The sequence below is a fragment of the Artemia sp. Qi Xiang Cuo genome, chromosome 14, assembly GCF_049724085.1.
Source record: "Artemia sp. Qi Xiang Cuo chromosome 14, ASM4972408v1, whole genome shotgun sequence".
NCBI lineage: Eukaryota > Metazoa > Arthropoda > Branchiopoda > Anostraca > Artemiidae > Artemia > Artemia sp. Qi Xiang Cuo.
The window spans coordinates 4,054,083-4,279,386 of record NC_142807.1 but is presented as its reverse complement, the minus strand read 5'-3'; the positions used below and the strand labels follow the sequence as shown (position 1 = coordinate 4,279,386).

Genomic DNA, 225,304 nt, shown 5'->3' with positions numbered 1-225,304 from the left:
AGCCAATATACCGGTTAAACTACACGCATATTCATGTGTAATTCAATGTGGATTTCATATTCCCTATGGCCTTACTACTCTTATTACCGATATTCGGCAAATAAGATAAGGCACTGCGCCAGCTTTATGCAGGACGACTTTGACGGAATTTATTGACATTATATCGCCAGCTTTGACGGGACTTTATCCACAGCTGAAAATGAGAAGAGACGGGAAACAATCATCTCATTGTATAGTTATTTATCATATATTTAATGACAATTACATATATTATCATATATTTATTCATTTTATTATATATTTAATGACAAGTTTAAGATTGTTTTCTTGCAATTAAAGGTATATTCTACAATTAAAATTAATGAATGTTTGTTTTTGCTATACGAAGTAGAAGGAAAAAAAATAAAGAAAAAGCTAAACGAAAATGAAAAAAGTAAAATGATAAAAACTGTTGTCCTCAAAATTATTTAGTCCTTGGCTTCACTTTCATTACACTCAAATAAATAGATTCCTTGCATTTTCCAAACTATTTCCTATATAAGAAATTCTATATTTGAGAAAATGGCCTGAAAATTGATTTCATTGTAATTTGAGAGAGTGCCTAAAAAAATATTTAAGTCTGCCAAATTATAGCAGAAAGTAATTAATATAAATCTATCATAAAACTGCCCGGTTTTATTTGGCGTGGTTTTCTTAGATATACTAAATACATTTAACATCGGAAAACTTAGCCAAATGTTATGAGGTCCATAAACCCTTAAGAAAACCAACAAGGACAGATATAGGAATAAGAATAGCTTGTTTGTTTATTTATTTATTTTTTTTTAGATGATTGGGCTGTCTTTCGTTGTAAAATAGTTCAGTGTCAGATTTGCAATTTTTGCAACAGATGTCTACTAGAATCTGTGCGTGGTATATACTGTGGCATAACAAGATGAGCCTTTGTAGATAAATAAAAAAAAACAAGTTTTTTAAACTGAAAGTAAGGAGCGACATTAAAACTTAAAACGAACATAAATTATTCCGTATATGAAAGGGGCTGTCCCCTCCTCAACGCCTCGCTGTTTACGCTAAAGTTTTTTATTGTTTTAAAAAATAAAGCTGGGAGACAGAGTCAAACTTTAGCGTAAAGAGCAAGGCGTTGAGGAGGGGACAGTCCCTTTCATATATGGAATAATTTCTGTTCGTTTTAAGTTTTAATGTCGCTCCTTACTTTCAGTTTAAAAAACTTGGTTTTTTTATTTAATTTATGATCGTTTTTTAGTTAATGCAGCTTTTATTTGCATAAAAATTTTACTTTTCTTTTGCTAAATGGATGTCTTTACAAATTAACTTACGTAACTAACTTCTATATTCGTATATTTTTCTTCTGGCAAAAAATACAGAGTTGTAGATTTTTGCAGATATGAGCTTGAAACCTATGTAATAGGGTTTTCTGATACGCTGAATCAGACGGTGTGATTTTCATTAAAATTCTTTCACTTGTAGGGGATGTTTCCCCCCTCTTTAAAAAATCAAGTAAATTTTCTCAGGCTCGTAGCCTTTGATGAGTAATACTAAACTTAATAAAATTCATATATTTAGGATCAGCATTATAAACACATTCTTTTGATACATTTATTGACATCAAAATTCCGTTTTTAAAAGTTTCGATTACTATTGAGCCGTATCGCTTGTTTTTTTATTGTTTTTTTTATTACGTATATGTTATTACGTATATGAAGGGGTTCTCCCCTTAGTCAATACCACGCTCTTTACGTTAAAAGTTAAAAACAAAATTTGATTCACAAACCACTGAGTCACAAAGGCCGTTTAATTAGAATAGATAGCTCTTTTGAAAGCACTAAAAAAAAACTGTAGCGTAAAGAGCGAGGTATTGACTTGGGGGAGAACCCCCTCACATACGTTATAATTTCTGTTCGTTTTAAGTTCTAATATTCCTTCTTACATTTCAGTTGAAAAAACTTGTTTTTTTTTATTTAATTTCTGATCGTTTTTTACATAATGCTTGGAAATCCGGCGCCCCCTTCAGAGAACTGTCCCTTACCCCAACTAAACATCCTCCACGGATCTATTCTCCAGAGTAACCCCCTCCTCTAGCCCCCCCCTCCAGAAAAAATCCTTCCTGAAAATGGTTGTATACTTCCCAATAACCAATAAATAATGCTGGCAAGTCCAGCGCCCCCTTCATGGCAATTTCCCTTCCCCCATGAAAACTTCCTTCATGAACAGATCCTCCAACATAACCCCTGACCCACCCTTCCCTCCCACTTCCAGAAAAAAACCTCCTGAAAACTTCTGTATACTTCCGAATAACCAATACTATATGTTAACATTGGGTAAAGTTCTTAATTTTTAGCCCTCCCTCTGGGTACTTCGGAGGATTAAGTCATCCTAAAAGACATATTTATCATATTTTCGAACATGCTGAACAAAATGGCTATCTAAAAATTTTGATCGGGTGACTTTGGGAAAAAAAAAGCGTGGGAGGGGGCCTAGTTGCCCTACATTTTTTTTGGTCACTTAAAAAGGGCAGTAGAACTTTTAATTTCCGTTCCAATGAGCCCTCGCACGATATTCTAGGACCACTGGGTCGATACGATCACCCCTAGGGAAAAAAAAACAAACAAACAAACAAACAAACAAATAAACACGCATCCCTAATCTTTCTTCTGGCAAAAAATGTAAAATTCCACATTTTTGTAGATAGGAGCTTAAAACCTCTACAGTAAGGTTCTCTGATACGTTGAATATGATGGTGTGATTTTCATTAAGGTTCTATAACTTTTAGGGGGTCTTTCCCCCTTTGTTTAAATTCAGCCAAATTTTCTTAGGCGCGTAACTTTTGATGGGTAGCACTAAACTTGATGAAAGTTATATATTTGAAATCAGCATTGAAATTTTATTCTTTTGATATATCTATTGGCATCAAAAACCCGTTTTCTAGAGTTTCGGTTACCATTGAGCCAGGTAGCCTACTTACCACGAACTGTTTGATTCTATACTCCTGTGAAACCAGAAGTCATTTCAAATATTATGTTTGTGGTGATGTAATGGCTATCAAAATCTTTTCAATGGTTTGACGAGGCTTAACCCTTTTCTGAAATTAATTTAATCCCCCTCCTCGAAATTCTGCGGATGGTTAGGGGGATAGGGCTACTAACCGAAAGCAAGATTTTTGGAGATAAATGCGGTAGAATTAGAAAATATAGGGTAAAATTATGAAATTCACATTTAAAATAGAAAAATTGCTATGCTTCTTGCAGGGACCAGACGCCTCTGCTATCAGTTCACTCCTTTGCTATCAGTTCCTCTGCTATCAGACGCCTCTACTGACAGTTCCTCTGTTATCAGACGCCTCTGCTATCAGTTCCTCTGCTATCACAAGTCTCTACTGTCAGTTCTTCTGCTATCAGACGCCTCTGATATCAGTTTACGCCTCTGAAAACAGTTCTTCTGCTATCAGACGCCTCGCTATCAGTTTTTCTCCTATCATACGTCTCTACTATCAGTTCACGCCTCTGCTATCAGTTCTTCTGCTATCATACGCCTCTGCTATCAGTTCACGCCTCTGCTATCAGTTCTTCTGCTATCATACGCCTCTGCTATCAGTTCTTCTGCTATAACTGGTATCAGACGCCTCTGCTATCAGTTCTTTCTGTTATCAGACGCCTCTTCTATAAGTATCAGTGTACCGACTTTGTTTTTGCAATTTAGAAGCCATTTAAGCTCCATAAATATGTCCATAAAAATATTAAGTTAAAAAAACTAATTTTTCCTCTACATTTTGCCAAAAAATCTGCACTTTTAAGCTCATCACGTGGACTCTTCTCATAGTGATCCGTGGTTATGCCGAACTACATTTTTGCACATTTAATCACTAATACAAAGAAAGACAAGGAATTTGATATTTTTAGAACTTTGGATCTTAGGGAAATGATGAGTAGGATCTTTCTTTTTCTAGGAGACCAAAAAGATCTTTTAGTATCATTAAGTGCTGTGGTGTCTCGGCAACTGTAAGCAAATTACTCTAGGATACATTCTATATTTTTAAAAGTGGCAACATTTGACACTTAATTTAAATAGTGAGCTATTCTTGTCCACCTCATCTACATTTTAAAATTTTCTTGTTTTAATTCTAAGAAATCGATTGTTTGATGCCTTAATAAAATTGTACTCAGGTAGACTTAGGGATGTTTTTTTTTACCTGGGAAAGGGTTAACTAAGAGTTAACCCTTTAACCAAATAATATGTCTCAAATCGATTGAGTCTAAACAGAAGGAGGAATTCTCCAAGAAAAGGATTAAAAAATATGGCCCAACCGAAGTAGATTCAAATAGAAAGGTGGGATGAATCCCCTTCCTCATGTTCTATTTTACTTGGAATGTCTCCTAAGATACCAACACGCAAAGATGCCAAAAAATGTTGGTTATATCATCCGTTGACCAGGGAAAGGGTTAATTAAACGTTAAATAATGTGTCCCAGATAAATAAATCCGAACAGAGGGGGTTATCCCTTCTATCGTTTTATTTTACTTGGAATACCTCCTTAAAATACGCTAAGTACCTTAAATATTGGTTATATCAATTAAGGCCTATAAGCAAATAGCCTCTGTTGACCGAGAAAAGGATTATAACTGAGAGTTATATTATGTGTCCCTAATTGATTAGATCCAAACTGAGGAATGGAAGGAGGGATTCTATCTTCTCAGATTTTATTCCTTACAACACTCAAAGATGCCGCAAATATTTCTTATGTCATCTTGTCTTTTTTTTTTAGAAAATTTGCTAGGAAACGTTTCCACGAATGTTTCCCCACTATTTCTTGGATAGGGTTGTGGGTCAACTCTTTTTGGGGAGCTCCACACCCCTTGGTATTGTGAATTATGTGCTCTAATTGACCCTTTGGAAAGTAGCACTGGGTAACTCAGATCTTGGATGATAGATTTGCTCTAAAGTGTCATCTGGCATTTTGTGTCGTGTATACGATATTAGAATAAATTTGAGTGGCCCAGCATCTTTTCACTCTCCCTGCTATTATTTGCAATGTATTCAAATGATGTATGCATGGCCTTTAGGGTTGACGGCGCCCAGGAAAAAGTAACCCCCCCCCAAAAAAAAAGAAATTTGTGTGATCTAGCAAATAACTAACACACTTATTTTTTTCTAATTTTGGCCGCGGCACCCCACGCGGCCACGGTGCTCGGAGAAACTTGTCCCATTTGCTTTTCTTTTTGAAAGGCCCCGGATGTGTGCGAATGATTAAATTCGTTCACCCGTAGTAAGAGCACATTCATAAAATGCATAATAACAGGATAATGAGAAGTAGGCTATTCCTATTCAAACTTTGGTAAAACAAAACTTAAAGTAGCCCCCCCCCCTGCAATTTCCAGGCGATACACTCTTATTTCTAACTAGTCATCGAAAGAGCGTTAACAGGCAACGAATTTAAAGTCCAAATTCCGTCATTTTGCGACTAAATAATGTTAGTTACTGACCCCTAAAACTAATTTACCTCCCAAAAAGCTTTATCAGCAGAATATTGAGCCAAATTTTATCTCTTTTTTTCAGATGCCAGGAATTCAGTTTCGAGATTACTTCGAATTGTGCATATCAGTCTCATAGTTAAGCTCATACTGAGTACTGGCGCGTTTTTTTTCTGCTGGCTATCTTTTTCGGATGAGCGAATTTACCTGTCGGCGACACCTTGTGGGAACAGCTTCAAACCTCAGGCTTAAGAGAGTATTAACTAACAGTTCAGTTTGCAAAGTCCCGTTATAAGAGATAGTTTTTAATTTGAGAAATTGGATTTTTGTTGAAGACAGAAAGATTGTTAAGGTAATTATAGTGCTTTTTATTTAATTTATATGGGTACTCCTATGTTAAACGTACTCTTTTATATACTGCAATGGAAACCAGTCACGAAAAACCTGTTTTTGACGGGTTAATTCAAGACACCGCTATAGGGTAATGCAATGAATAGCTTGTTTTTCATTGCGTATACGATATTTAAACTGCTGTTTTGGTAAATTTTTGCCAAATCATATTATTGAGTTAGGAATAAAGTGAATACACCATTCGATGCCTTTTTTTATGCTGATTACGAATATAATAATCATTTCTATCGGAAATGAATTTCAGCCCCTCCCCCCTAACCTCTAACCCCCATATTTGCAAATATATATCCTGAATTGACATATATAGGGGGGGGGCTAAAATTCATTTCTGATAGAAATGATTGTTATATTCGTAATCAGTATAAAAAAGACATCGAATGGTATATTAACTTTATTTGAAACTCAATAATATGATTTGGTAAAAATTTACCGTTGTTTTTTGGGGTTTAGGGGGGGAAGGTACCTAGGTTAAGCTAGGGAAACCAGTCACGAAAAACCTGTTATTGACGGGTTAATTCTAGACACCGTTATAGGGTAATACAATGTATAGCGTGGTTTTCATTGCGTATACGATATTTAAACTGTTGTTTTTTGGGGTTAAGGGGGGGGGGAGTACCTAGGATAGGTTAGGTTACGCAATAATATATGCTATGCTTTACCCCCACCCCCTAATGTGCAAATATATAGCCCAAATTTGTTTCTAAACTCATATATTCATCCTATTTTATTTTATTTCATTTGCATTAACCAAACTAACACTATATAAAAGAGTCCGTTTAACATAGGAGTACCTTTTATTTCATTAGCATTAACCATACTTGACTTTTTAGAAAGGCCCATATAATGGGAAAGTACCAAAATTTATCTCCTGGAAAAAATTACAATATTTCTATCTTTTTGTATCTTCGATACAAATTATAATATTTTCTGAACTTAAATATAGGCTACCTTCTGGAAAAAACATTCATTATTCAATCTTTGAATTTGCTAGAAACTGCGTGTTTTAATGGTAGCCTAAGTCTATTGAAAAAAAGCTTTTTCTGCTGGATCAAGGACCAGTGGTATCAATTCATGAAAATCTACGGGAGGAGGGGGGAATGTATTTTAAATTTTCAGTGTGGTGTATGTTTGTCGTTATTTCAATGAAAGTACCAACAAAGGCATTTCTCAAAGGAAATACCCCCTAAAAAGGCATTTTTCAAATATAGTGGAGGCAAATATCCCCATCCATGCCCCCCCCCCTACTCACGCCTTTGGTAAATAGGCCGTACAAGTGCAAATATACTAATACTGGAGCTAAAAGAGACTATTCCTCAGAATGGTGTTAGTCCTTTTTCATCAAGACTAGAAGAGTATTTTCGAGGTTAATTCAGATATTACTTGAGAGAGGGGGGATCTAAAAGGGACTTTATAAAAGCAGGAAAGAGAATAAGTAAGGTGAAATCATGCGGTTAGTCTATAGGCAGAAAATTTAATCATGTACAAATTAGAATATTTCCAGCTACGGCACTGCACAAACCTTGAGTTAAAAAATATTTATTTTAGATGAGCGCACAATTGTTAAGAGATTTACAGGGCATTCTCTGGTTAAAAAGGGTATGCCAGTTAAAGAAAATCCAGCCATAACAGGAAGATTGAAATTGTCAAGAATTTTGAATTTGTCAAGAACTGTCAAATTGTCAAGTCTCTTGACAATTTCTCCTTTTTCGTATTATTTTAGGATCACCCAAGTGATTAATTTTTACTATGAAAAGTTTTGAAGAAGCTATAAAACCTGGTCTGATATCTTTTTTTCGAATAGATTTTAAGCAACTATGTATAGGCTACTCACGATAACAGTTTTATTCGAAATATTAGTAATTTAGTTTGTTATCACGTATTCAATATTGTCAAAGCGATAAAGAAACATTCTTGCCCTTATCACTAGTATATGGTATATCTTTTCGTTTTATTATTGCTGAACCGTGGTAAGGTAGTTCAGCTATTTGCCTTACCTAATCAACAGTAAAGGGAAAAGAAAAACTTTGCCTTTGTACAAAAGTGAGGAATTGCAACCCGCAGCTAAATAATTAAAATACATCGAACGCCTATCGTTTGATCCTCCTTAAACCGCCTCGCGTGATCAGCGCGCTCAAATGAAAAGCCTTCACATTCCGTATGACCTAATCACGGCCGTATCCGGGGGGGGGGGGATAGGGGGTTTGAATCCTCCCTGAAACGTTTGTGCGACTGGTAAAAAACGTATCAATAATGAATATAAACTAATTTTTAATGTGTTTTTTAAAGTTTTTTTTTTATGTAACCCCCCTCGAAAAGACTCTTTTGTAAATCCCCCTGAAAAAAAAAATTCTGGATACGGCCCTGGATCTAATACACATTTCAAAGTTTTTTTTTGCCAACCTTACTTTTCATTGTTTTCTTGCATTGCTTGCAAATTACAAACTGTGAAAAATCCATCCTAATTAGTGTAATAAGTTTCGCAAGCATTCTTAACTTTAGGAAGCTTATACACGGGTACTTACGTGTTATCCCGACCACACTCAAGAAGTTTGATCTGTTTAAAACCGGTTTTTCAGTGCGCACTCTCAGATAATCAGCTTAGCCTGAGTGAGACAAACTACTATGCAGGCATATTTTAATTAGTTATTTTAAGAGTCGGTTAGGTATAATTTTGTTATAAATACAATAATTTATAAATACCATAAACACCAAATACCATGATTTTGTTACTAAAGTATTAAATTTTCATTTTATTTAGGTATATTTAATTATGATTAACCTAGCTTCACTTCTTGAGTTTGGTCGGGGTAAGACGTGAGTACCATTATACACGAAATGCGGAAAGCAGATTTTTCCAGAAGCAGATGTCGGAAAGCAGATGTCGTCAGAAGAAACCCCGCCTTCTCCTCCTTGATGAGTCTCCTTATTAGTAAATAAGAAAGGAACACACCTTTCTCCTCTTCCTCACAAATAGCTATTTGGAGCCAGGAATCGGCTATAGCTATAGCCAGGGTTGCCACCGGTGACAATTTAGTGTCACTTTTGACACTTTTTTTTTAAATGGCACATCTTGGGACACCTGACACTATTAGAACACTTTTTAGCAAAAGTGGTACTTTTTTTGCTAAGTACCACTATTTTACAAAAAAAGAATTTTTTCAAACAAAAAAACAGAAGGAAAACTGTCAATGTAGATATGCATCGATATTCTTTTTTTGTCAGTTAAGATTCTTATCTTAACTCCGCGCGCGGCAATCCACTGAGCTCACTGGTGTCCCACAAGAATATCTAGTGACTGTTCCAGTGACGCAAAAATGCGCCCTAACATTTCTGTTCATATTTTTCATATTTTTTCTTTGAACTCTTGGCAATGGACAAATGAATAGTCATACATAACCATCATACTAAAAATAAAATTGATACCAAAACTTCCATTATCTTAAATCCTAGGCAATCATTGGCAAAATCACAATCTAATTTCACCTTTTTTACTTACTTAAATTTATGTTACATCATCACATAAATTGAATTTGGACGTACTTCCTCATTTTAGTTATTTCATTCCCACTAATTTTTGCTTGTAAATGTGCTTTCACGCTGATACTCTAAATGCTCGTTTTTATTATAAAGGTGCTTTCATATTGATACTCAAAATGCTAGTTGACTGTTCCTATGCCTTAGTCCCTGAAGACATCGTAAAGAAAACTTTACTGGGAGTGGCGAGAGTTGTCGTGAAACTTATTCTGTTCAAGTTGTGATAAGCAGATTAGATAATATAGCTGTCTTATTGTTTTTCCACTAGTTTTTGCCAAATAAATTATTTGAAAGAGTTAGTGTCGGAACCCCTATTAGTTGTGTTTATCCACAGTTTATAGATCTACAGTCTATATTCTGTCTACTGTGTGTTTATCATAGGGTCATCAATAGCTACGATCTATGTTCGTGGCTTTCTCTTCAGCATTTTCGGAGAAAAGATAAGTTTCAAGCACCTGAATGCACTGCAAAAATCCTGATAGTCCATTTCATGGAAAAAATGGATGAAAAACTTTCAACATAGACGAGTATTGTTGTCCCTTTTTTTCCGTTTTATCAAAAGAAAAAACTGAAGATATTTCTTCTTTTATTTTTCTGCTCATTTCTCACACTATGAACAAAAACGGCTCAGAAAAAAAAAGAGAAGAAAGTACTCTGTGGAACGAGTTCCCAATTAATACCGTAAGCACCATTTGCGTTTTAGCGGGTTTTTAGGAGGAGGGCTGGAAAGTTGACAAGAGTGGAAGTGCTGCGCAAAGCCGAAAATCAGCACCGACTAAATAAAATAAAAAAAAAAATTATAGTTGATAGATGGCATTAGATCCGATATTTCATGTTGGAGAATTTAAAGATGCGGAAAACCACGCAGGGGTGATTCCAAGCGGATTGGACAATATTTTCAATTTGAAAAGCTTGTTGATATCAAATGTTTGGAAAATGACACTTTTTATACAAAATTGACACTATTTTGCCACCCAAAGTGGCACCAAATAAACCTGCTGCGTGGCAACCCTGGCTATAGCTTCAATACTAAGATGAATAAGAAAATTAGAACAGTGTTCTACTTAAGCATTAATAACAATATTCGTCTTATTCACGTTATCGCCTAAAAATGAAGGATCGTTATAACCATTGTTCGCCTATTAAGACAGACCTATACACCAGTTAGGACGATATTTTGAGAAGAATATTCTGTGTTTCTTCTCTTTATTATTTCCTTGTCATGGTTGCAGCGGTAGCTGCAACCTAGTAAAGAGCGAACCACAGCCCATAGTAACCAAAAGTTAAAAATCGCGTTTAGAAAAAAGCTACCCAGTGAAAAAAATTCCCACCTGACCCTGATTCAGGAATGGTGACTATTATCTCGGTTCGTCTTAAAACTAAAAGTTTATTGCGAAATGATGATTTCGAAAAAAGCCTGAAACCGCTAGAAATTGGTGTCAGATCAAAATGAAAAGTGCACCATTGGAATTAGCATGGTCGAAAACCTTTTACAGGGAAATTACAGTCTCCCTCCTTGAACAACAAAGAAAATCGCTTTTTTACATCGGTAACACTGATCTGTCTCCCTTTTTTTTCTTTTTTTTTTAGCAGGGCTAGGGGGTGGCCAGAGCATCATAGAGAGATGTGTAATAGCTCATTCGAATTTGTTTAATAACCATTGTTCGCCTATTAAGACAGACCACTACACCAGTTAAGACGATACTTTGAGAAGAAATTCTGTGTTTCTTTTCTTTATTATTTTCCTTACTAGTAAATATAAGGCGATTAGAATTCTATGTATTATTGTTATTTGTTTGCTTCAGACAATATAATTTCTTCTCAAGCCCTTGAAGTGATTCAAATCTCTAAGGAAGACTTTAAATAGTTTTTGCTGGTTAGCACGATTGCTGTTTTGCCGTTTAACGGATCAAATAGTTCGTGGTAACGAACTGTAAGTAAGGAGCGACCCGGCTCAATAGTAACCGAAAACCTAAAAAACGGAATTTTGAAACCAATAGATACATAAAAAAATCGTATCTTTATGCTGACTTTAAATATATAAGTTTCAGTGTCGTAATAAATTTTGTCTTACCCGTCAAAAGTTACGATCCTGAGAAAATTTGCCTTATTTAAAAAAAAAGGGGAAACACCCCCTAAGAGTCATAGAATCTTAATGAAAATCACACCATTATAAAATCAGAATCAGATTCATTATAACAGAGAACCGTACTCTAGAGGTTTGAAGCTCCTATCTGCAAAAATGTGGAATTTTGTATATTTACCAGAAGAAAGATCACGAAGGCGTAATTATTTTAGTTTTTTGTTTTTTGTTGCGTTTTTTTCCTCAAGGGTGATCGTATTGACCCAGTTGTCCTAGAATATCGCAGGAGGGCTCATTGGAATGGAAATTGAAAGTTCTAGTGCCCTTTTTAAGTGACCAAAAAAATTGGAGGGCAACTAGGCCCCCTACCATGTTCTTTTTTTCCAAAATCACCCGATCAAAATTTTGAGATAGCCATTTTGTTCAGCAAGGTCGAAAAATCTAATAACTATGTCTTTGAGGATGACTTAATCCCCCAAAATCCGCGGGAGAAGGGCTGCAAGTTATGAACTGTGCTATTGTTTACATATAGGATTGGTCATCGGAAAGTATACAGACGTTTTTAGGGGGGATTTTTTTGCCGGGGGGAGGGGGTGGAGTGGGGTCGGATATTACATGGGAGGATCTTTCCACGGAGGAAGTTTCCATGGGGGAAGGTAATTTTCTATGAAGGGAGCGCCGGATTTCCCAGCATTGTTTAAAAAATGATCAGAAATTAAATTAAAAAAACAGATTTTTCAACTGAAAGTAAGGAGCAACATTAAAACTTAAAACAAATAGAAATTATTACCTATATGAGGGGGGGGTTCAAAGGGCTCAAAGTACTTTCGAAAGTGCTACTTATTCTAATTAAACGGCCTTTGTGATTCAGGGGTCATTCTTAAAGAGTTGGAAGAAAATTCGAACTCTAGCGTAAAGAGCGAGATATTGACTAGGGGGCGAATCCCCCCCCCCCGTATACATAAAATTTTTATTCGTTTTAAGTTTTAATGTTGCTCCTTACTTTCAGTTGAAACAAATTGTTTTTTTTATTTAATCTCTTATTAGATTGGCTTCTCTTCTCAGTTTGTCAGTTCTCTTATTTACCAGTTGGCTATTTGGCGCAGAAAAAATACTTTCGTGGTAAGCCGTTCAAGTGGCTCCAGTCCCTAAGGAGGGCTTCAAAAGATTTTTTTGAGAATAAATTCCTGATCTGTAAAACTTATTGACAGGCATGTGCACCATGGGAGGCATTTGTTTGACAATTTTAATTTGAGACGATTTTTACTGGCTTAAGGCCCGCTTTATTTAGGCATGAATCCAATGTAGCTGAGTCTGATCTATGACTAGCAATCAGAATTCTAGAAAGCAATATAGCTTATGATTTATAACTTGCGGAGAAATTTCGGTACTTATCTGTTAGCCAGTACACACTCGAGAATTTGGATCTACAGGCACAGTGCTGAAACAACTGAGACGTTTGGGAGATGGATAGGATATATATAATTGGGACTGTATATTTTCACATTAGGGGGAGGGGGTAAGTATAGCGGTGCTGCATGCAAAATGTAACCTAACCTAACCAAAAATACCAACTTAATATTTGCTTAAAATATAACTACAATTTAGTTTTCCACTGAGCCGAAGGTAATTGTCTCAATATATAAACAGCAATAAACCGGTTACTGTCTGATTTTATAGATTCAAATTCTCGAGTATGTACTGGCTAACAGATAAGTACCAAAATTTCAGCTCTAATCTTATAACGCTTAAGATTAAGTATATCAATTACCGAGTTTTTTTTAAATATTCTGCTTCCTCAATAAAGTTGCCAGACGCTTCACTGTCAGTGGCGGTAGTAGTTTTTAAGCCCTAGGTTTCCATGTTCAATCCAACTCTTATAATTTTCCCATTCTCTTTGATAGTACCAACTGCTTCTTTAACGTACCAATTACATCAAAATACAAACAATTGTTACCCCTTGACTCAAAAGTGATCTAGAGAAAAATCTCGGGGGGGGGGGGATGTAACAAGGACGCCAATAATTGACCAAGTTCACAAGTTTATTTAAAAAAAGGATAAAAAAGAGAAAAAACAAATGAGGATGCCAGACGAATCTTGAGGGGTGGTCCTCCCAAATCCACCCCTGCCTTGACTCATCTTAAGCCTTTTTACAACTGAAAAGCACGACTTTCTAAGATTTGCTTGCAGCTGCACTGTCTGCAGTAGGCCTTTCAGTTAATGCTGCCAAATGTGAGTTTTTGTGTTTTGGGAGTCCTCCACAAGCATCGCCTCTTTGCTTGAGTTCTTCAACTATACCATGTTCAGCACAGTTTATATAATTATCTAATTATATAAACTGTGATGTTCAGCAAGTATTAAATGGTTAGGTCTATTTTTTCCCACGTCATATTCGTCTACTTGCTCCGCTATTACGTCCAACGTGCTGAAAAGTATACGGATCGGTTTACGGAAAAATTTCACCCAATTGTGGTTGGTATAACCAATAAGGACTTAGCCGTCTTTGTTCTAGTTTTTGTGCCCCTGCTGTTTTTTATCTTTCTGGTTTTGCTTTCCTCCTTCATAAGAAGGATACGAAAAAAATACGTTCAGGATATTTTAAGTTTTGTAAATATCTGCTGCGTTTGGTTCGGTGGTACCAGAACCATCTCGGCGCCCTCGCGACTAAAACAAATATCTGCGGATCTATGTTTTAAAACTCAGCAAATTATTGGTGTTTTTGACCTTCTTGGGCCATTTTTTGAATTGTGTTAATTTATTTATGCTGTATTAGAATCGTATGTTTATGTTTGTTTTTTTCTTTTTGTTTACTCTACAATTCTGTGTATTTTGTAGGTTATAAACAAATATTACTAATATATATTCACAATTAAAAGGTATTATTTTCTAAGATTTGTTTTTTTTTTATTTAAAATTATAAAGTTTAAAGGGCAATACCAGATTTTCTTAAATGGCTTAAAATAGGTAGTAGGCCTGTGCACTCTTATGTCTTTGTGCATTTTTTGCTTGAGGGGTTCAAAATTGTTATGAACCATGTCCATTCATTTTCTTTTCAAAGTATCAACGCAACAAATTACTCGAAATCGATTTTTCGATACGCTGCTAAACCGAATTCGAATCACTTGACAATCCGTTTGGCATCTTTATCCGTTGCTGTTATTTGAATGAAGCTAGCCCATAGAAACGAGAACGATTAAGAAAATCCCGAAAATCCTTAAGTCATTTTAAGTCCTTTAAGAAAATTCCGAACGAGCCAATGAATTCTCCGGCGATCGCATTAATTCATCTATTAGACATGGCACATAATGGTGTTGCTGAATTCAATGAAAAGAAATATTATAGTGGCGCCAATTCGTTGAAATGCTGGGAAGGAGGGGGATAGTCTCGATGACTTTCAAATAAAGAAACCAAAAGATGTAATTTTCAAAATCCGGGGGGGGGGGTATTTCTGTTCTTTTTATGGAAATACCAAAAAAGATATATTTAAAAATCTAGGGATGGGTAATTACCCTCAGCCCCCGTCTTTATTAACACCCCTGAATACACAAAGAAAACACTGAAAAGACTATCAAAGAAAACGCTAACAAAATAACAGGACTGTGAATACTGTTGGATGTATTCGACAATAGCCTGGACCGGGTAACAAACAGGAAACAACAAAAAAAAGGTTCATATAATAAAGGCTGCTTTGTCGACATGTTCAACTCTAATATCACCGCCGGGAATTATCCCACGAGAGGTGACTTGTGCTACCAGGAGCTTTGTTCTTTAGCAAGACTTAGATAGTCCATTTCTCATTTGCCTTTTTATACATTTTTATACTTTTTTTGCCTAGGGGGTGAGTGACCCCCCCCCCCCCCAGCCAGTATCCATGCCTCTATTTGTATGCAAGCTATTGTTATATGTCAAATCAACAGTATGGTTCATTAATTTTTTCTTCAGATGTCACCAGCAGTGGTAACCAAGCCTCCTGATATTGGACAACAGTGGCTTTTGCGATTAAAGCCAATTCGAAAACATGAGGTATCAAGCCCGTATGTTTAGCTACGATTTTCCCGCATGTTAGATTATTATTTCTTGTTTTGTCTGGCCATACCTATATGTTTCTATTTTTTCTATCCCAGTCATTATTCCCTGTTTCCTGTTCCTCGTCTATGTCCTTGAAACCATTTACTTTGCTTGATCTGAATGATCTGATGATAATAATAATAATAAAAAATGCTGTTTTTTTTAACGTTTTGAAATGTTTTAGTCCTTTATGTAAGTTTGTGCCTAAAAGATGTGCAACTAGTGCCTAGTGAATTGAACTTTATGTACATATGCACGCAAGTATGTGTCTGAAACCTGCATAGACTGGCTAAAGAGCATGGTCGTATCCAGGATTTTTTTTTACTGGGGGTGGGTATAAAACATTTTTTTCGGGGGGGGGGGACTTACAAAAAAAACTTCAAAAACGTGTCAAAATTTGTTTTTATTCATTTTTACTACGTTTTTACGCGTCGGACAAACATTTCGGGGGGAGGGGGTCAAACCCCCTAACTCCCCCATGGATATGGCCTGCTAAAGAGCATGTAGAACGAACAAAACAACGTAAAATAAAAAAGGAAAACCGGAGTTTCTGCTGTTTTGAAGTACCGGGGAAAAATAGTTGGTCAATTTCACTCAAATTCCGACCCCTTATTCCCCTCCAAAAACTTTTCCTGAAGGTGTAAACTAGATCCCCGGGTCATGAGACAAAATAGATATACCTTTGAAACTATGTATATGTTACTATGAATGTCCAAAATCTGGTTAATGTGACATTCACCGATGAATGTCTGAAATTCCTTTTTCTCTGCTTGGATTCAATTAGCTTTACGAATTAGCCTTTTCAGTCTTATGCAAGCTTTGATGGTAAAAGTTAAGTTAAGTCAGGTTGGGCTAGGCTAAATTAGGCTATAAATCTCAGAAATGGGTTAAAAACCTAACCTGTCACCATCAAACCATGCATAAAACTAATTAAATTGACTGGCAACGCTGACTAATTCCAAAGGAGAAAAAATGGTATTTCGTACATTCACCGGCGAATGTCGACATTCACCAATTTCGGACATTCACAGTAACATATAAACATCGTCCCCATGCAATGAGACCCATCGACTGCATTAGGGTTTCCCAACCAATTTTGGGCCATGTCCCAAGACATTTCTGAAATTCTGATGTCCCCTCGTGATATTTAAATTTTCTTATTCCAAATTTTACGTGTGTTCACCTGAAAGGAGCATAAAAGGCCATTAACTTGGTATTTTTTGGGTCGTTCCTCTAGGAATTCCTATAAAATTCTAGGAATTCTAGATCGTTCCTCTAGGAATTCTAGGAATTTTCATACTAATGAAATATATTGTGTGAATACAGGATCTTTTATATAATGTATAACGCCATTGTAATGCTATCATGTATCATTTTTGCTCTTTAAGAGCATTTGAATGTGACGTCGTTCACATGATTTTTTTTTTCACAATTAAGGCTCTAAAGCAGGGGTGGCTAACCCAAATTATCTTGCGGGCCACTTTTGAAATGCATCAGAACTCCGCGGGCCACATGTAAAATTATATATACCCATATTAGATTTATACCTATTATAGAAATTTTTTGGAGTGACAAGCTGAAAAATAATGAATTTTGTTATCAATTATGTCTACTATTATTTTTAAATATAAATGTATATAATATCATAGGCAGCGCAATCGCGCTGCCTAAGTAAAGAACGATGTTGGCACAATGTATTATTTTTTTTTTCCCTTTAGACCAGAGTACTTCGTATCGAAGGAGTTTTCGTAGAAATTTCGAAAAGGGCTCATTCGATTGGAAATTGGAGTGACTTGTGCCCTTTTTAATAGTCCAAAGTGATTGGAAGGCAACTAACACCCCTTCCACGCCCACCATTTCCCCAAACACATCCAATCAAAATTTTGAGATAGCCATTTTGTTCAGCGCAGTTGATTTCCAAATAGAAAATATGTTTTGAGGAGGAAACTCCCCCACAGCCCTCAGGGCAAGGGTTTTAATTTATGCCCTGGGGGCATATAAGAACGATGTTGGCGCAATGTATTATTTTGGCACAATGTATGAGATAGCCATTTTGTTCACCGTAGTTGATTTTCCAGATAGAAATTATGTTTCTGAGGAGGACACTCCCCCACAACCCTCAGGGCAAGGGTTGTAAGTTATGCCCTAGGAACATATAAGATTTTTATAGAAAGCGTTGTCGTAGAAACTTCAAAAAGAGCTCATTTGACTGAAAATTCAAAGGCCAAGTGCGCTTTTTAATGGTCGAAAGGGATTGGAGGGCAACTAACCCCCCTCTCACGCCAACCATTACCCCAAACACTTCCAATCAAAATTTTTAGATAATCATTTTGTTCAACGTAGTTGAAAGTTCTGAAACTAGAACTTTGAGGATGACACCCCCCCCCCTCCCACAGCCCTCAGGGCAAGGGTTAGAAGTTATGCCCTGGGGGCATATAAGGTTTTCATAGAAAGCGTTTGGTAGAAACTCCAAAATGGACTCATTAGATTGGAAATTGAAATGGCTAGTGCCCTTTTTAATAGTTGAAAGTGATTGGAAGGCAACTAACACCCCTTCCACGCCCACCATTTCCCCAAACATATCCAATCAAAATTTGAGAAAACTATTTTGTTCAATGCAGTTGAAAGTTTTGGAAATTATATCTTTGAGCAGGAAACTCCCCCCACAGTCTTCCGGCCAAGGGTTATAAGTTATGCCCTGGAGGCACACAAGGTTTTTATTGAAAGCTTTGTCGTAGAAACGTCAAAAAGGGCTCATTCGATTGTAAATTCAAAGGGATAGTGTTCTTTTTAATAGTCGAAAGTGATTGGAGGGCAACTAACCCCCTCTCATGCCCACCTTTTCCCCAAACACATCCAATAAAAATTTTGAGATAGCCATTTTGTTCAACGTAGTTGAAAGTTTTGGAAATTAGGTCTTTAAGGATGACACTGCCCCCCTCCCCCAGCCCTCAAAGCAAGGGTTGTAAGTTATACTCTGGGGGCATATTAGGTTTTTATAGAGAGCGTTGTAGTAGAACCTTCAAAAAGGGCTTTTTCGATCGGAAATTAAAATAGCTAGTGCCCTTTTTAATAGCCGAAGTTAATTAGATGGCAAATAATCCCCCTCTCATGCCCACCATTTCCCCAAACACATACAATCAAAATTTTGAGATTGTCATTTTTTTTTTCAACGTAGTTGAAAGTTCTGAAAATTATGTCTTTGAGGATAACAAGTCCCCCCAGCCCTCAGGGCAAGGGTTGTAAGTTTTGTCCTGGGGACATATAGGGTTTTTATAGAAAGTGTGGTTATATTAACTTCGAAGGGGGCTCATTGGATTGGTAATCAGACGCTCTAGTGCCGTTTTTAAGATTAAAAGTGATCGAAAGGCAAGTATCCTCTAAACCCTACACGCGTGCTGCATTGCCCTAGAATATACCTAACATAAAAGTCGAGGTACTTATTCTTTCCAATATAGCATCAATGTCATATAACACAGCTTTTGGGGTAGAAACAAACCCCAGATTCAAGGAGCAAGAACCTTTAGTTATGTCCAGGGGGTACTTAAGATTCTAGTAGGGGGGATGACTATGGATCTCTAAAAGAGGTCCAATCATTCTTCCTGATTAAGACTGTATCAATATAAACCGAAAAGAAATTCATCAAAAAAAACTTTTTTTACAAAATAAGTTTTTCACAAAAAGTAAAGAATTCCATTAAACCAAAAATCAACAAAAATAGAATCAAATAATCTGCTAAGCATACAACTACCACAAATCAGTATTAATAAATAAATGAAACCCAAAACAAACAGAAACTAAAAAAAGTCAAACTCAAAACTAGCAGAAATTAATCTGAGCAGGGTTATAAACCCTATGCTTTCTAAAAGCCAGAATTTTCTTTGTACTTTACTGAAAAAATTCTGTTAAATGTTTTCACTTTTATAACTTTAAGAAATCAAAAATTAATTAAGATTTTAAGGAATAAATATCAGCTTTATGTATGTTAAACTGACAATGCACATTTTTTCAGTAAATTTATTTTAATTTTTTTCAATAAAGTAAAAATTATATTATGGCTTTTAGAAAGCATAAAGTAAATTTGCCTAAAACCGCTGAAACTGGAATTACTTCAATGTCCAAAATAATATTATATAGTTAGAGTTTAAAAAACAAACAAACTGAGAATGTACTGTTACTCCCCTTGTTCTGTCAGGTAAAAGAAAAAAAAGTTCCAAACTGAAAAGCTGAAAAAACTGAAATTTATAATAACAATTTAGTCGGATTTTGAGCAAAGGCGTAGACCTACTTATTGGCCAGGCTGGATCCCGGGGGTTTTTGTCCGGGGATTTTTGCCTGGGGAGGGTTTACAAAAACAAATTTACAAAGCATATCAAAAATTTGTTTATTTGCATTTTTTTTACTTTTTTACGAGTCGAACGAAAATTCCAGATGAAGGAGGGGAGGTCAAACCCGCTCCTTCTGGAAAAGCTCTCGCTTACTTGGATTGACTTTGAAAGTGCACACAAAGATGTGATTACTTTCCTGTAGCAAAAATTTCTCTTTATTCTTATCAGTTTACATCTTTGGCGTATTTGCCTAAGCCAATCATACTATTTCTTGTTTCCAGAGAGATAAATAACCCCGCCTGTTTAAAGCCTGATTGGTTTAAAACCGCCTGTGGGAAATTCTAAGCCAGTAAAGAGAGCAAAATGTTAAATCCAATCCAATTGGTTCCTTTGAGGGGAAATTTTAAGCTAGTAAAATGAACGAAAAGTTTTGAGTCATAATTTTTTCACAAGTAGTTCCTCTGTTTCTCTTTGTTATGCATAACAATTGTTTTTAGCTTTATTTGCATGGAATTGGTTTCAAGTATTAGTTTTAATCTTAAAATAAAGTTTCTCTTGAATGTCAACTTTTGACAGGAGATATATAGAGACTTAACCTTAATTAAAAAACATTTTCTGTATTCTCTTTTATACCACTTAACATATTAAAGACGTTAACTAAATATTAACTTACCGTCTTGATTTTGTAATTAATAAATAGCCAAATGCTCGAAAAACGTACCGTGTTCCCTGTCAATTTTGGAACATCACACTGACATTAACGTCAAACTGTCTTTTGTTATTCTAAAGCAACCAGATTATATTTCATCATTTCGAAATACTGATATTTTCAGTTCCTTTCATCCTAAAATCTAACATGTTCTGTCTCTTTTATTTACTACTGTTATGCCCGAGCCGGGCCGTAACCTGGATTTTTTTTTTCGAGCAGGGTTTTACAAAAAAAAACTTTTAAAACGCATGAAAAATTTGTTTCTATTCGTTTTTGTTACGTTTTTACGGGTCGGACGAAATTTTTTTTTGGGGGGGGGGGCGGGGGGAGGGGTCAAACCCCCCTGCCCCCTGGATACGGCCTTCTGCCTGCGCCAAATTATTGTCACCCTTGTCGATCAAAGCAAAATTACGCACAACTACAGCGTCAATTATGTATCCGCGCAATTTCTAAATTTGAATAACGTCGAACATTCAAGCACAAATTTTGGGATTGACCCATCAGATTTAAGGCGTAATAGTATTTATGTATTATACGAAAAACACTCGAGAAGTGAATTTTGGTTAATGTCAATGAAATAAAACAAAATATAATTAAAATAAAATACTTTAGTAGCAAAATTGTGAAAACTACAACTTAGAATTATGTGCCCAGAACGCAGAAATGTCCTTAAGAATCGTGTTGAAATAAGTTCTGCCTTTACTGCCGGCCGCCACTATATTCACTATATTCTATCACTATGCAGTGCAAACTAACTGGTTATTGTCCTGTCTGATCTTCGCGATCCAAATTCTCGAGTCTTTATCTGATCTTCACGATCCAAATTCTCGAATGTTTCTCGTATAATACATAAATGCCAGCGCAATTCCTGAAAATAAAAAAGATAGATGCTTAGAACATCCATTTGTCCTATACACAAGATCAATCGGGAAAAAATACAAAGGCCTAGCTATTTGACACGAGCTTTTCTAATCAATTTCCTGTCATTTTAATTTTCGCTTTGATGATACAAATTTGACATTAAAATAAAGAAAAAAAGCATGCCATTTATAACCATTAGCTTCTTACTATGCTTTTTTACACGACCTTATCCAATGGAGGGGCTACCCGGTTTGAACCTTCTCCCCCCGACAAAAGCATAGATCAATTTCTGTTGTGTTTTGTAGCCGCTCCCCCGAACAAAAATCCTGAATCCTTGGGCGTTTGATTCAAGCTGCCAGATTTATGGCAGCTTGAACAGCAGATTTATGGCAGCTCTGAATTCATTGAGTTCAGTATCAAATTTGCGATTTAGGTGTAAAATATCAGCAATCCTGCTTAAACCCAACCTATTAAAACATTTATTATTTTGTCTCAAAGCCAAATGAAAATTGCCTATGGGCTTTCTCGCGGCTTTTTCGAATGAATTCTGATTTTAGGATTTGTTTGTTGATACTATCTCCTGGTTTCCGTAGTGACTACTCGCCCATATCATTTGTATTTTTCTTATTTCCGCCTTGAAAAAAATATGCAAGTTTATTGACTCAGCAACGTGTTTCATGGGACTAGGCATAATCGATAGACAGTTTTAGTAACCGCGTTTACTTAGTCCGATCAGGGAGTTAATTCACGAAATGTAGGGGGGGGGGATTTTTTACTTTCGTAAAGGCAGTAATAAAGCACAGAAAAATGATTTTTCAAAATATTGTGGGAGCGTCATTTTTTTTATATATTTGAAAATGAAAACACCGAGAAAAGTGTTGAATCGCAAACTGTAAATTGCAGACTTGAAGTCCTGGCTTGTTTTTCGCAATGCTCAGAATGCAGTGAAAAAGGATTAGGCTACACTGTGTACGGGGACATTCACCACCACTTCTTCAAAGTAGCACAAATTTGACTGTTAAATCCGGAAAAAGACGCACACAATTACGGGGGGGGTATTTAAAATAATTTATAAATTACAAATTGTATGGTAACATCAAGACGATGATGGTGGTTAACAAAAGTCAATTCTATAGACCATATATAAATAAATTTTAACATAAAAAACGGCGATGTAGAATGCGCTGCTTACATTTTTCATGTCATTATGAGTAGACAAGGCCATATCCAGGGGTGATGGTTACTGGGTTTAAACCTACCCCCTCCCGAAATTTGTGTCCGGCTCGTAAAAAAATAACAAAAATAAAAAAAGAAATTTGTACGCTTTGTAAAGGTTTTTCGTTAACCGACCTCCCCCTCCTTCCCGAAAAAAAACTCCGGATACAATCTTGTGAGTAGGTACATCAAATTAAATGTGTTTAATTAAATTTGCATTTATTGGCCACGGTGTTTGGTCTGCCAAAACTCATTTTGTTTGAATTTCAAAATTTTTAATCATATTTTGACCAGGGCCGTATCTAGGATTTTCGCGCGGGGGGGGGGGGTTACTAGTGATGGATCCAGTGGGCCGGGGAGACCCCCCAAGATTTTTTTTGCGCGCTCATTCCTTGTTTTTTCTTTTTTTTATAAAATATGTGTCATTTTGGTCAGTCATTGGCACCTTTGTCACATTGGGCCCCCTAAGATTCTTTTATTAACGCCCTTGTCACATTAGGCCTCCCCAAGATTTTGCTCTGGATCCGCTCCTGGGGGCCAAACAAAAAAGCTTTAATAAAGGTATCAAAATTTATTTATATGGATTTTTGCTATTTTTTTACGTGTCAGAGCAGCATTTCGGGGGGGTCAAACCCCTATCTTCTCCCCGAGATACGGCGTTTATTCTGACTCAATTAAAATAGCCATGCTATTTTAGTTTTTTGTTTTGTTTTGAAGACCTAATTTAACCAACTAATCTAAATATAGATTCGTTAGTATTTTTACGAAATCGCAAAAAGCTCGCTCCTATTGAAGCTATCGATTTTTTTTATTTTTTTTTTTTAGCAGGTGTCCCAACTACGTAATTTTTTCGTTTGTATTAGTTTCGTTTCATTTTTAAAGTCATTTTGGTAGCCAAAATTTTGCGACAAAAAGATTTACCACCTGGAAATACCAGAACGTTCAGTAAATAGAAAATGACAGGCTTGAGTGTTTGCTATTTTTTCCCAGTCTGCCAATGCTTGCCAATCTTAACCAGTAATTTCAGTTTAATGATCGTTCATGATTCATAAATCTCTTAGCCACGACATTCATTTTCCTTGGTTAATTTTACTTCAGGACAATGTAAAAGATAGCCAGTCGTTCCGTGCAGCATTGCTAAGGCTTAGAAATAAACTGCATCAGTTTTCTGAATAAAATTAAACAAAACGGATTAATTTGTACCATCTAAACAGCAGGTTACAAATTTGCCATAACAAGAAGAAAATTCTCAATAAGCCACAGCTTGAACAGATATCCGGGTTAGAAAGAAGCAAATAAAACCAAAATGTACCGGGAATTTGATTTTACTAAAACAGCTTCCAAATATACCGCATTGTACCAAGACGTCAAAATTGTACCAAAAACGGCTCAATCGTACCGAATTGGTAGCACTGGTTCTGTGTCTTGAGAAGTGAAAAAAAAAATTGGAGGCTTTGAAGGTTCAGTGTGCAAAAATAGGCTTGAAAATTAGTGTTAAAAAGACCAACTCATTTAGAATTGAGGAACATGAGGTGATGTCAGGTAACGAGAAAGTTGGTTAAGTGGATAGCTTCACTTAAATGGGTAGTATTAATAGTAAGTATGGCGGATGAAGTGAGGATGTAAAAAGTAGAATAGCCAAGGCCCAGGGATATTTAGCAGGTCAAATAAAGCTTGAAATAATCTGAAGGGGCGCTTACTACTACGGACAAAGGATCCACTCCACTTGGCTAGGACGGCCATCCCCTTAATATTCTTAGGAAAAATGTGCAAGCTCATTTTTTTTCACAGAGTTGTCAGATAAAAGCACATCAACGGTTACATTAAACCAATATCTTTTACCTTAATATTCTTAGGAAAACTGTGCTAGCTCGTTTTTTTTTGCACAGAGTTATATAAGATAATCAGTTATATCAGAGTTAATCAGATAGAGAGTTTTGCATTGTGCCATGCGTTTTTGGAATTGCACCAAGCGTAGCAGAACAGTGCAGCACACATGGCGGTACTTATCGGTTAGCTGGAACCCACGCGAAAAGTGAAATTTGGTTAATACTAATGAAATAAAACAAAATACGATTAAAATATAATTTTAGAAACAAATTTAGGTTATACATTTGCACATTAGGGGGGGGGAGGGATGTAGAGCATAGCATACATTAAATACGTAACCTAACCAAACCAACAAACGACCTACTTTCCACCACCTATTGTACATCTTAGAACGCCACGTGTGCTGCACAGTTCCGCCACGCTTGGCAAAGTTTCAGCCACGCTTGGCACAATTCCGCCACGCCTGGCACATGCCTCGTGCTATGGTTTCTGAAAGTGGCTACCCCCTTGAATAATACTTCGAACTAAGACTAGTGGCAAGGATTAGGCCTCTTAATCCAAGATTATGAGGTAGCCACGATAATGATTGTTTTTAGTATGACTCTGAAAAGTGAGCACTTTGAAAAGTTGAGGAAGATATGCCAAATGTTTTCCAGAGAAATTATCTAATAATTAAATGAAAAAAACAACTTTTTTCAACTGAGCAACATTAAAATATTAAAGCAATATAAAAAACGAACATAAATTATTCCGTATATGGGGGGGGGCCCCCTCCTAGATACCTCGCTCTTCACGCTAAAGTTTTTTAGTGCTTTAAAAAGTACCTTATTCTAATTAAACGGGCCTTGTGTGAGACAAAAAGTCATACTTTAGTGGAAAGAGCAAGGTATTTAGGAGGGGTAGTCCCAGTGGTGGATCCAGAGGGGGGGGGGGTGAGGGGGGCGCATACCCCCCTATCTTAGTCTAAAGTAGTGTAATTTACTTAATTAACTCAAATTTGTGTTAATTAAACTTGCTCCTAACGCAAGTTTATCGGATCAGCCTATTTCTCCCCCCCCCCTAAATTTTTTTTTCGGATCAGCCCATTTTGTGCCCCCCTAAAAAAAAATCCTGGATCCGCCCCTGGGTAGTCCCCCTCATGTACGGAATAATTTCTGTTCGTTTTAAGTTTTAATGTTGCTCCTTCCTTTCAGTGGAAAAAACTGTTTTTTTTTATTTAATTTTTCATGGTTTTGCAAATAAAGCCGGGAAATCCACCCCCCCCCCTCCTCTGTGGGAAACCCTCCCAAAGCTCCTCCATGGAGAGTTCCTCCGACGCAAAATCCCCCCGGAAAATTCCATCCTCGCTGAAAGTTCCCCCGAAAAACCTCCGCCTGAAAAATTCTTCCGCCTGATCATTCCGCCTGAAAAATTCTTCTTAGCATACTTTCATTTTAAAAAGACTTCGATTTCTGATCGTTTTCAAATCATGCCGGAAATTTCCCATCCGTGGGATTTTTTCCAGGAAATCCCCCCACCATGGAAAGTCTCCTGCGGAATCCCCCCCCCCTATGAAAAAATCCTCCAGATAATTCCAACCCCACTGAAAGTTTCCCCCGGAAAATTCCCCCAGAATATCTCCACATGTAAAGTTGATTCGACAAAGAGAAAGTAAGACAAAAAAAAAATCGTATAGGAATTCTGGCACATTAGCAACTGTAAAATTTGCCCTGGAAAATTCAATCCCGGAAACTTCCCTCCCCACGGAAAATCCTCACTGTGGAAAATCCCCCCCGCCCCTGAACAATGTCTGTATACTCCCCAATCATAAATACTATACGTAAACTATGGACAAATTTCACAACTTACATCCCTTCCCCCAGGGGCTGTGGAAGGTCGTGCTATCTCCAAAGACATAGTTATTGGGCTTCTTAACTATGCTAAACAAAATGGCTAAAGGGTTAGTTGCCCTCCAATCTTTTTGATCACTTAAAAAGAGCATTAAAACTTTTAATTTTTGTTTATAATGAACCCTCTCCCGATATTCTAAGATCATTGGTTCGATATGATCACCCCAGGGAAAAAAACAAACACACATCCGTGGTCTTTGTTCTGGAAAAAATTTCACATTTTTGGAGATGGGAGCTTTAAACCTCTACAGTTACAGTTACGTAACAGACTCTCTGTTACCTAACTCTCTGTTACGTAGAGTTACGTAACAGACTCTCTGATACGTTGAACTTGATGGTGTTATTTTCATCTTTGACTTTTCTCATTGTTTGATTTTTCTCAGGCTCGTAGCAGGAAACCTAATGAATCTTACATATTCGGAATAAGCACAAAAATCCAATTCTTTTGATATATCTATTGATATCAAAATTTTGTTTTTGAGAGTTTTGGTTACCATTAAGCCGAGTCGCTCCTTACTTACAGTTCGTTACCACAAACTGTTTGATAGTTTAGGTACTCCTTTGAATCACCGTATATCAAACAAGAAGCTGTAAGACAACTGGGGTTCAATCCCACTTTCTAGGGCTATAACGAAAGAAACTTTAAAATGGTCAGGTCATGTTTTACGGATGAAGGATAAGAGCAGGGTCGTATTCAGGATTTTTTTTCAAGGGAGGGTTTTACAAAAGTTTTTTTTTTTTCAGGGGGGGGGGCTACAAAAAAACTTAAGAAATGTATCAAAAAATTGTTATAATCATTTCTGTTACATTTTTACGAGTCGGACAAACATTTGGGGGGGGGGTCAAACCCCTTAACCCCCTGGATACGGCCTTGGACGATATAACAAAAATCAGGTCTTAGGCTATCCATGTGGGGCAAAACGAGAAACAGATCCTCCCCAAGTAGGGTGGGGATATATCATAAAAAAGAATTTAAAGGTACTTGGAGATTCAGTTGAAAGAAGTACAAAGTGAAGCTTTGAATATATTAGTATTGGAGGAGCATGCTCAGCTGAGTTGGGCTAAAGCGGCTTGGCTGAGTTATTATATAGTAATGAGTTATAGTAATAGTACTATATGAGTTATATGTAGTACTATATGAGTAATAGTACTATATGAGTTATATGAGTTATAGTTATAGTAATAGAGCTTATAGTAATGAGTTATTTGTAGTAGTAGTTTTACTACGTTAGTTGGCTATTTTTCTGGGTACTTAGGTGTTATCCCGACCACACCCAAGAAGTGTGATCTATTTACAACCGGTTATTCTGTGAAAACTCTCAGATAATCAGAGCCTAAATGAAACGAACTACTATAAAGGCATAATGTAATTAAATATATGATATATAAAGTTGGTTAGGTATTTAATATAATTCGTTCTGGGCGGCCTGCTTTCCATAATTCTCTGTTGTAGTTTCCATAATTTGTTACTAAAGTATCATATTTTCATCATATTTAAGTAAATTTCATTATGATCAACCTGACTTGACTTCTTGATGGGGTCGGGATAACACGCAAGTACCTTTTCTGTGTTGCCTTTTCTTCTTATTTTCTTTAAAGAATCAATTAAATAGATCCTGTTTGAAACATGTACAGTACTGGTACATGTTGTACTTTCCATGCGGATATAACTAACTTCAGTGCAGATACAAAGATATAAATTGTTCAGTTTTCGAAAAGATCGGCTACTTAAAACACAAGATAAAATTCACAAAGTTAATAGGTGGTTGTTATAATGTACCAATCATTGGGTATAAATAACGTAAATAACCTTTTGTGCATTTACCAAAATGCTATTTTCCTTAGCCGGGAAAGTCTGATTTCAAATCCTCTTTGGGAATGAAATGTAATAAAAGAAAATCAGAGAAGTTTACTGCAGAAAATGTCGCCAAACTTAAAACAGAACCAAACCCGATCATATAGAATAACAGTGAGTGTTAAAAAAATTTTCCCTTCCCAAACATACTTGCTGGAACTTGAAGCATCAAACCCAACGAAAGTCCAATCATCACCCAAAATTTTCAGAAAATTTTCAGAAATCATTCAGAAAATTTATGTGAACTGAATTTTCAGAGGTGCTTCCGATTTACTTGAATCCCAGCCACTTCTCTAATGATAGGGTCAGTATTAGACTAAACACTATGTTTTTTTTACTTAGCAATAAGAATTAACTGCTAATGCGAAATAAGTACCAAAAAAGAATACAAAAAAATATGTGAAAACTTGATGTTAATCCTAGGAAAGTATCCAGCCACTATGGGGGGGGGGTCGATTTAACTGGAATCGTAATACAAAAACCCAATACATAGAAATTTTCTTCAATAATGAAGTAAGAATTAGTTATTAAAATGCTTAGTTCGGAAGACGATATAAACAAGACTGGTATCAGTGATTTTTTCCGATGGAGGCCAAGTCTTCATGCTCTTGTGGGAATAGTACCATTGACGAAGCCTCTGTGGACATCTCGCAGGGTTTCTGCGACGGGGACGTCTTCCTAATGGAGTTTAAGTGGCTCATCTGCACGCGGAGAATACGGTTTTGTGTCTGAGCGTATTTTTCGGTCTCGGTTGATGCCCACACTGCTGTCTTTGCTGCACATGGTGGAGGATTCTTGACTTCTCCATCCAAAGGAAGTGTTCAAGATAACTCTATCTTCTCTTCGCGATTATGATATCAATAGAAGAGCGATTCTATAGACAGCATGGCACATCAGTCGGCTGCCATCTATCATCTACCAAGATTGGTTTGCACATACCTACCTGCCTGAATCAAATAACAAAATAGTCCTCTAACATTAAAAGCTTTCACTATGTAACAGCTATTTCATTTCTTCTTGAGTTATATGATTATTGCCAATTAAGTTTTCTTCTCAAAGCCCGACAGTAACAAATCATCATTACTGCTTGAGTTTGGGCATAAAATTTGACGAAAATACTATTTTGTAAATATATACAACACACAAAAATGACATGCTCGAATTTTTTTTTAACGTAGCTAAATTGAATAAAACCCTGAATATATGAAAGAGAATTTAAATATGGTTGAGGTCAGTTAAATGCAAGTAATACGACATGGCCCGACCTGAATGACTACAACTGATACCATATAAAGAGAGCTTCATTTACTGAGTTGTTCAACCGTGTTTTTTCTTCTTTTTGCCTCTAGGAGCCCCTCAAAATTAGATTGACGACTTTCTATCAACAACCTTCCATTAATCGTCAAATGGCTTTGACAAACTCATAATACCTGTAGGCAAATAACCTTTTCACTTTTATCATACATATGTTGGTGCTTTTTCCTCTCGAGCGTCACGTATCAGCATTTGGATCTCAAATAATTGCAGGTCTTTATTATATGTTAGGAAAATTTATTTTGCTTCGGTCCTGAAATAGTTCAGTCTTTCAATCTGGGCTCTAAATAATCAAAATCACTAAAACGAAGAAGAGTCTGTAAATTTACAGCTTAATCACAATTAGAAATAATGCAATGGAAGTAGCTAACTTGTCGTAGCCTGATTGCTTCATGCTGATTAATATGAAGCATCAGTGATAGCATGATAAGTAGAATCAGTAGCAGTATTTGCGAGATTACCTCATAAACTAATTCACCATAGTCAATTTAAGTCCTCCTCTGGACGGTTCCACATATTAGACAGAGAGTCTAAAGCGTACCGAATTTCTACAGTAATATTTCTCCATGGCATATGTAATTTTAAGCTCATTTATTAAAAGTTACTAGCATAAAGAAATCATGCGAATTTGATTCCAGCTCAAGTTTAAACTTTAGCATAGAGATCAAGAGGCTGGTTGGGACGACAGGACGACCCTCAGATCTTTTCATTTAGAGAAAGCTTATGCTTTTTTTTTTAACTCTGAACGATGTTGTTTACTTTCATTCTGAGAAACTTGTGATTTTAGTTTATTAAATACTAAAAAGGATTTCTGACCTTAATGCGCAAATGTGCCAAGTTACCTAAGTATCGCCAATAAATTATCATCATCAAATATCTTTCTTATCAGGGATGACTCGATTGCCCTATCAACTTAATTTGTGTCGATTAATGTCCAAACCTATATTTTTTCTGGTCTTAGGTACTTAGGATTTTACAAATGATCTTAATTATATTTGTGTTTCTGGATATGAAATTAGTTTTTCTTTATCAGCTCTACATTTTTAAATAAGTTTCATTGGAATTTGTTGTTTTTTTTTCTATTAAAAAATTTCAAGTAGGAATATTGTAAACTTTTTACAATGAAAGGTTCTTGTATATTTGCCGAATTGTCAGTATTCTTTTTGTAAGAATTGAATCAAAATAACAATATTTATGAAACAAATGGTTATTATTTTAAAAAATAGTTTAGATTTTTTCTGACCAAAGACACAGCCGGTCCACTCCTGTGCGTTTGATAATACAAGCTAATTGATGCTTATTACAGGGTGAAGGAACGTGTGTTGAATAAATTTTTATTAAGTTATTATCAATTAGGGACAACAAAATTACTCATAACCATGAGTATTATTTCTCATAAGAGAAAAGATATTTGAATGTTTTATACCCTTTAGTTCTGCAAAATTTCGAAGGACTATTCACAGGGTTGCCACATTGACGTTATTTCTATTGGTGTTTTTTCAAGACCTAGTTTGCTTAGTCCTTTTCTAAGAACGATGCAAATGGTACTCACTTATCTAATTAGTTTTGGTGATTTATCCTTCTTTCCGTTCTTCACTTGGGACTCAAATGTGCCCTTTGGTTCTGCAAAGTTTCGTAAGCGTTATTCGCAAGGTTACTAGATTTGCATTTTTAAAGACCTAGTCTAGATTTTGACGCATCTAAGTTTACATCGTTCTAAATGTTTGATTAGTCTTTCTCTGTGGGGGGAGGGGGATCTAGGCATTATAGATTTGATGAATGAATGCTTAAATTTAAAATTTAGACCCTGGAACAAACAAAGCTTTGGTGTGAAGACAGGGAAACTAGATGTACATCTTCTTGACTAGCACTGGGACACTTCTGAAAAATTTGACGACAACCATGGCAATAGGAGTGATTCTCTGGTAGAATAGACGATTCCATGATGGTGTATACACCATCATATACACCGACGTGATGGTGTCATCATATACAAGACGTGATGGTGTATTATGTAATATATCTTGTATTGTGAAGGTTGCAAAATATTCTGCTGACACAATATCGTTTTTACTGTGAAATTCCTTAAGGCCCATTCACAATTAAATGTTGCTAATACTGAAATTTAGCTAGCGCTAATTCGAGTTTATTGAATTATAATATGGTACTTGTTGCAAAATATCATACTGACAGAATATCGTTTTTTCTGTGAAATTCCTGTAGGCCCATTCACAATTAAATGTTGCTAATACTGAAATTTAGCTAGCGCTAATTCGAGTTTATTAAATGTTAATGTGGTACTTGTTGCAAAGTATTATACTGACAGAATATCGTTTTTTCTGTGAAATTCCTTAAGGCCCATTCACAATTAAATGTTGCTAATACTGAAATTTAGCTAGCGCTAATTCGAGTTTATTAAATGTTAATGTGGTACTTGTTGCAAAGTATTATACTGACAGAATATCGTTTTTTCTGTGAAATTCCTTAAGGCCCATTCTCAATTAAATGTTGCTAATACTGAAATTTAGCTAGCGCTAATTCGAGTTTATTAAATTATAATGTGGTACTTGTTGCAAAGTATTATACTGACAGAATATCGTTTTTTCTGTGAAATTCCTTAGGGCCCATTCACAATTAAATGTTGCTAATGCTGAAATTTTGCTAGCGCTAATTCGAGTTAATTAGAATCTTTCATATAATTTTCTGATTAGCATCAGTCGATTAAGGACAATGGGAGGCAATCTATGTTGGCCTTAGGCGCCTTGATGCTACATTAAGTTGGTAGTATTCATAGTAATAGTAAGCTAGTCGCTGTGTTTTTATTTAAATGAAAATAAATTACAAGTGTGAAGACTAGTATACTTCATTTTCTTATAAATTTTGGTTTTCTATTTTAGTGTCTTTATTTTCTATTTTATTTAGTAATTAGAAATATTGAATTTTAAACAATCGAAATAATTTTTTTTATTAAGGCATATCTGGGGACGTAATTTTCACTTGCGTAATTTTCTCTTCGTGATTACATGTATTTTTATGACAAATCAAAAAACTCGTTTTTGATTTTCTTTTATTTCGGGGGGGGGGGGGGTATAAATAAAATTCATGCTCTTTTGAAGTATGAAATATGTTGCAAATTACCGTGCTCGGGCACCAGGTGGCACATGCCAAGCATGGCGGAGGTGTGCCAAGCGTGGTAGAAACTGTTTAAAGCGTGGCGGGACTATACGGAACATATGGCGTCGTGAGATTACACCATTGTCGGAAAGGGACCCCCCTCCCTCGATTTTAATAACTGCTTCACTAATGAAAAAAAACCTTTTAAAAAAGAAGGTCCTTATTAAGAATTCAGAAAACACGAGAAGAATCGCATCTAGAATCTTATTAAATCCTAATGAAAAACAGGTTTCCGCTGCCTTGTGAGGTATTGCTCACTCCGTGAAAAATGTTTAAACTCTAGTTTTTTGGGGTTGAAGGGGCAAAAAAAGATACCTAGGTTAGGTTACATATTTAATATAAGCTATGCTTTATCCCCTCCCCCCCCTAATGTGCAAATATATAGCCCAAATTTGTTCATAAACTATTATATTTTCATACTATTTTGTTTTAATTTCATTAGCGTTAACGGAACTTCACTTCTTGCGTGTTTTCTGGATCCTTAATAAGTACCAAAAAGAATATTCAGATTACTTTGGTTACTCCTCTAAATCCAATAACAAAATTATAGAATAATAAACCTTAAAAACTACCACCTTCGTCATCTAATTCAAAAACAATGAAACCCAAATCTAGTTGAATAATCTTGACATGAGGAACCGATCCTGCAACATTTATGGTTACAATGAGTCATTGATATTCCTCTGAATGCTGTACATCAGCTTCCATTTTAGGCATTACAAAGCCTTAGAAATGGCTCGTATGCTGACTGACACCTTATCTGGAAAGTTGTAACATCCGTTGAATCCCTTATGAGCTTGAGGAATTTGCGAATCCAAATAGCCTACATCGTAGATGCCTCAGATAGTCATGGAACACACATACCCTAACCAATAGGATATTATATATGTTCTAAGGTCTTCTGTGGGCTTTAAAGAAAGGCGCAATCACTTAGAAAAGAGTGGCGGGTGGTCCTCCAGTCCCATCCCTCAAAATGTACAATATGTTTACTGTTTATTTTGCATATGTACTCCTAAAGTCAGGGTAGTGGCTATGATTTTTTTTTTGGGGGGGGGGTTACAAAAAATTAAAAAACGCATTAAACTGTGTTTATATGCATTTTGTTACGTTTTTACGAGCCGGCAGAAATTTTTGGTGGTCAGAACCCCTAGCCCCCTCCCCCCGAATACGGCCTTGAGTATATTTATCACATATTCCATCTGCTTTCAGAAGGGAGATTTGATAAATTTATAATTCATCCTGCCCCCCCCCCACACACTTAGGCTTCAGGCCCACCTTAGATAAACTTCTTTGTACACTGCATAGAAGAGGATTTGAGCAATAAATTGATAACGATGCAATAATAGGGACATCTAGTATTTATTGCGTCGCCGTTTGGTTTTTTCTTTTCAAGACTGGTGGTTGGAATCTACCCCCTCCCCCTTATTCATGCACCATCAATTTGTTCTTGAAGAAGTGGGTTTTCCCAATTCTGCAACATATGTGAACAGGAAACTTCTGGAGGAGCAAGGATAATATATATATATATATATATATATATATATATATATATATATATATATATATATATATATATATATATATAGGATCATCAAGTTCGGAAAATTGTATCATATTATATTTTTTTATTATTCTGAAATAATTTCTGACTGAGCTTTCATCATACCTTATAACTACTCAAAGTAGAGTTCTTTGACTGTCGGCCCGTTGAAATTAGCTCCCGTGCTACCATATGGCGGAAAAATAGCCGTGTGTAAAACGGACTAGTTGTTGTGAACACTTATTTACAGGAAGTATTTTTAATATTTTTACTTAGCCATAATGAATCACAACCTTTAAAACAAAATAGAAAATTCGAGAAATGAAGTAGGTGGAGTGGATAGGGGGGGGGGAGCTACGGGTGGTAAAATGTTGGGGAATGGATGTTTTTTACTTATTAAGAGGTTGACGCGGTTTATTTGTGTGGGCATCACCCACTGAGAGGGTTTTCAGTGATGATTATGTTTACATTGGTGTTCTTTTTTTTCCTTTAATTGTTTTGTATGCTGTTTTTTCCTGTTTGAATTACTTATTTTATTTTCTGTTGTTTTTTTTTAATTGTTTTGTGTGTTTTTTTCTTTATTTCCGTTTGTTTTCTTGTGAACATGGCCCTGCGGCGTTTTTTTTTTAAAATATACACCAGCATAATTCTAGTGCACCGAAAATATTATCATTTGAACATGACAATAATAACGAATGCAATCAATATCACCATAACATAAGGTATATGAAGAACCTAATCAGTCCAAATAAGTGGTGTTGCAATATATGCAACATTTTTTGTTTTCATTTAAAAAAGGCTTGAAACAAAGCCCCTAGCCAGGATTTTTGTTTAAAGGGGGGGGGGGGTCAAAAAACTTTAAAAACTATTACATTTTATTTATATGCATGCTTGTTACGTTTTTACGAATAAGACAAAAAATTTTGGCGGGGGGAGAGGTTCAAACTTGCCCCCCCCCCCAGATTTAGCTTTGCAAGAAACCTCTCTAAATGGAATTACCATGGTCAGAAACCTTTTAACCTTTGGTTTTGAGCCTCCATTTTAAAAACCCGATGTTTAAACCCAAGCCACAAATATACCTTCTTTTCCTATTCTTCCAACCTTTTTCAACTGTGAAAAAAAAGTCCTGTGGTCTAGCTATTCCACTTTTTAAATATTCTTTATATCCAGCATCCTCACTAATGATGCTTCGTATAGAAGTATTTTGCATTCCTGTTTAATGCTATGTACCCCCCCTCCATAGCCTCTCAGGTTCTTTAGGACGGAATTCTAGAAAATAATTTAGAATATAACCCTGATAAACTCCTGATTTTACACCGAACCAACTATTAACCTCACCTTCTTTCTTAATAGTAGTTCTTTAGGACGGAATTCTAGAAAATAACTTAAAATGTAACCCTGATAAACTCCTGATTTTACACCGAACCAACTATTAGCCTCACCTTCTTTCTTAATAGTAGTTCTCTAACATAAGCTACTACCAGGGCCGTACCCGGGATTTTTGTTCGAGACGGTTTTTTTTTGGTGGGGGGAGGGGTTACAAAGGCTTTAAAAACGTATCAAAAATTTGTTTATATGCATTTTTTATTACGTTTTTACGAATCGGACAAACATGGGGGAGGGGTCAAAACACCCACCCCGCCCCTGAATACGGTCTTGCCTACTACTGATCTTAGAAACGGTCTTTGTACAAACGTTATTAATCCATTATGTCTGCTTCTGTACCTTTTGTCTTATTTTCGTATTGATACTTTGATCATTATAAAAAGAAAAGTTAAACCAATATTTCTTTAGGATTTCAAACAAAAAGGGATGCCGATCGCTTCAGATATATAGTCAAACTTTTACGAACTAATGTTTTAGATGACTAAATACTTTTTATCCGGCTGACTGTATTGGGCTGATTTAAATTTAACCAAAAATTAACTTAAGGGCAAATTTAAGTTTAACTTTAAGTTGGCGGTTTCAACTTAAAAACTAACTCTAGACAAACTTTTTTACTTGATCATGATAGTTCCTATAACTATTCGTTCTATGTTCTTACTGACATATTCATCATTATAGGAACGAAAAGGTAAGCCGACATGTCGTAAGGATATCAAACACAAAGGGATGCCGGCCGTTTCAAACATGCAGTCGAACTTTTACGAGAATCACTGCTTTAGATGTGCGAACACTGTTTATCCGGTTGACCGCATTGGGCCTCTTAAGGACTGCACGTTCTTTCATCAAGGTTGTTTCAAGTGTGCTCTTTGTGGATCTAAGCTTACCCTTAAATCATATTGCAACAATCAAAATGATATTGATGACAAGGAAGTGTACTGTACATCACATGTGCCGAAAATCGGACCAGGTCACCTGGATGGTAGTGCTGTTGTTATAAGATCGGCACTAAATGTGCCACGCTCATATTATGTGAATGAGCAAATACGTGCTGGAGGCAAGAGTAGTATTGATGCAGATGCTCTTGGAATTAGAAACTCTTCTGGAAGATCTGAAAATGGCAATAGTCTAAGCTCTGATCATCGCTATGGTGTTTTTGATGCCTCGGCTTTGCATATCAGACATGCCTTAAACCAAACAGAATTGCAGAAAAGGTACTTACGTACTCATGAAAGACCCCTTGCAGTCTACTTGGTAAGTTATTTTTTTGCATAAAATTATGTCGGCAAAACTTATTTCTAAGCTGAATGTTGTAAGGTCTAGTTTTTAAAATGGGTATAGGGGAAAATATAAGTTAGGAAGCAGTAGGGCCTAAACCATGGCCCCTTTCGTCAATCACGTAGACTTAAAGCAGCGTCGGGGAACTTTTTTAATCATTACCCCAAAAATTCTCTGTTATATCTCTTTTTAGCATCTTTCATCTTATATATTTCTTATATATTTCATTGCCCCTTATGATAATTTTGAAAAATTTTTACCCCATTTTGGGGTAAAAAATTATTAAACACTATTACCCATTATTAAGTTATTAATCATTATTAAATAATATAGCCCAAATTTGTTTTTGAACTATTATATTTTCATCCTATTTTGTTTTAATTTCATTAGCATTAATAAAACTTCACTTGTCGCATGTTTACTGGATACTAAAGAAGTACCGTTTACTCTTTACTAGGTTGCAGCTACTGCTGCCACCATGATAAAAGCTTGTTGGTGTAGACAGCTGAATTCATCAATTAGTCAGGTATAAACACTACCAATTTTTGGTTTTGTCTATTTCCTGTTTCAAACCTATTCTCTTTGCGGTGGGACATTTTATTTGCATTTTAAGAAACTAATTTGCAGGCTATGAGAATTTTTGTCAAATAACAAAAAAGAAATATTTTGGTAAAGTCTCGTGGGAATGCACAAACCTACCATGGATCACTGATTCACAAGTAGATACTTTACTGAAGGAAAAAGAGTGGTAATGCTACAGAATAAATTTGATGACTGTAACCAATCCAAATTATATAATTATATATATAAACCGTGTTAATATATATAAACCAAATTATATATAATTATATAAACCGTGTGCTAAAAAAGAAGTTCGTTTGAGTAATAGGAAATATGTATATTGGATAAAATATGTGTTCCCCCACTCAGGGACGTACGCAAGGGAGGAGGGCTTACATATATGTATATATATATATATATATATATATATATATATATATATATATATATATATATATATATATATATATATATATATATATATATATATATATATATATATATATATATATATATATATATATATATATATATATATATATATATATATATATATATATATATATATATATATATATATATATAAATATATATGTATATGGTACTTGCTTGTTATCCCGAATACACTCAAGAAGTTTCATCTGTTTAAAACCGGTTTCTCTGTCTACATTCGGAGATAATTAGCTCAGCCTTAGTGAAAAAAAAACTACTATGCAGGTACACTTAAATTAATTATTTAATATATAGAGTTGGTTAGGTTATGTACTTAATATAATTAGGTATTTAAAATATTATGCGTTCTACTTTCCATAATTTCCTGTGGTAATTTTCTGTGGTAGTTTCCATGATTTTGTTACTAAAGTGTTATATTTTCATCAGATTCTGGTATATTTCATTATGATTAACCAGGGCTGTATCCAGGATCTCTTCAGGGGGAGGGAGTACAAAAGGATTTTTTCGGGGGGGGGGGTACAAAAAAAACTTTAAAAAAGACATTACAAATTTATTAATACTCATTTTTGTTACGTGTTTAGGAGTCCGACAAACGTTTCAGGGGGGGGGGTCAAACCCCCTAACATATATTTAATTTGGTACTTCTGCATTATTCGGTACACATTCGAAAAATTAAGTTTGGTTAATCCTAATGAAAAATACCAAAACATGATGGAAATATAATACTGTACGTTAGAAACAGTTTTGGTCTAAATATTTGCGCATTAAGGGGGGGGAGTGAAGTATAGCGGGTTTGCAGCATTAGTCTGCATTATTCTGCATGCTATGAAGTAAGAATTGTTTTCTAACTTCAAACTGACCAAATACTTTACCCCCACCCCTCTAATGTGCAAATAAATAGCCCAAATGATATATTTCCCATCTATTCTGTCACTTGTCTTTGTCTCACGCTAAGCTGAAATAAACTAACGAAGAAACTGGTTATTGTCTTATCTGTAGATTCACATTATCGACTGTGTACCGAATAATGTACAAGTACCGTTTTGCGTAATCTGCGAAGCAACAATTTTGTTCGTCGTTAGTTTCAACTTAGCTTTTTACTTTCGTAAGAAAAAGTTTGCCTTTTTTAATTAATTTTAAAAAAGGATAGACTACACAAATGTATAAAGATTGGGCAACACTCCACACTCTCTTAGGTTCAGCACAGTTTGTGTTCAAGATTGTGTGAGCTTGTTGACAGAGAGACTAAATATTATGATATTAATTGCGAAAACAGAAATGCCGTTAAACCGAATAAGTAGCCTATATATTTCATAAAAAGTTATTATTTTCTCTAAAAGTCAAGGCTTTAATGATTTTCTAAGTCGACAATTACAAATATAAGGTTGAAATTGGAATCCGAGTGTTGTGAAGCAAATTACAATATGTAAGTGTCGTTCAGTCCGAAGCTCATTCAATACTTATGCCGAGAACCCAGTGATCAATCTGTTGTTGTTTTTTTTTAATATCCTGTTATTTTTGGATTTTGAGACAGCCTTGGGCAGAATTGCCACGCGCTTTTTTTTTTTTTTTTTTTTTTTTTTTTTTTTTTTTTTTTATCACCTACAGTACATTAGCCTATTGAACGTGAGGATGTGTGATAGTTGTGGGAAGTGGTGTTGTTGGAGGGTTGTGTGGTGAAAATAAGGCAGATAATCAAGAATTTAATTGACTTTTTACTCAATAAAAAAGGTATTTTTCATAATAAAAATGATTTAAAATTATTTATAAAGTAAGAAGCGACATTTTATTTCTAAAGCAGCTTTCAAAAACTATAAAACAACAAAAAATTCCCTGTCTACAAACATAAAAGTGCAAAACCAACAAATCTTATAACAGATAGAGTAAAACTAGATTCAAATATTAATAACTACAGTGAAATAGGGAGTTCATTTTTAAGAAATGTTGTGACTATTCGGAATGTTAACTTTTAGAAAATGTTTAGGAAATGTTTTAAACAACTTTTCGTTGTTTTACTGACTTAAAATTTCACACAAAAGAACCAATGAGGCTTTCTGTTCTTCTTATTCGCTCAAAATTTGACATAGCAATAAATAATGTAATTGGCTTACGAAAATGTGCCAGAAAATAAGCCAATGAATAGTAATTCCTCCTTTCTCTTTGTAATAGCCCTTGAATAATACAATCAGGAAAACGATGAAAATTCCCCCGAAGATTCTCCCCTAGATTTTGTAAAGTACCTTTTTATGGTATTTTCATTAAGGTATTTTCATTGAAAAAACTACATCCTTTCCAAAACTTTAGAAATAAATTTCTCCCTCTCCCTAACTTCCGTGAATTTGCACCACTGCACCTAATTACCCATTTTGACCCAATATGATGTTCCAGTGCCCCGCTAGTGCCGGAGAAAAAAAAAATTGAATTCGAGTAAAAGCACTTTTTTATGTGGCAGGGATTATAATCACACCCTTGCTGTGCTTCCCAGCCTTTCAGCTAAAAAAAAAATGGTACCAAAAACTGTCTTTCCTAGTGCCATAAGGCATTTCTCGATGGCGTTATCAAGACTAATTTACAAAAAAAAAATACAGATATGATCAAGAATTAATTAATTGAAACGAGTGATTAAACATCTCTACAGTCTTGCGGTAGCCATCTACCCCGGGCGAAAAAAATTTGCAACACATCGCCGCTGCCATGCAAAAGGCGACTTTCCTTGTTTTTCAAGTTGAGTGACTCAAAATCTTCAGTTAAGTGTTTTCGACCATAGTGGTTCCAAAGAAAATAAACTCACTATTAAGATCACCTATATAATAGCTATTATTCCTGAGTTACCTTTAAACGAGGAATTTTGTTTTTTTTTTCAAAATGTTTTTTTTTCTTTTTTTTCAAAAAGTTTTTTTTTCAAAATGTGCTTTAAAACTTTCGGTTACTATGGGTTGTGGTTTCCCCTTTACTAGATTGCAGCTCAGCTGTTCCTCTGACCACAATCTGTTGAGTTAAAAAAAATATGAATATAGCGTGCAACAAGGCTGCTTTTTGTGATATTTTTGCATGCAACAACAATCACCGTGTAAATTGTTGTTTAGATTTCTCCTAAATAACAGCAACAGTCACAGAAGAGACAATCCCATGTGAACATGACGGTAATTAAAATTGCTCACTATCACGGTTCAAGAAAATTGCCCACCAGAGGAATTATTTTCTGTGTGAACCTGGAGCAACTTTCATCATTGAACTGATTTTTTACTGCTCGTTTAAACTGCTTGCCTAAGACGATGTTAGTTGAGCTTCTATTACCGCAAGCACTGGGAATATTTAAATTTAGGAATTTGTCCAAAATTTTGCAGAAGGTTCTTTAAATGGAAGACACCTGCATACCACTCCTTGATGTAGGTCATTCACCCGAGCCATGATCATTTTCTTTCATGATTGTACTTTTACTTTCACGAAATTGTTCATCTCATGCTAATATTGAACAAACCAGTACAGAGTGAGAGAAGCCGTGTAAACAGTTTTGACGGTCGTAGAAATTCGCCCAAAGTGCTGAGCTTTCCATACGTAACGCTCCTCATGACCGCGCAATAGGGAGCCTGCTAATAGAACGTTGAGCAGATTTCATTTCTATCGTAATCTTTCAGGGAGATATTTTCTGGCACTTTGTTATTAACTGCAACCCATGCGATATACTGTATACGGAAATGCTAAAGAAAACTAGTCAAACGGGTATCCGTCAATAGAGGAAGGGATCGCAAACCGTGGTTTGTCATTGTGTTTACAATATTTAAACTATTGTTTTTGGGGTGGGGGGGGGAGGTACTTAGGTTAGGTTACGTATTTAATATAGATTGTGCTTTACCCCCCCCCCTAATGTGCAAATATATAGCTCAAATTTGTCTCTAATCTATTATATTTTCGTCCTATTTTGTTTTATTTCATTAGCATTAACCAAACTTGAGTTCTCGCGTGGGTTGGAGCTAATACCAAAGTAGCTATTTCCTCATCAAAGAGAAAAAGAAGGATTACACTTGTGTGTTAAAAAGGTGTGCTTAACTCTCATTGATTCATTTTTGCGACGTATCGTCGCAAGCCGATTACACTATTCCTTATTTCTAGAGACATAAGCAGTCCTGCCTTTTCGAAAACTGATTGTTCCAAACCCTGTTAAGCTGTGAACTTGTATCAAAGTAATCTGTTTCGCACGATGAACGTATATTACCCAAAACCTGATTTTTTTTTTTCACGAAATTCTCATTCAGTAAAAAGAATAAAAGTCTTTTTTGGGTTACATCATTTAAATAAGCTTCTGGTTTATCTGTGTTCTGACTCTCAGAAATGCATTTACTATTTCGAGATACTACTTTTAGCCGACTAAAACGATTTTTGGTGCTTGTTAAATATCCTGACCCCACCTAAGAAGTGACGTTAGATTGGTCCTAATGAAATGTACTAAAATATGATAAAATGTAATACTTTACTACTACAACTACTAACAACTTATCGCAGCACCAAGCCACCCGAGGTCAACAAAGTTGCGCATGTTCCTCTTTCATCCCAATATATTTAAAGCCTCTCTTTTTACACCCACACACGAAGTTCCCATTTCCTTTAATTCTTTCTTTATGACGTCCTCCCATCCCAGACGAGAACGACCTGCTTTCCGTTTAGCCCTAGAGGGTTGACCGGAAAGAACAATATTCGGCAATCTGTCATCCTTCATCCACATAACGTGCCCTAGCCACCTCAATCTTTCTTTCATTATAGCCCAAGAAAGCTGTATTGAACCACATTTTTCGTACAGCCTACTGTTTGACATACAGTCAGTCAGTCGTAAACACAGAGCAATCCTTAAGCAATTTTCATGGACAAAAACTACAAAATCTTCATCATCTTTTATGAGTGCCCATGCTTCAGAGCAATATTTGACCCCTGTCATTACTGTAGATTCTAAGATTTTAATCTTGGTTTGCAGACTTATCTTCCTATTCTTCCAAACATTTTTTAACTGTGAAAAAACACCCTGAGCCTTGGCTATTCTTTTTTTAACATCTTCACTGCTCCCACCATCTTTACTAATAATACTACCAAGGTAAGTGAAGCTGCCCACCTGATCAATCTTATCATTACCCAACGTCACCTTTTCATCTTCACTTATTCCTAGCCTTAGTGACTTAGTCTTCCTAAAATTAATTTTCAAACCAATTCTAGCACCCTGAACTCGCAAAACCTATAAAACTTCATTCATTTTGCTCACACTTTCATCTAGGATGCTTAAATCATCAGCATAATCCAAGTCCAGGAGACTTTTTCCTCCCCATTTGATTCCGTGGTCTCCCATTGCCCTTCCTGTGCAACCTTAAAAAAAAGTCCATCAAAATAACCCATATAAAAGGAGATAGAACACAACCCTGCTTAATTCCTAATTTAATATAAAATCTGCTGCGGACCTCATTTCCTACCTTAACCGCAGCAGTGTTATTCTCGTACATAGCACTAATCACTTTAATGTATTTGTCTGGTATACCATACAAGGATAAAACCTTTACTAAAGCTGTTCTATCAACATACTCGAACGCTTGCTCATAAACTATAAAACTGAGGACCAAATGTGTTTGAAAACTCAGGCACTTCTCATTTATTACCCTATGATTGAAAATTTGGTCGACACATTTACCTTTTCTAAAGCCGCACTGTTTTTCTCTTAAAACTTTGTCTACGGCATCTCTCAGTCTAAAAAGTATCATATTACTAAGTAATTTGCTACCTACAGAGACCAGACTAATGCCTCGATAATTGCCACACTCACTTTTATCACCTTTCTTATAAAGTGGCTTAATTAAGGTTTTCCTAAAATTGTTAGGTACGTCCCTTTTTTCAAAAATCATATTCACAATCTTCAATAACTTATTTCTAACCCCAGACCCACCGTATTTAAGAAACTCATTTACCACCCTATTAGCACCTGTAGCCTTGTTATTTTTTAGTCATTGTCGTACTGTCGCTAATTCTGCATCACAAAAACAAATCTTCCTTCACATCCAAGGTATCACCAACTTTTGCATTTTCCTCTATATTTTTCCCTCCAACTCTATCTTGGTTAAGCAAGTTCTCAAAATGTTCGGCCCATCTCGCTTTAGTTTTTTCCTTATCGCTAATTGCGACCCCATTCCTATCATTATGTTTAATACCTTACCTAATCATCTCTATATATTAAATATTTAATAAAAATATACCTGCATCTTAGGTTTTTCTCAATGGGATTACTCTAATTACAACCTGCTGCAGACAGACAAACCGGTTTTTCTCATATCATACAGATCAAAATTTTTAAGTAGGGTCGGGATGTTTAACAAGTACCCTGTTTTTTCGTACTTTGCAAAATCCATGACCATTTTCTTATTTTAACTCGTTTTTAAATGGTTTTCCTCAACTCACCGACTTTTTTGTCACTTAAGCTTGTTAAATTTGTGACCCATTTTTGACCACTTCCAATACTTCAAATTGTATCACTATATGCACTTCCGATGATAGTGCGATACATCGAATTCCCCCCTCCCCCTCTTTATATAAGTAAAGCAGCATAAACGAATGATTGGGCGTGGCTAAAAGTCAGAATGTCAAGAATGTGTGGTTTGGCGGCGAAATTTAACTGAAATGCCTCCCTTTTGTCATAAAGATGGTCATCTAGAGTGGGAGACACTACAGGGAACTCCCAAAGCGGTCAAATTGCTAAATGATAATTCCTTTGAGCTGATTTTTGGCGTTTTCCCAGCATCTATGCTAAGAGCAGTTTTAGAGACTGACCATTACCGAACTTTAAAGAGAAAATCCTGCTCTGTTTCATCGAAAAGACCGAATTTACTCTTTTTGATAATGCAAGATTCCTTAAAACTGAATATCTCTATCTGCAACGTAGAACGCGAGAAATAAAATATTTTTTTCACAGATTTTCGGGAAAGTAGCAGTCAGCTTTTACATGTTTCTCATTCATTCGAATTTTTATCCACGCTCTGCAAGACATGGCAAGATTATATGTGTAGTATTTGGATTTCATTGTGGAGTACTTGTGTTTAATATCAGGGAAAGCGAGAAAGTTTGCAAAGTACTTTTACAGTATTATACGGCCCGGAAGCAAATATTAAATACAGCTCATATGTGATAGGGGACGTATCCATTTTTGGTTTTGAGGGGAGGGGCTAGTTTTTCTGGGGGAATTTTTTCCAGAAGGTAGTTACAAAAAACAATTACAAAACGCATCAAAAATATGTTAAGGCTATATGCATGTTTATTACCTTTTTACGAGTCATACAATTTATTTTATTTTTTGGGGGGAGGGGGCTCCAACCCGGAAAACACCCCACCCCTCCTGGATACGCCCTCGTATTTGATATTTCAAAATTCCCCAAAATAAGTGCCAAAAGCCGCATGCTAAGCTGTTCTCAAAGGGGGGATCACCCAGAAAATGTAGATCAGAAAGATCAAAGTATTATCGAAGATACATTGCCCTTCTAATCCCCCTTTAAGATCTGCTTAGCAAACGGTTTTGGTAATTATCTCAGAAGTTTGGAACTATCAGATACGATCTTTAGGCGTAACAGAAACAATTTCATGACTTCACAGAAAAGTCATAGACGATTAAAAATTCGAAGACAAAATGTTAGTATTTGTACTTTCACTAGGCGAAAGTCAAGAATGTACTTCCTGCAGAACCAATTGTCAATAACACTTTCCAAAAATAACAAGCAGGGCTGCTGAGTCAGGGGCAGTCGTATTCAAATTTTGACAGGTTGCACGTGTTCGAATTTTTTTTTTTGAGAATTTGCGCACGTTTTAAGGCGATACGATATATTAAAGAATCACTCTATCCAGTTCATTAGAAACTTTAGATTTTGTGGCCAAACTATTTAGAATTGATCGGACGTTCTTGTCATAACTTGCAGAGCCTGAATAAGAGATCCGAATAAATGAAAGTAAACTAAAAGCTGACTGCTACTCTCCCGAAAATCTTAGAAAAACGTTTAGTTTCTCCCGTTCTATGCCGGAGATAGAAATATTCAGTCTTACATCATCAAAATTGTGAATTCTGTTTTTTCGATCAAATGGAACAGAATTTTTTCTTTAAAGTTTAGTAATGTTCAGCCTCTAAAAATGCTCCACCATACCTGCTGGGAAAACGTTAAAATCAGCCGAAAGGAATTATCATTTAGCAATTTGACCGTTTTGGGAGTTCCCTGCAGTGTCTCCCGCTTTGGTTGACAAGCTTTCTGACAGAAGGGAGGCTTTTCAGTTAAATGTTGCCGTCAAACCTCACATTCTTGACAGTTCTCAGCGATGGCTAGTTCCCTGAGAAAATTTGCTAATGGGCCCTTTGTCTTCGTGACGGTCAGCCGACGCTGATGTTCGTAATATCATTTTAACATACCATATCGCTTTAAGCAGATCTTTTCTTCTTCAGCAAAAAGGGGCTACATTTGAGGAAAATGATAGGACTCAAAGATATTGACATTATATTAAATTGCCAAAAAAAAACAAAAAAAAAACGATTTCTAAAACTTATCTAACTATGAATCGTGTTTGATTGAATAAAATTTGCTTGCCAAGTTGAAAGATTGGCGGTGAATCATGCTGCCGAAATATTTTGGGCGATTGATCCACAAACCATATCGCAATCCTGAATATATAAAGGGCTACGCCTGGGTGTATACTGGAATCTTTATCATGAATACAGAATTTGCCTTTTTTTCACCATTATACGCCCTGCAGTAGTTCAATTAGATAAAACTCATTTTTCAGGTTTTATGGTATTTTTATTACATCGTCAGGCAAAGAAAATGATAGTTGCGGTCAGTAATTTTCGCTTCTTGTTGCATGACGTTTAGAGTCGGTGTAATTTAATTAAATTGAATTCTTTACAATTACCGTCGGAACACTATATTTCTAAAATTACGTCGACCTTCCCAAAGTATTTGTAATATCATGTATACACAGTTTTTTGTTTGCACTGACAAACAAACCCAATTGATCAACCTTGAAGACTGTTTAATATTTTTACATTTGTGCTCATAGAATTTGCCTGTTTTTATCTTTTCTTTTATTCTTGTGAGAGAGTGTGAGAAGATCTTGAAAACCTGCAATTTACACACAGAAACTAAACTTATTAAAATAGCTACGCAGACACTTGAGCTAATCCAAAAAATTAGTTGTATATTACTACTACTACTACTACTACGACTAACTGCAGTACCAATCCGCACGAGGACATCATATTTTCATGAATTAAAGCTATAAAAAAAGCAGAACAATTAGAGGACCAAAAAAATTGCATGGGCAATTTTTTAATATTTTTTTAAGATCTGTCACTAGGGCCCACAGATATACAATTTTACTCACAATTTCGTAAATACATTCTAAGACCACACTGGCTATACATAACAAATGAAACGAGAGGAAAGAAAATAACAAAATGAAAAATAAAATTAAAAAAGGTGAAAAAACGAGGATTTTTTCAACCAGTGGCGAAACATAAAGAAGAAGAAATGAACAAATATTTCGACAAGGACCTCCGCCGAGTCGTCCTTAGTGCTAAAAAAAAAAAAGAAAAAAAAAAAGAAAAGAAAAAGACACCAACGAAAATCGAACCTTTCGAAGTTTACCTCACAACGACAGAACAAAAACTTTCTTTTCTTTCCTCTCTTAGTTTCATTTACTCACAATTCTTGAGTGGCCCGTTTCATCTAACAAATTAAGTGTGTCTCACACTCGGATTTGACGCTTGACATCCACCAATAGCGTGCCTCCACATGCCCAAATGACTCATCTGTGAATCGAAATTCCTTCTCCTTGTTGTTTCAGAGACGAAGATTAGAAAGATTTATTCCATGAAACACCTTAGAAGGTTGGTTACCACCAAGTAGCAAGGGCATATCCAGGATTTTTGTTTGGGGAGGGGTTATGTTTTAGAGTGGAATGTACATAAAACCTTAAAAAACACATCAAAAATTTGTTTATATGCTTTTTTTTGCGTTTTATGAGTCCGACAAAAAATTCAGGGTGGGGGTGTGTGTTCAAACCTGGTACCCTTCCCCCTCCGGATACGGCCTTGCCAAGTAGTCCCAAAAAGAGGGGGACAAGCGAGGATAGCTAACGGCACACTATTTTTGATTGGCTTTTTCTTTACTCTGGATATTGGTAACAAGTGTCTCAGCTAACATGTGGACTGATAAATGGTTTCCCGATGTGGGACAGCCATCCCAATCGAAGGGAGGGGGGGAGTGTGGAACAATTTAATTTTTAACGGGGCAATTTGAGAATTGCTTGAGTTTAAGTATCATTGTTTAAACTTTCTCGAGCGAATAGATCTTCCTTTTTGAAAGAAGAGAGTTTCATGTTATGGAGAGGGTGGGTGAGGAGTGTGAAATTTCGGAAATGGTTGCTTTAGACGAAGAATAATTTTGTTCAGCATAGGCTACTTTATCTTGATAATAAATTTGGAACATATCAACATGTGTAGCCTATGCTCAGAGGATTTTGATGAGAAAAATAATTTCGTTCAACATACTTTATCTTGATTACAAATTTGGAACGTATCAACATATGTATGCTCAGAGGATTTTGATACGGAAAATATCTTTGTTCAACTTGTTCTATTTTTATTTTGGACATAGTCCCTTTCAGTGGGTAAAAATTGATTTAAGGCCCGAAGCAAGCCTGAGACACGAGTAAAAGTGATTTATAGTCATCTTAAGGCTCTATTATACCGTCTTAAAGCCCTCTGGAGTTAAGCTGATAATCGTTAGTATAAAGCTGAAAGTTTACCTATGGAAGAATTTTAATGTTTCGAAATAATAACTAAATATCACCCCTGCAGGTTGTGTGACAGGTGCTTCACTTTTAATGAACCCTGTCAGCTTTAGTGTATCATCTTTCAGTTCTGGTCTGATTCTTTATTACCTTCAAGAATCCATTGACCCCAATCACATAATCACGGTTGATACCTTTACCCCGGCGAACTAGGGTAAGATCGTGGTAATTTCAACCAACAATTATTGATTGAATGTTCAAAATGTAAGCCTGCCGGATGAAAGGCAGTAAAAACGCATACTCTCTTGTGAGGATCAGAAACCTACTGATTTTGATTATCAACGGAGAAATAATTGGCTTGGGAATCTGTTGATTGGCTCAGAGTTACCGACATTGCTAATTAAATAGGTTGATGTACCATTTAATGTTATCAACTTATAATTTGTCTGGTAATTATAACAACGGTTTTGTTTTAAATTAAGATAGTTCAGACAGTTGAGCCTACTCAGATGGATGGTGCCTTACAGAAACTGGTAATACTTATCCTTACATACCAAAAGAAAAAAAAATAGAAAAATAAATAATCATCGCAAAAAGCTTTAGCTTTTAGATTTCTCTGTTTGTTTGCTGTGTTTTACATTAAATTCAAACGATACTAGTTTAGAATACCTTCCTGATTCCCGGGAATATCTAGGAAATCAGGGTCTTTTATTTTGAGAATGCCCACTTGCAGTGTTGCTGATGATTTCTGAGAAACCAATAGATTTTTTATTTATTTATTTCGAATTGAATTATCTACTAACTGTTAAAACTGCCATTTTTCTCTGGTAGGATGAAGAAACTCAAAGGCAGTTGGAGATGAAACACAGGGTTGAAGAAGATGATTTGTACAGAAAGTTTGCCAGAATGAGGGATGAAGAAGAAAAGAAGTTTAAAGAAGAGTTTAGGGTAAGTTTTAGTATTAAACATCCACACTTTGTGGATATGATAAACCACACTTTGACTCTGGGACAATTCCAAATATGTCTTTGTATCCCAAGTTTTCTGCTGTTCTTGTCAAGAAGTGGCAACTTAAGATTGATTAAATCAATTGGATAAAATTCTTGATGAGGGTTTTATTACTATCTTGTAAAGAAGTTGAGCTATGAGAATGAAGCTTTTAGGAATGAATTCATAGCCTAAATTATGCTTCAGGGAGGCACTTTCAAGATTCTATCCGTGCTCGTTCCTATTTTTGAAGTTTATAAAGTTAAACATGCAGTCAGATGTGTGTATATTATAATCTTGGAAAAGAAATGTTATTTTCCTTAATTTTTGTTGAGTGTGCTTAGTTTCCTAGTTTTTCCAACTTTTCAAGCTTTATTCCAAGTTTTTAAAAACATAACTCTAGGGATTAGAGAATGGTCTTAAGCTATACTAGACTTTTTATTTCCAAGACACATTTTCCCAAATTCATTAAAGTTAAGTAATAATTTAGCAAAGTTATGAGGGTCAAAACATTTTCTTGGGGCCCAATTTGTGACAGTTTCACATTTGCACGACAAGGTTTTTCCAAGCTCATCAAGAACTTAGTATCCTTTAAAGGGAAGGGGGGAGGCGAAGAAGAATCCTTCAAAAGCTCTTAAAAATGATTTAGGCTTTAGACCCATTCATGAAAGTTTCGTCCACCTAAATTAATTGCTTCCCAAGATAGCAAAAAAATATAATCTAGCATTTTACTAACAATTTTATCAGTGCATGATCGATCATGCATTCAAAGGCATTAGCCCACTCGCACATGCTTGGCCATTTCTGCCCAGGGAAACATGAGATAGGCTAAAATTATTTGACAGTCACTGTCTAACGATTTTTGAAAAATCTGTGTTCACTTAATTTTTGTCTAGAATTGGGACAAAACAGAAATTATGAAGAAGGTTAAACTGTTCAAAATAGTGTTTTTTCTTTGTAGTAACAGTCTTCGCTGACTTGCAGTTCAATGAATGACGCAGAGAGAACAGGGAACTTATAAGAATTGGATATACGGCGATTTAACATGTTAAGATGGGGAAGAAAATAAAAGAAAGGATGAAAAGCTAATTCAAAGGAAGAAAGGAAATAAAAATACTAGCGCCACTAACAATGTAGTGTATGGGGAATTAGAAAGTAGAAAATTTCTAAGAAAGTTGGATAATCGATATAATTAATCTAAACTATTATAGGATTAGACCTGAAATTTCTCTGTGAGTGATAATTAATCATCATTTAGGCCTAAGGTAGCTTAGAAAAATCGTTGCAGGTTAGGTAGGCTAGTTGACTTAGATTTGTAGGATTACTGTCGGTTTAATCATGCCTTATGTTCCCTCCGGAACAAGCGATTTATATCACCAGATTCATTAGTTTCAGATACAAGGCCGTATCCAAGGGGGATTAGGAGGTTTGACCCCCCCCCCCCCACAAAAAAAATGTTTGTCCGACTCGTAAAACGTAACAAAATGCATATAAACAAATGGTTAATGCGTTTTTTAAAGTTTTTTGTATCCCCCTCCCCGAACAAAATCCTGGATACAACCCTTCTCAGATCTATTCATTCATTGAACCAGAATTTTGATGTTACTTAGACTTTATTTTGGAGAAGGGTGTAAACTTGCATAGAAATTTAGAAAAAATTTTCTTTTTCAATAATTGTCAAGTATTAATCAGCGTATTTTCAATCTAAAAAAATATGTATGCCAAATCTCAAAAATTTCATTCGATAGGGATAGAGCTGAATCCCAGCTATGGAATAATAGCAAAATTTTGTTTTTCGTTGATAATGTTAAAATCGCGGGAGGGCAAAAAAATAACGTATCAAAACTGCATACATACATACCATACATACATACATAGATACACATGAACATACATAACGTACTAAAACCGCAGGAGTGCAGAAAATTAACTTACCAAAACTGCATACATACATACCATGCATACATTCATACATACATACACATGAACATACATAACATACTAAAATCGTAGTAGAGCAGAAAATAAAATACCAAAACTGCATACATACATACATAAATACACATGAACATACATAACATACTGAAACCGCAGGAGAACAGAAAATTGACATATCGAAAATTTCACAGGGAAAATTCTCTACATTTTATAGCACCTAAAAGTACAAGTATCCAGCAGTTTAGAGTCAAACGAAATCGCCAAACACTAGATGGCGTTGGAGATTTTTTTTTCGACAATAGCACCAGTTTTCACTCTAATAAGCTTCCCATACTATTTCGAATTATGAATGTTGCCAAGTCATGATATTAGTAGATTCTTATTAGAGCCTACATCGCTTGTTTTTCGGTCATTTTTATCAAAACCAGCAATCATAGGTGATAAGTTTTGCCAGTAAAGGACAATAGAATAATTGATTCTAGTATTATCACCTAGCCGTAAACAAACCCATAAATCTTGGTGCTGATGAGGTCTTGCTATTATTAAAGTAAATTTTCTCATTCTAAGCCCTGTCTTCTTTTTGAACCTTAAGAAGCACCAATGGAGATCAGAGCTGCCAGAAAAAAATCAGAAAGAAGACACGGCCTTAGGCTTTATTTGAGCGTGAGGATTTTTACGGGCAGAAATCATAACGCTACGTCAACTGACAGAAATAATGTTACGTTACGAAAAGTTGAACGTAGTAGTAACAATATGGAATAATAAACTTTTCCTCGAAAGCCTTTCACGCCGTCGTATCATCAAAAGCCGTCCTGCTGAAATAACGGTAAACGGTAACCTGCTGAAATAACGGAAATAACGGTAAAACCGTCATTAGATTTTGAATCTCCATCTCCGTTCCACAATTTTAACAAGAAAGAAAAACGAGTAAAAATAGGGTTTTTAAAGGCCAAATGAAAATACTGACAAAACACAACAAGGTGAATATTTCGATGGGACAAACGCCTCTCTTCTTCAGCGCGAAACAAAAAAAATATATTCAATTAGAGTGCTGAAGAAAAAACCAACAAAATAAAACGCGAAAAGTCAATGTGAATGTGAAATAAAACAATGAAAAAACCAAAAGATTAAAAGAGGAATAAAATTCAATAAAAGCCAAAAATTATAAGAATTGAAACAAAATACCTAACAACCATAAAAGTGAGTCATTCACCAATATCCACGATTTGCAAAAAAAAAAAAATACAAAAATTTAAACCGCCATCGACGGATACTAGCGAATAATCCCTCGATCTAACGTCGATGAGTTATTCGCTAGTATCCGTCGATGGCGGTTCAAATTGTCGGATTTTTTGCAAATCGCGAAAATTTTTTGGAATCAACAGATGGTTAATTTACGAATTTTTACGGGCGGAAAGTATTGTCAAATATAAGTAATTACTTTTGCCTATTGGTTTTCACTGCTCAACGTCGCAACACCGGCGAAATGTCTTATTGCCTAAAAAACCTCATAATTTTAAAACAGCCAAATTGATTTTTTTTTTCTGGTACTTATGTGTTATATAATACGCACTCGAGAAGTGAAGTTTGGTGAATGCTAATGAAATAAAAACGAAGTATGATGAAAATACAATATTTTAGTAACAAAATTATGAAAACTACAACAAAGAATTATCGAAGGGGGCCGCCAAGAGGGCATTATATTAAATACGTAATCTAAACTAACCTAAACAAAAAAAAACTAACTATTTAATTGAAATATAGTTATAATGTAGTTCCCCACCGAACCGTTGCTAATTGTCTGGTATAAACACCGTGAAAACCGGGTATTGTCTCATGTTCGTGATACAAGATCTCGAGTGTGTATTATATAACACATAAGTACCATTTTTTTAATCACAGATTTCAGTCGTGAATAGACCTAAGATGGATCCAGGGAACAAAAATGTTGTTAATTTGATGTCCTTGGTGCTTCAAGTTCATAGGAGCATGTGCTGATAAAATAACAAGCAAATCCAGCATAAAATGAACAAATAAATGAAAAATTTAAGTAAAGTGACAGAATACGTACAAAATCGTTCACGACAATCTATTAAAGGAACTGAAAGTAATAATTAAACATGGGATTTAACGACAATAAAAAATATGTATAGAAATATACCGGGATCCTGCGAAGCCTATTCGACAAGCCTAATTGAGCCAGGTCTATGTAAGAAGCAAAACATAGGTAGCCTTTAAACTCTTAGAAGCCTGTTCGGATAATTTAAATAAGCGATTCCAGCATAAAATGGAGCAATTAAAAGGAAAATAGAGATGCCTACGTGCTTTTTCAAACTTTGTTGATACTGATAGCATTGAATCGTTCAAGAATAAAATGGCACAATTTCCATTTAGATAAACAAATAAAGTGTGAGAATACAAAGCTATACAAGGCAGTATGTCAAATAAACTGAAAATAAAAATAGAGTTTGAACGCCAAAGCTAAAAAACTTATATAGAAATATACCACAACTATTCAGCGCTATTCATTTGACAAGTATAAACCGGCTTTCAAACCATGTTCGTAATTGTCTATGTTAAATTGTTAAGTTACATTAATTTAAGCGTACCTTTTCAAATTTAAACAAGTATTTTCACACTAGGCTAATATAAAAATTTATAGGACTATCGCAATCGTTGTCTAAAATCATCATAATTATCAAAAACAAACTAATCAAAAATTTAAAATGCGGAATGGATATTGAAATTCAAGCTCAACCCAGCGTGAAGGCTTTCTAAGAAGTTTAATAATTTATTCCACTTTTTGCTGCTATTGATTTTCCCGTAACGCAGCATAAACGGACGTAACGTAAAATTCTAATTAAACTACGTTACTGACAAAATTTGCTAAATCTTGACTCACCCCCAAAGATTGGCAAGAAATCAAAAAACTTTTGGCTCGCGTTTGGTTGTTAGGCATTTGGTTTTATTTCTTATAATTTTTGCTTTCATTGAATTTTGTTCATCTTTTAATTTCGGTTTTTTATTGGATTTTATTGTTGTTGTTTTTCACGTTGGCTCTCCGCGTTGTTTTGGTTTTCTTTGCCTTTTTGGCATTCTCCTTAAAAGTCTTTGTTCGCGCTGAAGAAGAGAGGCGGTTGTCCTACTGAAATAATCGCTTTGTTTTTCAGTATTTTCGTTTGGCCTTAAAAAAAAAAAAAAAAAAATTTGATTGTTTTCCCTTTATACTATGGCTGGCTAATGTGGTTTAAGAAATTATCAACTACAAACAAGCCTATTCTAAAGCTATAGAAAACTATTCAACTATCCTACCTTCGCATGATAATTATGCTTCCTGTTAATCGGAGATGTATTACTGCACATACCAAAAAATATAACTAAAACAAAACTATCAAAAAGAAAAAAGAAGAACTGAATATCATAAAAAAAAAAAAATTCGATGACAAACGTGTATTCATAATTTGATCCAGTCATTATTTTAGCTCATTTAATCCTGTTTTTCTGTTGCTTAGCGATTCATAACGTCAAGATGTTTTGCATGGTTGTTCTTGCTGAAAGAAATTGCTCTACTTTGAAGTGTTTTGAAAAAATTGTTTGTTTTATAAACGAGTCGTCTTTTTTTTGGTTCCAATTTTTTTGGTTTCAAGAAGATTTGGTTCCAATTGACATGGTATGGTCCAAATTGTTTATTGACCGGTAGAGCTGATTATTTGCAAGACCACCTGATAAAATTATTTGGTAAAAAAAATAAAATAGAACAACAAAATAAAAATTAACGCCATCTATTTTATCACACTATTTGTAAACGACATTTCCATTTTAGACTCTGTATTTTAAGATTTAACTTTTATTTTCAAGGCCGTATACAGGGGGCGGGTTACCCGGTCTCAACCCCCCCCCCCCGAAATGTTTGTTTGACTCGTAAAAACGTAACAAAAATGGACAACAAATTTTGTATGCGTTTTTTGATGTTTTTTGTGTAACCCCCTCCTTAAAAAAAAAAAAAATAGTAAACCCGCCCTCCCCCCCGAAAAAAAATCCTGGATGCGCTTCTGTTTATTTTAATGGCATTTTTGCTACACTTACATGCTTTGATTATTCAAAAGTATCAAAGTAAGTGAATCTTATTGAAAATATGAGAAATTACCGGAAAATTGCAAAACACTCAAAATTTCGTTTGGGTTGGGGGTAGATTACTGGGTGGGCCCAAAAGTTCACACTTGAGTGTGCCGTCTGTGCTGGAATCGAGATTACGTCATATTTAGTTGTGCAGTTAACAAACAAATATCAAGAAGCAGTAAAAGCTGTTAAGTTGTGTAAATCTAAGTGTTTACTTAAACCTGTCTAACCATACCACAAGTGGCTATAATCTTGCTTCATATTGACGAAAAATCTATTTATTTGCAAGACCAACTGATAACATGATTTGGTAAAATAAATAAAACAGATCAAGGATATGAAAATAAAATAACGCTATCTATTTTATTGCATTATTTTTAAACGACACATTCCCATTTTAGGCTCTGCATTTTAATTTGTTTTTATTTTAATGATATTTATGCTAGACTTACATACTTTGATTATTTAAAGTGGAATTGTGACAGGTATCTATGCATGATATTTATGTTATTTTTTTGGGAAGGGGGATACTTTCAAAAGTGTCAAAATAGGTGAATCTTATAGAAAATATGAAAAATTATCGGAAAACACTAAAAATTTCGGTAGAGTTGGGGGTAGATTGCTGGGGTGGGAACAAAAGGCCACACTTGAACTTGCCGTATGTGCTTGAATGTTGCTTATCGCGTTCAAGCCTTATTTAGTTGTGCAGTTAACACATAAGCACCAGTAACCAGTAGAAGCTGTTAAGTTTTTAACATAAACTGGAATAACTTATGCTTGCATCTGGGCTTTTATAAGTTTGAAATTCAACCCTGGGATATTTTTTTTTTAAGTCAACAGTTATTTTTATCAGAAGTTGAATGATTTAATAGTAAATGTATAGCCTATAGTGTTGCCATGACTCTCAGTAATAAGGCCTCCTTATGAATTTTGACTGTGTTCTAACGGGGTGTGATTACAATTCATTACATATGAGGTGCTAGAATTTAGTTGAGGACCAAGATGCTTACCATCCTCTTTTAGGAACCCCTGAAAAAGCAGAACCATCAACAGTAAATGACGATATGGACTGTCCTCTGCCAAAAAATAGTATCTGAATTTTCAAGTTCAATAGAAAATCACAAAATATAAATTTCTTTCATTTTTGGAACGTGAGATATTTGGAACATTTTTGGAACAAAGTCGCGCCTTCTTTCCTCCTCTGTAACCCATTTTCTACTGGAAATGGATACTTTGTCTGGTCAAACTAGCTTTTCTAAACTATGTTATGGCTGTGGAAAATTGCTGAAATCTGTTTTTAACTTGCTAGATCAGTCGTTCCCAATCTATTTTGGGCCATTCCCACCATGAATTTCTAAAATCCTGATGTCTCTCTCATGATATTTAAATTTTGTTTAAATTTTTTAACATGTATCCATCTGAAGGGAGCTAACTTAGTGTCTTCTTCAGGTCGTTCTTTAGGCATTTTTTTATGATAATGAAAAATATTGTCTGTCTTTTACCCTTTAAATACATTTGAACGAGACGTCATTCATATGAATATTTTTTTCTTCAAAATTAAGGCTCTAAAGTATAGTGAGCCAAAGGGTGCACACCCCACCCAAGATCCACCAAAATATTGCCATGCCCCACGTTGGGAATCACGACTCTAGATGCTAGGTCGCATTTAAGAAAATATAGCCAATAAAAAAATTCTGACTTACCGTTGTCAAGATTATGGGAAGTCTATCCTTAATTCGAAATTAAATTTTGTATAGATAATAGACTTTGACAGAAGACAGTCGATATATATTTGAGTTGAATAGATTTTGTTGGATATTTAATGTAATGGCCTGCAAGCTATCTGTAACCATTGTAAGCCTGAATTGCAACCCAAAAGTTACCTGAAAGATAGGGGAGTTAATCCTGGGATTTAAGTTTGGTCTGAAACCTTTTGGAAGGTCTGGTGTAGTTAGACATAATTACATGATTACATTTGTTATGGCCTCCTTCCTCCAAAACTTTTCTCCGTTACTCCTGTCTTCCTTTGTTTCCATAAATATATGACATGACATTACATGACAATTACATACATAATTACATACATAATTACATGACATTTGTTATGGCCTCCTTCCTCCAAAACTTTTCTCCGTTACTCCTGTCTTCCTTTGTTTCCATAAATATATGACATGACATTACATGACAATTACATACATAATTACATACATAATTACATGACATTTGTTATGGCCTCCTTCCTCCAAAACTTTTCTCCGTTACTCCTGTCTTCCTTTGTTTCCATAAATATATGACATGACATTACATGACAATTACATACATAATTACATACATAATTACATGACATTTGTTATGGCCTCCTTCCTCCAAAACTTTTCTCGGTTACTCCTGTCTTCCTTTGTTTCCATAAATATATGACATGACATTACATGACAATTACATACATAATTACATACATAATTACATGATTACATTTGTTATGGCCTCCTTCCTCCAAAACTTTTCTCGGTTACTCCTGTCTTCCTTTGTTTCCATAAATATATGACATGACATTACATGACAATTACATACATAATTACATACATAATTACATGACATTTGTTATGGCCTCCTTCCTCCAAAACTTTTCTCCGTTACTCCTGTCTTCCTTTGTTTCCATAAATATATGACACCTAAACGCGTTTCAAAGATATTTCTAAGCGGGTTACTTAAAATAAACAGGAATTAGGCCTAAAATATGTGAATATTCTTAAATATATTCAGAAGCCAATAAGTTAAAAATACCTATGCCTAAAAATACATAGCTCATAGAATTTATTGTTGTTTTTATAATAGGAAGAATGGGAAAAGGAATTGGAAAAACTTACTAGTCGTTTTGAAAGAGAAATGGTTTCTTCTCGAAGCCGGAAGAAGTCAGACGATTCGAAAGTGCTAACCCTCAAGCTTCAACAGGAGAAAGAAGATCTGGAGAAGAATCTAACGCTTAGGCGAGACAAAAAGAAAGAGTCACTGACAAGAAAGCTTTTGGAACATGAAAGGTTAGTGCTCTCTTTATCTTTTAATTGATTAGTCAGTTACACAATTACCAACTTAGTACCTACATGTTTTTTAGTCTTTAATTATTCTGTGTTTTTTAATGAAGCAAATTAATAGTTAGAAAATGCTGATTTTTTTCTTCTTAGGAGCTTTAATTCTTACCTAGACACCTAAGAATAATATGCTTTATTGCTTGCTTTCGAGATGAACAGTGATATTCGAAATCCTGTTGTGATACTATAAATTCAGTTACTATAAACAAAAAATCGCGAAGAAAGGAAACGAGTACAATTAACAGCCATTTAAAAAATTTAAAAATTATGCAAATATTTCGGTCAAGACCTCCGCTTGACCGTCCTCAGTGAAGAATAAAACTTATAAAAATATAAAAACCAAAACTTAAAATAAAAACACGAAACTAAAATTGGACGACCCTTTCCTAGTAACGGTGAAAGTGTAACTGAATAAAAAACACAAGTCTAAATGGCATTTCAGAATTTCATTTTGCGTAAAGCACTTTTAAAGGCTGATCGCTTTCCAGTTTGATTGTTATCGGAGACTCTATTCGATTGCACAATATAACTTTGTGGATGTATGTAAAATGTATGTAAAATGTATGTAAAATGTGGATGTATGTTTTAATTTTCAATAAGTCTCCTGGCCTTGAATTTTCTATTTATAGAAAGCCTACGCATAACGATAGGTATTTGCATTTTTCCTCCAACCACTCTCCCTGCATAAAAAGAGGAGTTGTTATTTCTTTGGTTGACCGAGTAATAAGAATATGCTCAGAGCCTCACAAAGACTCAGAATTGAACTATATTAAGGACATTTTATTTTGCAATGGCTACCCAATAAAATTACTTGAGACCATTATAGACAGAAGACGAAAAAAGGCAGAGGGGAGGGCATCAGGTCCACAAGCCCCAACAGATACCGTCCCATTGGAGGATGATAAGAAACTTTTCACTGTTCTACCCTACATTCCTAAATTGAGTGACAAATTGAAAAGAATCCTTGAAAAACATAAACTTAGCGTCGCCTTTAAAAATTCAAATATTACAAAGAACTTTTTTAACAACGGCAAAGATAAAACCAGCCCCATTCTGGGTAGTGGTGTTTATAGAATTCCTTGTTCTTGTGGCTGTTTTTATGTTGGTAGAACCCAACAGCAATTGGAGGAGAGGTTATCTGAGCACAAGTCCTCAATTGACAAGGCAATGAGGTTACGCCAAAGGCCTGAGGTTTTTGATTCCGCCTTGGCGCAACATGTGTACGAGAATCCACACCATTTCATTTTGTTTGAAGAGGCCTCTATCGTTGCCCCCGTTAAAGGTCTCACGCAAGTTTTCAGGGAGGCAGTTGAAATAAAAAAGCACATTCACCAAAAGGTAGCTCTCAATAGAGACACTGGAGAAAATTTTTCTAAGTCCCATTTATGACAAAATTATTAATTCTGATCGTTTTTACATACATCCACAAAGTTATATTGTGCAATCGAATAGAGTCTCCGATAACAATCAAACTGGAAAGCGATCAGCCTTTAAAAGTGCTTTACGCAAAATAAAATTCTGAAATGCCATTTAGACTTGTGTTTTTTATTCAGTTACCCTTTCACCGTTACTAGGAAAGGGTCGTCCAATTTTAGTTTCGTGTTTTTATTTTAAAGTTTGGTTTTTATATTTTTATCAGTTTTATTCTGCACTGAGGACGGTCAAGCGGAGGTCTTGACCGAAATATTTGCATAATTTTTCAATTTTTTCACTGGCTGTTAATTGTCCTCGTTTCCTTTCTTCGCGATTTTTTGTTTATCATGATTAGCCAGTGTGGTCTCAGAAATTATTTCAGTTACTATGGGTTATAGTTCGTTCTTTAATGTAAATACAAATAGGAAAAAGCCTATGGCTTTTTCTTAATTGGAATAGTAAGAGACGACCTAGCTACAACCTACGATTATGACATCATTGATCAATCTTCAACATGATCAGCATAAAAATCCGATTCTTTTGATGTATCTATTGGTATCAAAATTGCCCTTTTTTAAAGTTTCGTTTGCTATTGAGACGAGTCGCTCTTACTATACAATTTGCTGTCATGAAATGTTTGATATCTGCACTCAGGTGACAAAATTTGCTGCAAATTTTTCGCATTTGCAACAATTTTTTGCAGACGGTAAGATTTATCTCGTTCAAATTTTGTCACTTAAGGCAGAAAGAAGAATACGACAATTTGAAAAATTTCGCGAAATCTGTGCGCGAATTTGTGCAAGGTTTAATTGGAAACAAGCATTAAGAGGATTCAATACCTTAAATTCATTTTAAGAGTTTCAGAGTCGGCTGATCGTCTCAAAGAAAAAGGACTTATTAGCGAACTCTCCATGGGACTAGCCACCATAGAGAGCTATTGGGAATCTTGGTTTGACTCTAAAATTTGATTCAAAAGACCAACAAATGTTACGGCAAGGTTTTCAATCAAAGCTTGTAGAATCATGGGGAACTCCAGAAGCTGCCAAGTAACTCAAATTTTATTTCCTTTTTTTTATAGTACTTTCGTAGCAAGTAAGCTAGAATATTTTTAGACTCCCCTTTCCGGAACTTTAAAAATAAAATCCGTTTAATCGAACAAAAAGATTTCTAATGAAGTAAGTTTCACTGAAACTGAATAGCCTATCTCTTATCTCCGGCACAAAATGGGGCAAGTTAAATGGTTTCTCTACGGTTTCTGGGAAAGTAGGTTTCGGATTTTAGTTTTATGTGATTTATTCGTTTATTTTATCCAAGCTCAACAAGTTATGGTAAGACCACCCAATCAATTGCAAATAGTCCAGACTAATAAAGTTTATAACGGACTAAGTAGGGTGATCCTTTAAGGTAAAATTTGTTTTCAAAATAACATTTTACCATTCAGACTAATCTAGATAACGTTTACCATTCCTGAATCAGCTAGAAATGACAATTTTTTTCTCACTTTCCAGTTTTTTTTAAACGTGTTTTTATTTTTGGTTGCTAAGGTCCGGTGTTCTTTCCTTACTAGATTGCAGCTACTGCTGCAACTATGGTCGAATCTCCTTGAGGCTTGATGTGTTTTTGCCATGTACTGGCAATATAACTCATTGACTACATTTGAACAGAAAACGAATATTTTTGATAACAACATCCTCTCCTTAACTTAGCCCTTTTACCTTAGTAACTGACTTCTGGGGAGGATACTGGAGTCCAGAACCATAATGAATATGTAGCTTGAGGTAAGATTAATTGGGACAATGTTAAAGAATCCATAAATTGTTATTTTACTATATTGCCCTGTAATTACGTCCAAAATGGGGAGCTTGTAGAGTCCAAATTACGCAGTCCAATTAGTCCAAATCTTCGCAGTTTCTTTTAAAAACCCGTTTTTGGATGTTTGGTTACTTTTGAACCGTGGATCGCTCATCACTAGATTGCAGCTATTGCTGCGACCATAATAACCAATTTCAAGGAAGAGTTCTGGAGGCCAAAGTCATGATCAATATTCTGCTTTGGGATAGCCCCAGAAGATCAGTTGGGAGAATATTACAGTATCCAAAAAATCTCATTTTAGTATATTGCCATTAAATTACGTTCAAAAACGTTGATCCCCACAACCCTCAGAAAAGCTTAAACTTGGCATCAACGCTTTGCGCAATTACCAGCAAGTCATATTAAACACGCTCCCATGCAAAAATTAATTTGGCAATCCAATGAAACATCATGTTCCGTTGAAAGAAATATTGTAAGATTTAGTTTTTGGAATCTTGAGGTGTATTATTGTGGGGTTATCGAGTTTAAGGATAATTCGTTTTAGATAATCGAGCTCTGCTTAAACAATTGTCATTACAAGGTAGGGACTACGGCGAAGCCTGCTAGAAAAATTAATTGAGAATCTCGGTGATTAGTTTCCTGTCAATGTATCATCCTGTTCCTCAAATCCTGGAAAAGTGACCTTGTGCCTCCTTTCGGTAATATCATGTGGTGTCCTTCTGTGAACAATTGACGCTAAGCAGAGTCCTGAAAAAGAGAAATAACCCCTGAATATATTTTATCCAGTTTTAACAATTTATAAGGTTTGGTCGTTTTACCGGATTTGCTGGTAATTTTTACTTTGACTACATTTAGAAATAATAAAAACATCCCCTGGCCCCATCTTAGGTTTATTCATCCCTGAAGACAATGGTTTTCTAAGATCAATCTTTTGGTTGTTACAAAATTACGAAGTTTTTAGGGCAATATCACATTTTAGTCAGTGTTGCCACGTTGAACCGTGAAATAAATCAGCAAAACCAATTAATGTAACTTGGAAACACTTTTTGTCCGTAAATATTTAAACACTTACCCCAAAGACAACCACACCTTCACTGGAACTTTATACCTTCTTAAGGTATGTGGTTACCTTAAGCAAATACGGTTTTTATTTTTTCCAAATCTGGTCCAAGTTAATTTTATAGCAAATAAGGTAAAACAATCTCACTTTATAAATTGTCAACATAAAGTTGTATAAAGGTACAAGGTATAGGTTTTTAGCTGATCGGTACTTATCTGTTATAGCGACCCCACTCAAGAAGTGAAGTTAGGTTAATCCTAATGAAATATACCAACTATGAGGAAAATATAATACTTTAGAAACAAATTTGGGCTATATATTTGCACATTAGGGGGGTAAGGTATAGTGGGTCTGCATGCAAAATGTGTTAGGTACACTTATTATACATATTATGAAGTAAGAATTGTTGTTTAACTTTACACTGTCTAAATACTTTACCCCCATCCCCCTAATGTGCAAATATATAGCCCAAATCATATATTTCCCGTCTATTCTGTCACATGTCTTTGTCTTGTCTCACGCTAAGCTGAAAGAAACTAGCGAAATAAATGGGTTCTATAGTGTGTCAATGGATGAAGAACTAGTGGTCGCTATAACAGATAAGTACCAGCTTATCTTTTATTGATTTTTCACTAGTGCCACATATGTACCACCCACTACAAGCAAAAACTGTAAAACTGCATATTGAGGTCTTTATCATTAAAAGTTAAATTCAAGATTTTTTCCTTTTAAAGATATGTGCTATTTTGTTGTGTTGTTGTGTATATTTCCACTTATTCAATTTAAAAGTTATATTCCATTTTCGTTGTCTTTGGTACTCTAACAATAAATATCTGAAATTTAATGTATTTGATTAATAGAGACAAACAATACTAAGCTAGTCTTGTTAAAAACTTTTTAACTTCCAGTTAAAAACTGAAAAGACATTCGAATCTAAGAGAGTCCCTAGAGGATCAGACTATTTTAAATTTAAAACAATAAGTAAGTCAGTAAGTAAGTAATTTTAATTCCCAAAAATTCACATAGAATTATAGCAAAGTATAACGAAGGATAAAGAAAAGGAAAGTCAAACAACGGAACATCATCAGATGTATTTAAACGTTATGTACATCGGCAAAATTACTGACTCAGGATTGCTAGCCCCGGGATCGCTCTTCCCCTAGTGCTTTTCAAAAAATTCTCGACGACACGGTTAACACAGACTATTGGATCGGATAACCATTATTGCGCATGATAAAAGAGTTCCTCGTCTATGGTGGAAGTCTCAGAAGGAACCTCGCGAATCGAATAAATAGAACTTACCTTTGCACAATGAGTGGAAGACAAGGTATTTCCAAAAACGTGCTATATACAGTGTATGTGGAAAGGCAATGGCGTTATATAGCGACGCAAGATATATACGGCAGAACCGATGTCTGCTACATTGACCCGTACGAGTCGGACTAACCTTTTTTTGAGAGGGGAGGGGGAACTCCTACACCCCTGGATACGGCCTTGCTTGTCATTTCTTAAGGCTGAAAAAAGAAAAAAAAGAAAGAGAGTATGGCTTCAGAAAGTACAGCTGCAGCCTGAAGAAGATCTCTTTGCTACTTCATTAGTGAGTATCTTATGACAGCAAAATGAACTGAGCCAGGCTCGGAAACTGTGTCAACTCTGGTTTGAATTTGCCTTTCATAATGCCCTTCCCCTTGAGAAGTGGCTTCCTTTCAAGTAAATATGCTGGTATGCCTCTGTGCATTGAAGTGTGGTTAGTAGGGGAGTAGTAATGTCGTATCTGACAAAGTATTTTGACCCCAGTTCTCTGTTCATTAAACTTTTCTGTCCCATAGATAAATGAAAATTAATAAAATAATATTAATATTTTTTAATATTAGACCTATATTTTACTTATATAATGTATCTAAATTTTTCATTTGCATATTCGGTTTTTGGATATTAGATTTTTGGATATGTTAATATTTTCGCATTTTATTGAATTACAATTTCATTTTAGTTTCTGTAATTAATAGTTTGAATTTATTTCAATTTGTTGGTATCTATTAATATTAAATTTTTAGAATTTAACGGTGCTGAGGAAATGACTCTTGCAGCTCTGGCCAACTTTCTTTTTTTCGTATTGTCTCACCTTCATTGAAACAATTTCCAATTTCTATTTAGGGCTGCTACTGCTGCACTCGTTGAAAAACAATCAAAAGAAATGATTACCCTTATAAACGAGAAGAAAACAGAATATCTCAAGTCGGAATACAGGCCTGATGGAGAAGTTATAGATGTGCCTGATGATACCTACCCAGTCCAAGCTCCTCCTCCCTCTCCTCCTGGTATAGCTAAGACTGATATCTATGTGGATCCCTCAGTGTTTGAAGAAGTGGATCAAATTGCGATCACGGTAAGGATTAGTACGTTGTAGGAGGGGTTCAGTATTGAAGTGGTTCGTGTCTAATTATTTCAATCCGCTAACTATTCAAACCTCAACCAAGCTCGAACTAGATACTGAAGCGTTCCAATTCTTACATTGGGCAAGATATTTTAACAGCTGCTGAAGGGCGAATATTATTTCCCTGTATGGTAATTGTGGATAAGATCAGGCTGGCTTTATTTTTTTTTGTTGCACTTGCATTAGGGGTGTCTATTGGGGTACCCCCTAGATTTGTAAAGTATCTTTTTTTAGTTTTTATTGAAACCAAAAAATCCCTCCCCTATATTTGAAAGATGCGTTTTTTGGATCATTGTAAAAAAAAAATAATTGCCCTCCCGTACATTTTCATAGATTGGCATTGCTACCTTGTATTCCACCTAAAGATTATCACTTACGCCTTTTGAATCATTTTAGCCAAAACTAAAGCCAAAATACTTAATATTTATCCTTTTAGCCTAACTAATTTTGCTTTTTGTTATTTACTGGTTCCACATAGATATAACTAGACATGAAGGATTTGGTTTTAGCAACTTCTTTCAATGCTTCTTTTAGCTTCTTATTAACATTCAGTTCTGGATTTAATCCATTTTAAGAATAACCCTCTACATTACTTCACAAGAAGAAAGTAGTATGTTTTTGTAAGACCTTACCCAGCATTTTTTTTTTCGGATGGGGTTTTACTGAAAAAAATGTCAGGGGGGGGGGTATACAAAAAAAAACTTAAAAAACGCATACAAAATTTGTTTATATCCACTTTTGGTACGTTTTTACGAGTGAGGCAAACATTTTGGCGGGGGGGGGGGTTCAAACTCCCTAATTCCCCTGGATACGGCCTTGGTTTTTTGTTTGCTGAACCTAACACAAGCAGTCGGCTCAAGCTTCTATTGCATTCAGTTCAACCTCGTATGTGTAATCAATTTGTTTCGCAAAGAAGAGAAATTATTATTAAGAGGTACTTAATTGTTTCAAGTATTAGCAGCGAATATTAATATTTTTATTGATTCCTTCCTTGACTTTCGCTACATTTTAATTCTACAATACGGCTTTTTAGGAAATGTAATATAAACTAAAAATGAATATGTTTGTATAAGTTGTTCATAGTTTGAAAGTGGATGCATCATAAATAGTTTTGATTCTGCTGTATCGATTGATAACACTTTTAAAAATAATAAGATTTCTTCTTTTTTATTATTCCCAGCTCAGTACCTAAATATAATTTTTTGCAAAAACCGCAAAGAAATGAATATAAAGACGGCAAACGGGTCTATGGCCAGTAAATGAAGACGAAGAAAAACAACAAAAATCAAACGAATATTTCGTCCGTATCTAACAAGGCGTCTTCAGCGTAGAAAAAACAAAACAAAACAAAAACTAAAAAATATAACTGTAAGATATATGTAAAACTAAAATAGACTAATCAGTAACTGAATATTATATATTTTAGGTTAGTGTAATTTAGTTTTACACATATTTTTTAGTTTTATTTTTTTTTCTACGCTGAAGACGCCTTGCTAGATACGGGCCAAACATTCGTTTGATTTTTTGTTTTTCTTCGTCTTCATTTACTGGCCATAGACCCGTTTGCCGTCTTTATATTCATTTCTTTGCGGTTTTTGCCATGGCTGGCCAGTTCGGCTTTAGATCTTTATAATTTTTTGCGTGATTTTTTAATACTTTTCAGTAACTTTTTTTCTTTCTGAGTATTTTTTTTTTAATCTTGTCCAGATGTAAAGACAGAGAATGATTTAAAATTATGACTTAGATTGTCGCTTTATCTGATAAATAAAAAAAAACACAGTCAGTGATGCATTTATCACTACATATTTTATTAAGTTTTGCAGTACCAATCGACTATGTCAATTTTGCATGGCTTCAGATCTAGTCTTCCGATAGCCGTTTTATACGTAGGTCTGAGGGGAGGGGGTGCTTAGATTAATTTTCTCTGGTGGAAAATTTATATCTCATTTTTTTTTTGCAGGGGATCCTTTATTGTTGACCCTTTTATAATCATGTGTTAAAATAATAAATGCTCCCCAATATTGGGGAAATATTGTCTTGGGCCTCCTTGGAAGAATTCTTAGTTTTTGACCCCCTCCTAAAATATATATCTCTACTTCAGAACAGTGTTACATGCCTCCCCCCCAGCCCCGACATTTTCATCAGGTATTTTATGTCAGAAATTTGAAAAGGTGAGAAGCATGTTCTTCTAGCTATCAGATTTTATAACTAGTTACTTTGTATTCGTAAAGAATTATAATTATTACTTGTATGTTTTGAATTTTTCACGGGCAAATACTCTTCTGAATAGTTTTGGTATTACTACCTTATGGCAATAATAATAATCACAGTAGTCGTAGTAATTATGGTTGTTGCACATGCTATGCCTTCAACCGTAACTTCTGACAAACTCATTAATGCCTGTGGATACCCACTTTTGGATTCTCATTTTTTATGAATAAGAAGAACAAATGTTCTTGTGATACTATTAAAGCATTGATTAAACCTAAAAATACAAAAAAGGAGGCTACAACTTCCTCAACCTACTTTGGAGCACCATCCATAAAGTACATTCAGTGGTGGCCAAAAGATCTTGAGTGTTTTCGGTAAAAAGGTAATTGGCTTAGATTAGGGCAAAATTATGTAGCAAACCTCCTAAACCTGCTTTAGAACACTAACCATAAAATATAATCAATGCTTGACAAAAAATCCTGAGTGTTTTCGTTTAAAAGGTAATAGGACTAGATCAGGACAAAATTACACAGCAAGAAACAAAGGAGGTTACAACTTCCTCAACCTGCTTTAGAACACCAACCTTAAATTTTATTCAATGCTGGCCAAAATATCCTTATTGTTTCCACTAAAAACGTACTTTTGCCTAGGGCAGGGCAAAATTGTGCAGCAAAAAACAAAGGAGGTTACAACCTCTTCAACCTGCTTTGGAACACCAACCATAAAAGATATTTAATGCTGGCCAAAAGATCTTGAGTGTTTTCGTTTAAAAGGTAATAGGACTAGATCAGGACAAAATTACACAGCAAGAAACAAAGGAGGTTACAACTTCCTCAACCTGCTTTAGAACACCAAACTTAAAATTTATTCAATGCTGGCCAAAATATCCTTATTGTTTCCGCTAAAAACGTACTTTGGCCTAGGGCAGGGCAAAATTGTGCAGCAAAAACAAAGGAGGCTACAACCTCCTCGACCTGCTTTGGAACACCAGCCATAAAATACGTTTAATGCTGGCCAAAAGATCCTGAGTGTTTTCGGTAAAAAATGTAGTTGGCTTAAAGTAGGGCAAAATTGTGTAACAAAAAACAAAGAAGGCTACAACTTCCTCAATCTGCTTTAGAACACCAGCCATAAAATTTATTTAATGCTGGCCAAAGCAGCCTCATTGTTTCATAGGCAGCGCGATAGCGCTTCCTAAGTAAAGAACGACGTGGGCACAATGTATTATTATTTTCTTCTTCTTCTTTCTCCATACCCAGGCACTTCGTATCGAAGGAGTTGTCGTAGAAACTTCGAAAAGGGTTCATTCGATTGGAAATTGGAGTGGCTAGTGCCCTTTTTAATAGTCGAAAGTGATTTGAGTGCAACTAGCCCCCCCCCCCCCGCCCCTAATTCACCCCAAAAACTAACAAAAAAATATTGAGATATCCATATTTTTCAGCCTAGTTGATTTCCGGATAGAAAATCAACAAAGAGGAAAATCTAAAAAAAAACAAAACAACCAAACGAGACTGTGGCCAGTGGAGAGAAAAGAAAAGACAAATGCAAAACAACGCGGATATTTCGCCTATATCCAAACAAGGCATCTTCAGCACGAAATAAACACAAGAAGAACAGGATAAAAAAAAACAAGATGAAACTAAAAACCAATAAAACCATCACACAAAAAAAAAAAAAATTTACAATTGACGCAAACTGATCCACGTAGGGAAAATATGCTATTATAGAGTTACTTTAGTGAGGACACCAGAGTAACTGAGGAAAAATAAAAAAACTGTAAATTACTTTAATTATTCTGTTGCGAAATAATTCTTTTGTTAGCTATTACTGAAGCAAATCGTTTTGGTCTAACAGGTAAAAGAGTCCCCTTGTGATATATTTAAAATCTCAACTCCCTTATTGACTGTTGATTCACTCTTCAGAGAGATTATCATAAATTGGGTCAATATTTAAACTACCCGTGTCCATATTTATCGAAAGGTTAGCAAACATATGTTTTTTAATTTCAATGGCTTCTCTCGCCCATTGAGTTTAACCCATATCATTTGAAATAGCTAAGGCTTCATCAAATTTTACAAAATGATCTGGTTGAAACCAAATATGCTCTGCTAAAGCTGAAACAAAAGTTTCTGGAGGCTTGCTTAATTGTAGGGTTTTTTCTATTGAATTTCGGTGTTTAATAAACCTTTCAACAAATTGTTGGTTAGTCCTACCAATATAGAACTTCCGACATGAACACGGAAATTTATACACCCCACTTACTAAATTTCCCAGGATTAAATCCTTACCGGAACTGAATAAACTAACCATTGGCCTCAACGATTGGAAACATGTATCAATACCAAATTTAAGTAAAACCCGTGAAAGTTTCTCACCCAAACCAGGTACATACGGTAATGAAATGAAACTTTTTGATACATCTAAATCTAAAGACTGAGAAACCCCAATAACCCTACTATCACGTTTAACCCGTCTATTTTCAATTATTTTGTCAATGAACTTAATTGGGTAACTATTACAAAACAAAATATCCCTCAAGTATAACAATTCCGAATCCAAACATTCCTGGGAACAAATTCTATAGATTTTATGCACTAGTGAAAGTACATCCCCCCTTTTCACCAATAGAGGGTGGCAAGAATGAAAATTTAAACACCTATCATTTTGCGTTGGTTTTCTGTAAATCGAGAAAAGTAAATGGAGATCCCTTTTAATTAATAAAATATCCAGAAAAGGTAATTTATTATTATTCTCAAACTCAACTGTAAATTTAATATTATTATCAAAACTATTTAAATGCTTACAAAATAGGTCTAAGGAGTCCAATCCATGTTTTGAAGACGCCTTGTTTCGATACAGGCGAAATATCCGCGTTGTTTTGCATTTGTCTTTTCTTTTCTCTCCACTGGCCACAGTCTCGTTTGTTTGTTTTTTTTTTAGATTTTTCTCTTTGTTGGTTTTTGTCATGGCTGACCAGTTCGGCTTAAGATCTTTCATTCGGATAGAAAATATGTTTTTGAGGAGGACACTCCCCCACAACCCTTGGGGCAAGGGTTTTAAGCTATGCCCTGAGGGCATATAAGAACGATGCTGACAGAATTTATCATTTATTATTTTTATCCTTTAGAGCAGGGCACTTCGTATCGAAGATGTTGTCGTAGAAACTTCTAAAAGGGCTCATTTAATTGGACATTGGAGTGGCTTGTGCCCTTTTTAATAATCGAAAGTGATTGGAAGGCAACTAACACCCCTTCCACGCCCACCGCTCCCCGAAACACATCCAATGAAAATTTTGAGATAGCCATTTTGTTCAGCGGAGGTGATTTCCAGATAGAAGTTATGTTTTTGAGGAGGACACTCCCCCATAGCCTTCAGGGCAAGGGTTGTAAGTTATGCCCTGGGGGCATATAACGTTTTTATAGAAGGAGTTGTCGTAGAAACTTCAAAAAATGCCCATTTTATTAGAAATTCAAAGAGCTAGTGCCCGTTTTAGTAGTTAAAAGTTATTGAAGGGCACCTAGCCCCCCCCCCACGCCCATTATTTATCCTCCAAACCCATCCCTTCAGAATTTGAGATATCCCTGTTTTTCAGCGGAGGTGATTTCCAGATAGAAAATATATTTTTGAAGAAGACACTCCCCCACAACCTTCGGGGCAAAGGTTGTAAGTTCTGCCCTGGGGGCATGTAAGGTTTTTATATAAGGCCTTGTCGTAGAAACTTCAAAAAAGGCTCATTCGATCGGAAAAATACAAATGAATCTGCATTGTCAGTTTAATTTTTTTCAGTAAAGTGCAAATTTTGCTCTGGCCTTGGGAAGGCATAGGGTTTTTGCGCCCAACTTATGTTAATTTCTACTCGTTTTGAGTTTGACTCGATTATTTCTTGTAATTTCTGTTCGTTTTGGGTTTCATTTATTCATCGATGCTGATTTGTGGTAGTTTCACGCTTGGTAGATTATTTGATTTTATTTTTCTCTTTTATTGTTTAATGAAGTTCTTTATTTTTCTTTGAAAAACTTATTTTGTGGAAAAAGTTTTTTAAATTAATTTCTGTTCGTTTATATTGACATAGTCTTTTCAGGGAAAAAGAAAATAATACGTTAAATCAATTCGTTTTTTTCCTGCTATTTGTATCAATTAGTTTGGCCTGCTATTTGTATGCTGGAGAAAAATTTTCAGCAATTTTTAACAACATACATCTATTTAAAATCTGGACACAAATAGTGCTGCTGAGTTTAGTTTCATACCTCCTCTAGTTGACCTGAAATGGAAAACTTGATACAATTCGCAAAAAAAATTGTTTACTTTCTTTGATAGCTTGGATACACTTACGCTATTTTGATTTGGTTAAGTTTTAAGAACAGAAATGGGAGGGTTGGCGTGGGAGGATGGGCATTGGAAGGTGAGAGTGGAAGGGGGATTAATTGCCCTCAAATCACTTTTAACTATTAAAAAGGGCATCAGCCCTTTCTATTTTTAATCGAATGAGCCCTTTTCGAAGTTCCCACGACAACTCCATCAATACGGAGTGCTGTGGTCTAAACAACAACAACAACAAAAAATAATACATTATATCTACTTCGATGTTTCCTATAAAAATGTCAAGCCTTCCAATCACTTTCGACTATTAAAATGGGCACTAGGCCTTTCGATTTCCAGTCGAATGAACCCTTTTGGAAACGACAACGCTTTCTATAAACACCTTATATGCCCCCAGGGCATAAATTAAAACCCTTCCCCTAAGGTTTATTAGGGTGGTTGTCATCCTCTAAGACCGAATTTCCAGAACTTTCAACTACGTTAAAGAACATGGCTATCTCAAAATTTTGATTGAATGTGTTTGGGGAAATAGTGGCGTGAAAGGAGTGTTAGTCGCTTTCCAATCACTTTCGAATATTAAAAAGGGCACAATCCACTCCAATTTCCAATTGAATGAGCGTTTTTCGAAGTTTCTACGACAACTCCTTCGATACGAAGTACCCTGCTTTCTAAAGGAAAAAGTTAATAAATAATATATTGTGCCAACATCGTTCTTACATACCCTTAGGGCATAACTTGAAACCCTTCTCCTGAGGGTTGTGGGGGAGAATCCTCCTTTTTACGTAGTTTCCGGTTTTTGTCTCGGTTTCAAATGTCCCTGGTCTGTACTTAGTCAGTATATTTCTGCTGACTGTAATTTGTAACCTAATTTTCTATATACGTCTTAGATGCTTCAAGGACACGAATTAAAACCCTCATACTAAGGACTTTAAGGGGGTTAGAATACTAAAAGACTTAATTTCCATATCGTTCAGCTATTTTGAACAAAACGGATATTCTCAAAATTTTGATTGGATGTGTTTTGGAAAATGGTGGGCGTGAGAGGGGTGTTAGTCACTATCCAGTACTTTCAACTATTAAAAAAGGCACTAGCCTTTTCAATTTCCAATTGAATGAGCCCTTTTGAAGTTTCTATGACAGCGCTTTCAATAAAAACTTTATATGCCCCAGGGCATAACTTACAACCCTTGCCCTGAGGGCTATCGGGGGAGGGGCTGTCTTCCTTAAAGACCTAATTTCCAAAACTTTCTACTACATTGAATAAAATGGCTATCTAAAAATTTTGATTGCATGCGTTTTGGAAAATGGTGGGCGTGAGAGGGGGGCTAGTTGCCCTCAAATCACTTTCGACTATTAAAAAGGGTACTATCCCTTTGAATTTCAAATCGAATGAGCCCTTTTTCAAGTTCCTACGACAAGGATTTCAATAAAAACCTTATATACCCCCAGGGCAGAACTTATAATCCTTGCCCTGAGGGTTGTGGGGGAGTGTCATCCTCAAAATATATTTTTTTATCTGGAAATCAACTCCGCTGAACAAACTGTATATCTCAAAATTTTTATTGTATGTGTTTGTGGGAATGCTGGGCGTGGGGGGGAGGGGTAGTTGCCCTCCAATCACTTTCGACTATTAAAAAGGGTACTAGCCCTTTGAATTTCATATCGAATAAGCCCTTTTCAAGTTTCTACGACAAAGATTTCAATAAAAACGTTATATACCCCCAGGGCATAACTTATAATCCTTGCCCTGAGGGTTGTGGGGGAGTGTCCTCCTCAAAATATATTTTCTATCTGGAAATCAACTCCGCTGAACAAACTGGCTATCTCAAAATTTTTATTGGATGTGTTTGTGGGAATGATGGGCGTGGGGGGGGAGGGGTAGTTGCCCTCCAATCACTTTCGACTATTAAAAAGGGTACTATCCCTTTGAATTTCAAATCGAATGAGCCCTTTTCAAGTTTCTACGACAAAGATTTCAATAAAAACCTTATATACCCCCAGGGCATAACTTATAATCCTTGCCCTGAGGGGTGTGGGGGAGTGTCCTCCCAAAAACATATTTTCTGTCTGGAAATCAACTACGCTGAACAAAATGGCTATCTAAAATTTTTTTTGGATGTGTTTGTGGAAATGATGGGCGTGGGGGGGAAGGGGTAGTTGCCGTCCAATCACTTTCAAATATTAAAAAGGCTCTAGCCCTTTGAATGTACAGTCGAATGAGCTTTTTTTGTAGTTTCTACGACAACGCCTTCTTTAAAAACCTTATATGCCCCCAGGGCATAACTTAAAACCCTTGACTTAAAACAGCCCTGAGGGTTGTGGGGGAGTGTCCTCCTCAAAAACATATTTTCTATCTGGAAATCAACTTCGCTGAACAAATGGCTATCTCAAAATTTTGAATGGATGTGTTTGGGGAAATGACTGGCGGGGGGGGGGCTAGTTGCCCTCAAATCACTTTCGACTATTGAATAGGGCACTAGCCCTTTAATTTCCCATCGAATGAGCCTTTTGAAGTTTCTACGACAACGCCTTCTGTAAAAACCTTATATGCCCCCAGGGCATAACTTAAAACCCTTCCCCCGAGGGTTGTGGGGGACTGCCCTCCTCAAAACATATTTTCTATCTGGAAATCAACTACGCTGAACAAAATAGCAAAATAGCTGAACAAAATTTTGATTGGATGTGTTTGGGGGAATGATGGTCGTGGGGGGGGGGGGCAAGTTCCCCTCCAATCACTTTCGACTATTCAAAAGGGCACTAGAACTTTCAATTTTCCATCGAATGAGCAGCTTTTGAAGTTTCTACGACGACCCTTCCATATGAAGTGCCTAGCTCTAAAGAAAAAAAAAAAATAGATAGTACATTGTGCCAACATCGTTCTTATATGCCCCCATGGCATAACTTAAAACCCTTGCCCCGAGTGTTGTGGGGGAGTGCCCTCCTCAAAAAAATATTTTCTATCTGGAAATCAACTGCGCTGAATAAAGTGGCTATCTCAAAATTTTGATTGGATGTTTTAGGCGAAATGATGGGCGTGGGGGGGGGCTAGTTGCCCTCCAACCACTTTCGAGCCTTTTCTACGACAACGCCTTCTATAAAAACCTTATATGCCCCCAGGGCATAACTTCAATCCCTTGCCCTGAGGGTTGTTGGGGAGTGTCCTCCTCAAAAACATATTTTCTATCAGGAAATCAACTACGCTGAACAAAATGGCTATCTCAAAACTTGGATTGGATGTGTTTGGGGGAATGATGGGCGTGGGGGGGGGCTAGTTGCCCTCTAATTACTTTCGACTATTAAAAAGGGTACTAGCCCGTCGAATTTCCAATTGAATGAGCCTGTTTTGAAGTTTCTATGACAACGCCTTCTTTAAAAACCTTATATGGCCCCTGGGCATAACTTGAAACCCTTGCCCTGAGGGTTGTGGGGGAGTGTCCTCCTAAAAAACATATTTTATATCTGGAAATCGACTACGCTGAACGAAGTGTCTATCTAAAAATTTCTATTGGATGTGTTTGGGGGAATGATGGGCGTGGGGGGGGGCTAGTTGCCCTCCAATCACCTTTGACTATTAAAAAGGATACTAGCCATTCGAATTTTCAATCGAATGAGCCTGTTTTGAAGTTTCTACGACAACGCCTTCATTAAAAACCTTATATGCCCCCAGGGCATAAATTAAAACCCCTGCGCTGAGGGTTGTGAGGGAGTGTCCTCCTCAAAACACATTGTCTATCTGGAAAAAAACTACACTGAACAAAATGGATAGATCGAAATTTCGAGTGGATGTGTTTGGGGGAGTGATGGGCGTGGGGGGGGGGGCTAGTTGCCCTCCAATCACTTTCGACTATTAAAAAGGTCCCTAGAAATCTCGATTTCCAATCGAATGAGCCCCCTTTGAAGTCTTTACGACGACCCCTTCCATATGAAGTGCCCTGCTCTAAAGTAAAAAAATAATATATGGTACATTGTGCCAACATTGTTCTTATATGCCCTCAGGGCATAACTTAGAACCCTTGCCCCGAGGGTTTTGGGGGAGTGTCCTCCTCAAAAAGATATTTTTCTTCTGGAAATCAACTACGCTGAACAAAATGACTATCTCAAAACTTTGATTGGATGTGTTTGGGGGAATGATGGGCGTGGGGGGGCTAGTTGCCCTCCAATCACTTTCGACTATTAAAAAGGGCACTAGCTACTCCAATTTTTAATCAAATGAGCCCTTTTCGAAGTTTCTACGACAACTCCTTCGATACGAAGTGCCCGGGTATGGAGAAAAAAAAACACATTGTGCTCACATCGTTCTTTACTTCGTATCGAAGAAGTTGTCGTAGAAACTTCGAAAAGGGCTCATTCAATTGGAAATTGGAGTGGCTTGTGCCCTTTTTAATAGTCGAAAGTGACTGGAAGGCAACTAATATCCCTTCCATGCCTACCATTTCCCGAAATACACCCAATCAAAATTTTGAGATTTTGTTCAGCGTAGTTAATTTCCCGATAGAAATTATGTTTTTGAGGAGGACACTCTCCCATAGCCTTCAGGGCGAGGGTTGTAAGTTATGCCCTGGGGGCATATAAGGTTTTTATAGAAGGTGTTGTCGTAGAAACTTCAAAAAGGCTCTTCGATTGAAAATGCAAAGGGCTGGTGCTCTTTTTAATAGTCGAAAGTGATTGGAGGGCAACTAGCCCCCCATGCCCATCATTCCCCCACACACATCGAATCAAAATTTTGAGAAAGCCATTTTGTTCAGTATAGTTAATTTCCAGAAAGAAAACATGTTTTTGGGGAGGACACTCCCCCACAACCCTGGGGGCAAGGGTTGTAAGTTATACCCTGGGGGCATATAAGGTTCTTATAGAAGGCGTTTTCGTAGAAACTTCAAAAAAGGCTCATTCGATTGGAAATTCCAAGGGCTAGTGTCCTTTTTGATAGTCGAAAGTGATTGTCGGGCAACTAGCCCACCCCGCCCATCATTCCTCCAAACACATCCATTAAAAATTTTGAGATAGCCATTTTGTTCAGGGTAGCTAATTTCCAGATAGAAAATATGTTTTTGAGGAGGACACTCCCCCTAAGCCCACGGGGCAAGGGTTGTTAGTTATGCCCTGGGGACATATAAGGTTTTTATAGAAAGCGTTGTCGTAAAAACTTAAAAAGAGCTCATTTGATTGGAAATTGAAATGGTTAGTGCCCTTTTTAATAGTCGAAATTGATTGGACTAACATCCCTTCCACGTCCACCATTTCCCCAAACCCATCAAATAAACATTTTGAAATAACCGTTTTGTTCCACGACGTTCAAATTTCAGAAAATTATACCTTTGAGCAGGTCACTCCCCCCACAGTCTTCAGGGCAAGGGTTATAAGTTATGCCCTGGGGGTGTATAAGGTTTTTATTGAAACCTTTGTCATAAAAACTTGAAAAAGGGCTAATTCGATTTGAAATTCAAAGGGCTAGTACCCTTTTTAATAGTCGAAAGGGATTGGAGGGCAACTAGCCCCCTCCACGCCCATCATTCCCCCAAACAACGAACCTCCCTCTCACGCCCACCTTTTCCCCAAAGACATCCAATCAAGATTTTTAGATAGCCATTTTATTCAACGTAGTTTTGGAAATTAGGTTTTCAAGGATGACAACCTCTCCCCCCACAGCCCTCAGGGCAAAGGTTATAAGTTATGCCCTGGGGTATATAAAGTTTTTATTGAAAGCGTTGTCGTAGAAACTTAAGAAGGGCTCATTCAATTGGAAATTGAAAGGGCTAGTGTCTTTTTTAATAGTTGAAAGTGATTGGATAGCGACTAACGCCCCTCTCACGCCCACCATTTTCCAAAACACTTCCAATCAAATTTTGAGATATCCATTTTGTTCAACGTAGTTAAAAGTTCTGGAAATTAGGTCTTTAGGATGATAACCCCCTCAGAGCCCTCAGTGCAAGGATTGTAAGTTATGCCCTGGGGGCATATAAAGTTTTTATTGAAAGCGTTGTTGTGGAAACTTCAAAGGGGCTCGTTCAATTGGGAATTGAAAGTGCTATTGCCTTTTTTAATAGTTGAAAGTGATTGGATAGCGACTAACACCTCTCTTACTTCCATCATTTTCCAAAACACATCCAATCAAAATTTTGAGATATCCATTTTGTTTAACGTAGTTCAACGTTCTGGAAATTCGGTCTTTTAGGATGATAATCCCCTCAGAGCCCTCATTGCAAGGGTTGCTGGTTGTGCCCTGGGGGCATATAAGGTTTACATAGAAATTTGTTGTATAAATCATAGGCAGCGCGATCGCGCTGCCTAAGTAAAGAACGGGGACACTCGAGAACAAGACACGAAACGGGGACTAAGTAAAGAGTAGGACACTCCCCCCAATCCTCAGGGCAAGGGTTTTAAGTAATACCCTGGGGGCATGTAAGAACAATGTTGGCACAATGTATTATTTATCAATTTTTTCCTTTAGAGCAGGGCACTTCGTATCGAAGACGTTATCATAGAAATTTCGAAAAGGCCTCATTCAATTGGGAATCGGAGCTGCCTGTTTCCATTTTAAGAGTCGAAAGCGATTGGAAGGCGACTAACACCCCTTTCACGCCCACCATTTCCCGAAACACATCCAATTAAAAAGTTTGAGTTAGCCATTTTGTTCAGCGTAGTTGATTTCCAGATAGAAATTATGTTTTTGAAGAGGACACAGCCCTCAGGGCAAGGGTTTTAAGTTATTCCCTGGGGGCATATAAGGCTGTTTATAGAAAGCGTTGTCGTAGAAACTTCAAAAAAGGCTCATTTGATTGGAAATTCAAAGGGCTAGTGCCCTTTTTAATAGTCAAAAGGGATTGAAGGGCAACTAACAGCCTCTTACGCCCACCATTTCCCCAAACACATCTAATCAAAACTTTGAGATAGCCATTTTATTCAACGTATTTTCAAGTTCTGGAAAGTAGGTCTTTGAGGTTGACAACCCCCCCCCCCACACCCACACAGCCCTCAGGAAATGGGTTGTAAATTATGCCCAGGGGGCATATAAGGTTTTTATGTAACGCGTTGTCGTAGAAACTTCAAAAAGGGCTCATTCGATTGGAAATTGAAATGACCAGTACCCTTGATAATAGTCAAAAGTGATTGGAAAGCAACTAACCCCCCTCCCACGTCCACCATTTACCTAGATACATCCAAAAGAAATTTTGAGATAGCCATTTTGTTCCACGCAGTTCAAAATTCAGGAAATTATACCTTTGAGCAGGACACTCCCCCCACAGTCTTCAGGGCAAGGGTTATAATTTATGCCCTGGGGACCTATAAGGTTTTCATTGAAATCTTTGTCGTAGAAAAATGAAAAAGGGCTCATTCGATTGGAAATTCAAAAGGCTAGTGCCCTTTTTAATAGTCAAAAGTGATTTGAAGGCAACTAACCCCCCTCTCACGCCTATCTTATCCCCAAACACATCCAATCAATATTTTAGATAGTCATTTTATTCAACGTAGTTGAAAGTTTTGTAAATTAGGTCTTTAAGGATGACACCCCCCCCACAGCCCTCAGGGCAAGGGTTGTAAGTTATGCCCTGGGGGCATACAAGGTTTTTATTGAAAGCGTAGAAACTTCGAAAGGGCTCATTCAATTGGAAATTGAAAGGGCTAGTGCCTTTTTAATAGTTGAATGTGATTGGAACGGGAATAACGCCCCTCTCACGCCCACCATTTTCCCAAACACATCCAATCAAAATTTTCAGATATTCATTTTGTTCAACATAGTTGAAAGTTCTTGAAGTTAGGTCTTTTAGGATGATAATCCCCTCAGAGCCCCCAGTAAAAGGGTTGTATGTTATGCCCTGGGGGCATATAAAGTTTATATAGAAATTTGTCATAGAAATTTCAAAATGGGCTCATTTGATTGGAAATTGAAATTGCCCTTTATAACAGTCGAAAGTGAGTGGAGAGTAATTAACTCCCCTCTTACGCCCACCTTTTCTCCTAAAACCAAAGTTTAGAGATGGCCATTTTGTTCAACGTAGCTGAAAGTTCTGAAAATTATGTATTTAAGGATGACAGAGCCCCAGAGCCCCAAGGGCAAAGGTTGTAAGTTCTGCCCTGGGGGCATATAAGGTTTAATAGATAGAGTTGTCGTAAAACTTCAAAAGGGGCTCATTCAATTGGAAATTGAGAGGGATAGTGCCCTTTGTAATAGTTGAAAGTGATCGGAGGGTAACTAACCCCCCTCTCACGCCCACTTTTCCTCCAAACACATCCAATCAAAATTTTCAGCGTAGTAGAAAGTTCTGGAAATTAGGTCTTTGAGAATGACACCCCCCCCCAGCACTCAGGGAAAAGGTTGTAAGCTATGCCCTGGGGGGCATATAAGATTTTATTGAAAGTTTTGTCGTAGAAACTTCAAAAGGGCTCATTTGATTGGAAATTGAAAGGGCTAGGGCCATTTTTAATAGTTGAAAGTGATTGGAGAGTGACTACTGCCCCTCTCAGGCCCACCATTTCCCCAAACATGTTCAATCAAAATTTTGAGATAGCCATTTTGTTTAACGTAGTTGAAAGTTCTGGAAATTCGGTCTTAGAGGATAACAACCACCCTAACAGACCTTAGGGTAAGTTTTGTAATTTATGCCCTGGGGGCATATAAGGTGTTTATAAAAAGTGTTGTCGTTTCCAAAAGGGCTCATTCGATTGGAAATCGAAAGGCCTAGTGCCCTTTTTAGTAGTGGAAAGGGATTGGAAGGCTTGACATTTTTATAGTAAAGATCGATATGGGTACAATGTATTATTTTGTTGTTTTTGTTTAGACCAGGGCATTTTGTATCGAAGGAGTTGTCGTAGGAATTTCGAAAAGGGCTCATTCGATCGAAAATAGAAAGGGCTGATGCCCTTTTTAATAATCCAAAGTGACTGGAGGGCAAGTAATCCCCCTTCCACTCCCACCCTCCCACGCCCATCCTCCTATTTCCCCATTATGTTTAAAAACTAAATGTTGCCTTGAGATTAAATCAAAATGAACTGTGATAAATGCTATTTCCCAATAAGGCATCTCAGCAGTATCCCAAGAACGACTGAGGGTATTATGTTCAAACTGTCGGGGCTACTTCTACTCTTAAAATTTAACCAAATCAAAATAGCGTAAGTGTATCCAAGCTATCAAAGAAAGTAAACAAATTTTTTGCTATTGGTATCAAGTTTTCCATTTCAGGTCAATTTAGAGGAGGTATGAAACTAAATTAAACAGTGCTATTTGTGTTCAGATTTTTAAAAGGGTGTATGTTGTTAAAAATTGCTGAAAATTTTTCTCCAGCATACAAACAGCAGCGCAAACTATAAAGTCTTAAAAAAAAACAAAAAGGTTTTATCTGATACTTTCTTTTTCCCTGAATACACTTAGTAAGTACAAAAAGAACAGTAATTAAATTAAAGAAAACTTTTTAGACAAAATACGTTTTTCAAAGAAAAGTAAAGAATTCCATTGAACAAAAAATGAGCAAAAATAAAATCAAATAATCTACCAAGCGTGAAACTACCACAAATCAGCATCGATAAATAAATGAAACCCAAAACGAGCAGAAATTACAATAAATAACCGAGTCAAACTCAAAACGAGCAGAAATTAATATAAGTTGGACGCAAAACCCCTATGCCTTCCCAAGGCCAGAACATAATTTGCACTTTACTGAAAAATTACAAATGAATGTGCATTGTCAGTTTAATATGCATATACTGATATTTAGTAATCAGAATGTTAATATTATTTGATTTATTATAAAAGTAAAAATATTTATATTTTTTTAAGCCATTCCCTCCGGGAAAAAAAATTCCTGCGTCAGTGCCTGGTTCAAATAATGCTAGTTATAGATATAATGTTACATTCTTCTACTTGTTTTCATCAGCTAAAAGAGATATTGACAAGTGCCAAGCAAGTACTGCCCCAGGAAAAGCTTAAAATAAAACCTAAAAAACAATAAAAGGAAATGAATGAATCACTTGATAACTATTAAGTTTCTGGTCCATCTTTGGACAGCCTGCCAAAGGTTAATTTCAAATTGAAATATCTAGCATTCCATAGAGTCAGAAAGAAACACGGTAGATTAAAAATATAGAAAAAAGAAGTTGACTGACACATGTTATTTACACAAAAAGGACGTTTTTTTTTAAAAACTGTCTATCAACAATTGAGATGTTTTTTTTTCTATTTTAAGGACTAATTCTATAAGGACAATTTCTATCCGGAGAAATCCGGAAGTAGATTTTTTTGTGGTTTCTTGAAGTCTTAAAAATTGTAGTTTTTTCTTTTCTTGATCTTTTTTTCCCCTCTCTTGTGTTGAGTCTCTGAAAGGTTTAAACGTATTATGTTGAAAATGATTTTTGTCAATGTATTTGTTTCATTTTGGTTTCTTCCCTGTTTTTTTTCCTGTTTTGTGTTTCTCGGGTTGACGAATAGATTTTCGGGGAAATACCCGAAAATATGGGGATAGTGCAAGCCCTGCTTGATTTCTAATCAGGAAAATGGTAATACTAAATCACAAGAGAAACAAAAGCTCCGACTTTGCGGTTGACGCAATAAAGAATTGCCGCAAAATTAATTCAAAGTCAGCCGAACGCCACCACCTCTCCCGGCGGATTCATCCAGCCCCCTCTGGATGAATGACGCCGCCTTATATTTGTATTTTTAAAATTATAGATTACCATCTAGTAATATCCAGGATAAATTTAAAGCTTAAATTTAGGAAGAGTAACTACCTTCCGGGAAACTATGACGTTGGTAGACTCCAGGATGAGAATTTGAGAGAAACTTTCCAGGAACAGCTGAAACAGTCATGGATTTTAGAAAAATAGTTTGTGAAGTTGCTGATGGTGTCTTAGGGAAGAAAGTTAGGAACACAGCCAGGAATATTACTGAAAATGCTTTATGTTTAATACAGATAAGGATGGGATTTTACAAGAACTACGGTATTTGTGTGATAGATTACAGGAAATGAAAATAAGAGGAACATAAAGAAAGTACAGAAAACATTATAATATGAATTAAGGAGGTGTGAGATGGAGGCAATTGATAAAATTACTGAAGATCTGGAAGATGGAGCCAGACGGCATAATTGCAAAATATTGTCCTGGCATGTTAGTAAACTGAGAGGAATAGTCAATCTGGACCTCTCCCAGTTAAAGATAGGAATAGGGTCACAATTATTAATAAGGAAAGAGTTAAAGAGAGATAGGTAGAACAATTTGAGAATGTGTTTAACCGTGATACTTACTTTTTTACTTTCGGCGGGAACAAGACGATGAACTGTCCTGCCCGGCCCCAAAGGATCTTGGGATGGCTTCCGACGACCACTTGGACCTGTCGGTTGCAGCTTCTCTGGCGATCTTCAGCCAGTCTTTGTCCCATTTCCAACCGTGTCTCCTGAATCCTCCCCGCGGTTCCAGGTCCTCCTTGAATTTTTACCACAGGTTCTTCTTTTGTCCTCCTGGTTTACATTTCCAGGAGGGGGCTGGTTCGCAGACAAGGATGTCTCGACATATCGTGCCTTCGGAACGGCGCAATGTGTGGCCAAGAAGCTTCAGCCGACGTCTTTTAATGATAAGCAATAGCTCTTCTGATTGGCCACAGCGACTCCTTACTTCACTTTTGGAAATCTTGTCCCATCTCTTAATGCGGAGAATGTAACGAAGGCAGCGGTGGTTGAACACGTCCAAAGTTGTCGCGTCTTCAGCCTTGATCGTCCATGTCTCGCAAGCATACAGTAGTACTGCTCGAACAGTTGCAACATAGATTTTGACTTTTGTTTTGGTTTAGATCTCCCGTCTGGTCCATAGTGTTTTTTTTTTCAGAATAGTAAAGACTCCCCAGGTTTTTGCTATGCGGACAGAGATTTCTCCACCATCTGGTGTCATGATAGAACTAAGGTACTTGAATTCCTCAACGTTTTCTATTGGCTCACCGCCGAGGGTAACCTGGCAAGGAGCAGGTTGGTTGATAGCCAAAACTTTAGTCTTTGCACCGCTGATGGCCAGTCCGATGCGCTTTGAGACCTCAGAGGTAACGTTGATCACGCCTTGTAAACTGTCGGCGGTAGTTTCCAGCTCAGCAAAGTCGTCTTCGAAGTCCAGATCTGTCAGGGACTGGAGGAAACCAGCTATTTGTCAGAAAACTATTCCGCTGTAGTTTGTCATTGCATTATTCATGACCCAGTCTATCGCGTAGTTAAATAATATAGGTGAAAGGGGGCTTTCCTGCTTTATCCCTAACTCCACTGGAAACTTAGGAGTGTCATTGCCGGAAACACGGACGCAAGTCTCAGTGTCCTTATACGCTCTTCGGAGTATCTCGATGAGTTCCTGTGGCGCACCGTCTTCAGCCATAATTCTCTATAGCTCCTCTCTGATGATAGAATCGAAGGCAGCTACAAAGTCAATAAAGGCGATGAGAAGGGGTAGATGAAACCTGCTGTACTGCTGAAGGATGAGGCGAATCGTTAATATCTGTTCTGGACAGCCTCTACCTGGTCTGAAAGCCTGCTTGATCAGGACGGGTTAACTTTTCTCGTGCGTCTTTGAATCGATTCAAAAGAATGATGCAGAAGATCTTCATGGCATGGTCGATCAGGGAGATATCTGTATAGTTTCCTTAAATGGCCTTATCTCCTTTTTTGAATAGCGGAACGAGGGTTGATACTTTCCAGTCTTTTGGGAAGGTCTTCGTCGTCCATATCTGGACAAACAGGTCAGTTAGGTGGCATAGTAAAGTTGGTGAGGACTTGAAAATTTCAGAGCGGATCCCATCCTCTCCTGGAGTTTCATTTGTTTTCCATGCACTTCAGCGCTTTTAGTACGCCCGCAATACTTGGTGGATCGAGGTTTATAGCGCAGGGCTCTCTAGTAGCACTCGAGAAGGCAGGTAGATCGCACGGGGGTTTGACAGGGTTCAGTGGCTCAGAAAATGCTCTCGCCAGCATTCTATGCGTCTTTGTTCTGTTCGGATGAGTTCTCCGAACTTATCTTTCAGTGTGTCAACCACTACAGGAGCTTTTCTGTCGCTTCTTTCAGGAGTTTGAACATTTTTTGCTGTTGTGGCTCTTGGATGCATGTTCCAACTCATTTGCCAGATCTCACCAGTACTGTTCTCTGTCCCATTTCAATGACTGTTTAACTGCTTTGCGGGCTAATTTTAAGGGTTCTTTTTCACTTCCCATGAGGGGTCGCTTCTTCTTGACTAGTTCTATGGTGTGGTCAGAGATCCAGGCACGCTGTTTTCGTTTTGTGTGGCCTAGCGCCTCCTCAACTACGTCCTGTGTCGGAATTTTTATCTGCGTCCATTCTTTGTCGACGTGTGAAAGACGGTTCAAGGCTTCCAACCGGTTGCTTAGCTTTAACTCGAAATAGGCTTTGATTTCTGGGCATCTTAGTTTCGACACATCGAAGCGCTTCCCTGCCTTCTGTCACTTCTGCCTACTAAGGCGGTGATGGACTTTGCAAGTGAGGAGATGGTGATCGGATCCATTTAAAGATCCTGTGTATGCTTCTTTGTATACCCGTGCATCTGTGCAGGAGCTCCTCCATCTTCTGCTGACTAAGATGTGGTCGATCTGAGGTGTTGTTACGCCGTCTTTCGAACGCCATGTAACGAGGTGGAGCTTCTTGTGCCCACAGAGAGTGTTTGTGACGCATAGGTTGTTGTATCTGGCTAACTTTAAGAGCCTTTCCCCATTGATGCATCTGTCGCCAACGGTGTGGTGGCCAATAACTGCTGCTGTCTCGGGGTCTACTCTGCCAAGCCGGGTGTTCCTGTCTCCAGCGACAAAGAGCATGTCACGCCTTGGCGTCTTGTCGATGATTCTTTGTAGGTCATAATAAAAGGCATCTTAGACCGCGTCACTGCTGTCCCTTATTGGATCGTACATAGCGAATATGGTTATGTGGCTAATGTGACCTCTCAGTCTGATCATGGCGATCCTTGGTGACACTGGCTCCCAAGAGGTGACGCATGATGCAGTAGGACCGTCTAGCAGGAACCCAACTCCTTGTGAACCATCATTGGGACCCGAGTTGTAGAACTGGAATGATTCATATTCGGAAACGGTCAACTTTTTGGACAAAACATCATTCAGTCTCGTTTCTGACAGACACCAAACGCTGATTTTATACTTCCGCAGCTCTCTCGCAAGGAACAGTTGCGTGGATTCCAAGAAGGAACATATTTGTGACACTTTGGATTTGAAGAAAGATTTATTTTTTGAGGAAGAACTAGTGAAAGTAATAAAATGATTAAAATAAAATAACGCCCTGTGTTTTGATAGTTTGGTAAATGAGTTTCTCAAGTATGGTGCTTATGAGATTAGAAATAAGTTACTAAAGATTATGAATATTTTTTTTGAAAAAGGGGAAGTACATTGCTATTTTAGAAAAACTCTAATGAAACCCCGCTATAAGAAAGGTGATAGTAGTGAGTGTGGTAATTGTAGAGCCATTTGTCTGGTTTTTGTAGGTAACAAATTGCTTAGTATGATGATACTTTTTAGATTAGAGATGCTGTGGATAAAGTTTTAAGAGAAGAATAGTGTCGTTTTAGGAAGGGCAGAGGACAAATATTCGCTCTGAAAATCTTCGGCCAAATTTTCGCTCTGAAATTAATAATTGAGAAGTGACTGCGTCATCAAAACCTTTAGTCCTCAGTTCTATAGATTACGAGCAAGCTTTTGATTCAGCTGATAAAAGAGCTTTAGCGAAAGTCTTATTCCTTGTATGATATACCAGACAAATACTTTAAAGGGATTAGTGTTATTTACGAGAATAACATTGCTGCGGTTGAGGTAGGAAATGAGGAGTTAAGTAGATGGATCATTTTGATGGACTTTGTCTTAAAAAGTACTGCAAAGAAAATGGGAGGACACGGGATCGAATTGGGAAGTAAAACTATCTTGGACTTAGATTGTACCGATGATTTTAGAATCCTAAATGAAGTGTTAGCAAAATGAGAGTTCTTTTAGAGGTTTTGTGAGTTCAAGGTGAAGGAATAGGCTTGAAAATTAATGGTAAGAAGACTAAGTCGCAAAGGCTAGGAATATCTGAAGATGAAAAGTTGATGTTTGGTAACGAGAAGATTGGTCAAATGGACAGCCTCATTTACCTAGGTATTATTACTAGTAAAGACAGTGGGTACAGTGAAGATGTTAAAAGTCGAATAGCCAAAGCCCAGGTTGATTTTTTATACTTGAAATTTTTTTGGAAGAAATAGAAGATAGGTCTGCTAACCAAGATTAGAATGTTGGAAGATACAGGGATAACAGTGGTCAAGTATGGATCTGAAGCATGGGCTCTTCAAAAAAAGAGAAAAATTGGCTCGATGTTTTCCAGAGAAATTGCCTACGGATTGTTTTGGGTATCCGACTGGCAAACCGTAACTCGAACAGTAGACTATACGAAAAGTGTGGTCCAATCCCACTTTCTAGGCCTAAAGTGAGAGAAATCTTGAGATGGTAAGGGCACGTTCTTGGATGAAGGATGACATATTGCAAAGATTGTCCTTGTCGGCCTACCGTCTAGGGCCAAACAAAAACCAGGTTGTGCCTGGTCAGGGTGGGAGGATGTCGTAAGGAAAGGTTTAAGGGAAATGGGAGCTTCCTAGGAGTGTGTAAAGAAGGAGGTTTTGAATAGATTGGAATGAAAGAGAAGCGTCTGTAGCTGTTTTGACCTCAGGTAGCTTGGTGCTGCAGTGAGTTGTTAGTAGTTGTAGTAGTAGTAGTGTATATTAATTAACCTACGGTTCAGATATCATGGTTACAGCGGTAGCTTCAACCTAGTATAGGACGAACCGCGGCCTATAGTAACCAAGAATAAAAAAATTAATTAAAAAATAAACTGGTGAGTGAAAAAAAATTGTCATTTATAGCTGATTCAGAAACGGTAAGTATTATCTAAATTAGTCTTAATAGTAAAATGTGATTTTGAAAACAAATTAAAGGGAATTTAAAAAAACAACCTGAAACCCCTAAAAGCGATACCGGGTCGAAACAAAAAGTACACCATTAGAATTGCCATGGCCGAAAACCCATATGAGGAAACTTACAGTCATCTGGCTTCAACAATAGGGAAAATCACTATTTTGCCTGCGTGTCACTGATGTGTCCTAGTTTCCCCCCCTCCTCCTCCTGTGCTAGCGGGACACTACAACATCATTGAGAGATGTGTACGGGCTGATTTTAAAGAAGAATACTACATCTGGAGCCTTTTTCAAATAATAAAACATAATGTTATAAATAAAATTCAACTTTTGACAGAACACTGCATCTTCGTATACAAGATGATGAATGCCGTCATATTCGTAGGCTATTGCCAGAAATGACGTTACAGTAAAACTATTTGATGACGTAAGTCGTAACTGGGGTTCGTTCTTCACTATATCCAGCTAAGGAAAATCTGAAGATTTTTTCCCAGTGTATTATATATATGGTCTTAAGACGTAAATTTTTGGAACACGTATGAAAGACCCCCTTTTTTTATTTTGGGAAGCAACTCATAATTTAGAATGTTATGGATTTTTATAAAAACCTGTTGTTCTGCAATATTAAAGAAACTTATTTACCCATGATGAAACTGTTTGTATCCAGTATGATATTTCCAGTATATACGTTTCATATGTGTTACATCTATATTTTGGCATAGCTAGGATCCAGAATTAACTCTGGCGTGTAAATATTATTCGAAATCCCCATAAACTCCGCAAAATTTATCACCAGAAGATCATACAAATATCTTTTATTATCTGAAAGCGAGTATTTTACATTACTTGGTTTCTTTTTATTAATCATATACTCGTGTTCTAGTTGGCTTAAAAATAAGTCCACTATAAATGCACTGACATTACCCCCCATAGGAATACCAATAATTTGCTTAATATAAATTGCCATTAAACTTATAAAAGTATTCAATAGAACATATTTTAGTAAATCATATACCATGTCCAAACTCTAGCATCTTCAACTATTAATTAGTAGCATCTTCAACTATAGCCTCTCAACTACTATTAGTACTATTAAAAAAAATAATAAAACATATTTAATTGCAAATTACACATTGAGGAAGATTTTCCTAGGGGAAGGGATGAGAGGGGGACGAGTGGTGGAGCTAATGTTAAATGTGTGCGAACTGTTTTTTTCCATTTTCAGAGCATGGTAATTTTTTCTTTCAAGCATTGAATATATGTCTATCTATTTATCTATTGTCTATTTTAGGTTGCCCAAGAAGACCAGAAAACTTTCACTGATTTAGTTAGGCAGCTTGTTGGACGCTGTGCCTCAGACGTCGAAAAGGCCAGGTAATCAAAAATATAATTCTTTTGCTTAGCACGCCATTCAGGTAATAGGTGCCATGAGAAATAGATTCAGTTTAGTACAAGTCGCAAACATTTTTCCAGGGGTTGGAACAAATGCTTGAAACAAGGGATTTTTGCTGGAGAAGTGGTCATATTTTGTTCCACGTGCTACAACTTTTAGTCTCCCAATGAAGGACCATTCCCCTTTATGCTCTCGCCGGGTCACTACCCTAAATATATGTTGTAGCTGTCCTAGCCGATTGATGGTTTGCTAGATTTGGGATCCTTTGTCCGAACGGCGGGGGTTCGATTCCTAGCGTGGTGGGTTATTTGGTTTGTGGCTGAAAGGTCTTGAAACGAAGATCAGCACAGCCGGTTTGGACTATAAAGGTCTGGTGGTGTATCCTTTACCTTTTTATTTATTCATTTTTACAAAAAAAAACTATCTGTAATCGCAATCAGTCATAGATATGCCCCTGTAGAACTGACTGACAGAGATAGTTAAGTTTACTTATAGCTACAGGAAGAAACAGACAGTCCCAGGTAGAAATATGTTTTTTTCTATTGGGGGTTTTAATGCCCAGGTCGGTAGAAATAGGGATAGATGGCATCCTAGCCTAGGTAAAATTGGTGTAGGAAAAGAACACAGTAATGGTTACAGACTGCAGCAATTTTGTACATAGAACACTCTAGTTATAACCAATGCAGTGTCTGGTCATAAAATGACCCATAAATTAACATGATATTCACATGATGGTACTGTATTGATTATTTTACTGTAAACCTTAGACTGGCAGGATCGATACAATATACCAGGGTATATTTAAGTTGTGTTATTGATGTTAAAAGTAAAGATCGCTATCTAGTAGTATCAAGGGTTAGTCTAAAGCTGAAATTTAGGAAAGGTAAATACTATCCGGGAATTTATGAGTTATGACGTTCGTAGACTCCAGGATGAGACTTTAAGAGAAACTTTTTCCATGAACAGTTGAATACTAAACTTAAGAGTCTAAAATTCGACAATGAAGAAAATGAATGGAATAGTTTTACGAAATAGTTTGTGAAGTCGCTGATGATGTCTTTGGGAAGAAATTTAGAAACGCAGCTAGGAATATTAGTGAAAATGCTTTATGTTTAATAGAGAGGTAAAGGAGCTTGTACAAAAATTATTTGAGTAATAGATCATACGAAAATAAGAAAAATGTAAAGAAAGTGGAGAAAGTATTATAATATAAATTAAGGGGATGTGAAGTTGAGGCCATGGATAAAATTGGAAAAATCTGGAAGATGCAGCCAGACGGCTTATTAGTGAATATATTGTACTGGCATGTTAATAAATTGAGAGGGAATAGTCACTCTGAACTTGTCCCAGCCAAAGATAGGAACGGAGCAACAACTAAGGATGAGGAAAGAGTTAAAGAAAGATGGGTAGAACATTTTGAGAATGTGCTAAACCGGGATAGAGTTACAGGAAAAAATATAAAAAAGAATGAAAAATTTGTTACACTTTGGATGTGAAGAAAGATTTATTTTGTGAGAAAGAATTAGTGGCAGTGCTGAACGGATTAAAAAATAATAAGGTCCCAGGTGCTGATAGTGTGATAAATGATTTTTTTTAATATTATTGTTATGAAATTAGAGATAAATTATTAAAGATTCAGAATATGATTTTTGAAAAAGGGGAAGTACCTAGCAATTTTAGGAAAACTCCAATGAAGCCCCTCTATAAGAAAAGTGAAAACAGTGAGTGTGGTAATTATAGAGGCATCAACTTGGTTTCTTTAGGTAGCAAATTACTTAGTATTATGATATTTTTTATGCTTAGAGGCAGGGGCGTCCCGAGGCGGGTGGGGAGGCCACCCAAACTTTTTTTGTATTCGGTAAAAATTTTGCCGAAGGCGAAAATTTTCTCAAAAATTGTAAATCTGCCGAAATTTAGCAAAATTCTTGATTTCTGCAGAAAATTCAGCATAAAACAGGTAGCGATTCGATAAAATTTACGAAGATCCCCCCCCCCAATAAAATGAGCCTCGGGACGCCCCTGCTTAGAGGTGCTGGTGATAAGATGCATTGACCAAATTTTCACTCTTACGTTAGTAATTGAGAAGTGCCTGAGACATCAAGCCCCTTTAATCCTCAGTTTTTTAGATTATGAGGAGGCGTGTGATTCAGTTGATAGACGACCTTTAGCGAAGATCATATCCATGTATGGTGTTCCAGACAAATACATTAAAGTGATTAGTGCTGTGTACAAGAACAATATTGCTGCAGTTAAAGTAGCAAAGGTGGATAAGTATTTTCGAAGACCACACTACCTTTCCATGCCGTACAAATAACAGTTCAAGATAAATCCTTTTATTAGATAGCGAAAACAATAACAAAATGTCTGGATATTTCGATCACATATACAGCTATCGTCATCAGGAGATAAACAGATGAGTTTATCTGCTGATGACGATCACTGTGTATTTGATCGGAATATCCAGAGATTTTGTCATTGTCCATGCCGTAGAAATAACAGTTCAAATAGAGATAAATCCTTTTATTAGACAGCAAAAGCAGCAACAAAATGTCTGGATATTTCGATCACATATACAGCTATCGTCATCAGCAGATAAACAGATGAGTTTATCTGCTGATGACGATCACTGTTTATTTGATTGAAATATCCAGAGATTTTGTCATTGTCCATGCCGTAGAAATAACAGTTCAAATAGAGATAAATCCTTTTATTAAACAGCGAAAGCAGCAACAAAATGTCTGGATATTTCGATCACATATACAGCTATCGTCATCAACAGATAAAACGATGAGTTTATCTGCTGATGACGATCACTGTGTATTTGATCGAAATATCCAGAGATTTTGTCATTGTTTTCACTGTGTAATAAGAGGATTTAAACTCTATTTAAACCGTTATTTGAAGGAAATGAGATTAGTTGCTTTTTTTGTATTAAATCAGGAGTTAAGCAGGGTTGCGTCCTATTACCATCTATATGGATCATTTTGATGGACATTGTCCTAAGGTGCACAGCAAAGGTAATGGGAGAACAAGGAATCAATTGGGGAAATACAACTCTCCTAGACTTAGATTATGCTGATGATAAATTATTTATCATCATAAATTATTTATAATAAATTATTTATGTTTAATTTATATAGTTTAATTTCATTTATAGAATCCAATAGGCGGAAAATCTGACAGTCCAAGCAAGTTTAAAAACACTGAGAAGGTTCCGGTATTGACACTTACGCCCAACGCTCTGGGAAATATGGAAAATTATTCAACATACACATTTCACGATCAATTAATCACTAAAATAGACCTTTTTTCATCGCTAAAGCTACAGTGCGTAGGTTTATAAGAAATAAGAGGTAGAGATAGAAGTAGAGGTAGAGGTTAGAAATAAGAAGTAGAGTAAATAAGAGGAAGATTTAAGCATCCTAGATGAAAATGTTAGCAAAAAGAATTTTGCCAACAATTTTTTAAAGGTTTTGAGAGTCCAGGTGGGAAGACTAGGTCTTAAAATTAATGTTAAGGAGACTAAATCGCTAAAACTAAGAATAAGTGAAGGTGAAGAGGTGATGTTGGGTAACGAGAAGATCAATCAAATGGGCAGCTTCACTTACCGAGGCAGAATTATTAGTAAAGACGATGGGTGTAGTAAAAACGTAAAAAGTAGAATAAGACCCAGAGTGTTTTTTCAAAGTTGAAGAAATTTTGGAAGAATAGGAAGATAAGTCTGCCAACCAGTATTAGAATATGCTCTGTAGCCCACAGAGTGAAGCAAAAGGAAAAGGGCTAAATAGTATTACTGAAAAGCCCGCCTGCTGTTAAATAGAAGAAGAAGAAGAATATTGGGCGCTTCGAAAGATAGAGAAAGATTTGCTAGATGTTTTCCTGAGAAATTGCCTACTTATTGCTTTGGGTACCCGACTGACTAACCGTGTCTCAAACAGTAAGCTTTACCAAAATATGGTTCAATCCTGCTTTCCAGGGCTATGATGAGAGCAAGGTTGAGATGGCTAGGGTACTTTCTGAATATGAAGGATGACAGATTGCCAAAGATAGTCAATTGTCAGTCATCCGTCGAGGCTAAAAAAAAAGCAGGTCGTCCCCGAATAGGGTAGGAGGATTGCGTAAGAAAAGATTAAAGCCAAATTAGAACTTCTTGGGAGAGTGTAAAGAGGGAGGCTTTAAATAGATTGGAGGAGCGTTTGTAGCTGTGTTGGCCTGAGACAGCTTAGTACTGCAGTGAGTTGTTAGTAGTTGGCAGTAATTTGATATCAGCCCTAGATTTTTCTTTCTTTCTCTTTGCTAGTTACCACTTAAGTTAATATTTTTTGTTTTGCCCACTAACAATTAAGTTTTGACCTAGATTTTACTTTGTTAGCTTTTGGTGCAAAATGTAAATTAGTTTCAGATATATATTAAATTCTATGTTCTTCTTTTTCAGTGATAATTTCTGTACTTTTCTCGTAATATAAAGAAAAAAACCCTCTAAAATGGGTTTCTTTAAGGCCAAACGAAAATACTGAAAAACAAAGCGAATCTTTCGGGAGGACAACCGCCTCTCTTCTTCAACCTATCAGGAGTGGCTTGCCTTCGGTTGTTAGATATTTGGTTTTAATTCTCCTAATCTGGGCTTTTATTTAATTTTATTCATCTTATAGCTCTGGTTTTTTATTGTATTTTTTGTTTTTTTCTCGCGTTGTTTTTGGTTTTCTTTGTCTTTTTTGGCATTTTCACAGAAAAAAAATTTCTGGTTCGCGCCGAAGAAGGGAGGTGGTTGTCCTCCCAAAATGTTCCCTTTTTTTTCAGTATTTTCGTTTGGCCTTAAAAAGCCCCATGTTTGATCGTTTTTTCTTTATGTTATTGCAAGCCAATGTGGTTTAAGAAATTATTATTTTTTTCTCGTCCCCAAATTTTTCTTTTTGGCGAGGCAGATTGTTTCTAGTATTTTGGAAACGTTGGGACCGGAGGCTTGTCTTTTTTTCTTTTCTTTTTTCGGTGAAGCAATCTACTAATTTATTGATAAGAACGCTTAGAAAGTAAAAGACAAGTGTTTATGATAAAGTAAATGGGGATGTCCTTTTTTTGATGGTAGGGGTGTATGATATATTGATTGATCTGTTCTAGGAAATTTTACTCCTGAAAACTATTTACTAGAAATATCCAGGGCGACTTCTATTTTACGGGTTCATTGATTTAATCATAATGCACTCATTTTTTCTACTTCATAGGAACTATTTCTTTAACTTTTACTTAACACCATGTTTCTTTAAGACCCAACAATCCCTTCTGTAAATGTCTTGGTGACAAGAATCTTCCCCTCTAATTGGTCGGATTTGATACAAACACCCAAAAATAATTAGGACACTCACTCTTACTTCCCAAAAGATTTGGTTGAGATTTAACAGTTTTGAGATAACAGTGTTGAGATAAGGCAATCCTTTCTGGTAGTTCGGCAGATAATAAGATCCTGAAAACGGCCCTTCTTTTCCCCCGCCCAAGATTTGGACTGTAATTGGACTTTATTCCACCTACTTCAGGGAACGAGACTCATACATACGAAATTCCAGAAAATTCAATCAAAATCAGAAATTTTATAGAAAAAGAACATAATTTGGGATTTCAAGTTGACTTTTCCAAAATTATTTCCTAATAATCTAGAAGAGAAAAAAAACTTGATTTTTCATATGATCTATGAAATAATTCTATGGTCTACACGGTTCAAACGTCATAAAATAATAATAGTAATTTATTTCTGACTCACTGTATAACAAAACAAGTGGAGTAATCTAGCAAAATCAAAATTAGTACAATAAAAATCGCACTTACTAGTAGAGCAGACGGATTAGTTTGTGGAAAGGGCTTAAGAAAAAAAACTATTTTTCTTTCAGTTTAAAGATGAAAGTACATCAATCCCACCATATGAGCAATGAGAAGTTTCCCTTCATTGTTAGAAGAGTTTAGTTTTGCCTCTTGTTAATGCAAATATCAGGCTAAAAAAAAATTTCTTCTTATCTCTTTCTCTTGAAAATTTTAAGTAATTTTACCAGCTTTACCGTTTCAGAATCCCTCTGCCGAAGAAAATATTTTGAACATCCGTCTCTTATCGAACTACCGCCTGCCTATAAACATTTAAAAAAAGCAGTAGCCTAATGTACTTTCGCCAAGGCCGTACCCAGGATTTTTTTTTTCGGAGGGGGTTTTTCTCGAAAAATTCTTTTGGGGTTTTTTACACAAAAAACCTCAAAAAACGCATACAAAATTTGTTTATGTCCATTATGTTACGTCTTTACGAGTCAGACAAACATTTTGGGGGGTGGGGGGAAGGTCAAACCCCCTACCCCCTGGGTACGGCCTTGACTTCCGCTACAGCTACCCTAATTTTGAGAGCTCAATATTTCTACCGATTGGTCCCTTACCCCTACGCGTAATGACTAAGTTTATGCATTAAAAATCATAATAATGCCCTAAATACCCTAAAATACCTAAAAAACCGAAAAAATACCCTAAATAATTCATTAAAAATCATTCTTTATTATTTATGGTATTTTATGGTATTATTTTATGGTATATTTTGGATTTTTTTATTATTTTATTTTTCGTCTTTATATCTTACAGATTTTCTATGCTTTCAAACTTATCTAAATGATGTTGTCGTTTAGTCTACTATTTATATTCTATTCAGGGTTACCGCCTCGTTAAAAAAAAAAATACTAGATTTTAGTGAATTCTCAGTGGCTTTAGTGATTTTTTTTAATAATCCAGTGATTTATGTGCTGATTTAGTATTATTTTTTTTGTTTAGGCTATATAAAAATCACTAGAAATAGTGATAAATCAAAAGGGGTGAACTAGAACCCTCGTCTACCGTGTCTTATAACGTCGGGGTGACATTCCGTGAGTGCATACCTGGCCGCGTAGCCAGTGGCGTGGCTCAGATTTCTGCTTATGTTGCTATTGCTATTACGGATACACAATTATGATTTTCAATGCCTAAAAGATGTACTAAAGTGAGGCATAGTATAATTCAAACATTTTTATTATAATAAATATAACTCAACGTAACAGCAAGTCGGACCAAAGCAGAAAAGATGGTAGAAAAAGCTAGAAAAAAAATTAAACGCTGAAAAAATATATAAACAAATACAAATCAGATGATAAGAAAAATTATTCTATAAGAAAACTTTTCGATAATATTACCAATTGCCTAAAAATTTTTAAATACCATTTTTAATTTGTTATACACTTTCAGCTTGACGAACAGAACCTATGTCTGCTCATGTTTAGTCAAAGACTAAAATAATTATAACGGTGTTGTACCTTAATGTTAAAAAGTGGGCTTCAGTTCCATTAGCTTGTTCTTGTGACACATTTTCTTAAGCAAAGCACATTATTGTGGATTTTGCAGAGACGAATGATCTTGTTTCTGGAGAGGCAAGTAATCTCGCCTTTTCAAAACCATACCAACATATATCAAACTATCGTATTCCAGTAAAAAGAACGCAAAATCTAATTGGCCCTTTTGTATGAAGTTTTTAGAGAATAAAGTAAACTGTGTATCATGACCAAGGGCGTATCCAGGAATTTTGTTTCGTGAGGAGGGTTTACAAAAACCCTTAACAAACGCATCAGAAATCTGTTTATCTGGACTTTTGTTACGTTTTTACGACTTGCACAAAAATTTTTGGGGGAGGGCTTTAAAACTGGTACCCCTCCCCCCTCTGGATACAGCCTTGGTCACAACATTCTTTTTCTCCGCTTCTGTGTACAATTTCTATCCGAATCTAATTGTGGCTTTGAACGTTTAAGATATTCTATCTAGAATATCATTCTTTTTTCCGTTATTTAATTTAATTTAATGTTTTTCCTGTTTAATTTTCTTGATTTTCTTGATTAGATCAATTTTTCGATGGATTACAGTCAAGAATTTAAACACCATGCACTTCGATGAAGATACGCGAGGTGATACTCCCATGAATCTCCTTCGAGGAATTAAATACGGAACAGAGAGCTATCATGTTTTATTCAAACGCTTATGCAGGTATAATAAACGTCAATTTATACATTTATTCAAAAAGTATGGAGAACTCATAAGAGCAGAAACTGGCACCCATCTTAAAAAATAAAATCATCAGCGCCATCTAGAATTTTACTGTTTAGCCCCTTTTCTTTGTCTACTCTAAACTGTTACATACAGGCCCAGAATGTAACGAGGGTAAAAAATAGCATAATTCGGTCACGAATATTCCTACCACCTGGAAGTCAACAAGGCTGCTTAGCTTGCCTGAATTGTCCCAAGGGGACCTAGCTCTAGTTTGTGCAGACTTGATTTTGATAAAATAATTGTTGAAAACAAGAAAAAGGCTGGTTTCTTGCCACTTGCAGACAATTTTCAGCTTTGATCGTATATTATTGTACATCAATTGTGTAAATTACAATAATTATAAGTTATATACAATTATAATTATAAATAATAAGTCACTTAGTCTCCAACCTTTTAGTGGCAGTAGTAGTTTTTGATCTCTACCTTCTCATGCTGTATTGATGAAAATCCAATTCTTATTAGTTTCCCATTTTCTTTGCGTATGGGTGTAGTTACATAGAATGCTTAAAGCCTACACAATAAAAAATGAACATAGAAATTTTATGTTAGTTTTGTCACCTAAGTTAGAAAGTTAAGTGCTAAGTTGAAACTTGAAACGAATAAAAATTATTTTTACGCAGTTTATGCAACATGTATCTACAAAACTGGCTCAACAAATAAACTGACTAATGATGTTTCTTTATATTTGCAGTTTTATAAAGAGCTATTGCTTTACTGAAAACTATTAAATACTGCTTAAAACAATAAAAAAATATAAAAAAAACTGCTGAAAGTTAAGAGCGAAGTTGAACCTTTAAACGAACAAAACTTATTGCTTCGCAGTTTATGCAACATGCATCTATAAAACTAGCTTAAATAAACTGACTAATAATGCTTCTTAATATGTGTAGATTCTTGAAAAGCTAGCACTTTACTGAAAACTGACCTTGCTTGAATTTTTATAGATGATTTAAGTTGTATATTAAATTGTATACCTGTAAATTTATCGAGGTCATGGCTTATAAAAGACCAGCGAGTACATGGGCGCCCATAAGCGACATTCCAGGGGAGGGTTTACCTGGTCTAAATGGCACTTTTAATGCTATATAATTGAAATCTCAAAACAAAAATATAAGAAATGAGGCAGAATCACTCAGCCAGGAGGGGACTAGCGCGAGCGCCCCTCCTGCCCCCCCCCCCGTATGGGAGCCCATGAGTGAGTATAAATTAGTCTTTCATTTTCTGCAGGCTACTTAAGGGCCTTTCTGCTCCTTAGAGAAGCTATTTTTTTTTTTTTTTTTTTTTTTTGATATTGTTTTTTTAGGAAAGTTCTACTTTTTCTGAAGACTATAAATATAGGAAAATACTACGTGCAAGTTTATTTGAACTGGTTTTATAGATATATTTTGCATAAACTGTGCAGCCATAATTTTTTTCCATTTCAAGTTTCAACTTCGTTTTTCACTTCCATCATATATTCTTTTTAATTAATATTTTTTTTAAGATTTATTTTCCAAGCTTTGTTTCAAAATGGGTTTTTACTGATGGATAAACGTCCAACAAATTCAAATCAAATCAAATTCCGAATCAAATTCAAATGATTTTTCTTTTCCTTAGACAGTTTTTTTTTTCGAATCGCGTATTTTAGTTTTCAAATTGTGTGGCCTCTTTAAACTTTACATGGTATGTTAATGAAACAGTTCGTGGTAACGAACTGTAAGTAAGGAGTGACCCGGCTCAATAGTACTCTAAAAAACGGAATTTTAATACCAATAGAGACACCAAAAGAATCGAATTTTTATTTTGATCAAATATATAAGTTTCATCAAGTTTAGTCTTACCCATCAAAATTTACGAGCCTGAGAAAATTTGCCTTATTTTTGAAAAAAGTTACGTGTGACGATCTTTCCATGGAGGATTTTTTCATGGGGGGAGGGAACTTCCCATGAAGGAGGCACCGGAATTTCCAGCATTATTTAAAAAAAAATCAAAATTAAATAAAAAAAACATGTTTTTTCAACTGAAAGTAAGGAGCAACATTAAAAATTAAAACGAACAGAAATTATTACGTATATGAAGGAGTTTGCCCTCTTCTCAATAACTCAATCCTTACGCTAAAGTTTTTTTTAGCACTTTCAAAAGAGCCATTTATTCTAATTAAACGGGCTTTGTGATTCAGGTGTCATTCTTAAAGAATTGGAACAAAATTTGAACTTTAGCGTAAAGAGCGAGGTATTGACGAGCGGGCGAACCCCCTCATATACGTAATAATTTCCGTTCGTTTTAGGCTTTAATATTGATCATTACTTTCAGTTGAAAAAACTTTTCTTTATTTAATTTAAATTAGAGGCTGAATATGAGATCAGAATGCATGAGACTACGCTTGCCGCCTGTTTTCTTAAAGATAATAATTTTATTTAATTAGAAAAATATTGTATCCTCAAATTTAGTTTCATTAAATGGTATATAGCGGATTTGATCTATTAAAGTTCGTTTTCATACTTTTATCTTCGAATTTTTTATAGTTCTCAGATCGTCTTGGACACTTTTTGTTTAGAGAACTCTTTAATAAATACCACTTCGAAATTTCGTGAAATGACCAAGGTTTTTTGCTGAATTTCAATTATTTACAATTTTTGTTTACACAATTCTATAAAAATGTCATTATAAAACTTTCATGAAATTGTGCCCCTTTTTTCTGATTGGAATTTTCATTTTTTGAATGTCATTCCATTCACGTGTCACCTAAGTTCTTAATATCCGCTTGTTCTGTAGCTCTTTTCTAAAACGATTGCCAAGATATTTTTTGATGATTAATTATATGGAAAGTTTTAATTGGACGTGGTTATTCAGAAAACGTCCAACATAAATGAGCCCTGAACTATGAATTTTTGTTTAAATGCATGAACTGCAAAAACAAGTTAATTACACTTATACGCTTGGCCTAAAAGAATTTTGATTAAGTATTGCTATATGAATATTCAACTTGAATGAAAGAATAGGGGTTGAAAAAGGGGAGTCGTAACCTCCTTCAAACTTAGTAGAGTCTTTGATCAAACGTCTCGTAGTAACAAACCGTAAGTTCAGAGTGACCCTTTGACAAAAGAAACCAATACTGTAAAAAGTGAAGTTCTGATTATAATATACGAAACAACAAAATGTGTTATTCATGCTGACTGTACGTGAATACGTAAAATTTGTTAACATTAAAGGTACTTATCATTGATGTTAGCTCACGAAACTTGGTATAATTTTGGAAACAGGAATGAAATTCCCCAAAATATTGGTTCAATATTGATGGAAATTGTGAAATGAATTTCAACATGTACGAGAGGGTTGAAGTCACTATTTAAAAGATGGGAAATTTCTCATTTCTTATGAATTGGATGAACGTCTAGATGATTACGAGTTTACCGTCTGATCTACCTTCATTAGGAAGAATATATACACGCACACACATTGGCGGCGCGTCCACTAGGCAAACTAGGCGGCCGCCTAGGGCGGCAACCTGGGGAGGGCGGCAAAAATGGAAAAATTAGAAAAAAATGATTTCAGAATAAAATTTTATGAATGTTAGCTTGATTTACGTTTTACAGGTCAACTTGCTGATTCATACTGCATGAGAGACGTGAGTGACAGACGATACTCGACAGTGTCGGTTGTGCGCTGAGGAAGGAGAAGAGGCGCGGATCGGTACTGTGCTATATGCGGGGATTAGGAAGCAGGGAGGGGCGCAACCGCCACCGCGTACTCTCAGAGTAGCCGCGTGACCATGAAGGCTACGAAGTTCTTTGCTTTTGTTCAAGAAATTTATGTTTATTTTTCTGCTTCAACACAACGTTGAAGTACTTATAAAAAACATGTAAATAACTTTAGGCTCAAGTCCCTTAGTTAAACCAGATGGAAAAATTAAATATATATTGTCCTACCTCTTCGGTATCAACTGGGTGATGCTCATAATGCTTTAATGGACATTTATGAAGACCGTTTTTTAAGTTGTGTTTTATTTATGTGTTTATATTGAATAAAGTCAAAGTTCAAAAGTTAAATGGGTAAACAGGTAACTACTCGCGAGTGCAAGCTTTAAAACTCGCAAAAACATAGAAAAATTAAATTTTATTGTAAGTGTAGTTTAATGGCACAGTATACTTTTTGAAATCAACATAACAAGTAAGCAGTTACAATCCGATCAATTTGATTTGACTGCTGCCAAAGATAAACTAAGAAAAACTAAATTGTACTTACAAAGGTTACGTTGCGACGATGGCTTTGGAAGTATTCTAGTTGACGCCAGAGGAGTGGCAGAGGAGCTAAACATTCAACCAACAGTTGAAACAAAAGCTAGGTTGGAAAAGAAGAAAAATAACAGTTTGATTACGAAGCGGATGATGAACCTTTGGTATCCCCTCAAGAACACTTCAAAGTCAATTTCCATTTTGTCAGTCTCGATACTGCAATTTCTTCTCGGTATAATAGGTTTTAAAAGTTAGAAGAAATTACCTCCATATTCAGATCTCTCTGCAACATATCCAAGGAAATGCTGGAACAACAAAGTCCTTGATGGACGATTCTATGAATTTACAACATTTCCTCTTAAACAAAGAAGCTAAAGACATTGAAAGCCACAAGCTTTGCAATTAAGTTCAAGCCATTGCAACGAGAGCACCCAAGAACGCAAATCCAGAAGATGTCCTTAACTTAATAATAAGCAATGGCCTTAAAGATTGTGCCCCAAATTTGTCCGTGGCTTTGCGGATTTTGCTGACTCTGCCTGTGTCTGTTGCTAGTGGTTAGCGTAGTTTTTCAAAAATAAAATAAATTAAAACTTATATTCGATCCACCATGACGCAAGAAAGGCTTCAAGAACTATCCACTCTATCAGTTGAACAAGACTTGGCAAAAGACATTGACTTGAACGAACTGGTGACTTCTTTCACAAAGATGAAATTAATAAAAATTAAATTGTGAACTCTAGACCTTCTCTGTTAACTTTTCCCTATAATCTATGTAAACTTTTAGAATTAAAGTTATCTCTTCTGCAAAATTATCGGTTTTCTTTGATAAGTTCCTGTTATGTACCTAATGAAATAAATAATCTGACACTAAGGGTTTCAAGTATAATTATCTATCATAATTATGGCTGTACTAGTAGCCACACAGGTTAGATTTTCCTTGTTAAGTATTCTTTATATTGTTTATATTTGCATATTAAATTTGTGATTGTATGTGTAAATTAATGTAACAGTCTCGTTAAAGTGCCAAAAAAAAATGCGTAAGAAGTGGTGATTTTGGGTAAGGGTTCAATTGAGGTGGAAAATGGAAACAAAAATCTTATTGTGTGGGGGGACGGCGCAAATATATATATATATATATATATATATATATATATATATATATATATATATATATATATATATATATATATATATATATATATATAAGAACTTGTTTTTTTTTTCATTTAATATGTGCATAAAATGGAAAGATCCAATATGATTATCTGACGGAATAGTTTGTAGTGGAAAAAACAGAATCGCCCCCCACGTCCCGTTTTTTTTTTTCAGCATCCAAGCGAAGCCCATTGGCTAGAACACAGAACTAAATGTGCTACAAATTCCCAGTTCTAGGCGTATCCCTCTCGGAAAATTTCCCCATGCGGACAATTCCCAACGGAAAATTCACCAAGTAAAATTATTCTCGCAGGAAATTCCCCCCGGAAAACTCTACCTGGAAACCCCCCCCCCCGGAAGAACACCCTTTGCAAATTTATACCTTAAAATCCTCCCCCCCCTCCCCCACAAAAAGAATGAAGAAAAGAAGGGATTTCGGGGTATTCTACCTATATTTCAAAATATAGGCAGAATATATGGTGTAGATTATCCTAATATTTATTTTTACATCTTCATTTTTTAAATTATTTTTCATTTCTGGGGGATTGGTCATCATAGCAGGGGAAAATAAAAGTTAAAGAAAAGAATATGAAAATATGAAATTAGTCGCAACTGAAGAAGGGTTGCGCTGTGATGTAAGTGCACATAGATACAGACTGAGACTAAGAAGTACGACTCATTACTTTCCGTGGACTTAGATTCGTATCGACATCTATATTACATGATACCAGTTTACCCCTTGCGATCGAGAACGCCGCCAGTAGGCCTTCATCAGAAGGTTTTTCTGTCTGAAGCACCTATAAGGGTTTAATTTTTCTTTATTTTTTGGATTCAAACTCTGATTCAGAATCAAGCAAATTTAAAATGAACAGAACTCCTTCTTCCAAACCACTGTATATATAATTAGTCCACACCTATTATATATACAGTGTTCCAAACAAGCAAATAGTTAAGTAAAGAAAGTTTTCAAAAAGTCATCAAGCCCAGTCCACACAAAATATTGGGTGTCTATTGGTCCTCTAAGCGTACATCTGAAGGTTTCAAACCTTCAGATCTGAAGGTAAATTACCTTTAAGGTTTTTTTTTTAATTTCCCGTGGACTTGTTCTGGTTCGGACATCTAAAGTACATTATACCAGTTCACCCCTTACGGTCGAGAACGCGTCCAATAGGTGGACATCAGACGGTTTTTCCGTCTGAAGTACCTTTAAGGTTTTTTTTTTAACTTTTATTTCGTCAACATGGAGTCAAACTCTAATTCAGAACCAAGAAATTTAAGAAATTAAAAAATTTTTTATTACCTTTAAGATTTTTTTTTTAATTTCCCGTGGACTTGTTCTGGTCCGGACATCTAAAGTACATTATACCAGTTCACCCCTTACGGTCGAGAACGCGTCCAATAGGTGCACATAAGACGGTTTTACCGGCTGAAGTACCTTTAAGGTTTTTTTCGTCAACATGGAGTCAAACTCTAATTCAGAACCAAGAAATTTAAGATGGACAGAAAGCAAATTAGTTACTAAGCATGCAAACTAGTTTCTTTAAACTTTGTATTCCCTCTGCTATGATGACGCGACCCCAGGCCCAAAAATACGAAAAGAAACATTAAAAGAACTGAAATATAAAAACAATACCTTTAGAATATTCTGCACAACAAATTCTACCTGTATTTTGGAATATAGATAGAATATTTTAGAATCTTTTTTTTCAATATTTTCATTTGTCTTACTTTCCCTTCGGCTGCTCAATTTTACACACAGGGAAAACTGTCCTGGGAGGAATTTTCCAGGGGGATATTTTTCTTGGGGGTGGGGTACGCCGGACACCACCATTCCCAGTGTATATAAAGGTTACAGTTTACATTACTTTTATATTTTTGTTAACAGCATAACTAATATTTGTTCATAATAATATAACTAATACAAATAAACAAGTAAAATAATATAAACACTAAAACAAATACAATTTCAATTAATACAATAATTAATAATACAAATATCCTAATGAAAACAGTATTGTATAATGTTAATTACTCAAAGGAATATGAATTTATTAACATACATTAATTATCAGGAAACATGGAAAAATTACTACTCTTTAGTGCAATTTTATGAAATGTAAAAAAAAATCTAATCTTTGGGTTTTATTCTTTATTTTACGAAAGACGAGTCCCCGTTAAATAAACTACCTAAAGTTTATATGTCCAAAATATGACCGTCCAGGGCGTATCCAAGAATTTTGTTTGGGGGGGGGGGCGTACACAAAAAACGGATCAAAACTTGTTTATTTGCATTTTTTTACGTTGTTACTGGTCTGAAAAAATTTCGGAATGGGGAGTTATACCCTGTACCCCCCCCCCTCGGATACTCCCTTGTTGACCCTGTTTCTAAATTTGGTTTTAATTTTATAGCTATGCAGGCCTTCATTGTGTGGTCATTAAGGGATACAGCAAGTCAGCTGGCTATCAGCCCGGTGTTAGGTTTGAGGATTCCAGATTTAGGAATTCTTGGAATGCTGTCTATGTAGCTGGAGCTTGGAGATTTGTCCAGTGTAATTGGGGAGCCCGTCATCTTGTTAATGCTAAAGAAGTACCGAAGCCAGGATCCAAATCGAAGTCGGACAGTTTAAGGTATCCAACTACTGAAATTGATTTTACTAAAGTGAGAAGTTTATTTTCGTTTCTGATGTTCTGTACTTCATTTGAGAAAGCAATGAAAATTACCTTGCGGTAAATAATATATAAAGGATAGAAAAAAAAACTTGGTGCTTGTCTGTTAAACGGAACGCACTCAATAACTATGCTATGTAAGACCCAACAGAGACCAGTTTCCCTTCCTGGATCGGTTATTATTTGCTTATTTTTAGTGACAAAAACTACGATGTGTGTAAATTTTTATTAAATATTTAATATATAGAGGTTAGGGGTTAGGTCTTAAGCCCTCAAAAGACTGGATCGTCATTTCCTTTCTATTGAGAGCAATTTATATTTCGAATAGTGTCTTTTTTAATTTGTCAAAACATCAACAAAAAACAAGAAGAAAATCACTAAATTACACAAAGCTACTGGAAAGAAAAACAAATTCTTAGAATAATAACATTATTGACTTTTAATTTAACTTTAAATTTAACTATTTTAAGTGATACTTTTATTCACTAAACCTTTTCTTTTAGGTAAGGCCAGGTTCGGTTATATATATTTGAAATCTTAAATTATATAATTCTAATCTAAAATATATAATTTGAATATATTTATATATTTGAAATCAGCATAAAAAGCCGATTCGTTTTTTGTTGGTATCAAAATTCTGTTTTTAGAGTTTCAGTTACTACTAAGCCTTACTTACAGTTCGTTACCACGAACTGTTTCATGAATGCAGCTAAAAAAAGTGAAGAAACCGATGGACGTTGATGGAAATGAAATTCCTTTTCATCAAAATGAAAATAAAGGAAATATGACGAAAACTTAAGCTACTTGTCTTTAACTGCACCATCATAATTTAAAAAAAATAAAAGGGTACTTGTCTGTTAAACGGAACGCACTCAAGAATTATGCTATGTAAGATCTAACAGAAACTGGTTTCCCTTCCTGGATCGGTTATGATTTTCTTGTTGTTAGTGAGAAAACTACGATGTATGTATATTTTTATTAAATATTTAATATATAGAGGGGGTTACGGGTTAGGTAAGGCCAGGTTGGGTTAGGTATATTTAATATAATGCGTTCTACACGGCCTGCTGCCAAAATTCTTTTCCATTGTTTCCATAATTTTATTTCTAAAGTATTATATTATCATAATTTTTTGGTATATTTCATTAGGATTTACCTAACTTCACTTATCGAGTGCGTTCCGTTTAATAAACAAGCAACAAAAACTGAGTACTAACTATTGAAAGTCGTGCTAACCATTATTTACACCATAACCATATTGACTATGACAGACACGATCAAGATAAAATATGGCCAAGTTACATTGAACTCACAAGTGCTCGAGTGGAGCCTTGTTAATCCCTTGTCTCCCTTCAGATAGAAGAGAAGGACTCTCAATCATATGATTGGTTCTAAGCATGTATACAGGCAGAAAAGAGCTATCTGAGCTTTTTATTTAGAAAACTTCACGCTTTACTCATTGTAACCTATGTTTAGACTCATAGGTTAACTCAGTTTTGACGCCTATGTGTTGGGGAGAATGAGGAGTGGCAGCATCTCAATGTATTTTAGGTTACCCTTTTTCCTTTGGACTAACCCCAGAGGGATTCCTACTAACTCCTCTATGTAGGAATCTACACATTTTGAGGCTAATGCATGTCATCTCATATTATTGATCTTTTTTTTTCATACAGTAAATCACTTTTAAGTTGCCCAATCCGAGTTATTTGTTTTGAATCTTCTGGATACGATGAATATAATCCATCATCAATACTTCCATGTCTAAATTATAAAAATATACCAACTGTTAAGGAGGATGTCAGTTGACCTGGGAGGAGGTCGGGTAGGGGTATGGTAACATTTTTTTTGTGTAACAAAGAATAACTTTATGCTATAATCTCTTGTTTCATGTTCTATAAATGATTTCTAATTTTTCTAATGAGAACTTTGAGATCTAGTTTAGCTGTAAAAATTAGTAAATTGAAATAGCAATCAAGCAGAACTATTGCAAGTCGCGAAAAATCTTATTCCTGCCCAGCCTTTCCGTAAAACATAAACGAAATATTTAAAATAAAGAGAGGAAATAAAATCTCTTATTTTATTTTGGTATTTTGCCAAAATCCTATCCTCACTCATAAGTAACTTACATTGTCGCTCCAAAACTTGTCTAAAATCTGTCACATTATTTATTGAAATTTTGTGTGGAACTTCTTAAGAGAATTCCGGCGGGAGTTAATTTCTTTCACATGCCTCACAAATATTTGACGCTAAACTTGATCCTTGCTCCTTTTGATACAACTCTCCTTAGGAGCTTGGAGCTTAGGAGCATATATATATATATATATATATATATATATATATATATATATATATATATATATATATATATATATATATATATATATATATATATACTACTACTAACAACTCACCGCAGCACCAAGCCGCCTGAGGCCAACACAGCTCCGCACGATCCTCCTCTACCCCAATCAATTCAAAGCCTCCCTTTTTACATCCGCCCACGAAGTTCCCATTTACTTTAAATCTTTCTTTACGACGTCCTCCCACCCCAGACGGGGACGACCTGCTTTCCGTTTAGCCCTAGTTGGTTGGCTGAAAAGAACAATCTTCGGCAATCTGTCATCCTTCATCCTCACAACGTGCTTTAGCCATCTCAACATTTCTGTTATTATAGCCCTAGCGAGCGGTATTAAATCGCATTTTTTATACAGCCTTTCGTTTTAAATACGGTCAGTCAGCTGGATGCTCAGAACAATCCTTAAACAATTATTATAGAAAACATCTATCAAATCTTCATCTGCTTTTCTAAGTGCCAATGCTTCGGAGCCATATTTGACCACTGTCATCACTGTAGCTTCTAATATTCTAATCTTGGTTTGCAGACTTATATTCCTATTCTTCCAGACTTTTTTTAACTGTGAAAAAACACCATGATCCTTGGCTATTCTATTTTTAACATCTTCACTGCTCCCACCATCTTTACTAATAATACTACCAACGTAAGTGAAGCTGCCCACCTGATCAGTCTTTTCGTTACCCAAAGTCACCTTTTCATCTTCACTTATTCCTAGCCTTAACGACTTAGTCTTCTAAACATTAATTTTCAAACCTATTCTAGCAACCTGAACTTGTAATATCTATAAAATATCATTTATTTTTGTACACACTGTCTTCTAGAATGCTTAACTCAACAGTATAATCTAAGCTCTGGAGGCTTTTTCCTCTTCATTGGACTTTGTGGTACATCACTGCCTTTTCTGCGCTTCGTAAACAAAGTCCATCAAAATAATTCATATAAAGGGGGATAGAACACAGCCCTGCTTAACTCCTGATTTAATACAAAACCAGCTGCTAACCTCATTTCCTACCTTAACCGCAGCAGTGTTATTCTCGTACATAGCACTAATCACTTTAATGTATTTGTCTGGTATACCATACAAGGATAAAACCTTTACTAAAACTCTTCTTTCAACAGAATCGAACGCTTGCTCATAATCTATAAAACTGAGGACCAAAGGTGTTTGAAAACTCAGGCACTTCTCAATTATTAGCCTAAGAGCGAAAATTTGGTCGACACATTCTCTACCTTTTCTAAAACTGCACTGCTCTTCTCTTAAAACTTTGTCTACAGCATCTCTCAGTCTAAAAAGCATCATATTACTAAGTAATTTACTACTTACATAGATCAGACTAATGCCTCAATAATTACCTCACTCACTTTTATCACCTTTCTTATAAAGTGGCTTAATTAAGGTTTTCCTATAGTCATTCAGTACCTCTGCTTTTTCGAAAATCATATCCAAAATCTTCAATAACTTATTTCTAACCTCAGCGCCACCATATTTAAGAAACTCATTTACCACCCTATCAGCACCTGGAGCCTTATTATTCTTTAATTCTTTTAATACTGTTGCTAATTCCTCCTCACAAAACAAATTTTCCTTCACATCCAAAGTATCACAAGCTTTTTCATTTTCCTCTATATTTTTTCCTGCAACTCTATCTCGGTTAAGTAAATACTCAAAATGTTTGGACCATATCTCTTTAGTTTTTTCCTTATCGCTAATTGCGACCACATTCCTATCTTTAACTGGGATAAGTTCGGATTGACTACTCCCTCTCAATTTGTTCATTTGCCAGTACAATATTTTACTCTTATGCCGTCTAGCTGCATCTTCCAGATCCTCGGCAATTTTACCCATGGCCTCCACATCACGCCTCCTTAGTTCATATTTTAATGCTTTCTCAACCTTCTTTACATTTCTTTAGTTTTCATATGATCTATCAATCAGATAGTTCTTGTACAAGTCCTTTCTCATTTCTGTTAAACATAAAGCTTTTTCACTAATATTCTTAGCTGCAGTTCTAGCTTTCTTCCCTAATACACCTTCACCAACTTCACAAATTATTTTTCTAAAATTATTCCAACCATCTTCCACATTATCAAATTTTAAACTCCCAAGTTTAGCATTCAACTGTTCCTGGAAAGTTTCTCTCAAATTCTCATCCTGGAGTCTACCAACATCATAACTTCCCGGGAGGTAGTTACCCTTCCGATACTTCAGCTTCAAATTAACATTGACACTATTAGATGGTGATCTTTATTTTTAATATTAATAACGGTACTCTTGTATATCTCAGTATTTTCTATTGATACTGCATGTAATCGGTTGTCCATTGCACAATCAATTCGCCCTGCTTTCCTGTCGTCATTTGAACACCTAACTAACTTATGAGCCATTTTAGGATCAAACACTATATTGGTTAAAACTATATCGTTTTACATGCAAAATTGCAAAAGTCTGTATACATTAATGTTTTCTTTTCCTTCACCAAATTTACTGGTGTAGTTCCTACACCAAATGTACCTACACCAAATATATATATATATATATATATATATATATATATATATATATATATATATATATATATATATATATATATATATATATATATATATATATATATGAGAGAGAGAGAGAGAGAGAGAGAGAGAGAGAGAGAGAGAGAGAGAGAGAGAGAGAGAGAGAGAGAGAGAGAGAGAGAGAGAGAGAGAGAGAGAGAGAGAGAGAGAGAGAGAGAGAGAGAGAGAGAGAGAGAGAGAGAGAGAGAGAGGGAGAGAGAGAGAGAGAGAGAGAGAGAGAGAGAGAGCGAGAGAGAGATTTTATATATCTCCTATGTATTGTTGCTGCAAAAAAGTGACAAAAATCTGTCAAAAAATCGTTTATGTGTTTTGGCTGAGTAATAGGTGGTTTAAGGAAGTTTTGGTGAGCGTCAATATTAATAAAAGCTTATTTACCAATTTTGCAAAAATATTTGGTAAATTCGCTGTGGTTGACCACATCTAAAGGAAACATGCTAACCAAACAAAAGTAGTATCATTAGATTCCTTACTTTGTGCTCTTCTTAAATATTATGGTCGCTTTTCTGACAATGCATAACATCCCCCTTATGGTCCTAGATATAACCCTAGAATGTATAACTAAAAGAAAATATCAAAAAAGTGAAATTCTTACTTTATAATATGGAGCTTAGAATTGTTGGATAAAAAATAAATACTCAAAATTTCTATTGTAGTCACTCAGGCGAAGCAGGTAAAGACTACGAGGAAACTGGTTAATAAAAACATATAACGTTTTACGAGATTAAATAAAAAAAAGTTTTTAAACTGAAAGTAAGGAGCGACATTAAAACTTAAAACGAACAGAAATTATTCCGTATATGAAAGGGGCTGTCCCCTCCTCAACGCTTCGGTCTTTACGCTAAAGTTGTTTATTGTTTTAAAAAATAAAGTTGTGAGACAAACTTTAGCGTAAAGAGCAAGGCGTTGTGGAGGGGACAGCCCCTTTTATATACGGAATATTTTCTGTTCGTTTTAATTTTTAATGTCGCTCCTTACTTTGAGTTTAAAAAACTTGTTTTTTTTAATTTAATTTCTGATCGTTTTTTAGTTAATGCAGCTTTTATTTTGGCTCACCGTCATTGAACAAGTAAACAAAATTTGCATAAAAATTTCACTTTTCTTTTGTTAAATGGGTGTCTCTAAATTTGGTTATTACATAATTTACAAATTAACTTAAGTAACTAACTTCTATATTCGTATATTTTTCTTCTAGAAAAAACTACAAAGTTGCAGATTTTTGCAGATATGAGCTTAAAACCTATGTAATAGGGTTTTCTGATACGCTGAATCTGACGGTGTGATTTTCATTAAAATTCTGTCACTTGTAGGGGATGTCTCCCCCATCTTTAAAAAATCGGGTAAATTTTCTCAGGCTCGTAGCCTTTGATGAGTAATACTAAACTTAATAAAATTTATGTATTTAGAATCAGCATTATAAACACATTCTGTTGATACATTTATTGACATCAAAATTCCGTTTTTAAAAGTTTCGATTACTATTGAGCCGTATAGCTTGTTTTTTATTGTTTTTTTTTTATTACGTATATGTTATTACGTATATGAGGGGGTTCTCCCCTTAGTCAAAACCACGCTCTTTACGTTAAAATTTAAAAAAAATTTTTATTCACAAACCCCTAAATCACAAAGGCCGTTTAATTAGAATAGATGGCTCTTTTGAAAGCACTACAAAAAACTGTAGCGTAAAGAGCGAGGTATTGACTTCGGGGAGAACCCCCTCACATATGTTATAATTTCTGTTCGTTTTAAGTTCTAATGTTGCTTCTTACTTTCAGTTGAAAAAACTTGTTTTTTTTATTTAATTTCTGATCGTTTTTTAAATAATGCTTGGAAATCCGGCGCCCCCTTCATAGAAATGTTCCTTACCCCTAAGAAACATCCTCCACGGAAAGATTCTCCAGAGTAAACCCCTCCTCTATCCCCCCCCCCTTCAGAAAAAAATCCTTCCTGAAAATGTCTGTATACTTCCCAATAACCAATAAATAATGCTGGCAAGTCCGGCACCCCCTTCATGGCAATTTCCCTTCCCCCATGAAAACTTCCTTCATGGACAGATCCTCCAACATAGCCCCCGACCCCCCCACTACCAGAAAAAAAACCCTCCTGAAAACTTCTGTATACTTCCCAATAACCAATACTATATGTTAACATTGGGCAAAGTTCATAACTTTTAGCCCTCCCCCTGGGAACTTCGGGGTATTAAGTCATCCTAAAAGACATATTTATCATATTTTCGACCATGCTGAACAAAATGGCTATCTCAAAATATTGATCGGATGACTTTGGGAAAAAATAAGCGTGGGAGGGGGCCTAGTTGCCCTCCAATTTTTTTGGTCACTTAAAAAAGGCAGTAGAACTTTTAATTTCCGTTCGAATGAACCCTCTCACGATATTCCAGGACCTCTGGGTTGATACGATCACCCATGGGGAAAAAAAAACAAATAAACACGCATCCGTGATCTTTCTTCTGGGAAAAAATGCAAAATTCTACATTTTTGTAGATAGGAGCTTGAAACCTCTGCAGTAGGGTTTTCTGATACGCTGAATATGATGGTGTGATTTTCATTAAGGTTCTATAGCTTTTAGGGGGTCTTTCCCTCTTTTTTTGAAAATCAGCCAAATTTTCTCAGGCGTGTATAACTTTTGATGGGTAGCTCTAAACTTGATGAAAGTTATATATTTGAAATCAGCATTTAAATCTGATTCTTTTGATGTATCTATTGGTATCAAAAACCCGTTTTCTAGAGTTTCGGTTACCATTGAGCCGGGTCGCTCCTTACTTACAGTTCGTTACCACGAACTGTTTGATACAATACAACGGAGAAAAATATTATTAGAGCTATATCTGGGAACATCAATGGGGAGGGGATGGGGCATAAAAAGCGAACATGATATTTGGAAACAGTGGCGGATCCAGGATTTTTTTAAGGGGGGTGCAAAATAGGTAGATCCGATAAACTTGCGTTAGGAGCAAGTTTAATTAACGCAAAATTGCGTTAAATGAGTAAATTACACTACTTTAGACTATGTTAGGTGGATGCGCCCCCTCGCCCCTCCCCTGGATCTGCCTCTGTTTGGAGAGAGTACAAAACAAGCTGTCTAATGATGATACCCTTATTTTATTAGCATGCTTAATTTAGATGTGGTCAACAACAGCAAATTTACCAAATAAATGACTTTTGATGCAACTGCGTTCGAGTGAGTCACAACCTTTTTTACAAGTATAGCCTACTCTCTGTTTTTCTGTGACCAAAGTCCAATGACCCTCTTGTCTCATTGGCTCTTGGATTGATTGCAATTTTATTTTAATTCAAGTTTTATTTTGTCTGTGTAGAGTTTTTTATTTTAGCATTTTAGCGTTTAATGTCAGGTTCATTCTTTTTTTCTTCCTCTTTATCTTGCTCCGCTGTTTCATGTTTTCTTCATGAGCGGGTAATAAATGATTATTTGATACACAAATTTAATTTTCATGGTCTTAAAAATTATATTTTTGTAATTAAACTTGACTATGTAACAAAGAATAAAAATTAAAATAAATGAAGGTCGAGAATGTTTTTTTTTAAGGCCAAAGAAAAAACTGGACAAAACAAGACGAATATCTGGGAAGGAGAATCACTTCCCTTCTTCAGCGCTATAAGAGAAAGTTACAAGAAAAACATGCTCACAATTTCTTAACAAATGTGAACGAAACAAACAATGACAAACTGACAACAAAAAACAACACAGGAAACAAAAAAAACTAACAAACAAGGTAAAACCAAATGGTAAGAATTAAAAAACCTATAGAACACAAAAAAAAAAAAAAAAAAAAAAAAAAAAAGTTTGAGTTTAATATTAGACAATTGGCAATGAAACTAGTCAGCATCGCTTCTTTCCGTAGGTTATTTTCTGTAGCATGTTGCTAGTAACAGTTTAATTTGATCGTAGAAAAGAGCCTAAAAAAGAAAGTGACGTCGAATGACGTCACTGTTATATTTTTATTTATATAAATTCATTACTATTCTTCAGTTCCTTTGCCTGTACTATCATTGATTTATGAATTAATGTTAATAAATAATTTATGTATTAAATTTATATTTAATCCCCTTTTTTAATGGTTTGATTCTTTTAAACTTAAAATTCACGCCAATTCACGAAAATTTAGGGGGGGGTGACAATTCTGTTGTTTTTTCAATTTGTTTTTAGTAAAATACCGACAAAAGTATTTCTTAAACGAAAATTCCAAAAGGTAGTTTCAAAATCTAGGAGAGGCAAAACATATATTAAAAAAAGGATATTAACTCTCCTGAGTTTAAACGTTTACTTTTACTGTATATCCTTTTTTAACCGCTTCAAAATTTTTAATGGTTTGGTTCTTTTAAAGATGGGTTGCTTGTTTTCAAGGGGTTGTTTCTCGTCATTAAACATGAATTTTGCGAGAAAAGATTGTATTTTTCTAGGAAAAGTTTGACTTGCTTCTCTGAGCTTGTTTTAAAGTACTCATTACTATTTAATGTATCCTAATCCATTCCAATTTATCTAATAGCAAGAAATAGCATAAATAAAGACTAACTACTTGTGCAGCATTTGTGTGCATTTTTTTTATTGACGTGGATTAATTACTTAAAAACCAACTGCTGTATAATAAAAGCATTATAAAAAAGCATTGCAGCAAAACCAACTGCTGTAAAGATTTGTTCGGGGATTCATCAGGATCTTTTAAAGCCTTTTTATAGCTGGACTGTTTCTAGGTATGAATATGACGATCATTACTTTTTGACGGATCCAAAAGAATTTATATACGAGTTTTACCCTCTTCAGTCTGAATGGCAATTGCTGAAACAATCCATCACTCTTCAGGAATTTGAACAGCTTCCGTTCGTTCGTTCGCTATTTTTTCGCTACGGCCTTTACTTTCCGGAAGAACACACCAAAGCTGTTATGGTGACAGACTCCACAGGTAAATCCAAGATTACTTTTCAATTACCAAGTTCGGAAAATATAATTTTTAAATCTAAATCTAAGTGTAACTAAGCTCTCAGATACGTTGTGGAACTACACGATATTGTATAACAGTTTTGTCTGGATAAGTGCTTTTTTTTTCACCTATATAAACAACAACTTTGGCTTAATGGATTCTATTTTCCTTTAAGATGGATTCTATTTTTTTTTCCTCTATTGTCGTTTTTCATCTTTTTATGTTATTTTATAGCAAGGTTCAACAGTTTAAGCTAATATTTTGCATTTTTTTTCTAGTTTATTTTTCCATTGATAAAGGCTTCTGGGTTCGAAATCTTCAAACTTCTATTATTGTGTGTATTTTTGACTAAGTTGTTTCGCTGTTTCTTTTCTCGCTACGGTCTATACTTTGTGAAAGAAGATAGAAAAACTATTATGGCCACATATACTGTTAGTCAGAGTAAATCCAAAATCGCTTAGCAATTATAAAGTAAAAAAAAAAAAAAAATCAAATTGAAGTATAACTAAGTGTTGTATTTGTACTGTCGGGTTAGATTTTCTTTGTAATAAACGACGGTTTTAGCTTATTAGAGGCTGGTTTTTAACATTTTTTAATAACATGCTGTGGTATTGTATGTAGTATTGTGTGGTATTGTATATTGTATGGTATTGTATGTGGTATGTGGTAATGCTGTGGTATTTTCCAGCATGTTTTAATGTACCAACGGCAGTAAGGGTAGTAAACAACCTCATTATTTGAATAGGCCGAGTGGAAAATTTTTTGGTGTGGAATTTTTTGGTACAATACAAATTTTCTTATATTTTAGTTTTACTTTCCTCTTTCTTACTAGGATATCTGTTCAAGCTTTAGTTTATCGAAATTTTCTTCTTGTTACGACACAATTTCAACTTGTTGTTCAACTGTTACAAATTAACCTTGTGATACAGTTGTAGTAGAAAAACTGGTACAGTTTATTTCAAAGCGTTGGCAACGCTACATCTGGCAATGTTGCTCTTTAACCGTCTGGGTTCACACATGAGTCTTTGTCTCGCTGAATTTCATACTTGTATCAATTACCGGCTTTTCCCCTCGAGACGTAAAAGATTAAGACGCCAGAAAAGAGGCAGATAAAAAATTATGCTTCACCCCCCACCCCCCTGGTGTGCAAATATATAGCTGGAATTTGTTTCTAAACTATTATATTTTCATCCTATTTTGTTTTATTTCATTAGCATTAACCAAACCTCACTTCTCGCGTGGCTCCCAGCTAATAGAACAGTACCGAGGAATTTAATAAGGAACAAGAAGGGCATTAAACTAATATTTGGGGCCAGTTGCTCAACAATGAGTTTAGAGAGGAAATAATAAGTTAAAAATAGGGTATTGATCCCAAAAACTCCCTCAAATATAAATGGCCGTCATCGCATGACACTAGTGAGAATCTCAAAGGGCAATAAAACAAAATAACAAACAAAAAAAAATATACAAAACACAATTAACTAGCTTCAAAATCTCAAATAAATTTTTTAATCTTCCATCTCTAGCCAATGTCCGCATTGCTTTTATTACCAGCTTAACCCAGGATCCACTGTCATCCAACGTGTCTATAGAACGACTGGATTTGTTGGCTGTATAGCCATCTTACCCAGATTTGGGATTTTGAAGAAGGGAATCCGCAAGACCAGTGGAAAATAATCATGCTGATTTTTGATGAAATCGTCCGGCTTGGGGCAGAGGGGGAATTAATATATCCTGCAACCCACCAGGAAAATTGAAATACCAAAAAGGGACAAAAATATTATGGGTTCTGGGTTATCACTTATTAGGGCCTTGTAGCGCGATTAAATAACAAATTGTCTCGCACTCTCGAATTTACATTTGAAAAAAGTGAAAAATCAGGCTTCGTTGTATGAGACGATACCAGGCGTCACGGGGGATTGGCTCAACTATCCTCTTAACCTCTAACTGCTATTAAATAAAAAAAAACAAGTTTTTAAAACTGAAAGTAAGGAGCGACATTAAAACTTAAAACGAACAGAAATTATCCTGTATATGAAAGAGACTGTCCCCTCCTCAACGCCTCGCTCTTTACGCTAAAGTTTTTTATTGTTTTTAAAAATAAAGTTGTGAGACAGAGTCAAACTTTAGCGTAAAGAGCGAGGCGTTGAGGAGGGGACTGTCTCTTTCATATACAGAATAATTTCTGTTCGTTTTAAGTTTTAATGTCGCTCCCTACTTTCAGTTTAAAAAACTTGTTTTTTTTATTTAATTTTTGAACGTTTTTGAATAAATGCAGGTTTTGATCTTGGCTCACCGTACATGAATAATTAAAACAAGATTTTCACATTAATTTACTTTTATTTAGTTAAATGGCTTTCTTGAAAGTTCTTTAATTTTATTTATGAACGTTTTTATTAGTAATAAATATACGTAACTTACGAATTAATTTACGTAACGAACTTCTATATTCATATATTTTTAATATGTATATTAGGAGGTTCGCCCCCTAGTCAATACCTTGCTCTTTAAGCGAAAGTTCAAATTTTGTTCCAATTCTTCAGAAATGACCGCTTAATCACAAAGGCCATTAATTAGAATAAATAGCTCTTATGAAAGTACTAAAAAATCTTTGGCTTAAAGAGCGAGGCATTGACTACGGGGTGAACCCAATTATATATGTAATATTTTATGTTCGTTTAAAGTTTCGATGTTGCTGCTATTGCAGTTGAAATACTTGTTTTTTTATATTAAATTTATGATCTTTTTTTAAATAATGCTGGGAAGTCCGGCGTCCCCTTCATAGCAATGTCCCTTCCCCCATGAAAACTTTCTTCATGGAAAGATCCTCCCACATAACCCCTCACCCCTCCACCCCCCCCACTACCAGGAAAAATCTCCCCTGAAAACGTCTGTATACTTCCAAATAACCAATACTATCTGTTAACATTGGGTAAAGTTCATAACTTTCAGCCCTCCCCCCGGGAACTTAGGGGTATTAAGTCATCCTAAAAGACATAGTTATAATATTTTCGACCATGCTGAACAAAATGGCTAACTCAAAATTTTGATCGGGTGACTTTGGGAAAAAAAAATGAGCGTTGGAGGGGGCCTAGTTGCCCTCCATTTTTTTTGGTCACTTAAAAAGGGCACTAGAACTTTTAATTTCCATACCAGTGAGCCCTCCCACGATATTCTAGGACAACTGGGTCGATACGATCACCCCTGGGGAAAAAAACAAACAAATAAACACGCACCGTGATCTTTCTTCTGGCAAAAAATGCAAAATTCCACATTTTTGTAGATTGGAGCTTGAAACCTCTACAGTAGGGTTCTCTGATACGCTGAATATGATGGTGTGATTTTCATTAAGGTTCTCTTTTAGGGGGTCTTTCCCCCTTTTTTCGAAAATCAGCCAAATTTTCTCAGGCGCCTAACTTTTGATGGGTATGATTAAACTTGATAAAACTTATATATTTGAAATCAGCATTAAAATGTGATTCTTTTGATGTATCTATTTGTATCAAAATACCGTTTTCTAGAGTTTCGGTTACCATTGAGCCGGGTCGCACCTTACTTACAGTTCGTTACCACGAACTGTTTGAAAACGTATCCACATATGAATCAAAACAAACACTTGCCCCATGGTATAGTTTACAATTGCTTGTGGTAATAAATATAAAGGTTCTCGGTTATGCCTGAGTTACAGGAGAACGGGGCACAAATCAAATAGAAACATGAATAAGTTTCTCTTAGGTCCCACCCCATGGGATAATTGAATGAGGAACAAGTGTTGATGCCTACTAAGGGTGAAAACTTAGATTTAAGACTAAAAGAAATAAGGTTCGGGGGGTATAGGTAATGACTGGTAATGGGAGAGAGTATCTCCCAGGGGCATTGTTTGGAAAGACTAGACCTCGACAAGACAATCACAACCGGCCAAATAGTTGTGGGTTGAGGGAGCTGACTATCATTTCTGACCTCCTTAAAGGACTCCTTCCCAACATTAATCGGGGCCAAAGGCTTCGGAAAGATAATGGGACAGACCTCAAACTCCTTCCCAGACTTTCTGAATCCAGGCCGTCCCATAGACGAATCATGAGAGAAGAACGTAGAGAGAAATGAGGATAGGGAACGAGGAGAGGAGCGAGGGGAACAAAATAGGTGGCAGAGGCAGAATATAGGAGGCAAATGACATAGGCAATCGTAAGGACAAATCTGAGGTTCCTTAATAATCATCTAGCCGTCCTAGCTAAGTGGTTAGCCTTCTGGACTTGAAGTCTTAAGGTCAGGGGTTCAAGTTCTGGTGTCGCTGGTTATTTGCTTTGGTACGGGGGTTCATGTTGTAACCCTCTAAGGTCAGCCAGAGTCGACCCTGCTTTAAATGGGTACCTGGAGAAATCTGAGGAAAAACATACGGGAAGTTTCGGATGATTTTCTCCCAGCCACGCATTGTACTCCCGGCCGAAGGCATCGAATCAGGAGATTGGTACCTGCCCAACGCGGACCATTGATCAGCATGCGATTTCTTTTTTAGTTTTAACAGTCGTTTGCCATAGATTAAATGCGTACGGTAATATTTCGGCCGACGAAGGAAAATAAATATATACTCTTGTATATCTTCGGTTTTTAATGTACCGCGGAATTAAACGATTGACCTTATATTTCGGCCGATATATGGCCGATGAAGATATATGGCATAATATTTCGGCCGATGAAGGAAACTAAATATCTACTCTTGTATATCTTCAGTTTTTAATGTACCGCGGAATTAAACGATTGGCCATATATTTCGGCCGATATATGGCCGATGAAGATATATGGCATTATATTTCGGCCGATTAAGGAAATCAAATATGTACTCTTGTATATCTTCAGTTTTTAATATACCGCGGAATTAAACGATTGGCCATATATTTCGGCCGATATATGACCGATGAAGATATATGGCATAATATTTCGGCCGATGAAGGAAACCAAACATGTACTCTTGTATATCTTCAGTTTGTAATGTACCGTGGAATTAAACTATTGGCCATATATTTCGGCCGATATATGGCCGATGAAGATATATGGCATAATATTTTGGCCGATGAAGGAAACCAAATATGTACTCTTGTATATCTTCAGTTTTTAATGTACCGCGGAATTAAACGATTGGCCATATATTTCGGCCGATATATGGCCGATGAAGATATATGGCATAATATTTTGGCCGATGAAGGAAACCAAATATGTATTCTTGTATATCTTCAGTTTTTAATGTACCGCGGAATTAAACGATTGGCCATAAGGACGCTGCATAACTAAAATTCAACCCAACCTAAGTCACAAGACACAAACTGCCTTTGCCGCCTTGCCGACCTATCACGCAAGGGGCTTTAAGAACCTAAAAGAAGTCATTTTTGAGCGATTTGAGTTACCTCCGGAATACTTCCTTCCAAAATTTCAGAAATGAAACAAAAAGAAATTCATAGTCTTGGAAAGAGTTCCGATACAGATTAACAGATAAAGAGCGGAAAGGGTTAGAAATAGGAGAATATACTATGTCGGAAGGTGCAAAAAAAAGTTAAAAGAGAAAATTAAAGGAACTTTACAAAAATAGCCATGGATCTTTCAGAAAATACAACCGGTGGCTTAAAAATATATTTAAAAGAAAAGCAGCCAGAGACAAGGTTATTACATGCCAAGAAACTCAAGCACCGATAAATAAATGTAAAGTTTTTTTTCGATATTACAGTGTATAAAGTTACCGGACCATAGAGAGTACCGGGTTATATGATATATATTAAGACTGAGAGAAATGAGGTAATTTTCTTTAGATTTATTTTTTATTTTATTTTTGTTTTGTTTATAATAAGGGTGTTTTAATTTATTATTTTTGAAGCGTAATGTGTATTAACCATGGCCCAGTAGGGCTTTTAGTGTTAATAAACCCTATCATATTATATTATGTTCTGGGTCAGCACATATCTGAATATAGTTATTTATAGTTTCCTCTGATCCGACGAATCGAAATGGTTGGACTAATAACCAAATACTGCATATTTAGCGCAAAACTGTGCAGTGCTGCCACAACAGGTGTGTTTAAACTTCAGCAATCCAATTAAGCCGAAAAACATCTCTTATTTTTCGTAATTAACCGCAAAAATTTAATCAACTGGCTTCCCGTATTGTTATAATATGCACACAATCAAAAAACTAGGTACAGTATTCAGGGGCGGATCCAGGATTTCTTAAGGGGGGGGGGGCAAAATAGGTTGATCCGAAAAAAACATTTTAGGGGGGGAATAGGTTGATCCGATAAACTTGTGTTAGGAGCAAATTAATTAACGCAAACTTGAGTTAATTAAGTAAATTACACTACTTTAGACTACACTAGGGGGGGGGGGCCTCGACCCCTCTGGATCCGCCACTGAAAGTATTCCTCAAGAGAAAAAATCAGAGGTTGCACAATGCACGCCTGACAAATGTAGATAAATCTGGAGTGGTAAATTTTGTTTGTTCTGGAATCCTTTTTACTCTTTGTTTGCTTGGATCCTTCAGTGTTTTATTCCTTACTTATTAAATTGCTTCAACAAGAGGGTCCTATCCCATTGTATCATAATTTCGTTTATCAGGCTAATTTCTAGATGGGCTGGTGGAATTTGTTTAACACGACCTGGTCCACGTACTAGTCTTAAAAAGAACCCCTCAAAATCTCAAAAAGAAATACTATGTATCCCTTTTTATTCCACAATCTAAAAAAATGATTTTTTTTTTCCGAACACTATAAGGAAACGGGAAAAAAAAGTAGAACCAATTTCAACGAAAAATTTTCTCTTTCCTCAAAGGTGCCAAATGTAAGAAAAAAGAGTTGTGTTATTTTATAATAAATAGTTGATATTTTTTCTTTTTTATTGGATTACTTTTTTTTTCAGGTGCGGCAACCATTCGCCTTGGAATGCCAACTACTATGCAAAACTCCCTAATATTCCATTACAATTTGAAATTCTACGAGGGCGATCAGGACAGCTTTGAAGCGGTTAGCTTGAAACGCTTTGTCATGCAGGTAAGTAACAGCACGATTAAGATACTGCATTGAATTTTCTGTTTCTTAAATTTGACGGCAAGGCCGTATCCAAGATTTTTGTTCGAGGGGGGGGGGGGTAGCAAAAACTTTAAAAACGTGTCGAAAATTTGTTTATATGCATTTTTGTTACGCTTTTATGAGTTGGAAAAAAAATTTGGGGGGGGGGGGCTCCCTTGGGTACAGCCGTGTTTGACAGTCTACTCAAATGTTTGAAGCAAATCTATTTAGGCGTCTACGAAAGTCCGAGATTGGACTTAAAGACGAGGCATCGGGTTGGGACTCTTTCCAGACGATAAAATAAAAGTTCAAAATAGGGATAAAATCCTTTTTAATAGACAATGTATAATAAATTTCACAAAAAATACCAGATATTTCGGTTACATATACAGTGACCGTCATCAGTAGTAAAACACTGTCTATTAAAAAGGATTTTATCCATATTTTGAACTTTTATTTTAACTACTGATGTTTTACTACTGATGACGGTCACTATATATGTAACCGAAATATCTGGTATTTTTTGTGACATTTATTATACACTGTCTATTAAAAAGGATTTTATCCATATTTTGAACTTGAACTTGAACCAGAATATGAAAAAATATTGTAGATGCACTTCCCGGCTTCTTAATAGGTACAAAAGACTAACAAATAATTTTCTTTGGTCGAGGTTATCGAATTCTTGGTACAGACTTAGATAGCCCATATGTTTTTTCTCTTCTTGTTGTCACACGTATTGACCTGAGTATCTTTTTGACCTCATTTAAGTATGGGAGAATAGGAAAAGGCTATGTTTCATTCTCAGGTTAAGTATTGACGAAAAATGAGATCGATATCAAACATCTTTTTTTTACATTTGAACCTCGAGTCCCTCCGAAATTTCTGTGCAACCCGTAAAATAATAACAAAATGTATATAATTTTTTTTTATGCGTTTTGTTAGGTTTTATTTCTTGTATCCCCCCCCCACCCCCGAACAGAAATTCTGGATACACTCTTACTTTTGAGTCTGTCGAAATTCACAAATCCCCAATCATTTTGCTTCAATTTTAAAATCTTTATTCTTATCAGGCATAATTAGCCTACTTAGCATTCATCTTGAGCGTTTAGGATTAAACTTTCTGTTTGTAATTACAACGACTATTGGAAAATACACAATTTTTCAAAGATCTGGAGCGAAATTCGTCAATTTGCTTCTTTCTGTCACCAAAACCAGATTTACTACTCTTTTTTATAGTTTAAATTGTTTCTGAGGAAAAAATTCTTTATTAATGTGTCTGTTTTTTTTCCTAGTTGATTATATCTCAATTTTCAGATGGTTTTCATACTTAAGTTAAGAAGAGGGGGCACCATTAAGAATGGTATAAAAGGCATCCTCCTCCCTCTGTAAGAGAGATCGACCATTTGTTACCAATTTTTTTGTGATTTTTTTCCTCTCCCCCATGACTAAGAGCCGTATACATCTTTGTTTTTTTTTTAGTATAGCACAATGATAAGAATAATAATCGACACTAAAATTTTCGATTTTTTTTCAGTCAGTAGTTGGCAATACTGTCGCTTTTCGAGTTCATGCCCCTTGCTCTGGTGCTCTGCTATTAGACATTTTTGCGAATGCAGTCACACCTCGAGAATACCTCACGGGCGAACCGATGAAGTTTAAAAGTGTTTGCAAGTTCAAGATAGTCTGTGAAGATCTGCAGACTGTTATGGTAAATTGTTTTATTAAAGTTATATTTATTTACTAGCATAAAATTACCGTATATTACTTCGTGTCGAGCGTCCAAACTTACGTTTGCTGAGGTCACTAAACCTGTGGCTGACGCTGCTTCTTAATTGGTGCTCCGCTAGATCTATACCCAATCTTGCAATCAATTTCCAAACATCGTTAATGACGTAGCTATTGGTTCTGTTGAAGGAGAGGAAGGCGTGGTCTCGTGATGAAGTGTTAGAGGCAAGAATCGTTAATCTTAAATGTTTAAAAGCCCTTAAAGATCCTTGAATAGTTACAAAATATGTAACTATTAGTTACAAAATCGGAAATTGGATAAGTATAAAGGGTAAAACTTGACTACAAGATTTACCAGACAAAAAAAATGTTAAAAAATTTTAAGGCTTATATGTTGAAATGAACTAAAAAGAACTAAATATAATTTCTGCTCTTTCCACCCATATTTATTATATGTAATTTTAAAATAAAGTGAGAGTGAAGAACAGTTAATCTTAAATATTTAAAAGCCTTTAAAGGTCCTTGAATAGTTACAAAATATGTAACTATTAGTTACAAAATAAGAAATTGGGTAACTATGAAGGGTAAAATTGATTACAAGATTTACCAGACAAAAAAAAGGTTAAAAAATTTTAAGGCTTATATGTCGAAATGAACTAAAAAGAACTATATATAGTTTCTGCTCTTTCCACCCATATTTATTATATATAATTTTAAAGTGAAGAGTGAGAGTGAAGAATGGTGGTTTTTTACTTAAAAACTCGCTAGCACTTCCTGATAATCACGGCTATGGTCTTTATGTTCAAATTAAATAAAAAAAACAAGTTTTTTAACTGAAAGTAAGGAACGACGTTAAAACTTAAAAGGAACAGAAATTATTCCGTATATGAAAGGGGCTGTCCCCTCCTCAATGCCTCGCTCTTTATGCTAAAGTTTTTTATTGTTTAAAAAAAATAGAGTTGTGAGAAAGTCAAACTTTAGCGTAAAAAGCGAGGCGTTGAGGAGAGGACAGCCCCTTTCATATACGGAATAATTTCTGTTCCTTTTAAGTTTTAACGTCGTTCCTTACTTTCAGTTAAAAAAACTTGTTTTTTTCTATTTAATTTTTGAACGTTTTTGTATTAATGCAGGTTTTGATACTGGCTCACCGTACATGAATAATTAAAACAAAATTTGAATATTAATTTTTCTTTTATTTGGTTAAATGGCTTTCTCGAAACTTATTTAATTTTATTTACGAACGTTTTTATTAGTAATAAATATACGTAACTTACGAATTAGCTTACGTAACGAACTTCTATATTCATAGATTTTTAATACGTATATTAGGGGGTTCACCCCCCTAGTCAATACCTTACTCTTTAAGCTAAAGTTCCAATTTTTTTCCAATTCTTTAAAAATGACCCCTTAATCACAAAGGCCGTTAATTAGAATAAATAGCTCTTATGAAAGTACTAAAGAAATCTCTGGCTTAAAGAGCGAGGTATTGACTAGTGGGTGAACCCAATCATATACGTAATATTTTCTGTTCGTTTTAAGTTTTGATGTTGCTCCTTACTTTCTGTTGAAAAACTTTTTTTTATTTCATTTCTGATCTTTTTCTTTAATAATGATGGGAAATCCGGCGCCCCCTTCATAGCAATGTCCCTTCCCCCATGAAAACTTCCTTCATGGAAAGATCCTCTCATATAACCCACGACCCACCCCCCCCCACCTACCAGAAAAAATCCCCCTGAAAACGTCTGTAACTTCCCAATAACCAATACTATATGTTAACATTGGGTAATGTTCATAACTTTCAGCCCTCCCCCCGGGGACTTCGGGGGATTAAGTCATCCTAAAAGACATAATTGTCATATTTACGACCATGCTGAACAAAATGGCTATCTCAAAATTTTGATCGGGTGACTTTGGGAAAAAATAAGCGTGGGAGGGGGCCTAGTTGCCCTCCATTTTTTTTGGTCACTTAAAAAGGGCACTAGAACTTTTAATTTCCGTTCCAATGAGCCCTCCCACGATGCTTTAGGACCACTGTGTCGATACGATCACCCCTGGGAAAAAAAAACAACAAATAAACACGCATCCATGATCTGTCTTCTGGCAAAAAATGCAAAATTCCACATTTTTGTAGATAAGTGCTTGACACCTCTACATTAGGGTTCTCTTATACGCTCAATATGATGGTGTGATTTTCATTAAGGTTCTATAGCTTTTAAGGGGTCTTTTCCCCTTTTTTCGAAAATCAGCCAAATTTTTTCAGGCTCGTAACTTTTGATGGGTAAGACTAAACTTAATGAAACTTATATATTTAATATCAGCATTAAAATCCTATTCTTTTGATGTATCTATTGGTATCAAAATTCCGTTTTTTAGAGTTTCGGTTACCATTGAACCGGGTCGCTCCATACTTACAGTTCGTTGCTACGATCTGTTTGATCAAAGGATATGGTATCGTAAAGATCCTTGAGCAGTGTTGTTGCCACCCTTTGCTTCCTGTTTTAGCCTTCAAGTTTCTCATTCAGGTAGCAGGAAATTTTTTTTGTTTGTTTTGTGTTTGATGGTGGTCGTTGCTCTGGGGGTGTGTGGGAGAAGGGGATTGTTTTTTTTTTTTAAATTGTTTTATTAGTTTAGACTATTTCTAGGAATGTTTATATAGGTAATTACTACGTGTTAGCAAAAACTTAATTTTTTTCCTAGCATAGTGATCTATGTTTGTAATGGTTTATATTTTTGTTTATTCTAAAGAGAACAAATGCACTACCGGTAATTGAGCAGCAACTGTTACTAATATTACCAATAATATAGTCTCGGGTAAACAGTGGCACGCTGGTAGTAGGTGCATTACCTTATTAGTATTTCAATTTTGATACATTTTAAGACTTTTGGTACTCCACAAAGTTTATTTTTAGAAAGTTGTTGCATATTTATTATCAAAACTTAGGTTTTAAGAACCAAAATACTTTTCAATTTAAGTTCCTATTAAAAACTACACTCATAGACTCGTTCTATTTAATTTAAACTGACTTTTGCCAGTTTAAAAGTGACAACTCGCTGCAGCACCAAACCGCCTGAGGCTAACACAGCTACGCACGCTTCTCCTCCATCCCAATCTATTCAAAGTCTCTCTCTTTACACCATCCAAAACAGTTCCAATTTCCCTTAAATATTTCCTTACGACATCCTCTCACCCCATTTGGGGACGACCTGCTTTTCGGTTTACCCTACATGGTTGGCTGATAATGACGACCTTTGGCACTTTGTCATCCTTCATTCGCTGAAAGTTTCCCGACCATCTGAGGCTTTCTACTATTTTAACCCTAGAAAGCGAAATTGGACCAAATTTATCGTACAACTTACTATTTGAAATACGATCACTTAGAAAGTCGTTATGATCATAAAATGATTACTAAATTCGCCACTAAAGAATAATTATTAAAAATATATAAAAAAAACAAAACAATCAAATAACTAATATTCTCTTTTAAAAATCATAAACAGTAAGTAGAAACAACGGGGAAATTTTTTATACAAGACAGTGGAACGCAACTTTCAAATGAATTTTCCACCCTATATCCAAGGGCCTTCCTCAGCAAAACAAACGAAGAAAAAAAAAACAATATAAAAGAAACTTACATTAAAATTCGATCATTAAAATGAAACAAGTTTGTTTTTTAATTTTTAAAACAACCCTAATGTCATTACTTCAAGGAAGTTCAACCAGGACTGGTACACCAAGCGAAGTAGAAAAAGACCAATTCATTCAAATGGAATAAAAATACTTACAAACAAGCTTTTAAAGCTAATCCCGCCTTCTTGGTAGCCAGCCTAGATGGTCTATTCGTAACAGGTTGAGTGGAATTATTTACTGTTTTTTTAATATAATGAGCTAAATCATTTTTAATTAAATTTCTGTATAGGGCATTAAGTGAATATTCCCCCAAATCTCTATTCAAAGAAATATTACTGTTTATTTTGATATTAATTTCAGTTGCCTCTCAAACAACCTGTTTTATGCTTAAATCATTGCTAATAAGGCAAGTTTCTTCAAAAAGCATTTTATGGCTAGGGTTATCATAGATGTGACTGCTTAAAGCACAATCAAAAGAATTATTTGTACTATTAGAATTTAAATCTTTAGTGTTGTTGTAGCTCTTCTTTGTGTTGTTGTAGGCGTTTTTCTAAATTTTGATGGGTTCTACCAACATATAAATGGCCACAATCACATGGTATTTGATAAACCTCTCTTTGGCGAGTAACTGGGGTTAAATCTTTACCAGAGTTTATAAAATCCATGATTTTAAAATTATTTGTAAATACGATATAAAAATTATTTTGTGTGCAAACTTTTTTTAAACTTGTAGTGACTTTTAGAATATATGGAAGGTAAATTATATTTGAGGGCTTGGCGGGAACTTCACATGGTAAAAGACCCTTAATTTTACGGGAGTGTCTTGCCAATCTTCGGCTAATTGTATTGTTAATAAAGACAATAGGATAACCGTTTCCAAAAAGTATGTCTCTGATAAAATTTAGTTCATCTGTGATGCAATATTCAGAGTAAATGTTAAGGGCACGATCGACAAGAGATGTAACATCACCTCTTTTAACTTGTGGGGGGTGATTGGATTTTAAATGTAGATATCTGTTATTTTGTGTGGGTTTTCTGTAAATTGTAAATTCAAGTTTATCAATATTATGAATAATAAATCAGAGGCAACGCCGTAGCGTTGCCTATAGTAAAGGCCATACAGCTCCAATGTTTTATTATTTATTTATTTTTTTTTTCCCAGAGGCACTTCATACGGAAGGGGTCGTCGTAGAAACTTCAAAGGGGGCTCATTCGATTGGAAATCGAGAGTTCTAGTGCCCTTTTTAATGGTCAAAAATGATTGGAGGGCAACTAGCCCCCCCCTCCCCCCCCCACGCCCATCATTCCCCCAAATACATCCAATCAAAATTTTGAGATAGCCATTTTGTTCAGCGTAGTTAATTTCCAAATAGAAAATATATTTTTGAGCAGCACACTCCCCCACAACCCTCAGGGCAAGAGTTTTAAGTTATGCCTAGGGGGCATATAAGGTTTTTATAGAAGGCGTTGTCGTAGAAACTTCAGAACAGGCTCATTCGATCGGAAATTCATAGGGCTAGTGCCCTTTTTAATAGTCAAAAGTGATTGGAGGGCAACTAGCCCCCCCCTCCCACGCCCATCATGCCCCCAAACACATCCAACCAAAATTTTGAGATAGCTATTTTGTTCAGAGTAGATAATTTTCAGATAGAAAATACGTTTTTGAGGAGGACAATCCCCACAGTCCTCAGGGCAAGGGTTTTAAGTTATGCCCTGGGGGCATATAAGGTTTTTATAGAAGGCGTTGTCGTAGAAACTTCAAAAAAGGCTCATTCGATTAGAAATTCAAACGACTAGTGCCCTTTTAATAGTCGAAGGTGATTGGAGGGCAACTAGCCACCCCTCCCCCCCGCACGCCCATCATTCCCCCAAACACATCCAATCAAAATTTTGAGATAGCAAGTTTGTTCAGTGTAGTTGATTTCTAGATAAAAAATATCTTTTTGAGGAGGACACTCCCCAAGAACCCTTAGGACAAGAGTTGTAAGTTTTGCTCTGGGGGCATTTAACGTTTTTATAGAACGCGTTGTCGTAGAAACTTCAAAAAAGACTCATTCTATTGGAAATTCAAAGGGCTATTGCTCTTTTTAATAGTCAAAAGTGATTGGAGGGCAACTAGCCCCCCCCCCACGCCCATCATTCCTCCAAACACATCCAATCAACATTTTGAGATAGCCATTTTGTTCAGCGTAGTTGATTTCCAGATAGAAAATAGGTTTTTGAGGAGGACACTCCCCCACAACCCTTAGGACAAGGGTTTTAAGTTATGCCCTGGGGGCATATAAGGTTTTTATAGAAGGCGTTTTCGTAGAAAATTCAAAAAAGTCTCATTTGATTGTAAATTCAAAGGGCTAGTGCCCTTTTAAATAGTCGAAATTGATTGGAGGGCAACTAGCCCCCCCCCCACGCCCATCATTCCCCCAAACACATCCAATCAAAATTTTGAGATAGCCATTTTGTTCAGCGTAGTAGATTTTCACATAGAAATTATGTTTTTGAGGAGGACACTCTCCCACATCCCTCAAGGCAAGGGTTTTAAGTTATACCCTGGGGGGATATAAGGTTTTTATAGAAGGCGTTGTCGTAGAAATTTGAAAAAAGGGTCATTCGATTGGAAATTCAAAGGGCTATTGCCCTTTTTATAGTCGAAAGTGATTTGAGGGCAACTAACCCCCTCTCACGCCCACCTTTTCCCCAAACACATCAAATTTTGAGACAGCCATTTTATTAAAAGTAGTTTTAAGTTCTGGAAATTAGGTCTTTGAGGATGAAAACTCTCCCAAAGCCCTCAGGGCAAGGGTTGTAATTTAAGGATTCTCCGAATTCTTCTTATTATTTCTTATGGAAGGGATGCTCGTATAAACTTTAGAGAGGGCTCATTTGATTGGAAATTGAAATTTCTTGTTCACTTTTTAAGAGTCAAAAGAGATTGGAGGGCAACTAGCCCCCCCCCTAACATAGTCTAAAGTAATGTAATTTACTTAATTAACGCAAGATTGCGTTAATTAAACTTGCTCCGAACACAAGTCTATCGGATCAACCTATTTCCCCCCCCCCCTAAAAAAGTCCTGGATCCGTCCCTGGTGTAAGGGCACTGTTGGAACCCTTGGTCCCAGTTTTGTCAGATAAATGTCCCTCCCAGATTCATTTCTTTGGGCCCCTTAATTATTTTCCTTCTTTAAGTAATAAATATTAATTTTCCTATTATTTTTTTACGCCATTTTGGGTCCTCTTAACTGCGCAGGTGCTTAATAGACCACGAGGGAAAAATTGCGCAGTTAGGGCGGTTGACCATTAAATTAGTAGTCCTAGGATTGGCTGGAAAGATTCATTTACCACCCTAGTAACCCCCGCCGAGCACGCGGCTAGCGGGCCGGGAGGAAGTGTTCATTTTTTAGTCAGTTCATTTTATACCGCGTGATTGTGAATACAGTAAGCGTTTTCTATGTACTCTTTTTAACGTTTCAGCTTAGGTCGAATATAAAAGAGTTAATTAGAAATCTTATCGGTAAGCTGTGGCTTTAAATGTGGCCATAGACCATCCGATCACGTTAGTATACGTAACCGTTGGAGTAACCGCGGAAATCCCACTAATTTGGGGCCAAAGAGGGATCGTTCCCCTCCAGTAAGTGGCATAGCAACTCTTCGCGCCATTTTCGCCTTTAAAAGTGGTGACCCCGCACGGTAAACATCCAATAAGTGGTACCAGCGGTACCCACACACTTCAATAAGTGGTGGCAGCAAGAACAGGAATTATTAACAGCGTTGATAATAAAAGAATTCCACGTTTTCGAAGAGACGATTAATTTGGCCTAGACAGTAGCCTATTGTGGTGACATATAAAAAGACGAAATGACGCATTTAATTAATAAAATTATGAAAGTCTATAATGGGCTGTGGGCCTTGTTAGACAAAAATGAAAAAGGATAACGTGAAATTAATGAGTTGAGTCTACAGTGGGGGAGTCTCCGTATTTAAAAGTATTACAGGGTTTAAGGACGGACAAGAAAACGTTGAAAGTTTGGTTATTATTTGAGTGAATTGGCGGACTTAGAGATATTCTTCAGTGACGAAGGTTATAAGAACATCGAGGACGGCAAATTAGGAGAATTTGTCAGTTTGAGCGCATATTGGACAAGGAAGGTGGGAAGCACCTGTCCTATTGAGTAATCTGCCCAGGACGATATTATATTTGGAATACGAGTATCCAGGAGGGATACGTGATTTGCATTACAGGGTAGTTCCCTTGTTTCATTTTAGTCCAGCTAATTCACTAGTGAAATATTCACGTGGTTTTTCTGATTATTTTCTTGTCCAACCCCTGTTAATTCGTTTTTCGGAGATATATTTCGCTCGCGTACAACTGCTTGTTGTGAAAAAAGTTGTTAGTCACTAATGAAGTCTAAACATTCCGGTTTTTTGAAAAATTGTTGAATCTTATTACACGGAGCTGATAATTCACAATAGTAATTGCATACCATAATTTCTGCGTGCCAGTTTTTTGACTTACCAAGATTCCTTAATTGAATAAAAGATAATATAATCGGAAAGAAGTATACGCGGTAAAATGAGAGGGTACGAAATAAACAAAGAAGAAATAATATATGAAAAAACAAGACGAACTCATCCCTCAGAGGCTGTGCCAAATGAAGGGAAGTTGCGGGATAGAGATAGTACAGATATGGAACAGATGAATTCAGAAAAGGAATTGAGAAGAAATAATGACAAATGGAATTTTGAAATAATGTCGGACAGAGATAAGATGAACTCAAGACCGAGAAGGGCGAGTGAAGCCCATAGAAAAAGTAGGAAAATAGAAAGAAAGGCAAATATAGAGGCCTTTGAAAGAGAGCACCGAGAATATAAGGGAAAATGCAATCTGAGAAAGATGAAATTAGAAAGAATAGAAAACCGTACGAAAGAGCTAGAGCAGCCTATAAAGAAAGAGACAAGACGAATAAAGAACGAACAGATTCAGAATATGAATTAAGAAGAAATAATGACTGACGGAATCAAAGTAGTCTGAGTAGAAGGAGCAGTATTAAATCGAGGTTCAGCAGGGGCTCGCGAAAAAGTACTCGAATAGATATGACACAACAACTTTTAAATTTCATAGAGAATGATAGAATAGCCAGAGAACGAAAAAAGGAGAATGATAAAATAGCTAGGGAGAAAGAAGAAATACATCACCAAGAGTTTAAAAGAACCATGATAGGTCTATTAGAAGCCCGCTGGGGAATTCCAGAAAGTGAGATTTTATCACAACTAACTTCTAGGCTGTCAGATAGTCATTATAATTTGTCTAAGAATCAATCGCGAGAAAATAAAAATTACCAAACATTAAACACTTTTACGGGAAAACATGATACTTCGTTGACAAGGCGGGAAGGTGAACCGGCCCATAAAACAAATGGGAAGGCTGTGCCACCCTATCGGGAAAACGAAATATTCAATACTCGGGTTCAACATGTTGATAATCCACAAAAATGGGATGCGGAAATAAATAGACAAGATAATATTGAAAATAAGGCGCGCGAAATTGATTTTTCAGGAAAATTTGCAGATAATAGAAAACTTGAGGACACGTTTAATGAATATGAGACGCTAAGAAGTACAGGCCAGAAGGAAGCGCTGATTGTACCAGAGAAAAATGAGACGAAATTTATTGTACGCGCTTTTCCTCGTAGAGTTCAATAAATTTTAGTACAATACGAAAAACCAAATGTCGGAGTTCAGTTCCCATTTGATGACGAAATATTTGTTTCTGCGGTAAAAGTAAAGAAGACTAAAAGAGAGAAAAAAGATGCAAGACGGAACTACAATAAAGAAATACAGGCAAAGATAGTGGACACTGGAGTCTAAATTAGATATAACGGTGATTTATTATTTTGCGCGAATGACAGAATTGAAAAAATTAGAGACAAAAAGAGGAATGCAAAGAAGAGACAAGATTTGGAGATTCAGCCTGCAGTGGCGAAAAATAAAAAATGTTGGATGGGCTAAGCCTTGAAAACATAGATAATAGGGGGGACAACGAGGTCCAAGACCCACAGGGAAAATCGCAAAATTACAATAAAACGGAAACAATTAGGAGGGAGGAGAAGACCCATGACATAGAATTGACTTGTCAACAACGAGTTACGGAAAGATTGGGGATACTGAATTTTGGGTTGTATCGAAAAAATCTAATATTTGTATGATCAACTCAAAAGAAGGTTTGTTCCTTTTCGAGGGGGAGGAAGCCCGTGGGGAAGATCCCCCGCGGGAAGTTGCAAAAGATTGTCCTTTTACTAAATGCACAACTGGCAGACCCGTTGTGATCCCTTTACCGAGATCTTGCCTTTCTGATCTGTAGTCCATGGGTATTACTCTCTCACAGTCACTTCATACTTCACCCCCACGTTTGTCCAGTAACCTTATTCATAGTTGTTATTATTCATGGGAATCGACAATTATTCCCGGCAAATTGTATTCAGTGGGAGATGTATCCAAATTTCATTTTTAATTAGCATCAACGCATATTCTGCATTTGATTATCCCAGGGGAGGGAACCCAGAAAAAAGGCGATTCATGGTTCGCTCAAAATTCTACTTCATTCCCAGTACCCTTATCGTTGTCATAGGCCTTTGCATTTTCGGCCTTAGATTAATTGAAATTATGCCAAGGGGCAATTTACTTTTTGATTGAGATGTGGGGTTGTTTCCACAGATGGAAATTAAGAAGCTTGTGCAGCCAATTTTTCACGATGGCTGACATCATCACATGTGCCAGAAACTGATTCTCTGCTCCTCTCAAATGTAAATTCGTGAGAGCAAGAAAATTTTTGTTTTTAATTTATGCTGTGCACACTCAATTTCAACGAGTCCCGAAGGCGACATCCTGCACTTATGTCCAACGAAGGAGGAAGAGGAACTGCTGATACATCAGGAAAACTTTAGATTACCCTATACTACTCGGCAGGGCAGAAACCCTCGCACGGCAGGAACTCTCAGGAAGAACTGACCCTGGAAGAACTGGAAGACAGGAGGAAGATAAAAAGTAAATTTAGTGTTTATTTTAATTTAATTTATTTTAATTTGAATGTGTTTGAATTTCCAGCCAATCCAACGGGGATGTGGGCAATTTATCTTAGGAGGGAGGTGTTGGAACCCTTGGTCCCAGTTTTGTCAGATAAATGTCCCTCCCAGATTCATTTCTTTGGGCCCCTTAATTATTTTCCTTCTTTAAGTAATAAATATTAATTTTCCTATTATTTTTTGACGCCATTTTGGGTCCTGTTAACTGCGTACGTGCTTAATAGACCGCGAGGGAAAAATTGCGCAGTTAGGGCGGTTGACCAGTAAATTAGTAGTCCTAGGATTGGCTGGAAAGATTCATTTACAACCCTAGTAACCCCCGCCGAGCACGCGGATAGGGGGCCAGGAGCAAGTGTTCATTTTTTAATTAGTTCATTTTATACCACGTGATTGTGAATAGAGTAAGCATTTTCTATGTACTCTTTTTAACGTTTCAGCTTAGGTCGAATATAAAAGAGTTAATTAGAAATCTTATCGGTAAACTTTGGCTTTAAATGTGGCCATAGACCATCCGATCACGTTAGTATACGGAACCGTTGGAGTAACCGCGGAAATCCCACTAATTTGGGGCCAAAGAGGGATCGTTCCCCTCCAGTAAGTGGCATAGCAACTCTTCGTGCCATTTTTGCCTTTAAAAGGGGTGACCCCGCACGGTAACCTCCAATAAGTGGTGCCAGCGGTGCCCACACATCCAATAGGCACTATAACTTGTAATTTTGTAATTCAATGAACCCCGTTCCAAAGTTTATGCGACCACCTCTTCCACATAAAGTGCCCCTGGAAAAATAAATTTTATTTTATTTTATGAATATCTGAAATTATCTGATGGGAATATGTTTGGGGGAGCATATTCAACGGCTGAGAGATTTCTGCTGGGTGGAAATTAACGCAGGGGAATTATCAGCTGGAAAAGAAAATGTTCTTGGAGGGGGGGAATTTCCCAGGGGGTGAGTTTTCCAAATGTGAATTATTCAGGGAGGGGACGACTAAACCCATTCGATAAAGATAGCGCTTCAGGTTCCTTTAGACGATTATTTTCGTGTCTTTTGAAAAAAGACATTTTCAAAAGACAGATTATTTTCATTTGTATTACTTTCTCAGTGGCTGCTCAATTATGCATATGAGGGGGGAGACTCCCCCCCCCACCACTGTTTACGCTAAGGTTTCAGTTTTTATCTCAAGGCTTAAAAATGAACGCAATGCGATAAAAGTATAACTCAAAATAACGTATATAGTTTAATATATACACATAGCACGGAACAATTAATCAAAATTGCATATTATGAGTTGAGGCTCACCCAAATCATGGGCCAGGGAGATCACCATTCCACAATCTATGAAAGCAATTCTGCGATAACTAAAAATATAAAGTATTTTTGAGTATTTTAACGTCTTCCACAACTCAAACGGTTCAACATTCTACAGCCCAAAGAGTCTCTCTAATCTCCTAAATCGGGAACGGAGGAGATAAGTGAAGGTCCGCCCCGTATTGGATGAGTCTCCAACCTCACCCTCCCCGTCTCGTACTGTCTACGCTTAAGTTTCCTTCTGTATGCCAACTACGCTGCCCCAACCCCAGAGACTTTAATAAAATAATGCTTTGTATGGGCAGACTATATAGAAAATCTTTTATAAAGTACTTAAAATTACAGTCATTGTTAAAATAAGATTAAAATACATACTTTATGACAAATGCTAAATTATTCTGGCACAAGAAATTCGAAAAATAGTCTAATCAAGACGATCCTGTTCGTTCTGCATCAACAAATGCAATAACCTAGCTACTGTTTTTAGAAGCTATTATTTCGATCCATTCATTGTTGCGTGAACAAATCAGGTTTGATTTTTCAGAGGCATGTAATTAAGCTGTCTATAGCAAAGGCCATAAGGCTTCAATGTTTTATTATTATTAATTAAAAAAAATCTTACATAAAAAAAATTTCTAAGAAGAGTAAAGAGCCATATTGAACTCAGGACCAGCAGAAATTAATTCTTATTATAGTTAAAACTCAAAAAGACCAGAAATTACTGTCAAAGAATAAACAAAACCCCGAACGAACAGAAATTTAAATTACCTATTTTACAAACATAAAGATAACCGGTGCAAACATAAATAATGAATAAATCTTATATAGCTTCAATATTTTTTATTATTTTCCCCCCAGAACTGCTTTATATGCAAGGGTTAAAAATACTGTTTTGTTAAAAATAGTTGAAAGGTTAAGTAACAAAATTATGGCGTCGAGAAAACCACCCAAGGCACGAGGGCAGGAAGGGATTCTCGTTTAAACTTCAGAGAGGGCTCATTTGATTAGAAATAGAAAGTTCTAGTCCAGCTATTACGAGTCAAAATTGATCGATACCCCCCCCCCCCCCCCCAAGGCCCAATGAGAGTTAGAATGTTTTGGTATTAACACACACCTATTAGGCATCTGCTCTCCTCCCCAACAAGGAAAGAAACAGAGAGTGTAAGGCATTGGCAGATCCAGGGGAGGGGCGAGGGGGAGCCCCCCTAACGTAGTCTAAAGTAATATAATTTACTTAATTAACGCAAGATTGTGTTAATTAAACTTGCTGTTTTTCAATCCATTCATTGTTGTCAATCGCATTCCACAGGTTCTGCAAGCTGTCTATTGTACATACACAAGATTTATATCAAAGAGATAATCGTATATACTTGGAAAAAAGTCTCATTTGATTTCAACTAACATTTCTAGATCCGTTTTTTAAAGTCAAGAATAATCGGACAGTAAGCAACCCCCCCCCCATGCCATAAAAACTTGAGACTTTTCGCAATCAAAAACGAACAACAATTAATTAAAAAAAACTTTCCTAAAAAAAAGTTTTTAAAAGAAAAGTAAAGGCCATTTTAAACTTAATCTCAGGAGATACAAATACTTGTTAAAATTCAAAACTCAAAACGACCAGAAATTACTATTAAAGAATAAATGAAACCCGAAACGAACCGAAATTAAATAAACAATCATAGCAAAAAACATAAAACAAGTAATAATATAAATTAATAAATAGATCTTAAAGCGAGTAATGCTTAGATTGGATATGAAAATCAATCTTAAAACGAAAAGAAACATTTTGCTATTAAAGTATAAATGAAACTTAAAACGAACAGAAATTAAATAAACAATCAATGCGAACAAACATACAATATATATTAATGTAAATGAATAAATAAATCTTAAAAGAAGTGAAACTTAAATTGAGTATGCAAATCAAGTTTGAATCGAATAAAAATAACTACAAACTAGAGTTTGGGTATCGCTTTACTGCAGAAGCCTAAAACCTACTGCGTCATTGGCGCTTTACTGAAAACGAATTATATTACAAATGTTTTCTTTTGTACTTAATATTGAAGATAAATATTAACATTACAGTAAAATTTTGAACTGATGAGCTTTCAGCAATTAATATCATTATACATCAAATATTCAGTTTAATTTATTAGTTCTTTCCAAAATTGGTCAAGACAATTATAGTTTCACTACAAACAAAATTTGGATACCGTCCCCTTCTTTAACTGCAAAAACTTGAAGCCTTCTGCTTCATTGGTGCTTCACTGAAAACGAATTACTCGTATTACAAATGTATTCTTTTCCAGTTCTTACAGCATTGAAAATACAAATAAAAATTACAGTGAAAAAAAACAAATCTTGACCTGATGGATCTTTCAACAATTGATATCATTATATATCTAATATTCAATTTGATTTTGTTTATACTTTCCAAGACTGTTCAAGACTCATATAGTTTTCAGTAAGGCGCCAATGACGCCTTACTGCGGTGTTCCCTAGGGAGACCATTTTTTGTTGATAAAAAGAATTACGGAACTGAAAATACATTGAATACTTATTACAAATTTTGACTAGGGACATTAAAACCTCGCAATCTATTCATGTTGTTGCATCTTCAATTAAATGATAGTTTTCTTCTATTCTATTTTTTAATCACTGCTCAGATATTGCTACATCAATATTTGTGTACATAGAAACTCTGTCAAAACTACTTACTATTTTATTTTCTGAAATGCTAGCATTTTTAAGTTTTTCCGCTAAATCTACCGAATTACATATGTACGATTTTTGCGAATAGAGCAAAGGTTTGAAGGCTGTACATAACCATTTTCCAATATTGGAAGGATGGGCTTTCGTACATGCTACAATTGGCCTTAAGGGAATGCCTTGCTTATGTAATTTCGGTAAACCGTAAAACTTTGGGCAAAAGCTACCTCGGGGAGAAATTTATTATACAGTTGTAGGGTGATTTTGCCATTTTTTTAGATGCTTTGATTCGTTTATAATTTTATTCGCAAACTTATCAGTATGGTCGTGAGTCATGGAAGTATATGTATTTGTGTCTTTTAAATGTGAATAAAGTTTGTTGTCGTAATCTAACGTATCCATGACTACAAGTGAATTTCCCTTGTCTGCTTTTGTTATTATTATTGAAGGGTCTTGCGAAGATTAGACAAAATTTTTATGTCGTGAAATTTCTGGCGTCAAATTATTATGAGACGTAACTTTTTTTGGCTGCCGTAAAGTGTATTGATAAAACAAGACCCCACTTCTTCTGGGTTAGAAATGGATGTGTAGTGTTTGTGGAAAGAAGATTCTAAGGAGAAAACTATATCTGCCACAGGAACTCGCTATTTACATCTTTTAAAAATGTTTGCTTGAATTGCCCTGTTAAGGCTTAAGAGAACAATTAATGAGTTGATCCATCGTATACGTTAAAAGAAAGCCATAAATCACTAGAAAACTATAGAAACAAAATAATAGAATGTTATAACACACCCCCAAATAGTGCTATTTCAAGTAATATTAACTGGTTGAGTCTTTGGCGGTAGAATACCCCCCAAATAAATTCATGGACTCACTTATTTAGTTTAAACTGACTGTTGTCGAAGCCAAGTAGCTAATAGTCTTACGTTTACAGGTACCACTTCCGGATTGTGCAAGTGGTGAATGGGGCCCAGTGAAAGCCACTCGGCTTTTTGGTCTTCAACCCGTAACACATCCAGACGCTTTAATATTCTCTGGTCGGGATCTTGAAATACAGTTTCGAATGTCTCGGCCTCTAACAGATTTTATGGCAACGCTGCACAAAAATGGAATGGAGGAAAAGAAACTATCCAAATATGTTTCCCATTCTGTTAACGATGACATTGTGACTTTTAACTTGACATTTCCTGAAGAAGGGCAATACGGAATGGATATTTATACAAGGGAAGTTGGACTTCCAGAATCCGGCCCAAATGAAAAACATTTATTAACTCACTGCTGCAAGTACCTTGTGAATTCTTCCAAAAGGAATTGATCTAAAAAGCACTGAATAGAAATTTTAAGTTTTTTTCGACTTGCTTATGGTTGTAATTTTAACGTTTGTCACCAAATTATTCTATTCTGCTGTTCAAGGTATTTTATGATATTGTACTGTACCCGTGTTAGTCCGTTAGAGACTTAGTCTGCTTTCAAGGAGTCAATTACCGTTAGTTATAATTAATCATTTGTTATTACCTGCATCCTAAAAGGACTAATAACTACGAACTCAACCCCTTATATGCTCATAATAAGAAACCTAGGCTAAAACTTTACCTCTTACTGCACCTACATTACCTAAGATATAATCAGGGGCGTAGCTCCAGCATTTTTATTGGGGGGGAGGGGATGGGGGGCAAGAGGGGTCCATATCCGGATATTCAAGGGGTATGGGCTATAAAATAATCTTTATCTACAAGTTATTGGGGGGGGGGGTCAACTGCAATCCTTGCCCAACCCCCCCCCCCCAACGACGCCCCTGAATATAATGTATATATAATATGATATAATTTTTTGTATTATCCACTGTTTTGGGACGCAAATAATAGCAAATAACTAATTATCAATAATAGTAATTTCGATCTAGAACGCACCTTCTATAGCGAAAAAACATTGAATCTCATCTTGATTGACATAATTCACCCTGCCAGGAGCAAGGCCGGCTTTTACTGGACAGCCAATCAGAGCCTTCGAAATGTTCGAAGGCTGCCTAATTATAGCTGGCTGTCCAAAAACGATCCACCAATAAAAATGCTGCTGACAGGGTGAATGATGACAATTAAGACGAGGCTTTATGCTATTAGAATTTTATTATTGTAAGGGGGTATTCCAGAACTGATTATTGCTAGTGATCATTGTTAATAAGTTATTACCTTCACCCTAAAATGGAAGATGATAACAAATTTAGTACCAAAAATGCTTATGATATAGTGACATCAATTTGGAGGCAAGAGGAGGGGACATCTGCCCCTTTGGCTTGTTTTGCCCCCTCTCCTAGGGGGTAACTGCATTTCCCCCTTAAACTTTTGTAAAATGAAGCCAATGTTATGATATAGAAAAGGTCTGTAACTGTAGTTTGTTTTTACTTATAATAAGACAAATTACCCATAATTTTTGTATTATCCAGTGTCTTGGACCGAATAACAAATAATTATTATTAATTATCGTTGTATTCTGGACCGCACCCAAAGATATATTTAATTTTTTCTTAGTATAAAATTTATTTTACATTGCTCACATTGTACATTCGAGTGTTAGGAAGAGACTATTAAAAATATAATAGAAAAAAAAATCAATATTCACGTAGAAATGTTTGATTATATTGAGCCCATATATGATATGATGATATAAATTAGCAGTAAAAGCCTTTATAGGCCATTGTTAATATAAAAATTCACAACAACATAAAATTCAAAAGCAAAAACACACCCTTAAATCCAAAATAATAGCTCAATTACATGAAATGGTCCCTATTTGCAATACCTGTACCCAAGGCCGTACCCAGAGGGGGGGTAGGGGGTTTGAAGCCCTCCCGAAAGGCTTTTTTGACTCGTAGAAACGTAACAAAAATGGATATAAACAAATTTTGTATGCGTTTTTTGAGGTTTTTTTGGGTAACCCCCCCATTCCCCCGAAAAAAAATCTTTGAGTAAAACCCCCTCCAAAATAAATCCTGGGTACGGTCTTGCTGTACCCACCAACTTTCCCAACTTATTAATCTCCAAAAACCTCTATCGACTAATATAAAATCCGCCAATTCCTCCCTTTTATATCACCCCCCTCAGTTCATTTAATTCCTTACAAGACATTGTAATATTCAGTGACAGCTTTAATAAGCTGCCCTCTTTAAGCTGCCATACCACTACCCACCAACTTATCAAGGACAGCTTTAATAAACTGCCCTCTTTAATCCGTTCTCTGACCATATAAAACCTATATGTTTTAATCTGATTTACAGGATCATTAATAGGCTAATACAGATATGGACCATTAAAATTCAAACGAACCCAGCAAAAGATGTCAAATACTTAAAATTATCATATTGGATTGCCTCATCCTAGATCTTAGATCATCCTGTGCGGCAAGAGGCACCCAGGACACTGGAATCCAGGACGCAAAGGAGGCTATAATCATTTCATTCTATCTCGCTTATTTGTTTGGTCAAATTTGGATAGCCCGTTGGGCACACTAATGTGGGACTTGAGACCCAAAACTTCTTTCAGTCTTAGGGTTGGTATGCCAAAAATTATCCGCCACCAAAATTGCTATCAGAAATATTAATAGCTGCCACATAGATACAAAGATACCACAAATATGCTATACATCCAGGGGTGTTGTTCGAGCATTTATAATGGAGGGGGGAGGGTCTAAATCCGGAGAGTCAAGGGGCATGGGCTATATAATAATTTCTTCTCCAAATTATTGGAGGGAGGCAACTGCCCCCCTCCCCAAAAGACGCCACTGGCCATGTCTATTATACAGGTGCAATAGAAGTAATTGCTCTGTGACAGGCCAATACTAATAATAAGACAGATTGAATAAATGGGTTTCATAAAATAAGGAGTTAATGAGGAATTTTCTGAAAATAGTGATGAAAATAAAAAAAAGCTGTAAATAAAATAAAGCTGTCAAAATTACGAAATAATCAAAATACGCAAAAACGTAATTAACGAAATAATATAGCTAAAAAAAAATAAAATAAAAAAGCATATAAACTTTAAACAGAGCATTAGCTTCATTACCTCATAAAGGCTCAGCTAAGACCAAATTGTTGTATGTTCCCCCTTAGTCTGTATTTTTTATCAATGTCTTCAGAAAATCCCTCACTAACTTGTTATGGTAGGCAGAATGATGGGAAGACAGTGAGGTCTTAATAATTATTTTACACGGTAATATTTCTTAGTGCTTTGGAATTATAATAAATAATTAATTATCATTTAGGATATTCACCTCTAGACGATCTTAGCAATTACAGCTGATTACTTCCCCGTTTTTAATTTTTGTTTTTGACTGTGAGTAAATGCTACTATTATTATTAACAACTCATTGCAACACCAAACCGTTTGAGGTTTGGTGTTGCACAGCTTCCAGGCTACCAACACAGCTACCAACGCTCCTCCTCCGTCTAAATCTATTCAAAGCTTCACTCCCCTACCCTGTAGTTTCAATTGCCTTAAAAACATCTTTTATGACCTTTTTCGCTCCCAAGCGGGGACTGCATACTTTTCGTTTGACCTCATGTGGATGGCCAAAAAGAGCAACCATTGGCAATTTGTCATCTTTCACCATGAAACTAGCCTAGCCATAATTTCGTTATAGCCTTATAAAGTGGGATTGAATTATACCTTAATTTTTGTGTAAAAAAAATTGTATTTCTAATTTTTTCCCTTGGACCTTAAATCAGCTTTTGATAACACGAACTGATTATTAAAAATAGGCGATGTATTTTTTGAAACACATTCTGTGGCTCTGAACCGCTAGCAAGGCTGCCAAGTTTTTGTTTGGGATCCTTTCAGTGCTGATGATTTTTCATTAAGGTTTCTTCAGCTAAAAAGTTATGTGCAGCCACTTGATCTCTTTTTAATTTGAGTTCGGAAAAACTATTTAAGTTACTCTGGGTATGTGACTTGGCAGATTAGCTTTTGAAAAAAACGATTTAATCGGACCATTCTTTCTTATTTGGAATATCAATCCCAGTCTATTCATAAGTATCGCTTCATGATCACAAAGGTCCTTGGCCGTGCGGCAGCCACAATCGGGTTCAGGGACCCGTATCACCAAGCAGAGGTACGTCCACATTGCCTGCGCTTGACGAACATCAATCCTTTTAATTATGGTTACTGACTTATAACATGAAAGTTAAAAGTCACTCAAGTGCTTTCATCAATTTTGAAAAGAGGGTAAGAAGGTAAACTTATTGGCTTCGGGGTGGCTCAATTTTTAACTCATAATCGGATCCTGTATTTGGACCAATGACTCATTATTGCACATATAGCTTATGTAGCCAGTAAGTCCGATACCCCGTTAAACCCTTGTCATTATTAATGAAAAAACTTATATAGCCTAAAAACAAAGATTTTTCTAGCCGTGGCCCTTTCTGACATTTACTATCTTTTAAAATTAAAGAAAACCAACAGTTTTTCGGGTCTTCTAAATGACCTAATTTTCTCATATGATAAACATTTCAAATAAAAACCTATTTTGATGTTTTTGGGCCAATCAGTTTATTCTTATTGTCAATGGCTTTAAAATAATGCGCAATGTAATTTTCGCTTTAATATTACAAGGTAAATAATATAGCTATATTTGCGATATTATAACCCCATGCTTCATGGATACCATTTCCCTCCTTATTACTAATTACCTAAACTGATGATTTATTGAAGGCCGTGGAGGGGAGCAAGGGTTAACGATGATGTGTATGCTGTACACGTCGGTTGAGCCCCAAGAGTGAGTTTCTTTATGTAATGTCTAACTAGGCTCAATTTATAACTACTGATAGGATCATGTTGGTCAATACTTGAATAAATAGCTTGTTGTTTTTATAGTTGGTTTGGTACTTTTGAATTATGAACTTGAAAATTTAGTAATTTTAAAATGCTTTATCTATACCTAATTTCAGTTTCTAACTAGGCTCAATTTATAACTACTGATCGCATGTTGTTGGTCAATTTGTAACTACTGATAAGGCTCAATTTATAACTATTGATCGGATCTTATTGACCAATGCTTGAACAAATGATTTGTTGTTTTTTTCTAGTTGATTTGGTAATTTAGGATTATAAATTTGAAAATATGGTAATTTTGAAAGGCCCTAAGTAAAACTACTTTCAATTTCTAACTAGGCTCAATTTATAACTGCTAATCGGATCTTATTGATCAATGCTTGAACAAATGGTTTGCCGTGTTTTCTAGTTGATTTGGTAATTTAGGATTATGTATTTGAAAATTTGGTAATTTTGAAAAGCCCTAAGTAAAACTAATTTCAATTTCTAACTAGTCACAATTTATAACTTCTGATCGGATCTAGTTCAATACTTGAACAAATAGCTTGTAGTTTTTATAGTTGGTTTGGTAACGTCGGTTGTACACTTCGGTTGAGCCCCAAGAGTGAGTTTCTTTATGTAATGTCTAACTAGGCTCAATTCATAACTACTGATAGGATCATGTTGGTCAATACTTGAATAAATAGCTTGTTGTTTTTATAGTTGGTTTGGTAATTTTGAATTACGAACTTGAAAATTTGGTAATTTTAAAATGCTTTATCTATAACTAATTCCAGCTTCTAACTAGGCTCAACTTATAACTACTGATCGCATGTTGTTGGTCAGCAAGTGGCTTGTTGTTTTTTTTACTTGGTAACTGGGAATTATGAATTTGAGAAATTTGGTAATCTTGAAATGCCCTAAGTATAAATAATTTCAATTTTTGACTAGGCTCAATTTATAACTATTGATCGGATCTTATTGATCAATGCTTGAACAAATTGTTTGTTGTTTTTTCTAGTTGACTTGGTAATTTAGGATTATGAATTTGAAAATTTGGTAATTTTGAAAGGCCCTAAGTATAGATAATTTAAATTTTTGACTAGCCTCAATTTATAACTATTGATCAGATCTTATTGATCAATGCTTGAAAAAATGGTTAGTTGTTTTTTCTTGTTGATTTGGTAATTTACGATTATGAACTTGAAAATTTGGTAATTTTGAAAGGCCCTAAGTAAAAATAATTTCAATTTCTAACTAGGCTCACTTTATAACTACTGATCGGATTTTATTGATCAATGCTTGAACAAATGGTTTTGTTTTTTCTAGTTGACTTGGTAATTTAGGATTATGAATTTGAAAATTTGGTAATTTTGAAAAGCCCTAAGTATAGATAATTTAAATTTTTGACTAGGCTCAATTTATAACTATGGATCAGATCTTATTGATCAATGCTTGAACAAATGGTTAGTTGTTTTTTCTTGTTGATTTGGTAATTTACGATTATGAAATTGAAAATTTGGTAATTTTGAAAGGCCCTAAGTATAGATAATTTCAATTTCTAACTAGGCTCACTTTATAACTACTGATCGGATTTTATTGATCAATGCTTGAAAAAATGGTTTTTTTTTCTAGTTGACTTGGTAATTTAGGATTATGAATTTGAAAAATTGGTAATTTTGAAAGGCCCTAAGTATAGATAATTTAAATTTTTGACTAGTCTCAATTTATAACTATGGTTCAGATATTATTGATAAATGATTGAAAAAATGGTTAGTTGTTTTTTCTTGTTGATTTGGTAATTTACGATTATGAACTTGAAAATTTGGTAATTTTGAAAGGCCCTAAGTAAAAATAATTTCAATTTCTAACTAGGCTCACTTTATAACTACTGATCGGATTTTATTGATCAATGCTTGAACAAATGGTTTTGTTTTTTCTAGTTGACTTGGTAATTTAGGATTATGAATTTGAAAATTTGGTAATTTTGAAAGGCCCTAAGTATAGATAATTTAAATTTTTGACTAGGCTCAATTTATAACTATTGATCAGATCTTATTGATCAATGCTTGAACAAATGGTTAGTTGTTTTTTCTTGTTGACTTGGTAATTTAGGATTATGAATTTGAAAATTTGGTAATTTTAAAAGTCCCTAAGTATAGATAATTTAAATTTTTTACTAGGCTCAATTTATAACTATTGATCAGATCTTATTGATCAATGCTTGAACAAATGGTTTGTTTTTTCTTGTTGATTTGGTAATTTACGATTATGAATTTGAAAATTTGGTAATTTTGAAAGGCCCTAAGTATAGATAATTTAAATTTTTGACTAGCCTCAATTTATAACTATTGATCAGATCTTATTGATCAATGCTTGAAAAAATGGTTAGTTGTTTTTTCTTGTTGATTTGGTAATTTACGATTATGAACTTGAAAATTTGGTAATTTTGAAAGGCCCTAAGTAAAAATAATTTCAATTTCTAACTAGGCTCACTTTATAACTACTGATCGGATTTTATTGATCAATGCTTGAACAAATGGTTTTGTTTTTTCTAGTTGACTTGGTAATTTAGGATTATGAATTTGAAAATTTGGTAATTTTAAAAGGCCCTAAGTATAAAAAATTTAAATTTTTGACTAGGCTCAATTTATAACTATGGATCAGATCTTATTGATCAATGCTTGAACAAATGGTTAGTTGTTTTTTCTTGTTGATTTGGTAATTTACGATTATGAACTTGAAAATTTGGTAATTTTGAAAGGCCCTAAGTAAAAATAATTTCAATTTCTAACTAGGCTCACTTTATAACTACTGATCGGATTTTATTGATCAATGCTTGAACAAATGGTTTTGTTTTTTCTAGTTGATTTGATAATTTAGGATTATGTATTTGAAAATTTGGTAATTTTAAAAGGCCCTAAGTATAGATAATTTAAATTTTTGACTAGGCTCAATTTATAACTATTGATCAGATCTTATTGATCAATGCTTGAAAAAATGGTTAGTTGTTTTTTCTTTTTGATTTGGTAATTTACGATTATGAAATTGAAAATTTGGTAATTTTGAAAGGCCCTAAGTAAAAATAATTTCAATTTCTAACTAGGCTCACTTTATAACTACTGATCGGATCTTATTGATCAATGCTTGAACAAATGGTTTGTTTTTTCTAGTTGATTTGATAATTTAGGATTATGAATTTGAAAATTTTGTAATTTAAAATGCCTTGAGTGTATTTGTATTTGATTATGAGAAACCATTGTACCAAAGTGTGATATTTTTATGATTTAAGAAATTAGGCTTTAATTTGTAATGCTTTGTATAGTTGTTTTTTCTAGGAGATTGCCTGGGAGAGGACGTGTTATTTTGAAACTTTAATAGCTTCTTACGATACAATACAAAATTTAAAATATTTCGCTTTGTGTTTTGTTAGGCACGTTATAAAGGGGGAAAATTTTAGCACAATGAGTCGACTATTTTTTCAAATATCAATATTAGAGTTAAGAGTAGTGGCGGGACCATTTCAGTTTTTCTTCGCAAAAACACACGTTTATCCGAAAAAAAGTAAAGAACGAATTTAAAACTTAACGAACAGAAATTATTCTGAAATTATGCCATATATGAGAGGAGATTTACGCAAAACGTTTAATTGTGCCATGTTTAAAACATTTATGAGCACAAAAAAATTTAGATAGTGTGTAATAGTAAATATTTTATTTACGGATTGCCTTTTCAAACAGTTCTAATTGACAAATTTTATTGTTTACAGAAAATGCTCATCAAAAAGTCTTTCAATTCTTGAGATATTACAAAACTGCTTTTTATCACATTTCAACTGCCCCTATATTAGGCACAAAAAAACGAACTTTAGCCTGAAGAGTTTGGGGTTAAAAGGGGAGCAACCCCCGTTTAACCTAGTATCGGTCTTAACCTTCACTTGAAAAAAAGATTGTTTAATTTGTTTTTGTTTTTAATATCGTACCCCAGGGTCTCATTAAACATAAAGAGGGCAAAAACCTCTCAAACACAACTATGTAAGATGATACGATACCGTAAGAATCATTTTGCGAGTTTCAGTGCCTGGTTACCGTCAGTGAGACAAAGGGCCTATCCTCCATGGAGACTCGACATTACCGAGAATTGTCGATAATTTGTGGTTCAAATATGGAATTCGACAGAAGAACAGTGAAATTTTACGTCCCTTTGTCAGAGAGTTTGTCAATCAAAGTGAGTGGCATCACAAGGAACTCCCAAAGCGCCCAAATGATAATTCCTTTGCGATGAGTTTTAGAGGTTTTTTAGCAGATAAGCTGGAACATTTTCAGGGACTGTCCTAACCTGAACTTTAAAATACACTTCCGCTTCATTTAATCGAAGAAAAACAAAGTCGCACTTTCTGATGATGGAGGTTCCATTAAAACTGAATACCTCTATCCCCAGCATAAAGCGTGAGAACGTTTTTCTATGATTTATGGGAAAGCAAGTTTTGGCTTTTAGTTTTCCGTCATTTTCTTGGATTTCTTGGAATTCTAAATAGTTTAGCCACACAAACTGAGAAAGCTTATAATGGACCATCACCATACGGTGATGGTGCCATACAGCGATGATTTAAGGTGCTGAATCACCTCAAAAATTAAAAATTTTATTTTTTAGAACAATGCTCTGAGAAAAAAGCTCATTTAGTGTGTTTGCTATGCGAATTGAAGAGTAATTGTCCAAATTAAACATGCAGCATTCATGCCGCACGCTTAGTCCTAAAATCATATAAATAAAGCTGATAGTTCCTAGAGTTTTGCTCGATGATATTTTGACAATGTCTACTAGAATACGGCATTTTTCAATGGTGTAATCTATTTTGTTACAAAACAAATGCATTAGATTTTCAAGTGCTTATTCAAATGAGCCTTCTCTTAATAATCTATGGCTGCGAACTATGGAGGGTCACAGGCATGACCATCCTTTCGTGGAAGATAAGATATATTATATTTTGCAGATAATGACCTTAGAATTGTCATGTATATTTAATTTCATTGCATAATCCCATCAAGTATGGCCTTTTTTGGTTGGGTTGAATTCCCATTTCTAAAAATATGCAAATGTTCATGTGCTAATAGCTTTCGATGAGCGACTTAAAAAATTAGTACATTTTATATATTTAGAATCAGCCTAAAGAATAGATTTGTTTTTGCATATGTTGAAACCGAATCTTATTTTTTTGACAACTTTGATTTCTTTTGACAAGCATCGGTCTTTACTTGCAGTTGTTACTACGATCTGCTTTATCGAAAGCTTTCTTAAATGCGAGGGAAGATATTACACCGTCCTTCTATCCCTGTTTGTACAAGTTTGGAATTCTCCCTTCTTCTATCTCCCCCTTCTATTAGCTATTACTCCCTCCTTCTGTTCCTGTTTGTACAAGTTTGAAACTCTCCCTCCTTCTATTAGTTATTACTCCCTCCTTCTATCCCTGTGTGTACAAGTTTGAAATTCTCTCTCCTTCTATCTCCCTCCTTCTGTTAGCTATTAATCCCTCCTTCTATCCCTGTTTGTACATGCAAGTTTGATATTCTTACGCTTCAAGAATGATAATTGATGTTACCAAAACATCATATTTTTTATACCAAAAATATATTATAAGATCATTATTTCAACCGTTTTCAAGGTATTTTTTTAACAAGTATTTTTTATGGAGCTTTCCCCATGGATGCTGCCAACAGGGGGACCGATTTCCCCCAGAAAACGAGATGACATTCACAAATGTATATAAACAGGAAAAACTAAAAAAGACTTCCGACATCGCTTGCCCTTTTCCAAGAAATTTCCTAGTGACACTCGTGGTCCTCGCCCCATTCCCTCCACATTATGTGAGGGCAAGCATATGAATGTAATTTGTTATGTTAGATATCCTGTTCACACAACAGGACAAGTCCAAATTATTTATAGGAATCAAGAAAGCTTTCATGCATTTCTGATGCTTGGTCTGTTAAATTACAAACCATATTCTTTGATTTAACTTTTTACTATGCGCTCATTAAATCCATTCTAGAGCCACAAAATAGACAGTACATTTTTTATCACACAGTATAAAAAAGACAATTAAATCTAAACAAAGGTTTTAATGTTTTAGATCATCTTTAAAGCTCGTTTATGCGATCATCAGAAAAAAAAACCTTGACTGGCTTTTTATTCAAATAGTGTATCAATTAAAGAAAGTCAGCTGCGCTTGCAGAAGCAGGCTAGAGTTTCAGACATCTTAAAAATTTTACAAGAGTTGCAGTGGCGGTTCCGGTCTTTCTTGTGCCCGGGGCAAAATATTGATCAGCGTCACCCCCCTGTCCCGCCAAAAATTTCAGGCCAAATTTTAAAAAAATGTCATTTATTAGCCAAATTGTTTTCAGTTTATTAATTAATTAATAGTTAATGTTTTAATTGCTATTTATTTTATTATTTAAATTATCTAATTATGATAATTTAATTAATTAATTAATAATTTATTAATTATTTTCAGTTGTCAACTGCACCCTCTACTTTATTTTAATAAAAAATTTCATGAAATTAAAAAATAATTATAAGTGTAGGATTATTTATTTGAAATTTTGCGCCCCTAAAATTTCTGCGCCCGGGGCAAGTGCCCCCTCCATACCTCCCCTAAAACCACCTCTGAAGGGTTGGTAGATGGTCAATATCAGCGAAAATCCTCGAAAACGGAAATGAGTTTTTATCAAAGACATATAAATTGTCTTGCAAAAAAGAACTGAGATGGTGTTTATTTAAACTGGGCATATATAAAAATTCCAATATTGCCTCACAACAACTTCCCAGGTCTACTAGTTATTCGTTAAGTTATTCGATCCAATCTTTTCATGTGCGCTCATTTAATCAGTTCTAGGACCTGATGCTCCACCAGCAACGCTACTAGACTGATTCGATTCAGTTTTAATCGAATCGGTTGTCAGTGAGGTTGTTTCTAGCTGCTCGGTTAAAAGTGGATTTTCGTCATCAACAATTTCACCATCATCAGGAATCAAAAGAGGAAATAGCGAATCTTCTTCTTCGTCATCCCAAAGATTCAAGTTTAAGCGGGGAAGAGCTGGAGAAGAGCAGGAAGTTAACGGGTTACTGATAGTTGATGGTTGAAACACTTTGGGTTGTATATAATCCATGGCATCGGCATTTTCACATATAATACCAGCGAGGCTTGTCTTCCGAATTTCACTGAGCTGACCTTCAACATAAAAGCATTTTTGGTTAAGTGAATAGTTGTAAGTTAAGAAAAACACTGTCTTACATAGTAAATTAAATAAGAAAAAACAAGTATTTTCAACTGAAAGTAAGGAGCAACATTAAAACTTAAAACGAACAGAAATTATTACGTATACGAAGGGGTTCACCCCCTAGTCAATACCTCGCTCTTTACGCTAAAGTTCGAATTTTGTTCGAATCATAAATCCCTGAATAAGATAAGGTTTATTCTTCATTATACGCACATACAATATTACATGTTATTATTCCCCCAAAGGCTCATTGACCTGTACAAAGGGGGGCCGTTCACACAAAGGCCGTTTAGTTAGAATAGTACTCTTTTGAAAGTACTAAAAAAAAATTAAGCGTAAAGACTGGGGACTAGGGACCGAACCCCCTCATATACGCAATAATTTCTGTTCGTTTTAAGTTTTAATGTTGCTCCTTACTTTCAGTTGAAAAAAACTTGTTTTTTTATTTAATTTCTGATCACTTTTTAAATAATGCTAGAAATCCGGCGCCCCCCTTCATAGAAATTTCCCTTCCCACAAGGAAACATTCTCCATGGAAAGATCCTCCCGCGTAACCCCCTCCCCCCACCTTAAAAATCCCTCCGGAAAACGCCTCTATACTTCCCAATAACCAATACTATATGTAAACAATGGGCAAAGTTCATAACTTGCAGCCCTTCCCCCGGGAACCGTTAGGGACTAAGTCATCCTCAAAGACATATTTATTAAATTTTCGACTATACTGAACAAAATGGGTATCTTAAAATTTTGATTGGGTGACTTTGAGAAAAATGAGCGTGGGAGTGGGTCAAGCTGCCCTCCAATTTTTTGGTCGCTTAAAAAGGGCACTAAAGCTTAATTTCCGTTCGAGTGAGCCCTATCACGATATTCTAGGACTACTGGATCGATACGATCACCCCTGGAAAAAAAAAGACGCATCCGTGATCATTCTTCTAGCAAAAAATACAAAATTTCACATTTTTGCAGATAGGAGCTTGAAACATCTACAGTAAGGTTTTCTGTTATGCTGAATCTGATGGTTTGATTTTCATTAAGATTCCATCACTTTTAGGGGTGTTTCCCCCTTTTTTCGAAAATAAGGCAAATTTTTTTAGGCTCGTAACTTTTGATGGGTTAGACTCGATGAAACTTATGTATTTATTATAAAGATTATACATAGAAACTTATTTATAGAAATGTGATGAAACTTATGTATTTGAAATCAGCATAAAATCCGATTCTTTTGATGTATCTGCTGGTATCAAAATTCATTTTTAGAGTTTCGGTTATTATTGAGCCGGATCGCTCCTTACTTACAGTTCGTTACCACGAACTATTTGATCAAGTCTTGTATCTTAACCATTAGCCATTTTTCCAACTTTGACATTTTTTTCGGATCTTAATATATTTGGATCATAATTTTATTAGTTTTGCTTCAAAAATTCTGGAGCAATATTCTCATGCTGTATGAGCACAAGCCTAAGAACTCTAATTTTGAAAAATGAAATACTGCAATATCCCTGTCTTAACTCATTGGCTGACGCAAAGCAATTTGGTCAAACATGAATTACTTCAACATTACTTCTGCTAAATATTGTGCTTAAACCGCTCAGAGACCGTTTCGATCAAGTTCATTAAACAGACTACTACACTATTATTACAAACTACTATTGAATTTATGCTTCGGAAATTTTAGGTAACACCAAAAATGATAGCACATATTATATAATAAAAAAAGGAATAGTTGAAGAGACATGCACCAGAGATAGTGAAAATTGATTTTAATTGTTTGAATTGGCTAAGTGAAAACTTAGAATACCGTATATGAATTATAAAATAAGGAAAATCCCCGAGTCCAACCTAATGAATTTGACCTCCACATGCAATTATTATTTTTTTTTTTTATTGAAGAGTGGCGCCAAATTAAAAAAAAACATGGCTGAAAAATTAGCGAAAAACATACGGAAGCCAAGCAGAATAAGAAGGTGCAAGTGTCTTAATGAGTCAATGTATTGTCACTGTTTGAGTTTTTACGGGCAGAAAGTGTTGTCAAATTTAACTAATAAGTATTGTTTATTTTGTCGCGCTTCAACGTGGTACTACTGGCGAAAATGTGATATTGTGATCACACAAATGTGATCACAGAAACGTCATAGTACACCTAAAGGGAAAGATACTTTTGTGATAGGATTTACTATTTTCAGTTCTATCCATACACTGAGTCAAAATTCACATTTGTGATCACACAAATGTGATCACAGTAACTTCATAGTACACCTAAAGGGAAAGATACTTTTGTGATAGGATTTACTATTTTCAGTTCTATCCATACACTGAGTCAAAATTATGGTTTTACTTACACATTTTCTTAGATAATGATCCATGCTAGCTTAGAGGATACGAATATTTTCCTTTTTCAATGTATATTTTTCAGTCTAAAAAAAATGCGAAGAAAATTCCAAAAATATAATTCAGTAAATGGATAAAGCTGAATCTCTACTATCAAACGATAAAAAAATATGGTCTTTAGGTAAAAGATCAAAACTGTGGAACGGTAAAAATACCAAACCAAAATCTTGTATAGAGGACATAACCATAAGGAATGTCTCATTTATCCCATATAACAGGGTTGATGGGAGTGAAAATTGTTTATAGCAATTTTTTATCTCAGATGGTCCTTACATACTGTCTGTTTTCGTTTTTATCGAAGACCATGAATAGGGAAATTAGTTTAAAAGAGTAGACATATTCCATAAATGGTACAAAAAACATTAAACCTGTATAAAAAAAAAAAAAAAAAAAAAATATTGCAACAGAGTAGTTGCTATCAAGTGTTGTTCAATTTTATAAAATAATGGTTCAATAAATTTTTTCATAAAAATGTTATTCTGTTATTAAATTGTGAATTAAAGTAAGTTTCAGAAACCTAATAGGACTAAATTATTTTTGAAAAAAAATGGGTCTTAGGCATTAACTAGAAAAAAAGTCATTGCACACGTCGAAGATCTTTCTGGAGAATCAAATTACTGATAAGGATCACTTTGTTATTATGACTGACTGACAATCCACGGTATATATGGGCAAAGAACACAAACAGAAACGTACCTTCTTTAAATCTTAAGCTGGCATCTGGTGTCTCATACCAAAATCGGTCACCATTTCGTAGTCTGAGAAACTGATCAGCTATAAGACATGCTGCTGTTGGCCCAACAACCGCTCCTTGTATCGGTGTCTCGGAGATAATTCCCACATACAAATCGATGTCCCAAGCATGACTGAAAAAGGAATGTCAAATTTATCACAAGTTTATACTGCCAGTGGTCTTGAAAAATGAAAAAGCGTCGTAGAACCTACAACACAGTAAACAGTAAGTGTTTCTCTTCGGAGGGTACTGAGCATTCATCGGTGGGTTATGCTTGGCTTTTGAGGCAAATATTAGCATACTGGATGCTGCATTGCTTTGGAAGAACGACCTTTTTCAATTCCGATGTTCAACGTTTTGAAAACTGGATGACGGACAGGGGCTTGATTTACTTTTTGGTAGACCCTACACCACATTCATCAGTGGAATCAACTCTTAAATTTGAGAATCAGCAAAGAACCGTCCATTTAGTGTAAATATGAAGTCCAATATCCGCTCCTGGTCTACAATAATCCACACCTTACTCCGAATTTCTTGAATTTGACTCGATCTTGGCGGGTTACGAGTACATACCCGTAGGTTGTGAAAGACTTTTGGGCCAAATGTCATACACTTGATTTACACGGAATATTCATCCTTTTGAGATATTTATTTCGAAAACTTATTCTTAAAAAGAATTTTTCAAATAAGAGTAAAGAACCTATGAAAACCTTATAATTAATCAGATCAAACATAAGGACAAAGGACACCGATATAGATGAATAAATAAATCCCAAAACGAGTAGAAATTAAACCGAAAAATCAAACTTAAACCGGATAGAAACTACTACAAACAAATGCAGGGTTACTGTCCCTCTCTCTAAACCTTGTAAAGACTATTGTGGTTTTGACAACCTGGATGCATATAGCGTCCTTTAACTTAGTTGAACATCCCCCTCGACATTGCATGAAAGTTTTAACTTAAAACCCTTAGCAGCTTATGAAGTATTGCAGAAACACATTTTTGGCAACCTGGATGCACATAGTGTCTTTTGATGCAGTCAGGCATTCTCCACATTATTTCCTCAAAGCTTTAACTTAATAACCCTAGCCTTTCCTGGGAAATCACGATACGCTATTTTGACAACGTGATGAAAAAGTTTTTATTGATTTAGTATCTCATCCCCCTTAACATTCGCTGAAAGTTTAATACCCTTAACCTTTCCCGAGATATTGCATATACGACATTTTGACAGCGTGGATGCACATAATGATACTGTCTTTTCGTACATTTCAGCATCCCCCTCAAAATCCCCTGAAAGTTTCAACTTAACATTCTTAGCCGTTCTTTCTTTCACTATAAAAAAGCCCGGTTTTCCACTATAAAATATATGTTTAAATAATTGTCAATTTGCATTATCTGCGCCCCTTTCCCCAGGACTTGCGGGGGCATATGATCCGCAGAGTCACGTTTGTTGGATCTTTTGGTTATTTCCAACAAAATGGCTATCAAAATTTAGACCCCATATCTTAGGAGACTACGGGGGGGGGTATCATAAATACTTTTGACTCTTAAAAAGGGCAGTAAAACTTATAATTTCCAATCGAATTGGCCCTTTCCGATGTTTTGTGATCACCCCTTTCTTATGAAGTGGCTCTGGGAAAAAATAATAATAATAAATAAATAAGATATTGGAGGCTTATGGCTCTTTTTATTCAGGCAACGCTAGAGCATTGTTTCTGAATCGACCTTTTCAGTTCTGGTATTAAATATCTTGACAACTTGGTGACAGGGCTCGACTTACCTTCATAGAGAAATTTCACCATAGTCATCAGTGGAATAAGCTCTTAAAATTGGACAGTGTGCAAAGAATTTGCTCCATACCTTACTCCGAATTTCGTGATCTTGATTCGATCCCAAATTTCTTGGGTTCCATTCATATGTAAAATGCTCTTATAACGGGTATAATTTAACAAGTATGCATCCTGCAGACACTTCTTACAATATTGGTTTAATTTTAATTAAAAGTTTAATTTTTGACGGGGCTGGCTATTTAACTGAAATTATGGACGCCAGGATAAAAGAAATGAACAAAATTAAAATAAAATCTCATTTCAAGGCTAAGTTACAGAAGGGTCTAAATCAGCAGTACAATGCGTAATTGCGGCACCACAGACGGTACAACGCAGCAATAGGGAAGGATCGTCACATTCATTATCCTTCTGAGATTAACAAGCAACGAAATCGTAAAATGTTAATTGTGGCATAAGTTATTTATGCCCAACTAACTTGACAGATTAGCCATTTGACTAAATGGCTTCAAATCATGGCTGTTTCTTGGCTTCTAAGGTTTTTAGAACCTGGCATATAGTACATTATCAACATTTCAGGAGTAATTTCTACTACATTGTGTTTCGTCAAGAATGTAAATGATGCAACAAAATCTAGAGAACTTTCAATGAGTATTAAAAGCAAGTAATTAATATTAGTCTTACATAAGTAAGCTAATCAGTTGAACTAATTAATTAAATTAGTCTAATCAATTATTGAATTTAGTAAATAAATAATTAAATTAGCGGTGCAAGTCTTTCTTAGGTCTAACGAACCAAGGACATCAAAATCAAACATTTTGTTGCACCTTGGACCCATCTTAGGTCTATGTATGACTGAAAACCGTGATTTTCTTAAGCGTTTCTTTTGGTTGTTTCAAAATTATGAAGTTTTTAGGGCAGTACCACATTTTCTTCAGTGTTATCACGTTCTTCAATGTTATCACGTTCAACCGCAAAAATCAGTAGATTAAACTTATTACTTAAATTTGACTGAGTCTCGTCTTTAGAAATTCAGACACTAAAAATCTTCTGCTTCCAAAAGACAACTATGCCATTTTAAACTATTTGGTGCTGTAGGTTGTAAGCTTCTGGTACCCGCTGCTACAAACAGGTGCATAACTGTGTATGTAGGTCTATTTCTAAAAATTAGAGTCCCAATTCTTCATAACTCGTTGAAATATGTGGTTGTTTTATCGCTTAACAAGCTTAAACAATAAACTTTCATTTTCACTGTCCTCGCTACTTTATAGAAAAAAAAGACACAGCTGTTCACATAGTAATAAAAAAAGCTGACCTGTAAATAGCTTTCAAAACATTGATGTTATCTGTGGAGACCTCTCCAACAAGCTCTTCAAATGTTGTTACATTGGATAATCCACAAAGAATCCTCCACTGCACGTATGGATGAAGTCCATGATCTCGCCCCCGTTGAATGTTAATGGCAAGCAAGTCAAGTCCAACGTGGCCAGTTTTGGATTCAAATAGATGGTTTCGGATCTAAAATAAGATAAAGTTTACTAAAAGCCAAAAAAAGTCCTTGTACACAAAAAAATAATGATATCAACGACACTAGCGATCTCCACACTTCCAAATTCCTATCACATAGAAAACACATGATCGAATTACATAAATAAAACACTTCATTTCATGAACAAACTAAGATTTCTATTTAATAAACATATATTCCGGATACCTCGCTATTCTTCAGGTAAATTATGGGGACGTCCTTTTCAAGACTTCTGGACGTTGCAACTCCTTTTCCCCAAACATACCTTCCCTTATCGTCGAATGCCCCTGGTGCTGGCTCAAGTAATGCACAAAATCCTCCTCCTCACCTCCTCACCTTTGAACAGCGGGCAAGTATACCTGTTTGCTTTAAAACTATTTTTGTTTATAAACCTTTTAAATCTTGCTCTAATTAGAAGCCATTTAATTATGACCTGCATCCAATAAGCGAGACATCTAGCTAGTAAATCCAGCTTAAGGTAGAACTCCTGACCATTAAAATCTTTGTAATATTTTAACGTTTCCGAATTGTTTACCTCCTCACTCCATTTCTGGATTGTTTGATTTTTTAGCACCATTTTGATCTCATTTTTGAAATTCATATGAATATTAATTGGTTCTCTACCTTTCTTTCAAACAAAAGAAAACCCTGTTTTATCTAAAATATCCTTTACTTTAAATGACCATGATCTTTTTTTCCTGTGAAAGTATTTCTTCACACGTTGCCTTGCGCAACATGTCCCTCGGTAACTGAACTACTCTTAACCAAAATATAATAAAAGAGATTAGTCTGTTAATTTTTTAGCTTCCATAGACCTAGATCACTATTCAAAAACTGGGAATGAGCCGTACCAAACAGCCCATACAATAACTTGAAATGCCCTAACTGAATGCTTTCTTGCTGAACAGGTTTCTCATGTCGCCAAACCTTTACTTCAGAAAGTAGAATTGGAATGATTTTCAATAGAAAAACCATTTTCTGCAGCGATTTTTTTTATTCTCTTTACATTATACTCTTTACATTATTCTCTTTACATTATACTGGAAAATCGTAAACATTGCTGCTCTTTCCATTTTCTTTATATGCAAATGTCATCCTCAATTATTTAGAAAAAATATATCAAATATACTTTACTTTATCCACAATTAGAGTTTCCTCCCCTTTATACCAAAGTCAACCATCACATTTGTCTTCACTTGTTAAATATAACCATACTTGTTTTCTAAGCATTTACCTGAAGGTTCTTGGTCTTTTATTTTATATTCTTAAATCTTCTGTGAGGAGCATTGAATTACAAGGAAGATTTGGTATAATTTTAGCTAATATTTTTATAACTACTACAATATAACAACTATTTGAATTTTAAATGGCTTCGAGACTTTTTAGAACTGATCAAATATTTTAGACCGCTGCCTAACCAATTAAGCACATAAAGCAAACAAGGGAATACTTTAGAAAGAAAAACACATTGATTGTTTCATTTAATTTTCGAATTATTTGGTTGAATAAATATTAAGATAGTTTAGCGTTAGCTTATCTTCTTTTGTAGTATTGATAATGTAACCTTACAAGACACTTTTCCTTCTGACGGGCTGGATTGAACCAGAGAACTCTTGATCAAGAGCTACAATCTCATCCAGTGCGCCATCACAAGGTATTGATAATGTAACTAAATGTATAATTTTAGCATCAATATTGTCAAATTGCCTTCAATTAATTTGGCATTTAAAAAACAGGAATTTCATAGTCCTACTGCATGGGCGCCCATAAGCTGAATTCCAGGGGGGGGGGCAAACTTCATCTAATTGCTAATTTTAATGCTATATAATAGAAATCTCAGAACAAAAATATAAAAATAAGGCAGCATCAGTCAGCCAGGGGGGGCAAGAGCCCCCCCCTGCCCCCCATATGGGCGCCCATGTCCTACTGCTGTTCGACCTGATGATCTATAAATGATTGTACTAAAAGGTTTACTTTGGATTTCGGTTTGATTTAATGTCAAACCTTGGCTAGAAGTTGAAAAATACTTCAGATAATATAAATTGAATAACCTGTCCTGTGGTGGTCCGGTGAGTTTGACCTTACTTTGGTAACACGGGACTCGGATTTCAAACTCAGCTGGGGCAACACACTATAGGGTGTTGGGTGCCCAACACAGGAATCTTAGCAGTCAAGTAGCATTGCTGATCTAATACATATGTACATTCATTTGATATAACATTTACAATAAAGAGCGTAGAAAAATTGGGATTTTTTAAAGTACAATGAAAAACAGCAGAAATACTAGTAAATGCTTAACCTTTTCACCGTTATGAAATACTTTAAACAAATGATACATGCCAAGAAACTCTTGCAGAGTACACGCCATACCTTTATCACATTTCTTTTAATCGTAAGTACCAAAGTGTCTCCAATTCAAATTTAATATTTAACAATGAAGACCTGGGGATCTCTTCTGGAGCGCTGGGGCTCTGCAGAGCTTCTTCTTTGGAATCTGGCTCAATATAATCTTTTACAAGTTTGTTCAATCAAACATAGAACTAAAGATCTTTGTCTTTAAATATATTAGACCCAAAGTGCCTGAGGATCCTAACATACTTATTTAAGTGACATTTAACACAATAAAACCTAAAACATAAATATAATTTCCAAGACCACACATAACAAAATAGGAACCGGAAACTATTTGTGACCCGGAAGTAATTATTTATTCTGTATAAATATAGTTTGTTTTAACTATAAGAGTTTTGTTTACCTGTTGATTACGATCACTGAGATATCTGGTCGAAATATGTAGAAGTTTTTGTATCTGTTTTCACTGTCTAAGAAAAGGACTTATCCCTATTTGAACTTTTATTTGTTCGGCATGACAAAATCAGTTAAAATTAGGAAGAAGAAAAAACGAGGATATTTCCTGCCAGTGAAAAAGGATGCATAAATATGCAGATATTTTGGTCGAGTCCTTGGGACTTTTATCTGGATATTTTTTTTCTTCATTTACTTTTGTGCTCTGAGAACTATCGAGCAGAGGTCCCAACCAATGTGTCTGCATATTTATCTTCCCTTTTTTAAATGGATGGAAATATCCCAGTTCTTTCTTCTTTGCATTTTTTTTTATTTTGTAAAGCTAAAAACTTTTTTTTGATTTACTCATTAAGTACCAAGGACACCAAAATAAAAACATATGTTGCCCTCTGGACTCGTCTTAGGACTATTTACGCCTGAAAATCACGATTTTCTAAGATATTTCTTTTGAGTTTTCAAAATTGAGAAGTTTTTAGTACATGGCAGCAAAATTCAACATTGTTTCAAAATTAAGAAGTTTTTAGGGTTTATATTTTTGTTTTCAAAGTTCAACATGGTTTCAAAATTAAGAACTTTTTAGTAGCACACTCGTAGTTAAATTTGACACACTGAAATTCAAACACTAGCAATCTGTTGGCTTCTAAAGACAACTAGATCTTCAAAGGAAAGCTGTACCCTTTTAGCTTGTATGCTTTTACTTTGTTTTCGGCGATTTTCCACCCTCATTTTTTTAATTTATTATTACCAAAAACGGCACAACTACACATGGAAATATTTTTCATTAGAAACTGATTTTTTATCATTAAATGAAATTAAATCAAATCAAAATTAAATTAAATTACCATTAAATTAAACGATCATTAAATTACTGATTTTTCTCTAATTTTTACAGTTCTTAGTATTTTAAAGGCTTAACTTTTATGTAACCAGTCAAGCTGTTACTGGCACCTGAAAATAAGTTTTTGACTTCAAATAATGGTATTTTGACTTAAAGTCTTCTGAAATTCAAATAAGATATAACATTGTAAAGTGCATCTACTGGAAGTTTTGAAAATTTACACTTCGTATATAAACAATACAGTTATAGTTTGATTCCCCAAAAGTATGCTTCCTCAGTAAGCCACCTTATGATAACCATTATCCCCCCCCCCCGAAAAAAAGAGACCCCATGACTAACGATAATTTGTCGATAACTGGCGATACTACAAACGCTGATAACATTATAACGGTCTAATAGCGGCCCAACAGTAAAAGGTAGATTATCTTGTCCATCATATTCAGATATTACATATTTGTGAATAATCTTCCATATTTATCAGGGAATACATTTGAGCCCCTCAACTCTTCTAGCTATAACAATGTACTGAAATTATCTGATCGTATTTTAATGTAGATATATTAATTCCAGTAATTATTTTCAATTTAAAATCTTACATTGTAATATACACTTGCTTAAAATAAGAGGATCTTACCTGTTCATTAAATGTAATCGATACAGGCTTAGCTGCCTGATTCGCCTGTCCTCTCATGAGTGAGTCAAGATAGCCAGGATCCCAATGGTGAAAGGGATTGAAAAGCATTCTATGAAGCTGAACAAAATCTACATTGCGTCCCGATGGACCTTGAAGCTGGATTAAACCCTAAAAAAATAAAGAAGGTAATATCTAGAAACGTTTAAAAATAATTATTTGAATTTTGAAGCTGAAAAAGATCAGAAAGTACAAAAAATTATTCTCGCATCACTGCTCATTTTTGCTGGTTGTATTTGGCTCAATCTTGAAACTGGTCTAGGTTAAAAATTAAGTCAACGGTATTTCTGAACAAAATTAAGACCAGAAACTAAGCATAGTTTTACAAATAATTGACCGTTGAACAACAAACTGTTAAACAATAATCATATCCCGTAAAATTTGTGATAAAAAATTGTTTGCTTATATTAGAATATTCAAATAATTTTAAATGATAAATAAAAGCAGGATATTTTTATACGGTAGAGTAATAAATGTAAATAGAATGTAAAAATAGCTACCAGCCAAGGCCGTATCCAGGGAGGAGATTAAGGAGTCCCCCCCCCAAAAAAAAGGTTTGTCCGACTCGTAAAAACGTAAGAAAAACGCAACAAAAAAGTTTTTGATGCGTTAAATTTTTTTGTGTTTGTTTAACCCATACCCCCAACCCCCCCCCCCCCGTTAGAAAAAAATATACCCCCTTAAAAATACCTCCCCCCAAACAAAAATAATAGATAAGGCCCTGCTACCATCACTTCACATTTGCGAAGCACAACTGAACCCAAAGTATAAATAAAACTATAAACAAATCCCGTAACTTTTATGACAAAATAAATAAAATTCCTTGAAGGACCGCTGCTGACATGGATCTTGAATCCAAAGATAAATTTATATGAAACAATCCATCGAAAAGATCGTTCGGTTTGTCTGTTGGTCCAGGGTTGGAAGCCTTGGCTATTCACTAGGCATTTTTGAATTCAATTCTCATGCCCGCACTGATTTTTTAAAGTAATTTTCATTATTTAGTATACTAAAATGAAGAATATGTTTATGTCGCTGTGTCCTTTGCTTGTCGATTATGAATATGAATGTTACGTAACACTGGGTTTATTTATTACGATCAATTTTATTTTTTTTATCAGACGTCAAACTTTTTTATTTAAACATTATGAGAACTTACTTAGAACAGAAAATCATAAGTAACGAATATACATAAAACATTTTTGCTTGTTATACACATAGAACATACAAAGAATATACATAGAAGATGGAACATTGCAATAACGACGGTGTTCGTGTGCTATGAACCTACAAAGTCCAAGATTCAGCAGTCTATCATTAAATTTGTTGGCAATCTTCATGCTTTTAAAAATCATGTCAAACCCACACTAGTTTATCTATATCACTCAAATAGGAAGGGGTCAGTAGTCACGACTTAAAACATAGATTTTTTTTTCTTCTATTAGTATAAATAAGTTTCTTTATGAAAGTCAAGAGCGAAGTCGAAACTTAAAACGAACAAGAATTATTGCTTCGCCGATTACGAGAATACGTATATCAACAAAACTAGTTCAAATAAACTTGATCGTGATATTTTGCAATATGTTTATAATTGTAAAAACTAGCTCGTTACAGAAAACATACCCCCTCCCCCCCAAAAAAAAATAAGATGTTTTCTTAGGAACGCAAAATTCTACGACCAACCAGCACAAAACAAAGACTAACTTATAGTATCTGAATAGTGTTTTAGTGACCGTGATATCGATAACTTTTATTACACAATTATAATTCTTCAAGATAACTCAGCAACCTTAGCTTTCAGTAAAGTGCTAGTTTTTAGTTTTGTAGATATACTTTTTGCAATCGGCGAAACAGTAATTTTTGTTCATTTTAAGTTTTAATAAACACAAATAACAAGTAGAACAAAATGGAATTTTTTCGCAACACAGTGGAAATTTAACCTTAAATGAATATTTCGACCCTATATCCAAGGGCCATCCTCAGTAAAACAACAATAAAAATATAAAAGAAACTTTCATTCAAATACGGCCATTAAAGCTAAATTTTTTTAAAACAGTCATAGCAGCCTCTCAACCAGGACTGTTTTGAAAAGTTTTGGTTTTAATTGTCGTATTTTTATGTCTCTTTTAAATTTTTGTTTTGCCGAGGTCGGAACTTGGATATAGGGTCGAAATATTCATTTAAGGTTAAATTTCCACTGTCTTACGAAAAAATTCCCTATTGTTCTACTTGTTGTCTGTGTTTATGATAGAAAGACAGTGTGGTCTTCGCCACTATTTATGTTTTAAGTTTCAAATTCGTTCTTTACTTCCGTACGAAAAACAAATATTTTTTGTTTTTATTAAAAAAAAAATATTTTTTAAATAATTTTTGCTCGTGTTTTTTAAACATACACAGTAAACTTTATTAGCGAATATTTGTTTATTTTGGTGATGAAACTAAACAACAAATTCTGAAAAAGTATGATATACAAGCCTGAGAAAGTTAAGCCAGCTTTGCCGCTCACAGAGACTATCTGTCTAGGCTTTATTCTAATTAGCCCAAGCTCTCAATTACTTTCATCACTTCTACCAAGTTGATCACTCAGAATTATCAACTCGGTGGAAGTGATGAAAGGACTTGAGAGGAAGGGCTAATTAGGGTAAAGCTAAGACAGATATTGTCTATGAGAGGCAAAGCTGACATGACTTTGGCCTAACGTTTTTTTTTTTTTTTAAGGGTATTAAACAAAGGTGTTTTACTTCTGACGAATGAAAGATCTTAAGCCGAACTGGCCAGCCATGACAAAAAACCAAAAGAGAGAAAAAACTCAATGAAAAAAAAAACAACAAACGAAACTGCGGCCAGTGGAGCGAAAAGCGAAAAATGTAAAACAACGCGGATATTTCGTCTGTATCAAAATAAAACGTCTTCAGCACAAGAAGAACAATATAAAAAAAAACAACCAAACTAAAACTAAAAACAAATAAAACCACCCCCAGTAAAATACCATCGGCGCAACCAATCCACGTAGGAAGAAGAAGCGATTAGAGTTACTTCAGTGAGAGCACCAAAGCAACCGAGGTAATAAGAAATTCAAATTACGTTAATTATTCTGTTGGGAAATAATCCTCTTGTTGGCTATTACTGAAGTAAATCGTTTTGGTCTATTAGGTAAAATATTTCCTTGGTAATTATTTAAAATCTTAATTCCCTTATTTACTGTTCATTCAATTTTCAAAATATTATTATAAGTTGAGTCAATATCGATTATTTTATGTGTCCCTATTTAACGAAAGGATAGCAAACACATGTTTTTTTTAAATTGTATGGCTTCTTTAACCCAATGAGCAACACGCCTATTATTTGAAATAGCTAAGGCCTCATCAAATTGTACAAAATGATCGGGTTGAAACCAAATATGCCCTGCTAAGGCAGAAACAAAGTTTCCGGAGGCTTGCTTAATTTTAGGGTTTTTTTTCTATTGATTTGCGATGCTCAGTAAATCTTTCATTTAGTATAAAGGTTAATCGAAATAATCGTTACCACTCCTGGATCAGCGTCAAATATTTTTTTCTTTTTTCAAAAGCGAGTCCTTTTTTGTCAAGAAGTATTTTTAAATTGTTGGTTACCATGGGTCATGGTTTACTTTTCACTAGCGTGCAGCTGATTAAAATTTAAACTGTTCCTGTTCCTTAAACCTAAGTCTTTAATCTTCCCAAACTTAAACTAGTATATCACAAAATCTATCCTACAAACCTATTCTTTCCAGCCAAATATTTGGGAGAAATTGTTGACTGTACACCTATTCCAGATACTTCATTCCCCTTTTTATGCAGCCGAGAGGAGGGGAAGCTTTCCCAGTAGGTAGTGATCAAGACCGCAGAAATTGCTTCTTTAACCACATTCCCAAGAAATGTTTTCCGTATTTCAGATTTCTTAAGAGTTCCCGCGTCTTCAAAATATGGCATGTTCTAGCCCTACCCTTGACTTCTTAACTGACTATTATATTGACTAAGAGCCAAAGAAGTGGAGGGGCGATAAGCGTAAAAAAAGAACGTAAACCATGGCTCAGGTCGAGAGGACTGGAGGGGAGATGATTTGTACCCTTCACCTCCAAAAAATGTTAATTCCCTTTCACCAGCCAAACATAAACTTCCCCTTAAATATTCAACTTCATCCCACAACTGCAACAGGGTATGCACTCTCCTGTAATGGTTAAAAACCAACTGACTGAGTATAAAAATATACAAGAGGAATATTGACACCAGCTATTCATTGTTTAACCTCACTTGATTGGCTAGATGCTACAGAAACTTACCGCCTGTGTAAAGCAAAATGTGATAGTTTACCTGTAACATAGAGTGACCGAACCGATACGCAGCTGAAGCGAACTCGTTTGAAATTGTTGCATCTATATTTTCGTTGTAACTATAAAGATAACCCCTGTTACCGGGCCGTAGCTCAAGATAGTCAACAACATTGTCCCCTAGAAAAAAAAAATCAGGCAACTGAAAATTAATTAGCTACATAAACATAGAAAAAATGTTTTTAAAAAAAGAAAGAAAGTATACAGTGTTGTGTAAAGTGCAACCTCAACATAGTGGTGGACTCGTTTCACTGACGAAACCCTGCAGAATTCCAACCGCTCGTGATTAAACAGTAATTAAGTTGAATATAAACCTAAAAAGATGGTAGAAACAAACAGTAGCAGCAGCTTGTTGCTTCTGCTTAGCAGGAAAAATAAAAAGATGATAGAAAGAACTTGAGAAGAAAAGAAAAGGAAATAGGGGAAAGAAAATGTTGTATTACATATTTTAGCACGTTCCTTGGAAAAATAAAACACATAGTTCAAATTTTGCATTTAAAAGAGAGGGCGGGGGTAAGCTTTAAGCAGGACTGATGCCTAAAATAAAAAAAATCTGGCTTGTTTGGCAATACCAAGGGGAACCCCCTTGTTTCTGGAACATATTTTAAGTGTCGACGACGAGGCCCAACTAAAAGCAGCATTCAGCGAGACCCCACTAATAGCAGCAGACCGGTCAGCCTAGAGGAGCAGAGTTGCGACGCTCTCTACGCCGCCCCCAACGCGGCAGGAGCGTTAGTCAAGTAAGCAAGTCAAGTTTCAAATTTGCAGTGATTGCATAAAAAATTCTGAGGAACTTTTCGCCTGGATTATCGATTGATTTCGCCTATTTTTGGACCTAGACATTTTTTACTGAGCTATGCAAAAATGATAATGTTTGCGCATTAGATATTCTTAATTTTATCTAATCAAACGTTCCATCGGGTATTAATGATGAAGTTATTATTAGTCATGCAGTGAAGATTTTTCGTGAAAACAATCTCAAAGATGCAAAAGTTGAATTATGGGCAGAAATACACCCTAGTAGCAAAACAGCACCAAAGAGACAAGTTGACCATGCCTCCGCTTGGCACATGAAAATATGATTGCTTTGCTTCGGAGGCGTGAAAATAAACAGCTGATAGTGACGACGTTGGCAGTTATTTCACCCCCTGAAGTGTCGGTAATTTCTGCTGTGACTTATAATAAACTTGCTTCCAAAATTAGTGCTCTGGATTGCACCCTAAACTTCATCAAAGAAAAGGTAGCAGCTTATGATTTTAATTTTCCATCACTTCCCATTTCTTATGCTAGTCTCGATATTGAAAGCACCGCCGCTGTTATCATTTCAAAAGTGCCTACTGAACTTGACAACTCTTTGAAACAGAATCAAGCTATTAACAAAATTAGAGGTCATGGAGCTATTCACAGTATAAAACTCCCCGGTGACAAGCTATTTGTTCAGAATAGTCAATCTGAAGCAAAGGATTTCAACAGTGCAATTCTAACCGTGTTGAATAGCCGTGACGTCATGACGCCCTAAAAGAAATTTCATGGTATTGTTGAGGGGATGCCCTCTAATTAAAATGCAGTGATATTTGAGGAATGTGAGGTGTTTTTGACGCTGAACGTTTGGGAAACTCACTGGCGGTGAAAATTACCTTTTCTAATGTTGTAGCACTGAATAATAGCTTACGACTTGGGCTCAAGGTGGGCTGTGAATTCTTCCGGACTTCTGAATTACTGCGCCCGTCCCGTTGCTGCTACGAATACTCACATATTGGGAATTAAAGGTTTAAAAGAGAATAGATTAAATACCAAAATGAGCTACCTAGTAAAGCTGGAAGAAATTCGTTGTAAGTGATGTGTTGTATTTCAGCGATTACAATTCTTCTGGCTTCTTGATAAAGTCTTTCATCTGACCAGGTTGGGTTGATATCATTTAATATATGAGAAATCCTATTGTGTTCTCGCATCCAAAGTGTATGCATCGAGGTCAATGACGGCTGTTCATTAACTCGCACATCCCCTGAAATACAACAGAAAAGATTGTGCAAAGAAATCTTATACGATTTGATAAAATGCATTCTTAAAGAAACAGGTTAAAAAACAGTAAATAACAATATAAAAAGGAACAGAACAGAAAAGAGAGAAAGGAAATTTTGAAGGAGAGGGGACCATAAATTTTAGTCGTCTCCAGTCGTCTCCGTTAGTCGTCTCCAGAGTGGCCTGTTTTGGGTGAGGGTAGGAGCTTAACTAGGTTCAATGCCCCCCGCTGTGAGTCGATCGCGGATGATATCTGCCACGACGATATCATGAGAGAATGGTCGTTCTTTTTTCGAGACACAGAGGCTAGAGTCTAAGAGGAGATGAAAAAGGGGACATGATCTTCCTGATGTCCGATTGACTGCTTCTACCCATCTGACAACTCCTTTGCAGCATAAAAATGTTGTTACAGGGCCCAACCATATTTATAGACTGATAAAACACTTTAGAAGTTTTAATTTAGGCTTTTTTTGTGATTTATTTTTTAAATGTTTAATCGTGGTTAAAGCGATAGCAGCAAAACGAACTACGGCCCCATTAAAACACACGTTTAAAAAGAACTTGGTTAGAGCTAAAAAGAGCTGATCAAGGAATGACAACTAAGATTTCGATTGGTCTTAATGTAATCTGTTTAGTGGGAAAAAAAAGCCGTTTTTAGCTAAATTAGAAATGGCAACTATTATTTTGATTAGTCTTAATAGTTAAGTTTTTTTTCATTAAACTTAGGGGAATTTTGAAAAATAGGCTAAAATCCAACCAAGAATGGCATCGGATCGAAATGAAAAGTTCAAAACAGATTGAATAACAAGGAAAATCACTTTTTTTGCACGGGTAGCACTAATATGTCTTCTATTTTCGTGTTTTCTGTTTCTTCATCACTAGCGGGGCACTGGGACATCATATAGAGCTTTTTAAAAGCTCATTTGAAAGGAGGTTTGGATATCTAGTGTATTTTGTAATTTAAAAAAAATAGTATTATAATACAATGCATTTTTGACAAATTTATTATCTTGGTTCGGGCATTCCAAATCATCTTGAGTAATTGTGGTCTGAAGTTAAGGGTTTGCATCACAACTCGTAGCAAATATTTCATTTCGAATAAGGATGAATCATGTAGGAAACACCCACTGATTTTTCTGATTCCACCTATCAAAAAAATTCGGCGGATAGCTCTAGATGGTTAGTTTAATAAAAATATTTTGTTTCGCGGAGACTGTGTTTTGACTGCCAATGGTTTTGTGTTTCAGAGCTACAAGATTTGGGAGAACTTACCTGCTTTAAAGCAATATCGACTGTTTTTTATCTCTTCCTCTTGGTTACACCCATCATTAGGATCGAATGAACTTGGTAGAAGTGGTCTACCGTCTGGGCTCAGTCTAATTTTTAAATAGCCTTTGTATAAAGTTCTAAGCCGTCTGGCTTCCAATCGATCAGAGCCATATACATTAGAGCCATCTATGTAAGATGTAATCAAATTCATCTGTTCTCTTTGACCTGGAAAGTAAAAACGACAAATAATTTACACAGCTTTTGATTTGGATTGAAAAAATTGCATTATGTGAATTATGCAATATGAATTATGCAATATGTGAATTATGCAATATGAATTATGCAATATGTGAATTATGCAATTAGCTCCTCTTCGGAGCTAATCTGATGAAGTCCATTGCTTAAATCTGTTTTATTTACGGTTAAAACAGTTAATGTACCATTATCTTTATTTTTACGCCCTGTCAGTATTTCAAACGCTGCGTGAAATACTGACAACAAAACCACATCTATACCCAAAACTGCAACAGAGTTAGAGGCCTGACTACTACTACTACTAACAACTCATCGCAGCACCAAACCGCCTGAGGCCAACACAGCTACGCACGCTCCTCCTCCACCCCAATCTATTCAAAGCCTCCCTTTTTACACCCGCCCACGAAGTTCCCATTTCCTTTAAATCTTTCTTTATGACGTCCTCCCACCCCAGACGAGGACAACCTGCTTTCCGTTTAGCCCTAGACGGTTGGCCGAAAAGAACAATCTTCGGAAATCTGTCATCCTTCATCCGCAAAACATGCCCTAACCACCTCAACCTTTCTTTCATTATAAACTCAGAAAGCGGTATTGAACCACATTTTTCGTATAGCCTATTGTTTGAAATACGGTCAGTCAGCCGGGTACCCAGAACAATCCTTAAGCAATTTCTCTGGAAAACATCTAGCAAATCTTCATCCGCTTTTCGGAGCGTCCATGCTTCAGGGCCAGACGACGAAGAGCCCTTCAAGCTATTTTTAGAGAAAAGTGAGATTCCATGGGCGGAGATAACAGAAATTATTCCGTATATGAAAGGGGCTGTCCCCTCCCACTATGAGCACTGCTAATGAACCACCAACTGCTACACAATCTACGACCAAGGCTGCTAAACAATGACCTATAACCACTACTGCTACACCAATAATTCTTATATAATCAACGCTGCACAATGACCTATTGCCTTTAGTTTGGTGATTTTAATTATTTGTCTACTCTGTCTAAGCGAGCAATAATTGGATATATTATTTATTTATTGTCTCATTTTTTCTTGCGAACGGCTGAATAATTTCGTCGGAAACTTGACACACCAAGAGTGTCTGGCTGAGAAAAAATGATATAGATAGGTCGCGACTTAGAAAAAGTTTGTTTTGTGCCTTAACTTTGGAAAAACAATTTTCCTATAAATGACGTCACATTCATATGCAGTTAAAGAGTGACGTACGTCATAGCATTGCTATAACGTCATTTACTAATATAAAAGGCTGAATTGAGGTATCAATCATTCATGAGGTCATATTAACAATTATATTATAATATTGCAATGACGTCATGTGCTTACAGCATGTGCAGGATGTACTTACGTATGTACATGAAGTCATGTACATACGTCATGTACTTGTATTTAATATAACATGCTACATACAGTCAATTAGAATTGTTATTAAAAGTCATTTTAATATTAAAGAGTTTCAACAAAAAAATATCAAGAGAACAAAACAAAACGCAAATTTACAACGGTTGAAAATGGTCGCTGGTTGCTGAATATGGTTTCTATTGTGAGTTTTGGTAAAACTCTCTGAATAATATCTCGGCCAAGAAATTTCTAATGGGAAGATTCAATAGAAATGAGAAAAACAAGCATATCGAGCAACCATCATGGCCGATCGTTGCTCGAAGTTTCCGATCCCCATCATTCGTGCCTTATCACATCCAGTATGCTAAATTTGTCGTTATAAGTTGATAAAATTACAAAGGCCACCTCTCTGGCAAATTCTTTCTTCCTACACCTTAATAATTTCAAAAATAAAATCTTCATCAAAAAATGAACTATGCTTTCATCTACACAAAATCTTTGTAAATTTAATATGTTGCTGCTGTCATGACCAATGAATCAGTCACGAGAAAAGCTATATCTTTTCACATGCTTCCAAAGCTGGAGCTTGAACCTCTATAACAGGTTTCATTGATATGCCTAAGTTGATGATCTAATTTTAATCGAGATCATTGCCCTCTTGGGGGTGCTTTCCCCGTTTTTGGGAAATTCATATATTTTCTAAGGCATATAGTTTATGATGGGTTTCTTTTTATTTGACGGATTTTGTGTATTTGGAGCACAGTTTATATAATTAGCAGTATGATCTTTCCCTATCTCACCCATTATAAAAACCCGGACCGAGGTGCGAGTGCTCAAGAGAACGTATAAACATAAGCGACATTAGATCTTTTCATGGGCAGACAAAGTATAATCACCTGCGGAACAAGTACTCACAAAATCACTTGGCCGGCTCACCAATAAGTGGACAATAAGTGCACAAATATGTGGGAGGAGCTTTTTGTTCGCACCTAGAATGAAGAGCCAGAAATCATCTGCGGTACACTTATTGGATAATTGTATAAACTGTGATTTGGAGTCAAAATATAAAGTGGATTCTTTTGATGCATAGGTTATAATCAAAACTCCTTTCTTTAGCTACAATTTTCAATTCAACTTCACAGTTCGTCTTCACAGTTTATGGCACCTATTAATTTTTCCTAAATGTAGGCATTTGTTACTTTTTTGTTTTTGAGTTGTTTTTTAAGTGGTCGTTAGATTTTTTTAAGTGGTTGTTTTTGAGTTGTTGTTATCATAGGCAGCGCCATAGCGCCGCCTTTTTATTTTTAAAATGCCTTTATATGCCTTTTTATGTTTATACCGCCAGGATTTTTGCTTCTACTACTGTTACCGCTGCTGCGATTTTTGTTTCTGCAGAAGGAGACAAAAAAAGGGGGGGGGGTAAAACAAATCGTGGAGGGGGATAATCGTCCCTCCCCCTAAAAAATTATGCCATTGAAAACGCCCACGACATGAAAAAAAATAGATGAAAAAAATCTAGAATGCACTTTTATAGAAAAATCCTGTATGCAGTAGTAGATGTAACCTAGTAAAGAACAAGCCAAGGCTCATAGTACCTGAGATTTAAAAACGAGTTCTTATAGAAAATGTCTTTGACGAATATTGTAGAACGTCACTGTGTACAGAAAATAGTAATTTTCGTTCAGGTTAAGCTGAGCAGTCATTTGTAGTTATAAGAGGAAATTTTGGAAGATTTTAAAAATGGGCCTGAATTGGTCAAGAAGAAAAGAAGAAAAGTACAAAATTGAAATTTTTATTGTCAAAAACCATTGTATCGATGTTTAAAGTACCCCGGCGCAAATTGAACCAAAGTGTCGAAGAGTACAAATTCTGAGATATCCAATCGATTTCTCACGGTTTAAGACCCTTAACAGGCGGCTCAAGGTGCCCCGTTTTGAAAACTGGGGAAAATCACTTTTTAGTACAGGAGATGACTATTGTGTTTCTTTTTGATTATTTTTTTTTCAAGGATGGTTATGCCTAAATGGAAGTCACAGAGTATCATGCATGGGGTCGCTTGAACAGAGATAAAGATTTCCAATGACTTCTTTATACCACAAAAGAAGTCACATCTCAACAAAGTACCATTTTCAGTCACAAAAAAACAGTTTTGGCCAATTGGGCCAAGATTTGGATAAGTTTGACTCATAAAGTCACTCATGATATCTCCACATGTTAGTAGAACTCCAAATAACTATCGCTTAACTGAAAAATGTGCTTGCTTGAGTTTTCCACATATATTAACTTTATACTAGAGTTATCGATTATCATGGCTGGTGAACGATGGTCCAAAGGCATGGCCTTTGGCTAATACACAGAAAATAAGCAATTCTTGTTGCATTAACTCCACTGCCGCGTCGTCTGAGAAAGCACATCAGTCGAAAGATGATCTTTTCAAATTTCAGTAGCGAAAAATTACTATGACTTCAATTATTTTTACATCTATCAATTCACCGAACCAGAGTTATGACATTGGTAAGACTTTTTCTTAAGGGATCATCTAAATTTGCTTAGATATACGAGATTTTTTCTTTTTCAAAATTTTAAACGAGGTTTTTAATTTAAAAAAGATTAAAACAAATTTTCAAAAGTACAATTGGGTATATTGGCAAAGCTAAATCTCAGTTATTGAATGATAAGAAAATTATCATATTAGGTTGAAACATTCAAACCACACGATTGCCGAAAATGATATACCAAAAACTTGTATAGGGAAAGTAAACCGTGACAAGTTGTCAAGGACAGGAAAGACGCAAAGACGCAAATTGTAAAAGCCTTACCTATAGAACACGTCAAAGCAGGAGCAGACCTTAAAAACTCCATACACTGCGCATCGTTGGACCTCATTATGTCATCGTCAGCAGGAATTGATATTGGAAGACACTCAGGGTGGTTCTCTCTTTCATTGCAGCAAAGTATTCCTTCGCCATTTGGTCCTACAAATAAGACAAAAGACAAAGAGCCATTCATTCAAAAGAAAAATACCCTTAGCCATTCATGAGATATTGCAGACACGGTCATTTTGACTAGCCGGATGTACGTAGTGTCATTTAGTTTAGTTTACCATCCTCCTCAACATGCCCTGAAAGTTGGAACTTAACATCCTTAACCGCATCTGAGATTCTAAAGGTGGGCTCTTTTGACAAACTGGATGCACATTGTTTCTGTTGATTTAGTTAAACACATTTTAAAATGTCCTAACAATTTCAAATTAATAAACTTAGCCGTTCCTTGAATTTTTTGTAGATAAACCCTTTTGTCAACCTTGTATGCTCATACTATGTTTTATTTAATTTTAAAATAAGACAAAGAGTTAGAAATATTTTCTAGCAGACAAACTAAATGTTATCCAATAATTAACAACATAGGTAACATGTGTCGCAATCATCACTGGACATCAGTGCTACAAATTAGACAAAAACAAATAATGTTGCAAAAAATAGCAAAGTTTGTTATTAAGAAAAAGGATAGTAAAAAGATAAGCTTTCTAGAATACTAGACTTGGGCAGACGTTTTTGTGAATATTTTACACTTTTAAGATGGAAGCAAAATTGGCTATATTAGCCTTGATGTTAAAGTATATACTAAAACTCTCGACTATTTAATTTATGCCTCTTAATATAATTTTTACGAGGATAAACAGTTTAGGAAATTAGGGAACAATAGTTTAGGAAGCATTATTAGTTCAAGTATGAGTTCATACACTGTGTGCGTCAACAAGAAAAATGTTTGTTACTTTACTTTTTTTCTCATATTTCATTTGGATCATGAATCGTAGTAGTCTAAGGCGAGTCATCACTCTGTCAGTGGCCTGCTTGACATACCAATTTGAATTTTAAAGTTTTACTTTCCTTAAAATTGAAAAAAGGACTTGGCACATTTATGCTTACGGGAATGGTCAATTTTACGAGATTTGAACTAGATTCTAGACCTGAGGTCCCCATCCTATTCGTTTTCAGCTTTAACGTTGGTCCTTATTTTGAATTGGAAAAAATGTTGTTTTTGTTATTTAATTAAATAAAAAAAAACAAGTTTTTCTAACTGAAAGTAAGGAACGACGTTAAAACTTAAAAAGAACAGAAATTATTCCGTATATGAAAGGGGCTGTCCCCTCCTCAACGCCTCGCTCTTTACGCTAAAGTTTTTCATTGTTAAAAAAACATAGAGTTGTGAGAAAGTCAAACTTTAGCGTAAAGAGCAAGGTTGAGGAAGAAACAGCCCCTTTCATATACGGAATAATTTCTGTTCGTTTTAAGTTTTAACGTCGTTCCTTTCTTTCAGTTAAAAAAACTTGTTTTTTTTATTTAATTTTTGAACGTTTTTGAATTAATGCAGGTTTTGATTTTTGCTTACCGTACATGAATTATTAAAAAAAAAAAATTGTATATTAATTTTACTTTTATTTGGTTAAATGGCTTTCTCGAAACTTGTTTAATTTTATTTACGGACATTTTTATTAGTAATAAATATGCGTTACTTACGAATTAACGTACGTAACGAACATCTATATTCTTATATTTTTAATACGTATATTAGAGGGTTCACCCCCTAGTCAATACCTTGCTCTTCAAGCTTAAGTTCGAATTTTGTTCCAATTCTTTAAAAATGACCCCTTAATCACAAATGCCGTTAATTAGAATAAATAGCTCTTATAAAAGTGCTAAATAATCTTCGGCTTAAAGAGCGAGGTATTGACTAGGGGATGAACCCAATTATATATGTAATGATTTCTGTCGTTTTAAGTTTTGATGTTACTCCTTACTTTCAGTTAAAAAACTTGTTTTTTTTATATATAATATCTTATATTTATTTAAATAATGCTGGGAAATCCGGCGCCCCCTTCATAGGAATGTCTCTTCTCCCATGAAAACTTCCTTCATGGTAAGATCCTCCCACATAACCCCCGAACCACTCCCCCCCACTACAAGAAAAAATCCCCTCTGAAAACGTCTGTATACTTCCCAATAGCCAATACTATATGTTAACATTGTGTAAAGTTCGTAACTTTCAGCCCTCCCCCCGGGGCTTCGGGGGATTAAGTCATCCTAAAATTTTGATCGGGTGGCTTTGGGGAAAAAATGAGCGTGGGAGGGGGCCTGGTTGCCCTCCATTTTTTGGTCACTTAAAAAGGGTACTGAACTTTCAATTTCCGTTCGAATGAGCCCTCCTACGATATTCTAGGACCACTGGGTCAATACGATCACCCCTGGGAAAAAAAACAAACAAAAAAACACGCATCCGTGATCTTTCTTCTGGCAAAAAATGCAAAATTCCAAATTTTTGTAGATAGTAGCTTGAAACCTCCGCAGTAGGATTCTCTGATACGCTGAATATGATGGTGTGATTTTCATTAAGGTTCTATAACTTTTAGAGGGTCTTTCACCCTTTTTTCGAAAATCAGCCAAATTTTCTCAGGCACGTAACTTTTGATAGGTAGGACTAAAATTGATGAAACTTATATATTTGAAATCAGCATTAAAATCTGATTCTTTTGATGTATCTATTGGTATCAAAATTCTGTTTTCTACAGTTTCGGTTACCATTGAGCCGGGTCGCTCCTTACTTACAGTTCGTTACCACGAACTGTTTGATTTCTGATCGTTTTTCAAATCCTCCCAAGGCCTAACCACGATATATCTTGGGGTATGAGCCCCATGATCCGCCAATTTGTATTGTAAACTGTATAGTTTTATGGTAAACGTAAACTGTACTATTTGGAGTGATTTAACAGTGTATAGGGAAGGCTTCCTCATAAAATGAATCCTTAGATCTTTTGAAGGAGCAGCTTGAGAAATTGCCTGCTATAACAATGCATAAAGCATTATAACTTTACCTTTGGTTGGTGCAGTAGCTGTGACATCATGATCAAGAAACTGACCCCAAGTTAAAAACATGTGCGTCAAATTGTGCAAAGTCCGTGACCTTATTTCACCCTCTTTGGCTAGTTGTATGCTGATTAATCTTGGAGATGGCAGTTCTTCTAGACCTTTTCCAACTAGACGGGGCAGTCGAATACCTACAAAATTATGGGTGCTGTATCTGATTATTTCTTACCAGAATATTACACGCAGATTTTAAAATTGTCAAAAAAGATCAATTATCAACGAATAAATGAAGAAAACTGGCATTAGTTTTCAAAGGAGAGGGGAGGGGGAGAAGGAATTAGATATTTTCCAGGGAGGATTGAGCAGCAAGCTGGAAAATATCGGCAATTTCTGCCTTTTTCATATAGTTCATGATGGAGGGTAATTCAGTATTCAAGTAACCAATATACTACTACTACTAACAAATCTCTGCAGCACCAGCCCATCTGAGGCCAACAGAGCTGCGTACACTCCTCTCCCCATTTTAATCTATTAATAGTTTTCTTCTTTATGCCCTCCCAAAAATTGTCTATTTGCCTTAAATATTTCCTTACAACATCCTCTCACGCTGCTTTTTGTTTGGCCCTAGATGGTTGACCGAGACATTTTTGGCCATTTTTGGCATTTTGGATTTTTGGCAATCTGTCATCCTCCATCTGCAGAGTATGTCCTAGCCATCTCAGCCTTTCTCTCATTATAGCCCTAGAAAGCGGGATTGAGCGACATTCTCGTACAGCTTACTGTTTGAGATAGCCCACCCCCTCCCTCCTTCTTATGCATTTTTGGCAATACTTATTGGCAGGGGCGTCCCGAGGCTTGTTTTATTCGGGGGGAGATCTTCGTAAATTTTACCGAGTTGCTACCTGATTTATGCTGAATTTTCTGCAGAAATCAAGAATTATGCTAAATTCCGGTCGATTTTACAAAATTTCTGACGAAATTTTAGCCTTCGGCGAAACTTTTACCGAATGTCAAAAAGGTTGGGGGTTAGCGCGGCCCTCCCCACCCCCTCGGGACGCCCCTGCTTGTTGGGTATTTCACACCTCACCATGCCGTCAATTTACTGAATCCCTTTATCTGCTGCATACTTTATAAAATAGAAACACCTTCAATCACAATACGTAGGGTACATTAGGTGCACCTTGCACTCGGCCCTCTATTCGCCAGGGATATAATTTTTACACAAAAAATAGGTAATTGCATCAACATCATGGTCTTGCTGCATATCAGATAATGGACTCACAAAATGAATCCTTAGATCTTTTGGAGGAGCAGCTTGAGAAATTGCCTGCTAATTTTCTGTGTTTCTTTGTGGGTGATCTAAACATCACCCTGATTGCAAATAGTAGCCGACTATTGAATACTTTCAAATCATTTGGATAATTTCCATCAAACAACATATCTACGAGGGTCACGGATACATCCGCGACATGTATTGATAATATATTCTCAAATGCTAGCCCTGACTCCTCCCATATTGCTGTTAGTAGCACTTCTGACCATTTTGGTGTGTTTTCTAGATAGGTTATTCTTCTAGGGAATAGTTACAGGGTAAAGAGGGAGTTTCTTGGCAATATGTGAATAAAAAAAAATGTCTTATGTTATAAAAATGTATTATCTCAAATGAACTGGAAAAATATTTTATCAATTGCATCACATAATGAAGAGAGGTTTATTTTGTTTTACCATATTATCCAAAGTGAATTAAAAACAATTTTTCAAAGAAATAAAGGACGGCGCTGGACAGCCCCAAAGAAACCATAGGTAACTGTGGACCTTCTAAAATCGTTGCGTATAACAGACCAACTTTACAAAACGAAGATCAATCTTGAGTGTGATCTAAATGATATAATATATAATAATTATCGTAACGCTCTTGATCAATTATCAAGAAAAGCAAAAAGAGTTTATTCCAGGAAGTATTACTGAGCTCGGTTTGATTATTTATTTTGATTTCTGTTTGTCTTGGGTCTAATTTATATATTGATAGTGATTTATGTTCGTTTCGCACTTGAATTACTATTTGACTTCACTTTTGCTCGTCTTAGGCTTAACGTAACTCTTTACTTTTTTTTGAAAAAATTCTTTTGTGGAGATTTATTTTAGATTAATTTCTATTGGTTTTGTCATATATTTTTTTCATATTCATTCATAAAAGAAATATTTAAAGGCTATTTTGGGTTTTCTCTTTAAGAATCAAGATTTTTGACTGTAATTTAAATTTTGGACCAAATTTCGCCAATTTTTTAATAATGATTTGTACTATAAAATTCAGTGGTGGTTATGAAGTGGTTGGCTATAGAAGTGGTGGCTATAGAAGTGGTTATGTGGAGTATCATCCAAATATAGGGTTTAAAAGCCTTCATAGTGTCTAGGTTTCTATAGGGCTGAAGTCATTCTGACCACCATCAAGTTACATCCTTGAGATTAGCATTAATCAACCATCCCTCTCAACATGCAATGAAAGTTTTAAATTAATTCCCTTAGCTATTCTTGGGATAAAGCAATGGTCCCGGATACTGGTATCCGGGACCTGGTATCCGTACTGATATCCGGGACCATTACTTTTCCTGAGGCCAAAATAATTTCAACGATTTAAAGAAGGCGAAAATTGGAACTTGAAATGTTACGACGTTAAAAAATAACTACCGTATCGACACTTTGACTGACGAATCTAGACGATTCGAACTGGAATTATTAGGAGTCTCAGAAACTCATATCCCAGGGGTAGGAAGCATGAAATTAGGTGATATAGAATTTGTTTACACAGGCAGGAAGAATGGGGTACATAGACAGGGAGTACGGCTCATGGTGAATAAGGATGCTACTAAGTCTTGTTTAGGCTGGGAAGGTATTAATAATAGAATACTAATAGCTCATTTTATGACTAAAAAGTTCAGGGTATCAATTATAGTAGCATATTCCCCTGTATATTCAACTAACGGAGGTACTAGCGACTCAGATAAATTTTACTTACAGTTACAGGAGCAAATAGACAGGGTCCCAGGTAGAAATATGGTGTTTTTATTAAGAGATTTTAACGCCCAGGTCGGTATAAATAAGGATAGATGGTATCCTAGGTAAATTTGGTGTAGGAGAAGAAAACAGCAATGGCTACAGACTGTTGCAAATTTGTAGGTATAACAATCTAGTTATAACCAATAAGGTGTTTGGTTACCAAGTTAACATGGTATTCACATGATGGTAAGACAGCAAACCTTATTGATTATGTTATTGTAAACCGAAGACTATATAGGTAGAAATAGGGATAGATGATATCCTAGCCTAGGTAAATTAGGTGTTGGAGAAGAAAACATCAATGGCTACAGACTGTCAATCTAGTTATAACCAATACGGTGTTTGGTTACCAAGTTAACATGGTTTTCACGTGATGGTAAGACAGCAAACCTTATTGATTATGTTATTGTAAACCGAAAACTTAAAGGTAGAAATAGGTAGAAATATGGATAGATGGTATCCTAGCCTAGGTAAATTTGGTGTAGGAGAAGAAAACAGTAATGGCTACAAACTGGTTCAAATTTGTAGATATAACAATCTAGTCATAACCAATACGGTTTGTTACCAAGTTAACATGGTGTTCACGTGATGGTAAGACAGAACTTTGAGCTTTGATTTTATTGAATATAAACACAAATAAAGCAAAACTCCAGGGTATGATCAATGATCCCTAGGGCCTAAATGTAGCCCCTGGAGAACTCGAACATTCATATAAATATTATCACTGATTATTGACAAAACAACAAAGTGTTAAACTTTGAAAGAGAAAAAAAATACTGAAAAAAGGCACTGTGGCTAGGAATAGTAGTGAAAAAGCTTTAGGTCTAATAGAGAGGAGAAGGGGCTTGTACAAGAGTTACCTGAGTGATAGATCATATGAAAACAAAAGGACTGTAAAGAAAGTGGAGAAAGCTTTAAAATATGAACTAGGGAGGTGTGAAGTGGAGGCCATGTATAAAATTGCCGAGTATCTGGAAGATGCACTAAGACGGCATAATAGTAAAATATTGTACTGGCCTGTCAATTAATTGAGAGGGAGTAGTAAATCTGGACTTGTCCCAGTTAAAGATAGGAACGGGCCACAATAAGGACAGAGTTAAAGAGAGATGGGTAGAACGTTTTGAGAATGTGCGAAACCGAGATAGAGTTGCAGGAAAAGATATAGAGGGAAGTGAAAAGGTTTGTGATACCTTGGATGTGAAGGAAGATTTATTTTGTGAGGAAGAATTGATAGTGCGCTGATAGTGTGGTAAATGAGTTTCCTAAATATGGTGGCTCTGAGGTTAGGAATAAGTTACTGAAGATTAAGAATAAAGGGAAGTACCTAGCGATTTTAGGAAACCTTAATTAAACCACTTTATAAGGAACATAATAAGAGTGAGTGTGGTAATTATAGAGGCATTAGTCTGGTCTCTGTAGGTAGCAAAGTACTTAGTAATATGATACTTTTTAGAATGAGAGAAGCCGTAGACATTGTTTTAAGAGAAAAACAGTGCGGTTTTAGAAAAGGTAGAAGATGTGTTGACCAGATTTTCACTTTTAGGTTAATACTTGAGAAGTGCCTGAGTTATCAAACACCTTTGGTCCTCAGTTTTATAGATTATGAGCAAGCGTTCGACACTGTTGATAGAAGAGCTATAGCAAAGGTCTTATCCTTGTATGGTATACCAGACAAATACATTAAAGTGATTATTGCTATGTACGAGAATAACACTGCCGCGGTTAAGGTAGGAAATGAGGCTAGCAGCCGGTTTAGTGTTAAATCAGGAGTTAAGCAAGGTTGTGTTCTATCCTCCTTTATATGGATCATTTTTATGGATTCTTTCTTAAGGAGCACAGGAAAGGCAATGGGAGACCATGGAATCAAATGGGGAGGAAAAACTCTCCTGGACTTAGATTATACTGACAATTTAAGCCTCCTACAGGAAAGTGTGAGCAAAAAGAATGGACTTTTAGAGGTTTTGCGAGGTCAGGGTGCTAGAATAGGTTAGAAAATGGTAAGAAGACTAACTAAGGCTAGAAATAAGTGAAGATGGAAAGGTGGCATTGGGCAACAAAATAACTGATCAGGTGGGCAGCTTTACTTACCGTGGTAGTATTATTAGTAAAGGCGGTGGGAGCAGTGAAGATGTTAAAAGGAAAATAGCCAAGGCTCAGGGTGTTTCTTTTCACAGTTAAAAAAAAGTTTAGAGGAATAGGAAGATAAGTCTGCAAACCAAGATTAGAATATTGGTAGCTACAGAGATAACAGTGGTCAAATATGGCTCTGAAGCATGGGCGCTCCGAAAAGCAGAATGTTTGTTAGATGTTTTCCAGAGAAATTGCCAACAGATTGGTCTGCGTACCAGGCTGACTGGCCGTTTTTGAAACAGTAGGCTGTACAAAAAGTGTGGTTCAATCCCGCTTTTCAAGGCTGTGATGAAAGAAAGGTTGAGATGGCTAGGGCACGTTCTGCGGATGAAGGGTGACAGATTGACAAGGATTGTCCATTTCGGCCAGTCGTCTGGGGCTAAACGGAAGGTAGGTCGTCCGGGGTTGGATGTCATAATGAAAGATTTGAAGAAAATGGAAACTTTCTGGGAGGGTGTAAAGAAGGAGGCTTTGAATAGATTGGGCTGGAGGAAGATCGTCCTTAGCTGTGTTGGCCTCAGGCGGCTTGGTGCTGCGGAAAGTTGTTAGTAGTAGTTCCCGGGATACATCCTTTGGACAACCTTGAATGAACTTAGTGTCTTTCGATACCCTTTCAACATACCCTTCAAAATATTCTGAAAGTCTTAATTATTACCTTTAGCCATTCATGAGATATTGCAGATACGTCCCTAAGACAACCGGGATGTATATAATGTAATTTAGTTCAGTTTACCATCCCCATCAACATGCCATTAAAGTTTCAAGTTAACACTTTCAGCTATTCCTGAAATACTGCAGATGTGCCTTTTCGACAACCATGATGCACATTGTTTCTTTTAGTTTAGTTCAACAATCCCTAAAAATACCCTGACTTCAATGTAAAAAATTTAGCCGTTCCTAAGATATTGGAGATAAACAATTTTGTTAACCTTGGATGCCTATAGCGTGTTTTATTTAATACAACTTCCTAAACAACATGCCCTGAAGGTTCCAACGTAATACCCTTAGCTCTTTCTGGGATATTGCACAGATGCCTTTTTGATAATCTGGATACAGGTAGTATCTTTTGGTTTAGTTTTACACCCCTTCAACTTTCCCTGAAAGTTTCAAATCAATTCCCTATTCTGTTCCCCATATATTGCATCTACGCCATTTTAAAAACCTGGATGAACTAAAACTCTTTTATTTAGTTCAATAGCTGTAGCAGTAGTAGTAGTAGTAGTAGTAGTAGTAGCAATAGTAGCAGTAAAATTGGAAGTAGCAGTAGCAGTCAAAGTGAAAACTGTAGTAGTAGCAGTAGTAGGAGTCACACGTAGTTGTAATCGCAAGGAATTGTACTTCGTAAGTAGTCGCAGTCGCAATAGTCACACGTACAGTCGCAAGTAGTCATAGTCTGAAGTAGTTGTAATCGCAATTAGCTGCGGTCACAGTCGAAGTTGCAGGTAATCGTAGTGGTAAGTCATTGAGGCAGTCGGAAATAGTCGCAGTCGTAGTCGTGAGCAGTTACAGTCGCAAGTCCTTGCAGCCCCCTCTGTAGTGTCTATGATATCTCTTTCCATACAAAGTGGCCTGGGAAAAAACATTACACTGAAGCCTTATCGCTCTTTACTAATGTAGCGCTGGTATTTTCATACATTTTACCATTTGTTATTCGAAAATTTGGCGAAATTGTTCTTCCAAAAAAAATTCTGCATAGGACTAGCCACCTGCCCCATACAATTTAATTTCGACTATCCGATTCTTGAGTCCATCTCAAACCTTGAAATAATGGGTTATTGACGTGCAAAATTTACTTACCGTCATCATAAGCTGGCGGTAAAGCTCGGCGAAAGGCTCGGTTTGCACTGCCCCAGAGGGGGTTTTTCAGGTTGTTACAGCTTCCGTCGATGGTTCGGTAAATCATTGTGGTATTGCAGGTAGGAGTTACTCTGTTTTGGCAGTTGGTAATATTTTTTTCAATATCAGATGGCAGGGATGCTCCATTTTGAACGTCAGTTTTTGAAATTTGTGAACTAAAACAATAACTTTTAAGTAAAAAAAACTAAAAAGTTGGTGCATGTGCAACTGCACGAGTATTAATGTTTTTCAACTAGAGATTGAGCGCGATGCCCAGCTTCAGTAATTGTGAATGCTTCTTATTAATTTATCTGGAGTTACTTCCGAATCCAAAGCAATGGGAAAAAAATTAACTTGGAATAGTTTTAAAAGCAACTCTATAACCGTACACGTTTTGATAGTTACATTCTTGAATCTTTGTTTCCATTACTTATTGACCAACCGAGATTTGCATTCTGTTTTCAGCATTTAGAAGCAATCCGTGGTCATTAATGCTAATATCGACTAACTTGAATTATTCGGCTAACTTTATCTGAATCCCCCCCTCTATTATCTTAGAAATCCTAAAGAAAAAATTGAGTCTTTCTAGTTTGGTTTAGATACTTACTAAAATTAGGGCAAAACAATCTCTGCATTCTCAATCGAGATTGAAGGATGATCAATCCAAAGAAATATAAATCAGTAAGTTCAATCTAAACCCAGTTGATTGTTTTGATAATCCAAGCAGCGAACTGATTTTGGGGTACAAGTGATCTAAGAAGTTGAAACAAGATGTTCCTACATAAAGAAGTTTTTTGTGCGACTCAGGTATTTAGCCTTTTTCTTTCTAAAAAGGCAGTCACTACTTCTCTCGGGCAACTGGGAATATGTGAATTGTTTTTAACTTTGGAAAGTATTGGTTGATGGCAGAACAAATCTACAGCTACGTAAGCGATTTGAAGAAGTGACAGAGGAAGTCTCACTAGAAAGTATGTATTCAGTTCAAAATGCTTCTTCTTTCAATAATTTTCGGAATATATCTGACAGATTTGCACGGCCTTCAGCACTTGGCTGATGAAAAACTGAAAAGGTGATTGAACCCGTCATAAACACTGAGTGTCATTTCATAAACAAGTCATAAACACTAACTGTTGCATTTTATCTTGATTTCCAATTTGAAAAACTGTATATTAAAAACTTATAGTCCATTTTTCGTTGAGAAAAGGACCAATTTATAGAAACAAGATATAATCTCAGTCCCTTTGTGTCCAACTGCTGCCTTATCCACCGCACTGTCACGAGGTAATTCTATCACCGCAACACCACATAGTGCAGGTTTAGTTACTGCTGCACAGAAGAGTGTCATTGCCACTGTCCTATGGGAAATACAGAATCGTTGTCTCCCCTTCCAATAGATACAGCATAAGGCGGTGAAGACATTTTGGTGGACTCCTGCAACTAGTGTTCCTTCAGTGGTTTCTTTTCAAAGGTAGAGTGGATTGCTAGTGACACGTAGAATATAATATTTGGAAAAATACGCTTTTGGATCGTTCCACTTTTCGTAAAATAGCCCTAAAACCATTGAATATGCCTTAAAATGAACAGTAGAGTAAGAAATCGGTCAATAAAAAATTACCTTACTGTTCAAACAGTTCGTGGTAACGAACTGTAAGTAAGGAGTGACCCGGCTCAATGGTAACCGAAACTCTAAAAAACGGAATTTTGATAACAATAGATTCATCTAGATGATGCATATTAAATGTCAAGAAATCTCAAAGGTAATTGGAGCAAAAAAAACAAAAAAAACTGCTAAGTTTATTGTACTTTTCTGTGTGCAATATGTATTACTTACTTTTCTATCAAAATTTGCATAGATTCTTCTACAAGAATAGCATCATCAGCAAGCTCTTTTGCCTTCGCAGACCAGGCTGTAGCTCTTTGATGATACATAGAGGGATTACTTTGAGAGCCTGCTTCATTCATTTCCTGAAAAGAGAAGAAATCAGAAAATCAGATTTTGGCTGAGAGAGTTAGAGATAGAGAGAGAGAGAGAGAGAGAGAGAGAGAGAGAGAGAGAGAGAGAGAGAGAGAAAGAGAGAGAGAGAGAGAGAGAGATAGAGAGAGATAGAGAGAGAGAGAGAGAGAGAGAGAGAGAGAGAGAGAGAGAGAGAGAGAGAGAGAGAGAGAGAGAGAGAGAGAAAGAGAGAGAGAGGCGGGGGAGACTCGTTTACCTGGAGTTTGTTCAGCAACAAGTTTAAAATAGAACAACAATCTTTTCCCTAAAAAAAATATAATTTTTATTTTTAACTTCCTGGATTCAAACATGTTTTATTGCATCATTTTTGCCAAAACAGATAAAAGGGTAACTTTGTCTTTTTCCTGTTGTTTGAATCTTCCTAAGAGGAGACAAATCCGCACCAAAATTTGCCAGCAAGTGCCAGCATATGACAATTTCTTTGCCTTCTTAATTTTGTAAATTCTGTATGTTCTTCTTAATTGTGAAACAATAAGTCATTATTTCCATGTGTTTTTCACCTTTCATAAAAACCTTATGTTGTTGTTAATTGCAAGATTATAATATATATTTATCTTTTAACTACTCCAGACTCGGGTTGCCATTTACGTAGACAGGGTCGATTTGCCCTTATATCTAGAGCATTAAAATTCTGCATAAATAAATGCTCAATAGATCCTATACTGTTCAAATAAAAGTAACTAAGAATCGAATAACTTTCTTACTTTTAAAAGTCGTTCCTCCATTTCTTTTCTATTTTTTACTTTCTGTTTCGCCTTGTTAAAGTAATTATCCACTTTTCGGGCATCTTGTAATTCAAGTTTGTTTGAATCTCTGTTCTGATGCTTGCCTAAAATGAATTGATTCATTATACACTACCCTGAAAGTCATTTATAATTACCTCAGTTCTCGCTAAAGTTGGGTGTTTCACAACCGTATTTGGTTAGTAGTTTTTTAATTTCAAGACCAAGCATCTACAGTCGAGATAACAAATTGTTTATTCCGGTACCTTATTGTTCCGGTATCTTATTATTCCGGTATGGCTTTTTGGCCGTCTTGTAATTCAAGTTTCTTTCTTTAATTCTCTGTTTTGATTCTTCCCTAAAATGAATCGATTCATTATACGCTGCCCTGAAACTTGTGCATCATTACCTCAGTTCTCACTAAAATTGGGTCTATAGCTTCCGGAAAGGTTCCTTAATGGGGTTTAAAATTGACGCAACAGTTTTCTAATTTCGAGACCAAGGATCTACAGCCGAGATAGCAGCTTGTTTATCCCGGTACCTTAAACAATCCAACAGAATAGATTTCAATTCTGACATAATTTTTCTTTTAATTGGATTCTAAGGTGAGGGACAAAAGTTTCTCCTGCATTCTACTCGGCTATAGCACAAATATGTGCACAAATATGTTTTATTCTTAAGGCTTAGCATTTCTGGCCCTTGGGATGAGGGTGGCGAGGAAGACAACACATAAACAAATATTTGTTTCCAATTTTATTCAATCTAAGTTATACAATATTTTCCTTAGTATCGCAGTTTTGTAAATAAGGATCTCATCGGACGTACTATTATGCTATTTATGTTACTTCATTGATTTCCCTGAGCAATGAAATTAGCAACCGGCGTGTTTCGTTTTTAGGCATCCTTTCACTTTTGGGTACCAAAATTGGCAAGTTTTTGTGCCAACTTTAAATCCATGAATATTTATCGTTAGATCATGGTCCACAGCCTGGAAGTTTCGACTCGACCTTCGAACCGTTATTATGATATTGAGGATATCCTGGATATTGAATGTATATATTGGGATTTCGGTTCATAGTGCCACTTCACCGTGAGTAAATTCTAGGCCTCCAGGGACTTAAAGTGACGAAATGTTAAGCAGAATTGAGACACAATATGCTTAGGTTTTCCCTCCTCCCAAAAGTTAAAATTTGAGGTCTACATGCCCCCTCCCCCCCCCGAAAAAAACTTACTAAAAATTTTGAATTGAAATCTAAAGCCTTTCTCATGATCTTTCAGATATTTTGATAACCTGGCAACAGATAGTGTCCTTTGATTTACCTCACTACTTCACCACAAATTGACAACCGCGAAGTCCCATAGTGGCTTACAGTGTAAAATGTTAAGTTTGTCCATAGACATCGCATATTAAGTCCTTCCCCGACCCAAACTTTAAATTTTCCTTGCCCCTTCCCCTCCCGTTTTCCAACACTATCTAATAGGTTCAACTCCATCTCCTGAGACATTCCCGAGAAGTTGTAAATGCGGTATTATGATAACTTAGATGTATATCGTACCTTTTGATTTAGCTCTTACACCTCCCTCAATCAATAGATCAATGTCCATCCTCCCCTCAATACTTCCTGAAAATTTCAAATTTATTCTACCTAAACCGTTTCCAAGATATTTCAGATAGCCCATTTCGAAAGACCGGCAACAAATAGTTTCTTTTGGTTTACCCCGCTACCTAACTAGCCAATTCGAAGTACGTCTAACACAAGTAATACCTCTTGAAAATTCAACCGATCCTCCAAGTCATCCCCTAAATTTTTGCAAACGATTTGAAAACTCAGATACACACAGTTTATTTATTTATTTAGGTTTATTTATTTAGTTTGTTTATTTATTTATTTAGGTTTGCGCGTCGTTTCCAGAGCATATTCTTGGAAAGCTCTAGGAATCTTGGCGCAGTGAATGATCTCTCAGAGCTACTAGCTGATCGGATAACGAAGACCAAATATGTTTGCTTTTTATGCTAGAGTACTTCTTTGAACACTCGTTAATTTACGTGATTTACAGCTGTTACCCCTGGGGCTATGGGGGTGATGTCGACCCCAGGGACATACATGTTGCATCTCTCGAAATTTCTGAACAAAATGGCTATCTCCAAACTTTGATATGATATCAGAGGGGAGAGGGTGGTTAGGTGGGTCTGAGTAACAAAAAAGGGCACTATGCATAAGCAATTGGAAATTTGCAGCTGGAAAACAGCTATGGGTGCCATATCATCCCAAAAAGAATAATTATCGGACCTTTTGACTATTTGTAACAAAATAAATATCTTCAAATTTTAATCATATATCTCGAGAAGGTAGTGAGAGTTGAGTAACAACAAGGGAGCAGGAAGGGACCTGGATGCCCCCTCCACCCCCCTAAAAAAACAAAAAAAAACACAGTTTTGACTTACAAAAAACATAAGAATTTTTAGTCTCAAATAAAATAAACCCCCTCCCAAATTTCTACGACCCCTTCTTCTATAAAAAGTGACCGCAAAAATATGCATTGAAAGGACATGACTCTTTACTTAGGAAGCCCTACAGCGCTGCTTCTAACTAAACTTTCTTTAACTAAATTGGTTTTACTTTATTATAAGTACATTCGATGAAAGGACCAAGGATCCACTTTGTCTCATCTAATCCAAATTGAAGATCCTTTGATGAATCCATTTCAAACAAGGTAAGGCTCTTTGTGCTATGATTCAAAATAACTGTTAATTTTCGGTAATATTGATGATTATTTAGTATTTTTTTTTTTCATTTTTGTTAATACTGTTAATTATGATCTTATTCATGTCTGTTTGCTCAAATAGTTAATATGAGTACAACGAACGAAGGAAACTAAAAAACTTGCCTACTTGTAATTAAACTTTTGAATGTACATATAACAATATAATATATAACACAAACATAGTACATATAACAAATGTACACATAATATTTAATACATTTAAACTAATTACATTTCATTAATGATATTAAAAAGTTAACTTGAATAATTGAATAAAATAAATTATTAAATTAAATGATTAATTAAACTAATTTAAATCAATATAGATTAAGTTAATACTTATTCGGTATTTCACCAAAAATCAATTAGATCTGTGACAAACTCGCACTAATAAGTCCTTCTCAACTTTCTGAAAGACTTGGACAATCATAGGCAGCGCGATAGCTCTGCCTAAGTAAAAAACGATGTGGGCACAATGTTTTTTTTCCCTCCATATGCGGGCACTTCGTATCGAAGGAGTTGTCGTAGAAACTTCAAAAAAGGCTCATTCGATTGGAAATTCAAAGGGCTAGTGCCCTTTTTAATAGTCGAAAGTGTTTTGAGGGCAACTAGACCCCCCCCACGCCCATCATTCCCCCAAACACATCCAATCAAAATTTTGAGATAGCCATTTTGTTCAGCGTAGTTGATTTCCAGGTAGAAAATATGTTTTTGAGGAGGGCACTCCCCCAAAACCTCGGGGCAAGGGTTTTATGTTATGCCCTGAGTGCATATAAGAACGATGTTGGCACAATGTATTATTTATTATTTTTTCCTTTAGACCAGGGCACTTCGTATCGAAGAAGTTGTCGTAGAAACTTCAAAAAGGGCTCTTTCATTTCGAAACTGGAGTGGTTTGTGCCCTTTTGATAGTCGAAAGTGATTGAAAGGCAATTAACACCCCTTCCATGCCAACCATTTCCCGAAACACATCTAATCAAAATTTTGAGATAGCTATTTTGTTCAGCGTAGATGATTTCCAAATAGAAATTATGTTTTTGAGGAGGACACTCCCCCACAGCCTTCAGGGCAAGGATTTTAAGTTAGGCCCTGGGGGGCATATAAGATTTTTATAGAAGGAGTTGTCGTAGAAACTTCAAAAAAGGCTCATTCGATTGGAAATTCAAAGGGATAGTGCCCTTTTTAATAGTCGAAAGTGATTGGAGGGCAAATAGACCCCCCCACGCCCCTCATTCCCCCAAACCCATCCAATCAAAATTTTGAGATAGTCAGTTTGTTCAGCGTAGTTGATTTCCAGATAGAAATTATGTTTTTGAGGAGGACACTCCCCCACAGCCTTCAGGGCAAGGATTGTAAGTTATGCTCTGGGGGGCATGTAAGGTTTTTATGGAAGGCGTTGTCGTAGAGACTTCAAAAAAGGCTCATTCGATTGGAAATTCAAAGGGCTAGTGCCCTTTTTAATAGTCGAAATTGATTGGAGGGCTACTTGACCCCCTCCACCCACGGCCATCATATCCCCAAATACATCCAAAATCAAAGGTTTGATATTGTTATTTTGTTGAGCGTAGCTAATCTCCAGACAGAAAATATTTTGTTGAGGAGGACACTTCCCCACAGCCCTCGGGGCAAGGGTTTTAGGTTATTCTCTGGGGGCATATAAGGTTTTTATAGAAAGCGTTGACGTAGAAACTTCAAAATAGGATCATTTAATTGAAAATTCAAAGGCCTAGTGACATGTTTAATAGTCGAAAGGAGGGCAATGATTGGAGGGAAACTAACCCAGCTCTCACGCCCATCTTTTCCCCAAACACATGCAATCAAAATTTTGAGATAGCTATTTTATTCAACGTAATTTTAAGTTCTGTAAATTAGGTCTTTGAGAATGACAACCCCCTCAAAGCCCTCAGCCCTCAAAACAATTTTAAGTTCTGTAAATCAGGTCTGTGAGAATGACAACCCCCTCAAAGCCCTCAGATTAAGGGTTGTAAGTTAAGGCCTGGGGGCATATAAAGTTTTTATAGAGAATTTTGTATTAGAAACTTCAAAACCGACCCTTTCGGTTGTAATTCGAGATGGTTAGTGTCTTTTTTTATAGTAGAAAGTGATTGAGCAGCTATTAACATCGCTCACATACCCCCCATTTCTCAAAAGACATTCAACCAGAATTTTGAGATAGCCATTTTGTTCCATGCAGTTTAAAGTTCAGGAAATTATAACTTTGAGTAGGACACTCCCCCCCCAGAGTCTTTAGGGTCAGGGTTATAAGTTATGCCCTGGGGGCATATAAGTTTTTGTTGAAATCTTTGTCGTATAAACTTGAAAAAGGGCTCATTCTATTGGAAATTCAAAGGTCTAGTGCCCTATTTAATAGTCAAAAGTGATTTGAGGGCAACTAACCGCACTCTCTCGCCCACATTTTCCCCAAATACCTCCAATCAAAATTTTTAGATAGCTACTTTGTTCAGCGTTGCTGATTTCCAGATAGAAATGATGTTTTTTAGGAGGATACTCCCCCACAGCCCTCAGGGCAAGGGTTGTAAGTTATACCTTGGGGGCATATAAGATTTTAATAGAACGCGTTGTCGTAGAAACTTCAAAAAGGGCTCATTCGATTGGAAATTGAAATGGCTAGTGCCATTTTAAAAGTCGAAAGTGAGTAAAGGGCAACTAACCCCCCTCTCACGCCCACCATTCCCCCAAATACATCCAATTAAAATTTTGAGATAGCCATTTTGTTCAACACAGTTGAAAGTTCTGGAAATAAGGTCTTTTAGGATGATAACCCCATCAGAGCCCTCAGTGCTAGGGTTGTAAGATGTGCCCCGGGGGCATATAAGGCTTATATAGAAAGTTTTTGAAGAAATTACGAAAAGGGCTCATTTGATTGGAAATTGAAATTGCCCTTTTTAATAGTCGAAAGCGAGTGGAGAGTAATTAACCCCCCTCTCACGCCCAGCATTTCTCCAAACACATTCAATCACAGTTTAGAGATAGCCATTTTGTTCAACGTAGTTGAGAGTTCTGGAAATTATGTATTTAAGGATAACAAACCCCCCAGGGTCTCCAGGGCAAAGGTTGTAAGTTATGCCCGGGGGGCATATAAGGTTTTTATAGATAGAGTTGCCCTAAAAACTTCAAAAGGGGCTCATTCAATTGGAAATTGAGAGGACCAGTGCCCCTTTTAATACTTGAAAGTGATTGGAGGGTAACTAACCCCCGTCTCACGCCCACCGTTCCCGCAAACACATCCAATCAAAATTTTCAGATAGCCATTTTGTTCAACGTTGCAGAAAGTTCTGGAAATTAGGTCTTTGAGGATGACACCCCCCCGCCCAGCTCTCAGGGCAAGGGTTGTAAGTTATGCCCTGGGGAATATAAGGTTTTTATTGAAAGTGTTGTCGTAGAAACTTTAAAAGGGCTCATTCTATTAGAAATTGAAAAGGCTAGTGCCTTTTTAATAGTTGATAGTGATTGTAGAGCGACTAATACCCGTATGAGGCCCACCATCTCCCCAAACACGTCCAATCAAAATTTTGAGATAACAATTTTGTTTAACGTAGCTAAAAGTTCTGGAAGTTAGGTCTTAGAGGATGACAACTACCCTCGCAAATCTTAGGTCAAGGGCTGTAATTTATGCCCTGGTGGCATGTAGGGCGTATGTAGAAAGCGTTGTCGTAAAAACTCAAAGATGGGTAATTAGATTGAGAATCGAAAGGCCTTGTGGTCTTTTTAACAGTCAACAGTTACTGACAGGCTTGACATTTTTATAGTAAAGATCGATGTGGGTATAATGTATTATTTTGTTGTTGTTGTTTAGACCAGGGCACTTCGTATCGAAGGAGTTGTCGTAGGAGCTTCGAAAAGGGCTCATTCGATTTAAAATAGAAAGGGCTGATGCTCTTTTTAATAGTCGAAAGTGGTTGGAGGGAAACTAATCTCCCTCCCTTTTGCCTTTATGTTTAAAAACTAAATGTTGCCTTAAAATTAAATCAAAATGCACTGTGTTAATGCTAATTCCCAATAAGGCATCTCGGCAGTATCCCAAGAACGACAGAGGGTATTATGTTCAAACTTTCGAGGCTACTTCTGCTGTTAAAATTTAATCAAATCAAATTAGCGTTTTTGGTTAAAACTTAACCAAATCAAAAATACAAATGAATGTGCAATGTCAGTTTAATATACATATACTGATATTTAGTAATCAAAATGTTAATATTATTTGATGTATTAAAATAATAAAAGTAAAAACATTTATATTTTTCAGTAAAGTGCAAATTATGTTCTGGCCTTGGGAAGGCATAGGGGTTTTGAGCCCATCTTATGTTAATTTCTCCTCGTTTTGAATTTGACTCGGTTATTTATTGTAATTTATGTTCGTTTTGGGTTTCATTTATTTATCGATGCTGATTTGTGGTAGTTTCACGCTTGGTAGATTATTTGATTTTATTTTTGCTTAGTTTTTGCTTAATGGAGTTCTTTACTTTTCTTTGAAAAACTTATTTTGTGAAAAAGTTTCTTTTAATTAATTAAAAAAAGAGTTTACCAGATAGGGGGTATGACAGCGTAAGAATTTGATGAAGTCCTTGAGAATCTTCTATATCAGCTGTGGTCTTAGATGGGTCATTCCAGGCTAAGATTAATGCAGTAACCAGGAGAATAAGAATGGCTGACCTGAAATAGAAAAATTATAAACCTAGACGAATAGAACTTTTTTAAACTCTTTTACTTAACATCTTTTACAAAATCTTTTAAATTCAAGTACCCATTTAAAAATATGGTTTCCATCAAATACAGGTCATTCTATAGTTATTGGTTGTACAAAGAAGAGGCAGACGCGGTCTTGACACGAAGTTCAAAAAAAAATATTTGTTACCATTAATTATTAATCGTTCGGGGTTGTTCCAACTTCTGTACTTTTTGTCAAAACATGTTGTGCACCGTCTTTGGTACAACATTCGTTAGGGTTAAATATAACAAAATATACCTTACTATACTAAAAGATTTAACTATTACTGAAAAGAGTGAAATGAAAAAAGCAAAATATTTTAATATTCATATGTAATGTTTTCGTCTTTTAGTTATTTCTATCTACAAAAATAAATAAAAATTTCCTGTTATCCGCAAAAATTGGAATTTTCGAGACTAAACATTAAATGTGGAAAAGCCTAACCATATTTTGTCACCTATTCAAGCACGACCTTCTATGTATTGTCTTCTTGCCTTTCTATGTCTCCTACTGTCTCACACACTTTCATCTCCCTTTAAAATTTAAATTCTTTGGGGGGCTTAGCATTTTTTTTTTTTTTTAAAGAGCATAGCAGATAAAAGTCGACAACTCCTAGCTATTGTGGCGAATCTCGTTTTTTGACCTTGTCTTGAATTTATCTGTGCTTCTTTTTCACAGAGATGGGAAATGATAAGTTCTCAAAGCTGAATCTCAACAAAAAACATGTACAATTCGAGGACTAGCATATTCCCCCCGAAAAATTCCCACCACTGAAACCCTACCCCCCCCCCCCCGGAAAATTTCCTACACAAAAGATTTCCCCCTATAGAAAATTCCTCGCCCCCGAAAATTCCCACCCAACAATTCAACCCTACAAAATTGTCCCCACATGTAAAATTAAACAGGCAAAGGGAAAATAAGACAAATTTAATTTGTCTTAGATTCGCAAGGAAAAAAGATTCGCAGGGATTCTGGAGTATTCTACCTATATGTGGTTTCGTATCTACGTTTTATATTGGATTACGTGGTTTCATAGACATCACTCTAACTCACATTTATAGTGTTGTGTGAGCAACTTTTTAGCTTTGCATTTTTTTTTGCAATGTCGCTGGTTTAAGTGTATTATGAAAATGAGGCGAAGGCTTAGCCTCTTCCACTTTTACACAAAGCTCTTATTGTCTCAGGCGAGATTGTTAAACGTGCTACTATATTTCGGAAAGTTGTGTATACTTATTGCCTGGGACCAAAAACAGATGGATTTTGCTTGTACTTGAGGTGAGCCCACAGTTACTGAATTTTTTTTTTAAGATAAGGTTTTTAACAAAAAAAAAAAAAAAAAAAATCCAACATCGATGATGGTAGATGACTGCTGGTGTATTGCTATATTTTATTTCTATAGTATCTGGTATCTAATTACGTAATAAATCCACAGTCAAGTCAAACAGCTATAAAATGTAACATAACTCTTTTCTCTCTATATACTATTGCCAAAACAAAAAGATATTTTTTCTCACATCCTTAGACATTCCAAAGATCAAAGATCAGATTTTAAAGGAACAATTAAAAAAAAAAAAAAAAAACAACAAAACAATTCATACATCTGGTCCCACAAAAGGTTCTATGGCCTATATATGTAGGGGTAACAACTGCACAACTAAATCAACACATAAAAAGAAAAACACAAAAAACAGCACTCAAATGAAAAACTATTGTGCGTCATTCAAAACCAGCCGAAACCAAGCCACGAGAGATGCTGCCCACAAGGCTAACACCATCCGAAAAAAAAGAAGCCCGCAGACTTTCATCACTTAATAATAATAATAAAATTAAACGTAATTTATCTCTACATTAAAAATGTTTTATTAAAAATTGTTTTAAAAACTACATTAAAAATGTTTAAAAAAAATTAATTAAAAATTCTTCAAAAGGTACCAAACGAGTGATATTCTCGAGCTGACGCAGGTAGGGCATTCCACATAACATGACAGTCAAAAGCAGATTGAAATCTGACCTCACAGATGCTGGAGTTAACCACGTCTTGAAGCTCACAAGCCCGGTTAAAGCTGGCAAGCAAGAGCTTCAAATTAAAGGTCAGCTTAAATCTGAAAGTTCTTATCTAAAAAAATTCTTATAATTATAAATAGAAATATTTAAAGATCCAAAAAAAGAGTTTTTAGCAACAGGTCCGACAGTGCTACCATCAACCAGTGCTGATCGCATCGGAGCTTTCACAGTGCTGGGCGGAGAAGAAAGGGATTTAAATTGTTTCTTGTTGGGGGCAAAAATAATTTTTGTCTCCCATACGAGTAATCGAAAGATAAAATATTTACCTAGGTTATCGAAATACTAGATCAGAGATATTTTGGTCGTGGTTTGAGGAGATAAATCAGAAACTATCAGGGAGTGTTAAGGGGTCAAGTGGACCAAAAAGGCAATGATAAATCAAAAGAGATTATGTGCGTCCAGGTTTTTAAAACACTGCTACTACTATTACCAGCTTACTGAAGCACAAAGCCGCATGAGGTCAAACAGCTACGCACGTTCCTCCTCCATCCAAATCTATTCAAATGATCCCCCTTTACACCCTTCCAAGAAGTTTTCATTTCCCCTAAATATATCCTTACGATATCCTTTCACCCCATTTGGGGACAACTATAAGCCCCTGCAGAACTTAAAATGCACTTATGGTGAAGCAGTGAGACAAACCAAAAGGCATGTGTAGCCAGGTTATCAAAATAAGACCTTGAAGTTTGACTTGAAGGAGGGGTCAGAAAAGAGGAGAGGCAAAATGTTCGATCCATCCCAAGTGTTTGCACTAAAAAAACTTATGAGACTTAGAATTTATTGACAGTTAAGTCGTTAGGTAAGTATTAACACTGCGTGTTCCAAGGCTATCAACATAGAGTATATTTAATATCTCTAGGACATCCTGGAGGATCCAGGTTAAATTTCAAAACAATAATTTAGAGGGAAAAAGGACCTCAAATTTTGACTTGGACAGGGGGCAGAGGGTTGAAAAATGTTTCTGTCCCCGATCCTTCTAAGCATTGTAAACTGTGAGCCTGTTCGGAGCCTAAAATATATGCTTAGTGTGGTTGTTAAATAGATTTTCTCCTTCTTCTTGTTCATGTAGCCAGACTAGACATTTTTCTCCCTCAGGTGGTATCTCAAATTCAGATTATACTTGGGACTCTGTTTAACCGTAAGCCCCCCCCCCCCAAAAAAAAAACTCATGCTAAGGTTAATAAATCGAATGACATCGATCCATCACTGCGCTCCAAATGGTGTATCTATAATATCTTGGGAACGGCTTGAGACAATTGAGTTGAAACTTTTAAGGAGTTTTTGGACAGGGGATATGACAAGGAGAGCAGAGGGGGGGCGTCTAAGATCAGCAACATTGTGGAAATAGCCTGGGGGGTGAAATTGAATTTTCCAGGTAGAAAAACTTTCAGAAATTGAACTGAATGATCACATTAAACATAATAATAACAAATACTACTAGGGATGAAGAAATGAAACCTAAAATAAGCTTAAAAAAGAAAAAAGTTCAAGCTTAAAAAGAACAGATATAACCCCCAAAAAGAATGGATTTTATCCTCCATGAACTCCTTACAGACCAGAGCCTAATTTGCGCTGCAGGTTCCGTTTTTTCCCTCATATTGATTTCTTTTCAGTTTGAATTATCGTGTGAATTTGTTTCTGCTCAATTAAGATCTTAATATGGCCCATTACTTTTCTTTTAAAAACTATTTTTTGGAAAGTATTAGCAAAATCACCTGAAAAATAAAGGAAATCAATAGGAATAGTAATATTTTGAGATTTAGGCTTGGGACCAAGGCTACTTGTGTACATGCTTGTAGGACTTTTTTAGGGGGGGGGGGTATTTTTATTACAAACAAACAATAGGCGAATAAAATGGAAATTATAAGATATGACAGGGAAAAGTGCAGAAGTCACAAGAGTTAGGGCAGACTGGAGGAGGGTTCCAAAAGCCTCCCTCAGCTTAATTGTCTAGCCAGAACCACTGTCAAGTCTATTTTCCGAAATTTATTTCTAATATTATTAAACATTTAGAGCAGAACTAAGAGCGATTTGTAATTTTTCAAACTTGGGAAGGCTTCCTATTTTAAGTCGGATTCAGCTTTAACTTAGGAGTTTACTAATTTGTCATGCAAAAAAAAAAAAAAAAAAAAAAAAAAAAAAAAAAAAAAAACAGGTCCTAAAGATCAATCTTTGTATGTGAGTTTGTCCATCTAAAAACTAAACGTTCTATCAGGTCCCAGCCCAGGCCCCAATAGAAATGCCGTGTATAATGCCTCTTAATTGCCGTGTATATATACAAAAACCCACGGTATAGGTACTAAACATGGGTTCAGCAAAAATTTACCACGCGTTCGGTAAAAATTACATTATATATATTTTTTTCATTATTTATATCACTAATAGCTGTTCGTGGGATACTAACTTTTCTTAAAATTCAATAAGTAATAAAAAGTAATAAAAACTCACAAAAAGGTGAAAAGCAAACAGATCCGAAGGCATCTTGATCCTTCATTACTGGTTCTTCTATAGATCCTAAAACTAGGGTCAGTAGTTGGCTCTTCAACATATCCTTGCAGGGGATCGTAATCAGTATTCATCTTAGTGTCAACTAGCGAAAGTGAATCTATCTATGAGTCCCTATAGAAGCCTTTCCAAACAACAATCATAAGGCTTCCATATTAGTTTTCGCATAGTATCAACTTTCGGACGTACGTGTTGGCTGGACTTTACAGTCTTAATCAATAAAACACCGGGGAAATTTAAAATCAAAAATCCCGAATTAGGGTCATAGGATAACGTATCTGACAAACTGATCACTAGTGAGTAGTATTGGCATGGCAATCCAAAAGCAGATGGGAGACAAGACACGATTTTTGAAGGTCAGATTTTATACCCACACCCAGGGCAACTATAAGCAAGACAAGAAGTGGTATTTGAGGGGGAGGGGGGCAATTACCATCCTAGACTTTGGAAAATAGCCTTTTTTGAATATTCTAATTTAAAAAGACATATTTTAGTATTCTCATTTAACAAAAAAACCACAAAATAGGCACTCTTAGATTTTGAAAACTACATTTGCCCCCCCCCCTCTACATTTTTGTGAATTGACATCCCTGTAAAGACTAGACTATCCTGACAAGACTGGACTCGGGGAATAAATTTCTTCGTCGGTATTTTAAATACTTTTTTTTTTTAGCAATGCAATACCAATACAAACAAATCTGAGAGGTCATAGCAGTAATTTGGGTATGGAGGAAACTCCCTAAAGCTGCTTCTCCAGCCTTTATTATTGTGTCTTTAACAGCCGAAGAACGTTATAAAATCTGAGCAAGCTACTCGAACTTGTCGTCCGTCTGGAGTTTCTTTATGGCATGTGACTTACCATGCCCATAAACTCGCAACCTTGGGTCACATTGAAGAAATACATGAGCATGCGAGATTTTGTTGCAAACAAGATCAACAAGTATAATCTCCGCTTTGTTCCGAACTTTTCGTTTTCTTGACTAGCTTTTGGCTGAGAGTAGAAATGCATTGGTTTCCATTGCTGTAGGTATGACTACGATGAAGCTTCAACAAATCAATCTCCTCTCCAGTTACTGAAGCTGGGTGAGATCTTTCCTGCCGTTTAACTATGTGCAGATCAGCACATACACACGAATGATTGCCCGCAGCACGGAGCCGGCAATGCTGAGTTATTCTTTTATCATGTTACTGATGATCTGTTTATTTAATCTATTCCATAAGAAATTACCTTTCTTCTTGTTATGCATTATTTGTCAGGTAAAATTTACTGGAGCTAAAGATTATCGTCATTGTCCGCGAGTGGGTTATTGCTTCTATGCTTGGTTCTGCACTGTGCTCTTCTGGCACTCCGGAAATATTCGTACATTGTCCCTTTTCTATAAAAATACCCGTTGCAAGAGAAGATATGTCTTGTATCAATTGCGGGCCAGATTGAGGCTCTGCGAAGCGCAAGACAAAATTTTCCCCAGGATGCCAGATACTTCGGATTAGAGTAAAACACAAAATCCAAAAACCTTTTCACGATTTATATTGAGCAAATTTAGAATTAGGTCTAGAAAAATTCAGGAAAGCTAGATTAAAAATGTCAAAAACAGGCAAATTTTGTGGTAAACTTGGAGAACTATGAAAAAAACTTTCAAAACTGTAGATTTCCGTAGGACAAGGATATGAGGGTTCCCATGCGCATTACAGAATATGCGTTGGCACGGAGGTGGTTTACTCTTCTGGTGTTTTCACTAGTTACTTGTATACGAGTCTTTAAACTTGTATATCGTGTGTACAAGTCTGTAAATAACCTGGATCCTCATGGTGGCTTTTCCCAACAATGACGTCATTGGGATAAGGATTGGCTGAAAATTAAACAGTTCGTGGTAACGAACTGTAAGTAAGGAGTGAACCGGCTCAATAGTAACCGAAACTCTAAAAAAAGGAATTCTAATACCAGTAGATACGTCAAAAGAAGTGGATTTTAATGCTGATTTCAAATATATAAATTCACCCATCAAAAGTTACGAGCCTGAAAAAATGTGCCTTATTTTTGAAAAAAAGAGGAAAACACCCCCTAAAAGTAATAGAATCTTAATGAAAATTAAACCATCAGATTCAGCATCTCAGAGAACCCTACTATAGAAGTTTCAAGCTTCTAACTGTAAAAATGTGGAATTTTGTATTTTTTGCCAGAAGAAAGATCACGGATGCGCATTTATTTGTTTGTTTGCTTTTTTTTTCCCCAGGGGTGATCGTGTCGATCCATTAGTCCTAGAATATCGTGAGAGGGCTCATTCGAACGAAAATTAAAAGTTCTAGTGCCCTTTTTAAGTGACCAAAAAAATTGGAGGGCAACTTGGCCACCTTCCCCGCTCATTTTTTACCGAAGTCACCCAGTCAAAATTTTGAGATAGCTATTTTGTTCAGTATAGTCGAAAATCTAATAAATATGTCTTTGAGGATGACTTAATCCCCCAAAGATCCTGGGGGAAGGTCTGCAAGTTATAAACTTTGCCCATTGTTTACATATAGTATTGGTTATTGGGAAGTCTACAGACGTTTTCAGGAGGGATATTTTTCTGGTGGGGGAGTCAGAGTAGGGGGTTACGGGGGAGGATCTTTACATGGAGAATTTTTCCTTGGGGGAAGGGACATTGCTATGTAGGGGGTGCCGGATTTCCCAGCATTATTTAAAAAATGATCAGAAATTAAATAAAAAAAAAAACAAATTTTTTTCAACAGAAAGTAAGGAGCAATATTAAAACTTAAAATGAATAGAAATTTTTAAGTATATGAGGGGGTTCGCCCCCTAGTCAATACCTCGCTCTTTAGGCTAAGGTTTTTTTAGTACTTTAAGAAGAGCTATCTATTCTAATTAACCGGCCTTTGTGATTCGAATAAAATTCGAACTTTAGCGTAAAGAGCGAGGTATTGACTAGGGGGCGAATTCCCTAATATGCGTAATAAAAACACAGGAATATAGAAGTTCGTTAGGTAATTTAATTTGTAAGTTACGTGAGAAAAAATTTCGAGAAAGCCATTTAGCCAAAAAAAAGAAAATTAATATGCAAATTTCGTTTTAATTATTCATTTACGGTGAGCCAAAATCAAAGCTATCTTAATTCAAAAATGGTCAGAAATTAAATAAAAAAAAACAAGTCTTTTTGACTGAAAATAAGGAGCGACATTAAAACTCAAAACGAACAGAAATTATTCCGTATATGAAAGTAGTAACCGTGTGCACAGTTTCAGTCCTACATTCACGCCTATATGAATATGCGTGTAGTTTAACCGGTACATTGGCTTGTTAGGGTCAGTCACCTATTACTATGAATGGTACTTGTCTTACCAGACGGGTTTTTATGAGGTAACACGCATTTTTTGAGGTCAGTCGGTTAGAGAGTGGGTATAATCTAGTTTGGTGGGTACAATCTGGTTAGTTGGGTATAATCTGGTTTGGTTCAAGTTTTTCTGACACAATTTACCGGATTTCTAATTCAAGGTATAAATGACCGGCGCGTCTTGTTTAGCTGCCAATATAATCAATTATTTTATTCCTGTTTTTCTAAACCAGTATTGTCTATAACTTAATTTAAGGAGACAATGAATGATATTAATTAATGTTTTGAATAATAGGAGTGTGAATGATTCTAGTTAGTGAGTGGATTGTATGACGGTGGAGAAAAAAAGGATTAAACTGATTAACAGTTAAGCTAACCCCGAAGGGGTTGTTAACTCAGGTAATTTGTTACTTGACCTAGCTTTACCTCTCCGATGTGGTCTGTATAATACACAAGTAACGTTTGAAAAGTATTGTCAATTTAAAATAGGATCTAACGTTCCCTTCGTTCCCCCATTTCTGAGGGGCAGGAGAGGGTAGGAGAGGGGAGGGGGAGTCAATTTTGGAGGTATAGCAAGTACCATTCATTGCGATCGTAGCTCTATGTTGGCTCGTTTTAAATACTTCAGCTTGTCAATTCATTTGTATTAAATAAAAATCTTGAATCTGGAAAGTGAAAAAATAAGTATTTAAACAAAATGTACGATGCTGCTAATTAAGGAATAGTAGACTACACTCAGAATTGTTTGCATGAGTGGCCTGTCTGTGTCTTTTTGATCTGTTTGTGTCTCTTGAGGCTGTGTGTGTCTATTTGGGCTGTGTGACGCTTTGAGCTGTTATAGTCGTTTTTGGCTGTTTGTGTGTCTCGGTTTTCGGTGTGAGTCTTTTTGGTCTGTTTGTTTATCTTTTGGCTGGGTCTGTCTCTTTGGGATGTGTGTGTTTCTTTGGGCTTTGTGCTTCTCTTTGGGTCGTGTGTCTCGTTGGACTGTTTGTGTATTTTTGATCTGTTTGTGTATCTTTGGGCTGTTTGAGTCTTTTGTGGGCTTCTTTTTTCTCTTTGGTCTTGTGTATCTTTGGGATGTGTGTATTTCCTTGGGATCTGTGTGTATCTTTTGGATGTTTGTGTCACTTTATTATGTTTCTCTTTCTTTTGGCTGTTTGTGTCTCTTAGGGGTCGTGTTTGTCTCTTTGGGCTATGTGTGTCTCTTTGGGGCGTTTGAATCTTTTGGTCTGTCTGTGTCTGTATGGTGATGATTTGTCTCTTTTGGCTGTGTGTGTGTGTCTGTTTGGGATTTTTATGTCTCTTAGGTCGGTGTGGGTCTCTTTATCCTGTGTGTGTCTGCCTCTTTGGGGTGTGAGTGTCTCTTTAGGCTGTGGGTCTCTTTGGGCAGTTTGAATCTTTTTGGTCTGTCTGTGTCTCTTTTGGCTTTTTATGTCGTGTTGGAGTTTGTGTGTCTCTGTTGGATTTGTGCGTCTCTTTGAGCCGCTTGCAACTCTTTGAGCTGTATGTGTCTCTTGGGATGTTTGAGTCATTTTGGTCTATGTGTGTTTCTTTTGGCTGTTTGTGTCTCTTAGAGGCCAAGTGTGTCTCTTTGGGCAATGTGTGTCTCTTTGGGGTGTTTGAATCTTTTTCGTATGTAAGTGTCTGTATGGGCGTTTTTTGTCTCTTTTGGCTGTGTGTGTGTGTCTCTTTTGGGTTTTTGTTTCTCTTAGGACTGTGTGTATGTATCTTTAGTCTGTGTGTGTCTCTTTGGGGTGTGTGTGTCTCTTTAGGCTGTGTGTATCTTTGGGAAGATTGAATCTTTATGGTCCGTGTGTGACTCTTTTTGCTGTTTTTGTCGTTTTTGGCGTTTTGGCTTTTTGTGTATTTGTTTTGTTTTTTTGTCTCTGTTTTCTTTGTTAATATATTTTGGACGAGTGAATATCTTTTATCTGTATGTGTCTCTTTGGATGTTTAAGTAATTTTGGTCTGTGTGTGTTTCTTTTGGCTGTTTGTGTCTCTTAGAGGCCATGTGTGTCTCTTTGGGCAATGTGTGTCTCTTTGGGGTGTTTGAATCTTTTTGGTATGTATGTGTCTGTAGAGGCATATTTTTTCGCGGTGGGCTGTGTGCGTTTGTCTGTTTTGGGTTTTTGTTTATAATCGGTATGTGTCTATTTCTATTGAGGAGGGGTTTTTATATTCGGGGTGTGTGTGTGTATCTTTATGCTTTGTGTGTCTTTTCGGGAAGTTTGAATCTGTATGGTCTGTGTGTGCCTTTTTTAGCGGTTTATGTCGTGTTGGGAGTCTTGACTTTTTGCGTCGTTTTGGGAGTGTTGGATCCATTCTTGAGTTGTTCATAACTATTGGCTGCATTCATATCTTTGGGCTTTTTGTGTATGTTGGGATGTTTGTTTTATTTTGGTCTGTGTGTGTTTATTTTGGCTGTTTGTGTCTCTTAGAGGCCATGTGTGTCTCTTTGGGCAATGTGTGTCTCTTTCGGGTGTTTGGATCTTTTTGGTATGTATGTGTCTGTATGGGCGTTTTTTTTCTCTTTTGGCTTTTTGTGTGTGTCTCTTTTGGGGTTTTTTGTATATTAGGACGTTGTTTATTTATAATTAGAAAGTGTTTTTCTATATTGTCTGGGTTTGTCTATTTTGGCTGTGTGTCTCTTTGGGCAGATTGAATCTTTATGGTCGGTGTGTGCCTTTTGTGGTTGGGTGTGTCGTTTTGGGCTTTGTGTCTCTCTGTTGGATGTGTGCGTCTCTTTGGGCCGTGTACGTCTCTTTGAACTGTATGTGTCTCTTTGGGCTGTGGGTGTCTCTTTGTGCTGTGTGTGTCTCTTTAGGCTGTGTGTGTCTCGTTGGTCTGTTTGTCTTTTTGGTGTGTCTGTGTCTATTTTGTGTTTTTTTGTGTGTGGGGTGTGTTGGTGTCTTTTTGTTCTGTGTTTGTCTGTGTGTGGTATGTTTCTCTTTGGGCTGTCGGTTTCTCTTTGAGGTTGGTGTGTGTCTTGAGGCTGTGTGTGTCTTTTTGGCCTGTGTGTCTCTTTGGGCTGTTTGAGTCTTTTTGGTCTGTTTGTGTGTCTCTTTGGGCTGTTTGAGTCTTTTTGGTCTGTGTTTTTATCTTTGGGATGTGTGTGTCTCTTTGGGCTGTGTGTGTTTCTTTGGGCTTTGTGCGTCTCTTTGGGATGTGTGTCTCGTTGGACTGTTTGAGTCTTTTTGATCTGTTTGTGTCTCTTTGTGCTGTTTGAGTCTTTTTTGGGCTGTGTTTGTCTCTTTGGGCTGTTTGTGTCTCTTTGGGATGTTTGTGTTTCTTTGGGCTTTGTGTGTCTCTTTAGGCTATTTGAGTAAGTTTGGTCTGTTTTTGTTTATTTTGACTGTTTGTGTATCTTATGAGTCATGTGTGTCTCTTTGGGCTATGTGTTTCTCTTTGGGGTGTTTGAATCTTTTTGGTCTGTATGTGTCTGTTTGGGCTTTGTGTGTCTCTTCGGGCTCTGTGTGTCTCTCTAGCCCGTGTGTATCTCTTGGGGCTGTTTGTGTTTCTTTGGGCTATGTGTGTCTCTTTGGGATGTTTGAGTCATTTTGCTCTTTGTGTGTTTCTTTCGGCTGTTTGTGTCTCTTAGGAGCCATGTGTGTCTCTTTGAGCTTTTTTGGGGTGTCTGATCTTTTTTGGTCTATATTTGTCTCTTTGGGCTGTTGGAGTCTTTTAGTTCTGTGTGTATCTCTGTGGGTTGTGTGTCTATTTGGGATGTCTGTGTCTATTTGATGTTTGTGTGTCTCTTGAGGCTGTGTGTGTCTTTTTGGGCTGTGTGTCTCTTTGAGCTGTGTGTGTCTCTTTGGGTTGTGTGTGTCTCCTTCGGCTGTTTGAGTCTTTTAGGTCTGTGTTTGTCTCTTTGGGTTGTTTGTCTCTTTGGGCTGTGTGTGTTTCTTTGGGCTTTGTGTGTCTCTTTGGGCTGTGTGTCAATACGTTTAAGCAATAAATATCTTTAAGCTTAACCGGTCTTTATTCTTTAGAATATTTATATTGTAAGCAAGTAACAAAATCTTTCCTGAAGTCACCTCTTGGATACACAATGCAGAAACTTCATTTAAGAAACTATGAAAAAATTGTAAGTAAGTAAGTAACAAATTCTTTCTTGAAGTCACCTCTTGGATACACAATACAGAAATTTCATTAAAGAAATTATGAAAAAAATTGTAAGTAAGTAGAGTCTTTTTGGTCTGTGTTTGTCTCTTTTGGCTGTTTTGTGTCTATTTGGGCTATTTGTGTTTCTTTGGGCTTTGTGCCTCTCTTTGGGCTGTGTGTCAATACGTTTAATCAATAAATATCTTTAATCTTAACCCGTCTTTATTCTTTAGAATAGTTCTATTGTAAGCAAGTAACAAACTCTTTTCTGAAATCACCTCTTGGATACACAAAGAAGAAACTTCATTTAAGAAACTATGAAAAAATTGTAAGTAAGTTAGTAACAAATTCTTTCTTGAAGTTATTTCTTGCATATAAACTCTTAACTGTTTTCACGACTTAGATATACGATGTAGAAATTTAATTCAAGAAATTATGAAGAAATTCTCAGTAAGTAACAATTTCTTTCTTGAAGTCAACTTTTGGATACACAATACGGAAATTTCATTCAAGAAATTATGAAAATATTTGTAAGTAAGAAACAAACTCTTTATTGATTTCACCTCTTGGATATACAGTACAGATACTTCATTCAATAAATTATGAAAAAATCGCAAGTAAATAACTTTTTTTTCTCTTTATCACAAACAATTTTCACTTAGCTACACGATATAGAAATTTAATTCAAGAAATTATGAGAAAATTCTCAGTAAGTAACAATTTCTTTCTTGAAGTCAACTCTTGGATACACAATATGGAAATTTCATTCAAGAATTTCATGACTTAGATACATGATTTATAAATTTAATTCAAGAAATTATGAAAAAATTCTCAGTAAGTAACAATTTCTTTCTTGAAGTCAACTCTTGGATACACAATACGGAAATTTCATGTAAGAAATTATGAAAAAATTGTAAAAAAGTAACAAACTCGATCCTGCATTAACATCTTGGATAAACAATGCAGAAACTTTATTCGAGAAACAATGAAAAAAATGTAAGTAAGTAACAAATTCTTTCTTGAGGTCGCCTCACGTATAAACATTTCAGAAATTTCATTAAAGAAATTATGAAAAAATTATAAGTAAGTAGCAAATTCTTTCTTGAATTCACCTGCTGGATAAACGAAAAGACATTTCGTTCAAGAAATTATGACAAATTTCTAAGTAAGTAACAAACTCTTAATTGTTTTCACAACTTAGATATACGACGTAGAAATTTAATTCAAGAAATTATGAAGAAATTCTCAGTAAGTAACAATTTCTTTCTTGAAGTCAACGATTCTTTGAGCAAGGCGTATAATCAATTCAAGAAATTATGAAAATAATTTCAAGCAGATCACAAACTCTTTTTTTTGATTTCGCCTCTGGTACATCAAGCACAGACACTAAATTCAAGACATTAAGAAAAAATCTCAATGAATCAGCTTTTTTTCTCTTTATCTTTCTGTCCAAGAAATTATGAAAAAATTCTAATTAAATAACAAACTCTTAATTGTTTTCACGACTTACACGTCTTAGATATACGACGTAGAAATTTAATTCTAGAAATTATGAAGAAATTCTTACTAAGTAACAATTTCTTTCTTGAAGTCAACTCTTGGATACACAATACGGAAATTTCATTTAAGACATTATGAAAATATTTGTAAGTAAGTAACAAACTCTTTTTTGATTTCACCTCTTGGATATACAGTACAGATACTTCATTCAAGAAATTATGAAAAAATCGCAAGTAAGTAACTTTTTTTTTCTCTTTATCACAAACAATTTTCACTTAGCTACATGATATAGAAATTTAATTCAAAAAATTATAAGAAAATTATCAGTAATCAACAATTTCTTTCTTGAACTCAACTCTTGTATACACAATATGGAGATTTCATTAAAGAACTTAATGACTTAGATATACGATGCAGAAATTTAATTCAAGAAATTATGAAAAAATTCTCAGTAAGTAACAATTTCTTTCTTGAAGTCAACTCTTGGATACACAATACGGAAATTTCATTTAAGAAATTATGTAAAAATTGTAAGCAAGTAACAAACTCTTTCCTGAAGTCAACTCTTGGATACACAATGCAGAAACTTCATTTAAGAAACTATGAAAAAATTGTAAGTAAGTAACAAATTCTTTCTTGAAGTCACCTCTTGGATAAACGAAAAGACATTTTGTTCAAGAAATTATGACAAAATTCTATGTAAGTAACAAACTCTTTTTTGTTTTCACGACTTAGATATACGACGTAGAAATTTAATTCAAGAAATTATGAGGAAATTCTCAGTAAGTAACAATTCTTTCTTGAAGTCAATTCTTGGATACACAATGCTAAAATTTCATTCAAAAAACTAAGAAAGTATTTGTAAGTAATTTACAACCTCTTTTTTTTTATTTCACCTCCTGGATATACAGTATATATACTTCTTTAAGGAAATAACGAAAAATCGAAAGCAAGTAATTTTTTTTTCTCTGTATCACAAACAATTTTCACTTAGCTACACGATATAGAAATTTAATTCAAGAAATTATGAAAAAATTCTCAGTAATTAAAAATTTCTTTCTTGAAGTCAACTCCATGGATACACAATCCGGAAATTTCATAACTTTTATTTTCTTTTTCTCTTTATTACAAACAATTTTCACTTAGCTACACGATATAGAAATTTAATTCAAGAAATTATGAAAAAATTCCCAGCAAGTAACAATTTCTTTCTTGAAGTCTACTCTTGGATACACAATACGGAAATTTCATTCAAGAAATTATGAAAATATTTGTAAGTAAGTAACAAGCTCTTTATTGATTTCACCTCTTGAATATACAGTACAGATACTTCATTCAAGAAACGCGATTAAACACGTTTTGAAACTACATGCTATTTGCTTGCCTTTCCTTGGCACCTTTCCAAATGAGCGCGGATTCCCCACCGGTTCCTAAACATTGCAAAAAAGTGAGCAGTTTGAAAACTCCACATTTTCAACCAGACTGTTTTTTGCGCTAAATCATTGGAAACAGCCTCTATATCTGACCCTTTAAGTTTTGATGTTAAAAAGATTGGTAGATAAATATACCACGTTTCATGTCTCTTTTTTCCGAAATCGTGCAGTCAAAATTTGACACGACACACAAACAGAGTCATAGTGAGAGAGATATCCAAAAAGTTGGGTTGATCTTGGTTCACTTAGAGTGGCGCGCCACTCTAAGTGAACTGAGAATTTTCTCATAATTTCTTGAATTAAATTTCTATATCGTGTAGCTAAGTGAAAATTGTTTGTGATAAAGAGAGAAAAAAAATTTACTTACTTGCGATTTTTTTATAATTTCTTGAATGAATTATCTGTACTGTATATCCAAGAGGTGAAATCAAAAAAGAGTTTGTTACTTACTTACAAATGTTTTCATAATTTATTGAATGAAATTTCCATATTGTTTATCCACGAGTTGACTTGAAGAAAGAAATTGTTACTTACAGAGAATTTCTTAATAATTTCTTGAATTAAATTTCTAAATCGTATATCTAAGTCGTAAAAAAAATTGAGAGTTTGTATCCAAGAGCTGACTTCAAGAAAAAATTTGGTACTTACTTACTTACAATTTTTTCATAGTTTCTCAAATGAAGTTTCTGCATTGTGTATCCAAGAGGTGACTTCAGGAAAGAGTTTGTTACTTGCTTACAATAGAACTATTCTAAAGAATAAACACGGGTTAAGCTTAAAGATATTTATTGCTTAAGCGTATTAACACACAGCCCAAAGAGAAGCACTAAGCCCAAAGAACCCAACACAGCCCAAACAGACACAAACAGTCCAAAGAGAATAACATAGACTAAGAAGACTCTACTTACTTACAATTTTTTCATAATTTCTTTAATGAAATTTCTGTATTGTGTATCCAAGAGGTGACTTCAAGACTTCAACCCAAAGAGACAAACACAGACCTAAAAGACTCAAACAGCCCAAAGAGACACATACATACTAAACAGACTAAGACACCACATAAAGACGCACAGTCCAACGAGACACACCCCGCCTAAAGATACACACACATCACAAAGAGACACCCAACAGCCCAAAGAGACACATACAGTTCAAAGAGACTTACACGGCCAAAAGAGACGCGCACATCCAAAATTGAGGAAAAAACCCCAACACGGCACAAAGAACCAACAGATGCATACACAGACCATGAGGATTCAAACTACCCAAAGAGATATACAGACTATAGTGAAAAACATGGCCCAAAGACACACACACAGCATAAATACAAAAAAACACTGCCCGAAGAGAAAAACAAAGCCAAAACACACACACACAAACAGCAAAGTTAGACAAAAAACGCCCATACAGACACATACATACCAAAAAGATTCAAACACCCCAAAGAGACACACATTGCCCAAAGAGACAACCACGGCCCCTAAGAGACACAAACCTTAAAAAGAAACAAGAACTGCCAAAACTGGATAAAACAGCCAAATTGGCTAATACCGACCTTAGAGTTGCCCGCGGCCAGAATAGATGATCACATCCAACAGGGGCAACAGCCGCCCCACACGCCACAAAAAGCCGAGAAGCACACCATGACACCCACAGTCCCAGGGGGAACACATAGATAATCCAGATTCGTTTTGCACAAGGAGACACACAGGCTCAATAGACACACACAGCCAAAAGAGAAACGAACATGCTCATTAGAAATACAACATTTCCGGATATCCACAAACCGTCAAACGAGACACACACACACAGCCAGCATAGACAAAACACGCTCATACAACCGCATGAATTACAACAGGATAAACACACCCCACCGTGAAACACAGAGAAAAAAGATACACACTTGGCATTTCTGAGACACCAACAGCCCAAAGCAACAAACACCGATCAAACTTACTAGGACAAACAAAGCAACACATGCACCTCACTGGCATGAATGCGTCCCAAAGAGACGCACACATCCAACAGAGATACACAAAGACCAAAACGACACAAAAAGCCAAAAAGCCCAAAACGACACAAACAGCCAAAAGAGGCACACACAGACCATACAGATTCAAACTGCCCAAAGAGACACACTGCATAACGAGACACACACAGCCCAAAGAGACACACAATGGATAAATATACATACAAACAGTCCTAATAGACACACAAACCCCTAATAGACATACACACACACACAGCCAAAATAGAAAAAACACGCCCATACAGACACATACATACCAAACAGATTCGAACACACCAAAGAGACACACATTGCCCAAAGAGACACTCTTGGTCTATAAGAGACACAAACAGTGAAAAGAAACACAAACAAACAAAAATAACTAAAACATCCCATGAGACAAACGCATCACAAAGAGATTCACGCCGCCCTACGAGAGGCACATATCCAACAGAGACACAAAAAGCCCAAAACGACACAAAAAGCCAAAAGAGACACACACAGACCAAACAGATTCAAACTGCCCAAAGACCCACACAGCCTAAAGAGACACACACAGCCCAAAGAGACACACACACACAGGATAAAGATACACACACCGCCCGAAGTGACAACCACAGCCCAAAGAGACACACACACACAGCCAACAGAGACAAAAAACGCCCATACATACATAGACCGACCAAAAGAATCAAACGCCCCAAAGAGACATACATAGCCCAAAGTGACACACACGATCCCTAAGAGACACAAACAGCCAAAAGAAAGACACACAGACCAAAATGACTCAAACAGCCCAAAGATACACACATAGCCAAAAGAAACACAAACACCCCAAAGAGACACAAGCCCAAAGAGACAAACACAGCCCAAAAAAGACACAAACCGCCCAAAGGGACACAAACAGATCAAAAAGACTCAAACAGTCAAACTAGACACACAGCCCAAAGAGACGCACAAAGCCAAAATAAACACAGACAGCACAAAGAGACACAAACAGCCCAAAGATACAAACACAGACCAAAAAGACTCAAACAGCCCAAAGAGACACACAAACAGACATCCCAATATACACATACAGCTCAAAGAGATGCACTCGACCAAAAGAGATGCACACATCGAACAGGTACCCAAAAAGCCAAAAACGATACAAAAACCCAAAAATCCCAAAATGACACAAATAGCCAAAAGAAGCACACACAGACTATACAGATTCGAACTGACAAAAGAGACACACAACATAAATAGACACATATAGCTAAATTACACACACACAGGATAAAGAGTCATGCACACATCCCTAAGATACGCAAACCGTAAGATTAGACACACACACACACAGCAAAACGAGACAAAAAACGCCCATAGTGACACAGACTTACCAAAAATATTCAAACACCCCAAAGAGACACTCAATGCCCAAAAAGACACGCCTGACCTCTAAGAGACACAAACAGCCAAAAGAAACACACACAGACCAACATGAATCAAACATCCCAAGAGACACATATAGCTCAAAGAGGTGCACACGGCACTAAGATACGCACACATCCAACAGAGACACACAAAGCCAAAAACGACACAAAAAGCCAAAAGAGACACACACAGACCAAAAAGATTCAAACTGCCCAAAGAGACACACAGCCTAAAGAGACACACACAGCCCAAAGAGACACACACACACAGGTTAAAGAGACACACACATCCCGAAGAGATACACAAAGCCCGAAGATACGAAAAACGCCCATACAGACACAAAGAGACCAAAAGATTCAAACGACAATCAGCGACAAGCAGGGAAAATTTAGACACATACTATAAATATGAGACACAAAAAGCCAAAGGAAAGACACTCTGAACTTCAAGACTCATACCGACACAAAAGATACACAAAGACCAAGGAAACACACCTATACCAAAGAGACACAAGCCCACAAATAACCCAGACGCCCAAAAAAGACTCAAACAGCCCACAGAGACACCCACAGATAAAAAAGACTAAAACAGTCCAACGTCCAAGTATTTGGTAAACTCTAAGTCTTTGAATTGATGACTGAGGATCAAAAATTAATAAAAAAGTACTTTTGCATAGAACAAATTCAATTACTTTACAAATTCCAAGACCTTTAAATTCCAAATACTTGGACGCACAAAGCCCAAAGAAACACACACATCCCAAAGAGACACAAACAGCCCAAAGAGACAAACACAGACCAAAAAGACTCAAACAGCCCAAAGAGACACACAAACAGACATCCCAAGAGACACATACAGCTCAAAGAGATACACGCGGCCCAAAGAGACGCACACATCCAACAGAGACACACAAAGCCCAAAACGACACAAAAAGCCAAAAGTCCAAAACGACACAAACAGCCAAAAAAAGCACACACAGACCATAAATATTCAAACTTCCTACAAAGACACACAGCCTCAATAGACACACACACCCCACAGAGACATACACAGTATCAATAGACATACACACAGTTCTAAGACAAACAAAAATCCAAAAGACAAACACACACACAGCCAAACGATAAAAGACATGCCCATACTGACACATACATACCAAAAAGATACAAACAACCGAAAGAAACACACATTGCCCAGAGAGACACACATGGCCTCTAAGAGACATAAACAGTCAAAAGAAACACACATAGACAAAAATGACTCAAACATCCCAAGAGACACACACAGCTCAAAGAGATGCACGCGGCCCAAAGAGACGCACACATCAAACAGAGACACACAAAGCCCAAAACGACACAAAAATCCAAAAGAGACACACACAGAACAAAAAGATTCAAACTGCCCAAAGAGACACACAGCCTAAAGAGACACACACAGCCCAAAGAGAGACACACACACAGGCTAAAGAGACGCACACAGCCCGAAGAGACACAAAAATCCAAAAGAGACACACACACACAGCCAAAAGAGAAAAATCACGTCCATACAGACACATACAGACCAAAAGAATCAAACGCCCCAAAGAGACACACATAGCCCAAAGTGACACACACGACCCCTAAGAGACACACACATCCAAAAGAAAGAGACACATACCAAAATGACTCAAACAGCCCAAAGAGACACACAAAGCCCAAAGAAACACAAACAGCCCAAAGAGACACAAGCACAAAAACACAAAAAAACAAAAAAAAAGACAAAAACACCCAAAATATACACAAAAATATCAAAAAGAAACACAAACTACAAAGAGTCAAACATACAAAAGAGAATAAAAAAGCCCAAAGAAACACAAACAGTCCCAAACAGACACAAATAACCCACAGAGACAAACACACACCAAAAACACTCACACAATCAAAAGAGACACACAAACAGACCAAAAAGACTCAAACAGCTCAAAGAGACACACAGCCCAAATAGACAAACACAGCCTTAAGAGACAAAAACAGTTTAAAGAGACACAGATAGGCCCCTCATGCAAACACTTCTGAGTGTAGCCTACTATTCCTTAATTAGCAGCGTCGTACATTTTGTTTAAATACTTATTTTTTCATTTTCCAGAATCAAGATTTTTATTTAACACAAATGAATAGACAAGCTGAAGTATTTAAAACGAGCCAACATAGAGCTACGATCGCAATGAATGGTACTTGTTATACCTCCAAAATTGACTCCTCCTCCCCTCTCCTACCCTTCCCTGCCCCTCAGAAATGGGGGAACGAAGGGAACGTTAGATCCTATTTTAAATTGACAATACTTTTCAAACGTTACTTGTGTATTATACAGACCACATCGGAGAGGTAAAGCTAGGTCAAGTAACAAATTACCTGAGTTAACAACCCCTTCGGGGTTACCTTAACTGTTAATCAGTTTAATACTTTTCTTCTCCACCGTCATACAATCCAATCACTAATTAGAATCATTGACACTCCTATTATTCAAAACATTAATTAATATCGTTCATTGTCTACGTAAATTAAGTTATAGACAATACTAGTTTAGAAAAACTGGAATAAAATAATTGATTATATTGGCAGCTAAACAAGACGCACCGGTCATGTATACCTTGAATTAGAAACCTGGTAAATTGTGTCAGAAAAACTTGAACCAAACCAGATTATACCCGCCTAACCAGATTGTACCTACCAAACCAGACTATACCCACTCTATCACCGATTGACCCCAAAAAAATGCGTGTTACCTCATAAAAACCCGTCTGCTAAGGCAAGTACTGTTCGTAGTAAAGGTGACTGACCCTAACAAGCCAATGTACCGGTTAGACTACACGCATATTCATATAGGCGTGAATGTAGGACTGAAACTGTGCACACGGTTACTACTTATGAAAGGGGCTGTCCCCTCGCTCTTTGCGCTAAAGTTTGACTCTGTCTCACAACTTTATTTTCTAAAACAATAAAAAAAACTTCAGCGTAAAGAGCGAGGCGTTGAGGAGGGGACAGCTTCTTTCATATACGGAATAATTTCTATTCGTTTTAAGTTTTAATGTTGCTCCTTACTTACAGTTAAAAAAAACTTGTTTTTTATATTCAATAACAGAAGAGGATGTTGCTGATATATCGTGTTGGGCAGCGGCAGCAATTCCGTCGCCCACTGGTGCTGGTTAGAATAAATCTTCATCTAGTTGTAACAGTTATATTGATGCCCATTTTGAAGCCGGAAATCTCAATTCTAGTCGAGGAAAAGGAAAAACGTCACAAAATTCTAGCATTCGGAAATTCAACATCGCCAGTATTAACGTAGATGTCTAGCCCCCCTCTCCCAAATTAAAACCTTGAGCACTTGCTAGTCCAAAATTTCTCTTTCTTAGGATGGTGTTTAACAGATTCCTAACACGCAAAAAATTTACAGCATCAAATTCTAATCTTAAAAGTGACTTGGCTTTCCAGTCAGGAGGAAAAAAAAAACATTCGAGATGACTTAATTTTAAACCGTTCTTCGAATTAATTATTTTGTTAGCCGACGTAAGTTAGGCTTATGAAAATTACATTTAGTCATTTCTTTTAGTACATCTACCACAGATAAATTTATTTTAACTTAATTTTTTAAATTCAACCTTACCTGGTGATATAATTTACATTCTTCCAAAGAAATTTTTCATTTTTATTCTTTTTTTCTCACTAAACGAACTACATCTTCGAGACGAACTTCTAAAGTAATCCAATTGGCAAAGAGGCACTCCTAATATTAGTAATTGCGTTTTATTGAAATATAAGTGCAATACTAAGGCACTTTACATTTATTTATCTGGCCTTCCTATATAGGCATAATAATGAAGCTGTAATTGTTTGTTGGTTGGCAAGTCTGACCCCACAGCATGGGCATGGTGTGTAGTTGTTGCTCCCGTAGTATTATTATTATTATTATATATATATATATATATATATATATATATATATATATATATATATATATATATATATATATATATATATATATATATATATATATATATATATATATTTTCTTTTCTTTATTTCTTATTATAGCGAATTTAAATGACGTTATATGTATACATTTTTTTACCTGATTCACCCTTGTCAACCGTTTAGTTTTGGATGAAACATTGATTTTTGTACGTTAAGGTTAAGGTTAAATGAATATATCATCAATAGGAAGTTCTGAATACAGTTTTAATTAAGCAGATCACAACTCTTTGTTTAATCCTTTACATGTGTAAAAATTACTGCATAGTGAAATAAGAAAGAATTTGCAAAAATTAGAGACTTGCCACTTTTTCTGCATTCAATTTATCATCTACATCAAATTCCTTTTAAAATGATAGGATTCTTACTATTTCGGCAACCCTGGACGCCCACGATGGAGAAGGTGGACCGGTTTTCTCATAATATATACAACTAGAACTTTTCATATTCAGGACCCACAATTTTTTTTCTTGAATTACAGGGTTTCATTTCTTTTAAAATTTATTCTGGATCAAGCCACCTTTTCCATTTATTTGCTGGACTATAAGACCAATGAAGAGTTTCGAGTTTCAAACAGGCGGATTTTTTGGTATATAAAAAAAAAATACTTCATGAAATATAAATTCTTAACTTGTGCCTTTCAGGTGTAGTGCCGTCAATGTCATCTTAGCCGATTGTCTGTAATTCTTAGCCGAAATCAAAATCACTCGTCCATACGCTGTGGTTTCGCCGATTGCCCCCAGCTGGCGTAGTTAGTAGACCCTAATTTGTTTGCCGGATGTTCAAAAAACCCTCCTGACAAGACCATCAAAATATGAAAGAATTTCTTGATTACACATATTTTTGAAACACTGGGTACCAGAGCCTGGGTTTTAATTTCCTAGTTTGCATCAACTGTGACTAGATAAATAAACGAGCATTTTGTCACTACCACAACCAAAGGTGGTCATGCCTGATATTTTGACGAATCAGAGTTAATTTCCGAAAACAGTTTGCTAAGCTGTTCTGGAAGGGAGAATCAGGTATATCAACAGGGGCGTAATGTGCTATAAGACAGCAAGGGGGACTGCCCCCAGACCGCGGATCCCCCCCCCCTTGCTGAAATTTCGTACCTTCAGAGATCTTTTCAAAATAAAGGTAGACCTACATAATTCAAGCATCCACAGAAAAAAAAGTTTCCTTCAGCACTTGGCTCATTTTTCACTTGACTTGGGAAAATTGGCTCGTGCTTTGCCCCCCCGGATGTTGACGAAATTACGCCCCTGTGTACCAGGTGTCATGTATGTTCAATCCCACATAGATCCTCCTGATCGACAATATGATGCTGAATTCGCCTTTGAGTAAAAATCAGTAATTATTTAAAATTACCCCACAGGTAAGAAAATCTCCATACGAGCTTTATGAGGGACTGAAGATTTATTCACATAAGAGATTAACCTATCTATAAGATAAAAGAAAGTCTGCAAAAAATAAATACATTTTTTATTTTATACAGTTGTTCTAGATGTTCCACTTAAACACATTTCTATATTATAGCCTTGAAGACAATAATTTATCCTAGTTAAAAACACTTGTTATAGTTTATTTTACAGAAATAAGCCATTCAACAAAATATAACAATCTAATAATCACATTAAATAAACCCTTGATAAACCTGCTTAGATTAGCGTACAATACGCGAGAAAGAGACAACAGGACTGGGGGTATTCTATAGCGATTGGTGATGTCATTTAGACTAATCACGGAAGACAAACCGTTTAGAAATCTTTAAAATGAATATTTACAGTCAAAGGAATCAAAAAGAAGAGGGGGGGGGGGGAGGGGGCGTTCTACATTTCTTTTAAGTTCAACACAATTATCTTACCCCAAACTAATTTTTAGCTTTTTTTTATAAAAAAAAAGTAAAAAGAAATACATCAGATACAACTTAGAATTAAAAAATAAACAAAATAAAAATAGGAAATAACTGAAGTAACTCTTGAATAAAGGAGTTACTTATTTTGTAGCCCCAAAAAACAGATTGCTAACAAGTAATCAACTAATTGAGATGAATTGGTCCTAAAACTGGTTATAAAAAAGGATAAAAAAGGAAGAAATAAGGGAAAACGGATAAAAAAAAAAAAAAAATAAAGAGACAAAACGATAAAACAAAGATAAGGAAGATCTTCAAGCAGTTCATATAGCAATTTCAGTGACTCACTGGCTCAAAAAAAATCTGTATTATTGTTCAGGCAGGTCAATTGGGGGGGGGGGGGAGGGGGTAAATTAAAACTTTTCGATTTTTCAATTTGATTTTCAATTTGATTTTCGAAACGAATTTTTACTTGTAAGGATTATAAAGCACTAAATTCCGTATTAAAACTTTGCACCAACCACTGTTTTCTCTATTTTTTTTCACACAAATAAAAGACACTTTCAAATATTCGATAACTTATAGATAAGAAAAAAGGAGTTAGAATATTATAAACAAAAGCTAACACCACAAAATAAATATGAACAAAACGAGTATTAAATTTCATGTTAATAATTGAATTAGGTTAACACAATTACCACCAATCCTATAAGAAACGAACAAAAGTTCAATTGAGCAAACGCAAGATATAGTAGTATCTACTTAAAACAGTTAAATAAATATAAAAATTAACTATAAAACTAAAACAAAAAAGGAGCCATAAAAAACATAAAATTACGCAAAATTAACAGTCAAATGAGACTAGGAATTTTCAAATAAAGGAAAATAAAAGAAGAAGACAGAAGTAGGATAATAAAGATCCTTCTCCAAAGCATAAACGCTTGAAAGCAAAATCAACCAACAGATCAAGATTTATAACGATTAAAATATCTAATACTACAAATGTTTACTAGCTTATAATTTAAAAGCTATGTTTAGAGATTAATAAGACCTACTTAGCAAGGAGAAAATCAGAAAAGACTCGGGGGTGCATTTCTATGGACTGGAATCGTCCCGTGTTGTTCTAAATAATCCCTGTTTCGTTTGTTTTTAATATTACACCCCGGCACCGCGTGGAAGCAAGTTTGTCTATGGTTTTATATACGAAAATGAAACATTTCGGTTTTTAGCTTTTTTAGAAAAAAAAACTAACCTTTCGATTTTCTAAAGCGAAAAGTGGATTGATATTTGTAATTCTATGTTTTCTATAAAAAACTGCGGTCAATTAAAATCCAATTTCAACCAAAATGACAAAATATATATTTACTTCTTCTTTTGAGAATCATTCTTTCAAGTAATATTTTCTTATTCTACAATTCATTGATTTACAACCCGACCATCAGATTCTTGTTTGGATTGTAAAATCATCAACCCTACTTCAATCGAGTTTTGGGTTGTTCTTTATTTTTTCTAATTTGGTCTTTGATATTTAATGATATTTTCCTTGATATGCCTCAAGAATATCGGAAGTCCGACTTTATTAGCAGGGGGGGGGGGCAGAAGGTCCGGTTCAATCATAAAAACTCCAAATAATAATTCTGAATTTCCAGATTGCAGGACTTTTCGTACTTTGGACAAAAATTTTGCCACAACTCTATACAGATTTTGCCACAAACAAATCTGTATAGATTTTCACGTGGTAGGTCTGTTTGATTTTTTTTTTTTGTGATTTGTTTGATTTTGCTTTCCTTAAACAATCCAACAATCAAGAGTTTGATTATCAATCGAACTCGCCTACAGTTGTTCAGTTCAAGATAGTTTAAGGCTAGCATTATAAACTAAAAGTGCTTGAAAATCGGCAGCCACTATTATTCAAAGGACGTTGTGGCAGTGCAAATATGACTTAAAGGCAGTTCCACTACTTATCCTTTCAGTGTCATATCTCCTATCTTATTTAAAACGCACTTTATTCTAACTGCTTTGAATTATACAATGAACAGTATTTTTGACAGAAAGAAGTTCAAAGAACCGAGGACAGTGAAAACGAAATCTGATTGGTTGAGTTTAGTGAAAACTTTCGTAACCATTAAGGATGTGCACAGTGGGGGTTTGACCCCCTCAACAGAAATGTTTATCCTACTCGTAAAAACATAAAAATTACATATAAACAAATTTTTGATGCGGTTTTTATTCTAACCCCCCCCCCCAACAAAAATCATGGGTACAGCCTTGACAACCATGTATCTATTAAAAACTAGGAAAAATCAGGAATATAATTTTTAGGGAAAATTGGAGTTATGGAGTTCATTGGAGTTACGCAGTTTTGTGTGTAGCAGGCACTCAATTAAAAAAGAAGGAGGCATAGCTTAAAAAGAATGGAGCCAGACAGCTTAAAAAGACGTTGCTTTCCATTGAAGGTGTAATCGTTTTTGGGAATGTTTGAATTTTTAGAGGCAAAAAGCGTTTTGAAGTTGACTCATTTTCACTTTTCAAAGTAACAATACTGACGAAAAATTGACGAAAAGCTTCATAATTTTGAAACAAAAAAAAGGAAAGAAATTCTAGGTTTCAGGTATGAACAGACCTAGCCGGGCCAGGCACAAATGGAAAATAATTTTTTTACCTCGTGTCCTAGGTAGTGATTTGGTCTTTAAAAACAACAGTATATAATGCAGTCAAACTCAGCACACTACTTTCCGGGATTGTTCATTAATCCTGGAAACTAACTCAAAAACGCTTTTGGTAAAATATTGGGCAACATAAAAACAATAAATATCAAGTCAAATAATAAACCGATATCAAATCCTAACAACATTATCCTCTTGGCATTGCATTTTAAGTGACACATAAAATGTCACTCAGTGACAATCAATCGTCGTTTCCATACCCTATGCGCCAGCAATGGCTAAGAAGGATTCTTTTCCTTGTAGACAACAACTTATTTCTTTTTCATTAGGAATGATCCCAGACATTAAATAAGGATGAATTAGACAGTACTGATCTCACTTTATTTATCAAGTTATACAATTATATAATATCAATAAATAATGATAATTTAAAGAGTAGCGATCTCCTTCATACAGGAGAGGCAATTAACAATTAATATTGCAAGAGAAATAGCATTTTCATTAAGAGACTTGCTGAAAATCAAAGCAATGGATATTTCCATAATAAACAGAAACCTAAGATAGAGCTTCCTTTATTTCAAACTGACGGTAGAATCATTTTGGGAACCGAGAAGATTTCCCGAATCCAATTCTAAGATTATCCACAATTATGATTAATTGTCCAATCATGAGTCTTTTTTCGTTAGAAGGGTTTCATAATCAACAATCTTCTTAGTTTGAAAGATATGAGATTCGCACGTTATGATCACAGCTGCTACTGTTGAGACTTTTTCGACACTTAATTATAAATTAATGACTAATTTAGGTTAAAGAGCTGTTTTCTAATAAAACGCTTGCAAAGGCGTGATCTTGACTTTAAAACAGGGCGTTGGAGTCAGAGTTACAGTAAATTTCTGCTCAATAGAGTCGGAGTTATGGAAATGCATAAAGGCTGGAGTCAAGCCGAACACTCTTAAATACTACTAAAAAGTGGCAATAATAAACAAATTACACATTAAACAAATTGGCTAATTATAGTAAAATATTTTTTTTTGCACCATAGCATTGCAGTACTACTACAGAAAAAATTTATTCAATTATTTTTATCACTATTGAAAAATATTCATATAATATTTGCAAATAAATTATATATAAAATGCAGAAAGATAGGGCTGTGGTTCTCAAACTTATTTAGAGCACTGTACCCCTTTTTACCCACAAAACATTTTAAGTACCCCTTCTCAGTTACCGATAGACCTACTAAGTAAATTATAGCTAAAATTGCAAGAGCAGAAGTTGTAACGGTAGTAGCCCAAAAAATTTCAAGTTAATACCCTCAGTTGTTCTTGGGATATTGCTGAGATGTCTCATTGGCAACCAGTATACAAACAATGCCTTTTAATATAGTTTTAAAGCATAATGGGCAAATTGCATAACTGTGGGGGTGGGCATACCGAATATCCCTAGAGAGAAAAAAAATTTACATACAAATCTGTATAGATTTTCACGTGGTAGGTCTGTTTGATTTGTTTTTTTTTTGTGAATATTGATATTTAATAAAAATTAATTTTCTCTCTTAATAAAAATAAAATTATCAGTCCTAGAGTTAAAGGGTTGTTTTACTTTTTTGATGGCCGGCGGCGTACCCCTGACAAATTTTGCCTACCTCCAGGGGGTACGCGTACCACAGTTTGAGAATTAATGAGATAGGGAAATGCTTAAAAGATTGGCAGAGATACCTCTTCTGCACTCTATAGCAATTCTGTCAATACAAAATATAAGATTTATAAGACTATATTAGCTATTAAATTTATATTTTTAATAACATAAAAATAATTATTAGAATTATATTTAGAAAAGAATTTGATAAATCTCTGTACTTTTTACGACGAGGGACCTTTACGAAAAGGGAAGTATTACAGCATGGAGTCGGAGCTGGAGCAATTATGTTTAAAGTTTCAGGAGCCGGAGTCCGTATATTAAACGTCTGGGATCGGAGTCGGTATAAATTATAACCGACTCCAAAGCCCGGCTTTATAATGGCTAAAGCTTCACGGAGAAGTGTTTTTTTTTAAGAAATAAAGCAGTGAGAGATACCAACCTACCCCCTTTTTGGTATAGATAAATCAAACAAAAATAATTCCAAGCGTAAAGCCATTTTCCTCTGTGCCGAGGTTTAATTTGATTCTATTGGTTCTTTAAACAGGGCGGGACAGCAGAGAAGCCCATAACATGCGCCAGTCTCAGGCTGCTTAAGGTATATGTTCCCTTTAAAACAAGCGATTTCGCGACAAGCCTGCAGATGCACCTTTCACCAAAAGGCTAAGATACTTGTATCATTTGATTCATTAGTTTCAAAATTGTTCATTCACAAAGCCAAAATTATAATATTATTTAGGATTTTCTTAGAGAAAGTTTTAAACTTGCCTATAAAATAGAAAAATTGTCCCTTTTTTGACGATTTCCAATCAATTTTCAAATTATTTTTAATCTTAAAAGCCCAATACAGCAAATTTCAGAAACATAGTTCAGTAGATGGATGCAGTTGAGCCTCAACTATAGTTCCCAAATTACTATAGTTACTATAGTGACAACCAATTTTTGTCGTTCGTTGATATATTAAACCAAGGAAGCAGAAAAATAATATACCAAGACTTTCCCAGGGAAACACAGACTTTAATACTGCGAGGATTTATTTTAGCGCTAGTTCCAAACACAGTCCTTTTAGTAAGCATGTGCCAACGGAAACAGGGCATTCCCAAGTTAAAAACTACACAAAAAAATATATTTATCAGCAACATATTGCATAAAAAGGACTGAAAAGTTTTCTTGAGCCCCTTCCCCCGCCAAAACAAATACTTGTGTACTGTCGTGAATTAGCGTGAAGGATGTTCTGAATTTCATAAACATGTGAGTTTCATATACAAAATATAAAATTTTATACTTTTGCTTTTTGAAGAACAATTTTGGAAAGACAAAGTTAAAAAGACAAATGGCATTATTCTTGAACAGAGCACTCATAATCTACTAAGAAATTCTCTAGAACCACTAACAAATCAAGACAGATCTTGAATAGGCTAGTACATAGGTTCATTTAAATACTATATTTGTGATATAGGTTGTCCACATTTATACAAGATCGAAAGAAAATATAAGAGGCAAAATCACACTTAATTCGAAACTGCTGTTAGTCTTTTTTAAGCTCAAGACAAAAGACAAAAGAAAAAGAAGAGGCAATAATCAACACAAAGAAAATTT

At 35.7% G+C, this 225,304-nt stretch overlaps 2 protein-coding genes across 3 annotated transcripts; one reads left to right on the top strand and one right to left on the bottom strand.

Moving 5' to 3' along the window:
* The first annotated feature begins 5,574 nt into the window (after positions 1-5,574).
* Hil (peptidase hillarin) lies at positions 5,575-140,612 on the top strand. 2 transcript variants are annotated; one of them, XM_089100811.1, is made up of 13 exons: positions 5,575-5,838; positions 15,457-15,537; positions 36,362-36,934; positions 49,601-49,717; positions 58,649-58,851; positions 65,345-65,576; positions 89,366-89,448; positions 97,355-97,498; positions 105,340-105,558; positions 115,252-115,460; positions 122,378-122,508; positions 124,064-124,237; positions 139,909-140,612. In XM_089100811.1, the coding sequence occupies exons 2-13, from the start codon at positions 15,457-15,459 to the stop codon at positions 140,287-140,289; spliced, it is 2,547 nt and encodes an 848-aa protein (XP_088956937.1). In that variant the 5' UTR covers positions 5,575-5,838; the 3' UTR covers positions 140,290-140,612. The 2 variants fall into 2 exon arrangements, with proteins under 2 accessions (XP_088956937.1, XP_088956938.1); XM_089100812.1 differs by lacking the exon at positions 15,457-15,537 and having other exon boundaries at positions 5,577-5,838.
* A 10,920-nt stretch (positions 140,613-151,532) lies between these two features.
* On the bottom strand, positions 151,533-199,829 carry LOC148944054 (salivary peroxidase/catechol oxidase-like). The gene is made up of 14 exons (XM_089100829.1): positions 199,699-199,829; positions 195,004-195,131; positions 187,677-187,801; positions 186,790-186,923; positions 184,920-185,134; positions 177,944-178,126; positions 174,891-175,046; positions 170,466-170,687; positions 168,979-169,176; positions 167,155-167,291; positions 162,767-162,934; positions 158,277-158,479; positions 155,134-155,303; positions 151,533-152,000 (listed from the first exon to the last, which is right to left on the bottom strand). The coding sequence occupies exons 1-14, from the start codon at positions 199,827-199,829 to the stop codon at positions 151,651-151,653; spliced, it is 2,520 nt and encodes an 839-aa protein (XP_088956955.1). The 3' UTR covers positions 151,533-151,650.
* Positions 199,830-225,304: the final 25,475 nt, after the last annotated feature.

Excerpts from the sequence above, each read along its gene's own strand:
- Hil (XM_089100811.1), top strand. The coding sequence starts at position 15,457 with ATGTCACCAGCAGTGGTAACCAAGCCTCCTGATATTGGACAACAGTGG. Across the intron at positions 15,538-36,361 it reads AGCCAATTCGAAAACATGAG|GAACGAAAAGGTAAGCCGAC; the intron begins GTATCAAGCCCG and ends TCATCATTATAG. Across the intron at positions 115,461-122,377 it reads TATGGTGACAGACTCCACAG|GTGCGGCAACCATTCGCCTT; the intron begins GTAAATCCAAGA and ends TTTTTTTTTCAG.
- LOC148944054 (XM_089100829.1), bottom strand. The coding sequence starts at position 199,829 with ATGAATACTGATTACGATCCCCTGCAAGGATATGTTGAAGAGCCAACT. Across the intron at positions 175,047-177,943 it reads AGCTACTGCACCAACCAAAG|GACCAAATGGCGAAGGAATA; the intron begins GTAAAGTTATAA and ends TCTTATTTGTAG. Across the intron at positions 169,177-170,465 it reads TCGATATTGCTTTAAAGCAG|GGGATGTGCGAGTTAATGAA; the intron begins GTAAGTTCTCCC and ends GTTGTATTTCAG.